The sequence below is a fragment of the Lepidochelys kempii genome, chromosome 2 (assembly GCF_965140285.1).
Source record: "Lepidochelys kempii isolate rLepKem1 chromosome 2, rLepKem1.hap1, whole genome shotgun sequence".
Taxonomy (NCBI): Eukaryota; Metazoa; Chordata; order Testudines; family Cheloniidae; genus Lepidochelys; species Lepidochelys kempii.
In genome coordinates, this window is record NC_136381.1 from 237,602,187 (window position 1) to 237,890,544 (window position 288,358).

At 43.2% G+C, this 288,358-nt stretch overlaps 4 protein-coding genes and 1 pseudogene across 24 annotated transcripts; 2 read left to right on the forward strand and 3 right to left on the reverse strand.

The window, feature by feature from the left end:
* Window positions 1-40,769: 40,769 nt before the first annotated feature.
* PTCHD3 (patched domain containing 3) lies at window positions 40,770-53,304 on the reverse strand. The gene is made up of 4 exons (XM_073334341.2): window positions 52,111-53,304; window positions 50,494-50,615; window positions 43,038-43,183; window positions 40,770-42,443 (listed from the first exon to the last, which is right to left on the reverse strand). Exons 1-4 carry the CDS (start codon window positions 52,906-52,908, stop codon window positions 40,810-40,812), a joined length of 2,700 nt encoding a protein of 899 aa, XP_073190442.1. The 5' UTR covers window positions 52,909-53,304; the 3' UTR covers window positions 40,770-40,809.
* On the forward strand, window positions 51,965-75,423 carry LOC140907728 (zinc finger and SCAN domain-containing protein 32-like). Of its 7 annotated transcripts, none has more exons than XM_078851838.1 (6): window positions 51,965-53,338; window positions 53,793-53,936; window positions 56,012-56,102; window positions 60,267-61,559; window positions 61,656-62,061; window positions 62,639-63,267. In XM_078851838.1, exons 4-5 carry the CDS (start codon window positions 61,482-61,484, stop codon window positions 61,932-61,934), a joined length of 357 nt encoding a protein of 118 aa, XP_078707964.1. In that variant the 5' UTR covers window positions 51,965-53,338; window positions 53,793-53,936; window positions 56,012-56,102; window positions 60,267-61,481; the 3' UTR covers window positions 61,935-62,061; window positions 62,639-63,267. The 7 variants fall into 7 exon arrangements, 3 of the variants coding, with proteins under 3 accessions (XP_078707964.1, XP_078707966.1, XP_078707965.1); XM_078851840.1 differs by having other exon boundaries at window positions 51,965-52,591; XM_078851839.1 differs by having other exon boundaries at window positions 51,965-52,332.
* Window positions 70,168-72,435, reverse strand: LOC140907944 (patched domain-containing protein 3 pseudogene; annotated as a pseudogene).
* A 30,373-nt stretch (window positions 75,424-105,796) lies between the features above and the next one.
* LOC144930254 (uncharacterized) lies at window positions 105,797-182,233 on the reverse strand. Of its 15 annotated transcripts, XR_013635427.1 has the most exons (7): window positions 181,872-182,233; window positions 181,630-181,746; window positions 178,426-181,104; window positions 173,358-173,464; window positions 146,664-146,735; window positions 142,566-142,691; window positions 134,481-137,778 (listed from the first exon to the last, which is right to left on the reverse strand). XR_013635427.1 is itself a non-coding variant. In XM_078851841.1 (4 exons), the coding sequence occupies exons 1-4, from the start codon at window positions 178,452-178,454 to the stop codon at window positions 137,669-137,671; spliced, it is 312 nt and encodes a 103-aa protein (XP_078707967.1). In that variant the 5' UTR covers window positions 178,455-181,623; the 3' UTR covers window positions 134,481-137,668. The 15 variants fall into 15 exon arrangements, 1 of the variants encoding a protein (XP_078707967.1); XR_013635438.1 differs by lacking the exons at window positions 181,630-181,746; window positions 181,872-182,233 and having other exon boundaries at window positions 178,426-179,244; window positions 180,234-181,623; XR_013635437.1 differs by lacking the exons at window positions 181,630-181,746; window positions 181,872-182,233 and having other exon boundaries at window positions 178,426-178,624; window positions 179,051-181,623.
* Window positions 181,747-216,684, forward strand: RAB18 (RAB18, member RAS oncogene family). The gene is made up of 7 exons (XM_073334339.2): window positions 181,747-181,919; window positions 195,251-195,306; window positions 209,424-209,485; window positions 211,914-211,986; window positions 213,115-213,233; window positions 213,310-213,376; window positions 215,369-216,684. Exons 1-7 carry the CDS (start codon window positions 181,852-181,854, stop codon window positions 215,542-215,544), a joined length of 621 nt encoding a protein of 206 aa, XP_073190440.1. The 5' UTR covers window positions 181,747-181,851; the 3' UTR covers window positions 215,545-216,684.
* Window positions 216,685-288,358: the final 71,674 nt, after the last annotated feature.

Here is a 288,358-nt window from a genome sequence, read left to right on the forward strand (position 1 = left end):
GTACAAGAGATAGAGCAGGAAGCACATCAGCAGCAGTTTGAAGGGTGGCCCCATCACTTTGGAGAGGACCAGTCCCAGGCTGGGACCAGTTGTCAGACTTGCAGATATAGCCTGTTGAGACCTTTCAGGAAACGGCTGACCATAGGGTTGGAAAAGATTGAGCAGCCCTCTGCGCCTGGGTGGAAGGCAGAGATGGCAGCCAAGTGAACCCTTATTGATGACATGGACAGCCCCTGCTGCTTAAGATGGAGAAGATAGTCCAGTGTAAGTGGTATTGAGGCGAGTGTCAGAGACGGACAGCATTGTGCCGACCAGATTGAAAATCTCTTCCATTTGGCCAGGTAGGTAGCCCTGGTTGGGAGTTTCCTACTGCCAAGGAGGACTTGTCTGACCAAGTCCAAGCAAGAGAGCTCCATCAGGTTCAGCCATGGAGCTTCCATGCCGTGAGAAGCAACAACTTGAGGTTTGGGTACTGGAGATGGCCATGATCTGAAGTTATTAAATCCGGGAAGATTGGCAAAGTGATTGGGACTTCCACGGACATTTTGAGGAGAGATGTATACCAGTGTTGGCAGGGCCAGGCTGGAGCTATCAATATCACCAAAGCTTCCCTCCAGATCTTGAGGAGCACTTGTGAATGAGAGAGATAGGCGAGAACACGTACAGGAGATGGTCTCTCCATGGGAGGAGGAACACATCCGCAATAGAGCCCGGGCTGTGATTCAGGAAGGAGCAGAACTGCTGGCACTTCCTGTTTCATCACATGGCAAACAGGTCTATCTGGGGAAAGTCCCACCATTGGAAGATGGAATTCATGACATCCGGGCGTAGGAACCACTCATGGCCATGGGATGACCTGCTGAGATGGTCCGCCAACCCGTTCTGTACTCCTGGGAGGTACGATGCTTGCAGGTGTATCGAATGAACTACACAAAAGTCCCACAGCATGAGGGCTTCCTGGTACAGGGGAGAGGAACATGCACCCCCCATCTGTTGTTATAAAACATCGTCGTGGTGTTGTCTGTGTCTGACACACATCTCCCTGCCAAGTGGGCTCGGAAAGTCTGGCATCCTAAATGCACCACTATCAGCTGTCTGATATTTATGTGGAGAGCGAGCTCCACCTGTGACCAGAGGCCTTGTGTCCTGAGGTCTCCCAGGTGTGCACCCCAGCCAAGTCTGTCACCAGCGAGAGGGATGGCTGAAGACTGGTGAAAGGGACTCCCTCGCGCACTGCCTGCGGGTCGAGGCACCACAGGAGGGAGTCAATGACCGCGGAAGGCAGAGTCACAACCTTGTCCACGCTGTCCTGAACCGGCCGGTACACCGAGGCTAGCCACAATTGGAGAGACCAAAGCCTGAGCCTGGCGTGTTGCACCACATAGGTACAAGCAGTCATGTTTCCCAGAAGTTTCAGGGAATTCCTTACTATGGTGGTAGGGAACTGCCTGAGATGTCGAATGATGTTGCCCAGGGCTCAGAACCTCGATTCCGGGAGGTATGCCCTGGCCTGTTTCGAGTTCAGAACTGCCCATATACATTCTATCTGCTGAACCGGGGAAAGCATTGATTTTCCCATGTTCAGGAGAAGACCCAGTTCATCGAATGTCACTCTTATGAAGTTGATTTATGCCTCCACTTGAGCCATGGAGTGGACCTTGATCAGCCAGTTGTCAAGGCATGGAAACATCTGTGCCTGCCACCTGTGCAGAAAGGCGACCACGACTGCCATACACTTGGTGAATACTCGTGGCACTGTTAAGAGGCCAAACGGAAGGACTGGGAACTGGTAATGGTTGTGGCTGACCACAAACCTGAGGTACCTTGTGTGGGATGGAGAGATTGCTTTATGAAAGTAAGCGTCCTTCAAGTCGAGGGCAGCATACCAGTCCCCTGGATCCAAGGAAGGGACGATGGGGGCCAAAAAGACCATGCAGAACTTGAGTTTCTTCATGAACTTGTTGAGCTCTCACAGGTCTAGGATGGGCCTGAGCCTGCCTTTGGAAATACTGGGAACAGAAGCCCTTGCCTTTCTGCTCCTGAGGAACCTCTTCCACTGCTTCCAGCGATAGGAGTGAATGCACCTCCTGTATAAGGAGTTGCTTGTGAGAAGGGTCCCTGAAGAGGGATGGGGAAGAGGGATGGAAGGGCGGGAGGGCAGCGAATATCCCCTCTCTACCGTGCGGAGTACCCAACAGTCTGATGTGATATGGGCCAATGCACGGTAGAAAGGTGATAGATGGGACGAAAAGGTAAGGTGGGATGGATCCAGCCTTTGTACTGGTGCACTATCCTCATGCGCATCTTCAAAAGGCCTGTTTTTGGCTTGAGGAGGGTTTAGACTGGCCAGAGACTGACGTCTCTTTCTAGAGTTTCTATTCCTCCTGCATGAACCCTCCTGCCTATTTTGAGGCTGGTAACTCCTCAGCTGGGGCTATGGTCTAAAATTCCTCCATTGGTTGGCCGGGCTGTGAAGGCCAAGAGACGTAAGGGTGGCCCTAGAGTCTTTGAGGCTGTGCAGGCAGGAGTCTTTTCAGTCTTTTCTGAAAATAAAGTCTGACCCTCAAAGGAGAGGTCCTGGATGGTCTGCTGGACCTCATATGGGAGGCCAGAGACCTGCAGCCAGGAACTCCTCCTCATGGCCACCCCAGTCACAATGGGTGTGCAGCCATGTCTGCTGCAGGCAAAGCTGCTTGTAGAGACGCCAGGGAAATTAGTTTACCTTCCTCTACTAGCACAGAAAACTCTGTGTGAGAGTCCAGGGGCAGGAGTTCAGTAAACTTTGTCAAGGCCCCACATATATTAGAGTTATATCTGCTGACTACCACCTGGTGGTTAGCGATGCGGAGCTGCAACCCTCTGTCGAGTAAACCTTTCTCCCGAAAATGTCCAACTTTTTGGCCTCTTGACTTTTCAGTGAGGGCCCCTGGTAGCCCTGGCGCTCGCACTGGTTGGCCGCATCCACTACCAGGGAGTCCGGCAGGGGGTGCGTATACAGGTGTTCGTAGCCCCTTGAGGGGACAAAGTACGTCCACTCATACCTTTTCGCAGTGGGTGGCAACAAGGACGGGGTCTGCCACAGAGTCTCCGTCGTTTCGCTGATGGTTTTGATCAGCGGAAGTGAGATATGGGACGGCCCAGAAGGGGAAAGGATATCGACCATTGGTTTGGTCTCCTCCACCACCTCCTCTGTTTTGATATTGAGGTTCTGGGCCACCCATCTCAGCAGCTGCTATAAGACCCTGCTGCCCTTCAGGGCCAGGGCAGTTGATGTGCCGGCCACAGCCTCATCCAGGGAGGAGGAGGAGGAGGAGAGGCTGACCAGTACAGGAGCCTACTCTCTGCCCTTGGCTCCTCTGGGGTCCCAAGGATCAAGGACCTCCGGCACCACAGTCAGTGCCGCAGTCAGTGCTGGAGCTGTTGACTCTGTAGTCGGTGCCGTGGCAGTTGTTGCTGAAGCCATCGATGCTGCAGTTGGTGCCGGAACTGTTGACACAGGTATGCGGGTCAGCTGGGTCACCATCGAAATCCCCGGTGGCCAAGGTGTGAGCATTGGAATGAAGGACACTGAGACCACCAATGCCGATCTCGAACTGTGGCTCTGCCCCTGGCCTTCATGATAGGTCCAGGGCATCCAGAATGGTCGCTGAGGAGCTTGCCACTGGCCCCGTCATGGTGCCGGGCAGGGATGCCAGTCTCGGCAGGAGCGGGACCTCCTCCTACTGGAGCACGATGATTCTACTTCCAACTCTGAGGTCTCCAACTGGAACAACCACAGAGGAGCGGAGCCCCTTGGTGCCGGTGATGGGTGCCGCAAACTGGGGGACCAGAGCAGCTCCTCCACAAGGGCGGCCAGTGCCAGGGGGTGATGCGTCGAGGACGGTGTGCTCATCACCGGCTTGATCATTGATTGTACTGGGGCCCGAACCAGTGCTGGCAACCTCTCCTGCTTTGGAGGGGAGGCTGTTGTATAAAGTGCCAGCAGGTCCGATGCAGCCTTGAACACCTCTGGCATGGAGGGGAGCTGCAGCTCTTCTTGGTGTTGGTCCAGCAAGCGATGAAGGTCCGGACTCAACTGGGCCCCTTCTGGGACAGGAGTCGACATGACCCATGGTGGTTGGGCACCAGATGGAGGCTTACTAACTGCGTGGTCTTTCGACCTGGCTGGAGAACGTCCTCTGTCCGACTTCTTCTTTATCTGGGGCCCTGGGGATTGAAACCGCTGCCTCACAGAGGGCTGGGTTTTGTGTGTGAAGCCATGGCGGTGCCGAGGGTCTCTAGAGGAGTCCTTCCTCAGCACTGGCTCATGTATCGAGAGCGCCAGCACACTGCGCACTGAGGAAACAGTGCTTGGGGCTGGCTCCCCCGTGCCAGGTTCTGACTTAGGTCCGAGTGCTTCCTCCATAAGTAAAATGCAGAGGCGCTGATCTCTGTCCTCTAAGGTCTGAAGGTGGATCCCTCTGCAGATTCTACAATGCTCTCTAAGGTGACCCTCACTGAGACACTTCAAGCATGAAGTGTACGGGTTGCTTCTGGGCACAGACCTGCCATAGTCTGTGCATGCCTTAAAACCTGGGGACCGAGGCATGCCCTGGTGCTGCGGGAACATTGGGAAGCCCACGAAAGGGAACTTATGAACTATTTACACTAACTATACAAAGAACTCACTACTACTAAGTACACTAAAAAGGAAACTGCAGAGAACACACGCTTGCCGAGGCAAGAGCAACGGGGAGTTCCAGCTAGCCATCAGAGGCGGTAAGAAGGAACTGAGGGGGTGGTGGGTCGGCAGGGCCGTATATGAAGCACCATGAAGGCACAATTCCAGGGGGTGCCCAGGCTGACTCTATGGATACTGGTAGGGGAAAATCTTCTGTCTGTTGTGCACGCTGCATGTGCACACCTGATTGGAACTGACACGAACAAGCACTCGAAGAAGCTGTGGTTTCAGAGCATGAGGGATCTGCAGAGTGAGTGACGACGGGAGAGACACCACCAGAGGAGGGTGCAATGCCTGGCTAGATCTAATCTCGAGGATGGTCAGGAAGAAGTGCCACTACTGGAGAGTGCACCCCATGACAGGGCCCCCTCTCCTTTCTCCCACACAGGAGATCAAATGGGGCGAATCCTGTTGATCTCCAGGGAACTTCTCTATAAGAAATAACAGATAGGGTCACATTTCCTCCCAGTGGCTCACCCTTTTGTTTGCACAGATTTTAGTGTCCCATTGAAGCTTGCAACCAAACCATTTGTCCCTGGGTAATATAGGGCAGCCTTCAGCGGTTTTAAACCACACATTCCCCATAATTTAGCTGAATAGCTGGGACATGAAATTTGACTCACAATCTGAAAAAAAATCTCCTTAGGAAAACCTACTTGGCTGGAAATAGTGAAAAGGGCTTTGGCTACTGTATCAGCCTCAATATTAGACAGAGCACCTGCTTCTGGAGATCTAGTGGCATGATCCACTACTACCATAGGTGGTAGGTATAATACGCCAGGAGAGGCTAAGCCTCCCTGGTGCAGCTGCCATTGCTAGACAACGGTTTGTGGTTTTGGCAGTTAGTACGGACTGGGCTTCTGCCGGAGGAAGTTTTTGCATATTATTATGCACCGTGCAGGTTCTGGGGTGGCTGAGGAGGTGTTCAGCTGTAAACTGCCCCAGAACCTTCATGGCAGATATCGTAAGCTCAGGTTCTTCAACTCAGGGTCTCATGACACATGAGACAGGGTCTCATGACAGGGGTACGGGGCGGCTCTGGCCGGCTGGGACTCCTCCGGCCGCAGTGAGGAGGGGCTTGGGGGTCTGCCCAGTGATGGCCAGTGGGGCTTGGGGTTCTGGTCATGGCGGGGGGGCCTTCGGCGGAAGCACAGGGTTGGGGGGCTAGCCTCTCTGAATGGGGTTCCACCCACCACCCCTACCAAAATATATTTCTTTCCTCTTTGGGTTGGCCAGGGCATAGCGCCCACAATATCCATTGCCACCCTAAAAAATGCCTCTGTGATTACAGCGAAGGGATGCAGGGGAGCTTTGTGAGACCCTACAGGCCTCTTCCACTTCTGACAGAAGTTACAAGACCTGCAATAGTCTCTCACCTTATTCTGAATATCTGGCCAGTAAATATTTCTTTTAAACCTTTCATTTGTCCTCTGAGTCCCCAAGTGACCTGCAAAAGGACAGTCATGGGCTAACATCATTAGCTTCCTATGATGCCTAACAGGAACCATCAATTGTTTGTAAGGCTTCCCCTATTTTTCCCTTAGGGAGCGTTTCTGTACAATCTTCCTTCCTCTTCAAAAAACCTTTCTCTATTTTCCCTAAATGGGGTCCCCCTGGAGATGATCCTGCTTATGCTTTCTAGGGATCAGTCTGCTCTCTGTTCTGCTGCAAATTCCTGCCCGCTCTCAGCTCTGGTAACAGCCTCATCCACTGGGAGCGGCTCCTACCTCCTGGTCTCTACAGACACACTTGTTGCCGGCACCCAGTGCCGAGAGACAAAACAACAGTAGGGGTTCGTTACCCGGTGTGTTTCACTCAATAATCACAACGGGGTGGAGAAGCAGAAAAGTTTATTTGCAGCTGCAAACAAGGTACAGGGAGAATAGAATCTCAAATCCTGCACACCAGAGCAGGTCATTCCACACACTTTTATATTCCTTAATACTACTGCACTACACATCAGCCAATTAAAACTTTGCACAAATACTCTGCCTTCCTTATATGGGTTACAACAGTGTTTATTTCCTGCAACCTCTAACAAGCATTCCTAGCAACTTAAACAACCAGCACATTCTGTCTGGCCTTGTAGTTGTTTCTCTCCTATTATCTTTAACTTGGCATCAGCAAACCTTACACTATAAGGCATTATCTGCGGCTGCAACATTGTTTTAAGAGCAAAAGAGCTTACTCAAACCAGCCAGGCCTGAATTCTATTAAGGGGGGTTGAGAAGAAGCCCTTAGGCCTTCAGCAGGGAGGCTTCCTCGACCCTTATGGCCTTCCATCCCCTCGACTTAACTAGTGGCCATGCCCTGGGGTTTCCAACACACTGCCTCCTTCTACTAAACCAGAATGAACCTCTGCTAAGCTGGGAATGTCCCATACCCCTCAGCCAGGGTGACCAGAGGTCCCGATTTTATAGGGACAGTCCCGATATAAGGGGCTTTTTCTTATACAGGCGCCTATGAGCCCTCCACCCCTGTCCTGATTTTTCATGCTTTCCATCTGGTCACCCTACCCTCAGCTGTTCCTCTGTCTTCACAATTCCTTTCTGGGATTACAGACCAAAATGCCTTTACTTCAGTTTACTATATTAACAGTCTCTGGCATAGTTAATAGAGCATTACTCACAAGCACTTCTTCTGGAATGGAATCCAACACACCAGCTTTTGAAATTGCCTTTTAGCCCTTCCGACTCCAAGTGTACTCCAAAGGCACAGTGGCTTAAAACTTTCCCAGTGTGAGGAGTTGTCCATTTCCCAAGGGAACATGCCAGTTTCCCTGACCATGCCCTCTCTGACCTGAGAAATCCGGGCACCAGTGTCCCTCCACCTTAGGCATCTTTGCCATTCACTTTGGCAACTTTAATATAGTAGCAACATCAGACGTGCCCGAACTGCCGTGCCTCCCCCACAACTTTTCCCAAGCCCCTGCCTTCACGCCGCCCCTTCTCCCCAAGCCCCCACCTCATGCTACCCCTTCCCTCCGAACTCCTGCCTTTGCACCGCCTCTTCCCCAGAGGCCCTGTTCCCTCCTCTCCACCACTTCCCCCAATCTTTTGCCCTTGCGACTGGTGAGACGTGGGGGGCCATAGCCCCTTGACCCCTCCCCACCATTCTGGCACTCCTGGTCTATGCCCCAGCCTGTCACCAGTCTCTGCAGTGGGCCGGGCCCCAAGGACTCACACAGTTCCGCAGAGGCAGGTCTGTGGCCTCCAGGACTCTAAAACCAGGCCTTCGGCACCAGTGAATCCTCTCTCTTTCCAGGGGCAGTGCCAGCCTCTTCCCAGTTGGGGCAGGGGGGCGCTGAGGTGAGTTTGACAGAATCTGAAAGTCCTCAGATCAGCGAAGGGAGGCAGAAGTTAAGCCATAGTCCATCCTGACCAAGCCAGTGCCATGATGAACCAGCCAAGCTGCCTGACCAAGCCAGTGCCATGATGAGCCAGCTAAGCTGTGATGGGACTCCATCCCTTTCTCTCTCCCCACTCTCCCCCCGTAGTGCATTCCCATTGGTGAGAGATCGCCCAGCTTTCTCCAGAAGCCAACATTTATTCCCCACTTCACCAGCCCTTCCTTCTCAAGCTGGGGTCTCTGCTCAGCTTCCCTGCTGGGAGTTTTGAGGCATGAGTCACTGGAGCTTGCCTTGTCTCTCTGAATTCCTTGTTGATCTGAGTCGGTCTCAACTAGTTCCTTCACAAGGATTCATTTCACCCAGACAGGGAGGTCACACACACACACTACCTACGTCTCTTAGTCTGCCCTGAGAGCAAACTTTAATCCTTTCCTGCCTCCACTGGATAGCCATGTAAAATGCAGGAGAAACTGAGGCATATATAGGATTGATAAAAATATTACAAAAAATTCGCACTTTGTCACAAGGGTTAATCTGAACCCTTTGCAATAAAACCTTTTAAAATTCAGCATATTTCAAAGTCTGTTCAATTTCCATTTTATTAAATACATGTAATGTTTTACCTGAGAACTTTGCAATCAGCATGGGGACTTTCTTGTCTTCTGGGATTTTATACAACTCACAGAATCTTTCAGAAGTACTGCTCGATACAATCTGATTCTTTGCATTGTCCCAACTGTATTGTCTGTGGGGAGAGGGAATACCTGGGAGTTGTGGGATCTGTCCGTGGTTTTCCCACCAGTTCAGATTACGCTGCCTTTCCTTCTTTTTTCTTGGGTTTCCTTCTCTTTTAGCTCCAGGGTTGGCCTATGTACTGCTTCTCGCTTTCTGGCTCTCATTTCAGCTTCCTGCTTCAGGTGCTCACACGCCGCTACCACAGCTTCTCATTCTTTACCTTTCTGGTCAGCCTCCAACCTGATTATTTCTAATTTCAGAGATGTTTTGCCGTTATTCATTTTATACTTCCTTTTGTTTTATTTCCTCAGCTGAAATAAACAAACGGAAAACAACAAACTGTCACCTTTTCTGACTGTTTCCAGACTTCTCACTATGGATCACTTAAAAATCTAGTTTACCACTGCTTGAAGTGTGAACTTCCATCAGTCAGCAAGCTGTGTGTAAATCCTCCCACCTTTGTCACTGGGATGCTGTGCTCAGGGCCCCAGAACCACAAGCTACTGTGCTACCCCTCTGCCTCAGCAAGGGAGAGCTTTTCTGGAACTTAGCCCTGGTCTACACTATGAGGTTCGGTCGAATTTCGCCATGTTAGGTTGATTTTATAAGCAATGCAGCTACACAACCAACCCCGTTCCGTCGACCTAAAGGGCTCTTAAAATCGACTGCTGTACTCCTCCCCGGCGAGGGGAGTAGCGCTAAAATCGACCTTCTTGGGTCAAATTTGGGGTGGTGCAGATGCAGCATTGTGCAATTTGACAGTATTGGCCTCCGGGAGCTATCCCAGAGTCTTCCAATGACCGCTCTGGACTGTACTTTCAACTCCGATGCACTAGCCAGGTACACAGGAAAAGCCCCGGGAACTTTTGAATTTCATTTCCTGTTTGGTCAGCGTGGCGAGCTCAGCAGCACAGGTGACCATGCAGTCCCAGAATCGCAAACAAGCTCCAACATGGAGCGAATGGGAGACACTGGATCTGATTGCTGTATGGGGACAAGAATCTGTGCAGGCAGAACTCCGATCAAAAAGAAGAAATGCTAATATATATGCCAATATCGCACAGGGCATGTTGGAGAGAGGCTACACCAGAGACACACAGCAGTGCCACGTGAAAGTTAAGGAGCTCAGGCAAGCCTACTACAAGACAAAGGAGGCAAACGGTTGCTCCGGGTCAGAGCCCCATACATGCCGCTTCTATGATCAGCTGCATGCCATTCTAGGGGGGGACCCTACTACTACCCCACCACTGTCCGTGGACACCTGCAAGAGGGGAGTCTCATGCAACATGGAGGAGGATTTTGTGGCTGAGGAAGAGGAGGAGGAGAATGTGCAGCAGGCAAGCGGAGAATCCATTCTCCCCAGCAGCCAGGACCTTTTCATCACCCTGGAGCCAATACCCTCCCAAGGCAGCTTCCCGGACCCTGAAGGAAGAGAAGGCACCTCTGGTGAGTGCACATTTGTAACTACACTATAGGGGTTAAAAGCAATTGTGTTTAATGTTTGATTTCCCCTGAAGAATTGGGATGCATTCGTGGCCAGTACAACTACTGGAAAAGTCTGTTATCGTGTCTGGGGATGGAGCAGGAATCCTCCAGGGACATCTCCATGAAGCTCTCCTGGAGGTACTCTGAAAACCTTTGCAGAAGGTTTCTGGGGAGGGCTGCCTTATTTTGTCCTCCACGGTAGGACACTTTACCACGCCAAGCCAGTAGCAAGTAGTCTGAAATCATTGCAGCACAAAGCAGGGCAGCGAATGGTCCTGGGTTTTGGTCACATTCATGCAACGTTTGGTCTTTATCTTTCTGTGTCAGCCTCAGGAGAGTGATATCATTCATGGTAACCTGGCTGAAATGGGGGAATTTTTGTAAGGGAACAGTAAAAGGACCCCGTTCAGGCTCGGCTGTTTGTGCTTGGCTAAAAGGGATCATCCCAGAGAATAGCCACGCGGTGGGGGGAGGGGTGTGCTGCACATCCACCTCAAAACCGCAGCCCCTCCTTTTAAATGGCAAACCCAACTGGCATTGCTTGCTATGGGAAAGGAGAGCGCTGCAGTTTGAAACCATTCCCACGTTATGAAGGTGAAAGACATCAACCCCGCGTACCCTTTGGCTTACCATGGCTGCCTGGAAACCAAATTCTGTTGCCCAGCCATGTGTGATGTGTCACCATACTGGCAGGCGCTCAATATAAAAGGCAAAATGTGACCTTGTACCTAAAGCACATGTGCTGTCTAATGTGAATTGCTTTATTCACTGTGAAAGAGTATCCCTTTTGTTCTCAGAAATGTATTTTACTCTCCCTTTTTATCCCCACTGCAGGTCCAAATGTTTCTGTGCTCCCCGTATCATCTCTGTCCCTGAGATTATCGCAGATTAGAAGGTGAAAAAAACACACTCACGATGACATGTTTTCCGAGCTCATGTAGACCTCCCGCACTGATAGGGCACAGCTGAATGCATGGAGGCATTCGGTAGCAGAGAATTCAGTGAGCGTGATCAGAACACGCAGGAGCAGATGCTGAAGCTAAAGGGGGAGCAAACAGACATGATGAGGCATCTGGTGGAGCTGCAGGAAATGCAACAAGAGCACAGACTGCCGCTGCATCCATTGTATAACCACCTACCCTCCTCGCCAAGTTCCATATCCTCCTCACCCAGACGCCCAAGAACGCGGGCGGGGGGAGACTCCGGACACCCAGCCATTCCACTCCAGAGGATGGCCCAAGCAACAGAAGGCTGTCATTCAAACAGCTTTGATTTGTAGTGTGGCTCCAATAAGCAATGTGGCCTTGTCCTTCCCTCCTCCCCCACCCCACCCGGGCTACCTTCTCAGTCAGGGCCATCCTTGGGATTTATGGGGCCCTACGCAGTATTATTAAACTGGTGCCCCTATGCCCAACAGCAGCCTGGGCTTGCAGCCCAGGGGCGGCGGGAGGGATGAGGCAGCAAAGGATACCGAGCCGCCCGGCCTGCCTCACGGAGGCGAAGAGTCACAGTTTCCCGCAGAGACCCCATATCCTCTCCCTCATGCAGAATGTGCGGCGCCGGTGCATTTGGCTCTGTGAATATGGCCTCTGCCTAAGGAGACTGCAGCGTGCACTGGATGTGCGGGAATCAACCCGCTCTTACCTGCAGACATGGGCAGCGGGTGAAGCTGCCGCTTGGGGAGGCTAGATCCCCAGCCCACCTCTTCTGCCTGTGGCCCCGTCCCCACTCTGCCCAGGCCCCGCCCTCTCCCCACTGTCTCCCTCCTCTCTTCCCTCCCCCTCCCTGATCACCCCCTTCCAGCCAAATCCCGGAACCCAAATGACACAAATGACATTTGAAAAAAACTCTTCTGCAATTTCTTTCTAAAGAAAATGGAGCATGTTTCCTACAGCATGCCAGAAGCTGAAGATTGGACATGCAGAAGGTACCTAATTAAAAGCACTAAACTTGGGAATAAAAATGGCAGTCATGGGTTTTTTGATATACCCTGAAGTTTATCAGAGATTTATTTGCAAAAACTTTATAGTAAGGGCAAGACAGCTGTCCTGCTGAATACAACATTAAATATTATGGAATACATGATGCAGCTCTTCTCTGTTTTACATTTTCTTAATCAGTATTTCTAAGGTGATTTTATATTTTAAATGTACTCTTAAGTCTTCATAAAGTAATCATTCCAGATTACTACATATTTAACTCACTGAATATTATTAACTACAAAAGATAGATTTTAAGTGATTATAAGTCAAAGCACAAGAAGTCAGATTTGGTCAAATGAAATAAAAGCAAAATGCATTCTAAGCTGATTTTAACACTTTCAGTGCCCTTACAAACTTAGATGCTTCTCACCACAGGCTGGCTGGTTGCCCTTCAACCAGGCTCTCCCCTTTGATCAGCGCTTCAGTCGCTTGGTAGTGGTGTCTGTAGATGGAGGTGGAAGAGAGAGGAAGAGCATGGCAAATGTCACTCCCTTTTATCATGTTCTTTCTTCCCCCTTGGCTTTGCCCCTCTCCCCACAGAGTCAGGTGAGCATTACCTCATCATAGTCCCAAACTGACCAACGGAAGGTGGGGGTGACTCACTCGAGAGTCCAACAGATCCTTTGTTGCTGCCTAAGCCAGTGTCCTTTGTTCCTGTGAGGCTGGGCTGGACTTGTCCCCTACATGCCCTGATGAGGCGTGAACTGCCCCTCTGCTCCTGGAGAGTTTTGCCTGGGCTTCTTTTAAGCCATGAAGACACATTTTCAGCCTCATAACTATATACATGAAATTACAACCTATAAAATTACTATAACAATAATGCTCAGTGCATCACGAGCCTTCTGAAGACACCTGGCGTGATAAACTTTGCATTGGATACCACACGATCCTGCTATAAGGATGAACATGGAGGTGCAGGGTGTTCCCCCGAGGTACAGAGTGTCACAATGGAAAATGTAAACTTATTGTACGTACGATCAGTATCAATTTCTAATGGAAAATAGCAAAATTGCAAAACAAGCAATGACTTAAGCTGAGCAATAAGCATTGTGTTCACACTAAGTGAAGTTATGGACCCAAAGAAAATAAATGCCACCCACCCCCTCCATATACAAGGTAATGTATTATATTTTCCCATGGTGAGATCTCTTTAGGTGAGATCTCTCTTTCTCTCTCACCACATTTTCTCTGAAAGAGAAAGCACCTCTGGGATAATGAGGTAGATCCCTCATCCATGCTGTGGAAAATACAGAACTGCTTTTCGGAGCATGGATCCACCTTCAACCTCACACTGAGCTGAATGGCCCTCTGCTGCTGTACCTCCTGCTATAAACCATTACAAGTGACACCTTATTTTGCACATTCTGCACTGCTGAATAACAGGATGGATAAACACCTGGAAAACAACCATCATACCCAGTGGTCTTAACTTATAATTGTGCTGATCCCTGATTCATGCCATGTAAAAATAATCTCCCACTAGGCACATTTTGCATTTCCATTTTTTCCCAATTTCTTTTCACTTACCCAGTATAAGAAATGGTGCATTTGCTACAGTCATGTCAAATGGTACCCCACAGAACAGCAACAGTCCAAAGCTGCTTAGCACAGCCAACTCAGAAGACAGCACTCCACATGCTGCAACCCACACTTTATTTCGTACACAGTCAACCCTGGAAAATTGTGTAAAAAGCATCTTGTTTAGATTTTAAATGCTGTATTTTTATATTATATAATTATATTATATTATAAATAATATAAAATATGCAATGGCATGCAAAATCCTTACAATACATAAATTATAATTATCATGTTTTGTAAAAGCAACTTTGGTTACATGAGTCTCATTAATACTTTAATGAGAGCATCAGGTATTAACATTTTAAAGTCACAACATGGGCCAAATCAGTCCTTCAGTTTAAACTGCACAACCAGTTTCTCAGTGTAGGTGCATGAGTTTAACTGATAGCAGAATTGTTGTAGCTCTCTATTCCCCCATCATACAACAATGAATAAAAAGAAAGTATTGTGATGCCACCTACTGGGAAGCAAAGAGTTGTGAAATTCTGCCCTGATTATGTAAACCTCAGTTTTCTTTGACTCCTTGGCTCCTTGCCTGAGAAGTGTGGAGTCCTTTCTCCTGTTCTCTCCCTCCTTCTGCCTCTCCCACTAACTTGCAGAACACTAAGAAAAAGAGAAGATAAGAAAAAGGAAAGAAAATGACCAGAATGAAGAAACCTGAGGGCTCTCTTCCAGACTGGAGAGAGAGAATGAAAGGCAGTGCTCTGAGCTCTGCTGCTGAGCGCCTCTGTTTTGTGGGGAGGGAAAGGCTCAACTGGGGCAGCCATTCAATTGGACATTATGATGCCCACCTCTAAAGTGGATTCCAGCATGTCTTGTCTTTGCCTTTCCTATGAGCAACAAGTGGGCTCCCCTGATAGGAGTACATGTGGCGGCAGCACAGTGCCTGTCTGACAGACTGATATGAGCACTCTGCCTGGGCCTGAAGTCCAGCTTCACAGCTTACACAGCTCTGTGATAGCTCCCCTACCCTCCACAGAGTTTAGGGCTCTCCCAGTTGGTCCCAGTGCTGGTGAGTCCAAATTTAACAAACTTTTTCAGTAGGTACAGTAACTCCTCACTTAACGTCATAGTTATGTTCCTGAAAAATGCGACTTTAAGCGAAATGATGTTAAGCTAATCCAATTTCCCCAAAAGAATTTATGTAAATGGGGGGGAGGGGGTCAGGTTCCAGGGTATCTTTTTTTGCCAGACAAAAGACTATATTTTTTTATATAAATTTTATACCAATAAAATAGAAATCAGCAGGCTCTTATTAAAGGGAATAAGGCAAAATGCCACATTTATTGTGAATACAGAAAGAATCATAGTAAGCAGTTAATTATAGCTATAACATTCCATTCAATTTCATATTTATTCACACATTCATTCGTACACACACACACAGGTTCTGCAAGGTTGTTATGATAGTTACCAGCCTTAGAGTTGCTTGTGTCAAGTCACTGGCCAGGTGGCCTGGACACAAGGAGGGAGCAAGGCCTTGTCAGATGCACATCTGATGCTTCTGGAAGTTGGTTTGCAGAATCAGACCCCAAAGTTCTCAGTTTCTAGAGTCCATTTTTATAAGAATTTATTCCTATGCCAGTTTATGGGAATTGCTTCATCATGCTGTTGCTGAATCAATCAGCAGATGGCACATTCCTAACGGCTCCGTGCTGCCAGATGTTATCTTGTTCTTCAGTTCTCCCATCCTTGAAGCTGTTGAGTGGATTCCAGTCTGCCCTCTGGGGGTCATCTGGTTGTCTCTACTCTGCGCATTGTTTGGCCGATCAATACTGAACTCCTAGGCTGGCACCTCACTGATCATTCATTTATTTTCCACACCAAGCATCCATCCACATACATCCTCTAGCTCTATTTTAATCACAATTGTTAACAAAGCGAGATAAATACAACAAAAGGGTGGGGAGTCTCTGTGTGCTGTTTCTGTTGTTACAAAGTATCGCTTTGAGAAGAGACTCTGTCTTAGGATGTACTAACACAATTAGCAGCTTGCAAGTTTCACACAGAGAGGGAGAGAAACAGTAAAAACAAGAGACCAAAAACCAAGAGACCTCTTAATTAGTAATACCTTGGAATTTAAACTACGGGGAATCAAACTCATTTGTGATTTTAAGACAGAACTTTTTTAATATGATCCAACATATACACACACACGAACACATATACACAGTATAAGTTTGAAACAAACAATTTAATATTGTACACAGCAATGATGATTGTGAAGCTTGGTTGAGATGGTGAAGTCAGAGAGTGGAAGAGGGTGGGATATTTCCCAGGGAATGCCTTACTACTAAATGATGAACTAGCACTCAGCTGAGCCCTCAAGGGTTAACACATTGTTGTTAAAGTAGCCTCACACTCTACAAGGCAGCACGAATGGAGGCAGGGAAGACAGCATGGCAGAGAGAGACAGAGACATACACCGTGTGTGTGTCTGAGAGAGAGACATGCATTGCCCCTTTAAGTATGCTGACCCCACTCTAAGTACACTGCCCTTTTAAGTAGATCAGCACGTTGAGACAGCAGCTGCTGCCAGCAAGCTCCCTCCATCCAGACTCCAGGGAGCAGCTCCAAGGCAGAGGGCAGGAGCAGCCCACGGCAGTGTGGGGAGGGACAGCTGAACTGCTGGCAATCGATAGCCTGCTGAGTGGCTGCAGCACAGGGAACTTAGGGGAGCGGGGAGCTGATGGGGGGCTGCCGGTCCACCCTGGTTCCAAGGCCCCACCAGCTAGCTCCAACGGACTGCTCTTTCTGCAAGCAGTGGACAAAGCAGGCGGCTGGCAAACAATGTTTTAAGGGAGCATTGCGCAACTTTAAATGAGCATGTTGTCTAATTGATCAGCAATGTAAGAACGAAACAACATTAACCGGGACGACTTTAAGTGAGAGTTACTGTAATAATCTTTCTTTTGGCCACATTGTTTAATATATTGCTTGGAAAAGGAAACTATGCGAAGTTATGTTGGGAATGTATCTCTCAGTCTGGTGTGAAATAAATTATTTTAGTGCATCTGTGTCCTTCATAAATGAAAACACAGGGCTTGATGTGGCAAGGTCCTCAGGACCGTGAATCCTCTCGCTAAATTCAGCAGGAGTAAAGAAAACTCCATCTCTAGCTACAGAACCCCTATATACTATGCCCATCAAGGCAGTATCTAAGCATCTTGCAAGGGATGCTCACTGCCTTACAGAATCAACCTCTCTAGCAGATGCTATGAAAATGTCCTGCTGATCATTTACACATGACTAGTGCATGGCTATGTGAACCGTTTCTTTAAAGCTGTCACAGAAAACCAGGCAGGAAAGGGTTGGGAAAAGTTGTAGATAGAAACTCTACAATGAAGCAGTGAGGGAAAGAGTGGCTTTAGTAATAACATTGTTTTCCTTATTCGAATCAAGTTTTTTCTGCTCAGTGGACAGCATCTTCTTCTGTAAGTCCTTACATTTGTCACACGACATAGTGTCAGACATTGACTAATTTTGGACATAAGAGGAAAAGAAAATGCCAAAGTTCCTTCTCTCTACAAGTCTTTCAGTCTGGCACATACATGGAATGGCCTGAGTGGAAGGAGCGCATTACAAAATTGTAAGCCCTAATGATGCTTGCCACAGGGAACAGTAATGCCCAGGGAAGTTCACTAGGAATGAAGCTGTAAATGTCTATAACTGGATTAAAAATTCCCTGACAGCTCACAAAATGTAATTGCAAATAGTAACTCCTCATCAAGGCAGTGTGTGTCTAGTGGGGTCCCAATGCGATCAGTTCCTGGCTCTGCACTATTTAACATTTTTATAACGACATGGAAGAAAACATAAAATCATCACTGATTAAGCTTTCAAATGACACAAAGATTGATGGAGCGGACAAGTCACTGATAAGGAGCAATCTGGATCTTTTAGTCAGCTGGCTAGCAAACAATATGCTTTTTAATAAGGCCAAAAATTTACGCTTTAAGTTGTAAAGTTAAAAGTAAAGTTATACTTCTAGGAACAAAGACTGTAGGCCCTTCTTACAGGATGTGGGATTCTGTTCTGGGAAGCAGTGACTCTGAAAAAGTCTTGGGGGGTCATAGTGGATAATCAGCTGAACACAAGTTATCAGTGCAACACTGTGGCCAAAAGGGCTAATGCGATCCTTGGATGTAGACATAGGGGAATATTGAGCAGAAGTAGACTCAATGGGCACCGACTCCATGGGTGCACCACGGCTCCAGGGCTGGAGCATCCACGGGAAAAAAATAGGTGTTCAATGGAGTGCAGAAGGCACTGAGGGAGGAGTGAGGGTGGGAAGAGGCGGGGCAGGGACAGAGTGGGGATGGGGACTTGGGGAAAGGGGTGGAGTGGGGGTGAGGCCTGGGGCAGAGCAAGGGTCCAGCACTCCTGGGGAAATCCCAAAGTTGGCGCCTCTGAGGGACGTTATATTACTTCTATATTTGGCACTGATGTGACTGCTACTGGAATACTCTGTCCAGTTCTGGATGCTGATAAACTGTAGAGGGTTCAGAGAACATCCACAAGAATGATTAAACAATTGAAAAGTACACCTTATACGGACAGACTCAAGGAGTTCAATCTGTTTACCTTTACAAAGTGAACGTTAAGGAGTGATCTGATCAGTATACAAAAAAACAAGATAGCAAAAATATGATAATGGGCTCTTTATACTAGCAGACAAAGGCATAACAAGATCCAATGGCTGGATGAAGTTAAACAAATTCACACTAGAAAGAAGGTACATATTTTTAACTGTGGCTGTAATCAACCATTGGAACAACATACCAAGGGCTGTGGTGCATTCTCCATCACTGGCAATTTTTAAATCAAGGCTGTTTTCTAAAAGAAATAGTCTAAAGCGTTTGAAGCACTTGGAGGAGAGAAAGGTGATCAGAAACAGTCAACAAGAGCAAGTCATGCCTGACCAACCGGGTTGCCTTCTATGATGAGTAACTGGCTCTGTGGATATGGGGAAAGCAGTGGATGTGATATACTTTGATTTTAGCAAAAAAATTGATACAGTCTCCCAAAGTATGCTTGCCAGCGAGTTAAAGAAGTATGGATTGGATGAATGGACTATAAGGTGGACAGAAAGCTGGCTAGATCATCAGGATCAACGGGTAGTGATCAATGGGTCAATGTCTAGTTAGCAGCCGGTATCAAGCGGAGTGCCTCAGGGGTTGGTCCTGGGGCCGGTTTTGTTCAGCATCTTCATTAATGATCTGGATGATGGGATGGATTGCACCCTCAGCAAGTTTGCGGATGACACTAAACTGGGGGAAAGGTAGATACACTGGAGGGTAGGTATAGGTCTAGAGTGACCCTGATGAGGTTCAACAAGGACAAGTGTAGAGTCCTGCCCTTACGACGGAAGACTCCCATGCACTGCTATAGGCTGGGGACCAACTGGCTAAGCGGCAGTTCTCCAGAAAAGGACATGGGGATTATAGTGGACAAGACTTTGGATAGGAGTCAACAGTGTGCCCTTGTTGCCAAGAAAACTAACGAAATATTGGGCTGCATTAGTAGGAGCATTGCCAGCAGATTGAGGGAAGTGATTATTCCCCTCTATTCAGCACTGGTGAGGCCACATCTGGAGTACTGCATCCAGTTTTGGGCCCCCCACTACAGAAAGGATGTGGACAAATTGGAGAGAGTCCAGCAGAGGGCAACAAAAATGATTAGGGGGCTGGGGCACATGACTTATGAGGAGAGGCTGAGGGAACTGGGCTTAGTCAGTCTGCAGAAGAGAAGAGTGAGGGAAATTTGATAGCAGCCTTCAATTACCTGAAGGGGGGTTCCAAAGAGCTAGGAGCTAGGCTGTTCTCAGTGGTGGCAGATGACAGAACAAGGAGCAATGGCCTCAAGTTGCAGTGGGGGAGGTCTAGGTTGGATATTAGGAAAAACTATTTCACAAGGAGGGTGGTGAAGCACTGGAATGGGTTATGTAGAGAGGTGCTGGAATCTCCATCCTTAGAGGTTTTTAAGGCCCGGCTTGACAAAGCCTTAGCTGGGATGATTTACTTGGGGTTGGTCCTGCTTTGAGCAGGGGGTTGGACTAGATGACCTCCTGAGGTCTCTTCCAACGCTAATCTTCTATTATTCAAATAGGAATTAATAGAGTGATGTTCTATGGCTTGTGTTCGGTAGAAGAGCAGACTAGATTAGAAGATCATGCTGGTCCCATCTGGCTTTATAATCTAATGTGTGGTTTGGCTTCACTGAGGAAAGAGATGAGAATAACTATAACATAATTCTTAAAAGGACTGATGAGAAGTCAGTTAAAAAAAGGAATAGATTTTACACAAATGGGCATGCTCTTACCAAGGAGAAAGCATGGAAACCTTCATGAGGGCCCTCTATGAATAAGCAGAGAATTGTGACTTTGGTGTCACCAAGGATAAACACAGAAGAGATCATCTAGCAGTTTGGATTTTAGACAGAAATTTTCAGAAAAATACAGTTAATGCCTGAATTATCTTTAGGACAAGCACCGCAAGTGTCATGATACTCTAATCTAAGGAAAATACAAGTCATTCAAGAAGAGAGTGGTGGAAGTACAAGAAGTGGCAAAGAAATAATTCCTGTAGAAAAAAGCAGTACCATTTAAAAATTCATCTTAAAAGCATGGAGTTCTCTGGCTTAAACTGTAGCAGTGTCTCATGGGAGAACACTGGACAGATGAAGTCTCCCCTCACAGTGGAAGCATATGTAGTAAAAGTAGGACTGTCAAGTGATTAAAAAAATTAATCACGATTAATTGCACAATTAATTGTGCTGTTAAACAATAATAAAATACCATTTATTTGAATACTTTTGGATGTTTTCTACATTTTCAAATATATTGCTTTCAATTACAACACAGAATACAAAGTATACAGTGCTGACTTCATGTTTATTTTTGATGACAAATATTTGCACTGTGAAAAAACAAAAGAAATAGTATTTTTCAATTTACCTAATACAAGTACTGTAGTGCAATCTCTTTATCATGAAAGTTGAACTAACAAATGTAGGATTATGTACAAAATAATAACTGCATTCCAAAATAAAACCATGTAAAACTTTAGAGCCAACAAGTCCACTCACTTCTACTTATTGTTCCGCCAATCTCTCAGACAAACAGGATTGTTTACAAATTTTCAGGAGACAATGCTGCCTGCTTCTTGTTTACAATGCCACCTGAAAGTGAGAACAGGCATTCGCATGGCACTGTTGTAGCTGGCGTCACAAGATATTTACGTGCCAGATACGCTAAATATTCATATGTCCTTTGATGCTTCAACCACCATTCCAGAGGACATGCTTCCATGCTGATGACGGGTTCTGCTTGATAATGCATTATTTTTTGTAAGCTTTGTGCCAATCAGAGTTAGCAGCAACAGGGGCCAGGTTTAGTATCAAGGGGTTGCTTTTCAACAATACAACACAAAACCGGCTTGAGCCCGCACCCGGTGACCTGGGACAATTACCACCCACCTCCTGGGCATCTCTAAGAGGCAATATTTCCCCTCTCGCAAGCACAGAGTCTGAGAGTAGCAAAAAACTTTTATGAAAAGGAGGGAAATAACTCAGCATTAATTTGGGAAAACATAAACCATGAGCAAAAGACCCACCACCAAGTAAGTTGGGCAGTGTCCTTTTCCCCTACAGTTCTTAAGTCCAGCAACCCCAAAGTCCCTTAAACGTGCCCGTCCCTTCTCTGCACTGCACTCACAGTTGCTGTCCTTGATCAGTGCAGACCCAAAGTTCAGAGGTGCATCTGTAGAGTTCACCTCCCACCCTGGGTACAAGGGGTGAGGTGTTAAGGAGGCACCTTACTCTCTCCATTGCTCGGGCACTCACTTGGCACCCCTCTCTACCAGCTGCCCTGCCGTCTGATTGCCGCACCTCTCTGCGAGGCTCTGCTCTGGCCCTCTCCACCAGCCACCCTGCTGGCCACTCGCCAAGATGTTTTCTGGGCCCAACACTTAACACAGCTCTCAGTGATTTCAGCTGTTAGTGTGGGAGCCTCACTGCTGGGGCACACTAAGCAGTCTCTTGCATCAGAGACACTGTACCAAAACAGGTCTAATACTTAGACCTACTTATCAGTGATTTCAGCTCTGCAGCAGGTAACAAGACTCTCAATTGCTTCTAAATTAGCTCTTTTATTACACAGTGGAGAGAGGAAGGGTCAAATGGTGTCTAAGGTCCCTGAGCAACACGCACACCACTTGTTACAAGTATCTATCCCCACCCTCTCTCCACTCACTGGGAGTTGGAACTCATGTCCCCTGTCTTGCTTTAGTTGAGGGTAAGTCCCCCAATCAGGATCTGCCAGGTACAGTTCTGCTGCCCTCGATTCACACAACAAGGAAAACAACCCTTTATTACTCCTGCCCCAATAATAAGAAGACGGGGATCCAACACCAGCCAAATGTGATCATTTGGGCAAGCAATCCCATCATGCTGAACACCTAGGCAGAATGAGTGTGCCCATGCAAACGAGATCAGCTCCTGAAGTCCTCTTCTACAGCTCATCACTAGATGTCAGGGGAGAGCACATTCAGACTCTCCTTACATTTTTAACAAGCATCATCAGCATGGAAGCATGTCCTCTGGAATGGTGGCCAAAGCACAAAGGGGAATACAAATGTTTAGAATATCTGGCACGTAAATATCTTGCAACACCGGGTACAAAAGTGCAATGTGAATGCCTGTTCAATGTGCATGATAATCAAGGTGGGCCATTTCCAGCACAAATTCAGGTTTTCTCACCCCCCCCACCCCCATACACACACAAACTCACTCTCCTGCTGGTAATAGCTCATCCAAAGTGACCACTCTCCCTACAATGTGCATGGTAATCAAAGCACCTTGATTTGGGGGGGTGGGGTGAGAAAACCTGAATTTGTGCTGGAAATGGCCCACCTTGATTATCATGCACATTATAAGGAGAGTGGTCACTTTGGATGAGCTATTACCAGCAGGATAGTGAGTTTGTGTGTGTGTTTTTTGGAGGGGGGTGAGGGGGTGAGAGAACCTGGATTTGTGCAGGAAATGGCCCACCTTGATTATCATGCACATTGTGTAGAGAGTTGTCACTTTGGATGGGCTATTACCAGCAGGAGAGTGAATTTGTGTGTGGGGGGGGTGGAAGGTGAGAAAACCTGGATTTGTGCTGGAAATGGCCCAACTTGATGATCACTTTAGATAAGCTATTACCAGCAGGACAGTGGGGTGGGAGGAGGTATTGTTTCATATTCTCTGTGTGTATATAAAGTCTGCTGCAGTTTCCACGGTATGCATCCGATGAAGTGAGCTGTAGCTCACGAAAGCTCATGCTCAAATAAATTGGTTAGTCTCTAAGGTGCCACAAGTACTCCTTTTCTTTTTGCGAATACAGACTAACAGGGCTGTTACTCTGAAACCTGTTTATAAACAGAGGCAGGGTGATTAAGATAACAAAAGGTTTGTCATTAAATTACATTAAGGATGGTTAGATAATCCTGAAAGCATTGCCAGGCACTCCAGTTAGAAGATAGGAAACAAAGGGTAGGGATAAATGGTGAGACTGGAGAGAGGTAAATAGTGGTTTTCCCGAGGCAGAGGGGATCTGTACTGGGACCTGTGCTGTTGAACATACTATAAATGATCTGGAAAAGGGATAAAGAGTGAGATGACAAAATGTGCAGATCACACAAAATTAGTCAAGATAGCTTTAGACTTAACTGACTGCAAAGAGTTACAAAGGGATCTCAAAAAACTGGGTGACTGGGCAACACAATAGCAGATGAAATTCAATGTTGATAAATGCAAAGTAATGCACATGGCAAAACACAGTCCCAACTATACATACAGAATGATGGGGTCTAAATTAGCTGTTACCCATTGTTAGGGGGCTTATTCCTTCACCCACTTACTTCCCTGGTCCTTCTCGCATGAACAGAGAGCAACAATACCCGAAGTCCAAAGGTGCAAACAATTCGATGTTTATTGGGGTGAACTTCCAGCAAGCATGATTCCAGTTTCCTTCCTTAGTGTTCCCCTTCCCAGCTCTGACACCACCAAGACTTACCTGTGTCCCTGCTCCCATTCCTCCCCTTAGCCAAACATGATTTCAATTTCCCCACCCCTATTCCCTGTTCCCATTTCCCCCACACACACACACACACACCCACTTCCTGATTGACTGCAGACTATATAGTAAAACTTGAGTTCTGCTTAGCTATACCTTAACCAATCATTTTACTGAAATTTAACTAACCAATCCTAACATATTGTAACATGATGATTTAACCAATTTTATCCCACCACCTTAATTAGTTTACACCCAGCAAAATTAATTATACAGCAGACAGAAACAACCACAGAACCAGACAGAGATTATACAGACAAACAATGGGGAAATGGGGACTACAGTGATAGAACAAACACAGAAATGAGGATTTCACATCCCACCTATTGACAAGTGAGTTCTTGCCAGACAGGATACTATCAAACGAAGTTTCCTTTTACATTTTCTAGGCACTTCCCTTTCTCTGGAGGTGATAGGCACTATCAGGACAGGATTGTATTCCTAACAGCCCAATAGCACCTTCTTTCAATGTGACTAGTTTGGAATGTGAGGAGGTGACCGGTCGCTTCCCAGCTTATGGCTGCCTCTGTTGCTTATCATAGAATCATAGAATATCAGGGATGGAAGGGATCTCAAGAGACCTTAGCCAAAGGCCTTAGTCTAAGCACAGGGCCTCAGACTGTCACAGGAAGAGAAGGACCTTACACTGGCAGGCAGTGATTTTGATTCTCTCTTTTATACCTCTAACTAGCCAAGTGATAAGAATACACCTAAATTCTTAGTGTATAGGCCTTTACAGGCAGGCCTGAATATCTATATCCTAACACCCGTCAAGAAAGAGATTCTGGAGTCATTGTGGATAGTGCTCTGAAAACATCCACTCAATGTGCGGTGGCAATCAAAAAAGCTAATAGAGTGTTGGGAACCATTAAGAAAGGGATGGATAATAAGACAGAAAATATCATATTGCCTTTATATAAATCCATGGTATGCCCACATACTGAAAACCGCGTGCAGATGTGGTCGCCCCATCTCAAAAAAATATACTGGAATTGAAAAAGATTCAGAAAAGAGCAACAAAAATGATTGGGGTAGGAAACAGCTTCCGAATGAGGAGAGATTAATAAAACTGGGATCTTTCAGCTTGGAAAAGAGACAACTAAAGGGGGTATGATACGGGTCTATAAAATCATGAATGGCATGGAGAAATTGAATAAGGAAATGCTATTTACTCCCTCTCATAACACAAGAAGTAGGGGTCACCAATGAAATTAATAGGCAACAGGTTTAAAACCAATAAAAGGAATTATTTCTTCACACAACATATAGTCAATCTGTGGAATGCTTTGCCAGAGGGTGTTGTGAAGGCCAAGACTATAACAGGGTTCAAAAAAGAACTAGATACATTCATGGAGGATAGGTCCATCAATGGCTATTTTCTCAAAAAATACACCAGCTTGCTTTTTGAAGTTTTGCCTAAAGGAAAATTTCTGTAAAGAAATTACACAAAACACACACACGCAGAGGCTAACTGAAAAAGAAAAACCAGCTTATGTGAAAAAGTTAACACTTTTCTTTTTTTACACCAGAGATAAGGAGTCTTTTTCCCCACAGCCCTTTTCTTTCCTAACATTTTAAATGCACCAATCTTTAAAGTTTTGCCTAAAGGCTTTAGATTTATGCAAAAGATGAAGAACAGTGAATATATATGCCCATCATTTACAATAAAAGTTATATCAAACTTCCTTATTTAATTTACTGGAAATTGACTTTAGCTGTAAGCTTTGTAAAGGGAGAAAGTCCTAATCCCAGCATTTACAATAAAAGGCTTGAATAATTGCATGATAGGATTAAAGCTATATTAGCAGGCTTTTATACTGAATGATACTCAGAAAGTAGTTTATTCAAAAATTAGCTACTTTTTTTAAATTTAAAAGGAAAATCTGTTGCTTTTTACAAGAGCCCCCCATCCCCCTCAGGGTCACCATTTCAGATTTTAGTGGGGGACAAATTTAACTGATTGCAGGGGCTAGTTAGGCACCTGAAAACTCTAGTTTTTTGGCAGATAACTTAGCAATTAGCTGACAGGAGCACTGTATCTAATTCCTATATAAAAGAAAGAAAATTAAATAAATATTAAACTCAGCTCTAATATTAACATAGCACCAAACGTGTACATGACCCCAGAAATGGGGCAGATGGCAAGACAAACTATAAAAAGGGGCATGTAAACCTGTCCAAATTACATGGTGATGACTCTTATTGAGTGGTTTACTACTGAGAGCCCATTTCTTATCTTTTTGCACACATGCTACCTTGTGGGTTATGGTGAAAGCAGAAGCACTTTTATTCTCCTGCCCTTGTGGGGCCATCTTTGCTTTTAGGATGGACTAATTTTTAGCCCCATCCCAGTTAGGGCTTTTTGCTGCTGCTTCCAGGTCGCCTGCTGGAGAGCACATCATTGTCTTTTTCTAATCTACTTTGGTTTTCTCCTCAGTGGGTGTTTCCATTTCACTAACCTGGGGACTTTTCCCTTCTGTAGGGGGAGGAACACTCTCACACGACCCATCTTTTACTTGACCTTCGCTATAGCTTAAACCTTTGTTCTGAGCTGCCTTCTCTCCGGCCAATAGTTCTACTTCTTCATCCTGGGCCTTCATGATTTGAGACTGGTGGAAGACTTCCGTATGAAGCTGTTCCAGGTCTTTCTTCAAGAGCAAACACTGTTGGTCACCATTTTCTTTTTTTGTCCTCAGGTGGGACAACTGCTCCTGTTTTATAGCTTGATCCAGGACCTGAATCCTGGAGGAGCATTGCTCTTCTAGCTTCTACAAGGCCTCTGCTTTCTGAACTTGTAGGGCATCCATCTGCGTCAGGATGTCAGCCTGGTCCTCACAGCTCCAGTAATTTCTTCTTCCAAACCTTTCCAATTTTTTAGAAGATGGGTTTTCTGGGTAACTGTAGAAGTTATCATCATCATTATAGCTTCTATTTTAGATACAAACTCTGTATTTATGCCTGTCGAAACCCAGTCCTTTGGTGGGCAATCCAGTTCTTCCAGTGCCTCAAGTTGTTCTGCTATGAGACTGTTGGCTTGCTTAGATTTCTCCAGCTCATGAACACTATTGCCATTGTGCTTGGAACTCATCAGGTCCTCCGTCTCAGTGGGGAATTGTTTACTGAGCCACTTGAGCTCCTCTTTTTGTTCCATGGCTTCTTCCAGGGCTCTGGTCAAAGAGAAGCTTTGATCTCGTTCTTGTCTACTTCTACCCCAGCACATACACAGGGATGTTCTTCCCTACTAGAGGATGACTGAGGTTCTCCAAGTCTGTCTGCAGCTTCTCCTTGGCTTCCTCCACTGACTCTCTTCATGTCAGCAACCTGTTGGTGCAGGGTAGAGATCTGTTGCTCCAGGCTTCTCTTTGACTCCTCTTCCTCCTCCAGCTGCTCTTGGAAGATGTTCTTCTCATTTTCCATCTGCTTCAGTTTCCTCAAGAGACTCAGCTTCTGGCAAGTCTCCTCCTGCAACAGCTCTGAAGTATTCCGGTGCTGTGACTCCATTGTCTTTCACTAATTTGATCATCTCACTCTCTGACTAACTCAGAAGGCCTGTGATGTAGTCTAGCTCAAATTGCAAACTGATCCTTGCAATCTGACTTTCACAGCCAGCTCCATCCACACACACTCACACAGTAAATTTTACCTGCAGCTCTTGGAGCTGTCCTTCTATCTTTCTCTGCTTTATTCAGTCCTCTTTGCCCTGCCAAAGTATCTTCACTTTAGTGGACAGTATGGCCTACTTATTCTCCAGAGCCTGCTTTGTGTTTTCAAAGTTTGCCGTAACTAGCTTGGTTTGTTCTAGCTGTTCGGTCAGATCTTTCACAACTTGTATATGCCTCCACCTCAGTTCCTGGTTTTGTGCCTCATGGGTCTTTGCCTCATCATCCAGGGCTTCTCTCAGAAGAGGTGTTTCCACTTTGCCCTGAGTTTTTGCTGTACAGCAGTGGAGTGTAGGCTGTCTGCAAGCTCCGTTTCCAGTGTCTTCAGTTCCTCCTTTAGGTCCTGCTTCTCGGTTTCTGCTTTATTTCTGGCTGCTTGTTCACACTCCAGGTCTCCCTGAAGTTCAGTGAGCTGACCTTCTAGTTCAGATTTCTAGTGTCAGGCTTCCTCCTGGACCACATTTTTCTGGGCTACCTCCTCAATCTTAGTCATGACTGCTTGTAGTTCCTCCTCCTTCTAGGGCAGTTATCTTTTAAGTTCTGTGATCTCTAGCTCAGTAACCTGGTCATCCAGATGAGTGGAATCTTCCACAAGCTTCTTGGAAATTATCCCAATTCTGGTTACTGCCCTCCATTGCAAAACAGGATCCATTTCATGACGTGCTAGTGCTGTTGTTATATACCTCTGTCTTCTCCAGAGTCATCATCTTTAGTCCTTCTCATCGCTCTCTGGATGTCTTCCTTTTGCTCTGCTGCTGCTGTAGTGCTTAGCCTGGAACTATGTTCTGGTCCCTAAACAGATTCATCTTCTGGGTCACTGATGTCTGGAAGTGGTCCTGGAATGCTTGCAGAGCCACATCATGCAGCTTCCTCTGGCTCTGCAGCTGGTCCTGTGCCTTGGAGAGACTGCATAGTTGCCTGCAGATCCTGCTGCAACTTCTGGTTACAGACTTGCAAAAATGTCATCTCCTCCTCCAGCTTGAGCCTTCATCTGCTCATGGAGTTCCTCTTAAACGGCTGGGCTTCTTGGGAGGTTAACCAGGAATTTCCTCTGATGAATGTGCTCAGGCTGTCCAGCGTGGCTCATGAACATGGGTGCCAACCTCAGGGCAGACTGTTACAAACCAGGGCACAAACCCCAAATTGGTTGATTGTTTTATACTTAGATTTCAGCAACCAAGTATTAAGTGTGAAGTCCTCAAGCACTGTAACAGCCTTAACATGGAGCTACAGCCAGTCCCCTTGGGCACTCCAGTCTATCTTGCCACCCCGGTAAACTTACCTTTATGACAGATGGTCCCTTACACCAAAAATCACAAGAATATTAAGGTTACTCCTAGTCCCAAAGGTCCAGTCACTTACCCCAGGTCAATTGCACCTTAAATCTTACACCAAAGACAATGCTTGTAGCCAATCCTCTAATAAACTAACTAAAAAGTTATTAACTAAGAAAAAAATGAGTTATTTACAAGGTTAAAGCAGGTAAATATGCACACACAAATCAGTTACAGTCTTAGGTTTCAAAAGGCAATGGAAGCTGCTCTATATGTCCCTTAGGGCTAACCCAAGCTAAGCAGCTTGAGGATCCCATGCTTATGCTTAGAAATATTACCTTCTCGAAATTCCAAGCAGCATAGTGATACAGTTTCTTCTGGTCAGGGATTTTTATTCCCTTCTACCAGAGTTCTAACTGTGATGGGGCATGTCTACCTGCAGGTTCTCTCTTCAACAGTGTGTAGGGGGAGCAACCAACAATGTCTTTGTTCTTCGATGTTTCACAATGGCTCATTGGTTTCATTGGGCCTTCCTGGTGGGCAGGACCTAACACTTTCTGTAGGAAACCAGCATTTCTACATTAATTAATGCTCCTTTTCCATTTGATGACTTACACAATTACAGAGATTTACAATGCAAAGATTTAAGAGAACCTTATAACATGGGGTAAAGCTTTTATAAGTCAGTTTAATATATGCAGCATCCTACAAGCATTTCATGAAGTCTAAACGCATTCTTATAAATTTAACATCTAGTTTAACAATACTAACACACAGGTGAGCCAGACTGGTTTCCAGTTTTGCATTTGTCAGCGTTCACTGAGGCCTGTCTCCTGGTCTGCGAGCGTCAAAAATACTGGTCTCATTTTCCAGTATAGGTACTTGTTCATCCACCTTAGCCACAGCCAAATGGCTTCTTTCTTCCTTGATTAGCTCCTTCTGTCTGTTCTTTAAATGATTAATTTCTTTTTGTAGCTCAACCGGACTCAGTCGGAAAATCTGCATCTGGGTCTGCAAATTACTTAACAATTCAAGATTATCAGGGCCCTTCTCAAAACTTGCTCCCTGGTGCCTATCAACTCCTCTCAGCCTTTCCCTGGTTCCTTCAGCCCTGTACCCTGCTGCCTTTTGGAGCAGCTGACTGATTCTTCATCTGACTCTTGTATCAGCTTACTTATGCTTCCCAGACTCTCATGTCCTGAGGCTGAGGACTGACTCAAGTCATCCCCAGCAAATGGAGAGAAGTTTGAAACTCATGGCTTGTCCCTTTATGGTTTGTCCCTGAGGCTTGCTTCTGGGGCAACCTCAGGTTTGCCCAGCACTACATTCTTACTCCCCATAACAGCCCCCTGTGGAAAGTTCCTGCAGGGCAGCATCTTGTGACATGCCTTCTTCCTGGCACTTAACACAATTTACCCAGGGGTATCATTCTAACTAACCCCAAACTGTGACCCCTTAGTTATTTCTTCAGCTCCTGCAGCTGTCTGGGTCTCAGTATCCTTAAAAATGCAGACCTCCCCAGGTGCCTTAGTGTCCTGTGTTGGCCAGCAATCCACATAGTCTCTGGTTCTCAAGGGCAGAGCCAATGTATATGCCCTTTGGGCGAAAGTCCACACATCCAGTTAGCAAGTGTGGCGGGGTGGGACTCACGCCTGCGGCGCCTCCTGCTGGTCATCCAGGGAACTAGAGTTTCCAGCCTCCGGAGTGCCCTCTGCAGGCTGGTGTCCCGCTTGCCACTGGGGCCTGAGTCCCTCCCGGACCCCAGTGCCCCTTTCACGCCAGGGTGCTGCCCCTGGCAGTACCCCCACAGATCTGGGTCTCCCCCCTGGGGAATCCCCGCCCTCTATCCTCACCTCGCCTCAGTCTTTAGCTACTGCCAGTCACCATCTAGCCCCCGCTCCCTGGGAGGGACTGCAGTATAATTACAGGTTTCAGAGTAACAGCCGTGTTAGTCTGTATTCGCAAAAAGAAAAGGAGTACTTGTGGCACCTTAGAGACTAACCAATTTATTTGAGCATAAGCTTTCGTGAGCTACAGCTCACTTCATCGGATGCATACTGTGGAAAGTGTAGAAGATCTTTTTATACACACAAAGCATGAAAAAATACCTCCCCCCACCCCACTCTCCTGCTGGTAATAGCTTATCTAAAGTGATCACTCTCCTTACAATGTGTATGATAATCAACATACAGACGTTCTTGTTAAACCCTGGATTTGTGCTGGAAATGGCCCAACTTGATTATCATACACATTGTAAGGAGAGTGATCACTTTAGATAAGCTATTACCAATAGGAGAGTGGGGTGGGGGGAGGTATTTTTTCATGCTTTGTGTGTATAAAAAGATCTTCTACACTTTCCACAGTATGCATCCGATAAAGTGAGTTGTAGCTCATGAAAGCTTATGCTCAAATAAATTGGTTAGTCTCTAAGGTGCCACAAGTCCTCCTTTTCTTTTTGCGAATACAGACTAACACGGCTGTTACTCTGAAACCTGTCATTATGCAAGGCACTGCATTTAGCCGTATGGAGTGGAAATCTATCAACTGCATGAAAAAACTTGTACAGATACAGACAGACATCATCTTCCTTTCCAAATGCAAACAGATGGACATCGTACCAAAAGGACTGAAGGTAAAAAATCCATTACAATCTACATACCACACAGACTATGCTGACAGCTTGTGCCACACGCTCTCAAAGAAACTGCGGAACCACCTGATCAACATCCTCTACAGCAAACAGGGAAAGATAAAGAATGAGCTCTCAAAAATGGATACTCTCATAAAAAACCAACCTTCCACACAAACTTCCTCATGGCTGGACTTTACTAAAACTAGACAAGCCATTTACAACACACACTTTGCTTCTCTACAAAAGAAAAAGGACACTAAACTTTCTAAACTACTACATGCCACAAGGGGCCACAGCAATGGTTCCCTCAACCCACCCAGCAATATTGTTAACCTATCCAACTATACTCTTAGCCCAGCAGAAGCAGCTGTCCTATCTCGGGGCCTCTCCTTCTGCCCCTCCACCCCCACGAACATGATACAGTTCTGTGGTGACCTAGAATCCTATTTTCGACGTCTCTGACTCAAGGAATATTTCCAACATACCTCTAAACAACATACTAATCCACAGAGACCTCCCTACCAACACTACAAAAAGAAGGATTCTAGGTGGACTCCTCCTGAAGGTCGAGACAGCAGACTGGACTTCTACATAGAGTGCTTCCGCCGACGTGCACGGGCTGAAATTGTGGAAAAGCAGCATCACTTGCCCCATAACCTCAGCCATGCAGAACACAATGCCATCCACAGCCTCAGAAACAACTCTGACATCATAATCAAAAAGGCTGACAAAGGAGGTGCTGTTGTCATCATGAATAGGTCGGAATATGAACAAGAGGCTGCTCGGCAGCTCTCCAACACCACTTTCTACAAGCCATTACCCTCTGATTCCACTGAGAGTTACCAAAAGAAACTACAGCATTTGCTCAAGAAACTCCCTGAAAAAGCACAAGATCAAATCCGCACAGACACACCCCTGGAACCCCGACCTGGGATATTCTATCTACTACCCAAGATCCATAAACATGGAAATCCTGGGCGCCCCATCATCTCAGGCATTGGCACCCTGACAGCAGGATTGTTTGGCTATGTAGACTCCCTCCTCAGGCCCTACGCTACCAGCACTCCCAGCTACCTTCGAGACACCACTGACTTCCTGAGGAAACTACAATCCATCGGTGATCTTCATGATAACACCATCCTGGCCACTATGGATGTAGAAGCCCTCTACACCAACATTCCACACAAAGATGGACTACACGCCGTCAAGAACACTATCCCCGATAATGTCATGGCTAACCTGATGGCTGAACTTTGTGACTTTGTCCTTACCCATAACTATTTTACATTTGGGGACAATGTATACCTTCAAATCAGCGGCACTGCTATGGGTACCCGCATGGCCCCACAGTATGCCAACATTTTTATGGCTGACTTAGAACAATGCTTCCTCAGCTCTCATCCCCTAACGCCCCCTACTCTACTTGTGCTATATTGATGACATCTTCATCATCTGGACCCATGGAAAAGAAGCCCTTGAGGAATTCCACCATGATTTCAACAATTTCCATCCCACCATCAACCTCAGCCTGGTCCAGTCCACACAAGAGATCCACTTCCTGGACACTACAGTGCTAATAAACGATGGTCACATAAACACCACCCTATACCGGAAACCTACTGACCGCTATTCCTACCTACATGCCTCCAGCTTTCACCCTGCCCACACCACACGATCCATCATCTACAGCCAAGCTCTGTGATATAACCACATTTGCTCCAACCCCTCAGACAGAGACAAACACCGACAAGATCTCTATCAAGCATTCTTACAACTACAATACCCACCTGCGGAAGTGAAGAAACAGATTGATAGAGCCAGAAGAGTTACCAGAAGTCACCTACTACAGGACAGGCCTAACAAAGAAAATAACAGAACGCCACTAGCCGTCACATTCAGCCCCCAACTAAAACCCCTCCAACGCATTATTAAGCATCTACAACCTATCCTGAAGGATGATCCAACATTCTCACAAATCTTGGGAGACAGGCCAGTCCTTGCCTACAGACAGCCCCCCAACCAGAAGCAAATACTCACCAGCAACCACATACCACACAACAGAACCACTAACCCAGGAACCTATCCTTGCAACAAAGCCCGTTGCCAACTGTGCCCACATATCTATTCAGGGGACACCATCACAGGGCCTAATAACATCAGCCACACTATCAGAGGCTCGTTCACCTGCACATCCACCAATGTGATATATGCCATCATGTGCCAGCAATGCCCCTCTGCCATGTACATTGGTCAAAGTGGACAGTCTCTACATAAAAGAATAAATGGACACAAATCAGATGTCAAGAATTATGACATTCATAAACCAGTCGGAGAACACTTCAATATCTCTGGTCACGCGATTACAGACATGAAAGTTGCGATATTACAACAGAAAAACTTCAAATCCAGACTCCAGCGAGAGACTGCTGAATAGGAATTCATTTGCAAATTGGATACAATTAACTTAGGCTTGAATAGAGACTGGGAGTGGCTAAGTCATTATGCAAGGTAACCTATTTCCCCTTGTTTTTTCCTACCCCCCACCCAGACGTTCTTGTTAAACCCTGGATTTGTGTTGGAAATGGCCCAACTTGATTATCATACACATTGTAAGGAGAGTGATCACTTTAGATAAGCTATTACTAGCAGGAGAGTGGGGTGGGGGAGGTATTTTTTCATGCTTTGTGTGTATAAAAAGATCTTCTACACTTCCCACAGTATGCCTCCGATGAAGTGAGCTGTAGCTCACGAAAGCTTATGCTCAAATAAATTGGTTAGTCTCTAAGGTGCCACAAGTACTCCTTTTCTCCTTACAATGTGTATGATAATCAAGTTGGGCCATTTCCAGCACAAATCCAGGTTTTCTTCCCCCCCCCCCGCCCCCCCCGCCTTTGAGTGTCCTTTCGAAGACTGAATGACTCACCCAAGAAACTGGGTTTCAGAGACCTACCTGCCCATTAACTAAAGTGGTTTGTGATGGGCCATCCTCACTGTTCATTGTGGAAGTTGGTTTTGCCTGGAGTAGAGAAGTTTTTCTAAACCTAATACTCACCTCTCTTGTGTCCAGGGCTATCCTTAGGCATACACAGCATACGCGGCTGCATAGGGCACCTGAAAATTTGGGGCACCCCTGGGTCTTAGTGTCCATGCTCCCACCTCTTCCTATCCCTCTTCTGACCCTTCCTGCAGGCTCCCACAGCTAGCTGCTGCAGCCTGGTGAATCTTCCTCCAGAGGGGATCTAGTAACTTAAAAGTGAAAAAGCCTTCCAGCCTGCCAGACCTATTAGCACAACACTGAAACTGTTAAAGAGCCATTCAAGTGGTAATGAAGCCATTTAACAGGCATTTGCCAACCCCCAGGTATATACTGTTAGTTTCTGAATTTACTGACAAAATCACATCTCTAAAAAATCCTTGCATAGATTTTTAGATTCACAATCTGAGTATTCATCTTTAGCCTTAAATCCTTGGATCTTCAGTCATATAGTTTTTTAAATAAAGCTTTCAAAAGACCACTCTTATCTAAAATACACATTTTAATTTTAATTACTACAGTACAAAAAACTTGCTTCCAAAGTCTTCCTGTCCTTTCTGTCCATCCTTTTCTCCCTTCACTCCCCTGTTGAAGAGAGCCCTTCAACAGACAACAAGTTGCAGTGGGGGAGGTTTAGATTGGATATTAGGAAAATCTTTTTCACTATGAGGGTGGTGAAACATGGAATGCGTTACCTAGGGAGGTGGTAGAATCTCCTTCCTTAGAGGTTTTTAAGGTCAGGCTTGACAAAGCCCTGGCTGGGATGATTTCACTGGGAATTGGTCCTGCTTCGAGCAGGAGGTTGGACTAGATGACCCTCTGGGGTCCCTTCCAACCCTGATATTCTATGATTCTATGAACACCCCTTTCCTTCCAAACAGCTGGACAAACGAGTTTCCCTTTCTTTACCTCTAACTATTTGATGAACTAGTTTTAAGACAACCCTCCAGCAAAATCAATACCTTAGCAAGATATAAAATCCTTTCTTATTTCTTATGCCTAAAATCTTTGGAAACATATTTTTTAAAGTTGGTGAAATTTCATAAACATGTCTATTGTTATGGAGATTACACAGAATAAATTAGTGTTCCCTTTTTCTAAAAGCAATGAACATTGTTATGAACACACTAAACCTCTGTGACTGATGAATTTAAAATAATGTCTTTGTTTCAGTGAGTTAAATATGTAGTAATCTGGAATGATTACTTTATGAAGGCTTAAGAGTACATTTAAAATATAAAATCACCTTAGAAATACTGATTAAGAAAATGTAAAACAGAGAAAAGCTGCATCATGTATTCCATAATATTTAATGTTGTATTCAGCAGGACAGCTGATTTGCCCTTACTACAAAGTTTTTGCAAATAAATCTCTGACAAACTTCAGGATATATCAAAAAAACCTGTGACTGCCATTTTTATTCCCAAGTTTAGTGCTTTTAATTAGGTACCTTCTGCATGTCCAATCTTCACCTTCTCGCATGCAGTGGAAAACACGCTCCATTTTCTTTAGAAAGAAATTGCAGAAGAGTGTTTTTTTCAAATGTCATTTGCGTCATTTGAGTTCAGGGATTTGGCTGGAAGGGGGTGAGTGGGGGGGGAAGAGGAAGAGGGAGACAGTGGGGAGAGGGCGGGGCCTGGGCAGAGTGGGGACGGGGCCACAGGCAGAAGAGGTGGACTGGGGAGCTAGCCTCCCCAAGCGGCAGCTTCACCCACTGCCCATGACTGCAGGTAAGAATGGGTCAGCTCCCACACACCCAGGGCGCGCTGCAGTCTCCTTAGGCAGAGGCCGTATTCATAGAGCCGAATGCACTGGCGCTGCACATTCTGCATGAGGGAGAGGGCACAGGGGTCTCTGCGGGGAACTGTGACTCTCCACCACCATGAGGCAGGCTGGGAGGCTCAGTATCCTTTGCTGCCTCGCTCTCCCACCCCCGGGCTGTGAGCCCGGGTTGCCGTCGGGCATAGGGGCACCAGTTTAATAATACTGCGTAGGGCCCCATAAATCCTAAGGATGGCCCAGCTTGTGTCCCTTCATTAAGAAATACAAATTTATTGCCAAACATATTCACTCTGTCCCCACATTACTTCAGTGAGGTGCTCTTTGGCCTTGTCTTCTCCTTGCCGTATGTGACACTGAGCCAGAAAGGGTTAAGCAATTTGCAGGCTAAATGACCCAAATTCTACCTTTAAAGACATATTAGAAAAGTATGTAAAATGGTAATTAGGGCCATTCCTTATAAATAGCTAACGAAGCCATGTTAGATAGACTAGAGCTTTGAAATGCAAACCTGTATTGTTAGGTAAATACTAAAAGGTATTCATATGTGTTTACTTACATCTTGTTAAACAGTGTAACCAGTTTTCAGAGTAACAGCCGTGTTAGTCTGTATTCGCAAAAAGAAAAGGAGTACTTGTGGCACCTTAGAGACTAACCAATTTATTCGAGCATAAGCTTTCGTGAGCTACAGCTCACTTCATCGGATGCTGTAGCTCACGAAAGCTTATGCTCTAATAAATTGGTTAGTCTCTAAGGTGCCACAAGTACTCCTTTTCTTTTAGTGTAACCAGTGGTTCTTCGCAGTTATTATATTCTGTTGATTCACAGATCAGAAGGAATATTAACGTTTAGATGAAACGAGTGTAATAATATCATTGTCTATATTTCTCTTTGAAGTTTGTAGTGAACTATCTATGAACTAAAAAGAAAAGGAGTACTTGTGGCACCTTAGAGACTAACCAATTTATTAGAGCATAAGTGATGGTGATCCCTAAATAGATATGTGGGCACAGGCAGAAGAGGTGGGCTGGGGAGCTAGCCTCCCCAAGCGGCAGCTTCACCCACTGCCCATGACCGCAGGTAAGAATGGGTCAGCTCCCACACACCCAGGGCGCGCTGCAGTCTCCTTAGGCAGAGGCCGTATTCATAGAGCCGAATGCACTGGCGCTGCACATTCTGCATGAGGGAGAGGGCACATATCTATTCAGGGGACACCATCACAGGGCCTAATAACATCAGCCACACTATCAGAGGCTCGTTCACCTGCACATCCACCAATGTGATATATGCCATCATGTGCCAGCAATGCCCGTCTGCCATGTACATTGGTCAAACTGGACAGTCTCTACGTAAAAGAATAAATGGACACAAATCAGATGTCAAGAATTATAACATTCATAAACCAGTCGGAGAACACTTCAATCTCTCTGGTCACGCAATCACAGACATGAAGGTCGCTATCTTAAAACAAAAAAACTTCAAATCCAGACTCCAGCGAGAAACTGCTGAATTGGAATTCATTTGCAAATTGGATACTATTAATTTAGGCTTAAATAGAGACTGGGAGTGGCTAAGTCATTATGCAAGGTAGCCTGTTTCCTCTTGTTTTTTCCTACCCCCCCCCCCCAGATGTTCTGGTTTAACTTGGATTTAAACTTGAAGAGTGGTCAGTTTGGATGAGATATTACCAGCCGGAGAGTGAGTTTGTGTGTGTATGGGGGTGGGGGGGATGTGAGAAAACCTGGATTTGTGCAGGAAATAGCCCAACTTGATTGTCATGCACATTGTGTAAAGAGTTGTCACTTTGGATGGGCTATCACCAGCAGGAGAGTGAATTTGTGTGGGGGGGTGGAGGGTGAGAAAACCTGGATTTGTGCTGGAAATGGCCCACCTGATGATCACTTTAGATAAGCTATTACCAGCAGGACAGTGGGGTGGGAGGAGGTATTGTTTCATATTCTCTGTGTATATATAAAGTCTGCTGCAGTTTCCACGATATGCATCTGATGAAGTGAGCTGTAGCTCACGAAAGCTTATGCTCTAATAAATTGGTTAGTCTCTAAGGTGCCACAAGTACTCCTTTTCTTTTTGCGAATACAGACTAACACGGCTGTTACTCTGAAACCTATCTATGAACTGTTTAATGGTTAATTACCTTATACTGATGAATGCAACTGATTACCTGGGTATACATAGGAAATAGGAGATTTTAATTCAAAGCCACAATGTTTCACCCAAGGAATTCCTGCTGTCAAGAGGCTATCCACAGCCTGCCAGAAATCTATAATAACTCTAGGCCCCAATTCTGTGCCTCAGATCTGCTTAAACTTGGTCAAGGGAAGCTTGAATCGCAAGACTGAGGTCTCCAGCTCCAGTATGGATTACTCTGCTCTTTTACATGGAAGAGTTAGAACAAACTCTATATATGGTCTACATATTTGGACTATAACCTGATGAACTGATTCTGGAAAGAACTTTTTGCAACTCAGCAGCTCACCCTCTCTACTATGAAACTTACCTAAGAGCTTTATTCTGTATGTATAATGATTAAGGCTGTGTGTCTGTCATGGACGTCAAGAAAGTAATGAATTCTGACTTTTCATGACCTCCATGACTTCTGCCGTGGCCGGTCGGCTGGCTCTGGGGCTGCTCAAACAGATCAGGCAGCCCCTAGGCCAGCCTCACCAGCCACTGCTGGGGCAGTTTGGGTGTGGGAGGGGACTCAGAGCTGTGGCAGAGGCGTTGGGGAAGCACTTACCATGGGGCGGGAGCTCCCTGGAAGTGGCCTGCATGTCTCTGCAGCTCATAGTCTGGCATGGTATGGTATTGCCACCCTGACTTCTGTGCTACTGCTAGCAGGGCTCTTCCTTCAGAGCTGTGCACCCAGCCAACAGCTGTTGCTCTCCGGCCATCCAGCTCTGAGGGCACATAGAAGTAAGGGTGGCAATACCATGACACCCCTAAAATAACCTTGCGACCCACCTGCAACTCCCTTTTGGGTCAGGACCCCCAATTTGAGAAATCCTGGTCTCCCCCATTAAATCTGTATTGTGTACGGTAAAAGCACACAAAATACCAAATTTCATGGGAGGAAACCAGATTTCACCATCTGTGATGCATTTTTCATGGCCGTGAATTTGGTAGGGCCCTATTCATTACACTCTCCTGTAGGCAGGTCAAATCAGTCACGTCTGCAGTTACAAAAGAGATCCTGCATCTTTCCCATTGAGGGAAGTGTCATTCCCTGGGAGGGGTTCAGCTCCCATGTCGTCGTCCAGGAGATACACATCTGCAGCTGTCTGTTCGGTATGATACCAACAGTTCCATTCTCATGGTCTGTCTGGCAGAATCTTTCTAGATTGCTCCACCACCAATAACTAATCTCAAATTTAAGCCACCACCACCAGAGATCCCAAAACAATTGCGTGCTGACTGGGAGCCAGGAGAGCAGAGCGGCGCGGGCTGGGGCTGGGTCACTCCACTTCTTGCTGCCCCGTGAGTGTGGGGTCGGGACTGCCTTGCACTCACCGGGCAGCAGGAAGTGGAGCGACCCGGCCCCAGCCCGCTCCGCTCCACTCCACTGGCTCTTGCTGGGGGACGGTTTCCCCCCTACCCCCAAAGCCTGCTCCTGCCCCCCCCCTTGGAGGCCTGGGGCCCCACACACACACACCCCGCACGGAGGTGGCTGCGTAGGACACCAAAATGGCTAGGGACGGCCATGGCTCAGAGGGTGTCTATTAAACAGGGTGATTGCTGATAAGGCCAGACTAGCCAAAGGTGGCAACTCAGCTTCTGCTGCAAAGGTCCCAGATTGCTCCTGCTCTTGTGCAATAACCTGCTGTTGCTGAGTTGCCAGTCGTTGCAGTACTTAAGTGCTGCTGCTGTTCCGAGGCCTGGTTTTCAATCAACCACTTTAACAATTTGTCTGCTTCCATGGTAATATAGGGATGCCTACATTTAAACTTCATGAGAGTACACTGTGAGAAAGCTCAAATAATGCTGGCATAATTTATATTCCTTTTGAAATCTTTATTGGGCATTTAACACAGAATATATAAGATCAAGAGAACATGCTTTTAACTTCAAATGTATTTTAACCAATTTTTTTTGGTTTGGTAATATTCTATTATTGTGATATCATTTTACTTAACCCATGTTTTCTCTAATGATCTAAGGGCTTATCAGGATGAACAGCTTGTCCACGGCAAACTGGGGTATAATCTACAGCACACTTGCATGCTGTGCAGTAACTGTGCATGTAGACCCTGCTATGGTGCGCTAAAAGTTCCCTAGTGGGCTTTGAGCTAATCCCATTAAGTGTTAATCCTGAACAGTAGAAAACTGACATTTTCATACAATGCTAATTTTAATCTGCAGATTAATGTTTTGAAACCTTCAACATGTTCTTTTTGGCTGATATGCTGTATTTTAAATTGTATGTAAATTGATGAGCAATCTGGATTTATTTTTCCTTCAGCATGAAGCTGTTTGATACATTACTTGGACTTTGTGCGACACTAAAAGAGCTGCTGTTTTTTCCTCTTGTTTTTATATTTACCCTTTTGTGTGATGATCTGCCACGAATTCCAAAAAATGTTAAAAATACTGGAATAAAAACAAGACCATGAACAGCTCCAAACAAGATAACGAGAAACATAATCTTAAAAAATGTTCTGAAGATGTAAGCTTGTGCTGCAGACAGCACAATTACTCCTAATATAGTGGAGATAGCACCTTGGATCACCGGGTAACCTAGCAGATACAGGGCATCAACTGCCCTTTCATTGACAGTTGACTTTTCACTTGAAACAAATGCATAGGATATATGAGCAGAAAAATCTACTGAAAACCCGATGCAAATGACAAGGTTAATCATAGATATGGAATCAAGATTAACATTCCAGTATGTCATGAAACCAGCAACGCCAGCAATAACAGAAGCAATAGCAAAAGTTACCCACAAGGAGCAGAGTGGATTGGGAATAAGCAGCAAGGAAACACACAACATGACTCCAGTAGCAATTCCAATATTCTGAATGGTGTTTGGCACTATTACAATATACTGATCATAGTATATGAATGCTGGGTGATATACCATTAATGGGATCTTACAGTCCTTGGCTAGGTCTCTTAATTGGTGTAAAAGGTTCTTCTCATCAACTGCAGTAGTAACATTCACTGTTTGAATGAAAAAACGTGAGGCTGCTATTTCCTTATAGCGAATATCAATGTCCCATTCAAATTCTGGAAATAATTTATATAGTTCAGATAGATTACCCATGAAAAACGCCTTAGTATCTATATTCAGTGAACCGATTCTAGCAACATTCTCATACATTCGTAGCCATGACTCTGAGAGACTCTTCTCCACATAGGAGTTATTTTCTAAAGACTCCATACAGTTCTCAATGTCATTACGAATGGATAGATTCCAATAAGGTACATTTTCTGTGATAGTGACCATAACCCTGGGACCGTACTCTGAGAAATATTCATCTTCCCAGTCATAGTACTGAATGACATAAGAATCATCACTAGCCAGATTTCGCAGGTCTATACCTTCCTTCATCTGAGTACACCCATAAATACTACTAGCCAGGAACCCTCCATACAGCAACACCACAAACACTTTGGTCCAGAACTTTGTAAGGAAAGGACCATAATACTTCCTAAAGAATTTGTTCATTGGATGATCACCTTCTCCCCCAGAAGATTTATCAGAAAAGCCTCCTACACAGCACATGTTGTACAAGCGGGAGCGATGAGGCGGAACAATGTCTTTCACTTTTGTGCAAATTAACCAGTGTCTGTTGCCTTCTTCCCTTTTACCATTTAAAGCAAGAACAGCTCCTAAAAATGTGATGTTGTATAAATAGCAGAAGATGAAAGCAGTTCCTGTGTAGAGACAAAAGGACTTCACAGACTGAAAGGAAGTCATGATCCCTATGTAGAAAGCTAAAACATCAGTGAGAGTGGTGATTGTGATAGACACTGCTGCCTCTGCATAAGTTTCAGCCATCCGCTTTTCAACTTTATTTTTAGGATTAGTCTGTTGCCAGCAGGAGATCATAATGAACATGTCATCAACACCAACCCCTACAAAAGGGAAAAGGTCAACTTATTGTACATACCATCAATATCAATTTTTAATGGAAAATAGCAAAATTGCAAAACAAGCAATGACTTAAGCTGAGCAATAAGCATTGTGTTCACACCAAGCGAAGTTATGGACCCACAGAAAATAAATGCCACACACCCCCTCCATATACGAGGTAATGTATTACATTTTCCCATGGTGCGATCTCTTTAGGTGAGATCTCTCTTTCTCTCTCACCACATTTCTCTGAAAGAGAAAGCACCTCTGGGATAATGAGGTAGATTTCTCATCCATGCAATGGAAAATACAGAACTGCTTTTCGGAGCATGGATTCACCTTCAACCTCACACTGAGCTGAACGGCCCTCTGCTGCTGTACCTCCTGCTATAAACCATTACAAGTGATCCCTTATTTTGCACATTCTGCACTGCTGAATAACAGGATGGATAAACACCTGGAAAACGACTATCATACCCAGTGGTCTTAACTTATAATTGTGCTGATCCCTGATTCATGCCATGTAAACATAATCTCCCACTAGGCACATTTTGCAGTTCCATTTTTTCCATCAAGCCCAATTCCTTGTCACTTACCCAGTATAAGAAATGGTGCATTTGCTACAGTCATGTCAAATGGTATCCCACAGAACAGCAACAGTCCAAAGCTGCTTAGCACAGCTAACCCAGAAGACAGCACTCCACATGCTGCAACCCACACTTTATTCTGTACACAGTCAACCCTGGAAAATTGTGTAAAAAGCATCTTGTTTAGATTTTAAATGCTGTGTTTTTATATTATACAATTATATTATAAATAATATAAAATATGTAATGGCATGCAAAATCCTTATAATATAGAAATTTTATATATCATGTTTGGTAAAAGCAACTTTGGTTACATGAGTCTCATTAATACTTTAATGAGAGTTTCAGGTATTAACATTTTAAAGTCACAACATGGGCCAAATCAGTCCTTCAATTTAAAATGCACAACCAGTGACTCAGTGTAGTTGCATGAGTTTAACTGACAGCAGAATTGTTGTAGCTCTCTATTCCCCCATCACACAACAATGAGTAAAAAGAAAGTATTATGGTGCCACCTACTGGGAAGCAAAGAGTTGTGAAACTCTACCCTGATCATGTAAACCAGACCCACTTTTCAGTTTTCTTTGACTCCTAGGCATCTTGCCTGAGCAGTGTGGGGCGCTGTGTCGGGAGCTGCACCATGCAGCTCCCGGAAGCCATGGTAGGGCCCCGCTCCGGCTCCTACACGCTCCAATGGGAGCTGCAGGGGCGGTGCTGGAGGATGGGGCAGTGTGTAGAGCCGCCTGGCCGCGCCTCTGCAAAGTAGCTGGAGAAGAGACATGCCACTGCTTCCGGGAGCCGCTTGAGGTATGCACTGCTCGGAGCCTGCACCCCCTGAGTCTCTCCCCACGCCCCAACCCCTTGATCCCAGCCTGAAGCGTACTCCTGCACCCCACACCTCTCATCCCCAGCCCCACCCCAGAGCCTGCACCCCAGATGGAACCTGCACCCCTGCCCCAGCCCTGATCCCCCTCCTGCTCTACGAACCCCTCGGTCTCAACCCAGAGCACCCTCCTACACCCCCAAACTCCTCATCCCCAGCCCTACTCCACAGCCCGCACCCCCACCCCAATTTTGTGAGCATTCATGGCCCGCCATACAATTTCTATTCCCCGATGTGGACCTCAGGCCAAAAAGTTAGCCCATCCCTGCTTTATAGCATGCCCATCAAGGCAGCATCTACGCATCTTGCAAGAGATGCTCACTGCCTTACAGAATCAATCTCTCTAGCAGATATTATGAAAATGTCCTCCTGAACATTTACATACAACTAGTGCATGGCTATGTGAACCGTTTCTTTAAAGCTGTCACAGAAAACCAGGCAGGAAAGGGCTGGGGAAAGTTATAGATAGAAACTCTACAGTGAAGCAGAGAGAGAAAGAGTGGCTTTAGTAATAACATTGTTTTCCTTATTCGAATCAAGTTTTTTTCTGCTCAGGGGACAGCATCTTCTTCTGTAAGTCCTTACATTTGTCACATGACATAGTGTCAGACATTGACTAATTTAGGACATAAGAGGAAAAGAAAATGCCAAAGTTCCTTCTCTCTACAAGTCTTTCAGTCTGGCACATACATGGAATGGCCTGAGTGGAAGGAGCATATTACAAGATTGTGAGCCCTAATGATGCTTATCACAGGAAACAGTAATGCCCAGGGAAGTTTATTAGGAGTGAAGCTGTAAATGTCTATAAATGGATTAAAAATTCCCTGACAGCTCACAAAATGTAATTGCAAATAGGAACTCCTCATCAAGGTAGTGTGTGTCTACGGGGGTCCCAATGCGATCAGTTCCTGGCCCCGCACTATATAACGTTTTTATGAAGGACATGGAAGAAAACATAAAATCATCACAGATTAAGCTTTCAGGTGACACAAAGATTGATGGTGAGGACAAGTCACTGATAAGGAGCAATCTGGACCTTTTGGTAAGCTGGCAAGCAAACAATATGCATTTTAATAAGGCCAGAAGTTTAAGCTTTAAATTGTAAAGTTAAAGTTATACTTTTAGGAACAAAGACTGTAGGCCATTCTTACAGGACGGGGGATTCTGTTCTGGGAAGGAGTGACTCTGAAAAAGACTTGGCTGAACACAAGTTACCAGCGCAACACTGTGGCCAAAAGGGCTAATGCGATCCTTGGATGTAGACATAGGGGAATATTGAGCAGAAAGAGGCTCAATGAGCACCTACGGGGGAAAAAAATAGCTGTTCAGTGGCATGCAGGAGGCACTGAGGGAGGAGGGGGAACGGGGGTGGGGCCTGTGGTGGAGCAGGGGTCCAGCACCCCCAGGGAAATCCCAAAGTCGGCACCTCTGAGAGAGGTTATATTACCTCTATATTTGGGCCTGATGTGACTGCTATTGGAATACTCGGTCCAGTTCCAGATGTTGATAAACTGGAGAGGGTTCAGAGAACATCCACAAGAATGATGAAACAATTGAAAACTACGCCTTATGGGGCAGACTCAAGGAGTTCAATCTGTTTAGCTTTACAAAGAGAAGGTGTCATAAATATAAAGGGAAGGGTAAACCCCTTTGAAATCCCTCCTGGCCAGGGGAAAGCTCCTCTCACCTGTAAAGGGTTAAGAAGCTAAAGGTAACCTCGCTGGCACCTGACCAAAATGACCAATGAGGAGACAAGATACTTTCAAAAGCTGGGAGGAGGGAGAGAAACAAAGGGTCTCTGTGTCTGTCTATATGCTGGTCTTTACCGGGGATAGACCAGGAATGGAGTCTTAGAACTTTTAGTAAGTAATCTAGCTAGGTATGTGTTAGATTATGATTTCTTTAAATGGCTGAGAAAAGAATTGTGCTGAATAGAATAACTATTTCTGTCTGTGTATCTTTTTTGTAACTTAAGGTTTTGCCTAGAGGGGTTCTCTATGTTTTTGAATCTAATTACCCTGTAAGATATCTACCATCCTGATTTTACAGGGGGGAATTTCTTTATTTCTATTTACTTCTATTTTTTTATTAAAAGTCTTCTTGTAAGAAAACTGAATGCTTTTTCATTGTTCTCAGATCCAAGGGTTTGGGTCTGTGGTCACCTATGCAAATTGGTGAGGCTTTTTATCCAACATTTCCCAGGAAAGGGGGGGTGCAAGTGTTGGGAGGATTGTTCATTGTTCTTAAGATCCAAGGGTCTGGGTCTGTAGTCACCTAGGCAAATTGGTGAGGCTTTTTACCAAACCTTGTCCAGGAAGTGGGGTGCAAGGTTTTGGGAAGTATTTTGGGGGGAAAGACGCGTCCAAACAGCTCTTCCCCAGTAACCAGTATTAGTTTGGTGGTGGTAGCGGCCAATCCAAGGACAACGGGTGGAATATTTTGTACCTTGGGGAAGTTTTGACCTAAGCTGGTAAAGATAAGCTTAGGAGGTTTTTCATGCAGGTCCCCACATCTGTACCCTAGAGTTCAGAGTGGGGGAGGAACCTTGACAGAAGGGTAAGGAGTGACCTGATCAATCTATAAAAACCCAGAGAGCAAAAATGTGATGATGGGCTCTTTACATTAGCAGACAAAAGTAGAACAAGATCCAGTGGCTGGACGTTGAAGTTAAACAAATTCACACTAAAAATAAGGCATATATTTTAACAGTGAGGGTAATCAATCATTGGAACAACATACCAAGGGCTGTGGTGGATTCTCCATCGCTGGCAATTTTTAAATCAAGGCTGGATGTTTTCTAAAAGAAATGGTCTAATTAAAATAGGAATTAATAGAGTGATGTTCTACGGCTTGTGTTAGGCAGAAGAGTAGAGTAGATGAGAAGATCACAGCGGTCCCTTCTGGCCTTATAACAGGGGTCGGCAAACTTTTTGGCCCGAGGGCCACATCTGGATATGGAAATTGTATGGTGGGCCATAAATGGTCACAAAATTGGGGGTTGGGGTGTGGGAGGGGGTGAGGGCTCTGGCTGGAGTTGTGGGCTCTGGGATGGGGGCAGAAATGAGGAGTTCAGGATGTGGGAGGGGGCTCCAGGCTGGTGCAGAGATGCGGGGAGTGAGGGCTTTGGCTGGGGTGCGGGCTCAGGGGTGGTGCTGAGGATGAGGAGTAGGCGGTGCAGGAGGGTGCTCCAGGATGGGACCAAGGGATTTGGAGGGTGGAAGGGGGATTAGGGGTGGTGCAGGGGGTTGCGGCATGAGAGAGGGTCAGGGTGCAGGCTCTGGGGGGGCACTTATCTCAAGCAGCTCCCAGAAGCAGCGGCATGTCCCCTCTCCAGCTCCTACGTGGAGGCACAGCCAGGTGGCTCTGCACTCTGCCCTGTTTGCAGGCTCCACCCCTGCAGCTCCCATTGGCCATCGTTCCTCGCCAATGGGAGATGCGGGGGCGGCGCTTGAGGTGGGGGCAGCGTGCGGAGCCCCCTGGCTGCCCCTATGCATAGGAGCAGGAGCGGGGACATGCTGCTGCTTCTGGGAGCCACACGGAGCGGGGCAAGCCCCCAACCCCCGGCTGGAGTGGGGCAAGCCCCGGACCCCGCTCCCTCGTGGGAGCTCAAGGGCCAGATTAAAATATATGGAGGGCCGGATGTGGCCCCCAGGCCGTAATTTGCCCAACCCTGCTTTATAATCTAATCTGTGGTTTGGCTTTACTGAGGAAAGAGAAGAATAACTATGACATAATTCTTAAAAAGACTGATGAGCAGTCAGTTCAAAAAAGGAATAGATTTTACACAAATGGGCATGCTCTTAGGAGAAAGTATGGAAACCTTCCTGAGGGCCCTCTATGAATAAGCAGATAATCGTGACTTTGGTGTCACTAAGGAAGAATATACAGAGATCATCTAGCAGTTTGGATTGTAGACAAAAATTTTCAGAAAAATACAGTTAACGCCTAAGTTAGCTTTAGGACAAGCACTGCAAGTGTCATGATACCCTAATCTAAGGAAAATACAAGTCATTCAGCAAGAGAGTGATGGAAATACAAGAAGTGGCAAAGGAATAATTCCTATTGGAAAAAGCAGTACCATTTAAAATTGCATCTTAAAGCATGGAGTTCTCTGGCTTGAATTGTAGCAGGTGTCTCACGGGAGAACACTGAACAGATGAGGTCTGCCCACACAGTAGAAGCATATGTAGAAAAAGTAATAAGGACAAGGGAATGTGTCTACGGACGCAAAGAAGTCAGGGAAATATCCTAAGCAAGAGTGAGTGCCTATTTTCTGTGATCTCTGTTCTAAGACAGCATTCATGAACAGGCTTTGATCTCAAGATTTACAATATTATTGTTACATTTAAAATTGATTCAGGAGCAGAGGAAACCTTTATTTGTAATGAGACTTTTAACAAGATTAAGTTCTACTCTGAAGCTGGACCAGTAGAAGTCACTGTGCTCAATAGCCCTGCGTGATAAATAAATTGATGGGTCAGTTTAAAGTCTGTACTAGATGTAAAAATCAAGGAGTATGTGTTTGATCTGTTTGTCGTTAGTGGAGTTACTGCAAGTAGCCTCATGGACCAAGCCATAATCTATGCAGATGACTCTCACAAAATGCTGGAAAAAAATCAGTGTGGGGATCCAGTATAAACCAGGATCTTAAACACAAGATGGAATCATGTAAATCTTAGAGACAGACACAGCTAACTGCGGTCATTGAGACACTACATGGTTAAAGCTGTTCAAGGTACCCATCAGAAGTAACAAGGAGCATTTTAGCTGGTGTTTGTCTAACCTGCTCTTAAAAATCTCCAATGATTGAGTGTTACACTGTTGATCCATATTTAGCTTGTGGTCCACTATGACCCCCAGATCTCTTTCTGCAGTACTCCTTCCTAGGCACTCATTTCCCATTTTGTATGTGTGGAACTGATTGCTCCTTCCTAAATGGAGTCCTTTGCATTTGTCCTTATTGAACTTCATCCTATTTACTTGAGACCATTTCTCCAGTTTGTCCAGATCATTTTGAATTTTAATCCTATCCTCCAAAGCACTTGCAACCCCTCCCAGCTTGGTATCATCCGCAAACTTTATAAGTGTACTCTCTTTATGCCATTATCTAAATCATTGACGTAGATATTGAACAGAACTGCACCAAGAACTGATCCCTGTCGGACCCCACTCATTATGCCCTTCCAGCATGCCTATGAACCACTGATAACTACTCTCTGGGAATGGTTTTCCAATGGTTTTCCAGTTTTGCAACCACCTTATAGTAGCTCCATCTAAGTTGCATTTCCCTAGTTTGTTTATGAGGTCATGCGAGACAGTATCAAAAGCTTTACTAAAATCAAGATATACCACGTCTACCGCTTCTCCCCTATTCACAAGGCTTGTTACCCTGTCAAAGAAAGCTATCACACTGGTTTGACATGATTTGTTCTTGACAAATCCATGCTGACTGTTATGTGAATGTATATGTGCATATTTATTTATTTTTCCTAAAGTTAATTAAGTATTTGGTGGCACTGTGAGGACACCAAGAATTTATTGTGAAAACCTCTGTTCTAGAGGTTTCAGAAACAAACCACCACCAAGAGATTTTCCTATCCCTAAAAAGAGTAAAACAGAAAATTCAACAAAACATGAAACTCAGCAAAATGCACACATTCATATTACAGGTTTTTCTTGAACATTTCATATGTATTTGTCTTGTTTAAAAATGTTTTTTTCAATTCAAGGGTAACATAACGAAAGGTTGATCTCACATAGGCCAAAACTAGAGATGCAGAGGCGCAAGAAGGGAAGATTTTCACCTTGGAACCTGGCAGCCCAGGATCCTCATTTTGGTCATTGACAACTGCCTTAAATCCATATTTTCAGATACTCTTGCAATGGAGCAGGTGTAACTAGTTATATAGGAAAGAATTCCAACACATCCTTGATGGAGGACAGGCTCAGCTGTAAGAAAGCCCATGAAAGCTCTCTTCCTCCTCCCCTCCCCCCCAGGTTATTTTTCCACCTTCACTCTTTTTCTCCTGTTTTATGTAAGTGTGCTAACACAGGTACATAGAAAGCATTGCCTAGTCCACCTACCTGTGGGTGGCCACAGCACTCTGTACCCTGCAACTGCTACTCCAGGATTGGTCCCTCTGTGCTAAATTACTTTACTAATAATGTTTTGATTTAACGTATCTGCTTTTCAGTACCAGATAAGCATCAAGTCACGTTTCTCTCTTTAAAAATATATATAGGGGCATGTTTGAGCAAATCCTTACTCAAGTGAGTAGTTCTCACTCAGGCAAGATGTCTAACTTCACTACAGCTACTCACGTGTAAAACTTAAAGGTTACCTACCATTTTTGTATCAATATTAATAGCCATAGACTTTTACTATTAGTAGTAGATCACCTACAGAGGACTAGGGATCTGCTGTACTAGGCAAGAGGGTCCTTGTCTCAAATTACACACTCTTCTTTTTCAGACGAAAAAGAAGAGTTTGTAATTCAAATAAAAGGTAATTTAAATAAAATATATAAATGATATGGAAAAAATAAAAAAAAAAGATGATTAACTTAGAAGACAAGAGCTTACCTTAAACAAGAAATAATGGAAAAGGTTATAGTTAGAAAGTATGTTATGGAAAACAGGGGGATCACTTTCTTAGTATTTCCTTCAAACTCTTCCTGTCTGGATACTGAGGTAAAGTAAGCCACCTGCCATTAAAAAAAAAAACAAAAACCATGTTAAATAACACCCCTCTGCCATTTACATTGGTCAAACTGGACAGTCTCTACGTAAAAGAATAAATGGACACAAATCAGATGTCAAGAATTATAACATTCATAAACCAGTCGGAGAACACTTCAATCTCTCTGGTCACGCAATCACAGACATGAAGGTCGCTATCTTAAAACAAAAAAACTTCAAATCCAGACTCCAGCGAGAAACTGCTGAATTGGAATTCATTTGCAAATTGGATACTATTAATTTAGGCTTAAATAGAGACTGGGAGTGGCTAAGTCATTATGCAAGGTAGCCTATTTCCCCTTGTTTTTTCCTACGCGCCCCCCCCCCCGGATGTTCTGGTTTAACTTGGATTTAAACTTTGAGAGTGGTCAGTTTGGATGAGCTATTGCCAGCAGGAAAGTGAGTTTGTGTGTGTATGGAGGTGGGGGGCGGTGAGAAGGCCTGGATTTGTGCTCGGGGTGGCCCACCTTGATTATCATGCGCATTGTGGGAAGAGTGGTCACTTTGGATGAGCTATTGCCAGCGGGATAGTGAGTTTGTGTGTGTGGTTTTTGGGAGGGGGCTGGGGGGGGTGAGAGAACTTGGATTTGTGCAGGAAATGGCCCAACTTGATTGTCATGCACATTGTGTGGAGAGTTGTCACTTTGGATGGGCTATCACCAGCAGGAGAGTGAATTTGTGTGTGGGGGGGTGGAGGGCGAGAAAACCTGGATTTGTGCTGGAAATGGCCCAACTTGATGATCACTTTAGATAAGCTATTACCAGCAGGACAGTGGGGTGGGAGGAGGTATTGTTTCATATTCTCTGTGTGTATATAAAGTCTGCTGCAGTTTCCACGGTATGCATCCGATGAAGTGAGCTGTAGCTCACGAAAGCTCATGCTCAAATAAATTGGTTAGTCTCTAAGGTGCCACAAGTACTCCTTTTCTTTTTGCGAATACAGACTAACACGGCTGTTACTCTGAAAACTACTCTTTTATTGTATGCCTCTGTTTAAACATGATAGGAATAGGGTTCAGAGAGTTATCGTAGGCACTTCTATTTTCATATCTTAATTATGATTTTAGCTGTAATTAGCTATGTTAGCCATAGCTAAAATCATACATTAAGAATAGAAAGAAAATAGCACACAGTTAAGCACACAGCCCAAGAGAAGACGAATGACCCTGAGCAAAGCATTTGGTTGAAATAGTCTGGACCTAGGCCTGCACTCTTTATTCAGGCAAAATTCCCACTGAACTAACTCCTAGTTTCACCCTAGTTTCACCCAGCACAAGCGGCCCCTCCCTGTGGCATTTCAGAGCCTTGCCTCTCATTCCGGATCCGTAACGGTGCCGGGTTTGGGATCAGAGCCCAGCGCTCCGGCTCTCCCGCCCCCGAAGCGCGGAGGCTCCAGCAGGAGGATCCCGCTGCACACACCGGGGAGGGCTCCGTGCCCCAGGGGGCTGCTCGGCCCCGTACCTGGACAGAGGTGAGATTTAAAGCCTCCAGCTCAGCCGGGATGCGCTCGAGGAAGTTTTCCAGCCACTGCAAACTCCTCTCTCGGTCCGCGGCTTCGACTTCTCTCAGGTAATAAACCAGCCTCAGGGCTTTGGCTGCCTGCACCCGGGAGGCGGCCGCTCCGCGACCCAGCTGAACGCCGCCTAAGAAGGTGCCCATGAAAACGCTGCTCTGGAACACGGGGTAAGTGAGCTGCGGGAGGAGGGTCTCTAGCCGGGCCGGCTCCCCCTGCACGGCAGCCAGGAGCGGGTTGGGGCTGCTGCAGGGCCCTTTGTTCCGGACGCACAGGTCCGGGTAGGAGAGTTGGGTGCCTGGGTCCCCGCCGGGAACAGCGAGTCTCTGCACCGCCCCGTCCAGCCGCAGGAGCTCCGCGAAGGCGGCCGCCGTCAGGATGTCGGCGCCTGGGGCGGAGACCGCGATGAGGGAGGCGAAGGCGCCCTCTGTGAGCAGCCTCTGGCCGGAGAAGCGCTCGGAGTCGCGGGTCGGGAAATGCTCCTGGGCAAAGCGCCTCTCGCTCTTGGCGGGTCCCCCGAGCGGCGTGAACTGACCCTCGATGTCGCCGGCTTGTCTCTGCCGCAAGAAGAGGAAGCCGGCGCCGAGGCCGCCCGAGAGCAGCAGCGGGAGCAGCAGGAAGGGCCACGGGCGGGCGCCTACCAGCCCCCCGAGCCGGCCGAGCCGCCGGCTGAGAAACAGGGCTAAGTTGTCGTGCGGGGGGATGGTCGGTTCGGGGCCGGGGCCTGGGTCCCACTCAGGGCCCATCTTCCCGCTGCCCCGCCTCTGCTGCTGGGTCCCGGCCTCCGCGCCCGGCTCCTCGGGCCCCAGGTCCTCTCCGCTGACCCCCGCTCCTGGCCCCGCCCCGGCGCTAACGATTTAGGAAACCGGGAGATGGGCGGCGGCCGACGCTTTCTGGGGCGAGGCGTGTCCCTGTCCTTGTCGTCTTCCGCCCAGGCCCCGCACGCTGCTTGGGGTGTCCCTCCTCCCCTCCCCCCGAGCCCGTTCTTGCTGCTGGCTTCCTGCGTCTTTCATCTCCTCTACCCTCTCACGCAGCGAGCCTGGGGCGGGGAAACAGTACAGCTGACAGGGCCGTGACTGCAAGAATCACGTAGAGGAGAATCACGAGGCCAGATCTTCAGGCCCCGCTGGCCTCCGCTCACTCGCTGTAGTAGGCAGTGAGCAAGGTCTGGGGAGTGTGAGTCATATTGGGGTGGTGGTGTGCGAGTGTGTGTGACTACAACTAGATCTTGCAATGGGATCTGTGCAGGCAGAGCCAATTGCCATGGGAGTGCACTGCCTTCGGTGGGGCTCAGTGCAGATCTGTCAGAGCCTGAGATGGCACCATGAAATGGGAAAAGATGCCAAGTTGAATGGCCCCTTTTTGAGGGAGGCTAATTCTAGAGTATGCTTCTCTACTCATCTCCCACTTATTGTGTACTTGGAGAAACCCAGGCCAAACACAAAGGTGGTTCAATATAATGTTCCTCCTTAATTTAATCCACAAATCCCCACGAGTTCTCTGGCTACAAGTCAATGTAAGGAGCCTTCCTGGGCTGTTGCCTTTTCCAACTTTGATTTCATAGATTCCCAGAGGGTAAGGCCAGAACGAACCATTGTGATCACCTGATCTGACCTCTTCCATTACGCAGGCCACAGAATCTCACTCAGGAATTCCTGCATCCTGCCCAGCAACTGGTGCTTGATCTGAGAGTGCCTGTTAGAAGGAGATGCCCCCCACCGCCTCAGTCTGGATTTAAAGACTCCAAGTGATGGAGAAGCCACCATGTCCCTAGGTAAATTATTCCAATGGTTAATGAATCTCACTGTTAAAAATCTGAACCCTTTTTCTAGCCTGAATGGATCTCATGCTGCCTATTTGATTTCAGTGATTCACATTTGGCAAGTGTTATATAAACAGTGAAAGGGGAGCTTCTCAGGGATCCCCCAAACAGCCACCAACTGAGCGGCATTCCAGCCATCGTGGAGTCCATTTGTGCAATGCCATAGCGGTGGGTGCACAGTGCCTTAGAAAAATAAATGGGTAGTGCCAGCCCCAGGAGCTTGCACTGCCTGTGCCCTTTGGGGGCAATGCCAGTTTGGCTGTTGATGCTGAAAGGGAAGCAGGGTTAGGGTCTGATTTACTGGTAAAACCAACGAAAACTTCCAACCCCAATTCTCTGTGTGGCTCTCCAAGTCCCATGCGAGGGGGAGCGGGAGAAGCAGGTGCTAACAAAAAGCAGGTACAAAGTGTCAGAGCATAAGTAAAGCTGGCTGGTGTGGCTGGTCTGTGACCCTCGCAAGCCCATAGCCATGGGAACCCCTCTGTGCATTGGGAGGTGTGGATCAGAGCTCAGCGCAAGGGCAGTGTGCAGAGGCCCCGTGGCCATCCATTTGCGTAGGAGCTGGAAGGACATGCTGTCTGCTTCCAGGAGCTGTGCAGACCCGGGCAGGGAGCCTGTGAGCCCCGTTGCACTACCAACCGGACTTTTAACGGCCTGGTCAGTACTGCTGACCGGAGCCGCCAGGGTCCTTTTTGACTGGGTGTTCTGGTCGAAAACTGGACATCTGGCAACCCTATGCTCTAACAAGGGCCCCTGGAAGCTTGTGCATGAGATATATAGGCTGTTGGGGCTTCTGGGTCTTTGCAAAGTAGCCCCCCAAACCCTATTAAATCATACCATCTTCTGCTTCAGCTGTGTCTTTTAATTTTCCCCCAGGCCTTCTGCATTAGGATTTTAGTGATCATGACATCTGTTTTCAGCAATGCCTCAGGTCTCTCGTCTACTGGTTCATATTATTTAATGCTGTAAAGCATCTGCAGTTACAGTTTGCATAAAAGTGTCATATACAAAAAACAAAAAATTCCTTAGGGTCTCTAGACAAGGTAGTAATAAACAAAATTGTAATTGCTACTTTGTAGCAGTGTCTGCAAAGCATCTCGAAGTACATAACCCCACAATGTTTTTGTTAATCTTATTTATTATTTTTGATAGTCCTTTGGATGGGGAAGATAATATCTCATAAGCAGGCACGTGTTTCTGAATGACAAATACTTGCCTGTGCAAAAGCATAATAACAAAGAATGGCTGCCTACAGAACTTTCACTCAGTGGTTTAAATCAGTTATTAATATTCCCCTAAAACTCAGGACAGCTCTTATCTCCATGCCTTGTTTTCTATGTTTGTGGTTTTTCTTATTAAATTTTTTTTATCATTGTAAAACCCATTACATGTGGGGGGGTTTAACTGTGTCCTGGGCCTTTTAAAGCTTTCTTTACAATTTACTTTTTTTTTTTGTATTCTGGTCAATTCATTTAGGCAAAACTTTAAAAAGCAAGATGGTGTATTTTTTGTTGTTTTTTCATGTTAGCAAAAGAATTCCTGGGACATCTTTTATGGCCTGTGGTCTTACCGAGTGTAGAGGAGAAATTCAGTGGACCCAAGTAGGCCTAAAACTTTGGTCAAGCTAACTGTGTATATAAAGCATAAGAAAAGAGCGTGGAAAATTCCATTAAGGGGCGACTGCAAACAGCACAGCTTAAGAAATGTAACCATAACCTCTAGAAGTTAGAAAAAAACCCTTAACCACAAAGAAAATGCCTATCAATAACAAGAAAAGCTTGTTTTTGCTAAACTCCAACTAAGCCAAAGCTACTGTTGAAACTTGCACTATATGCCAAATAAGGAAAATGCTGTTAAAGGAAGTAGGTTTAACAAATTGTGGTTTTCAGCAATATAAGCTCCTGTATTTTCTGCATACGCTGGAGCAGCTACTTAGAGCTGTTACCCCCCTGCGCTTGTAATCAATAAAGGAGCCTCAGGCTTGGTTCTGATCCAAACACAACGCGTGGTTAATTTTTCCATCACAGATCTTGGTGCCAGTGACTCGGATAAACGGTAACCCCCAAGAGCCAGAGGACCGCGAGCTATTCCTCACGAGACCCCGGGCCCATCAGAAAGGTAAGAGACCTTTTGAAATCTCTATATTGGGTTTCTGGTGGAGGACCGCCCGTAGGCTCTGGGCTTGGGTGAGTTGTACGCTCTATCCGGACTTTTGCTGCCAGACACGCCTGAAGCCCTTGGGGTGGGTCAGAGTCCCATCCAGGTTTGGTTTCCCCGGAAAGAGCCACTGAGGGTGGCTGGGCAGGGCATGGATAGACCTGGGCAGGGCGTGGATAGACCTGGTTCCGTGTGCCAGTGTGAAAGTGAAGGTCCGTAGACCGGTGTGAGTGTGAGTCACAGGAAGGCACCCAGAGCGCCCTGCAAAGCCGTGGGCTCATGACCGGCGAGGGGCCTGTCTGGGTCTAGGAGTGTGTGATCCCATCCCTTCTGTCCTCGGACAGTCTGTTTCCATACCCTCTTTCCTCCCCTGTCTCTGGTTCCCGCCTGAAGGCGGTTTGAAAAGCCACTGACTGGTCTGATCACCTTGCCTGAAACGACAGAGTATGCAGCACCAGCCGACACCCTTTGCGAAAGGGGAGCTGTAAGACAGTCGTGGAGGCCCTAAACAAACCTTCCCTGTGTGAGTGGGATGAGTGAAAGATCCGTAGGGATTCTGGGAGCCAGGGGGTCCAAAAGGGGTTCCTGCACTAGCCAGCTAAAACGGGAGCCAGTGTGTCAAAAAGGATCACTGTCCCGCCAAAAGGCACATACTAGTTCACTTGCAAGTTTCTGGAAAAATTGGAATTGGTATACCAGGAATAGGGATAATTTAACGTTATGGTTTCCCTTAGAGGGAAAGCTTCGACCTTGACAAGATTGTGCACCTCAGAAGTGCTGTTCTGGCCAATGTCCGTATGAGGCATATTTCTATTGGAATAAACAAAAGAAGGGGGGGAAAAACGGCACCGTGAATCTCAAATGAGGAGTCTCAAGGACTCCCAGGAGAAACTTGCAACACAATTAAAAGAGATAAAAAGAAAATTGGCAAAGAATTTAAATTCAACTAACCCGGCAAGAAATATTAAGCAGCAGAAGCCCCTTACGTTCACCCCTCAGACAGTGACTCTCCGTACTGAGAAAATGTTCCCCTTGTCCCAGTTCCCGGGCATTGGTGCTTCAGGTCATGAGACCTCTGTGTCTGCACATGCACCTTGGTCTCCTACGGAATTGTATAATTTACTTAAAATTTTTCCAAAAATAAGTGGACCCTGTTAAATTCAAAAAGAAGTTACAAATTGTTATAAACTGTTATAACCCTACATGGGCAAATTTAAACCAGCTTCTACGAGGGGTCATGCCTAGGGAAACACTGAGTCGCCTTTGTAAAAAAGCTCAGTGGCCCAAGCAAAGTCCAGGCTATAACGAAAAAAAATTAAATAAAATCAGAAAAAAGCTGTTAAATAAAATTTTCACAGACTGCCCAAAGAAAGTTGACTGGAGCAAAAATTAGCACCTGTAAACAAAGTAAAAAAATAAGAATTTGAATAAAACCCAAATATTCTCACCGCCCTAGTTGATCCAAAATCGGTTGGGGTGGGCAATACTCTTATTCCCCAACCCGTCTCTTCACCTCTGTCCATTTCTATCTGTCCTTTGTTTGACTGTCATGCTTTCCTCCTAAGCCCTTGTTCACCTGCTAACCTTTTGGGAAAAGACTTGCTGTGTAAATTAAATTGTATAATTTGCTGTACCCCAAATGGTGTGTATCTGGACATGCCTGATCCCACTCACAATGAGGTCCTGGCAGTTTACAGGAGAAGACCGACCCTAGCCCTACCTCATGGCAACAGGAACTGCTGGCTAAGGTCTCTCCCTCCTTGTGAGCCGATCATGCCAACCACATTGGGTGCATTGGGTCTGCCCAACGCGTTAAGATTCGCTTAAACCCAGCAAGACCCCTTCCCGATGTGCAGCAGTACCCTCTATCAAAACAGGCCAAGGAAAAATCCAACCTGTTCTTACCTCCTGCATTCAGCAAGGAGTCATTATTCCTAGGGTCAGTGAGTGTAACTCCCCCATTTTACTGTGCTGTTAATGCTACTGTAAATTAACAGTTTCCCGTTGTCCCTAGTCCTGCTACTATCCTTTCCTACAAAGCACCGGTGCTGAGGGGTTGTTACCGCTTCAAATAAGGAAAAGGTTGTATTAAGTCTGAACATAAAAGAATTAAGGTTATTGTTAAATAAGATGCACCTAGATGTAAAAAAATAAATGTTTGTATGTAAATAGGTGTGTATAAATAAATAAAAGGGGGGTTAGTCAAAAAGCCCTCCCTCCTTGCTAAATTGGTAGTAAAACAATGCCTGTGCCCATGGGGGCGGGGAAATAATGCAACAACAAAAAAAGGTTCGGGCCCAGACAAGCAGGCAACCGCAGTTTGAGGAAGTTAAAAGAAAAGACAGTGAGAGGTTAACTCTGTAGTTACTGGAGAAAATTAATTAAAAAAAAAAAAAGGTGTTATGAAAAGAAAATTCTTGGTTTCTTTGCAGCCATTCCTTTGGAGAAAGGGCGCATTTCTATGGAAGAATTTCTGGAAATAATCCAGGCAAAAGGTTATTTAAGTTAAATTAATTAACGATAAACAAGTTAGGCAAATTAGCTAAAAAACACTCCTGGTGTGTACAATCTTTGTTTTACAAGTTTAAAATAAATTGGTGGTGTTTTAAAATTGTTAAACCAAAAAAAAAAACAAAAAACTTTTGCCAGACAAAAGAAACTAGTGTTGTTTAATTTTGGTATTTAGCATTTAATCCTTAAAGTAACTTAATGCTTCACAAGATTTAAAATGTCGTGGCTGCAGCAGGGCAGTCAAAGCCAGGAAAATGAAAAAAGATTTTAAATCTGTTTTGGTAATAAATAGCAGATAAAAGCTGTAGTTGGTGCCCCACACACAGTCTTAACGTGGCTCTGTGTAATCAACGGTCACTTTGCCAAAGGGAAGCCAAAGTGGATTGTGTTTTCCTTTTCAAATCAACGTGTGCTTAAAAGCAGAAGTTAAAAGTTCATTGTGTCCTTTTGAGACAAAGTCTCTAAGCGGCTGATAACTTTGAATCCAAAAGCAAGCCAAGAATGTCTGTGTTTAATGCAAATCACCTAAATAATAAAAATAGAAGCCATTAAAACCTAATCTGCCTATAAAACAAATACTGAAAAATATGGGAAGTAATTCCTCCGTTTTGCCTGCAATCAGCAAGGGTATTTGTGTTTTTAAATATATATATTTCATGTTAGCAACCTGTTGATGCAGGGTAGAGATCTGTTTCTCCAGGCTTCTCTTTGACTCCTCTTCCTCCTCCAGCTGCTTTTGAAAGATATTCTTCTCATCTTCCATCTGCTTCAGTTTCCTCCTGAGACTCAGCTTCTGGCAAGTCTCCTCTTCCAGCAGCTCCAATGTATTCTGGTGCTGTGACTCCATTGTCTTTCACTAATTTGATCATCTCACTCTCTGACTAGCTCAGAAGGCCTGTGATGTAGTCTAGCTCAAATTGCAAACTGATCCTTGCAATCTGACTTTCACAGCCAGCTCCATCCACACACACTCACACAGTAAATTTTACCTGTAAATTTTACCTCTTGGAGCTGTCCTTCTACCTTTTTCTGCTTTATTCAGTCCTCTTTGCCCTGCCGAAATAGCTTCACTTCAGTGAACAGTACAGCCTGCTTAATCTCCAGAGCCTACTTTGTTTTCAAAGTTTGCCGTAACTAGCTTAGTTTGTTCCAGCTGTTTGGTCAGATCTTTCACAACTTATATATGCCTCCGCCTCAGCTCCTGGATTTTGTGCAGCATGGGTCTTTGCCTCATCATCCAGGTTCTTCCTCAGAAGAGTCACTTTGTGTTCTCACTTTGCCCTGAGTTTTTGCTGTGCAGCAGTGGAGCGTAATCTGTCTGCAAGCTCCGTTTCCAATGCCTTCAGTTCCTCCTTTAGGTCCTGCTTCTGGGTTTCTGCTTTGTTTCCGGATGCTTGTTCACGCTCCAGGTCTGCTTGTAGTTCCTCCTCCTTCTAGGGCAGTTATCTTTTAAGTTCTGTGATCTGTAGCTCAGTAACCTGGTCATGCAGATGAGTGGAGTCTTCCTCAAGCTTCTTGGAAGTTATCCCAATTCTGGTTACTGCCCTCCATTGCAAAACAGGATCCATTTTATGACGTGCTAGTGCTGTTGTTATGTACCTCTGTCCTCTCCAGCATCATCATCTTCAGTCCTTCTCATCGCTCCCTGGATGTCTTCCTTTTGCTCTGCTGCTGCTGTAGTGCTTAGCCTGGAACTATGTTCTGGTCCCTCAGCAGATTCATCTTCTGGGTCACTGATGTCTGGAAGTGGTCCTGGAATGCTTGCAGAGCCACATCATGCAGCTTCCTCTGGTTCTGCAGCTGGTCCTGTGCCTTGGAGAGACTGCATAGTTGCCTGCAGATCCTGCTGCAACTTCTGGTTACAGACCTGCAAAAATGTCATCTCCTCCTCCAGCTTGAGCCTTCATCTACTCATGGAGTTCCCTCTTCAACGGTTGGGCTTCTTGGGAGGTTAACCAGGAATTTCCTCTGATGAATGCGCTTAGGCTGTCCAGAGTGGCTCATGAACATGGGTGCCAACCTCCGGGCAGACTGTTACAAACCAGGGCACAAACCCCAAATTGGTTGATTGTTCTATACTTAGATTTCAGCAACCAAGTATTAAGTGTGTAGTCCTCAAGAACTGTAAGAGCCTTAACATGGAGCTACAGGCAGTCCCTTTGGGCACTCCAGTCTATCTTGCCACCCCGGCAAACTTACCCTTATGACAGATGGTCCCTTACACCAAAAATCACAAGAATATTAAGGTTACTCCCAGTCCCAAAGGACCAGTCACTTACCCCAGATCAATTGCACCTTAAATCTTACACCAAAGACAATACTTGTAGCCAATCCTCTAATAAACTAATTAAAAAGTTATTAAGAAAAAGAAATGAGTTATTTACAAGGTTAAAGCAGGTAAATATGCACAAACAGAAGTGAGTTACAGTCTTAGTTTTCAAAAGGTAAAAGAAGCTGCTCTACATGTCTTTAGGCCCTGGTCTACACTAGGACTTTAGGTCGAATTTAGCAGCGTTAAATCGATGTAAATCTGCACCCGTCCACACGATGAAGCCCTTTATTTCGACTTAAAGGGCTCTTAAAATCAATTTCCTTACTCCACCCCTGACAAGTGGATTAGCGCTTAAATTGGTCTTGCCGGCTCGAATTTGGGGTACTGTGGACACAATTCGACGGTATTGGCCTCCGGGAGCTATCCCAGAGTGCTCCATTGTGACCGCTCTGGACAGCACTCTCAACTCAGATGCACTGGCCAGGTAGACAGGAAAAGAACCGCGAACTTTTGAATCTCATTTCCTGTTTGGCCAGCGTGGCAAGCTGCAGGTGACCATGCAGAGCTCATCAGCACAGGTGACCATGATGGAGTCCCAGAATCGCAAAAGAGCTCCAGCATGGACCGAACAGGAGGTACGGGATCTGATCGCTGTTTGGTGAGAGGAATCCATGCTATCAGAACTCCGTTCCAGTTTTCGAAATGCCATAACTTTTGTCAAAATCTCCCAGGGCATGAAGGACAGAGGCCATAACAGGGACCCGAAGCAGTGCCGCGTGAAACTTAAGGAGCTGAGGCAAGCCTACCAGAAAACCAGAGAGGCGAACGGCCGCTTCGGGTCAAAGCCCCAAACATTCCACTTCTATGATGAGCTGCATGCCATTTTAGGGGGTTCAGCCACCACTACCCCAGCCATGTTGTTTGACTCCTTCAATGGAGATGGAGGCAACACGGAAGCAGGTTTTGGGGACGAAGAAGATGATGATGATCAGGTTGTAGATAGCTCATAGCAAGCAAGTGGAGAAACCGGTTTTCCCGACAGCCAGGAACTGTTTCTCACCCTGGACCTGGAGCCAGTACCGCCTGAACCCACCCAAGGCTGCTTCCTGGACCCAGCAGGCGGAGAAGGGACCTCCGGTGAGTGTACCTTTTAAAATACTATACGTGGTTTAAAAGCAAGCATGTGAAAGGATTACTTTGTCCTGGCATTCGCGGCTCTCCTGGATGTACTCCCAAAGCCTTTGCAAAAGGTTTCTGCGGAGGGCAGCCTTATTGCGTCTTTCATGGTAGGACACTTTACCACTCTAGGCCAGTAACACGGACTCGGGAATCATTGTACAACAAAGCATTGCAGTGTATGTTTGCTGGCGTTCAAACAACATCCGTTCTTTATCTCTCTGTGTTAACCTCAGGAGAGTGAGATATAATTCATGGTCACCTGGTTGAAATAGAGTGCTTTTCTTCAGGGGACACTCAGAGGAGCCCGTTTCTGCTGGGCTGTTTGCCTGTGGCTAAACAGAAATTTTCCCCGCTATTAGCCACGGGGAGGGGGGAGGGTTGAGGGGGTAGCCACGCGGTGGGGGGAGGCAAAATGCGACCTTGTAACGAAAGCACATGTGCTATACTTAGCAAGGTTTACCCTGAAAGAGTGTAGCCACTGTTTTATAAAATGTGTCTTTTTAAATACCGCTGTCCCTTTTTTTTCCTCCACCAGCTGCATGTGTTTCAATGATCACAGGATCTTCTCCTTCCCAGAGGCTAGTGAAGATTAGAAAGAAAAAAAAACGCACTCGAGATGAAATGTTCTCCGAGCTCATGCTGTCCTCCCGCACTGACAGAGCACAGACGAATGCGTGGAGGCAAATAATGTCAGAGTGCAGGAAAGCACAAAATGACCTGGAGGAGAGGTGGCGGGCTGAAGAGAGTAAGTGGCGGGCTGAAGACAGGGCTGAAGCTTAAATGTGGCAGCAGCGTGATGAGAGGAGGCAGGATTCAATGCTGAGGCTGCTGGAGGACCAAACCAGTATGCTCCAGTGTATGGTTGAGCTGCAGCAAAGGCAGCTGGAGCACAGACTGCCACTACAGCCCCTGTGTAACCAACCGCCTCCTCCCCAAGTTCCATAGCCTCCACACCCAGACGCCCAAGAACGCGGTGGGGGGAGCCACCGGCCAACCAGCCACTCCGCCACAGAGGATTGCCCAAAAAAAAGAAGGCTGGCATTCAATAAATTTTAAAGTTGTAAACTTTTAAAGTGCTGTGTGGCATTTTCCTTCCCTCCTCCACCACCCCTCCTGGGCTACCTTGGTAGTCATCCCCCTATTTGTGTGACGAATGAATAAAGAATGCATGAATGTGAAGCAACAATGACTTTATTGCCTCTGCAAGCGGTGATCGAAGGGAGGAGGGGAGGGTGCTTAGCTTACAGGGAAGTAGAGTGAACCAAGGGGCGGGGGGTTTCATCAAGGGGAAACAAACAGAACTTTCACACCGTAGCCTGGCCAGTCATGAAACTTGTTTTCAAAGCTTCTCTGATGCGTACCGCGCCCTCCTGTGCTCTTCTAACCGCCCTGGTGTCTGGCTGCGCGTAACCAGCAGCCAGGCGATTTGCCTCAACCTCCCACCCCGCCATAAACGTCTCCCCCTTACTCTCACAGATATTGTGGAGCACACGGCAAGCAGTAATAACAGTGGGAATACTGGTTTCGCTGAGGTCTAAGCGAGTCAGTAAACTGCGCCAGCGCGCCTTTAAACGTCCAAATGCACATTCTACCACCATTCTGCACTTGCTCAGCCTGTAGTTGAACAGCTCCTGACTACTGTCCAGGCTGCCTGTGTACGGCTTCATGAGCCATGGCATTAAGGGGTAGGCTGGGTCCCCAAGGATACATATAGGCTTTTCAACATCCCCAACAGTTATTTTCTGGTCTGTGAATAAAGTCCCTTCCTGCAGCTTTTGAAACAGACCAGAGTTCCTGAAGATGCGAGCGTCATGTACCTTTCCTGGCCATCCCACGTTGATGTTGGTGAAACGTCCCTTGTGATCCACCAGAGCTTGCAGCACTATTGAAAATTACCCCTTGTGGTTTATGTACTCGGCGGCTTGGTGCTCCGGTGCGAAGATAGGGATATGAGTTCCGTCTATGGCCCCACCACAGTTAGGGAATCCCATTGCAGCAAAGCCATCCACTATGACCTGCACATTTCCCAGGGTCACTACGCTTGATATCAGTAGATCTTTGATTGCTTGGGCTACTTGCATCACAGCAGCCCCAACAGTAGATTTGCCCACTCCAAATTGATTCCCAACTGACCGGTAGCTGTCTGGCGTTGCAAGCTTCCACAGGGCTATCACCACTCGCTTCTCAACTGTGAGGGCTGCTCTCATCTTGGTATTCATGCACTTCAGGGCAGGGGAAAGAAAGTCACAAAGTTCCATGAAAGTGCCCTTACGCATGCGAAAGTTTCGCAGCCACTGGGAATCGTCCCAGACCTGCAACACTATGCAGTCCCACCAGTCTGTGCTTGTTTCCCGAGCCCAGAATCGGCGTTCCACAGCATGAACCTGCCCCATTAGCACCATGATGCATGCATTGGCAGGGCCCATGCTTTCAGAGAAATCTGTGTCCATGTCCTGATCACTCACGTGACCGCGCTGACGTCGCCTCCTCGCCCGGTATCGCTTTGCCAGGTTCTGGTGCTGCATATACTGCTGGGTAATGCATGTGGTGTTTAATGTGCTCCTAATTGCCAAAGTGAGCTGAGCGTCCTCCATGCTTGCTTTGGTATGGCGTCCGCACAGAAAAAAGGCGCGGAACGATTGTCTGCCGTTGCTCTGACGGAGGGAGGGGCGCCTGATGACATGGCTTACAGGGTTGGCTTCAGGGAGCTAAAATCAACAAAGGGGGTGGCTTTACATCAAGGAGTATTTCAGGCAGGACTTCACGGAGGGTTCCAATAAGAAACGGTGCACCTAAGTAATTGTTCTTATTGGAACAAGGAGGTTAGTCTGGCCTCTGATTGATTCATGGCTAGATTTACCTTGCTGCACCTTCCCTGTGAGTGACTGCAGTGTGACCTAGAGGAATGAGTCCCCTAGACGGGGGAGGAGGCAAATGAGTACAAAACAAATCTGGTCTATTTCTTGTTTTGATCCATCCACTCCATCTATCTTTTACATCTTTGGCTGGCAGCAGACGGTGCAGAAGGACTGCATGCCATCCACATCTCATGGCTGCTCGGCAGAAGATGGTGCAATAGGACTGCTAGCAATCCGTATCGCCTGCCTGCTCACCATAAGACGGTTCAATAGGACTGACTGCAGGACTAAAGAGAATGACCTGGTCAAGTCACTCCAAATTTAGTCCCTGCGCCCATGTCTGCCCAGGCGCTCGTGGCCGACGTGGCCAGGAGCACCTCGGACATGACGATGACGGCTACCAGTTGTACTGTACCGTCTGCTGCCACGAGGCAAGGGGTTGCTGCTACTGTGTAGCAATGCAGTACTGTGTCTGCCAGCACCCAGGAGACACGATGACGGTTACCTGAGCGGGCTCCATGCTTGCCGTGGAATGGCGTCTGCACAGGTAACTCAGGAAAAAAGGCGCGAAACAATTGTCTGCCCTTGCTTTCACGGAGGGAGGGAGGGAACGGGGGCCTGACAGTAAGTACCCAGAACCACCCGCGACAATGTTTTAGCCCCATCAGAGTGCTCCATTGTGACTGCTCTGGACAGCACTCTCAACTCAGATGCACGATTGTTTGCCGTTGCTCTGACGCAGGGAGGGGCGACTGAGGACACAGCTTACAGGGTTGGCTTCAGGGAGCTAAAATCAACAAAGGGGGTGGCTTTACATCAAGGAGTATTTCAGGCAGGACTTCACGGAGGGTTTCAATAAGAAATGGTGCACCTAAGTTATTTTTCTTATTGGAACAAGGAGGTTAGCCTGGCCTCTGATTGATACATGGCTAAATGTACCTTGCTGCACCTTCTCTGTGAGTGACTACAGTGTGACCTAGCGGAATGAGTCCCCTAGGCAGGGGAGGGGGGGAAGCAAATGAGTACAAAACAAATCTGGTCTATTTCTTGTTTTGATCCACTCCATCTATCTTTTACATCTTTGGCTGGCAGCAGACGGTACAGAAGGACTGCATGCCATCCACATCTCATGGCTGCTCGGCAGAAGATGGTACAGTACGACTGCTAGCCATCCTCATCTCTTGCCTGCCCGGCAGAAGATGGTACAATACGACTGCTAGCCATCCTCATCTCTTGCCTGCCCGGCAGAAGATGGTACAGTACGACTGCTAGCAATCCGTATCGCCTGCCTGCTCACCATAAGACGGTTCAATAGGACTGACTGCAGGACTAAAGAGAATGACCTGGTCAAGTCACTCCAAATTTAGTCCCTGCGCCCATGTCTGCCCAGGCGCTCGTGGCCGACGTGGCCAGGAGAACCTCGGACACGACGATGATGGCTACCAGTCGTATTACACCGTCTGCTGCCAGAAGGCAATGGGTTGCTGCTACTGTGTAGCAATGCCGTACCGCGTCTGCCAGCACCCAGGAGACATACGATGACGGTTACCTGAGCGGGGTCCATGCTTGCCGTGGTATGGCGTCTGCACAAGTAACGCAGGAAAAAAGGCGCGAAACAATTGTCTGCCCTTGCTTTCACGGAGGGAGGGAGGGAACGGGGGCTTGACGATATGTACCCAGAACCACCCGCGACAGTGTTTTAGCCCCATCAGGCATTGGGATCTCAACCCAGAATTCCAATGGGCAGCGGAGACTGCGGGAACTGTGGGATAGCTACCCACAGTGCAACGCTCCGGAAGTCGACTCTAGCCTCGGTACTGTGGAAGCACTCCGCCGAGTTAATGCACTTAATGCACTTAGAGCATTTTCTGTGGGGACACACACACTTGAATATATAAAACCGATTTCTAAAAAAACGACTTCTATGAATTCGACCTTATTCCGTAATGTAGACATACCCGGGGGCTAACCCAAGCTAAGCAGCCTGAGGATCCCTTGCTTATGCTTAGAAATATTGCCTTCTCCAAATTCCAAGCAGTATAGCGCTGCCGTTTTTGCTGGTCAGGGATTTTTATTCCCGTCTACCAGAGTTCAAGCTGTGACAGGGCATGTCCACCTGCACGTTCTCTCTTCAATGGGGTGTAGGGGGAGCAACCAACAAAGTCTTTGTTCTTTGATGTTTCACAATGGCTCGTTGGTTTCATTGGGCCTTCCTGGTGGGCAGGACCTAAAACTTTCTGTAGGAAGCCAGCATTTCTACATTAATTAATGCTCCTTTTCCACTTGATGACTTACACAATTACAGAGATTTACAATGCAAAGATTTAAGAGAACCTTCTAACATGGGGTAAAGCTTTTATAATTAAGTTTAATATATGCAGTGTTTTACAAGCATTTCATGAAGTCTAAACACAATCTTATAAACTTAACATCTAGTTTAACAATACTAACACACAGGTGAGCCAGACTGGTTTCCAGTATTGCATTTCTCAGTGTTCAATGAAGCCTGTCTCCGGATCTGTGAGCATCAGAAACGTTGGTCTCGTTTTCCAGTCTGGGTACTTGTTCATCCACCTTAGCCACAGCCAAATGGCTTCTCTCCTCTTTGATTAGCTCCTTCTGTCTGTCCTTTAAATGCTGGATTTGTTTCTGTTGCTCACCAAGACTCAATAGGAAAATGTGCATCTGGGTCTGCAAATTACTTAACTGTTCAGGATTATCAGGGCCCTTCTCACACTCGCTCTCTGGTGCATATCAACTCCTCTCAGCCTTTCCCTGGTTCCTACAGCCCAGTACCCCGATGCCCTTTGGAGCAGCTGACTGATCCTTCATCTGACTCCGGAAGCAGATTACTCAAGCTTCCCACACTCTAATGTCGGAAGGCTGAGGACTGAGTCAAGGCATCCCCAGCAAGTGGAGAGAAGTTTGAAACTCATGGCTTGTTCTTTTATGGTTTGTCTCTGAGGCTTGCTTCTGCCTCTGGGGCTGCCCAAACAAATCAGGCAGCCCCTAGGCCAGCCTCACCAACCGCTGCTGGGGAAATTTGGGTGTGGGAGGGGACTCAGGGCTGTGGCAGGGGGTTGGGGCAGCGTTTATCACGGTGTGGGAGCTCCCCAGAAGTGGCTGGAATGTCTCTGCAGCTCATAGTCTGGCATGGTATGGTATTGCCACCCTTACTTCTGGGCTGCTGCTGGCAGGGCTCTGCCTTCAGAGTGGTGCACCCGGCCAACAGCCACTGCTCTCCAGCCATCCAACTCTGAAGACAGCGTAGAAGTAAGGATGGCAATACCATGACGTCCCATAGATGCCGATTCCGTGGCTGCGCCAGAGCTGGAGCACCCACAGGGAAAGATGAGTGGGTGCTCTGCACGCACTGGCAGCCAAGCTCCCCTCCCCATCCCCTCGGCCCCACCTCGCCTCCTGCCCCTCCCCTGAGCGCGCCATGTCCCCCGCTCCTCCACCCACCTCCCAGTACTTGCCGCCACCAAACAGCTGTAGCAAGCTCCTGGAGGAGCCAGAACATGGCGCGCTTACGGGAGGAGATGTGGAAGAGGCGGGGCTGGGATGAGGATTTGGGGAAGGGGTTGGAATAGGGGCAGGGAGGGGGCAGAGTTGGGGCAAGGACTTTGGGGAAGGAGTTGGAATGGGGAAGGGGTGGAGTCAGGGCAGGGGAAGGGAGGAGGGCGAGCAGCCACCGATACCAGTAGAAGTCAGTGCATATGTGACACTCCTAAAATAACCTTGCCCATCCCTGCCCCCCGCAACTCTCTTTTGGGTCAGGAGCCCCAATTTGAGAAATCCTGGTCTCCCCCTTAAATCTGTATTGTGTAGGGTAAAAGCACACAAAATACCAGATTTCACAGGGGGAAACCAGATTTCACGGTCCGTGACACATTTTTCATGGCCGTGAATTTGGTAGGGCTCTATTCATTACACTCTACTGTAGGCAGGTCAAATCAGTCACGTCTGCAGTTACAAAAGAGATCCTGCATCTTTCCCATTGAGGAAGTGTCATTCCCTGGGAGGGGTTCAGCTCCCATGTTGTCGTCCAGGAGATACACATCTGCAGCTGTCTGTTCGGTATGATACCAACAGTTCCATTCTCATGGTCTGTCTGGCAGAATCTTTCTAGATTGCTCCCCCACCAATAACTAAACAAGTGCTGCAGAAGAGTGGATCTCAAGAGTAAGCCACCATCACCAGAGATCCCCAAACCATTTCATGCTGACCTGGGCTGTGTCCCAGGAGAACAGATTTTACTCTGTAACCAGCATATGTATGTCCATCCAGTCTGGCTGATTGTAGCCTATTGCTCCTGCAAACTCCAACACTTCAAAAGGTGGCCTGTTCTTTACTACAGATGAGCTGGGCCAGGCAGATTTCTCACAGGAAAACTGTGGCAACCGTTTCAAATGTCACCAAATCATCTGGTTACATTTGGGTCAGAGGGTGGCTATTCAACAGGGTGGCTGCTGATGAGGCCAGATGGCAACTCAACATCTGCTGCAATAGGTCCCAGAATGCTCCTGCTGTTGTGCAGTAACCTGCTGTTGCTGAGTAGCCAGCTGCCACAGTACTTAAGTGCTGCTGTTGCTCCTAGGCCTGGTTTTCAATCATCCACTTTAACAATTTGTCTGCTTCCATGGTAATACAGGGATGCCTACATTTAAACTTCATGAGAGTACACTGTGAGAAAGCTCAAATAATACTGGCATAATTTATATTTCTTTTGAAATCTTTATTGGGCATTTAACACAGAATATATAAGATCAAGAGAACATGCTTTTAACTTCAAATGTATTTTAACAAATTTTTTTTGGTTTGATAATATTCTGTTATTGTGATATCATTTTACTTAACCCACGTTTTCTCTAATGATCTAAGGGCTTATCAGGATGAACAGCTTGTCCATGGCAAACGGGGTATAATCTACAGCATACTTGCATGCTGTGCAGTAACTGTCCATGTGGACCCTGCTATGGTGCGCTAAAAGTTCCCTAGTGGACTTTGAGCTAATCCCATTAAGTGTTAAACCTGAACAGTACAAAACTGTAACATTTTCATACAATGCTAATTTTAATCTGCAGATTAATGTTTTGAAACCTTCAGCATGTTCTTTTTGGCTGATATGCTGTATTTTAAATTGTATGTAAATTGATGAGCAATCTGGATTTATTTTTCCTTCAGCATGAAGCTGTTTGATACATTACTGCTGGTTTTTTCCTATAGTCTGTGATCTGCCACGAATTCCAAAAAATGTTAAAAATACTGGAATAAAAACAAGACCATGAACAGCTCCAAACAAGATAATGAGAAACAATCTTAAAAAATATTTTGAAGATGTAAGTTTGTGCTGCAGAGAGCACAGTTACTCCTAATATAGTGGAGATAGCACCTTGGATCACCGGGTAACCTAGCAGATACAGGGCATCAACTGCCCTTTCATTGACATTTGACTTTTCACTTGAAACAAATGCATAGGATATATGAGCAGAAAAATCTACTGAAAACCCGATGCAAACGACAAGGTTAATCATAGATATGGAATCAAGATTAGCATCCCAGTATGTCATGAAACCAGCAACACCAACAATAACAGAAGCAATAGCAAAAGTTACCCGCAAGGAACAGAGCAGATTGGGAATAAGCAGCAAGGAAACACACAACATGACTCCAGTAGCAATTCCAGTATTCTGAATGGTGTTTGGCACTATTACAATATACTGATCATAGTATATGAATGCTGGGTGATATATCATTAATAGGATCTTACAGTCCTTGGGCTAGGTCTTTAATTGGTGTAAAAGGTTCTTCTCATCAACTGCAGTAGTAACATTCACTGTTTGAATGAAAAAATGTGAGGCTGCTATTTCTTGATAGCGAATATCAATGTCCCATTCTAACTCTGGAAATAATTTATATAGTTCAGATAGATTACCCATGAAAAACGCCTTAGTATCTATATTCAGTGAACCAATTCTAGCAACATTCTCATACATTCGTAGCCATGACTCTGAGAGACTCTTCTCCACATAGGAGTTATTTTCTAAAGACTCCATACATACGATTCTCAATGTCATTACGAATGGATGGATTCCAATTAAGTTCCAAGAAAACCCACATTTTCTGTGATAGTAACCATAATCCTAGGACCGTACTCTGAGAAATATTCATCTTCCCAGTTATAGTACCCAGTCATAGTACCGAATTCATAAGAATCGTAACTAGCCAGATTTCGCAGGACTGTACCTTCCTTTATCTGAGTACACCCATAAATACTTCTAGCCAGGAACCCTTCATCCAGCAACACCACAAACACTTTGGTCCAGATCTTTGTAAGGAAAGGACATAATATTTCCTAAAGAATTTGTTCATTGGATGTTCGCCTTCTCCCCCAGAAGATTTATCGGATTTATCTCCTACACAGCACATGTTGTACAAGCAGGAGCGATGAAGCTGAACAATGTCCTTCACTTTTGTGAAAATTAACAAGTGCCTGTTGCCTTCTTCCCTTTTACCATTTAAAGCAAGAACAGCTCCTAAGAATGTGATGTTGTATAAATAGCAGAAGATGAAAGCAGTTCCTATTTAGAGACAAAAGGACTTCACAGACTGAAAGGAATTCACGATCCCTATGTAGAAAGCTAAAACATCAGTGAGAGTGGTGATTGTGATAGACACTGCTGCCTCAGCATAAGTTTCAGCCATCCACTTTTCAACTTTATTTTTAGGATTAGTCTGTTGCCAGTCTGTTGAACATGTCATCAACACCAACCCCTACAAAAGGGAAAAGGTTAATAGCTTATTGTATATACCGTCAATATCAATTTCTAATGGAAAATAGCAAAATTGCAAAACAAGCAATGACTTAAGCTGAGCAATAAGCATTGTGTTCACAGCAAGTGAAGTTACGGACCCACAGAAAATAAATGTCACCTGCCCCCTCCATATACGAGGTAATGTATTACATTTTCCCATGGTGAGATCTCTTTCTCTCTCACCACATTTCTCTGAAAGAGAAAGCACATCTAGGATAATGAGGTAGATCCCTCAGCCATGCTATGGAAAGTACAGAACTGCTTTTGGGAGCATAGATCCACCTTCAACCTCACACTGAGCTGAACGGCCCTCTGCTGCTGTACCTCCTGCATTACCTGTGAGCCCTTATTTTGCACATTCTGCACCGCTGAATAACAGAATGGATAAACACCTGGAAAACGATATCATACCCAGTGGTCTTAACTTATAATTGTGCTGATCCCAGATTCATGCCATGTAAAAATAATCTCCCACTAGGCACATTTTGCATTTCCATTTTTTCCATCAAGCCCAATTTCTTTTCACTTACCCAATATAAGAAATGGTACATTTGCTACAGTCATGTCCAATGGTACCCCACAGAACAGCAACAATCCAAAGCTGCTTAGCACAGCTAACCCAGAAGACAGAACTCTAAAGGCTGCAGCCACACTTTATTTCATACACAGTCAATCCTGGAAAATTGCATCTTGTTAAGATTTTAAAAGCATCTTGTTAAGATTTTAAATGCTGTAGTTTTTATATTATATAAGAATACATAAATTTATAATTACCATGTTTTGTAAAAGCACCTTTGGTTACATGATTCTCATTAATACCTTAATGAGAGCATCAGGTATTAACATTTTAAAGTCACAGCATGGGCCAAATCAGTCCTTCAGTTTAAACTGCACAACCAGTGACTCAGTGTAGGTGCATGAGTTTAACTGACAGTAGAATTGTTGTAGCTCTCTATTCCCCCATCATACAACGAGTAAAAATTATGATGCCACCTATTGGGAAGCAAAGAGTTGTGAAATTCTTCCCTGATTATGTAAACCTCAGTTTTCTTTGACTCCTAGGCTCCTTGCCTGAGAAGTGTGGAGTCCTTTCTCCTGTTCTCTCCTTCCTTCTGCCTCTCTCTCACTAACTTGCAAAACACTAAGGAAAAAGAGAAGATAAGAAAAAGGAAAGAAAATGACCAGAATGAAGAAACCTGAGGGCTCTTTTCCAGACTGGAGAGAGAGAATGAAAGGCAGTGCTCTGAGCTCTGCTGCTGAGCACCTCTGTTTTGCGGGGAGGGAAAGGCTCAACTGGGGCAGCCATTCAATTGGACATTATGATGCCCACCTCTAAGGTGGATTCCAGCATGTCTTGTCTTTGCCTCTCCTATGAGCAGCAAGTGGGCTCCCCTGATTGGAGTACATTTGGCTGTAGTACAGTGCCTGACACATTGATATGAGCACTCTGCCTGGGCCTGAAGTCCAGCTTCACAGCTTACACAGCTCTGTGATAGCATCTGTACCCTCCACAGAGTTCAGAGGTCTCCCAACTGGTCCCAGTGCTGGTGACACACTTTTTCAGTAGGTAATCAAATTTGACACACTTTATCAGTAGGTAATCATTTTTCTTTTGACTTCGTTGTTTAATACATTGCTTTGAAAAGGAAACTCACCTTAACTGATTACTCTCGTTATAGTGGGTATGGCAACACCCATTTTTTCATGTTCTCTGTGTGTGTGTGTCTTCCTACTGTATTTTCCACTGCATGCATCTGATGAAGTGGGTTTTAGCCCATGAAAGCTTATGCTCAAATAAATTCGTTAGTCTCTAAGGTGCCACAAGTACTCCTCGTTCTTTTTGCTGATACAGACTAACATGGCTACTACTCTAAAACCTATGCAAGTTATGTTGGGAATGTATATCTTAGTTTGGTGTGAAATAAACTATTTTAGTGCATCTGTGTCCTTCGTAAATGAAAACACAGGGGTTGATGCGGCAAGGTCCTCAGGATTGTGAATCCCCCCGCTAACTTCAGCAGGAGTAAAGAAAACTCCATGTCTAGCTACAGAATCCCTTGATACTATGCTCATCAAGGCAGTATCTAAGCATCTTGCAAGAGATGCTCACTGCCTTACAGAATCAACCTCTCTAGCAGATGCTATGAAAATGTCCTGCTGATCATTTACACATGACTAGTGCATGGCTATGTGAACCGTTTCTTTAAAGCTGTCTCAGAAAACCAGGCAGGAAAGGGTTGGGGAAAGTTGTAGGTAGAAACTACAGTTTGTTGAAGCAGAGAGAGACAGAGTGGCTTTAGTGATGATTTTGTTTTCCTTATTCGAATAAAGTTTTTTTTCTGCTTAGGGTACAGCATCTTCTTCTGTGATTCCTTACATTTGATACATGACATAGTGTCAGACTGATTAATTTTGGACATAAAAGGAAAAGCAAATGCAAGAATTCCATCTCTCCACAAATCTTTCAGTCTGGTACCTACGTGGAACGGCCTGAGTGGAAGGAGCATATCACAAGACTCTGAGACAGAAAGATGTTTACCACAGGGAACAGCAATGCCCAGGGAAGTTCACGAGGAGTGAAGCTGTAAATGTTCATAAATGGATGAAAAACTCCCAGACAGCTCACAAAATGTAATTACAATTGGGAACTCATCATCAAGCAGGTGTGTGTCGAATAACAAGACGACAAGGGATCAAATACCAGCCAAAAGTGCTCAGTTGGGCAAGCAATCCCATCATGCTGAGCACCTAGGCAGGGTGAGTGTGCCCATGCAAACGAAATAATGATGATAATAAGTAAATTAAAAGATTTCGGTTCCGTTCAAAAGTGTCTGGTTGTCTGGATTTGGCCCATGGTCTGCCGACTGATTACCCCTGGTTAGTACACTCGGAGCCTTTTACCACACCCCTTTCTTTTTCTTTCAATATACAACTGTATTGAGCTTTTCCTGATTTCACTTAATCTCCCTATTGACTTCTAATTAAATTAGAGCCTGGTAACACAGTACACAGGAAAATGATGGTGAGTTTTTATTGTTTGATCTGATCTGTGCAATAGTATTTGCATAAACCCAAGGTGGATGTTTGATGAACTAGTTTTAAGAGAACCCTCCAGCAAAATTAATACCTTTGTGAGATATAAAATCCTTTCTTATGCCTAAAATCTTCGGAAAATTTTTTTAAAGTTGGTAACATTTCATAAACATGTCTATCGTGATGGAGATCACATAAAGTAAATTAGTGTTCCCTTTTTCTAAAAGCAATGAACATTGTTATGAACACACTAAACCTCTGTGACTGATGAATTTAAAATAATGTCTTTGTTTCAGTGAGTTAAATATGTAGTAATCTGGAATGATTACTTTATGAAGGCTTAAGAGTACATTTAAAGTATTTTCCACTGAATGCATCCGATGAAGTGAGCTGTAGCTCACGAAAGCGTATGCTCAAATAAATTTGTTAGTCTCTAAGGTGCCACAAGTATTCCTTTTCTTTTTGCGAATACAGACTAACACGGCTGCTACTCTGAAACCTGTCATTTAAAATATAAAATCATCTAGAAATACTGATTAAGAAAATGTAAAACAGAGAAAAGCTGCATCATGTATTCCATAATATTTAATTTTGTATTCAGGACAGCTGACTTGCCCTTACTACAAAGTTTTTGCAAATAAATCTTTGACAAATTTCACAGTATATCAAAATATCTGTGACTGCCATTTTTTATTCCCAAATTTAGTGCTTTTAATTAAGTATCTTCTGCACATCCAGTCTTCATCATCTGGCATGCAGTGGAAGACATGCTCCATTTTCTTTAGAAAGAAATTGCAGAAGAGTGTTTTTTTCAAATATCATTCGGGTTCAGGGATTTGGCTGGAAGGGGGTGAGCAGGGAGGGAAGAGGAGGAAGGAGATAGTGGAGAGAGGGCAGGGCCTGGGCAGAGTGGGCCACAGGCAGAAGAGGTGGGTTGGGGAGATAGCCTGCCCAAGCGGCAGCTTTACCCACTGTCCATGACAGCAGGTAAGAATGGGCTGGCTCCCACACACCCAGGGCGCGCTGGAGTATCCTTAGGCAGGGGCCGTATTCGCCAAACCAAATGTTCTGGCGCTGCACATTCTGCATGAGGGAGAGGGTACGAGGGTCTCTGCAGGGAACTGTGACTCTTTGTCACTGTGAGGCAGGCCGGGCGGATCAGTATTCTTGCTGCCTCATCCGTCCCTCACCGGGCTGCGAGCCCAGGCTGCTGTCGCGCATAGGGGCACCAGTTTAATAATACTGTGTGGGGCCCTGTAGAGAGGCTAGCCGGGGCTCGTCTCTCTCCGGGGCGGCAGGGAACCACACCGCCTGACCACCTTCGGGAATAGCTCTTGCGGGAAATTAGTCTGCCCGCGGGAGTCTTCCTCTACGGCCTTAGTGAAGGTACAAATAAACACAGTGAGCCCAGGCCCTGGGTCAGGGCAGGGCACTGGTGAGTCAGGCCCTGAGGCCGGGGCTGAGCAGTAACAGTATATAGTAACAAGCCCAGGCCCTAGGACAGGGCAGGGCAATGGTGAGTCAGGCGCTCAGGCAGGGGCTGAGCAACAACAGTATAGAAACAGTAGGCCCAGTCCCTAGGTTCCAAAGGGCCTAGGAGAGGGGGAGACAGCCGCCCATGAGTTGGGTTGCAGGGGGGCTGCAGGCCCTCCCACTCTACTGCATCCCAGCCCTAGCAGCAGCAGAAGACCCGCTGCTGAATCAGTGGGGATCCTGGCCACAACACACCGACATGGGTTCTGGCAGTGCTGCAGTCAGACTAGGGTCGGCTGCCCCCGGGCTATTTCCAGACTCCCCCTCTTGAGGTACCTGGGTCAGGGTGGTGTCCTTAGGGGGGGTCCATCACCATGAGTTCCTCAAGATAGCTGGCCAGGGGTAGACTCGGCAATTCCTTTTGGGTAGCTGGCACGGGGCAGGCTTGGCAACTCCTCTGGGTAGCTGGCACGGGGCAGGGCAGGTCAGGCCAGGCCAGGCCAGTCCTCGGGTTTTCCGCAGGCCACTGGGCTTTCCCAATCGCGAGCTAGGCCAGAGGCAACTGGCCTTCCCAGCGGCTGCTTCCCCGGTGAGCCCTGAGGTCGGGCCTTTATACTTCCAGGGCAACGCCTGACGCTCTGGGGGGCGGGCTCAGAGCTCCCTGGCTCTGCCCGCTGTAGTGTCCAGAGGGGCTCATCTTTCTTCGGGGCAGCAGGGAACCACACCGGCTCACTACAGGCCCCATAAATCCTAAAGAAGGCCTTCGTCAGGGGTCTTTCAATCTCTGTTTGGGCACCATTTGCAATGGTGCAGGCAATCCCCGTGTGCCCCCTTCAAGCCCAATGTCATGCTGTAGGCGTGTCACACCTTAATGTCCCCCAATTGGGGAAGCCATAGTCACTTTAACAGCCCAGGCAAGAAGAAGCCAGCACACTGTAGTCAAATAACATGTTCCCTTTTTAATCAGGTTTTCAGGACAGGAACCATTGAAACTGCAGTCTGTAATTGCCACTCATCATTGGCAAGGGTGTTGGACCAGCTGCCTCTGCCTATCCCCAGGCTGCACCTCTGCAGCCCCAGGACCTCCTTAGGCCTTAACGAGGCCTCAGCCTGGAGCTCTCCAGCTCTTCCCAGCATTGCTCTGCTTCAGGTGCCCTGCTCCCAGGCAGCTAGGTCCTTCCCACTCCAAGGCTGAAGTGAGACTGACCAAGCTCCTCCCTTAGCCCTTCTTATACTGGCCCAGCTGGGCCCTGATTGGCTGCCTCAAGCCTGCTCATGATGGGCTCTCCGAGGCAGCCCTTTCCCAGGGCTGTTTTTAACCACCTCCAAACTGGAGCGGGGTGACTGCCCCGCTACACATGTTATTGTTTTTTTAATCCCTGTGTAGACATACCCATCGTGCTTGAGAAGTTTATACATGATAATTGGTTGGTGAAATCAAAATATAGAACTCACAACCAGTTTGGGGTTTGTGCCCTGGTTTCTTACACTCTGCCTGAGGTTGGTATTCATGCTCTTGAATCACTGCAGGCAGCAGGATTCACAAATCACAGGTCACTTAATTTTATAGATCATAACTCCAGCACTGTGAAAGTTTAGACTTGATAGTATGAGTTTTGAAGGTTGAAGAATAGACACAATAAGTGAATCACAGTCATATGTTGGCCTTGGGACAAAAGACTTTGAACAATTATGTTTGCAGGAGGGAATATCCTTTAAAGAGAAAACCCCAGATTAGGAGCTGAAAGGTTTGCTCATAAATTTTGGCCAGGTGCCAAGGGAAGGAGAAGAGTTGGAGTCCAATCTAGAGGAAGAGAACCCTCCTGTCCCAGACCCTGCAGAGGCAACCATCACAGGGGAACTGGTCCGATTGCAGCAATGGAGAGCCAAGGAAGAACCCGAGCACCAGAGATTCATGGTGGAATTGTGGATCAGGCAGACCAAGAAGCAGAGGCAGCTGAAGAGAAAGCCCACTGGAACTCAAGCAATACAGCTCAAAATACTGTAACAGCAAAAGGAGTTTCACCCCCACAACACAAGAGAGTAGGAAAGTCTGCCCAATTTATAAAGGAACAGAATGTACAGAAGAGTTCCTGTCTACTGTAAAGACTATGTAGGATGCTCAGTATTCCAGCAGATAAACAGATGGCCATCCTTTTAACTAGATTAACTGGGAAAGCTAGATAAGTTTTTAATAATATGGAGGGAGGTGATGGAAGAAATTTAAAGAAAACGTATTGACAAGATTTGTTTACCCCTGAGACCTATTGACTGAAGTATAGAAACCTCAGAATGTTTGACAATGTCACTCATGTTGAATGTGTACATAAAATGTGTAATTTTATGGAAAATAAGGATAATGGGAGTGGGGTCTGAAGATGATTATGGAAAACTGTTTGATCTGATGGCCCAGAAGCAATTACTATGGGTAGGTATAGATGAGGTAAAGGCAGCCATCTGTGACAGAAAACCATCCACAGTTTTATCAGCTGTGGAAATTGCTGACGAATATGTTGAATTAAGGGCCCATGCAGGGCCAAATCCCAGGGGAAGGGAAATCCCCACGTCACCCAAGTTAAGAGAGAAGAGGGAATTGGAAATAAACCTAACTCCAACTTTGTTAAAAAAAACCAAAGGAGCCCCGCATTTAAAAGTCCCTACCCAAATGGTAGGCAAGTAATCTGCTATCATTGTGGGGCTGCCAGCCACATAAAACCAAATTGCCCTAAACTTAAGGTAACCATAACACCATGATCCATACACCCACCTGCCACACTGAATGCCACTTCACTGCTCCAGAGGCAGCAGTAGAGCAGGAGGAATTCCTAGTGAACTATATTAGGTCTGAGTCTTGGGAGGGGGTGACAGTGGGGGAGGTTTAGATTGGATATTAGGAAAAACTTTTTCACTAAGAGGGTGGTGAAACACTGGAATGCGTTACCTAGGGAGGTGGTAGAATCTCCTTCCTTAGAGGTTTTTAAGGTCAGGCTTGACAAAGCCCTGGCTGGGATGATTTAACTGGGAATTGGTCCTGCTTTGAGCAGGGGGTTGGACTAGATGACCTTCTGGGGTCCCTTCCAACCCTGATATTCTATGATTCTATGATTCCCGGGGTGCAACCTGGACGGAGGGACCACTGAGTCCTCCAAGCCCGCCAACCATCTCACACTGTGATGCTGATGTCAAACTACAAATCTCTGATAGGCACTGCACTTACACAGACATTCCCAGGCAGTGATACACCCAACTGTATTATATGAATGATCTCCCAGCCATTCATGAACCATCAACAGAGAGGCTCCAGCCAATTCCCCCTAGTTCCCCAGTCTGGTACCCCAGAACTGTATAGTCTTGCATTGGTCAGAAGCCTGCCCTGTGTAAGTTCATTAGTTACTTCACCACTTCTTCATAGGAAAGTGGACATGAACCAGCCTTTGTAACCTGAGATTTCCCAAGCACTTCTGCCAAACCACACTGTTTTAGGTAAAATATAAAACAGATTTATTAACTACAGAAAGACAGATTTTAAGTGATTATAAGTGGTAGGCACAAAAGTCATAGACAGTTACCTTAAGAAAATAAGTAAACAGGCATTCTAAATCCTAAACTTTTAAGCAAGAGTTGAATAAAACTACTTTTCTCACCCTGACAGATGGTACAAGGAGGTTACAGTTCCTCAATACACATCTTGGGACTACCTTTGCCTGGGAGCAAACTCCCTCAATTCAAAGTCGTCTTCCTCCAGATGCGCTTCCAGGTGTTGAGATGGGGAAGGGGAGAGACCAAGTGATGATGTCACTTCCTCTTTTATACTTTCTTGCAACTTGCTGGAAAGATGTGCTGTGACATGGGGGTCAGGCAATCCCCATTGGTCAAGCAGTCTCCATTGCATACGTGCCTTTTCGGAGAAGTCTCTGGGATAGTGGATTCTTTTCTTCATGGGTTTTGGTTATTAATGGCTTCTCCGCTGTTGTAACTGAAAGGCTGGTTTTGGGTGTTCCCAGTCTCACAACATATTTCAGTAACACATATAGCAATACTTCTTACTTCACATACAATGATAGAACATACAATCCAACAGCATACTAATGTTCAACAGATCAGAATTTTTAAAATGATACCTCACACGGTATACTTTGTACCAAACATATCATAATAGTATCACCATGGTGAATATGGAGGTTCCAGGGTACTATTTGAGGTACAGAGTTCACAGAGGGTAGTGAAGAATTTATTAAAAATGCCAAGGTAAATGGCATAGTTTGTAAGGGCTGGAGAACACAGCATCCCAAGTCACTTTGGTCAAGGAAAGTTTGGTGAGGGAGGAAGACAAACTTTCTGGTAAAAGTTTAAATATATTAGCTTTGGCTGAATTCTCTGTAATTGTACCTCTGGCTAGGGTTCCCTTCGAGTGGGAGGCTTTTAAGGCAGATATTAGGCATTAGATATCTTCTTCCTGCTGATATTTTAATAGGTTTATACTTTATAGGTTAATATTTTAGCCATGTCTAAAAAAGTTAATGTCATATCTCTCAGCCAGAAACAGTATGGCTCTAACTCACCTGCTTTGTCTGTGGACAGCTGCGATGGCTACGAGGAGGAGGGAGATGCCCTCAGTCCTTTGTCAGCTGAAGGTAGCAATTTGTCCTCAGAGGAGGGGTTTGAGAATTCCACTGCTTTGCCAGAGTCTGCTCTGAACTTAAGTGAGACTCAAAAGGAGTTTATGGAGGCTCAACAGGCTGATCCTACCTTGGACAAGGAAAGGAATGCAGCTCCGAATAGTACCCTAGCTGTGGAAGGGAAGGGTTGATTTTTTCTAGAAGATGAATTGTTGTACAGAGGCTCCCATAGGGAAAAAGAGGTGTCCTGGTGAAATTTGAAAACAGGTGCTTGTGCCTGATAAGACAGGCTCCAAAAAAGCTCAGGTTTTTATACCCACCTACATCTTTGTTTCAAAGTTCAATCTCTGTATTTAGTTGGTTGACATGTTCACTGCAGCTCTTAATTAATAGATACATAAGGAATTTATGCACCTGTCCCCAAACATCCCCATTTGTGATTTGTGGGTGAAAATTAAATTGTCTACACAACAGGACAACTTTTGGCTAATTTAGCTAAAATATATTTGTCTGTTTTCTGTTAAAAATAGATCACTACAAAGCGTTCTTATAGTATTAAACTTTAAACTACCATATACAACCATCTGTATTACTGTATCCTCTCCTGAATGAGGGCCTTACAGCTGTCATTGAGTGTCTTAGTTCTTTCATTTTAAACATTTTTTTTGTGCTTAAAGTTTTGATTTTTAAAAGAAAAATGGATGTAGCACAACAAAAATGAACATCCCACAAATACACACAGTTTTAAAATGTCCAACTGTTCTTACAGTATATTATTTTATAAATATAAGGTTTATGAATCCTTGCAACATTTCAGTTTTGGGTTAGATTGCTGTTTAAAAATAATGTATTTTGAAAACTAAATGTTTAAAGACTTTGAGTTGCTAGAAAAACTGACCCCATAGTGTTCTACAAACTCAGAAGGTTTTAATTAATATTAATCAGAGCTTGCTGCCCCCATTTCTGTGGGTGATAGCCCAGAAAACCTAATTACTGATAATTTTTCCAAGCCACAGCAGGCTTTAAGACCTTTAACCCTGATGGAACGTGAAGGGAACATGGGTCTGCGATGACATCTGAAGGCAATAGTTCCACACAACTCCATTTTTTCAGTAGGTTCTGGTTAAATCAATATAGTTCAATGGGGTTGAGTCAGCTCTATTGTATTGAAGCACATGTCTCAGACATCCATGTTTTATACAAAAGAAAGAAGCTGTTTGCTTTATTTTAAAGGCATGTTTTTGGTTTTGGTTTTTTATTTTCCCTGGATTCTACTACATCCATTTCAGCTTTTTGCTGTAAAAAAGTCTCCTTTCTTAAAGACACAATAGCTTGGTTTTCACAAACTATTTTTATTTAAAAGACATACAACCCTTGAAAACAAACCAAGATGCCCCATCAAGACTTTCATCTTATTTAAGGACAACACAGACCTTGTAACAGAAACACAGATAGTCAGAAAGACTTTTTCAACAGATATTTTTATTTACAAAGATATCAAGATTTATAACATGTTATGTCACATGTTTGTGACATTTTCTAACTTAATCCTTTTAGATTTCTTACAAATAGTCTTTTTCCTAAGCAGGGTTCTGTAACTTTTTGTGTGGATCAGGCAGTCGATATAATACGCTAAGAGGGTATCTTTTGGCTTGGCAATTTTGTTTAAAACACTGTTAGGGTCTTGAGGGCTTTGTACAGCATTTATCAAGGTCACCCCTTGTGCTAAATTTTCTTGGGTTAAGCACAGACCCTGCATTGAATAACCTCTGGCAATAACCTTGTTTAATTAGCTTTCCAAACACAGGTCAGAATACAGGGCCTGGAGCTTGCAGTTTATATCCTCTCCACATGATATTGTTGGCCTGGTATGTCTATAACACAGCCCTCAATCTTTAAAAAGCTTCTCTCAAAGACAGTGATTAAGGACAGCATAAACAGAAATGTGTACAATAGACTGCATAACTGTTTTACAGTCATGACTTAGCAGTAGCTCAGTTCTGTGTCGGCATCCTTTCATCTACGAGAGATGGTGGGAACTGCAGCCTATGATGTAGATAGTTTGCAATGTCTCATGTGACTGAATAGTCCAATTCGAGATTTGTATGGTCTTTGGCAGTTATTGCAAATGAATGTATCTTGGTTGGGAACTGCTTGCTTCCTACGGGCGCTTTTCTCTTTAAGCTGTAGGAACCAGCTTTTGTCATGGACTTTGATACCCTGATGGAGATGATGGTGTTATGCTCATACAAAGCACACGGGATCTTTTTCAGGGAAAAAGGCAATATGCTGCATTTATTGAGAGTACAGCAGTTCGCATATGCTTTTCAGTCATACACACACACCACACAGAGAGAGAGAGAGAGAGAGAGAGAGAGAGAGAGAGAGAGAGAGAGAGAGAGTCAGAGAGAGTCCTGCCAGTCAATGTTTATAGTTACCAGTCCAGAGTCTGGATCAATCTAGTGGCCAGCCAGATTGGTCGTAGAGGGGAGATCGGCTTTGTCAGTCATGATCTGATGCTCCTGGAGTTGTGGCAAGACGAACCCAAAGCCCCATGGCAAAGCACCCTGTTCTTATGGTCCTCTCTCTTCATTGAAGTCTATAGATTTTGCTGTGTCAGTTTATGACCGGTTACTCCTTAATTGGTATTATCTTTTGATATTAACACTCCAAAGCACCTCTGAGAGGATCATCCTGTCCTGGATTGATTTAAACAATTGTCATTTAGGGCATTTAAACAATTGCCAGCCTCCACCTCAGGGTCATCAGTCTGCCCTTCCTCAATCATGGATGCGCGTTGATGGTTCTCTGATAAGTCTCGTTAAGTTTCTTTACTCCTCCTCTCTTGACCATCTGGTTTTAACAATGGCCTTCACACCTTATCTTTTCCTGATGCGTGCATTCCTCATTCACACAAACAGTCTTTTACAGAGACTTTCAAAGGTATACCAACAGCAGTATTTTATATTGAGCAAAAAGACATTGTAAATTAAACCTTGCTAAATGTTATGACCAAAACAATTCACATTGGGGCCCAGGCCTATTGTAAATTAAACCTCTAATAATCTCATTAACATAGACACAATACAAGATTCTGTCTCTTATTAACTAAACCTTAAAACAAAGAAATGTATATTTAACTAAATGGCCTAAGTTGTAATGCATATAGGATACAAGACCCCATAGTAAACATTGTAACTTATCCTAAAACAGAGGGTGACCATAATCAGCCATGAGGATTAGTCTGATCTGCCCCTGCCTTAACATCAGTACAGACACTGGCAGTCTGTCAGATGCATTTCTACCAATGTCCCAGAAGGTCATTCCTTTCTGCTATTCAAAAAAGGTGGCTGGCAGGTGATCAAATCATACATTAATACATACTACATTAATATAACCGTCAATCATTATAACCTGTAATACAAATATAAAATCCTTCTCCTACAATGGTGCCACTTGTTATGATCACTTGCCAAGATTTCCCATTAACCAGGATCAATTCCAAATTCCTTCATATCTCACTTGCATGTGTCTTTATAGTGAAGCTTGGGATGTCCTGTTGTTCTTGTTCCCTCTGATAGCTCCCTGTATAGTATGTCCTTGGCTATATGTCAGTCTTCCAACCTACTCAGACGGCCCAGCCAATGCAGTCATCTTTGCTTGAGCAGGGGTGTCACACTTGGTAAATTTGCCCTTTGATGAACCTCTGCGTTGGTGATTTTATCCTGCCATTTGGTGTTCAGTATGCAGCATAAACAACGTAGGTGGGAACTGTTTAACCTTTTCTCCTGATGAGGATAAGTTTTCCATGTTTCCCCACCATACACGAGAGTGCTGAGGACACAAGCTTGGTACACTAGCATTTTGGTCTTGATGGTAAGCTTTGAGTTGTTCCATGCTCTTTTAGTTAGTTTGCTAAAGGTGGTGGCAGCCTTTCCAATGCAAACATTAATCCAGTGAGAGGTTGGTCACTGTGGAACTTAATAGCTGAGCTTTTGGAATACTTTTAGCTGGTTTGCATTTAAGGTAATTGAAGGATCTTATGGAATCTTCTGTCCTAATACAACCATTTTCTTGATGCTGATGGTGAGAGCAAATGCCTGACAGGCACTTGAAAGGCAGTCCATGAGTTCTTGAGAACTATAGAACTACAAGAACTCATAGTTCTATGCCCTGGGCCTTCCTTAAATCCAGAGAGCTGTCATCCTCTTCATGCTCAGTGTACTCTTGAACAATTTGTCTTGGTGCTGAGCAAAAACAAGTTGGGCTTGATTAATTTTCTCTCTCTGATGCAACATTGTCCAGGGCCTCTGAGTCCTCTAGAAAAGTGTCATTGAGCTGTTGAGAGATATTCAGAAAAGAAACAGCTGTAAGTCCCCTGTTTTTAGATTTTCACCACCCTAAATTGGTTCCTTGACCGTCACTTTTTATAGTTTATTTACCTGAGCAACATATTCTCTGTTCACCTTGTCCAATAGTGCCTCCAATGAGCTGTGGTTGCCTTCCTTCATGGGGACAGACAATGGGTGGCCATCATGCTTATCAATGTGCCTCATAAGTGCTTGAGTCTCAAGGTCAGGTTCTGGCGATATCCCTCAATGAACTCCCTTTGGCAGCTCCCTCCTCCTCCTCAGAACTGTCACTAATGTAGTGCTTTCTTCCCAGGCAACTGAGCACCCTTGAAGCTAAAATGAGTTTTGTAGTTCTCACGAGGGTGGTGAAAAAGGCCATGTTTCCTCTAAGCATTTCCACAATTTCTGAAAAACATTCTGTTGAAACAACACGGCCTGCTCCACACAGTGATGGGACTTCTGAGGATGGTGCTGCCCTCTGGCCAACCATTAAACTCCAGAGATCGGGGTTTCTGGCCTAGACCCTTGTGCTAATTTATTCTGATTAGTACATGTTTCCCTTCTGGGAGGCCCTACAGGGGGTGAAACCGAGGCCAATTGGTAAAAGGAGTGGGAAGAGGGGTATCAAAACCCTCTTCTAGATGGATCTCCCCACCCCAGAACTTACCCTAGTTAGTCAACCCCGCTCTTAGGGAGGTCCTACAAGGCTGAAACCCCCTACTGCCCTCTACCAATTGGAGTGGAAGCTCTTAGAGGTGGTCACATGCCAACTCTTGCTTCTAGTCATGTGTCAACCTTGGCCCGTCAAGTAATATTCTTGACTAGGGGCTTATGGTGAAAGATGTGCGGGCCTTAGCAGTCGGGGACAGTGTCAACATTTGATTGACTTTGTATCCTTAGGTTATGGGGGGGGTCAGGGGGAGAGACTTCCTTAATCTTGGATGTCCTTTTAACAACAAACTCATAAGCAGGGGAAGAAACAAAAGCAACAATACTGAGAACCCTTAAAAGAACATTGGCTATCAAAGCGCATTCAGACACCCAGGATCAGTAGCCACTCTTGAAAATTTGAGCCCAGAAAAAATTTTCTGTTCCCCTTGTTAACCAACTTCTCTCTTCTTTCAAACCTTTAGGCTGCCAGGGTGTTTTTCTCCAAATGAGGCTGCGGAATTTTTTATGATGTCTCATTTAAGACACTTTTGGAGACAAATTTCCCCAAAATGCCCAGGGCTGGATTTCCATGTGCTCAGAACTCATAATCAGGGCCAGTGTGCAGAAAGGAACTGTGTTCACTTGAAATTCTGAGATGCGATGTGATAGGATATGGGCTTATGGTACACCAACAGGTATGAAGGAGCACACGGTTCAGACAGAGACATCCTTTGTAGGAGGATGTATTAATGGGGATTCTCTGTATCCTAGTCAAGAAGAGAGGATAGAAGTTGATAAAGTACAGGTAGGACCTGAAGAGAAATAGTCAAATGAAAAAAAGTCCCATTCAGTTACATCACATCAAGGAAGACCAAAAAAAAATGACAAATTTTATAAGTGCTTGTATACAAATGCTAGAAGTCTAAATACTAAGATGGGTGAACATGATTGCCTTGTATTAAACGAGGATATTGATATAATAAGCTGTAACCATGCCTTTGTGGGTCACAACTGAGAATGCCAAATTCAGAACAAACTGCTGAGAAATAGGGCCAATACACCCCAAGACTGTTGGCTAAACCCCCATGAGATATGCCAAGCCAGCAACAAAAGTAAACTTCTGCTTCACAACACTGGCTAACAAAAAGTCAGAACAGCAGTTTCCTCAGCATTCCAGTGCTTGTATCACCACCAAAAACACTGGATTTAAAGATGAAAGGTTCTTTAAAACCTATCTCATTAAATAAAAGGTTCTTCAGATCCCAAAGGGCCAGCCATACACTCAAGTCAATATATAATTTAGATCTTACCCAAAAATCATGCTGTTGCCAATCCATTAGTATCTAGAATCTAAAGGTTTATTCATAAAAAGGAAGAAAGAAAGGTGGGAGTTAAAATTGTTAAAGGAATCAAATACAATAAATGCAAATTTCTTGGTTCAGGTTTGCAGCAGTGATGGAATAAACTGCTGGCTTATGTCAAGTCTCTGGCTGCTTCCAAATCTTTGGAAGGTCCTCAGTCCATTGATTAGAATGCTCCTATTAGTATAGCCCATAATCCAGAGGTTTGGGCAGGAAAGAGGCTGGAGCAGGAAAGAGACAAAATGGAGGTATTTCCAGGCCCTTTTATATCTTCTGCCATGTGGAGGGAATCCCATTGTTCTTACTGTGGAAAATTACAGCAACAAGATGGAGTTTGGAGTCACACGGGCAAGTCACATGTCCATACATTTCACTTAGTCACAGCGGGAAATTCCATTAAGTGTAGCTAGGTATCTCCCATGGTCCATTGTGAGTTAAGTGTCCTTGTGATGGGTCACTCAATTTGACTAATCCCTCCAAGATGTGCTGGCTAACTACCTTGTGGGCATTACCCCAGGAGCAAACATTTGAAATCCAGGTTAGAGCCAATATTCATAACTTCAAATACAAAAGTGATGCAGGCATACAGATAGCATAATCATATTCAGCAAATCATAACCTTTCCATAGACACCTTCCTTGATAACCTTTGTGCAAGATTTGTTGCAAATATATAACAGTGGTTGCAACAATGATCTATGTAGTCATATTTTAATCAGATAATGTCACATAAGCATCACAGAAACTTGGACCTACGATAATCTATGGGTCATGGTAATACCAGGGTACAACTATATAGAAATGACAGAGTAGGTTGTGCTGGTGCGGAGTGGCACTATATGTCAAAGAAAGCAGAGTCAAATATAGTAAAAATCTTAAATGAATCAAACTGTACCATAGAAACTCTATTGATAGAAATTCCATGCTTAAATAATAAGAGTATAGCAGTAGGAATATATTATTGATGAACTGACCAGGATAGTGAGGGTGATTGTGAGATGGTGAAGGAGATTAGAAAGGCTACAAAAACAGAAAACTCAGTAATAATGGGGGATTTCAACTATCCCCATATTGACTGGATATATGTCACCTCAGGACAGACTGCAGAGATAAAATTTTGAGACACCATTAACGATGGCTTTTTGGAGCAGCTAGTCCTGGAACCCACAAGGAGAGAGGCAATTCTTGATATAGTTCTAGGTGGCACAAGGATCTGGTTCAAGAGGTGAATAAAGCGGAACCACTTGCTAATAGCAATCATAATGGAATTAAAAATAAGATCTGTCATAAATATAAAGGGAAGGGTAAGCCCCTTTAAAAACCCTCCTGGCCAGAGGAAAAATCCTCTCATCTGTAAAGGGTTAAGAAGCTAAAGGTAACCTCGCTGGCACCTGACCAAAATGACCAATGAGGAGACAAGATACTTTCAAAAGCTGGGAGGAGGGAGAGAAACAAAGGGTCTGTGTCTGTCTGTATGCTGCTTTTGCTGGGGATAGACCAGGAATGGAGTCTTAGAACTTTAGTGAGTAATCTTGCTAGGTATGTGTTAGATTATGATTTCTTTAAATGACTGAGAAAAGAACTGTGCTGAATAGAATGACTATTCCTGTCTGTGTGTCTTTTTTGTAACTTAAGGTTTTGCCTAGAGGGATTCTCTATGTTTTGAATCTAATTACCCTGTAAGGTATCTACCATCCTGATTTTACAGAGGTGATTTCTTTACTTCTATTAAAAGTCTTCTTGTAAGAAAACTGAATGCTTTTTCATTGTTCTCAGATCCAAGGGTTTGGGTCTGTGGTCACCTATGCAAATTGGTGAGGATTTTTACCAAACCTTCCCCAGGAAGTGGGGTGCAAGGGTTGGGAGGATTTTGGGGGGAAAGATGTGTCCAAACTACGTTTCCCAGTAAACCCAGTTAGAGTTTGGTGGTGGCAGTGGAGATCCAGGGACAAAGGATAAAATTAATTTGTACCTTGGGGAAGTTTTAACCTAAGCTGGTAAAAGTAAGCTTAGGAGGTTTTCATGCAGGTCCCCACATCTGTACCCTAAAGTTCAGAGTGGGGGAGGAACCTTGACAACATCCTTGTGAGGAGGGGAGAATACCCAAGAAGCCCACCAGAGTAGCATTTAACTTCAAAAAGGAAACTACACAAAATGAAGAAGCTAGGTAAACAGAAATTAAAAGAAACAGTCACAAGTGTGAAATGCCTGCTAATTGCCTGGACATATGTAACACCATAAACTATGTAAAAAAACCATAATAAAGGCTCACACTAAATGGATATCCCAAAGGAAAAAAAACAGTAAGAGGTCCAAAAAAGAAAAAAAAAAGAAAAAAGAAAACACCACCGTGGCTAAACAACAGAGTAAAAGAGTCAAATATAGTAAAAATGAATTCTTCACTACCATCCCAAGTTAGAGGCAAAGAGGAATCCTTTAAAAATTGGAAGTCAAATCCTGCTGAAATAGAAAGGAGCATAAATTATGGCAAGTATAGTGTAAATGTATAATTAGGCAGGCCATAAAAGAATTTGAAGAGCAACTAGAAAAGACACAAAAACTAACAGCAAAAAAATTTTAAGAACATCTGAAGCAGGAAGTCTTCCAAACAATCAGTGGGGGGCCTGGATGATTGAAGTGCTATAGGAGCATTCAAGGAAGAGAAGGCCATTGTGGAGAAGTTAAATGAATTCTTTGCATCAATCTTCACTACAGAAGATGTGAGAGAGATTCCCACACCTTATCCATTCTTTTTAGGTGACAAATCTGAGGAACTGTCCAAGACTGAGGTGTCAGTAGAAGAGGTTTTGGAACAAATTGATAAATTAAACAGTAAAAACTCATCAGGATCATATGGTATTCACTCAAGAGTTCTGAACTCAAATATGAAATTTCAGAACAACTAACTGTGGTATGTTTCAGAGTAGCAGCCATGTTAGTCTGTATCCGCAAAAAGAAAAGGAGTACTTGTGGCACCTTAGAGACTAACAAATTTATCTGACCATAAGCTTTCATGAGCTACAGCTCACTTCATCGGATGCATGTAGTGGCAACGCGTTAATGTTACTGCATCCGATGAAGTGAGCTGTAGCTCACGAAAGCTTATGCTCAAATAAATTTGTTAGTCTCTAAGGTGCCACAAGTACTCTTTTTTTTTAACTGTGGTATGTAACCTACCACTAAATCAGCCTCTGTACCAGATGACTGGAGGATAGAAAATATAACACTGATTTTTTAAAAAGCTTCAGAGGCAATCCTGGCAATTACAGGCCAGTAAACACAACTTCAGTGCCAGGCAAATTGGGTGAAACTATAGTAAAAAACAGAATTATCAGATACATAGATGAACAAAATATGTTGAGGAATAGTCAACATAGCTTTTGTAAAGAGAAATCATACCTCTCTTGTCTATTAAAATTTTTTGAGGGGGTCAACAAACATGTGGACAAGAGTGATCAAGTGGATATAGCATACTTGGACTTTCAGAAAGCTGGGTCATGGGATAGGGGGGAAGGTCCTCTCATGGATCAGTAAGTGGCAGGGGTAAAGTAACTTAAAAGTCTTACCGGTACGGGGGCCCAGCTCTGGGCCCCTGGAAGGGGCGGGGCCTTGGTCAGAAGGGGCGGGGCTGCGGATCAGCTTCCCCCAGCCAGCCCTTCCACGCTGCCTGATCTGCACTGCTCGAGGCTCTGGCAGTGATTTAAAGGGCCTGGGACTCTGGCCGCTGACAGGGGGTGGGAAAGGGGCAGTAACATTAAGGCGTTGCCACGGCAGCACTTTAAGAACCCTACTGTCAGGGGGGACAAAAGGGGAGGTCAAAAGGGGCAGCAATGGGGGGGACAAAAGGGGCAGCGACGTTAAAGTGTTTCTACAGCAGCACTTTAACATCGGCTGTGTACAGGCCAGTACTGGTGGCCACTTCTTAGCGGTACGCTCTACCGGCCCATAACAGCCCATTTTCACCTCTGGTAACTGGTCAAAAGACAGGAAACAAAATGTAGAAATAAATGGTCGTTTTCAGAATGGCAGGAGGTCAATAGCAGTGTACTGGGACCAGTGCTGTTCAACATACTCAGAAATGATCTGGAAAAGTAGTTAAACAGTGAGGTACCAAGTTTTCAAATGATACAAAATAACTCAAGATAGTTGACTGCAAAGCAGACTGCAAAGAGTTACAAAGAGATCTGTGATGGTCTGTACTACTATGTTCACCTCTTTAAGGGCAGATTTAATTTCTTTTTGTATTTCACTTAAATCCAGAGGAGATTCTGGTACAATAGAATCTTCAACTCCTTTCTCAGCCAGCAAGCTGCCATTCTCAACAGACAATAGCTTGAGCGGATTCCCCTCCCTTCACAGGCCTCCTCACTGACAACAGGCAAAGTAGAGGAATCAGATTTATACTTTTCCCTGGGATCTGGTTATAAAACTTGTCACATTAACCTGTTTAGACATAATGGCAATGCTATTACCTATTAAAATATCAGCGGGTAGCAAATTCCTAATGCTAACCACTTTCACCTTTAAAATCTTCCCACTCAAGGTGGATTTTAGCCAGTCACTGAAAATGTAGTTAAAACCAAAATATTTATACTTCTGCCGGGCAATCTATCTTCATCTCTTACAAAACTTTCCTTAACCAAAGTAACATGAGATGCCATCTCTCCAACCTGTACACTCAATGCCATTTACTTTTGCACTCTTAATGAATTCCTCACGACCATCCCAAGACTCAATTCTAATATAATTTATGATGCCATTTTTTTCCTCCACAATTTCCTTTGGGACTAATGGCCAGTATAACGCTCATGCTGGCAGCACTGGCACGCATGGTGGGGATTGTGGATGTAATTGGTGGGGTGGTTTTGAGCAATTCGGTTTTATATGGCCAGGAGACCCACAGTGATGGCAGACTACTGGTTTTCCTTGAGGTAGGAGGTTTTAAAATCTGGGCTCCCTCAAGGTTTGTTAACAAAATTGAGGTTAGACTTATTCTTAAACCCTTTATCCCTTTTAGCAGAGGAATTACCCTTCCCCTGGGGCTTGTGCCCTTCCTGAGCCCTGGATTCAACATATTCATCAGCTATTTCTGCTGTCTTTAAAAACTGTGGAAGATTTTTTTTTGACACAGATAGCTGCTTTTCCCTTGTCGGTGACTGCCCACAATAACTGCTCTTATATTACCAAATCTAATAGCTTGTTAAAACTATTATCAATGCCCATCCCAATTAACCATTTTTTTCACATAACACAGTTTATGCACATATTCCCATAAGTGATATTGTCAGATATTTCAAGATTTCTAAATGTCATTCGATAAGACTCAGGGGTGATCTTAAACCTCTTCAATAGAGTTTCTTTAAAGTTCTTATATATCATAGCATCATCCACCTTCATTTCATTAAATATCTGTCTGGCTTTTCCAGTCAATCTGGTTAAAAGGATTGGTATCCATTTATCCTCTGGAATCTTGTGGATATCACACAGTCTCTCAAAGGTGGATAGGACTTCCTCAGTGTCGTTAGACTCATGATACATTGGGCAGGCTTCCATTCTCTGCTGTTGAGAGGGGATGTACCCACAGCCTGAGGTGGCTGTTTCTTTTGCTGCTTCAGGACTTGCAGCTGCAGTGTGTAAGCTTCCACTTAACTCTGGTGACCTTTTTTCTCAGCTGCCCACTGCTGCATGTATCTTTGGTGGGTTTCCTTCTCCATCTCATCAATTGCTTTCTTCTCCTACATTTGGAGTTCCATCATTTTTATTTCATGCTCATGATGTTTCTTGGCTGTCAGGATCTGCCTTTGGATCATTTCTGCATCTGGGAGGGGGGAGCGGAGACTGAGACCCTGCTTTTTGGTCAAAGTCCATGAGCAAAGTTCTCGGTTCCTGTTCTGGGGTAGCCTTCTTAATAGGTATCCCCCTTTCTTTACATAATTTTAAAGTTATTTTTGTAAAGACCCTCATATGACTGTGATTGACTCATTGTGACTAATCTTTAACCCTCAAAACTCTCAATACCAAATTTAAACTTTAAAAAGCATTGGATTCTGGTCTTAAAGCCCAGTTGATCTGTGGCATGTGAATCCTGCCGACTATGTCAATTGTCACGGTGTCTGCTATCTATGTGGCTTATATCTGAGAGGGCCAATCTTAGGTCAGACTGCCAGAAAACAGGGCAGACACCCCAAACTGGTGGTATATTCCATAATTAGATTTCACCAAGGCAGTAACAAATGTGAACTCCTGGACTACTGTATTAGTCTCACCATGGAGCCACTCACAGTCACCTTAGGCTCTCCAGCACATCTTGCCATCAGACAAGCTGAACTTCTGTGATGAAAGGTTATTAAAACCAAAAATCACCACACATTAGGTTACTCCCAGCCCCAAAGGGCCAGTCACTTATCCCAGGTCAATGGATGCTCTGGATCTCACACCAAAAACAACTCTGGCAGCCAATCCTCTAGTAATCTAACTAAAGATATATTAGCTAAGAAAAAGAAATGAGAGTTATTGAGAGGTTAAAGTCGATAAAATACATAACAGGTGAGTCAGAGTTTGTAAATCCAAATGATGGCAGTGATGTGGTATCTCCTAATTTCCCATAGGTCTCTCTGAGTTGCCCAAAATGGCTTTAGGGACCTCTGTCTTACATCTGGAATACCTGCTGACAGCCTCCAAATGGATCAGAGATGCAGAATGTTCTCAGTACAGCATGGATCTGTAGATCCACCATTGATGAACACACAATGACCCACACTTTGAAGTCAACATGTTCCTTCATTTACATTTCCAAGGCTCCAATTTCCAAGAGGTAAACATAATATTAATTAGTGTGATAGCCAGAAAAAATTCTTCACTAGTTTTCATGCAGTTTTACACATCAAGTAAATTCACATCTAAATACTAATGCCATTATTGTTCTAGGGTTAATTAAGAACAAGGATAGCAAGCACAGGAAACAGACAAGTAGATACAATAACGTTAGTACTTCCTTTTGATCCATACTAACAAGTGAATTGGCTTGAACACACTATGACCTTTTAACATTTCTTTGGTATTCACACACAAGTGAATTGCCCTATTGCTCTAATCTGAGTTGGTCTATCAGCATCAGAGTGATAGTAACCTGTTAGACAGCATCACAGGAGGTTAACAGTGAGGTGGCAAAGTTTGCAGATGATACAAAATTACTCAAGATAGTTGAATCCAAAGTAGACTGTGGAAAGTTACAAAGGGATCTCTGATGGTCTATAGCAGGGGAAGTGGTGGCCTGGCCCGCGCCCCTTCCCGCTGTCAAAGTTTGACTCAGACTCACAATTTATCAGACCACTCTGTTTTATTAGCAAAGCTGCTCTGCTAATACATTTAGAAGTGAGCCCCCCGAGTGGGGCTTGTGTCTCTTAATTTATACAGCTTGCTGGAGGACAAGTTACAGAGAAGTTACAGACAAAAAAAGAAAAAGATTTTAGTCACCACCCTTCGAGATCCCTGAGACCAGTCACGTATCTTCAATTACCTGCCACCCTTAACAATCTCCTTTAACAGCTTCCAGTTAACTTAACTAATTGCCCTTCACACCTTCCATTCTGATGCCTGCTTCTTAGACGTGCTGGCTCTATCTTAATTGCTTCTCCATTCAAAAGCTAACTGTCCCTACGTGTGCTCCCTCAGATACTTTGTAACATGTTTTGGCATGCCCTCTCATATACAATGTATCCAGCATGTCCCCTTATACAACGTTATACAATGTTATACTTCCACACCGCATCTCCCGTTGGCCGGGAACGGCGAACCGCGGCCACTGGGAGGTGCGAGCGGCCATATCTGCAGATGCTCAGGTAAACAAAGCGTCCCGCAGCCCACCAGGGGCTTACCCTGAACAAGCCACGAACAAAGTTTGGGAACCCCTGGTCTATATTATTATATTCACCACTTTTACAAGACTATGATAAATTTTGTACAAAGTATGCCTTGTGAGGTATCATTCAAAATTTCATAGTCTGCTGAGCATTATTGTCCTGGTAAAATACGTGTATCAACATTGTATGTAAAATTACAAGATTCTACTGTATAACATTGTTATAACATGCTCCAAGGTTAAGAAAAGCAGGCCCAAACCAGTTTTTCAGAGACAAAGTCACAGGCAACCCAGCCAGGTGTAAAAGAGCTATCACCTGCTTAAGAAGCCATTCTTCAACAACAGGAAGGTGTAAACAAGAAATTTACATTTCATCACAGGGACAGTTCAAACCTCAGGTCCACAATGGACTGCATGTCACCATGACTTAGCAATGATGTTTCTAGCACAAGTAATTGCATTATAAAGAGGGGAGGAAAACACTTGATTTCACTCCTTCTCCCATCTTTGTGCTCATGACATCAAGGAATACCTAAAGGACACTGAACTAAGGGCAAGAGGGGTCCCATGCTGAAAGGTGATCCAGCCTGTGAAATTAACTCCAGCACATGGTGAGACAAAACCTTTTGCTTTTAAATTCACTTAGGTTGTTAAATTAGGGATTAGCTTGTGTTTTGCTCTTTTGTTAGTTTCTTTTGTAACCAATCCTGACTTTTAGGCATGTTAACATTTCTTTACCGCATTTTATTGAGGTTAGTTGAATTTGAACTTTCTCAGAAGACTATATAAAGGCTTTCAACAAAATCATCATTTAACACCATTCAGGAGAAATGAAACAAGGTAAGAACAACATATCTCCTTTAATAGACAAGAATGCTATATAATTTGAAATATGTTATGTTTGATTGTGACTATTATTTTTCCATTGCAATTGTTTATATGCTACATAGGTTCAGTAATAAGTAGCTTTCTGTTAGTGTCTATACCAGGCTTTCCAGATTTAGCTTAAAAATGAAATAACTCAACTGGATCAAAAAAGTGAAGGCCAGATTTTTATAGAATATTTTATAATCCAAAATCAACAAAATATTTATCATTTCTGTGATTGTTGGGTCTCTCTCTGCTTCCTGGGAGAGCATCTTCAGGCTTCATAAGAGAGCAATTTTTGAAAGAATACAAAGAAAAGAATTTTTTTAGACACATATAAAAACAGATTTTTACTTCTGGAGGGTCACATTCTGACCCCCTTCATCAAGTTTGGGTAGCACCTTACACCACAGCATTTGTGAGATTACTCAGCATGCGTGAGTGTACTAACTTTAAAATTTAGAAAAAAAGAAACACCGGAAACTGTAACTATAAACAACCTACAGGGATCTAAAACATCAGGGTCTGATCTCAGTTACACCAATGTCAATTTGAAATAATTGCACTGCAGACAGTGAAGTTTCTCTGGATCTACACTGGTGTAACTGAGATCAGAATCTGACCCCCAGGAGTTTGAATGTCTTCTTTACTAATTTTTTTTTTTTTACTAGAAATGCAATATTAACAGTTAAAACAAATTTATCTTTCTGGACAGCTTTTCAAAAGCTGCTCCCAGCAGCTCTCATTGAAAATCTGGCCACAAGCACAAAGACTAAAGAGCGTTAGTTTTCCCCAGATCGGACCAAATCCAACAAAACCATCAAAGGGGGATGTAAAGTATTCTTTTCTGCATCAACCCAATTGACTGCATCCAAGGACAGTCATACCAGCAGAAGGTAGTTAATGCTTCCTCCTCCACACTCTGGTAGTGCTGCCACTGAACTGGGACAAAGACAACTTCAGTATTTTCCAGTACATTATGGGGCGTGTACCAGTGGGCACCTCTGAAGGGAAATGTTGAATTCTTACTCTGCTGTTTCCCTCGGCATGCCCCCTTTTAGCCAACATTTCCCACTTTTGCAGCAGTAGTGGCCCTTTATTGCCTCCAATATGAATGGAGGCACCACCTGTTATGGTGCACACTCACTCCCAGAGCACCCCAGCACATCAGGGTGCAATGTTTTTGGGGTCTTCATCTCCAATGCACCCTGTAGACCATCAGCCGCTGAGTGCAACTCAGAATTGTGTAGTTCAGATCCCTTTTGGCGCAACAAAAGCTCAAACTAATATCCAACAGAGCAGCCTTTCCTTTGGATTCTGTCTTCAATCTCCTATGTCAGCTAGTCTGAAGTTTTCCACCGAGCTCCAGTATTGAGCACTCACCCCTCAGACTGCCTTCCTCAGGTGTCTGTTTACCTGCAGACTTTGGCTCAGGCTCCTTCACAGAATGAACTGTCTCCCTTTGCTAGGCCCAGGTGTCCATTAAGTTATCACCTGATGCCTCTTCCTGCCCCTTTGGCTGAGAGCAACTAATTAACATTAATCTCAAGCAAGTTAATGGAGCAGATAATATGGGACTTGATCAATAAAGAATTAATGGAGGGTAGTATAATTAATGGTAGTCAAAGTAACTAACAGATCACTGATGCAGAGTGCGTGGGTTGCTTGGTAAACTGGTCATAAGAAACCAATATGGGTTTTAATACAGCTAAATGTGATATATACATCTAGGAACAAAGAATGTAGGCCATACTTACACGATGGGGGTCTTTATCCTGGGAAGCAGTGAGTCTGAAAAGGATTTGGGCGTAGTGGTAGATAATTATCTGAACATGAGCTCCCAGTACTACACTGTGGCCAAAGGGCCTAGTGCGATCCTTGGATGCATAAATAGGAGAATCTTAAGTAAGAGTGGAGAGATTGCTTTTCTGTATTTGGCGCCGGTGTGACTGCTACTGGAATTCTGTGTCCAGTTGTGGTGTCCGCACTTCAAGAAGGATGCGGATTAATTGGAGAGGATTCAGAGGAGAGCCATGAGAATGATTAAACAATTAGAAAACATTCCTGATAGTGATAGACTTAAGGAGCTCAATCTATTGAGGTTAATAAAGTAAAGATTACTGAATGACATGATCACAGTTTATAAGCACCTATGTGGGGAATAAATATTTGATAATGGGCTTTTCAATCTAGCAGAGAAACACGATCCAATTGTTGGAAGTTGAAGCTAGACAAATTCATACCGGAAATAAGGCATACATTTTTAACAGTGAGGCTAATTAACCATTGGAACAATTTATTAAGGGTCATGATGGATTCTCCATCACTAGTAATTTTAAGAACAAGATTGGATGTTTTTCTAAAAGATATGCTTTAGGAATTATTTCAGGGAAGTTCTGTGGCCTGTGGTATACAGGAGGTCAGACTAGATGATCACACCTTCTGGTATTGGAATCTATGAATTAATTATGGCACAGGTGCAATAAATGTAACTAATTGGCTATGAACAACTTTCTAGCCTGTAATGGGGTGAAACCCCATCGCATGACCTCTTCATAATTTGTCACAACATGATTGGGTTGCTAACACTTTGGGGGATAGGATTAGAATTCAAAATCACCTTGACAAATTGAAGAATTGGTCTGACATCAAGATGAAATTCAATAAAGGCAAAAGTACTACACTTCAGAAGAAGAAATAAAATGTGAAACTACACAATGGAGAATAATTAGCTACTAGTACCGCTGAAAAGGATCTGGGGGCTATAGTGGATCACACATTGAATATGAGTCAACAGTGTGATGCAGTCTATCAAACAGACTGGGATAGTAGCAGTCTGGTCACCATTTGGGAGTATGAATCCCACACAATCCACACAGAATGTTTGAGATTAATCAAGCTTTGTCTGGATGTGTATGATTATGGCAAGTTCAACTTCTGCAAGAATATTTATTTAATGAGAGAAATATACTTTCATTTGAAATATGTGATATCTAAAAGTGTATTTTGCAGTTCAAGAATAGATTTGAAAAAATGACGGCAACTGGAGATGAAATTGCCATAGTGGGAATAGGATGCAATTTTCCCGGAGGTAAGTTTTGAATAAATACAAATCACAATACTGATAGAGTATTGAAGAGTGCTATCATTCAATCCCCTCTTTGTTTTACTATGTGATAAGATATCTACAGTAAGTTTGCGCTACTGTGTAATATGTAGTAATATCATATGGAAGGGATGGCATCATTAGTAGGTTCAAACTACAAAATGAGGATCTGGGTTTAGATTTGGAATACTCTCTGATGTTTTAAGTTCAGAGAAGGCATTTATAAGTTAATTGTGTAAATCTCACTGCTCCAGGAAATAGTGTGACTGACTGTGTCACTTCCTGCTTATGACAAATAAAGGACTTGATCCAAAGCCCATTGAAGTTACCAGGAATTCTCCCATTGACTTTAGTGGGTTTGATCAGGCCCAAAGCATTAACCTGTGTGAGTACATGTTCCTCTCTGTGCTCCTGGCTTCTGCCTCCATCACAACAGGATGGGACCCAATCTCTACTATTTGCTTCTTCACACTGGTAAACATGAGTCCGTTTTTCATTGCTTTGAGATTTAGAGCAAACCTAACCCAAAATGTTATTTAAGAACACCTTGAGTTTATTAACATGACTGTCAAGAGTTCAGTTTAGAGCTCTGTGTAGCTTGAAAGCTTGGCTCTTTCACCATCAGAAGTTGGTCCAATAAAATATGTTATCTCACACACCTTATCTCTCTGATATCCTGGGACCCTCACTTCGAACAACTGTTCACCTGGACTAAAAAGTGGGGTCATTTGTAGGTTACAGGCCATATTGAGACATGGGGTAAGCAGGTTCAGCCCCATTAAGATCCATGCTTTATCCAGAGTCTGCATTTTGCCCTTATCTGCTAAATGAAAAGAATGTGATGATGTTATTCTGTAGCTGTTATAGGAACATAAATACTTCTGAAAATCTGAGGCTCCTAGACAAGGTCATGCAGCAGTAACCAAGAAGTATGTGTCAGCTTTCAGATAATGTGGCTGTTTGATTACATATCATCAGGGTTTGCCATTATTTTCTCTCTCATACACAAACTGTTCTGGCAACTTGAGGACTTTATGGACTACACCAGATTTATGTGCATGCATACGTTCTAAAACAGGATTTTCTTTTTAACATTCTGTTTATTATGCTTTTATTATTACCCATAGGCCATTTCTAGAGCAGCTCTAGGTTATATTTCCCATATGGGACTTGCAAACTCATCATTCTTCCTTCAAATGGCATGCACTGGCCATCCCGTTATGTGAACCTGAATTATAACCACAGATATAAAAATTAGATACAGTTTAAACAAACATACATAATCCATGCCAAAGAATCAGGCTTAAAAATCTGGTTTTGAAAAGAAAAATAATTCGGAGCCAATTTTTACCATGATTGAGGTTGCACATTGGTATAAATAGGGCAGAATTTGGACCTCTTCTTATTATATCATGCTTATAAAATGCATGTTTAAAGTGACAACTCCAGGTAGATGGTTTCCCTCCTTCTCCAGCACCATTAGATTTTCTCCAATATCTTGTCTTTCACATTCACATATCATCCTGCTGCCTGATTCATCTGCCACTGGAGACTCCCATTAACTTCAATGGGAATTGAATAGGGCCCTCGATGACCAGCCAACTTTCCAACTTCTCAAAAATGGAGCTCCACTTTCCCTAATAACTGAACAAACATTCTGAAAATGAGTATTTATTATTACTTGTATTGTAGTAGCACATAGAGGCCCCAAACAGAATTAGGGCCTCATACATATAGGAAATATAGTGCCTTCCCCAATCTAACTGCTTGTCAACATAGTAAGTTACTGCACGGCAAGACAGGGTGTGAATCTACACTACACTTGCTTGCTGCACAGTAACATCCTGTATGGACTCTACTATGGCACAACAGATGTTCCAGAGTGAGGATTAGCATACCGTGCTTTCAAGTAGAAGTACACTAAGCCAAACTCAAGAACTTTCACTGCACTCGAGCAGTTTCAACTTGGGACATTACCATGTGGCAAACTGGTGCACTGTCGATTCACGTCCTGGCTTGCACTGCAGTAACTTGCTGTGTAGACAAGTGCTAAATACATTCTTTGTATCTCTAATTCCTTTCCTGTTTTTACACACACACACAAACACACGCACACTACCATTCCTTTTTCTGTATATTTTATATATATTACATCAAAACAAACAAAGTTAAAGAACATTAAAGTTGCAATGTCAAGCACGCAACAGTTAGGGAATGTCAGAATTAAGGTTGCCTGTGCATCCTTAACTCAGCTTTTTTGTGCACATAGATTACAATACAGTCTGTAATTACATGATCACATACTTTTTTTCCCACAGGACCTTACCTCGTTCAGTGCACAGGATGAATAATGCTCAATAAATGCTTTTCAATATTTCTTTTTGTCCTCATCCTTAATGTGTTACCTCCTGCTTTAGTTACTGCACACCATTCAAAACCTACCTTGAATATAATATTACTATATTCCTACTGGGCTTTTATGGGGTGCTATCATAGTGTCTTAGTTCTTTACAAACGTTAAGGAATAACATTTTGTTAATGTTAATAAATTAGTCTCAACTAATTTTGGCAAACCAAATTACCCAATTTGAGACATGCTGATTTTTCAGAGTACTTAGCATTTGATAGCACTTGATAACTTCAGTGCACAGCTCCCACTGATTTCAGTTTCAGATGAGAATGCTCAGCACTTCTGCAAAACGGATCCTAGTTGTCTGAAGTTGGGCTCCCTGAAAATGGGGAACACACAGTGGCCACATGTGAAAATTTTGGTTTACCCACCATCTCATAAAAACTCTGGCAGAGACAGGGAGAAAATCCAATTCTCCAGCAGGCATTAGACTGCCTTAACCATCATGAGACCATTCTTTCTTTTCCTTGAATCACCTCCCTCATTCACCACACAACTTCTGAATTCTTCAACAAACAAAACAGGGGGCATTCACAGCCTCATTCACTGCACAACCTTGATACATTCCCAGAGAGCAATTTGTCGGATGGTTGGTGGCTAACCCCTTCATTAAAGAGGGTTCAGCTTCCCTGTGCTAAAACAGGTGTTTTTTCCCAGTTTTTTAAGTCCCTTAGGAGGCAGTGAAAATCTTCTGGGGAAAAAGACTTCTACGGAGAAAAGCAGCGCTCAGTTAAAAGAGCGATGGGCCCTGAAGCAGGAGGGACTAAGAGAGGCAAAGGGGCAAATCCCCTGGGAGCTGTAGGTTGGGATGGGCCGAGGAACTGGTTTCTGTGTTTTGCCAGTCTGGAAGATAAAACTGTGCCTGGAAAGTGACAGTGTGCCCTTCCTGGGCTGGGGACAAACCGGTATTTTATATGGTCTTGTGCACTGAATAAGGCAGGGGTACTGTGGAAAAAATAGTATATGATCATGTAATTAAAGACTGTATTGTAATGCAGACACACAAGGGAGATAAATTAAGATTTCATGGGGAATATTAGTTCTGGCATTTCTTAACTTTTTGAGTGCTTGATTTTACAACCGTAATTTTTTATAATGAAGATGTGTTTTTTTAATGTGAATTCTAGAGCTTTCAAATAATTAAAAAATTAATCATGAGATTAAAAAATAATCACGATTAATTGCAGTTTTAATCACACAGTTAAACAATAATAGAATACCATTTATTAAAATATTTTTGGATATTTTCTACATTTTGAAATATATTGATTTCAATTACACCACCGAATACAAAGTGTACAGTGCTCACTTTATATTATTTTTTATTACGAATATTTGCACTGTAAAATAGATAAACAAAAGAAATAGTATTTTTCAATTCACCTCATAACAGTACTGTAGTGCAATCTCTTTACCGTGAAAGTGTAACTTACAAATGTAGAATTATTTTTTACATAACTGCACTCAAAAATAAAACAATGTAAAACTTTAGAGCCTACAAGTTCACTCCGTCCTATTTCTTGTTCAGCCAATTGCTCAGACAAACAAGTTTGTCTACTTTTATGGGAGGTAATGCTGCCTGCTTCTTATTTACAATGTCACCTGAAAGTAAGAACAGGCATTCACATTGCACTGTAGTAGCTAGCGTTGCAAGGTATTTATGTGCCAGATATGCTAAACATTTGTATGCCCCTTCATGCTTTGACCGCCATTCCAGGCGACATGCTTCCATGCTGATGACGGGTTCTGCTCCACAACCATCCAAAGCAGTGCGCACTGATGCATGTTCATTTTCATCATCTGAGTCAGATGCCACAAACACAAGATTGATTTTATTTGTTGGTGGTTTGGGTTCTGTAGTTTCCGCATCTGAGTGTTGCTCTTTTAAGACTTCTGAAATCACGCTCCACACCTCATCCCTCTCAGATTTAGGAAGGCACTTCAGATTCTTAAACCTTGGGTTGAGTGATATAGCTATCTTTGGTACTTTCTTTGCGTTTTGTCAGATCTGCAGTGAAAGAGTTCTTAAATCAAATGACATGTTCTGGGTCGTCACCTGAGACTTCCGTAACACAAAATATATGGCAGAATGCAGGTAAAACCACAGAGCAGGAAACATACAATTCGTCCTCAAGAAGTTCAGTCAAAAATTTAATTAGCATGTTATTTTTTTAATGAGTGTCATCCACGTGGAAGCATATTCTATTATTGTTTAACAGTGTGATTAAAACGGCAATTAATCTTGATTAATTGTTTTAATCAAGTTAGTTTGTTTTGAGTTAATTGCTTGAGTTAACGGGGATTAATTGACAGCCCTAGTAAATTCCTAAGTTTTTAAAACAATGTAAAAAATGAAAGAAATCCAAATTTCATTGGGTAGAAAGATCCTGACCCCCACATGGATCATCATCGGGGCAGGGATCTTTAGTTCTGCAGCACAGTCCTCCACCAGTTAAGTTTATGGAGTACTTTAGAAGGCTGGTATCTTCTAGTTGGATTTGTCACTACAGGAGAATGAGACATACACACTTTGCCAGTGGGTTTCACAACTATTTGCTAGACAGCAAAGTAATGTTGAGACTCAGGAGTAATAGGTTCAAATCCAGTTTCTTTAGGGGAATGTTCTCTAGTGGTTATGGATCCTTTTGCCCCTCTTCCCTCTCCCTGTCCCATTCTGTTCCTATCACCTGTCTCCTCCCCTTTTTCTATCCCCCTGGCTCTTGCATGTCAACTCCCCTCCCTCCACACAGCTCCTGCTCCTTCTTTCCTCTCACTTCTATCCTCTCATCCCTGGCTCCTGCATCCCCTTTTGTTCCTTTCTCCCTTATCTTCTGACCCCCACTTCTCCTGCCTCTGTCCCACCCACTCCCAGCTCTTAACTCCCTTCCCTACCTGCCCTCCATCTCTTCCACTCTCCCCACTTCCCATTCCTCTGCATTCAAATCCCACTGTTTTCTCTTTCTTCTTGCATACGGCCACCAGAAGTAGGAACATTGAGCACAGAGGAAGGACAGTCTCCTTATAGATCTGCAGCAGCCAGAAGCAGCAATGGCAGGGAAAGTTCTGCTCATCCTTGCATCCCAGGGATGCACCTTGCACCTCAGCAGGGATAGCGCATATGCCAGGGGTGGCCAAACTGTGGCTCGTGGAGCCCCCTGCCCCCCAAATTCTCCACCTAGCAGACTGGGTGGGGTGGGGTGGGGGCTCAGGACCTCTGCCTTGCAGCAGGGTGGTTGGGTAGGGGCAACTGCCCAGAGAAGAGGGAGGTCTCAGGGCTTCAACCCCACGGGACGCGCCTGCCAGGGCTCCATCTCTTGAACTTCTAAAGAGTGTTATATGCGGCTCGGAGGGTCAGTAAGTTTGTCACGCCGGCATATGCAGTCTGATCAGCACATGAAGGGGGTGAAACATACTCAGTGAAGATGGAACCTTCAGAGAATTTAGTTGCCAAATTCTAACAAACTCCTACTGAGCATGTGCAAACTGAGATTTTTCAGAAGCTTATAACTTGGTCAAGTTTGGGCAAATTTTCATGAGGATGGGAAAAGGCACATACCTGTCTCCAGAGTAACCATGGTGTCTAATTTGAAGTCCTTTCTCCAAAGCATCGAGAGCTTCTCAGTGAAATGGTTATAAGATATTATATTATTGTTATTTGTATTATTGTAGTGCCTAGGAGCCCTAGTCATGGACCAGGATCCCATTGTGCTAGGCACTGTACAAACACAGAATAACAAGGCAGTCCCTGCCCAAAGAGGTTACAATCTAAGTATAAGACAAGAAACAACAGATGGATACAGACAGGCAGACGGGGAGTAAAAGGAAACAGTGAGACAATATTGATCAGGATGATAGGTTGTGGTCTTAGCATACCAGCAGCCTAAGTGACAAAACAACATGGGCAAAGTTATAAAGAACTGACAATAGAGGCTTACAATGGGACGTGTCACTAGAGGAGTCACTACCTGTGCAGCCTATCATTTTATTAGCCCTCAAGAGATGGAAAGCACCGTGCAGTCAGTGAAAAGACAACTAAACCCTTTACAGATCGTCTCTGAGCAACTGCAGCTCTATTTCTGGGAAGATGAAACTTGACCTCTACCCCCAATAAAACACCAAGGACCTATATTTCTAGAAACAAACCAGAAAGTGTAACCTAGTGTATGAACATGAAACTTGCCTTTGAAAAGAACAAAGACTGTACATTAGAGCAAACAGTGACAGGCCACATCACAACAGTCTGAAGGAACAAAAATGGACACTGTGTAGAATCAAGCATGTAGGTTTATTACTCACAGCGCTGGCGGAGTGTCACTTTGCTTATTAGACTCAGAGACACTGCCAAGCAATTGTTTACAATAGATTATATGGAATCTTCATGGGCGGAGGGTATCGACGGGGTGGGAGGTCCCGAGCCCCTGGATAGGTCTAGCAGCAAGACAAGATAAGCACAGTAAGCCAATAGTCTAAAAGATTACATAATGGCTCCGCCCAAGGTTTCAGGTTAACATATAGCATTCAGTTACTACACAGATGTTTCCATTAAACAATGTATAAAGTGTATAATTATAAAATATATATGTTGAGCTCTGATTCGGGGTCCATAGGAATGATGTAGCTTTTCTGATTGCCCAACAGGTACATTCCTGGGGGTTAAAGCAAAAAGAAATTGAAAAGTACATGGCAATAGAAATTGTTTTTCAGGTTGCCCCATTGTGTTTCTAAAGGCTGACACTGGTATCTGGGAGGGAGGGGGTGCACCAATTAGAAGGGAAGATGTCATATTTCATACTGACATGCTTGAACCTCTCCATGAACTCAAGGTTGGTATGTGGGGAGGGTATTGGTTATCTTTTCCTGCAGAAGGTGTGGACATGTAGGCCCCTTCCCATACTTTGGTATGTCTGTAGCTTTTGATAAGGGTGCCAATTACTGCTCCCCATCTGGAGTTTTGCTGATCATGCTTATCTTAGTAAAAAACAAGGTTGTCTCTTGTTTGTTCAGCTTCTCTTAGCCAATATTGTTCACTGTTTGCTGACCAGCTTTGGACTTCGGGCCTATGTGAAAAGTTGCTGACAGAGTCTGTGTCAGGGTTTTACATACACAGCACATGGATGTTGGCCCTTCAAGTTTTACATCTGTGTAAATGCTATTGACTTTAATAAGTTAACTTATGTCAACTCAACAGTGAACAGGATTACACATACTATGATGCAGGAAAGCAGGTAGTTTGTGCACACTGATAAATATTGAATTGTGATCAGTATATATTGTATATGCTTCATGGCAGATGTGAATATCTCTGATGCCATTAATAGCTAGGAAAATAGCTAGGTCATTAATAGCTATGAAAAATATACCAATGCTTCTCAAAATGGAGACAACAGGATTTTGTGGGGTTTGCTTTTTTGTTTTGTTATTTTGTAAATACTTGGCATGCAAGAAGTAACAGAAACACCGTTCGTTTGCAGAACTTTAAATTCCTTGTCATGGGGGAATTTACATTTCGTTATCTCCAGTAATTTTTTAAAAAAAGACAGTATAAAATTTTACTTTTACAAGGTAGATCTAGGCGGGTTTCCGTGTCGGTATGTACTGTTGAGGGGGAAAAACATTTAATCTAGCATTAAAAAATATTGGTGCAACAGGTGAAGGAATCAACAATTTCTGGCAAGTACTGGTGGAGGGCAGAAACTGTACTGTAGAAATAACCCCAGAAAGATTCAATACCAGAGAATACCAGAGAATGGTATGATCCAGAAAAATTTGCACGACGCGAGCTATACTTATTGATGGGAAGTCTGTTTCTATGCTCCTAAACTATTAATCAGATTTCTTACATGAGATGTTAAGGTACAATCCTGATCCCAATGAAGTGATTAGCATTGGCTTGAGAAGAGCTACCAAAATTTACATCATCTGAGAATCTGGCCCCTTGATCATAAGATGAGTTGGCTGAAACTCAGAATTTCCATTTCACAGGAAATGCTGACATTTCAAAATGTCTGAAATTCTGAAATTTTCTGTTTTGGAAAAATCGAACTATTTCCATTCATGTTTTTTCTAAAAAACAAAAACAAAAACAGAGCAGTGGAGCCTGACTCTATGGGACACTCTAGGAATCCTCTGCCCGGGTTCCACTGAAACTTCATTGGTACCAAACTGTCTCTGCAGATCATTTTGATTTTCACAAATCAGCGAATTCGGACTAAAAAAAAGTTTCACTGGAATTTTTCTAACCACCTCTAGTGTGAAACCTGACAATGTTATATCTATGTCTAATGTACATCTATAGTTATAAGATATATATTACATTATTATTTATTATTTATAAATGTGAATAATAATCTTATTTCTCTAGGTTAGTGGTATAACATTTTAAAAAATAAGTTTCTCTTAATATTTTTTTCCTCCATTATTTATTTCAATTCTTTATATAGTTGTTTTTTTAGTGAATCCCTCTGGCTATTTGGTAAATATACTGTTGTAAAGATAAATATTTTTGGAGATAGTGCTTAACACAGATAGAAGAACAACATAAGAACAGCCAGGCTGGGTCAGACCAATGATTCATCTAGCCCAGTATCCTGTCTTCTGACAGTGGCTGGTGCCAGATGCTTCAGAGGGAACGAACAGAACAGGGCAAATTTGAGTGACCCATCCCCTGTCATCCAGTCCCAGCTTCTGGCAGTCAGAGGACTAGGAACACCGAGACAAACTTCACTAAAAGCCTTTGATGGACCATGAATTTATTTAATTCTTTTTTCAACCCAGTTATAATCTTCACCTTCAACTACACCCTGAGCAATGAGTTCCATAAGTTAACTGTGTATTGTGTGAAGAAGTACTTCCTTATGTTTCTTTTAAACCTTCTTCCTATTCATTTCATTGGGTTATCCCTGGTTCTTGTGTTATGTGAATTAGTAACAACACTTCCTTATTCACTTTCTCCACACAATTCAAGATTTTATAGATCTCTGTCATATTCCTCCTTAGTCATCTCTTTTCTAAGATGAATAGTCCCAGTCTTTTTAATCTCTCCTCATATGGAAGCTGGTCCATGCCCCTTATAATTTTTGTTGCCTCTCTCTGTACTTTTTCCAATTCTAATATATCTTTTTATGAGATGGGTTGACCAGAACTGCACACAGTATTCAAGTTGTGGGCATACCATGGATTTATATAGTGGCATTATGATATTTCTTGTCAATATTTTTCCCTTTCCTAATGGATCTTAACATTCTATTAGGTTTTTTTTTACTGATGCTGCACATTGAGCAGATGTTTTCAGAGAACTATTCATGATAACTCCAAGATCTCTTTCTTGAGTGGTAACAGCTACTTTAGATCCCATCATTTTGTATGTATAGTTGGGATTAAGTTTTCTAATGTGCATTACTTTGCACTAATCAACATTGAACTTCACCTGCCATTTTGTTGCCCAGTGGCCCAGTTTTGTGAGACCCCTTTTGTAATTCTTCAGACAGCTTTTTACTCAAGTATCTTGAGTAATTTTGTATTGTCTGCAAACTTTACCACCTCACTGTTTATTCCCTTTTACAGCTTATTTATGAATATATTACCAGGGCTCATAGGAGGCATAGAGCAGCATTTCCTGAGGAGACTAAAACCAATGGGGTAAGCCCAAACCCTAACGGGAATGGCCAGATCCCTCAAACTGACCCAGTATTACCCGAGGATAGGGAAATAGAAAATATGAGTAACGAACCACCGGTTTTAAAAAGGTCCCAGAGGGCTAATAAGGGTGTACTTCCTGTTAGATTTAGAGATGATTATGTTATTGGTTCTATGTAGTGTTTTAATGAATATTGTTATGTATAGTATGAAGAAGTAGATGTGATATGTTAAATATGTTAAATGTTCTTTTGATAATTGTTAATGGGTTTTTGATATGATATGATGTGGGTATATGTTGTTACTTTGGGGCCAGGATGTATTGGTGTGAATATTGTGGCTGTGGCAGAATTTTAGCAAGGGTGAATGTAAGGGGACTGTTGCCCCCTTACTAACATTCAGTGGGGGTGTTTTAGTTGCTAGCTCCCAGTACTAAAAAGGGGGAAGGGTCGATGGGGAATCAGGACCCTGAGACTGACAGTCCCCAGGAACAATGGGGAGAGGCCAATGCTCCAGGTCAGCCTGAATGACAGGGCGGGCAGGCTAATCAGGGAGTCAGGAGGCCAGGGAGGTCCCATCTTCCATGTGAGCTGGAATTGCTTGGGTCAGACAGAGTGGGGCTGAGCTAAGGAGAAAGCAGGGGCCCAAGCTAAGCTGGAGGGCAGAGCTGTGCCAGATCCAGAGAAAGCAGACTTGCCCTTGGAGCAGAGCTGCAGCAACCAGAGCCAGAGGGGCCAGAAAAGCAGCCCACGAAGCAGGTCAGTTCTGGGAGCAGAGTCACAGAAGCAGCCTGCAGAGCAGACCTGTCCTGGGAGCAGAGCTGTAGCAACCAGAGCCAGAGGGGCCAGAGAAGCAGCCCAGGGAGCTGGAGGCAGAGCAGCAGCCATGCTGAGACAGAGTGGTGGAGCTGGGGCTGGAGCAGTCCGGAGCTGGGTGCGGTGAGCAGCTGGGGAGAGCGAGGGGGACCCTGGGCAGTGGGCCCAGCACAGGGAGATGCCTCAGCCAAGAGGCTCTGCAGGCCAGGCTTGGCTCGTAACCCCGACAGGGCATGGGCAACACTGGGAAGAAGGGTCCTACCACTTAGAGTCTGAGAGCATGTGGCCACCACCAGAGCGAGTGTCCAACCCACAGCATCCCTGCAGCACAGCCAGGGCCTGAGAAGAAGGCCTGGGACTTAAAAAGAACAGACTGTGAATGGCCCTGACATTCCAGAGACACTGTTTGTGATGTTCCCTGCCACAGAGCGGGTTGATGTGTTTCCTTTAACCTTTCCCATTTTTCCTTATTCTTTTTAAAATTAATTGTTGGTTAAATAACTTGCATTTGCTTTAACTTGTATGTAATGGTCAGTGGGTCAGAGAAGTGCACAGTGCAGAGAGAGTACCCCAGGGTGGGGACACCCTAGCCCCTGTCCTAGGTGACCACAGCAGGGTTGGGGGTCGAGCCCCCCAGGAATCCTGGGCCCAGCCTTGTTGGGGTTACGAGGACTCTGCCAGACAGGAGAGTGGAAGGGGAGTCCTGAAGGGCAGGGAGGCCACTCGGTAAAGGAAATGGGAGTGAGGACTCAGATCCTTTTGCTAGCCCACTTTACCGGGGTAGTGCAGAAGCCAGGAAAGTTCCCCACAATAGCGGGACTATTCCCCTACTTACACAAGTGTAGCCAAGCCCGTAGTTTTGGCCTTCACAATATTCCCTGGCAGTGAGTTCCACAAATTGCCTGTGCATTGCATGAAGAAGTACTTCCTTTTTTAAAAAAAATCTGCTGCCTATTAATTTCATTGTGTGACCCCTGGTTCTCCTGTTATCTGAAGGGGTAAATAACACTTCCTTATTCACTTTCTCCCCACCATACATGATCTTATAGACCGCTGTCACAACCCCCCGGGTCGTCTCTTTTCCAGGTTCAGCAGTCCCAGCCTTTTTAATCTCTTCTCCTATGGAAGCTGTTCCCTGCCCCAACTCATTTTTGTTGCCCTTCTCTGTACCTTTTTCCATTCCGAATATATCTTTTTTGAGACGGGATGGCCACACCTGCATGCAGTATTCAAGGTGTGGGTGTACCATCGATTTATATAATGGCATTGTTATCAGAGGGTTTCACTTGTTTGACGCCTGTGTAGATTGCAGCACCCTGGACAGGGATACTGACAGTCAGAAGGGGAGCGGGGGGGCAGGAACATCATGAGCAGTTCACCTCTCCCGATTAGCATTTTAAAGGTAGTGTTAGCATCAAAGTCCTTTAGTTTGTAGGGGATAGTAGTTAGTTTTAGGCTAGATGCTTTAGCTAAATTATAATTAATGACAGTTTATAGTTAAAAATCCAAAATGGTGGATGCACTAACTTTCTATTAGGAATTCCCAAGATGGAGGACACAGACTAAACTGACCAACAGCAAGTCAGAAACAAAGGTCGAACAAAGTTCAAGAGTATGAATTGAAACACCTGCAGGGAGGAGGCAGGAGGAGGAGTAGCTATTATGTCAGAACAGAGCTGATTGGCTGAACGAGTTGCCACCCACACAGGGAGCTTGTAAGGTCAACCAATCAGAGAAGGCCAGAAACTGAACACAAGGAGTCATTTGACAAGCTAGAGTGTGTGGTGCTTGAGAGCGTGAGTAAGAGTGGAGAAGACCAAAGAAGAGGACAGAAAGGAGAAGACAAGAGAACACAGGGAAGCAGCAGCAGCAAAAGGAAAAGATCGCAAGCAGCAATAGGAGAAGTAACAGAGCAGAAGAACCCTAGACCAGTGGTTCTCAAACTTTAGCAACCCAAGGACCCCCATTTTGATTTTAAAAATTTTGAGGACCCCCAAACCCCCGCCACACTCAGCCCTTGTCGGCCCCCTTCTCCGAGACTCTGCCCTGCTCACTCCATCTCTCCTCCCTCCATTGCTCTCCCTCCCCCACCCTCACTCACTTTAAACAGGCTGGGGCAAGGGGTTGGGATGTGGGAGTGGGTGAGGAGTGTGAGCTCTGGGAGGGAGTTTGGGGGCAGGAGGGGGTGAGGGTACGGGCTCTGGGCTGGGGCAGGGGCTAAGGGAGGGGGTGAGGGGCTTACCTTGGGCAGCTCCCAAAAGCAACCAGCACATCCTTCTAGCAGCGGCTCCTAGGCGGAGGGGGGCAGGGGTCTCCATGTGCTGCCCCTGCCACAGGCACCCCGCCCCCTGCAGCTCCCATTGGCCGCAGTTACTTATCTTGAGTAATTTTGCATCATCTGCAAAATTTTCTACCTTACTGTTTATTCATTTTTCCAGATCATATATGAATATGTTGAACAGCATTGGTCCCAGTACACACCCCTAGGGCATACTGCCATTTACCTCTCTCCATTCTGAAAACTGACCATTTATTGCTACTTTTTGCTTTGTGTCTTTTAACCAGTTACTGATCCATAAGAGGACCCTTCCTCTTATCCCATGACTGCTTACTTTGCTTAAGAATCTTTGGTGAAGGACCTTGTCAAAAGGTTTCTGAAAGTCCAAGTACACTATATCCACTGAATCACCCTCGTCCACATCCTTCTTAACTCCCTTAAAGAATTTTAATAGATTGATGAGGCATGATATCCTTTTACAAAAGCCATGTTGACTCTTCCACAATGAATTGTCTAGTTGGCAGCCGGTATGAAGCAGAGTGCCCCAAGGGTTGGTCCTGGGGCTGGTTTTGTTCAATATCTTCATTAATGATCTGGAGGATGGCGTGGATTGCACCCTCAGCAAGTCTGCAGATGACACTAAATGGGGAGGAGTGGTAGATACGCTGGAGGGGAGGGATAGGATACAGAAGGACCTAGACAAATTGGAGGATTGGGCCAAAAGAAATCTGATGAGGTTCAGTAAGGATAAGTGCAGGCTCCTGCACTTAGGACGGAAGAATCCAATGCACCGCTACAGACTAGGGGCCGAATGGCTAGGCAGCAGTTCTGCGGAAAAGGACCTAGGGGTTACAGTGGATGAGAAGCTGGATATGAGTCAACAGTGTGCCCTTGTTGCCAAGAAGACCAATGGCATTTTGGGATGTATAAGTAGGGACATTGCCAGCAGATCGAGGGACGTGATCATTCCCCTCTATTCGACACTGGTGAGGCCTCATCTGGAGTACTGTGTCCAGTTTTGGGCCCCACACTACAAGAAGGATGTGAAAAAATTGGAAAGCGTCCAGTGGAAGGCAACAAAAATGATTAGGGGACTGGAACACATGACTTATGAGGAGAGGCTGAGGGAACTGGGATTGTTTAGACTGCAGAAGAGAAGAACGAGGGGGGATTTGATAGCTGCTTTCAACTACCTGAAAGGGGGTTCCAAAGAGGATGGATCTAGACTGTTCTCAGTGGTAGCAGATGACAGAACAAGGAGTAATGGTCTCAAGTTGGAGTGGGGGAGGTTTAGGTTGGATATTAGGAAAAACTTTTTCACTAGGTCAGGCTTGACAAGCTCTGGCTGGGATGATTTAGTTGGGGATTGGTCCTGCTTTGAGCAGGGGGTTGGACTAGATGACCTCCTGAGGTCCCTTCCAACCCTGATATTCTATGATTCTATGAATTGTGTTAATCTATGTGTCTAATAAATCTGTTCTTTACTATAATTTCAATCAATTTGCCTGTAATGATGTTATGCTTAATGGCCTTTAATTGCCAGGATTACCACTGGATCCTTTTTAAAAATGTGTGTCACATTAGCTATCTTCCAGTCATCTGGTACAGAAGCTGATTTAGGTGATAGGTTACATACCAGAGTTAGATGTTCTACAATTTCATATTTGAGTTCCTTGAGAACTCTTAGGTGAATATCATCTGGTCCTGGTGACTAAACTTAGTGTCATCTGCAGACTTTACTACCTCACTACTTTTGCCAGATCATTAATATATTAAACAACATAGAACCTAGTACAGAACTCTGAGGTACCCCACTGGTAACATACCTAGTGAATCTCAGGCTTCATTACTGTACTTTTGGCTCAAGTCAGAAGCTGACACGAGGGAGCACAGCTGCCATGGTGGAGGAGAGCAAGGGATCTATCCTCTTGTATACCTTCATTACAAATTAGCCTGATAAGTTTCTTCAAAGGCAGGCACAGTTCAGCAGGAGTAAGTGAAGAAGACATTATGGCAAAATTTTAAGAACCAAATTTTCCAAGGCAGCATCTAAAATTGTTGTTGCAGTTTTACAGACACAGGCCCATCTTTCTGTGTAACAACTGGAGGTCCTGGTGATGTCAAGGAATTATGACGTGATTGGAATAACAGAGACTTGGTGGGATAACTCACATGACTGGAGTACTGTCATGGATGGTTATAAACTGTTCAGGCAGGACAGGCAGGGCAGAAAAGGTGGGGGAGTAGCACTGTATGTAAGGGAGCAGTATGACTGCTCAGAGCTCCGGTACGAAACTGCAGAAAAACCTGAGTGTCTCTGGATTAAGTTTAGAAGTGTGAGCTACAAGAGTGATGTAGTGGTGGGAGTCTGCTATAGACCACTGGACCAGGGGGATGAGGTGGATGAGGCTTTCTTCCGGCAACTCGCAGAAGCTACTAGATCGCACGCCCTGGTTCTCATGGGTGACTTTAATTTTCCTGATATCTGCTGGGAGAGCAATACAGCAGTGCATAGACAATCCAGGAAGTTTTTGGAAAATGTAGGGGACAATTTCCTGGTGCAAGTGCTAGAGGAGCCAACTAGTGGGGGGAGCTTTTCTTGACCTGCTGCTCACAAACCGGGAAGAACTAGTGGGGGAAGCAAAAGTGGATGGGAATCTGGGAGGCAGTGACCATGAGTTGGTTGAGTTCAGGATCTTGACACAGGGAAGAAGGGTAAGCAGCAGGATACGGACCCTGAACTTCAGGAAAGCAGACTTCGACTCCCTCAGGGAACAGATGGGTAGGATCCCCTGGGGGACTAACATGAAGGGGAAAGGAGTCCAGGAGAGCTGGCTGTATTTCAAGGAATCCCTGTTGAGGTTACAGGGACAAACCATCCCGATGAGTCGAAAGAATAGTAAATATGGCAGGCGACCAGCTTGGCTTAACAGTGAAATCCTAGCGGATCTAAAACATAAAAAAGAAGCTTACAAGAAGTGGAAGGTTGGACATATGACCAGGGAAGAGTATAAAAATATTGCTTGGGCATGTAGGAATGAAATCAGGAGGGCCAAATTGCACCTGGAGCTGCAGCTAGCAAGAGATGTCAAGAGTAACAAGAAGAGTTTCTTCAGGTATATTGGCAACAAGAAGAAAGCCAAGGAAAGTGTGGGCCCCTTACTGAATGAGGGAGGCAACCTAGTGACAGAGGATGTGGAAAAAGCTAATGTACTCAAGGCTTTTTTTGCCTCTGTCTTCACTAACAAGGTCAGCTCCCAGACTGCTGCGCTGGGCATCACAACATGGGGAGTAGATGGCCAGCCCTCTGTGGAGAAAGAGGTGGTTAGGGACTATTTAGAAAAGCTGGACATGCACAAATCCATGGGGCCGGACGAGTTGCATCCGAGAGTGCTAAAGGAACTGGCAGCTGTGATTGCAGAGCCATTGGCCATTATCTTTGAAAACTCGTGGCGAACGGGGGAAGTCCCAGATGACTGGAAAAAGGCTAATGTAGTGCCAATCTTTAAAAAAGGGAAGAAGGAGGATCCTGGGAACTACAGGCCAGTCAGCCTCACCTCAGTCCCTGGAAAAATCATGGAGCAGGTCCTCAAAGAATCAATCCTGAAGCACTTACATGAGAGGAAAGTGATCAGGAACAGTCAGCATGGATTCACCAAGGGAAGGTCATGCCTGACTAATCTAATCACCTTCTATGATGAGATTACTGGTTCTGTGGATGAAGGGAAAGCAGTGGATGTATTGTTTCTTGACTTTAGCAAAGCTTTTGACACGGTCTCCCACAGTATTCTTGTCAGCAAGTTAAAGAAGTATGGGCTGGATGAATGCACTATAAGGTGGGTAGAAAGTTGGCTAGATTGTTGGGCTCAACGGGTAGTGATCAATGGCTCCATGTCTAGTTGGCAGCCGGTGTCAATTGGAGTGCCCCAGGGGTCGGTCCTGGGGCCGGTTTTGTTCAATATCTTCATAAATGATCTGGAGGGTGGTGTGGATTGCACCCTCAGCAAATTTGCGGATGATACTAAACTAGGAGGAGTGGTAGATATGCTGGAGGGCAGGGATAGGATACAGAGGGACCTAGACAAATTGGAGGATTGGGCCAAAAGAAATCTGATGAGGTTCAATAAGGATAAGTGCAGGGTCCTGCACTTAGGATGGAAGAACCCAATGCACAGCTACAGACTAGGGACTGAATGGCTAGGCAGGGGAAAAGGACCAAGGGGTGACAGTGGACGAGAAGCTGGATATGAGTCAGCAGTGTGCCCTTGTTGCCAAGAAGGCCAATGGCATTTTGGGATGTATAAGTAGGGGCATTGCCAGCAGATCGAGGGACGTGATCGTTCCCCTCTATTCGACACTGGTGAGGCCTCATCTGGAGTACTGTGTCCAGTTTTGGGCCCCACACTACAAGAAGGATGTGGATAAATTGGAGAGAGTCCAGCGAAGGGCAACAACAGGGGTCTGGAACACATGACTTATGAGGAGAGGCTGAGGGAACTGGGATTGTTTAGTCTGCAGAAGAGAAGAATGAGGGGGGATTTGATAGCTGCTTTCAACTACGTGAGAGGTGGTTCCAGAGAGGATGGTTCTAGACTATTCTCAGTGGTAGAAGAGGACAGGACAAGGAGTAATGGTCTCAAGTTGGAGTGGGGAAGGTTTAGGTTGGATATTAGGAAAAACTTTTTCACTAGGAGGGTGGTGAAACACTGGAATGCGTTACCTAGGGAGGTGGTAGAATCTCCTTCCTTAGAAGTTTTTAAGGTCAGGCTTGACAAAGCCCTGGCTGGGATGATTTAATTGGGGATTGGTCCTGCTTTGAGCAGGGAGTTGGACTAGATGACCTCCTGAGGTCCCTTCCAACCCTGATATTCTATGGTTCTATGATTCTATGAACTGGGCAGACCAACATCTAAAATAATCACTTTCCTCACGCAAGTGCCGCTTGCTTTCACAAAGCTGGGTAGGTGCAAATTTAGAGGCTGAGGGAAGGCTACTTTGACAATTTGGTCCCACAGTGCTCCAATTCGTTTGTGATTCTGGACCATCTCATAAAGAAACTTAATTCTCAAGGAGTGGCTTTCATTGCAGATGTAATGTTGACCATTTCTCTGTCTGAAATGTATTTGAAAATTCTTCCTTTTAAAAAGGAAAAAGAGAATTATCAAAATGCAGTAAAGAATGTGTGGGGTTTTTTGGAGGGTTTTTTTTTTCTAGCTGCATAGACTATTTAGTGTCTTGTGCTATGTAACACAAAACTAAAAAAATCTGACTCACAGCCCAATTGACTGGAAAGAGCTTCAGGCTGGATTCCTTAGCTGTTTGGCCGTGGTTCTTTCTTTTCCATCTGCTTCCAGCGTTCTTTCTCTCTTTCCTCCCCCCTTCATTTCCAAAGTCACACACTCGATCCTTTCCCTTTCTACTTTAAATTCTTTTTAGTGGTGGGGGATGTGAATCCAAACAGTGATTGAAACAATCAAAGGGCATGAAAGAAAATGATCTTTCATCAGCATTATAATCAAGGAAATATAAGGGCAAAAGAAAGACATGTGAAAATTGAACTTTGGCCCAGAGTTCAGGCATTGTGTTCAGAAACACTATGGAACTATGGAGACAGGGTTTAGCACTGATTACTCATTTTACCTCATCACTGAAGGAGGAAAAGCTGCTTGCCTGTTGTGAGGGCTCCCACTGAAGTCAATGAAAATATGCACCTGGGTAAGGCAATCAGATTTCACTCTTGAATCCTCAGCGCTGCAGCTACAGATTAACCCCCCTGAAGCTGTCAGCATAGCAGCTCCTGTATCACGCCCACTTCCCACAGCTGGCATAGGGCATAGCTGAGAAAGGGGACACGGCCAGATGTTCCCTGTGCACTCCCAAACCCCATCTGCCCATAATAGCCATTGAGAGAGCAGCCGGAGCCAGCTAAGTTATGCCAGGGCACTGGACATATTGCCTGCCCAGAACCAGGAGCTTCCAAAGGCATCATTTGCGTGACCCCTCTTATGAACTGCACTTTATCTCCTATTTCTCTCTCCCTGCTGATTTTCCTCTATGGACTAGCTCCAGTTCCCTCTTTCCCTGCATTCCTTTTTAATTCCCCAGACACTTCTTCTTGCCCCAGCATAACTGCTAATTTAGCTGCAACCTCAGTTAGAGGCACTGGAGGTTGGGCATGAGGGTGGCAAGGTGTTGGCTGCTGGGGTGAGAAGCCATCATTTCTAAAAACACGGTTAGTATTCATTATGCTCATTTAGCTTTCATGAGTCTCTTTGTCTGTATTGAATTTAAGGCCTGAAGTTCGTTTGCAGCTGCAGCTGCCGCCGTGGCAGCATTTTGTTGGAATAACTGTCACAACTGGGCAAGCCAGATGAAAAGAAAACATTGAGAAAGCAGGCCAAAATCATAAATGTCAGAACCAGGAGAATGAAAGCTAGAAGGGCAGTTAACAAGAGAAGCAGCTTTTCAAATCCCAAAGCAGAAGCACAGCTAAGTAGGTGAAGTCACTTTTTTTTAAGTTTAGTCTATTAAAGACAATGTTTTGCATTGATTTGGGTGTTTTCCTCTTTGCTGTAATGCTGGGTGTTTTCATGACCTAGTTTTTGCTCTTTTATTTATATGTTTCTCTGTAAATCTTGGGACTTACGAAACCTGGAGGCAGCTTGTTTTTGTTTCACACATCTTACTACCTCATGATTCATGGTGCAGAATCCATTTTTATGCCAGAAGCATTTATCCCATGTTAGGTTACTTCTGTTATACATTTTTATGGTCACTCTTTTGTTTGAATCGTAGCAAGTTATGTTGCTGTGATTCACAGGTAGCAGTCTGTGAACCACACTGATCAAAATGAATAGGGTAAAAAGTTGTTATAAAACAATTGACTTTGGCTGTTAGGCCACATTCACTCACAATTTCTCCTCAGTAGTTTTCCTAAAATTAGGCTATAAATTCAAGACTGAGTAAATGATTTGGCAAAACATTCAAAGTCTTTCTACTTGGCAGGACGGTACGCTCCAAAACCAGATGTCCAGATTAACATTCAGAGATGGCAAAGAGCTGCAGGGGAGGGAACTCCTTTTAATTGCACAATGAGCAGTAGTACTAGAAAGGAAATTCTTGTTGTGATACAGTAAGTAATCCATAGGGGGAAAACCTGCTGAGAATGTAATTCTAATTCGGAGGATTTAACATCCCTTTTCAAAAAGCAGAATATCTTTCTCTTTGGTGGGAAGTATTAAGGAAGAAGAGAGAGTAGGGGAACATTGTTTTATGCTGTCTTTTCTTGCAACCAGTTAAAATATAGCACTATGGAAATAACTGTGTAGTAGGGCTTTAAATATTCTACCTGTTAAATAGATTCTTGTTACTCCCATACATTTCTCACATGGAAAAATCCAGGGTGAGATACATCTGAGAGCAGTGTCAGATGGCAAGATACCTCCATGACCTGGGAATGATTAATTTGTATATATTTTTTACCTGTAACCATCCTAGGCACTTTAGATGTACAGTAAATTGTTTTTATGGTCACTCCTTGTGTTTCAAAGGAAATGATTTTGATCACTTCTGTTTTAAATGGAAACAATGGGCCATCCCTGTCTATTCATACAGGCAGTCAATGCTCAGCTGTCACTTTTTAACAGAATTGCATCTTGTTTTAGTGCTTGGGGAGGGAGAAATGCCAGAATCACACTGGCTGATGCTATGAGCCCTAAACAGCTGATGGAACTCTGATGAAGCTTCTTGTAGAGGACAGAGCGAGATTTGTAAGTGACAGAGAGGATGCAGGGATGTAGATTTTGTTTTCCCTCCAGGTCTCATGCCCTGCAAGACCACTTACCGTTCAACAGTTCTCTGCAGCAATAAGTCTTTGGCCCGCATACACTCCAGCCCGCTCCTACTATTGTTATTGCAGTGATGCCTCAGGACCTGAATTATAAGCCAGGGTCTCACTGTGGTAATCACTGTACAAACCTAAGCTGAACAGATCTCATACCCTGCAGCCTTCTGCAGGTAGAGACAGCTTCTTGGCACTTTCAAGAGTGCCAAAATGACTTACGCTCTTAAGTCCCATTTTCAAAAGACTGGGTCTAAGTGACTACATTTTTAAAAGGTATTTAGGTGCTGCTTCACACAGTATTGCAAGGTCTAAATCCCATTTTCAAAAGTGATTTAGGGCTAGATCTCCAAAGGACTTAGGCATTGCAACACCGAGCATTGCAGTGCCTAATGTTTAGCACCCTACCCATACAGCAGGATCCTCAGCCCCATGTTAGTGGACCAGTCTCCCTAGATAACACAAAGGATGAGTTAGGTGCCAGTAGTGTACTGCTTCACAGTACTCATCACCATGTACTTTTGACAGACTTCCACGCTCTTTCTATGACTTATATCTTGCCTTCCCATCCCATTTCCGGTCATGCACACATTTGGTGTCTTCAGCAATTTAAAAAAAATATTTTTCTTCATTTTTTAATTTTTGTATTGGGTAATGTTAGGGGTGCTTGTGTGCATGTGTTTTGACATGGTTTTGTGAGAAAAAAAATTAAAGAAAAGAGAAATTAAGAAAAGTTTAAAAAAAATAAAGAATAGAGTTGAGAAAAGCAAGAGAACCTGTGTCACAGAGCTCATGGCAGTAAGAGGAGGCTTTTAAAATCCTTTTTTCTAAACTTTTAAAACCCTCTTTGCTCTCATACTCTGCCATGTACTCTGCTTTAAAACTCATTCTTTATTCTTAAAAAACTCTTTTCTTTCTTAAACCTTTTGGAACAAGCACAACTCTATTGTTTAATTTCTTTAAAATCCTCTTTAATTTCTCAACTCTATATTTCAAAATAATCCTTTTTTCTAGAGTATAGAGTTGAGACAATACAGGAAGAAAAAGATTTTAAAGAAAAGATATAGAGTCTGTATCACTGAACACATGGAAAAGAGATTTCAAACAAGAGAGAAGCAGCAAGCGTACCCAAGCAGCTGCCCCTAGTGAAATAACTATTCTGGGTGGTGAGCCTTAGGGGCAAATCACACGGGACCAATCAGAAGCTGTTCATGGAATTTGACTACCATTGTGGTCTAAATTAAAAAAATAAAAACTTTAAAAACATTTCTTTCAAGAATAAGCCATAATTCTGTAAAATATTAAACATCTTACCAAAATTTAACCCTTCTAGTGTAGTTTGTGATATTTCAAGGAAAAAGGCGTCATCCTATTTAGCAAACAATAATGGCTTTTTATTTTAAACACCTCACATGTATAAAAATCATGGTGGCACACACAAAATAATATTTTCCCTTTCGATTTCATTGCTCTCCATGATGACTGAAGTCTTATTTCTTTGAACACTATGTCCAGTTTTCTCTATTTATAGGCCTCAGCCTGTTTTTTTAAAAAAAGAGGAGGACTGGGGGGGGTCCCCTGAAAATTAATTTTTAAAAAGTCATTTCTTCAAATAAGAAGGGGAGGGAGTCCATTTTTTTCTACCTCTTTCACACAGTTTTCTTCTAGGGAAAAAAAGGAGGGGGGCTGTTGTGACATAATTTCTCTCCTTTAAACTTTTATTATAAAACAATTAAAAATGTGTTAAATACATTGTAACTGGTTACCGGTAAATTGTCATTTCTTTACAATTTACGTTCCTGTAAACAGGGGCTTTCTTACTAGGTATGTCCTTCAGACTAAAACCTTTATGCTGCGATGATGATTATTTAATGATGGAATTTAAGTAAACTTAGCATCTCTGTAGGTTTACATTATTTAATTTTAAGCCAACAGTGTGCCGTTGTTGCCAAGAAGGCCAATGGCATTTTGGGATGTATAAGTAGGGGCATTGCCAGCGGATCGAGGGACGTGATCGTTCCCCTCTATTCGACATTGGTGAGGCCTCATCTGGAGTACTGTGTCCAGTTTTGGGCCCCACACTACAAGAAGGATGTGAAAAAATTGGAAAGCGTCCAGTGGAAGGCAACAAAAATGATTAGGGGACTGGAACACATGACTTATGAGGAGAGGCTGAGGGAACTGGGATGTTTAGTCTGCAGAAGAGAAGAATGAGGGGGGATTTGATAGCTGCTTTCAACTACCTGTAAGGGGTTTCCAAAGAGGATGGATCTAGACTGTTCTCAGTGGTAGCAGATGACAGGACAAGGAGTAATGGTCTCAAGTTGCAGTGGGGGAGGTTTAGGTTGGATATTAGGAAAATCTTTTTCACTAGGAAGGTGGTGAAACACTGGAATGCGTTGCCTAGGGAGGTGGTGGAATCTCCTGCCTTTGAGGTTTTTAAGGTCAGGCTTGACAAAGCCCTGGCTGGGATGATTTAATTGGGGAGTGGTCCTGCTCTGGGCAGGGGGTTGGACTAGATGACCTCCTGAGGTCCCTTCCAACCCTGATAGTCTATGGTTCTATGGTTCTAAGCCTGTGCTATCGCTGCCGCTTTTAAGAAAACTTGCTGCTTCAAATAGGCCTCACTGCATATGAAACATCCCTAAAAGAGGCCTTGTTATGTTATAGCTATTTCAATGCTGTATTTTCATGTTAAACTTTTAAAAACTATTTTGAAATGATTAAACACTGCATGTTTAGCAAAAGGCGAAAAGTCAAGAATGGGTGTTTCTTCAGCGAGGCTATAGCTGAACTTCATGCAGTCACATGTCTTGTCTTTTAAAATTTTCATACAGTTTTATTCCTAATAAACACTATTTTGTTGCAGTAGTTAACAGCTTCAAATCACAGGAGAGGGGGATATTTATCTTACTCCTTCACGCAGTTATTCATTCCTCTTAAATTTTTATTGTAAATGACATTCACCCTTTTACAAAGCTAAAGTCAGTTTCTAGTAAATAAAATAAGGAAGTTTGTTATAAGTTTCACAAGTTTCTTTAACAAAACTAAATAAAGAAATCTACCTGCCTGTTCCCTTTAATGTTTCAAAAGTTTGTTTGTTTGTACTTGGTTTAGATTTAAAAAAAAATTAGGAAAGAGGAAAGTCTGTGTATGGCGGGGGAAAACAGACTCCTTGTCTCTGGTAAGAAGTGTTAACTCTTTTGCATGCGCTGCATTTTTTTTTTCAATTAGCCCATGTTTTTGTATAATTTCTTTACAGAAGTTTTCCTATAGGCAAAACTTTAAAAAGCAAGCAGGTATATTTTTTTTGAGAGAGAAATAGAACACCTTTATTTCACTGTTAACAAAAGAATTTTTAAAATGGGTTTGTTTCTGTTTATCTTACATCTTCAAACAGAAAGGAGGGGAGGGAGAGAGGAGCAGGTAGATCTTGATTTAAAATCTTGGTATGATATGATTGCATTCTTCCTGAAACAGTCTATGATGTAGCTGTAGAACAGCTTCTGATTGGTCTGGTGTGGTTTGCCCCTAAGGCTCGCTGTCCCAGATAGTTGTCATTTCACTAAGGACATCTGCTTGGGTAAGTTTGCTGCTTCTCTCCTTTAAAATCTCTTTGCCCTGTATTCTTTAATTTCTTTAAAACCATTTTCTTTATTTTTCATCTTATTTAATAACCCTTTTTGCTTTTATTTAATTTATTTCAAAATAATACTTATTTTTTCTAAAGCATTTTTAAAATCCTCTGTGCTCCTCTTATTGCCACGTGCTAAGTGACACAGCTTCTCTTGCTTTTCTCAACTCTATTCTTTATTTTTAAAAACTCTTTATTTCTCTTTTCTTTAATTTTTCTCACCAAACCCAGACAAACATGTCAAAACACAAGCACCCCTAACATTCCCCAATACAAAAAAAAAAGGAAAAAATATTCAAAATGGCCATTGGTGCCAAATGTGTACATGACCAGAAATGGGCCAAGAGGGGGGGACATAAACCATAAAAAGGGTGTGGAAACCTGTCAAAAATATATGATGATGAGTACTATTGGGCGGTATACTACTGACGCCCAGCTATGGGATTCACAGGGTATGTCTACACTGCAATAAAACACCCGTGGCTGGCCCAGGTTAGATGACTTGAGCTTGCAGGGCTTTGGCCGCAGGGCTATAAAATTGTGATGTAGACACTGGGGCTCAGGCTGGGTTCTGGGACCCACCTCCTAGTGGATTCTCACAGCCCAGGCTCTAGCATGTGGGAGACTCAGATTCAAATCACACTCTGCCTGATTGGGAGCATGGACTTGAATCTAGATCTCCCGGGTGAATGCCCTAACTACTGTGCTAGAGGGTATTCTGGGGTAGGTGTCTCAGTCTCTCATGTCGAAGCTGTTCCACTGGGCCAGAGAGAGCTCTCCATAGCTCAGCAGTTAGGGGACTCCCCTGGGATGTGGGAAAGTCGGATCGAAGCCCATGCACCAATAAAGTAGCTACCAATAAGTAGGTCATACAAACCATAACAGCTTTGCAGAAGCCTGAGATCCCCACCCCAGAATACACTATAGTTCCATGTGTTTGCCTGGGAGATTGGAGACCTGGGTTGAAGCCTCTACACCAAATCAGACAGAGTGGGGATTTGAACTTGTTTCCCATGTCCTGCATGCATGCTCTAACCACTGGGGTAAAGGGCACCACTGTTTTGTGCAAGGCACAATCCAGTAGATGGCTCTGAGCACACGTATCGAATCATGCCTCACAGATGAGTCATCCCCTCATCTACCCTGAGGATCCCGCTGGGGCTTATTCACTGAGCAGCTCAGCGGTGTCAGGACTCAGGTGGCTGTATATGTGCCCACCAGCAAAAATGTAAATTGTCGGACTTAGGCACCTGAAGTGGTTAGGTGCCTAAATCCTTTATGGATCTAGCCCTAAGTGTCTCAGTCTCATTTTCAAGAGTGATTTAGACAAGATACAAAGGGGCAGTTTCTAAGGCATGTAGGCACCAATACACTTCAAAATCCCACTAGGCCTCTATCTGTATAATTAGGTGCATAGATACTTTTAAAAATCTGGCCCACAGTCTCCACTTCCTCCAGCCCTTTGCAAGAAAATCTCCAGTGTTCTCCAGTTACTACTTCCAGTTCAGTCTGGCTTCGTTACTATTCAGCTTACCCAGCATGCACAGTAGCTACTCAGAACACTTCCAAAATAACTGGTCGCCCCACAAAATATTAAGCAATATTAACCACTACAAACACTTAATTTTATATATTTAGAAGGAGAGCAGAGAAGGTGTTGGGGGAATTACTGCAGGCTTTCCCAATTTCTAGTCCCTGTTGCCAAAAATTATTTATATGCAAGGCAAATCCACCCCCTCTGTCGGAATCCAATCCTGCTAAACTACAGAAATATCTGTGAGGTTTTCTTGCCTGCTGAGGAGATGTTACTGAGATGCAATCTAGCACATCGACAATTCCAGGAAATGTTCCCCAGAGGCATCACTGCTGTGGACTTGGTAGTGGACCTCACAGGAGATATTTCTTAGAGATGTAGCAGTGGACAGCTGTCAGCATGGGGAAGAGCTTCAATCTTGCGGTTGCCATGGGACCTGTACTCCCCACACAGTTTCTCCCTGATAGCATTGCTGGCAGTTTACAAGTAGTTAAAGGGGCAGGAGACCCCTCTGAAAGCCCAGGAGGGGTTTAAATCATTGTTGAGTGGGGAGTGCAAGGGCTAATCAGCTTGCTCTCTCCCCTTATGGCTGGCGAATGGTGGGCAGAGAATCCAAGGAGAAGGGGCCTAGCCCTGGCATGCATTCTCCTTTCCTCCCTCCCCCTTCTATCTGGCCCTTGCATCATTCTTGCCACTCTGAACAACATCTCCCTAAATATGGAGTGGGGGCAGGGCGCTCATAAAGCCATAGCAGTGGACTTGTGAGCAGTGATACAGTCTCAAAAACTATTTTCTGAAGTCACACAAATTTGAACTACAATAACTAAGTCTGTTTTTACTTACAGCTCTAGTTAGTTCAATGCAGATCTATGTATGGACACATTCCGGATTAAGAGTTTCCTACTTTGATTTAAAAGATTTGTTTAAATTAATTGTTTAAATTATTTTGTTTAAATGAGCAAGTCTCTTAATCTAAATAAGCATCCAACACCCAAAATAACTAGAGCTGTGGATTAAAAACCAGTTTAGTTATTTTGGTTATTTCTATCGTATGTAGACAAGGTGTTCTTGTGGATTAATTGTTTCACATGTTCCTTGTTGGGTCTTGAACTGCTTCATTGAAATTGCTAAACTGAGGCAACGCTGTTGGATGATAGTCATCAATCAACTCACCAAGGCCTAAAAATGAAATGGGAAATGTTTAATTTAACCCAAAGAACAAATTCTGTTAACTAACAAGCAGAATCCCACCACAAAATAGGGCCTGTATCCCCAAGGGCATAATTATTTGTGTCCAGAAAGAATTTGTTTGACCAGAGGTCATGGAAATTCCTAGTTCATTGTCACCTTGATTCACCAGATAAAACATTACAGAAATTAAGTCACTGATGTGTATATTAAGCTACTGTAAGAAACATGAAAAGATAGGCTCTGTCCCCAAGAAGTAACTATCCTAGAGTTTCTCTACAGTGGACATGTGCTTAGCATCAAATAAATCCTCTAGGTCATCTGAGGCCAAAGAGAAGCCTTCCCAAATTAAGCTTGACAGCACAATGATCTGGCCCTACAATGAGGGGAGAGCCCATCAGCAGCCTTTCTGCCGTCAGATGCTGAGAGGCTTTCACCCTGAGACTTAGATGCCTACAGATATAAGACAAAGGGTTTTTTCTCCAGTAGCTAAGTATGATTCTCCCCACATCACATACCAAGACCACCTTAACTCTACCCTCCCATAAGCCATCATATTGGAGACAAGTAGATCTGAGTGTCATGATACTTTGGGTCACATTGCATTAGTCCAATCAATAATTGGACCGTCACAAAATGAATGTTTGTTATGGAGGGACAAGGTACTGTAATGTAGTGAGACCCTTACAGTATCCCCCCTCAGGGCAGAATTAAGTTTGTCTTGGTGTGTTGTATGGGAAGAGTAAACCAGGAAAAGCACAGTTAAGGTTTAGGTATGTGATTTGCTTTTTGTTGTACTGTTAACATTCTTAAGGGATACATGGCAGGATTTCAACTGAACATTTCCTGTTTTTTCCCCAACATTTGAGGTTGCTTTTTGTTGTAATGCTAGATGCTGTTAAGGGATATATGGCTGGACCCTGCTGCAACATTTCCTGGTTTTCCAGTGTTTGAGTCTGGGGTTTTGATGTCTTGACTTCTGGAAAGGCACAAGCAGAAGAAGTCCTGTTGTGCCGCAGCAACCATAACTGCCCCTTACAGTTTTTGTAGATGAATTTGCAGAAACTCTATTGATTGCAATGAAATCATTCCAGATTTACATTTGTGTAAAACAGATCCGATTTTAACCTAGGTTTCTTTATACTATTAACAGAACCATTTCACTATGAATCAGCCTCAAGCCAAGACACCATCACAATCTTGTATCTACAATGACATCCTATTGCAGGCAGCTATCATCATCTCCTGTAGGGGACAGACCTCATAACTGATGCAAGAATGATAATACAAATTATAACATTTTTAATATTAGGTCATTACAAACTTATTTGTGCCTTTACTGAATAGTTACAGGTACATTATAGCCAAGATGCTTAAATATAACAGTACATAAATGTAGATAGTTATGTTACAAAATGTTAAAGCTAATCTAAGAAATTCCGGAAGATTTCTATTTTGTGTCTCAAGAACAAGCAAACACCAAGAAGATAACCTCATTAGCCATGAAACCATTCTTGTTTTAGGAAGGGACCTAATTATAAAAGGAATGTAGGGTGTGTTATCAGAGCAATAAATCTAGGAGTAAAGCAAGCCCTGCCAACCCCCCTTTTCTTTTCAAAGAAAAACCTCCACTTGTGTTTTAGAGAAAAATATGAAGTTGGAGATGTTTAAACCTTTTGTTTATTTCTGAAATGTTGAAATAGGAAACATTTGTGAAATGCACACTTGCAAATATGTTGGCTAAGTAGTGCAGAGCTCCTAATATAATTGCTATGCAAACAGTAAAATAAGTCCATGATGGGACATCAAGCTAATGGTCTTACTAACCTAATTACTAATGCAAGAAGCCATTTAAGTATAGAATATTTATATTGATGAGTAGTTAATTACTGCCAGTGTTACCCTAGATTTGAGGGGTGTGTGTATCCCAGAATGTGATCAAGCCAATTGTAAGCATATTATACGCATTCAGCCACCATCAATTAATAAAATAGAACACCACATAGTACAGAGTTAATTGGAAAACAGGCTTTTAGAGGCAAGATCAAAAATAGCTGGCAATTTCTGTTAATCAGAATGGGAGGAGGGGAAAGAAAGTAAATAATTGAGACTGAAAGAGATAAGTGGATGCAAAACCTTGAGTCTGAGCTCCTCTGGTATTAGAAGGTTATTGAAAATTAGTAAAAGTGATGATCCAGAAAGGGTCATTATAACCTATGTGTTTTGTAGAAGTTAGTTATAAAAAGGATTAGCTATAGAACAGGGGTTCTCAAACTGGGAGTTGGGACCCCTCAGGAGGTTGTGTGGTTATTACATGTGGGATTGCGAGCTGTCAGGCTCCACCCCAAACCCTGCTTTTCCTCCAGCATTTATAATGGTGTTCAATATGTAAAAAAGTGGTTTTAATGTATAAGGGGGTCGCACTCAGAGGCTTGCTATGTGAAAGGGGTCACCAGTACAAAAGTTTGAGAACCACTGCTATAGAGTGTACTTTGGAGCAGTCCTCTGAAGCCATCTTAAGAGATGTTTTTCCTGACACTTTTTTTCCCCAGCAGGTGAGCAACTGGCCACTCCGTACCTGCTGCTCAATACTGTTCCAGATTTTAGGTAAATATCTGGGATGTTCTAAACTTATTGCTTATGTCTGTGTGTGCTCAAATCTAATGAACTGCAGTTTTAGCCCAGGTCTACACTACGAGTTTAGGTCGAATTTAGCAGCATTAGGTCGATTTAACCCTGCACCCGACCACATGACCAAGCCTGTTTTGTTGACTTAAAGGGCTCTTAAAATTGATTTCTGTACTCCTCCCCAGTGAGGGGAGGAATGATAAAATTGATCTCGCTGGGTCGAATTTGGGGTAGCGTGGACTGAATTTGACGGTATTGGCCTCTGGGAGCTACCCAAGAGTGCTCCATTGTGACCGCTCTGGACAGCACTCTCAACTCAGAGGCACTGGCCAGGTTGACAGGAAAAGCCCCGGGAACTTTTGAATTTCATTTCCTGTTTGGCCAGCGTGGCAATCTGGTCAGCACAGGTGACCATGGAGTCCCAGAATCTCAAAAGAGCTCCAGCATGGACTGAACGGGAGGTAGTGGATCAGATCGCTGTATGGGGAGAAGAATCCATGCAGGCAGAACTCCGTTCCAAGAGACAAAATGCCAATATATTTGCCAAAATCTCCAAGGGCATAATGGACAGAGGCTACAACAGGGACACACAGCAGTGCCACAGGAAAGTTAAGGAGCTGAGGCAAGCCTACCAAAAAACAAAGGATGCAAACAGTTGCTCTGGGTCAGAGTCTCATACATGCTGCTTCTATGATGAGCTGAATGCAATTCTAGGGGATCCCCTATCACTTCCCAACTACTGTCCATGGACACCTGCAAGGGGGAAGTCTCATGCAACAGGCATGAGGATTTTGTGGATGAGGAAGATGAGGAGGAGGAAAAGGTTGAGGATAACGCACAGCAGGCAAGCGGAGCATCCCTCCTTCCTGGCAGCTGGAACTGTTCATCACCCTGGAGCCAATACCCTCCCAACCCTCCCAAGGTGGGCTCCTGGACCATGAAGCCAGAGGAGGCACCTCTGGTGAGTGTACCTTTGTAAATATAATGCAGGGTTTAAAAGCAAGCGTGTTTAATGATTAATTTGCCCTGAAGACTTGGGATGCATTCTCGGCCAGTATAGCTACTGGAAAAGTCTGTTAACATGTCTGGGGATGAAGCCAAAATCCTCCAGGAACATCTTCATGAAGCTCTCCTGGAGGTACTCTCTGTGTTAGTCTCAGGAGAGCGATATAATTCATGGTCACCTGGTTGAAATACGGGAAATTTGTTTAAGGGGACATTCAGAGATGCCCATTCCTGCTGGGCTGTTTGCCTTTGGCTGAAAAGAAATCATCCCCGCTGTTAGCCATGCGGTGCAGGGAGGCCCATTCATGCTGAGCTGGTCACTTTTGGCTGACAGGGATCTTCCCTGATACTAGCCATGCGTTGGGTGGTGGGGTGAAGCGATCATCCCAGAGAATTGGGGGGGGGGGGTTGTGCTGCACATTCACCCTAAAACCACAGCCCCTCCTTTTAAATGGCCAACCCAACAGGCTTTGCTTGGTATGGGAAAGGAGGGCACTGCTCTTTGAAACCATTCCCACATGTTATGAAGGTTGAAGAAGCCGAAACCCTTTGCCTTACCACGGCTGCCTGCAAGCCAAATTCTGTTGCCCAGCTGAGCGTGTGTGATGTCTCACACCAAACTGGCAGGCACTCAATATAAGAGGCAAAATGCAACCTTGTACCAAAAGCACATGTGCTATGTACTGTGAATCGCTTGATTCAGTGTGAAATAGTCTTTCCTTTGTTCTCTAAAATGTATCTTTTTAAACACTACTCTCCATTTTTTTCCTCCCTCAGCTGAAAATGTTTCTACGCTCCCCCTAACACCTCCGCCCCATAGGCTAGCTCAGATTAGAAGGCGAAAAAAAACGCACTCATGATGAAATGCTCTCAGAGCTCATGCAGTCCTCCCACACTGAAAGAGGTCAGCAGAATGCATGGAGGCAAAAAATGGCAGAGTCCAGGAACGCATTAAATGAGCATGATGTGAGGAGGCAGGAGCGCGATGAAAGGAGGCAGGAGCGTGATGCTGAGCCTAATGGGGGAGCAAACTGACATGCTTGGGCATCTGGTGGAGCTGCAGGAAAGGCAGCAGGAGCACAGACCGCCACTGCAGCCCCTGTATAACCGCGTGCCCTCCTCCCCAAGTTCCATATCCTCCTCACCCAGACGCCCAAGAATGCGGGGGAAGGGGGAGAGGCTATGGGCACCCAGCCACTCCACCCTAGAGGATTGCACAAGAAACCGAAGGCTGGCATTCAATAAGTTTTGAACTGTAGTGTGGCCTTGTCCTTCCCGCCTCCCCTCATCCACCACCCAACCTGATGCTGCCCTCCTCACCCAACCCTCCCGGGCTACCTTGCGAGTTTTCTCCCTATTTGTGTGATGAATTAATAAAGAATGCATGATTTTAAAACAATAATGACTTTATTGCCTCTGAAAGTGGTGATCGAAGGGGGGAGGTTGGTTGGCTTACAGGGAAGTAGAGTCAACCAAGGGGGTGGGTTTTCATCAAGGAGAAACAAACAGGACTGTCACACCATAGCCTGACCAGTCATGAAACTGGTTTTCAAAGCTTCTCTGATGTGCACGGCACCCAGCTGTGCTCTTCTAATCGCCCTGGTGTCTGGCTGTGTGTAATCGGCCGACAGGCGATTTGCCTTAACCTCCCACCCCGCCATAAACGTCTCCCCCTTACTCTCACAGATATTGTGGAGCACACAACAAGCAGCAATAACAATGGGAATATTGGTTTCACTGAGGTCTAACCTAGTCAGTAAACTCCATCAGCGAGCTTTTAAACATCCAAATGCACATTCTACCACCATTCTGCACTTGCTCAGCCTATAGTTGAACTGCTCCTTACTACTGTCATGGGTACCTGTGTATGGCTTCATGAGCCATGGCATTAAGGGGTAGACTGGGTCACCGAGGATAACTATAGGCATTTCAATATCCCCAATGGTAATTTTCTGGTCTGGGAAGTAAGTTCCTTCCTGAAGCTGTTCAAATGGACCAGAATTCCTGAAGATGTGAGCGTCATGCACCTTTCCTGGTGATCCCACGTTGACGTCGGTGAAATGTCCCTTGTGATCCACCAGTGCTTGCAGCACCATTGAAAAGTACCCCTTGCGGTTTATGTACTGGCTGCCAAGGTGGTCTGGACCCAAGATAGGGATATGCATTCCGTCTATCGCCCCACCACAGTTAGGGAACCTCATTGCAGCAAAGCCATCCACTATGACCTGCACATTTCCCAGAGTCACTACCCTTGATAGCAGCAGCTCAGTGATTGCATTGGTTACCTGGATCACAGCAGCCCCCACAGTAGATTTACCCATTCCAAATTGATTCCTGACTGACCGATAGCTGTCTGGCATTGCAAGCTTCCAGAGGGCTATCGCCACTCGCTTCTCAACTGTGAAGGCTGCTCTCATCTTGGTATTCTTGTGCTTCAGGGCAGGGGAAAGCAAGTCAAAGTTCCATGAAAGTGCCCTTAGGCATGCAAAAGTTTCGGAGCCACTGGGAATCATCCCAGACCTGCAACACTATGTGGTCCCAACAGTCTGTGCTTGTTTCCTGGGCCCAGAATTGGCGTTCCATGGCATGAACCTGCCCCATTACCATCATGATGTCCAAATTGCCAGGGCGCATGCTTTGAGAGAAGTCTGTGTCCATGTCCTCATCACTATCATGATCGTGCTGTCGTCGCCTCCTCACCTGCTTTTGCACATTCTGCACATTCTGAAGGATAATGCGCGAGGTGTTTGCAATGCTCACAACAGCAGCAGTGAGTTGAGCGGGCTCCATGCTTGCCGTGGTATGGCATCTGCAGGAGAGCAGAGTTGCTGCAGAAGCGGTGGATGATGACGGATGCCATGAGAATAGATATTTATACAGATTGACGAGAGGAACTGCGAGGTGAATTCATGGCACTAGGAGAGCAGAGTTGCAGCAGACGCGGTGGATGATGATGATGATGGTGGAGGACGATGATGGTTAGCAGTCCTACTGCACCATCTGCTGACAACAGTATGGCGACTGCATGGAAAAAAGGCGCAAAATGATTGTCTGCCATTGCTTTTACGGAAGGAGGGGTGACTGACGACACGTACCCAAAACCACCCATGACAATGTTTTTGCCCCATCAGGCATTGGGAGCTCAATTCAGAATTCCAATGGGCAGCGGAGACTGCGGGAACTGTGGAATAGCTACCCACAGTGCAACACTCTGAAAGTCGACGCTAGCCACGGTAGTGAGGACTCACTCTACCGACTTAATGCGCTTTGTGTGGACATATGCAATCGATTGTATAAAATCAATTTCTAAAAATTGACTTCTATAAGATTGACCTAATTTCGTAGTGTAGACATACTCTTAGGTACAGCACACTTACTTGCATTAATCTTTTATCAGACGAAATTGCTGTGTTCCCACTGATTCACTCCTGACACCACCTGGAGTTAAGCAGTTAAGTTACCACTGCTGCGGGTTCTGAAAACCATAGGTAACAGCAGTGTATAAGCAAATCTCACTCAACTCAGGAAGACAAGAATCATCTCTCCAAAAATTGCTATAAGAATCAGCAATTTTAATTATTTAAAACTAAACATTTTTAAGAGTTATTTAATTTACAAAGACTGTTATGAGAACTAAAACCTTTATATAAAAGAATAGGAATGTTTCAACTTTTTGAAAACAGAATTTCATTTCCTGTCAAATGCTAATAAAATTGGAAGAGTATCTCAGAAAATGGACCAAATAGAAAGTTTTAATTCTCCCTAACTTTAAAAGTTCTCTGATGCTTTCCTGCCACAAGAAGAACAAAGGTAATTAAAGAAATGCAGCATATTCTTTAGGCAGGTTGTATATTCAGAAACTGAAGGTGTCACCTAAGCAAACCCGAAAGGCATGCAACCAATGAAAGTGACACCAACCAACCATGGATCTAAATCAGCTTGAAAGAGGTGTGTTTTCCTATAATTTCTTGGAAATAGGAATGAGAAAAGTATTTTTTTTAAAAACCTATGCTTAGACAGCAACCCTCAGCAACAAGCACCTCTGCTCAGATAGCAAGCATATCACAATTCAGTCTGTTCATCTCTACAAACAAGCTGCCACTGCCATATAAGAAAAGAAAGAGAAGACCCAAGAAGAAACCATGCTAAGGAGAACCTCCCCAAAACGTCAGTGTGAATTGGTGAGAGAAAGTTAACTAAGAAACTGCCAGATTGTAGATTTAAATTCATATAATGATTTTACTGGACTATGGAAATATTGTTGTAACTGACCATACTATAAAAAGAAAAGGAGTACTTGTGGCACCTTAGAGACTAACCAATTTATTTGAGCATGAGCTAAGCTCATGCTCAAATAAATTGGTTAGTCTCTAAGGTGCCACAAGTACTCCTTTTCTTTTTGCGAATATAGACTAACACGGCTGTTACTCTGAAACCTGACCATACTATGTTTCTCCTACTAGTCGCCCAGTGTCTAGACCAGGTGTTCCTGGAGAGGAGACAGGAGCTAAACAAAGAAATAAGACTTAATTAGATTTAAGATTATTAATATTCATAAATTGGCCTCTCAAGACAGTTTCTTAAATGACTTCTTCTAAGTAACTGACTTTTCTTCATCTTCATAGGATGTAGTTAGATTGGTTTCCCATCCTGCCGTTAAACAAATTATTTTGCAGAATTATAAACAGTTTGAGTATGTAATAAGATACTAAAACTGAATTCACAATAATTTGGGGAATCAATATATTCTGATCTTACTTTACCAAACAAAGAATGCCCCCAGGAGGCAATCCACTCAAAGGTGTAATCTCTGCTTCAAGCTCTCTGCTCCACAGAGACAAAGATAGAAAAGATTGTGACAGAAGTTGTGTTTTGTCTTGTTTAAAGTTTTCTTTTCCTTGCTTCAATAATAAAATAGTCATGGTTAATAATGGACTTTCTGTGTAGGTGTTCCCTAAGGTATGTAAAAGAACCATGACTAAAATAGTGGGGGCCACACCCCTAAGTCGGCAGTAAGAGAAACAATTGGAAGAGATGCCAACCATTTCTTGTTTCTCTAAACTAAATAGTTCTGGCCGTTCAGTACCAGACTTAAGGATGGCAATTTTGCAACAGAAAAACTTCAAAAACAGACTCCAAAGAGAAACTGCTGATCCTGAATTAATATGCAAACTAGATACCATTAACTTGGGTTTGAATAGAGACTGGGAGTGGCTGGGTCATTACACATATTGAATCTATTTCTCCATGTTAAGTATCCTCACACCTTCTTGTCAACTGTCTAAATGGGCCATCTTGATTATCACTACAAAATTTTTTCTCATGCTGATAATAGCTCATCTTAATTAATTAGCCTCTTACAGTTTGTATGGCAACTCCCACCTTTTCATGATTCTCTGTATGTATATATATATCCTCTTACTATATGTTCCATTATATGCATCAGATGAAGTGGGCTGTAGCCCACGAAAGCTTATGCTCAAATAAATTTGTTAGTCTCCAAGGTGCCACAAGTACTCCTGTTCTTTTTGCGGATACAGACTAACACAGCTGCTATTCTAAATAGTTTTAGTAATTTTTAAAATAAGAGTGACTTGGGATCCCATAGTTAAAATTACCCCTTTCCACTCCATACTCATACACTACAGATTTAGTGTCTTCCATTTACATACTGCCAAATATCCACTTATTTAATGGCTACATATAAACGGTGCACTTACAGACTGGTCAGTTTGGAACGCCTTGGAACTGAAACTGTCAGTGGGAGGAGACTAACACTAATTACAGCCACACAGTACTCAGAGACAGCACACTTTTCTCAAAGATGTAGTAAATTTTTGCTCCCATTCCCAGATGGGCAGGACAGAAGGGATACCTCTCAAGTTTCAGTACATTCAAGAGAGGCAGAGAGAAGATCAGCCACAAGTGCTGCTTCCCCTTTTATCCCAAGCTGGAAGAAACCTCTCCCTTCTTAGTCAACTCTCTGTTTTCCAAGACTTACTTTGGCTCTCTTGTTGCACTTGAGTGTCATTGGTAAGTTCATTGATGAAGCTTTCCCTGCAGCTCAGAGACCAGATCCTCCACAGAACAAAATTCCTAAACACGTGATTCGAGAATAGGAAATGTTTTATTACAATCCCAGCAGTGTGTGAGCTTTGAGAAAACTATTTAAACTGGAAAGAGGCATTGATGTAGAATTTAAATGTGGTCCCACTCTGAAAAGTGACTATTTGAAGATGTTTCTTTTGCACTTAACATATCTGCTCCTTGTGTGTATTCAGTTTTGTAACTGCCTCCTTCCCTGGCCAAAAAAACAAATGAACCAAAAAACCCCCCATTTTTCCCTTTTTTTTCTTCTTGTTGGCTCTGCAGAGCTAACACTACTGAGAGAGCATGAATTGAAGTCTATTCAGGGTCACAGATCAACAGAATTTCTCATTACATTTCAAATATAGGGCCAAATTCTGGCCTCAGTTGTAGCCACTCAACCAAAATGAAAGAAGAAACTGAGGGGGTTGCATAAGATATACCATGCTGAGTCTTTATTATTGATAATGATGCATGAGCCAGAAAGAACCCATCTTGGCCTCCAGCGCCTCAGTTGAGTGTTCTGGGCGCTTCAGTAGTAAGGCAACCCCACTGGAGTTTGCTCATGAGGCCACGTCTGCAATTGCAGACGGCAATTGGTGGCACTAGTACTGGGTCCCAGATCCCTCCAGTCCTGGCCAACTCAGGCTGACACTTCAAGGCCTTGTCCTTCACAGCACTCCTCTTGACAGACTTCCGGGAGTCTCTGAGATGTCCCAAAGAAAGAGCCACTCCTCATGTTTCTTGATTGTAGAGGGCTACCTCTGTGGAAATATGATGCACACACTGATCCTACTCCCCCATATACTGTAGAGAATGCACCTTATGTGGTCATCTGTTCTTGACACTGTTCAGTCATAGGGGCAGTTCTTGAAGCTGAAGAGCTTGTATCCTTCCCTTTCAAGGACATTCTGTATATAAGAAAAACTGATAAAATGGGTGAAGGCTTCAAGGTGGCAAACCACCAAAACAGGCTTCAGGGTGCCAGGGCACCAGAACAGGTCAAAGTCTAGAGACCACAAGTTTGCTGAAGTCATAAAACACTGGAACACTGAGGGCTTGGAGGTGCTGGAGCACTGAAGCTGATGCCCTGCAGCTCCACAGCAGGTATGCTGAAGCTCTGAACACCACACCACAGGAATCTTAAAGCAGCTGGACACTGACTAGGAACAGGCCAAAACAATAAAAAGGTATGGTGATCTGTTGATAGCAAAGAGCAGCAGGGAGCTCCTCTGCTCGCCACGATCAAGCGGAAACTAGCATGGAACATCTGGACAGGGGTGTGTGTATATAACCTAAAAGAGGGGTTTGTGAGCGCTAATATGGAGTCTAGGAAGCACAAACCCAGAAGTAAGAGTGTTGTATTGGTGGTGTGTTTAAAGGACTTTTTTGCTCTTTACCATCCCCTGGTGATGTCTGGGCCTTCAGCTGTTGATTGCAGGCAACCAACTTCAGGAACACCAAAAAGAAAAAGCAAATGGGAAAGGGTGATTTTTTTGTGTGCATTGCATCCTCAGGAGACATTCAACAGCTTATTTCTGGCCTTAGACAATGACTGGATGAAGACGTATCCTGCAGTGTGATATTCCCCCATCTCCCTCCTGGACAGTGGTGGAAGCAACACTGGAGAAACATTAAGAAAAAAGAAGTTTTAAGACCTAATCAAGCCAAAGCTTGCTATTTAATGATCAATGTCAAATCCTTAGTAGTGATTCTTTCTTTGCTTGGCTCAAAGAGGACATCACCCAGTGACAACAGGCTGTCTATGAGAATCCCCAAAACTAGAAAGTACACACACCCCAGGGCACCTTGTCCCAGTTTTTCTTCAGTTGAGATTCTTCTTTGCTTCTCTCAGCCTCCACCTCAATCTATATAAGTGACTGCAGTATTGCCACTCACTCTCTTGGGTCACTCTGAAGCCAAACAGCTACAAGCATGGCTGAAAGCTCTTTTTGTTCAGAATATCACCACATTAAGTCATCACTAGGATTCATGGTCTATTACAGTCTAGTTTTTAAGTTCTCGGTCATTTTGACATCAGAGGTAAATCAAGCAATCACCATCCTTACTCTACAGCTAATTTGCAGGCAACAATTTCATTAGTTGTACGAGGGAGACTGCACAGATAGTGGATTACTTGGCCCCACTGCCCCACTCATGAGACAGCACAGGCTTTTGGCTACTAGTAATATTAGAGTTACTCAATAAAAAAGGGAAGAAGGAGGATTCAGGGAACTACAGGCCAGTCAGCCTCACCTCAGTCCCTGGAAAAATCATGGAGCAGGTCCTCAAAGAATCAATCCTGAAGCACTTGCATGAGAGGAAAGTGATCAGGAACAGTCAGCATGGATTCACCAAGGGAAGGTCATGCCTGACTAATCTAATTGCCTTTTATGATGAGATTACTGGTTCTGTGGATGAAGGGAAAGCAGTGGATGTATTGTTTCTTGACTTTAGCAAAGCTTTTGACACGGTCTCCCACAGTATTCTTGTCAGCAAGTTAAGGAAGTATGGGCTGGATGAATGCACTATAAGGTGGGTAGAAAGCTGGCTAGATTGTCGGGCTCAACGGGTAGTGATCAATGGCTCCATGTCTAGTTGGCAGCCGGTGTCAAGTGGAGTGCCCCAGCTGTAGCTCACGAAAGCTTATGCTCAAATAAATTGGTTAGTCTCTAAGGTGCCACAAGTCCTCCTTTTCTTTTTGCGGATACAGACTAACACGGCTGTTACTCTGAAACCTATCTTCTTACAGCACTTTTAAGCCACAGATCACAAAGCTCTTTACAAAAGTGGGCAAGTATCCACATTTTACAAATGGAAAAACTGAGAAATGAAGCAACTTGCCTAAAGTCACACTGCAAGTCAGTGGAACTGCTACAACTAGAACCTAGGTCTTCTGTCCCCCAGCCAGTGCTCTTTCCATGGGAGCATGTCATCTCCCTAAGTTTCCATTAGGGGAGGTACAAGTGTAATCCTCGTGGCTAATAGGGAGATATCTCATTAAGGAAGCTAGAGGGGAAGGAGGAAGGAGTTGTGTCTGGGCTACTGTTGTTAGGCAGATGCACAGTTAGCATTTCACACCCATAAGTTTCTGGGCATGCTCAATAGGTTCTTTGTAGCTGGCCTCAGACATTGAGGGCAAGTAGTCAGAGTAGCTGCTTCAGCAAAAGATGTATGACCTGCATGGGTGGCTTGGGAGAAGTTCAGCTGCAGGAGCAGAAGGTAGGCAAGTTGTTTTTCTCCAACTCTGGAGTATTTTGGAGCAGGTTAATGCTATTGTTAACCTCCCAGCACAGGGAAGCCCTGGCAGCACTGGGTTTCATTTATGTACTTAATACTGGTTGGTTCAGTAGTTAGCTAACTGAGTGTGTCCATAGTCCGGCAGAGGAGGAGGAAGAATCTGCCTGGGTTCTAGTTGGAGATTTCTACAAGCAAGAGGAGGGAAGATAGGATTGCAATGCTTTTGACTCAGCAGACTGTATAGAACTGATGAACAAAGACTCAGGTGAACTCAGCCTAAACTTTTAGAACTCACTACATGTGAGGGAGGGGGGAACTAATCTGTTTAGATTTCATTTGTTTCTTCTATTTACATTTATGTAAACCATGAAGATAATGTATGTGGATTATGAACCTTGTTATGTAGTAAAAATTAAGTAATTTATTTCTTTATCATTATAAGATTTTTATAAAGTTGGTATTTAAAAATTAAGTTATTCCTTTTGTTCTTTTGGACCTGACTGAGGGGAGGTTGACCCTGTGCAATCCTTGCTAAAAATCCTCAGTGAATTTTGGGTTTGAATTCTGGGTTTCCTTGTGCTTTTCTGTGGGAGTTGTGTTTAAGCGCTAGGAGACGGCCAGTAAAGTAAATTCTAGCCCAGGGGTTCTCAACGTTTTTCTTTCTGAGGCCCCCCAAACATGCTTTAAAAACCTCCACGGCCCACCTGTGCCACAATCACTGTTTTTTCTGCATATCCAGTAGATTAAAAGCCAGGGCTGGCCTTAAGAGGTGTCAAGGTTCCTCCCCCACTCTGAACTCTAGGGTACAGATGTGGGGACCTGCATGAAAACCTCCTAAGCTTACTTTTACAAGCTTAGGTTAAAACTTCCCCAAGGTACAAATTAATTTTGTCCTTTGTCCTTGGAATATCCACTGCCACCACCAAACTCTAACTGGGTTTACTGGGAAACACAGTTTGGACACGTCTTTCCCCCCAAAATCCTCCCAACCCTTGCACCCCGCTTCCTGGGAAAGGTTTGGTAAAAATCCTCACCAATTTGCATAGGTGACCACAGACCCAAACCCTTGGATCTGAGAACAATGAAAAAGCATTCAGTTTTCTTACAAGAAGACTTTTAATAGAAATAGAAGTAGATAGAAGCAAAGGAATCACCCCTGTAAAATCAGGATGGCAGATACCTAACAGGGTAATTAGATTCAAAACATAGAGAATCCCTCTAGGCAAAACCTTAAGTTACAAAAAATACACACAGACAAAAATAGTCATTCTATTCAGCACAATTCTTTTCTCAGCCATTTAAAGAAATCATAATCTAACGCATACCTAGCTAGATTACTTACTAAAAGTTCTAAGACTCCATTCCTGTTCTATCCCCGGCAAAAGCAGCATACCAACAGACACACAGACCTTTGTTTCTCTCCCTCCTCCCCGCTTTTGAAAGTATCTTGTCTCCTCATTGGTCATTTTGGTCAGGTGCCAGCGAGGTTACCTTTAGCTTCTTAACCCTTTACAGGTGAGAGGATTTTTCCTCTGGCCAGGAGAGATTTTAAAGGGGTTTACCCTTCCCTTTATATTTATGACAAGGGGTAGCAAGCAGGGCAATTGTCTGTGGCCCGCCACCACAAGGGGTCCTGCAATGCTGAGTTGCTTGGGTTTTGGCTTCAGCCCCGCGTAGCTTGGGCTTCAGCTTTCTATGCTGAGCCCCAGGGAGTCTAACGCTGGCCCTGCTCTCTGGTTTATTTTGGAGGACCCCTAAAACCTGCTTGCGGATCCTTAGGGGGCCCCGAACTCATGGTTGAGAACCGCTGCTCTAGCCCACCCAAAGGGTACACAAGGACTCTTCTTTATTTCAGAGGAAGATCTGTTACAAAGCTCACAAAAGTCTTATTACTTTGACCTTTTGAGATTTTGCAGATTAAGCTTCTTGGAGCAACCCAAGAATGTGGGGATGTCACTAATTTACTCTGGCTGGCTGGCCTGCTCAACGCTTCTTATCTTGTTCTCCTCACAACACTCTTATGTGTATTGTGCGGAGAAAGCCTTAAGTACATGTCAGACGGTAATCAGCAGCATTCTGTACATGCAGGAATCTAGACAACTGGACTTGAGGAGGCCAAAAGAGTTGCACTGCTGAAAGCAAAAGGGGATGAAGGATGAATGAGGATAATCTAAGTACTACTTGAAGTACAAGTTTAAGTTTAAGTGTATCAAATAAAGGCAAATTAAGTTTAGTTACCTACTAACTTCTTATATAGGATTTGCCTATCGGTTCTCAACAGTTTGATTGCTCTTCTGCTATGCAGCAACAAAGACACAGTAAAACAGTTAAAGAGCAGAGAGCATCCCTTAACCCTCTTTCTTTGACTCAACTGCAAATTCCCTACCTCCTTTGAAGGAAAAGCACTTCCAAAGGGAGCAAAATACTGGAAAAAATGCAACAGTTATTGTGAGTTATACCCAGATGAAGGGTCTCTTCCCTTTATACCCAAAGAAGAGGAAGGAAAGTCTGGCAACCCAAAGTTATCAGGCTAGATTTTCAAAGGAGCTTCAACCTGGCTGTGGTTTATCTAGATGTAATTTTGCACATGCAGATGCTTGTGTATTCATTCCTTGAGCACTCTCCCCTGTGTGTACAGCTGATAAAGTCTAACATTTGCACATCAAAGTGATGGTGCTCCAAAATAGCCTGTACGGATATTTGGACATGTCCAAATGGAGGGGATGCTTTGAAATGTTCACCTACTATTGTATCATCAAAAGAAACACGTGTATAAACTAGACTGGTCTCTCTCTCTGATGGGAGTGTGACAGTTTTACCCAACTGTAAAGTAACTACCAGTGAAATACCATGAAGGGAGAGGGAAGAGAAGAAAATAGAAAAACCTCTCTTCATTCTAATCTCCTAGGGAAAATATTAATGATTTTACCATAATTAGTACGGAACACCCTTTGTCTTAAAGCTGCATCTGCCATGGCCCTCAGAACAAACTTGTAATGCTTAGAAACTATGCAGATGCTGGGCCATGTTCCAAATTTCCCATGCCTTAGGTGAACTTTAGGAGGAGGAAGATGAGAATCCATCCCTCGCAGTCCCCTCTAGCTTCTCCATCTCTGACTGCACAGTTGTAGTCTGTTTATTTTTAAAGTCACTTAAACAAATTGACTTACCTGAGGGGGAAGTTACATTGGCAGTTACCGTAAAGCAAAACTCTTAAAAAATAAACAAACCACACTGCTGAATGGCAGTATTATTGCCTGAAGATGCTCCTTCTCTGCATTGATTTTGCTGGAGTCCTTGAAGAAAAAGAGAGGAAACAATTTAGATTTTGCCTGCAGAGAATTCAACCCCCACCTGTGCTTAGGGTGACCAGATGTCCCATTTTTATAGGGACAGTCCCGTTTTTTGGGACTTTTTCTTATATAGGTGCCTATTACGTCCAACTACCCTGTCCCGTTTTTTCACAGTTGCTATCTGGTCACCCTACCTATGCTAAAACTCGTCACAATCACCCCTAACATATTTAGTACCAGGGGAAGTGCATTAATGTTAGTTTGCAAGGGGAGGGAAGTGGTTAGGAGAAGCAAGTGCAAGGTAGAAAGGTTCACCCTGCCCTGAAAATGCTGATTCGAGTGAGGAGGAGTGGATAGGTCAAGCAGAGGGTGCAAAGCAGTGCTAATTGACTGGAAGGATCTCAGTGGGAGATGCTTCCAATGGGGGAAAAATTTTCCCCATCTGTGGAATGATGTGAGCTAATCAGGCCTGTCCACTGGCATGTATGTATCATATCTGGGGAGCAACCACCAGAGCCAAGGGTCTGTGTTACTTGTAGTGGAGGCCAAGATCAATAACAAAGGAAGACGCTCATTTATAGTCCATAAGCACTGTGTGGAAATGGGCAACATGCAATGGTTTCATTTTGCAAATCTGCTGCTTTTTTGGAAACTGGTAGTAGGTATTGGTTGTGATCTAAGCCTGGCACTGAATCTCTAGATTCTTTGAAGGCTTTTTATTTTTTCCTTGAAAGCTTTTGGATGGGACTGTCACCAGTGACCAATGTCCATATGCCTACAGAAATAATAAACAAAAATTGCACCAAATTAAACTTCTGTGCCAAGTTGCTTTAAGAGAATTTAACTCCACTCTTCACAAATAAATGGAAATGAGTAAATATTATTTTTCCTAGTTTACAAAAATAAACCTTGGTCTCTGGTTACATATATACAAGCTGTAGCAATGTAGATATAATTCATCCATTGAAATAACATCCATTAACAATATTATGGAGCTCCCCAAAACTACTAAATGTTAAAAAAAAAATTAGAAGCAAATTCTCTTAAGCCACACACCTTCTGGGTGTCCTTTTGTGTCCCATCTAGTGGCACTGAGACCACTTAGAGAGAGAGAGAAAATGAGTCTGCTCTACAGCTTTTGCTAACATCCAGTTGGCTTTTAGCTCATGCAGTAGAGACTCATGCACTAAGCTCCAGAGGTCCCCAGGTCAGTCCTGCCCACCATTACACGTCCTCTTATCTGACTGAGAGAAATTCCTTAACCCAGTCCTCTCTCGGGGTAGTCAGTCCCCTTTTGTTTCACAGTGCCTTACTTATGCAGGAATCCCATTTTAAAACAACTTATTTTCTTTAATCTTCAAACCTCTTTTTGTTTAAAATTAGAGGTTTTCTTAAATTCCTTGTATACCAGACCCCCTTTTGCAAAACTCTGCTTCTGACATAAACCCCCCCATCCCAAATCTCCTCCTCTTCATCTCTGCTCTCACTGAAAAAAATCCTCTTCACCGTCACCCCCAGTCCATACTTGATATCTGATTGGGTAAATTGTATGGTATCACTGAGGATTCAGCCACGCAGCAAAGGGACTCAAGCTAGTGGATTCTACAGCATTCCTTCATGACAATGTTGCAGCTTCAACAGGAACGTGCTGTCCTGGCCAAAGCCCAGACTTGGCTTTAATACTGAAAAGCAGTACAGCTCTGCTGCAGAGCCCTGTGCTACTCTGCCTGGACAAGGGCAGCTGGTTCAAGGAGCAGTGGTGCCATATTTGTGCAGACCGTTAACTCTGAGGCCCTTAGAAACCTTGTGGCTATCACAGTATTGGTAACACCACATGAGCTGGAAAATCAGCAGAGACAACCAAGAAAAAGAGTTTTTTGTGAAAATCAAAATCCTTTTCTAGGACTATATTTTCTGTGGCTTCCAGGTTGTGAGCCTGGGGTGGGGGTAGCTCCCCTTTCTCCCTCGTGTTGAGTGTTTATTTCACGTGGAAAATGTGACCTGGACTCCACACGCCAACATGGGGAGGGGCTCCCACTCTTCTTCCTTACCGGTGGGAAGAGCCCTTCCCCCAGTGTCCCATGGGTGCTTCCCTGAACTCCTTTCCCTGCTCCTCCCATGGGCATCCTCTTCTCTTGCTCCTAAGTATCTTTATCTACTCCCCTGTCACCTTCTCGTACTCCCCCAGAGGTCAGTCTTCCTTATCCCCCCCACCCGTTTCCTTGCTGGCTACCCTCCTTCCCCCATACAGGAGCTGGGCAGCAGCAAGAGAGGCAGAAGGCAGAGTAGGGGCAGCTGGCTCTGCAGGGAGTCACTTCACCGGGGGACTGCAACCTAACCCAGTAGTGCACCCTTAAAATTCCACCAGGTGCCTGCAGCTGCTTGCGTCATTATGAGCACTACAGCATTTAGAAATGCCATCAGACTGTGAGGCCAATTATAGTTTTGCAAGTCAACAGCACTGGAACCAACTCTCCCCAGAAGTCCTATGGGTGAACACCTGGTGCCCAGTGTTTACTTGGTGCCTAGTGTTTCCTTGTGAAGAATCCACATGATACAAATAGACACAATTATTAGATGAAACATGCATGCTCTCATTTGGGAAACGAGGTTAAGAACCTTGGTCCTTTGGCACCAGAAACACAGGCTTTTACCTGTCTTAAAAGAGCATAAGACATCCAATGAAAGCTTGATCCTGCATAGGGCAGGTACAGACTGTTGTATGTGCATCCTGGAAAGGAGATGGCCAGGGGAAGTGTCCTTAACACAACATTTCAGATCCTCATGAAATGTTCGGTTCATATTTAAGTCTAAAAAGGGGAACCAAGTTGGGAAAGGGGAAGGAGGGATTAGGGGTGGATCATCTTTTCCAAAGAAAGTTTGCCTCTCTCTTATGGAAAAATGTATTTTTTAAAAGTTATCACTAAATGTATTGTAGCTTTAGATGGTGTCTTATAGTCATGTCGGTGTGAGGATATTAATGAGAAAAGGTGGGTGAGGTAATATCTTTTATTGGACCAACTTCTGTTGGAGAGAGAGAGAGAGAGAGAGAGAGAGAGAGAGAGAGAGGCTTTCAAGCTGACACAGAGCTCTTCTTCAGTTCTGGGAAACTTAAGTCAGAGTATCTAAATACAAGATGGAAGAAGAGTTCTGTGTAAACTCAAAAGCTTCTCTCTCTCCAACAGAAGTTGGTCCAATAAAACAGGGGTGGCCAACCTGTGGTTCGGGAGCCCCATGCGGCTCTTCAGAAGTTAATATGCGTCTCCTTGTATAGGCACCGACTCCAGGGCTGGAGCTACAGGCGCCAATTTTCCAGTGTGCCGGGGGGTACTCACTGCTCGACCCCCGGCTCTGCCACAGGCCCTGCCGCCACTCCACCCCTTCCCGCCCCCTCCCCTGAGCCTAATTACTTAGATTAAGACACTCTGACTTAAGTTTCGCAGGCCTAAAGAAGAGCTCTGTGTAAGCTCGAAAGCTTGTCTCTCTTTTTCCAACAGAAGTTGTTCCAATAAAAAAATATTACCTCACCCACCTTTTCTTTCTTATAGGTTTAGGGACAGATTTCCCAAAGCTGATATTACTTTTTGTGCCCGCAAATGGGGGTCTTCAACATCTAATTGGCACATATGATAACTTCAATTAATTATAGACTAAGGGTATGTCTACACTAAAAATGCCACAGCAGCACAGCTATAGCCCTCCAACTGCACCGCTGTAGCTTGGACACTTACTATAGCCATGGAAGGGGTTCTTGTGTCACTGTTGTAAATCCATCTCTCTGTGAGGCAGTAGCTAGGATAATGTAAGAATTCTTCTATCAGCCTCGTGCTGCCTACACTGGGGTTTAGGTTGGCTTAACTACATTTCTCAAGGGATGTGAATTTTTCACACCCCTGAGTGATGTAACTAGGTCGACCTACCTTTCTAGTTAGACCAGCCCTAAGTATTGTCAGCTCTCATGATTTTATCACAAACCTCATGACATTTGGTCTTGTCTTAAAGTCCCCAGCTCCTGGAGTCATCTGATTATGTGAGAATCTCAGTATTCTTTTAAAAAAAAAATTCAAGTTTTTAGCTGTCATGGTTGTTTGGAAAAGCTTGAAAATGTGACTCTTAAGCACTCAAAAAACAGAAGGCAAATAAAATCCTAACACAACCCACATCTAATTTTTTTTTTTAAAATAACTCATGATTTTTAAGCCAGTGTTGTGATTTTCTTTTTGAATACGTGGTATTCCACGGAACACGGGGCCATAAGGAAAGCCTGATTAAGGCCAGGCTTTAAAAAGAAATCCGGTCCTTCGATGTAGCTCTCTCTTGAAAAAAGACTGTTATGTGGTCCCAGATTTATTTTGTCCTACTGAATTCCAGATGAAATTTGCTCATTGAAAAATGGAGGGGTTTTCTAACTGCCAACACCTCAAACTTTAACACAACTGTGAAAAATCAGGTTGGCCTCTTCCAGCATGTGCACCACAACCACACATTTTTGTGTGTATGCATCCGATGAAGCAGGGTTTTAGCCCACGAAAGCTCATGCTCTGATAAATTTGTTAGTCTCTAAGGTGCCACAAGTCCTCCTGTTCTTTTTGCGGATACAGACTAACAGGGCTGCTACTCTGAAACCACACATTTTTCAGAGCAGAACTATGCTTCTGATGTGCAAAAATCAAAATGGCCACATGGGGGCACCAAACCCTTAGCAGTAAGAAAGCAATGCAGCATGTCACACAGCCGGACTCTCCTGGGCATGTGTTTTATTCATCTACAGTTACACCTTCATTTTCTTCTAAATAGCAACAATCACAGGTATGGAGGGAGAGAGGAGGAGAAAGCGCTGTGGGAAAATGCAGAAAAATCTCTTCTACCAGCTCAGAGAAGTCAGCAGCAGGAACTCTGTGGCTTCGGCGACTGTTTCTTTTCAGTTTGGAGGACCGGTGGTTCTCAAAACTTCAGCTGTCCACTTTTAGGTTGCCGGGTGTCCAGTTTTCGACCCGAACACCCAGTCAAAAAGGGACCCTGGTGATTCTGGTCAGCACCACTGACTGGGCGTTAAAAATCTGGTTGGTGGTGCAGCAGGGCTGGCAGACTCCTTGCCCAGCTCCATGTGGCTCCCAGGAAGCAGCTGGCATGTCCCTCCAGCTCCTAAGAGAAGTGGCAGCCATGGGGCTCTATGCACTGCCCCTCCCTGAGCGCCTGCTCCATAGTTTGTATTGGCTGGGAACTGCGGCCAATGGGAGCTAAGGGGGTGGCACCTGCAGGCAGCGTGCAGAGCCCCCAGCCATCCCTCTGCCTAGGAGCTGAGGGACATGTCGCCAATTTCCAGGAGCCGCCTGAGGTCAGCACTATCTGGAGCCTGTGCCCCAACCCCATCCCGTGCCCCTGCCCCAGCCCTCTCCCTCACCCTCACCCAAAGCCCCAAACCCCCTTCTGCACCTCAAACCCCTGCCTCAGCCCAGAGCCCCCTCCTGCACCCTAAACCCATCATCCCCAACCCCAGCCAGAGCCCTCACCCCCTCCCACTGGCACCCCAAACCCTGCCCCAGGCCGGTGAAAATGAGCGAGTGAGCGAGGGTGGGGGAGAGAGAGGGGGGATGGAGTGAGCGGGGGCAGGGCCTCGGAGAAGAGGTGAGGCAGGGGTGGGGCCTCAGGGAACAGGTGGGGCAGGGGTTTTTGGTTTTCTTCCGTTAGAAAGTTGGCAACCCTACGTCCAGTTAATATATTGTTAAAAGGAAACAGTCAGAGACTCTTGTGAAGTTGCAGGTGATTACATGAGCTGATACATCTCTGGAAAACTCCTTAGTATGAACAGTTAGAGAAGGTCCATCTGGACTCACACACGCAACTGGCCATGAAGCCACATGCGTTCACTGAAGCAAAGGAAGCTAAATGCTCCTGATCTCTCATCTCTACTCTAGATATGGAAGGTGTCATTTCCAGCTTGAGGAGACATACATGCACTAGCTCTGATTGAGCTAGCACACTAAAAACAGAAATGTAGCTGTGGTGGAACAAGCCTGGGAGAGGCTAGCAGCCCTGAGTACATGCCTAGGTTTTGGATGGGCTCTCTCTCTCTCTCTCTCTCTCTCTCATATACACTATTCTAGGTTACGTCCCTGTTCCCTTCCTAAATCTCCTTTCGGACTTTTAAAGGACATTGAATATCAGTGTAGCTAGGGGAGTTAATCACAAATAAATGATGCTCATTGCTAAAAATTGTCTAAGTACTAGTATGTGCTGCCACTGATTGGAGAAGTTTAATACATGTGTCAAGGTTCCTTCCCCACTCTGAACTTTAGGGTACAGATGTGGGGACCTGCATGAAAACCCCCTAAGCTTATTTTTACCAGCTTAGGTTAAAACTTCCCCTAGGTACAAACTATTTTACCTTTTGCCCTTGGACTTTATCGCTACCACCACCAAATGTCTAACAGATATATAACTGGGAAAGAGCCCGCTTGGAAACGTCTTTCCCCCCAAAATCCTCCCAAACCCTACACCCTCTTTCCTGGGGAAGGCTTGATAAAAGTCCTCACCAATTTGCATAGGTGAACACAGACCCAAACCCTTGGATCTTAAGAACAATGAAAAAAGCAATCAGGTTCTTAAAAGAAGAATTTTAATTGAAGAAAAAAAAGTAAAAGAATCACCTCTGTAAAATCAGGATGGTAAATACCTTAAAGGGTAATCAGATTCAAAACATAGAGAATTCCCCTAGGCAAAACCTTAAGTTACAAAAAGACACAAAAACAGGAATATACATTCCATTCAGCACAGCTTATTTTCTCAGCCATTTAAACAAGACAGAATCTAACGCATATCTAGCTAGATTACTTACTAAGTTCTAAGACTCCATTCCTGTTCTGTTCCCGGCAAAAGCATCACCCAGACAGAGAGAGCCTTTGTTTCTCCCCACCTCCAGCTTTGAAAGTATCTTGTCTCCTCATTGGTCATTTTGGTCAGGTGCCAGCAAAATTATCTTAGCTTCTTAACCCTTTACAGATGAAAGGGTTTTTCCTCTGGCCAGGAGGGATTTTAAAGTGTTTACCCTTCCCTTTATATTTATGACAACATGGATCTATTATGCTGCTAGTGGATAATGTATAAAGAATTCAGTTAAATTAAAAGTACACATTTATAATGATTTATTAAAGCCTAATATAATTTTATGCTTAACAGCTCTGTTTTGTTATCATGTGAGTGAAGTTTGTATACCCTTGCACAAAAATGCACACACAATTGCTTCAACTGAGAAGACAAATTGCTATTTTGCCACCTGATGAGCCATTTGCACATGCAAGCACCCTCTGATGCTAATAAGAATACGTTGGACTTTCATTATACTTTCCATCTGAGGCTCTCCAAACACTTTTCAGATGTCCATTATTCTAGCCTCACAACACCTGAGAAACTGAGTCACAAACTTACATGACATGCTCAAGGTCACAGAGGAAGTCTGTTGAATTGAAGCTGAGTCTCCCAAGTTGCAGACTAGCCCGCCAACCACTGGACCATCCTTTCTCTCCATGGGATGAAGAGTTGAGAGAGGGTGAGATTTTGATGGTGGTGGCGCATAGCATTGGAAGCAACATAAGAACTGCCATACTGGGTCAGACCAATGGTTTATATAGCCCAGTACCCTCTTTCTGACAGTGGCCAGTACCAGAGCTTCAGGGGCATACAGAACAGGGCAGTTGGAGTGATCCAAGCCTCTCTTCTCCTCCCAGTTTCAGAAGGGTTGCCCTGACCATTGGATTGCATCCCTGACTATCATTGTCAATAGTCATTCATCCTTCAGGAACTTACCTAGTTCTTTTTTTTAACCCAGTTGTACTTTTGGCCTTCACAAGATCCCCTGGCAATGAATTCCACCGTTAATTATGCTATGTGTGAAAAAGTACTTCCCCTTGTTTGTATGAAACCTTCCGACTATGAGTTTCATCAGGTGACCTGTGATTTTTGTATTGTGGGAAAGGATAAATAACACTGCTCTATTCACTTTTTCCACACCATTCATGATTTCATAGTCCTCTGTTATATCTCACCCGTAGTAATCTCTTTTCCAAGCTGAACAGCCCTATTCTTGTTACTATCTCCTCTTATAGAAGTTGTTCTGTATGCTTGACCATCTTTATTGCTCTTCTCTGAACCTTTTCCTGTACCACTATATAGAGATGGGTCGACCAGAATAGAACACAGTATTCAAGGTGTGGATGCACCAAGGATTTATATAATGGCATTATGATATTTTCTATCTCTTTCCTAATAGTGCCTAACATACTGTTAGCCTTTTTGACCACTGCTACACATGGAGTTGAAGGTTTCTGAGAACAATCATGGTGACTCCAAGATCTCTTTTTTGAGCGGTAACAGCTAATGAACTGATTTTTTATATGTGTAGTTCAGATTATTTTTTCAATGTGCATTGCTTTGTACTGATCAATGTCAAATTGCATCTGCCCAGTCACCTAGTTTTGTGAGATCCCCCGGTAGCTCCTTGCAATCAGCTTTGGACTTAACTATCTTGGATCATTGTATATAGTCTGCAGACATTGCCACTTAACTATTCACTTCCTTTCTCAGATCATTAATGAATATGCTGAACAGCACAGGTCCCATTACAGCTCCTTACAGGGTGCTGCCATTTACCTCTCACCATTGTGCAAACTGACCATTTATTCCTACCCTTTGTTTCCTATCTTTTAACCAATTACTGATCCCTGAGAGGATCTACCCTGTTACCCCTGACTACTTAGTTTCCTTAGGAGCTTTTGGTGAGGGACTTTGTCAAAGGTGTTCTGAAAATCCAAGTACAATATATCAGCTGGATCACCCTTATTCACATGCTTGTTGACACCCTCAGAAAATTTTACTTACAAAAACCATGTTGACTCTTCCCCAGCAAAATTTGTTGATCTATGTGTTCAATAATTCTGTTCTTTACTATAATTTCTACCAATTTGCCCGGTACGGAAGTTAGGCTCGCTCACCTGCCTGTAATTGTTAGGATCCAGCCCTAACTACCCTCCAGTCATCTGGTATAGAGGCTGATTGCAGTGATAGATTACATACCACAGTTAGTAGTTCTGCAATTTTATATGAGTTCCTTTGGAACTCTTGGGTGAATACCATCTGGTCCTGGGGTCTTAGTACAGTTTTATTAATCAATTTGTTCTAAAAACTCATTGACTGACACATCAATGTGGGAAAATACTACAGTGGCCACTAGAGATATTGCCATGACCGTAGCTCTTAAAATATAAGTCTTCAGGTTTTTTTTTTCCTTTTTAAATTCTTCTATCTCAAAAAAGAAGGAAATTCAAAATAGAAAATGTGAGATTAAATCAAAGGCTACTATTCTTACAAGTCAAAGGCTTTCATAGTAATAGCAACCCACAGTGCATACTTGTTATGATTTCCATTCCTGTCTGGTTTTTTTTTTTTAATTATTCTTATTTCTTTTGCTGCTACAGCCTTTTCCCGCTGGAATTCCTTGCTTTCTAATATAAGAAGTACTATGGATATAGTGTTGTTTAAATGGGGCTACTCATATCCTGAAATTTTTGCCAGAGGATCATTTGTGTAATTTTAAAAACAATTAGCAGTATTTTCGTTTTCCTGTCTCTTTTGGGTGAGGCATCTACTGCAGAATTCTTGAGCAGAATAGTTCTTGTATCACTAAAATCCACTATATTGTTACTGGTTGCTGCAGATTGATCACCAATGTCTCACAGTTTCAGAAAATGAATGTTCTTGAAAAGTGGATGATCAGCATTTATAAAGAACTGACACTTGAAATCCCAGCATATCAGTGATATATAGAAGCTATATGATGTGCTGCACAAGCAAACAAACTTTTGACTTTCGTATTGAATTTCTAGCCTATTAATATCACTGCCACCCTGAGAAATGAAGAAAAGCACTAACAGTAGTTTAAAAACATTTCTCTAGTGCCAATGACATTATCAGGCATGAAACAGCTGACACTCCTTTGACCAAAAGAGAAAAACAAATTCACTCTGAGTCACGACATAGGATGTCCATAGAGTACAGTATTTGTCTATTTTTCCGTTGTAGAATGAGAGGTATTTAGTATTGAGTCCCCTTAGTATAATTGGTCTAACATGATTATTAAGTGCATATCGCATTTCTAAGAGATCAAACATTTGGCCCAGTCATAGGCACCTTTGATTAGAATGTCTTACGTTATAAAAGGTTACAAATAATAGATGCAGTGACAATTCTTCCCCATGGGATAGGGTTATTTGGAGGGCTTTAAGTAGGTCAGGTATTTTACTTAAATAACCTTACAGAGAGCTAGTTGCTGCCGCAAACTAAGCTACACTTATCAAGTAAGTGAAGAAATTACTTTTGTGCTGCATTATCCTTGCTTTTTAAATTCTGTTTGCAGATGCTAACCAATAGGGTCTCCAGTCATTAGTGCAAGGGAACTACTGCAGTAATGGAAACTACACACACATCACTCCATGCACCTACCATTAAGTATGCTGGATACTCAGGTGCATCAAGTAATCCACACTTGGCCCATTGCTAGTAATAATCTTCTTTCTCCACTAAGAGAGATGGGCGACGAGAGAGCCCACAATCAAATGCCCTGAGCTCACTGCCAGCAAAACAGTTTAAACTAAAAATATTTTCAGAATCATAGTGCTGTTCCAGTATGAGATTGATTTTAAAAGGAACAGAAATGGGGGATTTTTCTGAGTTACCTGAAAAATGAAAATGTCTTTTCCAGATCTTTCCAACATTCCAGAAATTGTCCCAAGAAAAGGAAGGCATTTTGCATCTAATGGTATTGTAGCAGAGAATCCAGAATATGCTACTGGAAAAACAATGTTACCTTGGAAAACATCTTGGCTGTTCAGTGAAAGAATTAGGCTGTCATTGTGATTGTTAAATTATCTGAAGCAGTGAAAGATACTATTGAAAGGGACATTGGAAATGATGGATTATACCTATTTGCTACATGCTGGCAAAATAGATGAATAATACTGTATTTTCTAGTGTTCCTCCTTTTTATTTCTCATGATTTGTTGGCAGAACTCCTGTAATAATAAGGGGAAATTGTGTAACTGAAGAAAGCAACCACTTAATACAAAAATGAAAGAGTTAATCTGTTTAATCTGTTAGAAAACCACGTTTTTATTTGAAATAATATCACTTTTGAAGTGAGGTATCGTATTCTTTGTCTGAAGTCAAAGCAGGTATGCGTTGTTTGCATAATTTATACAGCACACCATTTTCTTTGTTATTGCTGGAGGTAGAGAACAGCACTGGATGTAGAAGAACTCCAGGATTGCATCCTTAGGGGTGTGTTCTCTTCTTGAAACTCATGCATCTCTCCAACTGGACTTCACACAAATGACCTGTGTACACCTTTGTTGTTTAAACTTATGTGCTGAAAGTCTTCTTCGGGAGGTGATTCTGAATGAGTGGAAATGAAGCTAAACCCCTTTCTGTTTGACATATTCTGCCCTGTTAGCAGAAGTACAGTACCTGAGTGGAAGGTCAAGATTATAAAACTACTTTTATGAAAATGAGAGAAAAATATATAAGAGGGAAACAATCGCTAATGCTGGGGTATCTAAACTGTGATTGAAGCCTTATTGCTGACACCCATGGAAATGCATGTTCTGCAGAGTGAGCTACCTCCAGAGGTGGAGAAGGAACAAGATTGAAAAATGTCAGAAAATGTGCCAAGATCTAACTTTGTGAAAAGTTTAACTTTGTAGTCAAGTTTTTGTAGGCTGAGGAGCCCCATTTGAAATGTCTGTTTTGACAGTGAAGGATAAAAACTTACACATCAACCACTTAATCATAATCTTCAATAGTCTCTTGGCTGCCAGGCTAAAATTAGATTTACCATACAGCCTAATTTAGTTGGTTCAATTCTTCTCTTGATGGTTTGAATGGCTTAATATCTGCCTCTTTCAATACATGAGCTCCAGTAACACTCATTCCAATCTCTGGAGCATGGCTTCTTATGGAAGAAGGAGATTTCCCCCCCCAGCAGCAGCATCCCGACAGTTTTCTTATCTTTTAGATTAAGCTGCTGACACAAACACACATTATTTGTGAGATAGTTGTTGACTACATCGTTTGATCTAGTTAAAACACTGCATGGGCACCAGGAGTCACTAGACTCTTGAATCAAGGAAGGATAGGGTAATGAATTTGGTTGTTTGAGTGTATCTGACTTAAAGTCATACAGTATCACCAGAATGCAGTAATTGATTGATGCATATAATTAGTGTATTTCAGGAAGGCTGTAGGTGTCATGGTTACAGGGCTAGCTTTATGTCTTTCCCTTCTCTGGTCTCCAAGTGCATCTCCAAAGGTGTCAGGCCTTGTGTCTTTACCTCTTCTGGAGTGGAATCCTGCAATTCTCCTACTTGGAGACAGGCCCCTGAGTATCGTCTGTGGGTGTCTGTGACCAGTGATGAATACAGTGAACAGACAGCCCCCATAAGCCAAAGGATTGCTTGCTCTTAACAGGAACAGAAGTATAACACAGGTAAGAGGATTTGTAAACAACAGAAGGGCTACATACATGCATGTCTGTCTTATCTAGAGGCCTGCCATCCTGTGGTTGGCAATGTGATGCCTGTGAAGGGTACCTGTCACCCCTAACCTCTGGGTTCTTAGTGTTAGTCTTTCCCTTAAATGTCTCTCCCTTGGTGGAGGGGGTGTGCCCTCTTATATGTAGTCAGATATGTGTTCTCCTGTGTTCACAAGCTTGGATGCCTTGAAAAACTATGACAGTGACTCCCGCAGGGGGTCAGAGGTAGAACTCCAAAGCAAACAGCTCTTGCGTGTCCCTTAAGTCAATGGTGGCTGTATGAGAGGAGTCACCTCCTGTGCACCCTTCCCCCACCCCAAAGGCCTTGAGGTTACACGTCAGGCAGCCTGCCTCCGTTTCCCCACCTTAAGCTGTTCAAAAATAGAACTTCATCCAGGCTTTCCTCTTGTCAAACTTACCCCTTTTTGGGCTGTGTTTGTTAATGTAAACAAAGCCCAAATCAAACTTAAAACCCCCAAAGTCCATCCAAAAGTCCACACCAAACAAAAATTTCTCTTTCTCTTCCCATGCCTTCCTGCCTGGGGCTTTTCCAAACAAAAGGTTCTCTTCCTTCCCCCAGTTTTCCTACCTCGGCTATTCATGCTTTGGCAGGTCACGCCACTGACTGGAGTCTCAGCCCTAACCCCCAGGGCTCTCCTATATCTAGCACCTGCTCACTCCTGTCAGTCTCTGACCCCTGAGCATTTCTTCTTCTTCTGTTTTATGGCCTAACAGACTCATATTCTGAGTCCATAACCGTCAAGTGCTAGATTTCATGAATATGTAGTTAGAGACTCTCTCTTTTCCCAGTGTTTTTAAAGAATTGTAATATTGCTTTCTTAGTTGTGCCCCATTTTTCTGATGCTCTTACTAGCTGTTTTGGGGCAAATTGTCACGTTTAAGTGCCTGAGTTTGTCATATAAAATCCCCCTACCAATGTTACATTCTTCATACTCCCAGAGGATGCAATCAACCATTTCTTTGACCTTCCATTTCTCACACAGCCCATCTTTGTATTTATTAATTAAGACCAAACTGTTGTTTAAGCCACAGTGTCCAATAAGTATTTGGAGAAGAGCTACGTTTCCTCTTAGATTCTTGCAGTAGGTCAGCATTTTTTATTCTAGGGCATAGTTCATGTAATCTTGCCCCCCTTGTTTCTTTTGTCCATTCTTCCTGCCACTCTTCTCTTAGTTCACTTTTAACTAGGTTTTTAAACTGTTTATTTAGAGATCCCTGTCAATTTTTTGCATTTTTACAGCATTTTTGCTACTTCGTCCGCCATGTGGTTTCCTGCTGTCCCAGCATGCCCTGGGATCCAGGCTATTTCAGTGTTTACTCCCACCTATGCCGATTCTGTCATTAGTGACTATTTCATTAATTATATTGTTTCTGCTCTCTGAATTCCCATTTTTGATAGCCAGTAGTACTGATAGTGAATCTGACAAGATGAAAACAGAGGCAGGTCATATGTCCAGGATCCAATATAATGCCAGCATTATCCCTACTAATATGGCTGTTTTAATTGCTAACGGTCTAATGAATTTCTTTATTCCAAGTGTTGGGACGCAGAATGCTTTCTCTACTCTCCCGGTTTCCTCATCTTTAGACTCATCCATACATATTTGGCAGTGTTTGCTCCATTTATCACATATAAATTGAATATATGTAGTCTACTTTCCCCCTTTTAATTTCATTGTGTAGTTTCACATTTATATGGTGGTGGTGGGAGGGGAGTGATTTTCCACCCATAATGCATTTTCCTATGGTTGTATATGCTAATTTCTTTTAGGTCTTTCTTTTCTTTAGCTCCTTTGCCCATACTTTAGTCCAGCATTCTTCATATATGCCTAGTGTTTCTATCTTCCCTGTTTCCTAGGAGTTTTGTCCGAAAGGTTAAGTCCATGTGACATACGGTGAGTACCTTTAGGCTGACTTGCCACTCTGGGTACTTCCTCCTTAAGGGCTGAATGATTAACCAATTAACAATGTGGCTCAGCTAATCAGCTGAGGACAGCTAAAAGATGAACAGGAAGAGGGGTAAGTTGGAAGGAGGGTTAGAGAAATCCAGGATTTTAGGAAGGTGAGATCTCTGTCCCCTCTCACTCTGTGTCTAGGAAGAATGTCAGAACATCGAGTTGTGGGGAACTTGTTCTGTTATATTCACACAGTAAATAAAGCACTTGGTGTTTGAACTTGCCATGAGTTCTGTGTGAGGACTGTTTGCAGTAAGGAACCCAGGGTGAGGGAACCCTGTCCTATCACAGTCCAATAATTTTGTTCTTAATGCTGCAGGCATTTCACTAGCACAACACAAAGAGGTCCTGATGAGGGCACTACATGCAATATGTAACGCTTGGGTTTGCATTGAGTCTAGCTTCCTTAGGTATGTTTTTGATGCTGAACTAAATGCTTGGCATCCATACTCAATGACTGGTTTTATTAATGCTCTATAAAGCATCACCATTGCTTTCTTTTCCACACCCCGGGTGGTTCTGGAAATATTTTTCAGTAGATTGATCACACTGAAAATATTGTAGATAAATGTAAAGGTAAAATCAGTCTGTGTTAGCTTGCTAATAAATGTCAAACCCAAGAATCTGTAGCTTTTAACTATGCCTATTTGCTGCCCATATAGAACCAGTTTACAATCTATTTTCCTTTTAGTGAATTTCATTCCTTTAGTTTTGAGAACTGAAAATTGAAAGCTGCACATTTCCCCATTCTGCATTCTTCCTAAGTACTTCATTAATTTGGTTCTCCTGGTTTCTGTTTTTAGCTCATATGGTGCACTCATCTGCAAATGAGGAAATGCCTATTCCTGCCATCATCCTTCTCAGGAGATTGTTTATCATTATGTTGAATAAGATAGGGCTGATGACACTCCGCTGTGGAGTGCCATTTGCGATCATATATATGCTGGAGTAGGCTTTCCCTGCCCTGACCTGCATAGTTCTTTTACTTAAGAAATCCTTTATCCACCTATATAGTCTTCCTTTTATGACCATGCATGCTATTTTATGCAATAAGCCCCCTATTCATACTGTATCATGCTTTTTTCAGCATCTGGGAAAGCTATTCTTTATTTCTCAGGCTTTTTTATGCTTCCATCTCCACTCTTACTTTATGATCAACTGTACTCCTTCCTCCTTTGAGCCCACTTTGTACATTGTCTATAAGTCCATTTCTCTCTAGCTATGTTGTTAATCTTTCTATTACCATTCTTTCCATAGCTTTACCCATACATGATATAAGGGCAGCGGGCCTGTAGAAATCACATCTTGTTCACAGCGTACGTGGTTTCCGTTCTGGAACTACAATCTTATGTTTCTACTCCATTGGTTGCTCACCTTTTCCCCATATTCTCTTGTACAGTTTTAGCAATATTTTTCTGACTCCCTTGATCCAGGTGTTTTAGCATTTTGTTACATACACCATCTCTACCTAGTGCAGAGATTTTGCTTTTAGCTATAGCTTTTTGAAGTTCCCTCATGGAAATATTTTTATTTAACATCATATCTTCATCTTCCTCCCATCTCATCTAGTTCTCATGATTCTTTAATGATTTATTTTTCCCTCACGTGGATTTATGAACTCTGATTTTCACCATTACTAATATTGTGGAATATTTCTGCTAAGACTTCTGCTTGTCTTCCTTAGAGCTTTTTATCCCTTGGCCTTCTGCAATGAGGCCTGTATAGAATTGATCTGACTCCATATTCCATTCATTGTCCTAATCTGCCTATATACACCTCTGATGTTTTAGTGTCTTTCTTTATTTTTCCGCAGTACTTTCTCCAGCTTTCTTTTTCTCCTTTTAAATAGCCCTATGCACAATTGCCTTGTTTCTTTTATATTTCATGAAGCGCTCATTATTCATCGTATTTTTGTCTTACCTTCTTCCTTTCTTTAATTGCCTTTTTACATTCACCATGTTACATGGGTTCTACTTTTTAGGGTGACTTGATATCTTAGGTATAGCTGGCTTTGCTGGCATTATGAGTCCTTTTGCTATATTGCTATTAACCTCCTCAGTGTCACTTATACATTGTTCATTAATATTTTTATTACATTTGCTTCTAAACAGTTCCCATTCCCTCCTCTTTATCAATATCCCAGTTGTATTTGCTTGCTATAGTACTTGACACAATTCCCAGGTCTAGACAGGACAGATTTCCTTTGACTACATTAAACCTAGTGGGTGTACCCTCATTCTGTTTTACTACATTTTTTTCATCCATGAATTGTTCTAGACATTTACCATTCTTACCATTTTTTCTCCTTCCCCATGATCTGTTATGGCTGTTTATGTCTCTGCATATAATATACGGGCCTGTTGCATCTTCAACTATATCTATCAAATCCTTAATCTCTAGCTATCTACAGAGGTTGTATATGCTATGTATTCTCAAAGAGGAAGATTTATTTTGCAGTGGAATCTCAATAGCATTATGCTCTATATTTAGTTTCTTCACCTCCATTTCAAGATACTGTAGGTTTTCCTTAATGAGTGTACAAACCCCTCCACCACTTCTTTCTTCTGTCTTGCCTGTGGATGTCATATCCTGGGATTCTGAAATCCAGTTTTCCTATAAACTATGTTACTTATATGCAAATGATATCAAGTTTAGTAGCCTTATCGGGGTATTTTTCTTTAGTTCCTGTCCATGTGCTATTAGGCTGTGATGTGCAGTTTATTACTTCAGTCATACAAGCTATAAACTTCTTTTTGCCTATACATAATATGTCTTCTCCTATTTTCCCTGCATCACTCATTATATCTGTTGAGTTATTCTGTTGTGTGTTTGTCTTTCTCCCTACTGAGTTTCCTTTCCTCTTCCTCTTAAATGCCTCAGGTACCTTCTGCATAGGATATGCTATCTGAAACATGTTTTAAAATCTATCTTGCTTGCTTTGCTGCTATAGACCATCTCTATACTGCATTGTGCTTTCCTCCATAGTTGCTACACTTTAATTCACCCCCCCCCAAAAAAGAATTGTCATAAGAGTGCTCCCCTCCTCATTTACTTCATCTGATTTTCTCTTTACATATATTTGCCACATGTCCAAACCTTTGGCATCAGTAACACCACACTGGGGTGGGATATATGGCTTCATCCAAAAAATCTGGTATCCTATTTTTATGGTATCTGGAAGGGTTTCTCCTTTAAATGCAGCTGGCACAGCTATTGACGGCTTTTCTTTCCCGTCCTCTCTTGCTAATTAGCGGTTCAGCTATAGTATCTTATCATCCCGTGTCTTGCTTTACTTCATCTTCAGTCATTTTGATCAGTACCGTATATACTACAACTCCTGTCTCCATCAGATACTTGCTACAGTTGGCAGCTTACTTTGTTTGCCTAACAATCTAATCTTTAATAGCTTCCCCATTTGTTCCTTCCTTTTTCATTCAATTAACAGATCTCCTCCTTGTGGCTTTCTAGCTTTTTCTGTGTCTCCAGCACTTTAAAAATCCATTCTGCCACTTTCAGAGGTTTTATAACCCCTGTCTTCACATCTGTGACTAGTGATTTCATTCTTTTCATTTCATAACAGTTTGATTTTTCTCTTTATGCTTTCTGCCTGCTGTTTCTTTTTGTAAGTCTGGCATGTCCACCCTTATCTTTTTCCTAACCTATGACCAGTTTTCCCATCTGCTATCTCCTTCATCACCTTCTAGACTGGCTTCAGCATTCTCCCTTATGTCTTCTGTCTCTCCCCAAATTGTAGGTCAGCCAGCCTATATCCAGGCATCCCCCTAGCCACCAGCCTTTCTGCTACAAACTTCCTGGCTTTATAATCCTGCCAGCACAGTTCTTCCTGCTGATCTTTACAGAGAAATCACCTGATGCCTATCAGGTCCAGCTCCTTCAGTAATCAGGATTGGCTGGCTTTATAGGGCAAGCCATTCTGTTTAAAGTGGCTCTCGCATGCCACTGTCCCACTTTCTGCTTATTTGTCCAACAGCCTGCTATTAAATATTCATACAGTAAACATCCTAATAACCAGGTCAACATATAGTATTCAGAAATACTCATGGTCAAGCACAGTGGACAGAATTGGAAATGTTACTGATGAAGGTGACTAACCATTCCCTTCCTTGTCACTCTGGGTATGTCTACACAGCGAAGAAAAACCTGCAGCAGGCCTGTGCCAGCTGACTCAGGCTCACAGGGCTTGGGCTGCGGGGCTATTTCATTGCTGTGTAGATTTCTGGGCTCAGGCTGGAGCCCCAGCTCTGGGAACCTCCCACCCTGCAGGGTCCTAGAGCCCGGGCTCCAGCCCGAGCCCAGAAGACTATGCAGCAATGAAACAGTGCCACAGCCCAAACCCCATGAGCCCGAGTCGGCTGGCATCAGCCACCTGCAGGTGCCTAGTTATTATGTAGACATATCTTCTGTAATCTGAGGAATGAAACGTCTTTGAAGCAACTCTTTCAGTCAGTACTTTGTGCTTTTACAATCAAAACTCTCATTGTATTTACATGGGACTTTTCACAAAGGACAGCCGTTTTTGACCCTTTTTATTTTATTAAAGAGCTAGTGTAACTGAATCTGGATAGCAGAGGAAAACAGGAAAAACCATTGGGACTATGCTATATCTGTAAGTGTAATAATGAACTTTCCAAAACATAATCTTTTTCCCACAGTAATGTGTGTGAAGGTACTTGGGTTCTTTATTCCTCACACTTTGAGCTATATCAAATAATTTTTTGCTTTATCCCTCCTGCTTTCATGTGGTGGATGACACAATGCAATATTGTTAAACAACTTTGCTTCTTTTATGTTTTATCTATTACAGTACAGTATAGAGCTCCAAACTTTGCAGAATGTGGTTGTAATGTTTTTCTTGAATATGGTAATACACTTTGCATGCACATAGTTTGATATGAACTAGGGAATGTGCTTTGTTTGTAACCTGGGGACCTTAAACACAGTTTTTAAACACCCATACAAATATGCAGAATTAATCTGAATTAGTAATTGGATGGAAGACCTCTTGGGAACACTTAGTTGCCTCTGGAAATGGTGTGAGTGATTCAATAGAGTGCATTTCATCCTCTGAGTCACAGTGAACCAATCCCCCAGCATGGTGCCAGGGAACACTGATATTGTATTTCAGATACAGCATAGAATTGAGGCCCTGTCTATGGTCATTAAAAAATTAATATTGCTTTTTGTAAGAGCAGGGGTTTGAAAACATGAATGTCCTGACCAAGTGCCCACTTGTGTCATTACATTCCACCTACTTAAATTCCCCTGTTGCTTCAACTGCATGCAATATTATTCTTTGCTTCCGGCTCTAAACTCTTGTAAAGATAACTGTGCATTGTTAAACAGCTGCTGCATTCCATCTCAGGAATGAGTCAAGTTGTCCCTACCTCTCAGGAGTGATGTTAGACTAGGAAATTAATATTTTGAAAGAACTTTGAGATTTCTCAGAAGAAAGATGATACAGAAGAGGAGAAAGGTGGGGGGGGGGAGGTGTGAGTGTGTGTGAGAGAGAGACAGAGAGCAAACACACTTCCTAACTTTGTGAAAATTCAAATCTGGACCCAAAAGTCAGGCCATAACTACCATGAGCCAAACCAAGTCTCTTGAATCCAAACACTCCCAAACATAAAGAAGTTTGCGTCTAGATATGGATTTGAACTCTGTGTCTTGGTCTGTTTCTTCTTTTAACACTATTACCTTCCGTTGACAGATTCACTGAAATCTGCAATAAAATCCCTTAGCTTTCCATCAGATTTTCATATTTGGGATGATTTACTCTTCCAGCATCTCAACCCATGGCACTGTGGAAATGACGAGGAAGTGGTGGACCAGGAAGCTGGCAGCCAGCCAGTTTCTCTTGCTGTAGAACACTGACAGCTGCAAGCTAGGACTGTGGCTTTTGGTACATTGCTGGGAGGTACCTTTTGAATTTAACAGCTTTTTTTATATACTGCTCATCTGCGTTGTACTAGCTCAGCCTGTTTTCTGGATTTTCCAGAGGGAGGGGATTGTATGTTGTCATTACTGGTATGTGCTTGCTCATCTCTGTATATTTCAACCTTGCAAACTGAGCTTTTTTGGATCGTTTTGCCTTAATGTTAGCCACATTATGTCCACCTCCAAAAATGAACACGAACCCCCTGGGAAGCTCTTCCAGTACTTATGTTCATTGGAGCCTTTACTGAAGTCTGCTGCTGGTGCTCATGATGGATCGTGATTCAGTGCCGGCTGAAGACAACAGGAGTCTCTCAATTGACTTCAGTGGGCTTTGGATCAGGCCTTTTAGAGCATTTTGTCTGGCACATCAGATACAGAAGTTCTAAATTAATAAGTGTCCAGCTAATTTCAGGGGTCTGTCTGGTGTCAGATATATTTTCTGGGATTTCTGATGGAGAAGGAGAAAAGTTGGAAGCAGCAATCCAGTATGGCTTCACTGTGGCAGCTATTTATTTCTCCCCTGTACTCTGTTACAATGTCCAATGAGTTGTTTTGTTTTGAATGGAAACAAACCTGGCACAGCTTTTTTGCAAATAATCGGAGCAGGAATTATCTGACTGGAAACTTAAATGGATACTTATAAACCTTGCCTAAGTGGAATCTATGAGGGAAACCATCCTGGAAAATGTATTGGCTGCTAGTCATGTACAGACAAAAGTAGTGATAGTAGATTTAAGCCTCTTAAGAGAAACTTAAATCTCACCTACCTCCAGCCAAGGCAGTACGTGCTGCAGCTCCTGTAGAACACAAAATAACTGCCTGTTAAGAAAAGCTGAGATACTAGTGCTAAATGCTCAACATCAGTGTGCTGGGTATGAAAGGTGGGACTGGTAGCATACAATCTACTGGAGGAAAAAGAGATGTAACTGAAACCTTATTGGAAACAAAATTCCATCAATCTCTGTCACCCAGCAAAGATTTTCAAATACCAGGGTCTTCTGCAGGTGCAAGAAATATCAGGAGCGGGACAAGAAAATTTCAGTGGTGACTTACTTTATCTGGGCTAGAGAAAGTTATTGCTATAATGAGGAAAAATAAAGGTTATGTTTCAGTATTGTCAGATTAGTGTTTGTGCATCTGGAACATATTTCTGGATCTATAAATGCAGCTGGATCGTGATTCAGTGCCGGCTGAAGACAACAGGAGTCTCTCAATTGACTTCAGTGGGCTTTGGATCAGGCCTTTTAGAGCATTTTGTCTGGCACATCAGATACAGAAGTTCTAAATTAATAAGTGTCCAGCTAATTTCAGGGGTCTGTCTGGTGTCAGATATATTTTCTGGGATTTCTGATGGAGAAGGAGAAAAGTTGACATAAAAGGATTTTGCTTTTGTTGGAATATTGTGGGGCCTGAGGGGCAAAACCCTCAGCCACAAAAACAGGCTGCAGGCATAGCCAGGCCACTACTAAAGGCCATAGGGAAGATTAGCACATGTGGCCTAGTCACTATAAGCTTGACCGTACAGAATGCTGAGTGCTCAGGCCCTGTGCATTTAACTTTAGGCATATGCTTAAAGGCTTCACTAGATCAGACCCCAAGTGCTCAACATTTTGCATGATCAAACCTTAAGTCCTCATTCAACATGGGGATTCTGCAGAGACCTGCAATAGAAATCTCAAGGGTATAGGGTACTCACTGTTGCTACATCTCCTATGCAGCTGGCTTGCCATTTTTAAATATCTTTGGGGCCTTTCATGTGCAGGCAGTGACCCAGTATTTGACCCAGAATGAAGAGCAGGAGCATTAAATGCTCTTAAGTTCTCCAAAAAAGAAGCCATTATTGAAATACACTCATTTTATCCTGATTACAATGTATTTCCTGCCAATACCTTAAAATACACCTTTATTCTTCCTGGTAAAAAAATCAGGGTCTTAACTTTAAAATAAGACTCTGGGAATGATACAATGTAAACATGTGCTGACACTAATTACAGTAATATTTATCTATAAAACAGATGGTAACGCTTTCCAAAATGTGTAAGTAATGATCAGAATGAATTCATTAGGATTTATATTTCTGTCATGTACTTGCATAGGTGTTGCCTTGGATGCTGCTACATGTGAAGGGCTCGTTTTTGTTTTAAAAAAAAGTGAGGAGGTTTTACCAAACAGATGGAAAACATTATTAACTACTGGTTTCCTTTCATGTCAAAAATGTTTTATCTAATCATCAACATAATTACACAGCCACATTGTAGTAAATCACACTGTATAAACATTTAGAATAGAGAAGACTATTAGAGTGAAATGCACAGTATTCCAGACTTGAAAACAAAGTAAATATGAATTGGACTCTGCTGAATAAGAAAATTCCAAAAATCAAGGACAGACAAAAACATAATTGTACAGATTTGGCATCACTTTCTTCCATCTATATCCTCTTATTCTGCATGTTACTGTGTGTGCTTTCAGTTGCTTTTCCCCAACTCTTTGTGTGAATGTTCTATTAGTGACGAGACATTCGCTTCCACGCTGTAGTTCATTTCAAAGTTTTGATACCTCCCATTGCTCCTTTCATTTAATACTTTCTCACAGTAACATTCAGGAACACAGGAAGACACAAGACCAATCTAATGCAGGTCCTTCTGCTTTCTCTGTTGTTCACAAAGTCCTGTGTTTCATATCCAGTGCATTGTATTTTATTGAAATAGGGCACAGAGTGAAATTGAAAGGATGGTAATCAGTAAATGCGTCTGATCAGCTGAGTTAGATATCTTTGGGTTAGATGTTTATTCTGTGTCCATTATCCATTAAGGGCTCAATCCTTCAATCATGGCCTATAAGAGACAGAACACTAAAATGGATGGGGCAGTGCACCTGAATAAGAGTTACAGGACTGAGCCCTAAGTTCTGTTTCACTGCAAACTTTGAGGTTATAATTGACACAGCATATCCACCCATTTGTTTCTTAATTAGAAGCAAAGCCATTGCTTTTTCAAATATCAGTCGAGATTTGCTTCTAGTAATACTTTGTAGCTTTCTTTATCCATTTTCATTTCTAACATGATTCATATTATAATGTATATCTTAAAGGCAACCTCTAAAGATGCACCCAAACCTGTTTGTTTGTGCAAATGCTGGCTATTGAGCACACGTGTGTAAATGCAAAGTTTGGAAAGGTGCTATAGCAGTACAAAACATTTTTTTTTTTTGTATTGTTAGAAGTGTCATCCTGTAGATGAAAGGTTACACTAAAGTCCCCTCTGCCTACTTTTGGTGGCTGGTAGAAGTTAAATATTTCACGGTCCTTTAAAGAAAAAAAAAGGGGGGGGGGACTGCCTAAACCAGATGTCATGGTTGATGACAACATTCCTCCCCCTCCCCCCTTCAATAAAACAAGTTTCTAATATCCAACGTTCTGCATGAAGTCTTGCTGAGTGCATAATGGCTTCCCTGTTTGTCTCGTCAATGCATGTCCGGTATCTCTGTAATTTAATGCTCTCTAAAGTACTTTGGGATACCTCCCATATGGAAGGTGCCATACAAAACTAAATTCTGCACTAAAAATGATATTTCCCAAAGGGTTCAGTGAGCCCATTCTTAACATTTTTTGAAAGCTATGGAAGAGGAACGAGCTCTGACATTCTTGTATGAAAGCCACCAGGAAAGATGAATTTGTCTGTACAACTTCCATAGGAAAGGTTCATAGATGGCCAGTGTTTGGAAGATCATTTGTTTACACACGCAAATATTCCTCCCTAGGAGAACATTAGAAGCTGTGAAATTTTCAGGACAGTGGCCTCCAGTTTAAAGGCACATATTACACCCACATTTTTGTACCTACAATTCAGTTACAAGTATAGCTACTTATATGTACTCCCATGGTTCATCTTGTTTGTGGATAACTGCAAGTGCAAATTACTCCAACTGCAGTGACTAGATCTTTGGCTAACTGAAAATATACTCCATAACATTTAAACTCCAAGTTGCTGGGTCTGATTCAAAACTGCATTCCTGCAGTTTTAGGTCAGTGAAAGTCCAGTGATTTCCATGGAATTCAACTGACATAAGACTGGAACACAGTGATGAATCAAGCCCCTTATTAGAGCTGATTGAAACACTGGAAAACAATTTCATGAACAATTGTGATGTCATTTCCATTTGAGGAGTCTGAAATGGTGCAATTTACCATTTTTTTTTAAATTTTCAATTTTTTAAAATTATTTTTTCTCCTTTCTACCTGGTTTCTCTCTTTTTTTAAAAAAAGTCTTCCCTTTTATTTTTTAAATTTCCACTGCATGAAATAAAATGAATACTGTCCACGGTATTGCTCCCTCCAGACATTTATTCCTTTTCTACTTGAACTTTTCAAAACTTGTCCAACTTAACTCTGCCCCTTTAACTTTGTAAATATTGGGGAAGTTTTGAAAAGCAACAGAATAGAAAAAGTAAATTGGTGAGGGGGGAAAAAAAAACCACTAAACAGGAAAAAAAAAAGGGAACCTTTCCCTGCATCATTCACTCTGTTGCTTTAAGTGACAAAAAAGAAAAAAATTGTAAAGAGAAATATTTTAAAAAGGTGATTTTCAAAAACTGAAATACATTTTTCACTTTTTAAAACTAAATGAAAATTTTCATTTACAAATTTCCCATAGGAAAAATATAATTAAAGCACGTTTTCTGGTGAAAAATCTTGCTTTCATTAAAATTCTGTTTTTGATGGGAACATTTTTCTGTCAAAAATCTCAGCCATCTCTACCTACTCTATATTTCCCAGAGACCTTTTATTTATTTGAGACCCAGTGTTCCCACTGTTTTCATGATATATATCTTCCAGCCACTGATGGCCTTAAATCATGACAACCATCCCTTTTGTCAAAGAGGGCTGGGGGAAACTCCCTCTGGACCTTATCAGAATCACTCCAGGTGTTGCAAGAAAGACACATTAGAGATGAGCAAGGCACAGCCTCCAGTTAGGGTTAGCACAGGCAAGCTTAGGGGTTCAGGAACAAAACCTAGATCTGTATATGACAGTGCAACGTGTAGCCACTAGACCAACACACCACCACTCTAGCTGCTTTAAAGGTGACCTGAAAAAACAAAACAAGCAAATAAAAGGGGGTTGTGTCTTCACCCTTCTACCCCTCCTCCCCCCCCCCCCATGATGTGTAATGAAGACTTGGAAGGGTTGGGTTGTTTGGGTTTTTTTTTTTACTTTTTCTGCATGTCTGTCCTGTTTTTCCTGGAAGAGTCTCTGGACAACTGGAGAACTAGTAGTTTTATGACATCACACATACCACACTAGTGCATTACGTAAGTATACGCAGAAACAAAGACAAAAAGGGAGTTTAAACAATAAACATCAAACTTGCTATAAATAGTGGAAGAAAGGCTGTTTGTAACGATTGGACTCTCCAGTCACGAAGTGCTTGATCCTACTCCTATTGACGCCAATGCTAAAACTCCCATTGACTTCTATGGGGCAGGATTAGGGCCTAATTAAGGGCTAAGAAATCTCCCAATTCAAATCTGTGTCCTCAAATACAGAAAATAAAAAACATGGAAAAGTTAGATTGAATATTCCTGATATTTCTAAGGTAAGAAATATATAGAAACATCTTCATCCCAACACTATTTTTAGACCTGTCAGGACGTTATATACATCATAGAGCAGCAAAAAAGGGCATAAACCATGTTTTACCTTTGCAGGTTAGTGTAATTATAACCACATACATTTACATTGCCATATCATTCCAGAAGAGGATCACAGTTTAGATTTTTAACAGCAGTGTTCTTTTTGCATTTGCCTTTGTTATTCTTCCATAAGTCATAAAGAAAAACCAAAGATAGTATGCAATAGTTGTTATTTATGCAACAAAACGGGAAAAAATCTAACACAATATGGGAGTTGGGGCCCTGATCTCTGATAGGGGCCCCAAAGTATTACTGCAGTACAAACAATAGCTATAATTACTAGTACAGTAAAATAAGGTGGAAGGTCAGTAACTCTTACACCTTCTTTCAGTTACTTTTCCAGCTATCACCCTTATGTACAACTCTTCGTATAAATTACACAACCTTCCCTTCCCTTAGATTCAGTGGACCTACTTCTGATTTGTCTCTCACCAATTTTACAATGTTTCAGCATCATTAACTTCACTGACGTTGCTCCTGATTTAGACCAGTGTGAGTTCATAATCAGGATGCCAAATTCAGAGGTGATGTGTAAATTACAGTATGTGAGTGTGAGTCTAAGGCAATCTAAGCTGATGTAACTTATATGCGGAGTGGGTGGAAGAAGGTGTAAGTTAAAGCAATTTAGACTCGCATCTCAGAATCTGATCCAGTGATTTGTGCTGCAAAGCAGAGCTTCTGAACTACCCAGGATGGCAGAGGCTGAAAGCACTGCAGTGGCAACACACCCAGCCCCTGATGTGTATATGGGAGCGGACAGGTCTCACATTCCACTTCAGCTACCTCCTCCTCCATATTGTATTCAGCATGAAGTTTACGAGCAATAGGAGAAGGAACCTCCATCTTCTCTTAGCTGGAAGGAGATTTTTCAGGAGATGGGGCTCACAGCCAGGTTGGGAAGGAAGTAAATGGAGAGGCTTTTTCAGACAGTAATTGTGTGTGTGTGTGTGTGTATATATTTAACAGCATATATACATGTGTGTATATATACACACATACTAGTCTATTAACTTAATTCTGAGGCACATATATATCTCCCAAAGGGCAGTTAAAGGCTGGATCAATTCAATACATAGGAAACAAGTTATGGACATATCATGTTCTATTTTTCAGCAGACTGAAGTCTGAGTCCATGGACACTAAATTGTCATATTATTTTACCAGCACATATATACCCCTTGCTGTGCCAAAAGGTGATGTGCCAAACAGTAGGATTGCAGACATACAAAGGTATGGGATGGAGAAAAAAATATTTTTAAGCAGAACATTGTTTACATAATGGCAGGTTGACCCAAAACTTGGCTTAGAAACTGTGAAATGTATAACACAGAGTAGAGATGGCTGCATTGTGATACTGCCAATGAGCCATCCACACACTGAGAAACAAGTATTAATAAAGACTTTGCAGAATTAGTGGGAAAAATCAGTGTTATTTTATTGGTTTTCAAGGAAGCATGCAATGAGATGATGAGGAATTCTAGCAGATAGAGAAAGTCCATCTGTCCATCCATCCAATGGATACTCAGGCGGAAGGATTATACAATTAAGACACAGATCTGACTCCTCTCAGCGTGGGAGCTGAGTATTATTGTCTTTAATTCAGTGCTTCAATCACACAGTCTTTCCAGCATGATCAGAGGTTAGTTCCACAGAGCACTTATTTTGCATGTTGGACCTGTTGAAACTTTGCATACCTTTTGCTTTGAGAAGAAAGTACTAAGTCCAAATGTTGTAGGTGCAATAAATCTTCACTGCGCTAGCACAAGATGAGAATTTTGATTATTTTGCATATTATTCATCCATTACTTAACTTTACAAGAATACAATTCATGTGCTGCTAAATTTTTCCTAGACATCTTTTGCTGCAACAGGAAAATTTTGAATTATTAGGACAATCTGTTATTTTAGGTTTTTGAAATATTGAATTATTGCTAAACCAAAACAATATTTAACTATATGGGGTGAAATTCTGACCCTATTGACTGCAAAAAGGACAGGATTTACTCATGGAATTCAAAGGAATGGAAAATCAGCAGCGCACAAGATTTATTAATACCTGTTTTAAAAATAATTCTGAATAATTCTTAGCAAGTGATCAAATTAAGAGTCTTTTGAACAGTGCTCTTGAACAAATAAGTCTTTAGAACCTTCCTGTTCTTACTTGGATTGCATCAGTCTCCAATCACTGCTGAAAAACCAGACAATAAGGCTGAGGTGACATGTGCCCCAGAATTAATTTAAAATTGAACTGGAAGATTATATCATCTCATGGATATATGAACTTCATTATACCAACTCCAGTGATACCACAGCGAGCACTGTGATGTATGTGACATGTAGAAGAGGGGTCATCACTTCACAGAAGCTGCTGGTTAACTGTTTCGTGCACCCAGGTCAGTCAATTAGAGTGTATTCTGAGGATGTAACACTTACAACTCTATATCCTGTTTCCATAGCTTTGGTAGGTGGCATTTCTGAACTGGACTTAGCTCTTTCCTGCTTGCATAGATGAATTAATTTCTCTTATTAAACATTTTTTTTCTAATTTTCCTCCAAACAAATACGTACATTCCTTATCACTATGCATGGACTCTGCATTACAGATTCATACTCATATTCATGAATCATGACAGAACAGTGGACTGTGCAAAAAATGTTCCTGTTGAAGTCACTGGAAGATTTTCTATTAGCTTCAATAGGAGGAATCTCAAGCACTGTCTTAGTGGATAGAGACTGAAAATAAGGAGCTCTATACTGGGAATGTTAGGTGCTGAAATTCCCTGATTTCTGGTTTGCAGACCCAGATGTTAAAAAACAAACAAACAAACAAACAAAAAAAACCACGAACAAGTTCAGGCATCTGTAATTCTACAAGAAACCCACTAAGTAATCCAGATCACCATAGGAAAAAATAAGAACTGAGTTTTTGTTCTAATATGGAGCATTCAACAGCAAGTATATATTACTCTTCAGACACAAACACTGTACAGTTGTGTTTTATTTCTATATTGAGGTATTGTAAACCCAGAACCAATACTGCAACTAAAAAACTGGATTAGGGCCTTGTCTTGCTGACAGTGAAGTCAGAGATTTGTCCCACTGACCTCAATGGAAGCTGGATCAAGCTTGAAATCTGGAACCAGTATAACTCATGATGATCACTAATAACACAGTGGTGCTTTTTCATCTTTGACAGCCTCCAAATAAATGAACAACTGCAAAGCTGAAATTAAGTTAAAAAATAAGGTAATAGATTGCCGAGGGAAAATTCTGGAAACAAATTTGTTCAAATACCATAGGAATGAGTATTTATATATTGGCAAATCTCAGTAAAGCTATGTTGTATAACCCAAAAAGTTGATAAGGAAATGTTCTGCATGAGGAAGGCATCAGACTGTTAAAAGTTTAGAGACAGCAGGAAATGATTCATATCACAGTACTGTGGAATCTAGAATCACTTATATTGGTGAACATACTGTGCCTCACCAGCTCAGATTATCATGAAGAATAGTTTAGGTTTAAATCATCTTGTTAAAACAATTGCTAATAGCTAAAGATACTTAAGAGTCCCCTAGAAATTAGGGATCAAACAAAGGCATGAAGATCTGCAAAAGTGCTTCCAAAGTTCAGTATGCTCTAAGTACTCTATGTACAAAAGCTCAAATGACAAATGAAAACCAGAGTCTTTTGAAGTCCATAACAAATACTTCATATTGACACATAATTGAAATACTCATTGAAAAGCTATCCAGACACAATGGATGGCATGTGATATGAACAGGAGAAGTTAAAAACAGAATACAAGACTCTGGGGACTATAGTGAAGACTATCCAAAGGCTAAATGACAAATCTAAAAAACTCTAACTGCATTCAAGTTACCAGATGCTTCATAAACAGACAATTGAGCAACGGAATCCAGAGAATCAAGGGGGAATACTACCAAGATGCAGGAAACCCAGTGGAAAAGTAATCTTTGCAAATTAACAAGACACAAAAAAAGTATGTGTAACTATATATACTTATAACAGGGATGGAATAGGTAAAACAGAGAATAATCCTCTCAATGCCAGGAAAACTCAGTCACCTAATTCAAACTCCTGATATAGAAGAAATGTCTTGGTTTATTTGTAAGCATTTTGGCTTACATGTTGTTATGAGAAGATGAAATTGCATATGTTGTTCTTGAAATTAGTACTGTGCACTGTATCACCACCAGGATTGTGACTGGGAATGTGAATGGGCGACAGGGGATGGATCACTCGATTACCTGTTCTGTTCATTCCCTGTAGGACACCTGACATTGGCCACGATCGGAAGACAGAATACTGGGCAAGATGGACCTTTGGTCTGACCCAGGATGGCTGTTCTTATCTCATGAGTTAAAGAGGGTCAAGCCTGGTCAGTATTTGAAGGAGCAGTTCACCAAGAAAACTCAAGGTGGCATAGGCAATATTATTCCCTACCTAATAGATGGTGCTTTTCTCTCTGGATCAGCTCTTCAGGACACAGACCTGTGGCCATACAGCACCTAAACACAGTAGGGTCCAATCCCGAGGTAGGCCTCTGAACACTAAAGCAATAGAAATATTAAAAATAATAGTAAACCAATATCCCAGCATGGTGTGAAAAAGGATTAATTAGTAGGTATTTTACATCAAATAAAATGTAAAAACAAGGCTTTGAACATTAGTTGTGACTAAGGCTACATTTTAGTCATGGTATTTTTAGTAAAAGTAATGGACAGGTCACGGGCCATAAATAAAATAACAAAATATTTTTGTTCCTCTGAAAATAATTCCTGTCTATGACTTGTACTATACCCCTGACTAAATCTTGAGAGTGCCGCAGGTGCTTCTGGGGTGGGGATGGTGGCGGGGGAGGGTGTATTTTTCTTTGCTCCCTGTCCTAAATGGTACTGCAGTGTGCTGTTAAACAGCTGCTGTCTTCTACAGCGGGGATAGCTTCACAACAAGCAGTTGTTAAAAAGATTCCTAAGGAGTTTGCAAATCACTTTGGGATTAAAGGCATTATGTAACTGTGAGACACTATAATAATAACTACAACTATAATAGACTTCATTGTGAAGGGTGAACACTCCCACTTCCCACTGAAAGGGAGTTGCAGCTGCTAAGAATGCTCCAGCATAAGCCCCCAAAATAATAAAATATTAGAAATGAAAAAGTAACATGATGAAACAGAAAACATAGATACTCAATAGCTATATAGAAGGAAATCTTTTCAAGACTCTTCGTTGCTGCAATTTTTATAGGGGAAGATGTAAGAAAGGATATACAATATGTGCTGTTATGCTGCCATGGCTACTTAGTGATGAAAGGGCATAGGAGAGAATTGAATAATGGCAGCTGACTTGGGCCAGCCTCGGCATCTAGTATTGGCCTTTTACATAATACACAGAAACTTGGGTTCCAATTCCCAGTCCTTGCTGTCTAAGCCTGGAAATATATGGATGCAGCATTATCTGCAACTACAGGAAAGAGCAGATATATTACTCAGGCATCCTTGCTTACGCTACACCTTCCATCCAACACCTGAACTTTAGGGGCACTGCATTCAGACTCTCAACCTGTCAGACACAGCACTGCCAGATAGATGGGCCCATTCCCTCTGGTATCACGGGCCCTCGTCACTTCCTCACTTTCTCACATCCATATTCCTGTGCCAGAAAAGGATCTCTTCACTTGGTTGGTTGTATTCCTAACTTACCAGATGGCTTGTATTCTGTGGCAGCCTTTGAACCATATATTGCAGACACATATGAGGGCAAAGGCTCTTGTGAGGTGCTGCATTATCCTTATTAAGTCATGAGACCAACTGGTAAATGAGGGTATTTGTTTTCAGGCCCATTGCTGACTTTCTTCCTTTTAAAAACCTCTAGTCCAGGGTCAATCTATTTTTTAAAAAAGTGGTCTATTTCTCTTCTTTCCCAGAACAATTACTCTCTAAGAAATGACTTGATTTAGTTTGCTTGCAGACACATACCAGCCTAATCTGCACCCACAAGCAAGGGTTTCCTATAGTCAGAAAAATATTCTCCACCCACAAGCAAGAGTTTCCTATATTCAGAAAAATATCTCTTGCTCTACCACCACCATTATAAATCTGCAGGAAGTCTTGAGTTAGCCTTTCAGAAATGAATGCAGTGAGGTGGAGATAGTAAGCTTTGGAAATGTGTTACTAATTCTTTTTATAACTCCTCAAAACCCATGCATATATACTTTATGTGAAATTGACTTGTCATCTTGGTCTGTTCTATGAATAGTCCTTTCTTTAACTTCTACTTTTTTATGGTGTTAGGTAAAATATTTCTAAGATTACTGTACTGGATAAAAATATACTTGCTATGAACAAAGAAATGTCATCACAACCCTAATTGTTTCAGTATGCTTACAAGGCGCACACCTCTGCCTTACTGACATTTGGCTACCGTTCAGAAGTAGCCACGTGTGTCACTGGTCCTTCTGTGATCTTTTACTGATTGTTGCCCCATCCTTTTCACTGTTGGTACTTTTATTGTAATTAAAAATATAAAAGATATTTTGCTCCTTTTTAAGATGTAATGAATACACAGCTGAAATTGATGCCTAAACAGAGGTATACTTGTGCATTGCTATGTTTATGCCTTTTTAATGATAGCTTTAGAGATATTTTTAAAAGTGTATTTAGTGCATCCAGTCAGTGTCAAAAGTCAATTCTTGCTTGAACTGAAAGGTTATTGACACAATGCTGAAAAATTTCAGGTTTCAGAGTAACAGCCGTGTTAGTCTGCATTCGCAAAAAGAAAAGGAGTACTTGTGGCACCTTAGAGACTAACCAATTTATTTGAGCATAAGCTTTCGTGAGCAACAGCTCACTTCATCAGATGCATACTGTGGAAAGTGTAGCAGATCTTTTTATACACACAAAGCATGAAAAAATACCTCCCCCCACCCCACTCTCCTGCTGGTAATAGCTTATCTAAAGTGACCACTCTCCTTACAATGTGTATGATAATCAAGGTGGGCCATTTCCAGCACAAATCCAGGGTTTAACAAGAACGTCGGGGGGGAGAGGGTAGGAAAAAACAAGGAGAAATAGGTTACCTTGCATAATGACTTAGCCACTCCCAGTCTCTATTCAAGCCTAAGTTAATTGTATCCAATTTGCAAATGAATTCCAATTCAGCAGTCTCTCGCTGGAGTCTGGATTTCTAGTTTTTTTGTTGTAAAATCGCAATTTTCATGTCTGTAATCGTGTGACCAGAGAGATTGAAGTGTTCTCCAACTGGTTTATGAATGTTATAATTCTTGACATCTGATTTGTGTCCATTTATTCTTTTATGTAGAGACAGTTCAGTTTGACCAATGTACATGGCAGAGGGGCATTGCTGGCACATGATGGCATATATCACATTGGTGGATGTGCAGGTGAACGAGCCTCTGATAGTGTGGCTGATGTTATTAGGCCCTGTGATGGTGTCCCCTGAATAGATATGTGGACACAGTTGGCAACGGGCTTTGTTGCAAGGATAGGTTCCTGGGTTAGTGGTTCTGGTGTGTGGTATGTGGTTGCTGGTGAGCATTTGCTTCAGGTTTGGGGGCTGTCTGTAGGCAAGGACTGGCCTGTCTCCCAAGATTTGTGAGAGTGTTGGGTCATCCTTCAGGATACGTGTAGATCCTTAATAATGCGTTGGAGGGGTTTTAGTTGGGGGCTGAATGTGACGGCTAGTGGTGTTCTGTTATTTTCTTTGTTAGGCCTGTCCTGTAGTAGGTGACTTCTGGGAACTCTTCTGGCTCTATCAATCTGTTTCTTCACTTCCGCAGGTGGGTATTGTAGTTGTAAGAATGCTTGATAGAAATCTTGTAGGTGTTTGTCTCTGTCTGAGGGGTTGGAGCAAATGCGGTTGTATCGCAGAGCTTGGCTGTAGACAATGGATTGTGTGGTGTGGTCAGGGTGAAAGCTGGAGGCATGTAGGTAGGAATAGCGGTCAGTAGGTTTCTGGTATAGGGTGGTGTTTATGTGACCATCGTTTATTAGCACTGTAGTGTCCAGGAAGTGGATCTTTTGTGTGGACTGGACCAGGCTGAGGTTGATGTTGTGATGGAAATTGTTGAAATCATGGTGGAATTCCTCAAGGGCTTCTTTTCCATGGGTCCAGATGATGAAGATATCATCAATATAGCGCAAGTAGAGTAGGGGCGTTAGGGGACGAGAGCTGAGGAAGCGTTGTTCTAAGTCAGCCATAAAAATGTTGGCATACTGTGGGGCCATGCGGGTACCCATAGCAGTGCCGCTGATTTGAAGGTATATATTGTCCCCAAATGTAAAATAGTTATGGGTAAGGACAAAGTCACAAAGTTCAGCCACCAGGTTAGCTGTGACATTCTGTGCCCACATATCTATTCAGGGGACACCATCACAGGGCCTAATAACATCAGCCACACTATCAGAGGCTCATTCACCTGCACATCCACCAATGTGATATATGCCATCATGTGCCAGCAATGCCCCTCTGCCATGTACATTGGTCAAACTGGACAGTCTCTACGTAAAAGAATAAATGGACACAAATCAGATGTCAAGAATTATAACATTCATAAACCAGTCGGAGAACACTTCAATCTCTCTGGTCACGCGATTACAGACATGAAAGTTGCGATATTACAACAAAAAAACTAGAAATCCAGACTCCAGCGAGAGACTGCTGAATTGGAATTCATTTGCAAATTGGATACAATTAACTTAGGCTTGAATAGAGACTGGGAGTGGCTAAGTCATTATGCAAGGTAACCTATTTCCCCTTGTTTTTTCCTACCCCTCCCTCCCCCCGACGTTCTTGTTAAACCCTGGATTTGTGCTGGAAATGGCCCACCTTGATTATCATACACATTGTAACGAGAGTGATCACTTTAGATAAGCTATTACCAGCAGGAGAGTGGGGTGGGGGGAGGTATTTTTTCATGCTTTGTGTGTATAAAAAGATCTTCTACACTTTCCACAGTATGCCTCCGATGAAGTGAGCTGTAGCTTATGAAAGCTTATGCTCAAATAAATCGGATAGTCTCTAAGGTGCCACAAGTACTCCTTTTCTTAATGCTGAAAAAGTGGCTTTGAGTTTTAAAACTACTGCTTGCACTTGTTGGGATTAAATGATTAGTCCATTTATTTTAACAGAATTCAATAGAATGGAGAGTTGGTCAGCCTTTTACAAAATCTTCCAGCTGAGATAAAAAGTGTGGTGAGTCGCGAAATGAGCACTGAAGCCTAAAATTTAGTTAGTAAATTTGCCACATTTAACAGCACGCAACTAAACTTGAACACTATGTAAGGTAACCAAATTCCTTTAGCACAAAACCAGGATAGTCTATAAATGATTAATATAGAGTACCTTTTTAATTATCTTAAAAATGGTTGATTTTCACTACCAGCAAGGACTGAGTTTTCCTGAAAAATGTTCAAAGTTACGATGTCACTATCAAAAGCAGCCTTAGCATTTTTGGGTAGGCCTGTAACACAATTTCTCCTGTTACCCACCTAGCAAATAGCCAGTTCCTGTCCATCATTATCACAATGGTGTGTAATCCATCTCTTAAAAGTGTGTTGACTATGAGCAGTTTACTTTAATTGCTCAATGCTACATGCCTGGCTCCATAGTCCTCTGTGCTGGTCACAGAAACTCACTGAGCATGTGTAGGCTTGTGAATCTCTGCAGGAGAGGCAGTGCTCAGTCTGGCTGCTGACAGGAGGGAGAGAAACAGTATTATCATGAATCTCCTTCATAAAAATAGGTTGGAGCCTTCAACGGAGAGGTCAGCCACAGCAGGCTCATTTTCATTATACTCAGGACTCCAGAAAAGGCCTGGGCCCCAACTAGGCCTCCTGAACGTTCCTCCACTCCCTCCCGAGGGGCATGCCCCACAATTTGGGGACCTCTGCTTCAGAGGGTTTTGTGTGCAACCCGGAGTAAATGCATAAATACTACCTAATCAATTGCTGGAACATCCTCTGAGGTAAGTTTTATTATCCCCACTTTACGGATGTAGCAATTAAAACAGAAAGGTTAAGTGATTTGGCAAAACTGTCAAAGGAGTCTGTCACACCCAGGACTAGAATGCAACAGCCCATAGTTGTTAATCCCATACTTTACATTGCATCTCACCTTACTGAGTCACCCATCCTTATGGCTAGAAGTTACATCTTCTGCTCAGCATAGGAGCTGGTCCAGTTGCAGACAGCTAGCTGAGAGTGCCTCACAGAGTGGTATCAGTATTAAATCAGTAGTGACCTAGATGGCACTTATCCATGCAGCCATCAGTCAAGGAGTCCAGCAGCCCTGTTTTTCATAGATCAGCTCTAGGTAAAGGGGTGGAGAGGCTGTCACTGGCTTTCAGGAAAAGAAGCAACAAACCTTCAATCCTGGTGATCAGTTTACTTTTTCAAAGATATCTTTGAAAGCAAAACTGCTAGAAACTTTCTTTTATTTAAATGGAAACTGAGATGTAAGGTCTGATTCTGTGAGGTGCTAAGAGCCTTCAACAGGCCCGGATTAACCAATGTGCACTCAGTATATTAACTCAATATGCACTGGCATATGGTTCCCATCTCAGTGGAGCCCCCAACCACCAGAGGGAAAAAACACCCTCCCACACCCACACACAAAGCAACTCAGAACCACAAAGGGGATGTGACAGGGCATCACATCACAGTGGGATTGTCACTCCTGAACAATGTGGAGAAAGCCAACAGGTCAGAGTGAAGAGCCAGGCCGGTCAGGAGCTGCTGTGCGATGAGGGCAGGGAGGGCTTGCTCTCTCACCCTCCGGGAGCTCCCACCCTCCAGAAGCAGGGAAGGGGGGAGAGCAACTGCCACAGTGCACAGGGCCCCAAAATTCTATGGATTTATATACATAATATAATAAAATAATATAGAACATCTTCAACACATCTCAGAATATTACTATAAAGAGAGACAGCCATAGTTATCTATTTGCACAGGTTTAAATAAGGGATGTGCCTGTAACATCTAATAGTAAGATAATGATTGTTTTTGTGTTCATACAGTACAATCATTGGGAGTTAGGATCCCTGAGGAAATTACAGAACTTTAGGACTGAAAGGGACCTCAAGAGGTCATATAGCCCAGCCCTCTGTGCTGATGTGAGACCAAGTAGACTTAGATCATCCCCGACAGGTATTCATCTAACTTGTTCTTAAAAACCTCTAATTACAGGGATCCCACAACTTCCCTTAGAAGCCTATTCCAGTGCTTACCTACCCTTATAATTAGAACGTGTCCCCTAATGTCTAAGCTAAATCTCCCTTGCTGCAGATTAAACCCATTACTTCTTATCCTGATCAAGTGTCTCCCAGGGAAGGGCCTGTGTCATCAAGTGTGTCCAGAAGGGGGATGGGTCATGTTAACCTGAAAAAAAAGATATCTTAAAATATGCAATATGTGTGAGACAGGAGATGAGGGAAGTGAATGGAGAACATTGGGAAACCAATACATTTATTGATATACCTGTAACCAGCCCGGAAAAGCAGATACTGTATAGGCAAAGAGGTACAGTTGGTACAGAAAAGGTACTGGTACAATATTGTATCATGTCCATGTAACTTTTATATATGAGCTTGTATGCATTTATATTCACAGATTCCATGGCTAGATGGAACTATTGTGATCATCTAGTCTGACATCCTGTATAACACAGGCCATAGACCTTCCCCGAAATAATACTCAGAGCATCTCTTTTAGAAAAAAGAGCCCATTGTTAAATATTTGTTCTCTATGTACGTACTTATAGACTGTAAACAAGTCACCCCTTAATGTTTTCTTTGTTAAACAAAATAGACTGAGCTAAATACTATCACTTTAAGGCAGGTTTTCTAATCCTTTAATCATTCTTGTGGCTCTTCTCTGAACCCTTTCCAATTTTTCAATATCCTTCTTGAACTGTGGACAACAAAATTGAATACAGTATTCCAGCAGTGATTGCATCAATATTAATGTTTGTAAGGATAGGATGACCAAATGCTCCAATTACGTACTGGAATATTTCAGTTTTGAGGGGTAGCATGGGTGCCCCAGCTCTTTGGGAGAGGTTTCATTCTCCATTTCAACATGATTTGCTTGCTGATCTCCATTTGGTAGCGCTGAGAATATCCTCTTGGGCGACTTGTCATCCACCCTTATCCCCAAATTTATCTAAGTAATCTGGGGAGGGGAGGGATAATTTAGACCTTATTTTAAATCAAGAAAATAATTTATTCTCAGTTTTCAGATGAAACCCTGAAGACAGGCAGGTATGGATGGCAACCCCTCTTCACTTTTAAAGGAATCATGGTGCTAAACTGCTTCGCAGCTGGACCCTGAAACTTCAGCCAGTACAGAATGGCTCTGTGAGAGCAGGATGGAAGGGGTCTGTCTATATATATATATATATATATATATATATATGCACTTGCCCTTTTGGGTCTGAGTCAGGTGACTAGCCCGAGCTGCCAGCCTCGTCATAACACCCATGCTGCAATTTTTGGCATGCTGGAGCGGAGCTAGCGCGAGTTCGTTTATGGGGGGGTGGGGAGGCTGATCCCCCAGCCGCAGCGCAGCCATACCCCCGGGCAGCAGCCAATGGCCCCAGTCTGTGCGCGGGTGACGCAGCGCACGGGGCTGTTCGCTGAGGAGCTGAGCGGGGCGCGCAGACCCCGCCGCGCGGTCACAGCGCGTCGCCGAACGCACCTGTCTATAAGCTGCAAGAGACGTTCCCGTCAGCCTTCTCTGGCGCATGCGCCACAAGGGAGGCTTCGGAAATTCGGACTCAGATTGGAGGCGGGTCAAAGCGCATGCGTAGAAGGGCTGCAACAGAAAACAAAAAGGGTTGAGGGCGCATGCGCACTCTCGAGCGGAGTAAACTAGGCTGCGCAAGGAGACGAGAGTTGGGGTCGGCTGGGCTCGCTCGGGATGGACGAGGACATACTGACCACGCTGAAGATCCTCATCATCGGCGAGAGCGGCGTCGGCAAGTCCAGGTGAGGCGGCGGCGCCAGTCTGCCGGGCCGGCTTGTCGCGACTGGGCCCGGTGCCGTGCTGGCCGCCCCCTGCCGAGGGGCCCGGCGAGGCCTCCGGGTGCAGGGCTGCCGGTCTCGGGTTCCGTCTCGCCCCCCCCCCGGCCCTGTTGACAGCCTGCGCGGGGGGGCTCTAAGGTCCGGGCCCCTCCCCTCCGGCCCTGGTGACAGCCAGCGCCCCCTCCCGCCCACAGGTCCGGACCGTCTCCCCTTCAGGTCCGGGCCCCTCCCTTGTTTACATTCAACGGGAGGATCCGGGCCCCTCCCCTCCGGCCCTGGCGACAGCAGAGGCCCCCCCTGTCCCCCAGGTACGGGCCCCTCCCCCCCGGCCCTGGTCACGTCCTGGCCCTGGTCACAGCCTGCCTCAGGTTTGGGACTCTACCCTCTGCCCCTCCTCATTTAGGTGCCTCCTATGCCTTGTCTGGGACTTTCCTCCTTGGTCCTCCTCACAGTCAGGCTATCTTCCCCCCTGTTTATCCTTGACGGACCCTCTTACCTAGGTTTCAGAGTAACAGCCGTGTTAGTCTGTATTCGCAAAAAGAAAAGGAGGACTTGTGGCACCTTAGAGACTAACCAATTTATTAGAGCATAAGCTTTCGTGAGCTCACGAAAGCTTATGCTCTAATAAATTGGTTAGTCTCTAAGGTGCCACAAGTCCTCCTTTTCCTCTTACCTAGCTGTCTCCTCAGTTTCTGTTCAGAGGCAGGCTCCCTCTTCACTTCCCCACCCACGGTGCTTTAGGTGCAACTTGTTAAATTTCTTCTGAACCACTGCTTCCCAGTACCCGAGGATCATACTAGCATGAACCTTCTGGCAGTGAGTGAGTAGGGGTTCTTTGAACAGTCCCCTGACCTAGTTAAAACAGGAACTAAATAAAAATATCAAAACTGTCCTACTCAGACATATCTGTTGATTCCCCTCCATTTTACTATGCATGCATCTTTCAAATGAGATCTGAAAAGAGGGTCCTGACCACACTGTGTCGAAAAGATGTATGTGCTGTACAGGTGACGTTATCATAGTTAGGCTTGGCAGAATTTGATTTTTATTTTTTATCTTTTTGGTGGATAATAGTGTTTTTATTGATTTTAATTTATTTTCACAGTTGTGGGAAATTATGTGGGGTTGGACAGTTGCGGGTGTCACAGTAATTACTTAATGGCAGTTGACCTTGAGAGATACAATGTTCAAGCTTTAGAATATTCACTTATTGTGAACATTACAAGTCAAAATGTACAAAATCAATATCCTTAAATCAAAAGGAGTTCTGAAGCATCATTTTTTTCTTCTTTTGCCTATCTGTAAATTTCTGCTATTATCAAGTGAAATATTTTTTGGTTTCTGTTTGTTTTAAATTACCGTTTATTGACACTTACTAATAACAAATCTAATCATTCCAAGTCTAACTATATTACATTTAGAAATAAATGCTTTTAAAAACAATAACTTAATTCTGCTATCTTGCATCAGATAAAAGGGAAGAGTCTTGCCTTCTAATAGTTTCAACAAGGTGACAGCTAGTCACTGCTTCTTTCTAATCCTCAATGTAAAGGATCTGTAAAGTTTTGCAATAATCCTGTGATGACAGACATGACTTAAGCAAATTTCTTTTAGATTAGGTAATGTCTTGTTCATGTGACTTTGTGAAAGTTTACACTTAGATAAATAACTCCCATGTCTTGGTTACCTATTATATGTATTTAATATCTCAAAACAGGTATTTAAAATCTCTTATTTCTATGTCATAAGGATTTTACTATTTTGTATCCAAGAATAGCATTAAAGCCACTTAGCATTTAAAGTTCTCTTCATTTATTTGGAAGGTAAACTGCAGCTTTGTGTCAAGTAGTGTTATTTTTTACACTAAAAACACTTCTTGTGCTCAGACAATTTAACCATTCCTTAATTAAGCTCTTTTTTTTTTTTTGTAGGTAAAAGAAGCAGTTAGGACTTGCAATACACCCACACAGCAGATAAAGTTGAGGAAGTACTGTAGTCATATTTCTGGCCATACCAACACTTTAAGTTCAAACTCTCTGCAAAATAAACTTGGCTTCTATAGGAGACAGTATCACACTTCAGATGCCCTATATTTTGCTGCACTAGACAGTGAAATTCAATACAGGATGTCCATCATAGTTATCAGCTGTCTGCCACATGGTTATAAACTCTTGTTACAAATGTAAAATCACTGATCAGTATCTTAAAAGGAACTTTTTCAGTGTAGTATTATGGTTAGTATGCCAAAATGAGAATCTTTATACATAGGCTTTAAGGCCAGAAGGCACTATCCTGATCGTCTGGTCTGACCACCTGCATATTACAGGCCACAGAACCTCACCCTGTAACAGAAACACAACCTCTGGCTGAATTATTGAAGTCCTCAAATCATGATTTAAAGCCTTCAAGTTACAGAGAATCCACCATTTACACTAGTTTAAGTCTGAAAGCGACCCATGCCCCATGTTGCAGAGGAAGGCAAAAAAATCCCAGGGTCTCTGTCAGTCTGACCCAGGGGAAAATTCCTTTCCAACCCCAAATACAGGAATTAGTTAGACCCTGAGAATGTAGGCAAGACCCACCAGCCAGACACCTGGGAAAGAATTCTCTGTAGTAACTTAGAGCCCTCCCCATGTAGTGTTCCATGACCAACCATTGGAGATATTTGCTGCTAGATTGGCTGCTTGCCAGCGTAAACAGTCTTATCATACTAGCCCCTCTGTAAACTTATCAAGCTCAGTCTTGAAGCCAATTAGGTTTTTTGCCCCCACTGTTTCCCTTGGAAAGCTGTTCCAGAACCATCACTCCTCTGATAGTTAGAAACCTTTGAATAATTTTAAGCCTAAACTTGTTGATAGCCAGTTTATATCCATTTGTTTTTGTGTGCGTGTTGGCACTTAACTTAAATAACCCCTCTCTCTCCCTGGTGTTTATCCCTCTGATGTATTTATAGAGAACAATCATATCTCCCTATAGCCTTCTTTTGGTTAGGCTAAACAAGCCAAGCTCTTTGAGTCTCCTCTCATAAGGTAGGTTTTTCATTCATCGATCATCCTAGTAGCCCTTCTCTTCACCTGTTCCGCTTTGAATTAATCTTTCTTAGTCCTTGTCTACATTACGAAATTAGGTTGAATTTATAGAAGTCAGTTTTGTAGAAAGCGTTTTTATACAGTCGATTGTGTGTGTGGACACACACATGCTCTAAGTGCATGTAGTCGGCGGAGTGCGTCCATAGTACCGAGGCAACCATCAGCTTCCAGAGCGTTGCACTGTAGGTAGCTATCCCACAGTTCCGGCAGTCTCTGCTGCCCATTTGAATTCTGGGTAGAAATCCCAATGCCTGATGGGGCTAAAACATTGTCGCGAGTGGTTCTGGGTACAATTCGTCAGGTCCCCCTTTCCTTCCTCCCTCTGTGAAAGCAACTGCAGACAATCGTTTTGCGCCTTTTTTCCTGCGTTACCTGTGCAGACATCATACCACAGCAAGCATGGAGCCCGCTCAGTTAACTGTCACCGTATGTCTCCTGGATGCTGGCAGATGCGGTACTGCATTGCTACACGGCAGCAGGTTATTTTGGCAGCAGACAGTGCAGTATGACTGGTAGCCGTCATCGACATAGTCCAGGGTGCTCTTTTAACCAACCTCGTTGCGGTCAGGGGCGCCTGGGAAAACATGGGATTGACTCAGCCAGGCCATTTCCCTTTTAAGTTTTGTCTCATGGCGATTCAGTCCTACTGGCAGTGTGCTGTCTTTTAATCAGCAGCCAGGAGAAGACGATGGCCAGCAGTCATGCTGCACCGTCTTTTGCCGAGCACCCAGGAGATAACTCTGGCTAGCGGTCGTACTGCACAGTCTGCTGCCAGCAAGATGTATAAAGATAGATGAAGTGGATTAAAACAAGAAATAGACCAGGTTTGTTTTGTATTCATTTTCTCCTACCTCCCTCCATGAAACGCATGGCCTGCTAAACCCAGTTTTGAGTTCTATCCTTGAGGGGGCCATTCTGTTTCTCGCAAAGCCACCCCCTTTGTTGATTTTAATTCCCTATAAGCCAACCCTGTAAGCCATGTTGTCAATTGCCCCTCCCTCCATCAGAGCAACGGCAAACAATCGTTTTGCACCCTTTTCCCTGGATTGCCCAAGCAGGAGCAGACGCCATAGCATAGCAAGCATAGAGCCCGTTCAACTCACCGCAGCAGTTATGACCATGGTAAACACCTCGCGCATTATCGTGCAGTGTATGCAGAACCAGCACCTGAAAATCCAGGCAAGGAGGCGACGGCAGTGCGGTGATGAGGACATGAACACACTTTTCTCTAAAACTGCGTTCCCCCGCAAGTTGGAGATCATGGTGTTAATGGGGCAAGCTCATGCCATGGAACGCCGATTCTGGGCCCGGGAAACAAGCACGGAGTGGTGGGACTGCATAGTGTTGCAGGTCTGGGATGATTCGCAGTGGCTGCAAAACTTTCGCATGCGTAAGGGCACTTTCATAGAACTTTGTGACTTGCTTTCCCCTGCCCTGAAGCGCAAGAATAGCAAGATGAGAGCAGCCCTCACAGTTCACAAGCGAGTTGCAGCCCTGTGGAAGCTTGCAACGCCAGACAGCTACCGGTCAGTCAATAATCAATTTTGGAGTGGGCAAATCTACTGTGGGGGTTGCTGTGAAGCAAGTAGCCAATGCAATCATTGAGCTGCTGCTACTATCAAAGGTAGTGACTCTGGGAAATGTGCCGGTCATACTAGATGGCTTTGCTGCAAAGGGATTCCCTAACTGTGGTGGGGCTATATACGGAATGCATATCCCTATCTTGGGACCGGACCACCAGAGCAGCCAGTACATTAACTGCCAGGGGTACTTTTCAATGGTGCTGCAAGCACTGGTGGATCACAAGGGACGTTTCACCAACATCAACGTGGGATGGCCGGGAAAGGTTCATAACGCTCGCATCTTCAAGAACTCTGGTCTGTTTAAGCGGCTGCAGGAAGGGATTTACTTCCCAGACCAGAAAATAACTGTTGGGGATGTTGAAATGCCTATAGTTCTCCGTGGTGACCCAGCCCACCCCTTAATGCCATGGCTCATGGAGCCGTACGCAGGTACCCTAGACAGTAGTAAGGAGCTGTTCAACTATAGGCTGAGCAACTGCAGAATGGTGGTAGAGTGTGCATTTGGACATTTAAAGGGTTGCTGGATCAGTTTGCTGGCTCACTCAGACCTCAGCGAAACCAATATTCCCATTGTTATTGCTGCTTGCTGTGCGCTCCACAATCTCTGTGAGAGTAAGGGGGAGACATTTATGGCAGGGTGGGAGGTTGATGGAAATTGCCTGGCGGCTGAATACGCACAGCCAGACATGAGGGCGGTTAGAAGAGCACAGCAGGAAGCGCTGTGCATCAGAGAAGCTTTGAAAACCAGTTTCATGACTGGCCAAGGTACTGTGTGACACTTCTGTTTGTTTCTCCTTGATGAAAACCCGCCCCCTTGGTTGCCTCTAAATTCCCTGTAAGCCACCTGCCCTCCCCCCTTCGATCACCGCTTGCTTGCAAAGGAAATAAAGTCACTATCGTTTAAAAAAATGTATTCTTTATTAATTATAATAGGGAGATAACTCACAAGGTAGCCCAGGTGGGTTGTGGGAGGAGGGAAGGAAAAGGCCACTTTAAAACTTGTTGAATGTCAGCCTTCTGTTGCTTGGGCTGTCCACTGGGGTGGAGTGGTTGGGTGCCTGGAGCCTCCCACCCCGTGTTCTTGGGCATCTGGGTGAGGAGGCTATGGAACTTGGGGAGGACGGAGGGCAGTTAAGCAGGGGCTGCAGTGGCAGTTTGTGATCCTGCTGCCGTTCATGAACCTCCACGAGACGCCAGAGCATGTCTGTTTGATCCTGCAGTAGCCCCAGCGTTGCCTCATGCCTCCTCTGATCTTCCTGCCACCACCTCTCCTCACGTTCATCGGCCACTGTCCTGTACTCTGCTATTGTGTGACTCCATACAGCTCTGTCAGTGCCAGACGACTGCATGAGCTCAGAGAACATGTCATCGCGTGTGCGTTTTTTGAGAGAGCCTTTGGGACGGAGGAGGGAGGCTTGAAATATTTGCAGCTGCTGGAGGAAAAAAGGGAGTGAAATATTTAAAAAGATACATTTTACAGAACAATGGCTATACTCTTTCACGGTGAACAACACTATTCACATTACATAGCACATGTGATTTTGGTACAAGGTTGCATTTTGCATCTTATATTGAGTGCCTGCGGCTTTGGTGTTAGAGATCACACACGCAGGGCCGGGCAACAGAATTCGGCTTGCAGGCGGCCATGGTAAGCTATGGTCTTTTGGCTTCTGCAACCTTCATAACAGCAGTCCCCTTCTTTCCCATACCAAGCAAAGCCCATTGAGTTGGCCATTTAGTGCTGCAGTTTTCCTGTTAACGTGCAGCAGCAAAAACCAAACTGACCCCCTCCTGCCCCCCCATCCAGTTCTCTGGGATGATTGCTTTTCCCCTCCCCCCACCACCTGGCTGGCATCAGGGAAGATCCCCGCTAGCCAAACGCGAACAGCTCAGCGCCAAAGCGCCCGCCCACCCTCCTCCCCCATGGTAAAGTGTCCTACCATCGAGGACAGAATAAGGTTGCTCTCCCCAAAAACCTTCTGCAAAGGGTTTTAGAGTACCTCCGGGAGAGCTTCATGGAGATGTTCCTGGAGGATTTCTGCCCATCCCCAGATACGTTAACAGACTTTTCCAGTAGCAGTACTAGCCACGAATGCATCCCAAGTCCTCAGGGCTACTTAATCATGTTTAAAAAACGCTTGCTTTTATATGTATTATATTTAAAAAGGTACACTCACCAGAGGTCCCTTCTCTGGCTTCATTGGGTTGGGAAGGTATTTCAGTCAGGGTGATAAAAAGATCCTGGCTGTCAGGGAGAATGGTGTACTGTGTGCTCTCCCCAACCTCGTCGTCCTCCTCCTCATCTTACCCATCTGCAAAATCCTCAGCCATGGCGGAGAGTCATTGGAGTCCACGGACAGGGGTGGGGTAGTGGTGGCGGCCGCCCCCAAGAATTGCATGCAGGTCAGCGCAGAAGCGGCATGTCTGCGGCTCTGTCCTGGAGCTTCCGTTTGATTCTTTGGTTTTCTGGTACACTTGTCTGAGCTCCTTAAGTTTCAGGCGGCACTGTGTTGCGTCTCTGATGTAGCCTTTGTCCCTCATGGCCTCTGAGATTTTTTTTGAAATGTTTTGGCATTTTGTCTTTTGGAACGTAGTTCTGATAGCACGGATTCCTCTCCCCATACAGTGATCAGATCCAGTACCTCCCACTCGGTCCATACTGGAGCTCTTTTTCGATTCTCGGACTGCATGGTCACCTGTGCTGATGAGCTCGTCTGGCCAAAGAGGAAATGAGATTCAAAAGTTCCCGGGGCTTTTCCTGTACACCTGGCTAGTGCATCCGAGTTCAGAGCGCTCTCCAGAGCGATCACAATGGTGCACTGTGGGATAGCTCCCGGAGGCCAGTACCTTCGAATTGCATCCACACTAACCCTAATTCAAAATGGCGATGTCGATTTCAGCACTAATCCCTTCGTTGAGGAGTACAGAAATTGGTTTTAATAGCCCTTTATGTTGAAAAAAATGGCTTTGTTGTGTGGACGGGTGCAGGGTTAATTCGGATTTAACGCTGCTAAGTCCGACATAAACTCGTAGTGTAGACCAGGCCTTAAACATGGGAGACCAGAATTGCATACAGTATTCCAGATGAAATCTCCCCAGTGCATTGTATAATGATGCTAACGCTTCCCTGTCTACGAAAATACCTTGTCTGATGCATCGTAGGACTGCATTAACCTTTTTCACTGCCACATCACATTGGCCGCTCATAGTCATCCTGTAATCAAGCAGTACCCCCAGATCTTTCTCCTCCTCTGTCACTTCCAATGGATACGTCCCTAGCTTATAGCAAACATTATTTTTGTTCACTGAGTGCATGACTTTGAACTATTAAATTTCATCCCATTTCTATTAGTCCAGTTTCAAGGTCATCCAGATCTTCTTGTATGATATTCTGGTCCTCCTCCATATTGGCAATACCTCCCAATTTTGTGTAATCCACAAATTTTGTTCGCACGCTCCCACTTTTTGTTTCAGGTTTATTAGTAAAAACGTTAAACAAGGTAGGTCTCAAGACTGATCCCTGAGGAACTCCAATAGTAACCTCCCTCCAGCCTGACAGTTCACCTTTCATTATGACCCGTTGTAGTCTCCCTTTTAACCAGTTCCTTATCCACCTTTCAATTCTCATATTAATCCCATCTTCTCCAGTTTAACTAATAATGTCTCAGGTGGAAGTGTATCAAGTATCTTACTGGAACCAAGTAGATTAGATCTAATGCATTTCCTTTTGAGACGTTAACCGAGTTTTTAGATAAAGAAGGAGATCAGGTTGATTTGGACGCTCTACCTTTTGTAAAACCATGTTGTATTTTATCCCAATTACTGTTTACCTCTATGTCCTTAGCTGCTTTCTCTTTCAAAATTTGTTCCAAGGCCTTGCATCGGTGGATAAAAATCAATTATTTTTTTATTTAAATAAAATGCTTTTTCAGGAAAAACTTATCAAAAAAATCCAATCTAAAGATATCTTAATTAAAACTACATTATAGCTCAAAGATATCTCATCATGGAATAGGGATTATAAATTCTAATTCTATAGGATGAGACCATATATTCATGTAATGTTTAAGAAAAGTTTTATAAATGAGTTCCAATAGTTCATGGATTAGGGACCCAATCTTATGGGGTTCCAGGGGCTTCTGTACAGATTATTTAGGTTAATCTTTCTATGTACCCAGTGGGGCTCAGTGTAGAAGATGCCATCAGAGATGCTCAGTTTTGCAGTTCTCAAACTGGATTTGTGATCTCCAGAGAAAACATGCTTGTTAACAGCAAAAATGTTTTAAATAAATAATATATAGAAGTGAGAAATAACAGACCTCTGCAAATTTGTGTACCCAGTGACAATCCCTTACCTCTCTCTAAAAGTGCAAAGGTTCAAAAAGTTCAATGAATAGAAGATTGAGGGTAGAATAGATCCGTACAAGGAGAAGAAGTCTGGGGATAAATGTGAGAAGGGGCAGACAGGCAGTAGAAACAAAAGTGAAACTGTTTGAGCAGTATATTCCAGAAATCTAGAGGTCTGAGCGTAGCCTTCGTTGATTTGAGATCTACCATACCATTCTCTCACAAGAAGGGAAAACCTATAATGGCAGCAGGCCGTAAAAGAGACCCAGTTTGGGAATAAGAACCATTCAAGAAGTATATATTTGCTGATGATCATTTAAAGAAAGTCACACCAGTGAACTGGTAGAAGTCACTTAAGAACTTGGATTTAGAGACTGAAGTGATAATCTCACTTTTAACAGTAGCAGCTGCTTCTGCCGGTGTAGAAAGAATATTTTCTTCCTTCGGACTAATTCATTCCAATTTGAGAAATTGGGACCTGAAAAAGCAGGAAAGATTGTTTTTCTTTTCCAGATTATGAGCAAATAGGAAAATGAAGGTGAAGACGACTGAGTTAGCTGCAAAAGCCAATATTTTAAGTTTCTCATGTTGACCTGGCTGACATAGTAGATTTAATTTTTGTTTTTCATTAACAATTTTAGTTTTTTTAACAAAAACAAACCTGATTTTAAAAAAAACTTGAATGTTAAAATAAATTCATATGTTTGTTTTGTTAAAATATGATATGTTTGCTGTTGAAGAAAAAAATCCAGAATACATAATGTTGTTGTTTTAGTTAAATAAAACAATTTAAATGTCTGTCTGGTGGTGGTCTCCTAATACAGCATGGCAAGAAAATCCTCCAAATAATTAATTATTAACCTGTTGAATTGGAGATAGTTCACCTCCCAATGAAATAACCAAACAATCATTCATTTCAGATTAGTTTTACAGCTATATCAGAAAAAGTTTTCAAAATAAATCACTCTAAAAATGTATCGTGTGTACCTTCTAAAAATGAAACCTATGTCTATCTCTGAGTTGTGAAGAATATGTATTAAGGTTATAACCAACAAGAATGCACTTTTATATAGAAATCCATGATTAAATCAAGTCTTCCTGACTAGTTACTTAAATCAAATCCACCCAGCGTTGCATACAGTTCAAGTCAAACTAACAGCCCTGTAGTTTTCCAGATCTCTTTTTTTACCCTTTCTTATAAATAGGAACTGTATTAGCAATTTTCCAGTCATAGGATATAACCCCCAGGTTTACAGATGCATTAAAAATCCTTGCTATTGGGCTTGCAATTTCATGTGCCAGTTCCTTTAATGTTCTTGGATGGAGATTATCTGGGTCCCCAGATTTAGTCCCATTAAACTATTTGAGTTTGACTTCCCCCTCGGATGTGGTCATCCATATACTCATTCCTATTAGCCACCCTGCCATTGCCCCTAAGCTATTCATTAGTCATATTAAAAACTGAGGCAAAGTATTCATTTAGGTGTCAGGACATGTCTAGATTACCTTTAATCTCCACCCCATCCTCTATGCTTAGCAGTCCCACTACTTTCCTTTTTTCATCCTACTTACAGGGTTATAGACCTTTTTACTATTGGTTTTAATTTCCTTTGCAAGGTCCAACTCTGCTTGGCTTTTGACCGTTCTCATTTTGTACCTACACTTCCTGACCTCCAAGAGGTAGTTTTCCTTGCTCATCCATCCCATCTTCCATTCCTTGTAGGCTTTCTCTTAATTACCTGTTTGAGATGCTTGGTCTGCAACTCCTACAAAATTTTTCCCCTTGCTTGGGATGCAGGCTTCAGATAGTTTCTTCAGCTTTGACTTAAGGTAATTCCAAGCCTCCTCCACGTTCAGATCTTTGAGTTCTTCAGTCCAGTCCACTTCCCTAACTAATTCCTTCAATTTTATTTAAAGTTTGCCCTTTTGAAATCAAGGGCTCTAGTTGCAGATCTGTTTTTGTTTACCCTTCCATTTAGTTTATACTGGGTTAGCTCATGATCACTTGAACCAAGGTTGTCCCCTACAACCCACTCTTCTATGAGGTCCTCACCATTTACCAATACCAAATCTAAAATGGCATCACCTCTTGTTCATTTAGCAACTGTTTGGTGAATAGATCTGTCAGCTATCATATGCAGGAAAATCTGGGCCCTACTATAATTAGTAGCAATTGTCCTCCAGTCTATATCTGGGAAGTTAACATCTCCCATAGTCACGCAATTCCTAGTAGTATTTATTTCACCAAAAACATTAAAGAGATCTGTCTATATTCAAATTGGATCCTGGAGTTCTGTAGCATACCCCTAGTACTATCCCAGGGAAACCTCTAGTAGCTTTCTTCCCCAAAGTGATTTTGGCCAAAACCGATTCTGTCTTAGTCATTCCATCACTTTTGATTTCTTTACAGTCTACCTCATCATTAGCATACAGTGCTATTCTACCACCTTTACCTTTATTTCGGTCTTTCCTGAACAACATGTACCCTTAAATACCTGTACTCCAGTCATGACTACTATTCCACCATGTTTCTGTTATCCCTATAATATCTGGTTTCACTTCCTGCCCCTGTCGTTCTAGTTCTTCCATTTTGTTACCCAGGTTCCTTGCAATGGTGTACAAACGTCTTAGTTAGTTCTACTTGGCGTCACCCAGATTCCTCAGCCAAATGCATAATCATTCTACTTTTACTATCCTCTACCTAACTGCTAGCTTCATTGGTATCAGCACTGTCTTTCCTCTTAATGTCCATTCTCCAGCCTCTGCTGTTCCTTTCTCCATTCCTGTATCCTTCCTTCCTTCCTTGATTTTCCTCCTGTGTTCAAATCAGGCATGAAGATTACATGAGCATCTCCCAACTGTCTCCTCCGAGTTCCTATTTTAAACTCTTAATCAGTTGTACCAGCACCCATCCCAGAAGTTTATTTTCTTCCCTGCTCAGGTGGAGTCCATCCCAGGAGAACAGTCCTCTGTCCACGACTGCCTTCCAGTGGTCAAACATCCCAAAGTTGTGCTTTATAACACCACTGCCTGAACCAACTGTTGATCATCATCTTGTCTCCCCTTCATTCTCCCACTCTAGGGGCAGGTAGAATCCCACTAAAGATCATTTAAGCCTCCATTTCCTTAAGCATCTTTCCTAGCCTCACATAACGTCCCTGATTACATTCCAGTGAGAATCTTGCTGTATCATTTGTTCCCACATGAAGGACAATCAGTGGATTCTTTCCTGCTCCCGTTAGGATCAGCCTCAGGTCCACATCCCAAGTCTTAGCTTCTGGCAGACATCACACCCTTCTGTTTTCCGCATCAGCTCTGGTGACAGGCCTGTCTGTTCTTAGTAGGAAGTCACCAATCACATAGATCTGCCTTTTCCTGGTGATAGGAAAAACAGGAGGAAGGCCAGAGAATCACACTGACTGCAAGTTCTCTTGTCTTTTATTCTCCCTTGCAATCTTCTGCAAGTCATCATGTATTCCTCCAGGGGCTCTGAAATCTGGGTGTCTTTATTGACTCTTCCCCTCTTCTTTATAGGACAAGCTGCTCTTGGATAATAGATTTTAGCTGTCCCAGTTACTGAATTTTCTATAATTTGATATGCCATCCACACCTGTTCAATGTAAAATTTAACTTTAGTGCTCACAGTTTCATCAGAACTTTAATTTGTGTGAGGTTGCATTTGTATTTTTCAAAGTATTTTGGAACTTGTACATGAGGAATAGAAATAATTTTGGGGTTTTTCATAATACTTACCACTAAAGTTCTGTGGCTAAGAAGTTTTGCACATGTGTTGTTCCTTAGATTCTTCCTGCTGTGGTAAGTTAACTTGCACTCTGGAACCTTCTTTCAAACTTGGAAAAATGTTGTGCTTTTTTTGAAGTAGTTGTAACTCCCAATGAGTTTTAGGAGACTTGAAATAGAAATAAAATATTCTGAACAGTAGAGGATGTGACATTGTTTTGGACAACCCTAGTCAGGGACAGAGATTGAGGCCTAGCCTCAAAGAGGCTTACTTGGTATTGGAATTGAAAAGTAAAAATAACTACTCCTTTTCTCAAAACATAGTTAATGGTAGTTATACAGCAAGCTGACATGCATTACTTTTATTTGCACTGTCTTGAAGATGACACTCAGGTTTACCTTGTTTTATATTAATGTAATGTTGCTTTCCGATTTGTAGTATACAATAAAGCACGCATCTAGCAAGCTACAGTTATGCTGCAACAACAAAATACTTAAGTGTTCTAATAGTATCTTTTTTTTCTCCCTCCATCAGCCTTTTATTGCGGTTCACAGATGATACATTTGACCCAGAACTTGCAGCAACAATTGGTAAGTGGGTGCTAACACTACTTCATAAAAATTCAAACTAACTTAGGTAGAAGACCATGACTTGCTGTGCTTGCATAACTGGTAATGAGGTTCAGCCTCATCTGCCCTTCAGTAAAGGGGGAGGGGATGATCTTACTCAGTCATTAGCCCGGTCTACACTAGAAATGAAGTCAGTTTAACTACGTTGCTTGAGGGTGTAAAAAATCCACACCCCCAAGTGGCGTAGTTTAGCTGACCTAGCCCCCACTGTAGACAATGCTAGGTTGACGGAAGACCTACCTACTGTCTGTTGGGGAGGTGGATTACCTACGCCAATGGGAGAATGCTTCCTGTCTGCATAGGTACTGTCTACATTGAAGCACTACTGTGGCGCAGATGTGCCGCTGAAGCCTTTTAGGCGTAGACATACGCATAGTGCATGGAGTTAAACACTACAGAAGTTGAGTGCTGTAATACTTTGCACAAAATTAGTTCAGAATTGAGACAATGTTGTCCTGTGTACTCTGTATTCTTGAAGATGGAAGCTATAGACATGGACTGTCACTGAAGAAGACCTGCATCTGTAGGCACTATAACCACATGCATGGTGTTAGTGAATTTATTAGATCCGTGTGCAAAAGATTGTTGCTAACCTCTGTGAGAAATCTGTAAAATCTCTCAAAAGTAATAGGAGATTGGAACTTAGTTTAATAGTCATAAAAGTACTGCACAGGATTCCTGTTAGAGTAGGTTGCATAGATGGCCACCTAGGGAACTGAATATTTTGGAGAAAGATTCAAGCACTCTAGATCCAAGGCAGGTAGTTTCTCCTGCTCCAGAGAAGCTCTAAGTTTTACTGGGCACTGAACTCCTCTCTCCCACTCCTCCCCCTTCAAGGAACAGATGTCTGAATAGTAGGAAGTGGCTCCTTTCTTACCTACCCCAAAACAACTATTAGCTCCTAGGCAAATGGCCCAAGAGGAGAGGGGAGTGCCCAGAGCTGCTAAAAAACTGTGTTCTGGGAGGGTGTGGATGATGTGGGCAGCAGTAAGGGCCAAGCATTAATTGAATTGTATTTAGGAGGAAGAGACAGACCCCAGAATGGGAGGGATGCTGGTGTGGATATTGAAGTTTGCAAAAGGCAGTAAAATGCCTACAACCCGTCCTGCTATTATGTGATATATCTCATGACCCATAATCCAAGCTAAACAAATAACTGATGAACTGGGAGTACATTAAGGTAACTTTCCAGCACAAAGAACAGGAGTACTTGTGGCACCTTAGAGACTAACGAATTTATTTGAGCATAAGCTTTTGTGAGCTACAGCCCACTTCATCGGATACACAGAATGGAACATATAGTAAGAAGATATTTTCATACAGAGAACATGAAAAGGTGGAAGCACCCATACCAACTGTAAGAGGCTGTTTAATTAAGAGAAGGTATTATCAGCATCCGATGAAGTGGGCTGTAGCCCATGAAAGCTTATGCTCAAATAAATTCGTTAGTGTCTAAGGTGCCACAAGTACTCTTGTTCTTTCTGCTGATACAGACTAACACGGCTGCTACTCTGTTTCCTGTACAAGGTATTAGAATTCTAACATTAGACTTACTGCAATGGAGGTTCTAACTAAAGACCTTGAAGACAGCAAGTAATTTTCCTTAAACTCTTGATCAGTCAAGGTGGCTACTGAGAGAGAAACACTAATGTAAAGCCAAAAATAACTGTTTAGTTGTCTAATGTATTTGACTAGCTAAATTAAATATTGGCGAGGTGGATAGGAAACTATTTAACTGAATTATTGTTTAGGGATAGCCATGTTTTAATTCCAACTCCTATTGCAGAAATACTAACACTTCGTTTCTTTTGGATGTCCCAACTACTAATTTGGGCAATTGAGACTTGTTGACAAGGCATTGCTTGATACCCTCCCTTGAATCTACCTTCTGTTAATGGCTTGTGGAGTGAGAAAAAGCCATACCTTTCTTTTCAGTGATAACCCCTGGCACTAGCTGCCATCTCTAGCATAAACTGTATTGTTAGATTAAGGTTGCAAGCCAATTACATATAGATTGTAGCAAAAATATATACATAAGGAGGCAGAATTAAGGTTCTGTGGACAACCTTACTTGTCACTTCCTAACTTCTGAATGCCTTTCAATCTTAAGTCTGTTAAAGTGGAATATTAATGTTAGATTAGCATACAGAGACCCTGATAAGAGCAGGGGCCCTCATGCTAGATGCCACTCAAATATGGGAACACACAGATTACTCTTTTGAGCTAGGAACAGCTGTTGAGTTTCTTTTTACTCAGGGCTACCGGCCGGATCGACAGGCAGCAATCGATCCAGCAGGGGTCAATTTATTGTGTCTAGTATAGATGCGATAAATCGACTGCCAATCGCTCTGGTGGCTACTCCGGTACTCCACCTCAACGAGAGTGCAAGGGGAATTGACGGGAGAGCGTCTCCCGTCGACACACCACAGTGAAGACACGGCGGTAAGTAGATCTAAGTACGTTGACTTCAGCTATATTATTCACGTAGCTGAAATTGCGTAACTTAGATCAATTCCTCTCCTCCCACCTCCCGCCCTGTAGTATAGACCAGCCCAAAGGAAACTTAATTTTTTAAAAAGTTTTCCTACCATCTGACTTGACATATCTGACCAGCAGTACAGTATTATGGACAATCATCAGTGTGATGACAAAAATGTCAGTACTTTGTCAGCTCACTTGCTTTCATGTGGGTAGTGAGTATAAATATATTTCCACATCAATTAAAGAACTGCTTGAGCTCATCCTAGCAAGAAAAAAGGAGGTATTTGAGCTCCTGCTGCTTTTTCCCTAAACAATGCAGGCCCTGAAGGAAGCCATTAATGGAACATGCATTGAGGATAAAACTCATGATGCAGGTCAACTTGTCTGAGTTTTGAAAATGTCTCTTCTCAAGGGGCCAAATCCATATGAAGCTGATAGTTGTCAACTATTTCATAAACTCCCAAATATTAAAACTTTTCAGTAAAGGAATCAAAAATTGATTCTGTATCAACCTAAAGTTAACAAAGTTTAACTTGAAGCGTATTGTTTAACTTCATTAACCATATCATTAGTTGATGTAGATTACTAGTTACAGTTTTACTACTACATTCTGTTGCTAGCCCCGTGGACACTGTAACTCCACAGTTGTATAAGGAGCCACAGTATCCACCCTTTACTCTGGAACAAAGCTTGACTTTAATAACACTGATGTTCTAAACTGTTTTGCAAGAGAACCTTCCCAACAGGTGCCTAGCATAAATCAAAGAAATACTATGTAAAACAGACTCAAAAAAATTTGTGAGAGCTTTCACCGTTCATCTCAATGAAGTGTTGACTCTAAAATCTAATAAAATCTAAATAGTTAATATGGAGATCTATATCGCCATTTCACTGCTGATTTCCTAAGCAGACACAGCTATCAAATGTGTGTTTTAGCTGCTTCACATACATTCTTGGGCACCCAAACATCCAGCTCTTTCTTTTACAAGACTTAATAATGAAGTCTTCAGTATTAAATTCTGCAAAAAGTCTGTTAAACTAAAGCATTTCAGTCCTCAGGAGACTAAACTGTCATCAGAGTAGCAGTCGTGTTAGTCTGTATCCGCAAAAAGAAAAGGAGTACTTGTGGCACCTTAGAGACTAACGAATTTATTTGAGCATAAGCTTTTGTGAGCTACAGCTCACTTCATCGGATGCATGCAGTGGAAAATACAGTGGGGAGATTTTATATACACAGAGAACATGAAACAATAGGTGTTACCATATACACTCTAACGAGAGTGATCGGGTAAGGTGAACTATTACCAGCAGGAGAGGAAAAAAACAACACCTTTTGTAGTGATAATCAAGGTGGGCCATTTCCAGCAGTTGACAAGAACGTCTGAGGAACATTGTGTGTGTGGGGGGGGGGGGGCGGGCATAAGCATGGGGAAATACTTTTACTTTGTGTAATGGCACATCCACTCCCAGTCTTTATTCAATCCTAATGTAATGGTGTCTGGTTTGCAAATTAATTCCAATTCAGCAGTCTCTCATTGGAGTCTGTCTTTGAAGTTTTTTTGTTGAAGAATTGCCACTTTTAGGGCTGTAATCGAGTGACCAGAGAGATTGAAGTGTTCTCCGACTAATTTTTGAATGTTATAATTCCTGATGTCTGATTTGTGTCCATTTATTCTTTTACGTAGAGACTGTCTGTCTGGTTTGGCCAATGTACATGGCAGAGGGGCATTGCTGGCACATGATGGCATATATCACATTGGTAGATGTGCAGGTGAACGAGCTTCTGATAGCGTGGCTGATGTGATTAGGCCCTATGATGGTGTCCCCTGAATAGATATGTGGACACAGTTGGCAATGGGCTTTGTTGCAAGGATAGGTTCCTGGGTTAGTGGTTCTGGTGTGTGGTTGCTGGTGAGTATTTGCTTCAGGTTGGGGGGCTGTCTGTAGGCAAGGACTGGCCTGTCTCCCAAGATCTGTGAGAGTGATGGGTCGTTCTTCAGGATAGGTTGTAGATCCTTGATGCGTTGGAGAGGTTTTAGTTGGGGGCTGAAGGTGATGGCTAGTGGTGTTCTGTTATTTTCTTTGTTGGGCCTGTCCTGTAGTAGGTAACTTCTGGGTACTCTTCTGGTTCTGTCCATCTGTTTCTTCACTTCAGCAGGTGGGTATTGTAGTTGTAAGGATGCTTGATAGAGATCTTGTAGGTGTTTTGCCTCTGTCTGAGGGGTTGGAGCAAATGTGGTTATATTGCAGAGCTTGGCTGTAGACAATGAATCGTGTGGTGTGGTGTGGATGAAAGCTGGAGGCATGTAGGTAAGTATAGCGGTCAGTAGGTTTCCGGTATAGGGTGGTGGTTATGTGACCATCGCTTATTAGCACTGGAGTATAAGGAAGTGGATCTCTTGTGTGGACTGGTCCAGGCTGAGGTTGATGGTGGGATGGAAATTGTTGAAATCGTGGTGGAATTCCTCAAGGGCTTCTTTTCCGTGGGTCCAAATGATGAAGATGTCAATGTAGCGCAAGTAGAGTAGGGGCATTAGGGGATGAGAGTTGAGGAAGCGTTCTAAGTCAGCCATAAAAATGTTGGCATACTGTGGGCTATGTGGGTACCCATAGGAGGGCCGTTGATTTGAAGGTATACATTGTCCCCAAATGTGAAATAGTTATGGATGAGGACAAAGCCACAAAGTTCAGCCACCAGGTTTGCCGTGACATTATTGGAGATACTGTTCCTGACGGGTTGTAGTCCATTTTTGCATGGAATGTTGGTGTAGAGGGCTTCTACATCCATAGTCGATAGGATGGTGTTTTCAGGAAGAGCACTGATGGATTGTAGTTTCCTCAGGAAGTCGGTGGTGTCTCGAAGATAGCTAGGAGTGCTGGTAGTGTAGGGCCTGAGGAGGGAGTCTACATAGCCAGACAATCCTGCTGTCAGGGTGCCTGAGATGATGGGGCATCCAGGATTTCCAGGTTTATGGATCTTGGGTAGCAGATAGAATACCCCACGTCAGGGTTCTAGGGGTGTGTCTGTGCGGATTTGTTGTGCTTTTTCAGGGAGTTTCTTGAGCAGATGGTGTAGTTTATTTTGGTAACCCTCAGTGGGATCAGAGGGTAATGGCTTGTAGAAAGTGGTGTTGGAGAGCTCCCTAGCAGCCTCTTGTTCATATTCCGACCTATTCATGATAACGACAGCACCTCCTTTGTCAGTCTTTTTGATTATGATGTCAGAGTTGTTTCTGAGGCTGTGGATGGCATTGTGTTGTGGGGCAAGTGATGCCGCTTTTCCACAATTTCAGCTCGTGCATGTCGGCAGAAGCACTCTGTGTAGAAGTCCAGTCTGTTTCGACCTTCAGGAGGAGTCCGCCCAGAATCCTTCTTTTTGTAGTGTTGATAGGAAGGTCTCTGTGAGTTAGTTTGCTGTTCAGAGGTGTGTTGGAAATATTCATTGAGTTGGAGATGTCGAAAATAGGATTCTAGGTCAACACAGAACTGTATCATGTTTGTGGGGGTGGAGGGGCAGAAAGTGGGGCCCCGAGATAGGACCGATTCTTCTGCTGGGCAAAGAGTATAGCTGGATAGATTAACGGTAGTGCTGGGTGGGTTAAGGGAACGACTGTTCTGGCCCCTTGTGGCATGTAGTAGTTTAGTGTCCTTTTTCTTTTGTAGAGAAGCAAAGTGTGTGTTGTAAATGGCTTGTCTAGTTTTTGTAAAGTCCAGCCATGAGGAAGTTTGTGTGGAGGGTTGGTTTTTTTATGACGGTATCCAGTTTTGAGTGCTCATGCTTAATCTTTCCCTGTTTGCTGTATAGGATGTTGATCAGGTGGTTCCACAGTTTCTTTGAGTGTTTGGCACAATCTCTCCTGCTCACCTTACCTGATCACTCTCGTTATTAGTGTGTATGGTAACACCCATTGTTTCATGTTCTCTGTGTATATAAAATCTCCCCACTGTATTTTCCACTGCATGCATCTGATGAAGTGAGCTGTAGCTCATGAAAGTTTATGCTCAAATTTGTTAGCCTCTAAGGTGCCACAAGTACTCCTTTTCTTTAAACTGTTATGTGTCACAGACAGAAAACAGGATGGCCTGAGGTGTCACCAGTGCCTGAAGCCCTTGTAATAGTGGGGAATTGACTTGGTGAGAGATTAATACCTTCCATTAAATCTTGCTGACTGGCATTAATCATATTTTTAACCTCTTTGTTGATGGTCCTGGGTTAACCATTCCATTGTAGTTGTGACTCTGCCCATGAGGAATTCCAGATCTTGTCTTTATGCCCACATTTTCTGTTCTTATTAAAAGCCTGCAAGTGCCCCCAGAGAAGGAATGATTTAGTCTAGTAACAGGTCTTTGGGAGCCAATAGGACCAAATTTCATGTTTGAAATTTTGCTATCACTTAATATGCACAATTGGACTGACTTCTGGTTCTAACGTGCGTCTTTGTAGACTGTTCACTTTCTGAAGTTGGTGCACGTACCATGTAACAATGCAAAACCTAGTATCAATGAAAGATTTGAGAAATATGGAGCAATCAGTTCAGAAAATAAGGAACTTAAAGAAAGTGGCAACATTAATGTCAAGCATAGTAGCGCTAACTTACATTGTAGACTACATAGCAACAAATATAGCCTTACAAAGGACAGGAATACATTAGAAATGCTTATATGTAATTAATTGGCATAAGCTGAAATCTTAAATTATCAAACTCCTAACTCAAAAGGTGACTTCTCAACCGAGCATTGCTACAATGCTGACTTTTGGCACTTAATTTATTTGCTGGGTGTAATAGCTCTCAAAAAAAGGTGGCTTGAACTATGCATGGCCAGTGTTCTGAAATGCTCTAAAGGGGAGGGGGAAAAGCAAATTCTAGTATATGCATACATAGACACAGACTAAAGCTTCAGTGTGCTTAGTTTAAAAAAATCCTGAAACCACTTTTCCAGTAATGGATACAAGACTCTCTTAATGGATGGAGGAGGGAGAACTGAGGTTCCAAAGGGTTGACTTACGTGGCTAACGTTATTGTAAAAGTATCTCCTTTTATGCTCTTGTTCCATTGTTTTGGGATGGGGTGGGGGCTGTGCTGAGCTAACAGAAATGTAGGAGCTGAGCTATTTTATTGTGCTGTTAGAACTGTGTTCCTTTTTTGGAATGGGGGTTTAAAAATGTTAAGACCTTCCTCCTGGGAATGAACTCCACTTGTGAAATACATACAAAGTGCAGTGCCCTGTCCACTTTGGAGAGGGATTACATTGTGAAATAGTTAGCTTTCTTTTCTCTTAGCCTCTGCTAAGGCATAACTGCTATTGTCTGCATATTTGTATGCATACCAATGATCATGCTTAACTCAGAGAAGGCCTCTGAAATTCTAGGCTGAACTGTGGCATGAGGTCTTCAGTGGCTATTGCCTTTTGGGGGTCCTAGCTTGTGACACTGTCAGCTTGGTTGGTCAGAGAATAGCTCTGCGGATCTGCAGGGCTCTACTGATCCAGAAAACATCCAAATACCGAATTTATATTCACAGATATCCACATCCATGGACCATTTTTGTGGATTGTGGATGGATGCAGATCCATATTTTATATCTAAAGCTCTGCAAATCTGCAGATGTCCATGGATCACTTTTTGCAGATCACATGCGGATACCAATTTTGTATCCTCGCAGGGCTCTATGGACCAGTACTCCAGCATGGTGTTGTATAGTGTTATGAAGCTGAGGCATGCCATTGTCATGTACTAGCTCAGGGTTCTCAAACTGGGGTTCAGGGCCCCTTGGGGTTGTGAGGTTATTACATGGTGGGTCAGGAGCTGTTAGCCTCCACCCCCAAGTCCTGCTTTGCCTCCAGCATTATAATGGTGTTAAATATACTAAAAGGTGTTTTTAAATTGTAAGGGGGGGGGTCCGACTCATAGGCTTGATATGTGAAAGGGTTCACCAGTACAAAAATTTGAGAACCACTGTACTAGCTTGTGAGTAGCACTGCCTTCTACTGGATTAAGTGTCAGACTGCTTTGTTTCATCACTTACGATGATTACTGTCAACTTTCCGTCAGCTCAAATGGCTGAAGGCTGGGAGTAGAAAGTCCAGAGTTACTAATGTGCTGCATATGTAATTACTGTGGATGAAATCATGGCTCCATTAAAGTAAATGGGAGTCTTTCCACTGACTTCACTGGGCCAGGATTTCACCCTATGTAGCCATGTATTTGTACATAGTCTTCTGGTGGCACTGTGAAATGAAAGCCCGAACAGATTCATTAACTATCCAAAGATACTCTTTTATAAGAAGAAAAGGAATACTTGTGGCACCTTAGAGACTAACAAATTTATTTTAGCATAAGCTTTCGAAAGCTTATGCTCAAATAAATTTTAGTCTCTAAGGTGCCACAAGTACTCCTTTTCTTTTTGCGGATACAGACTAACACGGCTGCTACTCTGAAACCTATCTTTTATAAGAGTAGATTTACCTGGCCAAAGTCCAACCAGAGGGCACGTTACATTCTAAATAACTTAATAATCCCCAATATTTCCAGCTGGATAAACCTTTTGCTCACTTCCTCATCCTACCATCCCCCCGCACCTGCTGTGTAGCATGGTGTCTCACATGCACTCTAAGACAATTTACTTCAGTAGTGGATGAAGTAATATTTGCATTCATTTCAAAGTTCTTGAGATCTTTCTGGATGAAAGGAACTAGATACAGTATAAATACAAATATCTTTTATGTGTTCTGAATCTATGCTGGTGGATTGCGCGTTTGCTGTGTTTGTACCAGTAGACTTTTTTAAATTGTTGACCCTTTTTGCATCAGTCTGTCTGTGGAATCTAGCTATGTTACAAATGTGCTTTTCAGCAATTTCACTTTTTTTGTATTAGGCTTCTTATAATCAAATTAATGAAGACTAAAGTAGCAACAGCTCAAATATTAATGTGTGTCAGTGATACATTTACAGAGATCATAGCTATGTTTAGCGTTATGATAACGGGTTTCTTTTGTACAAGTTAAGGTGATAGTCTTGTTGCATCAAGAGCCCTTCAGTTTGTTAGAAACATAGGTCAATTTAGTATTTATTTCTTCTGCTATACTGTAACTATGCTCTCCTTCCCTTTATCACCTAAAAGGGTTAAAGTATACAATTTGGTGTAATGCTAAGCAGTATGCTTTATTTAAAAATACTTTTTCTTATGCAATTTATTTAAGCAGGGGTGGCCAACCTGTGGCTCCAGAGCCACATGCGGCTCTTCAGAAGTTCATATGCGGCTCCTTGTATAGGCACCGACTCCAGGGCTGGAGCTACAGGCGCCAACTTTCCAGTGTGCTGGGGGGTGCTCACGGCTCAATCCCTGGCTCTGCCACAGGCCCTGCCCTGACTCCACCCCTTCCCGCCCCCTCCCCTGAGGCCATGCCCTCACTCCTTCCACCTCCCTACCCCAGAGCCTCTGGCACACCACAAAACAGCGGATGGGGAGGGATGGGGAGGCGCTGATTGGCAGGATGCTGGTGGAAGGGAGACGCTGGGAGCAAGTGTGGGGAGCTACTGGGGGGGCTGCTGACACATTACTGTGGCTCTTTGGCAATGTACACTGGTAAATTCTGGCTCCTTCTCAGGCTCAGGTTGGCCACCACTGTATTAAAGGAAAACAGTATAATAATAAAAAAAAAATGAGGAGTCCTTGTGGTACCTTAGACTAACAAATTTATTTTAGCCCACAAAAGCTTATGTCCAAATAAATGTGTTAGTCTCTAAGGTGCCACAAGGACTCCTTGTTTTTGCTGTCACAGACTAACACGGCTACCACTCTGAAACCTGTATAATAATAATAATAAATATAACACTAAGTTTACATTTTTAAATACCTCCATCAAATTCAAAATTAAGATTTTTGTTAATCTTGATTGGCTTGTATTGCTCAGAAGGAGCATTTTGGATTCAGTTTAGAGTAACTGAGTGCCAATCTTTAAAAAAGGGAAGAAGGAGGATCCTGGGAACTACAGGCCAGTCAGCCTCACCTCAGTCCCTGGAAAAATCATGGAGCAGGTCCTCAAGGAATCAATCCTGAAGCTCTTACATGAGAGGAAAGTGATCAGGAACAGCCAGCATGGATTCACCAAGGGAAGGTCATGCCTGACTAATCTAATCACCTTTTATGATGAGATTACTGGTTCTGTGGATGAAGGGAAAGCAGTGGATGTATTGTTTCTTGACTTTAGCAAAGCTTTTGATACGGTCTCCCACAGTATTCTTGTCAGCAAGTTAAGGAAGTATGGGCTGGATGAATGCACTATAAGGTGGGTAGAAAGCTGGCTAGATTGTAGGGCTCAACGGGTAGTGATCAATGGCTCCATGTCTAGTTGGCAGCCGGTGTCAAGTGGAGTGCCCCAGGGGTCGGTCCTGGGGCCGGTTTTGTTCAATATCTTCATAAATGATCTGGAGGATGGTGTAGATTGCACTCTCAGCAAATTTGCGGATGATACTAAACTGGGAGGAGTGGTAGATACGCTGGAGGGGAGGGATAGGATACAGAAGGACCTAGACAAATTGGAGGATTGGGCCAAAAGAAATCTGGTGAGGTTCAATAAGGATAAGTGCAGGGTCCTGCACTTTGGACGGAAGAATCCAATGCACTGCTACAGACTAGGGGCCGAATGGCTAGGCAGCAGTTCTGCAGAAAAGGACCTAGGGGTGACAGTGGATGAGAAGCTGGATATGAGTCAGCAGTGTGCCCTTGTTGCCAAGAAGGCCAATGGCATTTTGGGATGTATAAGTAGGGGCATAGCGAGCAGATCAAGGGACGTGATCGTTCCCCTCTATTCGACATTGGTGAGGCCTCATCTGAAGTACTGTGTCCAGTTTTGGGCCCCACACTACAAGAAGGATGTGGATAAATTGGAGAGAGTCCAGCGAAGGGCAACAAAAATGATTAGGGGTCTAGAACACATGACTTATGAGGAGAGGCTGAGGGAGCTGGGATTGTTTAGTCTGCAGAAGAGAAGAATGAGGGGGGATTTGATAGCTACTTTCAACTACCTGAAAGGGGGTTCCAAAGAGGATGGCTCTAGACTGTTCTCAGTGGTAGCAGATGACAGAACGAGGAGTAATGGTCTCAAGCTGCAGTGGGGGAGGTTTAGATTGGATATTAGGAAAAACTTTTTCACTATGAGGGTGGCGAAACACTGGAATGCGTTACCTAGGGAGGTGGTAGAATCTCCTTCCTTAGAGGTTTTTAAGGTCAGGCTTGACAAAGCCCTGGCTGGGATGATTTAACTGGGAATTGGTCCTGCTTCGAGCAGGGGGTTGGACTAGATGACCTTCTGGGGTCCCTTCCAACCCTGATATTCTATGATTCTATGATAATGGGGATAAATAATGTCAAAGATGTGTGTGTGCATCTCCAGTTGAAGTTGCATAACTATATTCAAAAACAAACTCTTGGGCCTGTTTGTGGAATGTGAGCAAGGTGCCATTACGTCAGAGTTCACTTAAACTTTTTGTAGCGGTATAGACAAGCTACACTCACTTCCTGAAACTTATAATTGGACTGAGAATGAAAGAAATTTCAGCTAAAGTGGCTTATTTTTTTTGTTTTTTGTTTAGATGGTCATGATCATGTAAAAACAGGGTAGTAAAAAAACATAATTGTAGCTTAAAGTATATTAGGCTCTCCAAATATCTGTTTAAAAACCTATACGACTTAGCTGTTTGTTAAGGCTGTCATGGCTCCTCTTAGCAGAGGTGCTCTTTGATGCAGCTTGGCATAGTATGCTATTAGTTTTAAGAGCCAACTCTTTTTATGTTGAATGCTGAAAATTGACAAGGCAACAGGTTATTTAGGCTTAATCTAAATCAAATTGTAAGCATGGCAAGTTCCTGTTTTACCTACTTACAGCACATTTGCCACTGACTTGTAGTTGGAGATATAGTGATTAGAATTTCTGGCTCTGCAGCCTGTTCATTCAACAGTAATTATGTGCTAAACCAATCTTAATAAAACATGTGGTACTGTTATAAATTGTCAATTATGGATTAAGAATCTTCATTTAAAAAACACTTAAACTAGACCTTTGTGTACTTTTTTTTGTTATAAAAGTAGTTTTAATGCCAGAGTAAAACAAAAAACAAACAAACAAAGCCTCTGTAATGTTCAGTGCATTCTAAAATCATGATCGAGATAAATGTTATAGCCATAATCTAGGTGCTTCACGCTGCAGTGTGCCTAGAAAATTAATGAATCCAAGCTATGGAGCACTAAAGCAAGGAGAGAGTTCCAAAGTAGAGGACCCATAAGAAAATTGAGTTAGACTCCAGCTGTAGTGACTCCATCGATTGTAACAGCAGCATCCCCACATGAAAGCAGTGTGCCAGGTAACCAGGCTCTCATTTGTGACTTGATATACTGAAAATACCTTGAACTCCATTCAAACTTATTAACAGTGTATGTGACTTAGGAAGCATATTACATTAGCATTTCCAATGTGAAGCACTGCTTCATAAAATACATTCCACACTAAAGTTTCTAAAAGGTATGGTTGTAATCCCATGTAGAACAGTCTAATCTAGTCTGTAGGTGACAGATCATGGGTAATTGAGCCCAGGTCTTCATCAACTAGGAACTGATCCACTCTCCTAGCCAGGGGTGGAGAGGAAGTCTTGACCAAGCCAATGCCTAGGCATTCAGGAGCAACCCAGAACCTAATAGTACTCAAACTTTCGTTGAAGGTGACATACATACTCTTCCCTCACAACCTGGTAATATTATTTCCATTTTATCTGGACTGAGCTTTGGGCAGCTTGCCCTCATGCAAACAGTAAGCCATTAGTTCCACTGCAATAGCTGGGTCAAATGTGTGGAAGACTGTTGAGTGTCATCAGCAATGAGTATGCCACAAACCATCTTTCCTGTTTAATCCTCCCAGTGGCTTTCTAAGCAAGAAGTAATAGAATAGACCCAGGTGATATTCTTGAGCTTCCCTGGGACAGAGAAGCAATTGACCAGTACTGTCTGCCAGGACTTTTCTAAGAGGCATTATAGCATCTTCATCTGAATGGTCTTTAACTGTTAGATTGGTGTCCTAGATCTTAAGACCAGAAGGGGGACCATTATGACCTCCTAGTCTGATCTCCTGCATAACATGTGCTATAGAATTGCATCAAGGCCATAGCTTCTGGTATAGCACACTGGGTAACGGTGGAATGAAAGGGTAGAAATCAGAATCTAGACTGGAGCAAGCTATATGGAGGAGGGAATTTGGAGTTCATTTAAACAATTAACTTTAACAGCATACTTGAGAATACTACACTTCATGAAGGAAATATTAGTACCTGCTTCACTTCCGTGATATGCCTATTGGCCTATGGCCCAAGGTTACCTGAAGACTCTTCTAAGCTCTAACTTCAAAGCCTGGTGTAGGACCATAGAGGGAAAGTAGGAGAGGTAAGGGATTTGGGGTGCAAATAGTAACTGATTAATCCGTTCCTCCTGCTACTGTCAAAGCACAACTTCAGTTCTGACTTACTTGGATCTTTCACTGTCTTTCATCTGACAAAATTAATCATAGCACATGTTTGAAGGAAAATTTAAAACCTTTTATTCTTCCAGGTGTTGACTTCAAGGTGAAAACAATTTCAGTTGATGGGAATAAAGCTAAACTGGCAATATGGGTAAGTTCTGAACATAGTAAAACACCAGAGCTTTACATAGTTTATCGCTTTGTACTAGTGGTGATGGTTTTTATGGAAATATGCAGTTGAAGGGATTTGCCATGTTAATAGGCTTTGTTAGTAGTGGGGTGGGTTTTTTTGTTTTTTTTTGTACTGGGTCATTCATGAAAATGTTACTGATGGGATTTTTCCATTTTCAGGATAGGTAACATAGCTATCGTATCAGCTCTGGTATCTGAAAGTAGAGGATGGGACTCTTCTGTAGAATTCTTTTATGGGAAGAGACTTTACTGTTATCAAACAAAATTTAGACTCCAACAAGTATACTGGAGAATATGGAGTTACATTAGAAGGAAAAGTCCTTAATTTGACTACAGATAAATATTACCTGTGCCTCTTATAACATTCTACTTGAGTTTAATGATATATCAGACTATACAGTTTAAGCCTGATAACTAAGCATGTTAAATTACGTATAAAGCTTCTCACGCTGAATATTCACATTTCTAAAGAAAACCTCTTCTGAACTAAGATTTTACATTTTCTGTACGTAATACTAATACTGCATAAATTACAGAGCTTGAGAATTGCCACAATTGTGCATGTTTAATTTACATTAGTAACTTTAATGTAACTTTAAAGTGACAAGAAAATGGAAACACCCAGGTGAACCAAAAGGTGTTTGCCTGCTAAGGTTTGAGTTCAGGATTGCCTCTATTAGCATAGCAGCTAAAATGGACCAAGAAGCTCTGTATCCTGCATAACTCAGTTTTAAGTACAGTACTTGTGATGACTTTGACTGTTGATGGGAAATCTCAAACCTTGAACTATGGAAAGTAAGGGAGGGAAAAGTTTTTCCCAATAACTCTTGATGATATATTTGCTTTTTAATCTGTAAGCAAGGCTCATGTTCTATAGTCACAGAATCCACCTCTGGTATGGAACAACCCACTGGAATTCCAGGGCCGTGTCAGTTGCTCTGTATTGGCTGGCTGCTTGAAACTCTCTCACTGCTGAGAAGAGTGGAGCAATTCTGCTGATGCCTGGTCTGCCTGAGGAAAGAAGCAGAGTGCAGGAGGGAGAAAAATACAGATCAGGGATACTTCCCTTGCTTTGATATCAAGAGTGCTTCATACCTCAAGTACCAAATTGTAGGCTCTGAGGTAGGCAATGACAGTCAGATCTCCAAACGCATCCTCAATCAAGCAAAGCAGAGAGGATATGATGACTGAGAAAATGGACACAGCCATATAAGAAGGAACAGGAGCCAATGGAACATTTCTTTTCTGCTGCTCTGTTCTACTGCAGAGCTCTTTCCTGAGAGGAAGAAAATGAGCCAGATAGGACACCTGCATACTCTTTCCTGAAGAGACAGGGTGAATCATTCTGTCCTCTTTTCGTGGAGAGAACCCTACTCAAAGGGAAAGATAACTTCTCTTTCCTCTTATGCCCTGTATCTCAAAAACTCTGGCTCTAGTTTGAGAGGGAGAGTATGGGGGTGGGGGTAGACTTCTCTTCACCAAAGTGTTCTGCACTCCACTCACATAGAGCCTGAATATTCAGGATCTGTGGTGGTGGAGTGAATTTTGAACCTGAATGAAAAACGTTGCTGATATCTTAGTTATTGGAATGACTGCTCTTTTGGAGTTAGATTGGGTGTCATTTACTTTTTATTTGTTTGTAAGCAATATGCTTCTAAACTGAGACAGAGTTTGAGTGAATGAGCTTCTCTGTCTCTGATGCATATATATTCTCATGATCTGTGGTGCTTATAGTTCACTGTAGTTTCAAGGATCTACAACAAAGCATATGTAATCAGCATTTTAATACATGGTTTCTGCAGACCCATTCATCCTTTAAGTTCATAAAGTCCTAAGATATAAATCTGATTTCACAAGCTACTTCAGTTTAAGAAGAAACATGGTCAGTTTTTTGGTACTTCTGCTGCAGCTGGGTTTGCTGTAATTCATGTTAAACTTGTTTTCTGTGGTTTGAAGCTAATTATCAAATACTGGGCAGTGAAAAGCCATATATCTTGTCTTATCACAAGACCTAAAATGTTCATTTAGAAACAAGTGCAGCTGTTGTACTGGTGTCTCACTTTATCTGCTAGCTGTAGAGCAGCAATAGCCTCAGTGGAAATGTGAGTGCCCTATATCGTTGTAGAGTGGCTTATTTTACTTATATGCTAAGATTTTAAAAGCCACTTCCTAAAGCAAAAGTCAATCATCTCTGCATCTAATCTTAATTGTATTGCATCTAAAGTTAATTAATCTTGATTCCTTTGGTGGTGTTACATTCCATGATTGTTCTGAAGTTTCTTTTTAATTGTGTTAATTAGATCTTGCAGATGGTGTACTTTCAGTAGCACGTAGAGTAGATTATTTTGTGAAAGTACAGTAATGGAAAACGTTCTGAATATTTTTAGGATACCGCAGGTCAGGAGCGGTTCAGAACATTAACACCCAGCTACTATAGAGGAGCACAGGGTGTTATCCTAGGTAAGTATGCTACTCAGCGTACCACTTTGTACTCCTAGAATCTCAGTGTTGGAAGGGACCTCAGGAGGTCATCTAGTCCAACCTGCTGCTCAAAGCAGGACCAATCCCCAATTTTTGCCCCAGATCCCTAAAGGGCCCCCTCAAGGATTGAACTCACAACTCTGGGTTTAGCAGGCCAATGCTCAATACACAGAGCTATCCTTCCCTCAAAACCTTAGATTTTTTTTCTAGTTTTACGAAAAAGTTAAAGACAAACTAATTCTTCTCCAACTACATTTGGCTGTTCAATACTGAAATTCTTGGCCTCTAGTTGTATACACTCATACTCCCAATTACTGGAGTATCTAAGCATCTTGAGCATCGCTTTCTGTCAGGAAAGCGCCTCCCATCTTTCCATTGCTCCTTGTATACGCAGCGCCACAGTTCTGACTACAGGGATGTGAAATGTAGAGCACACTGAAATGTTGTGCTCTTACTTTCCCATGCAAACTCTGCTGGCACATACTAAAAGGTACCAACAATACACGCTCCCCCCATAATCTGGATAAACAGTGCCAAATAGACCATTCTTAATGTTTTATTTTACTAAAATATATCATCCATTGTGCTCCCAACATTAATGACCTTTTTATCATACCCCCAGTGTCATTTGGAAAAGACTGTGCATGACATTGAGAAGTCTATGCTTCAAATAGAAGGAAAGGAGAACTGGGCCAAAAAAAACCTTAACTTCAGAGGGCAGATGCAAGAAGTAACTGTTGTTTTGCTTTTGGGTATTTGCCTCACTGTGTGTTGGAAGCCTCCTTACTAGGCACTTGGAGCTCAATGTCTGTTTCACTATTGCTGGAGTTGAGTGGTAGATAGGAAATCCAGGGGCAAAAATAATTTTGGTGCTTTGTATGCAAGGCTAACAATCACCTTGGCTCTGAGAGGATTCTCAGCCTCACTCGTGTCCTACTGTATATGCAATAACTTGAAATTAGGTCTGTCTACAAATCAGCATATCTTTTTAAAAGTAATTCAGATTTTGAATGTCTGCAACCACTTAATAGTTGCAATAAATGATATGGAAACTTCTTTAAAATAATATGTTAAATCAGGTTAGTGACCATTGGCAATATTTTTCAGTTTATGATGTCACAAGAAGAGATACCTTTGTCAAACTGGACAATTGGCTAAATGAATTGGAGACATACTGCACAAGGAATGACATAGTTAAAATGTTAGTTGGAAACAAGATTGATAAGGTAAGCAGATTTATATAACTACTGAAGGTAATTTTTCCATCTGTCACAGCATATAATATACTGTTTGTTCTTGCAGGAAAACCGTGCAGTTGACAGGAATGAAGGTCTCAAATTTGCAAGAAAACATTCCATGTTGTTCATAGGTATGCTCTTGAAGATGTATGTAAAGCCTACATGATACTTTAAAATATCATTATGCAACAAATAACACTGTGGCTGGATTCCATTTTTACAGAATTGCCAAGGTGACCATTTTACTGTATCAGCTAAGTAATCTAATAGTATCTTTCAGCTGCAGTGTTTAAGTGCTTTACAAAATTAATTTAAGCCTCAAAATAGGTATTCCCATCTTATTTAGACTGGTCTTAAAATGACTCTATCCAAATTTATAGACTCATGGCAGATGAGTAAAATAAACACAAAGTCTAAAGATGAAATCCTGGCCTCATTGAAGTCAATGGGAGTATTGCCATTGACTTCAGTGGAACCAGGATTTCACCCTCTGACAAGTGCCCAAAGCAACATATTGACTTGATGGCAGAATCAGAACTAGAGAGAGAGAACTAAATAAATGGCCAACCCTCAGCATATCAAAAAGATTAGATATATGCCAAGGATCTGTATTAGGGTTGGTGTCTAAATGTATTGATCTGTAAATGAGGGATGGGGTAGAATAATGAGGTGGCAAACTTGCAGATAATTAAGTCTTTTGGGACTGGAGAAAACCATTGCACTTCAGGGGGACCTGATAAAGCTAGGTGTATGGGCAGCACAGGGGCAAACAAGCTAGTATTGACAGATATAAAGTAATTCAGGTTGGAAGAAATAACTTCTTCAGTGCTCTTGCCCATTGCTGAGTTCTAAATTAAATAACCACTGTCGGTGGGGACCTGGATGTCATTGTGGCATAACATGGTCAGTTAAATTCTCTGCTTTATGTAGCAGATGTGACCAAAAATCAAATCATGTTACGCAGGGATGGAGTGACATGTCATAAATAATGGTATGCCTTCATCTGGTTCCTTGCTGTGTTTAACTCTGGTCACACATACTCAAAGATATTACAGAAACAAAGCACAGGAGATGGGACACAAACTATTAGAATCAGGGGACTATCTAAAGGGGACACCAGGGGAAAAAATGAATGGCATAGAGAAGGCAAATCAGATGCTTTATGTATACCTGCCCTTGTAATACAAGAACAAGGGAACACTTAATGAAACTGAAAGGTAACAAATTTGAAAACTGTAAAAATACATACTACGTTATACAACACATAATAAACCTGCAGAACCTGTTGCTACAGGATATCCTAGAAGTCAAGATCTTAAGTTGTTGAGAACATCCACTCTGAAACAATATATTTTATTTAATTTAATTTCCTGTAGAAACTCCCTTAATGCAAGGCATAAATCAACCAGTATCGTGTAAGGCTAGGAAGAAACTTAACATAGGCACATTACTCCAGAACTGTCCAGTATGGAGTTTCTCCAAGGTACTGGCCACAGTCAGTAAACGGAAATAGATTGAGCTCTCACCTGATCAGCACCTAGAAACAGCCTGACTGGAGCTGGAGTCATTCTTTTCAATCTGTGCACTTCCAGTGCATCCATCACCTTAGTATTTAAATGCTATGGTCAAAATAAAGGCTGTTTTAAGTTCCTAATCACATTCTCTATTCCACTCTCCCATATTAAGAGACCTCTCTAAGTGGCATTAAACTTGGTGGTGTCTAGTAGAAACCTCAATGAATCTGGCTACTCTGACTGGACCATATATCCGGCTAACTCAGTACCACTAGCTTATTACAAGACTTATGTCAGTACAAGGCTTTGCTGTAAAGTATAATAGACCCTTTAACATTGCTAGACTTTCAAGTTAAAAAATATTGAACATGCCAATTGTTAGAATAACATTTCACATAGCTTGTCAAAGCTCATATCTGTCTGTAGAGAGTACAGGTCAGCCTACTGCCTTAAATACTAGGACTTGCTGTTCATCTGTGGCTACTTTCCCTTCTATACCGAAAGTGTAGGATACATGTTGAGACTAACACCTGTTGGTTCTCTCCAGTTAAAGTAAGAAGATGGAAGATACATTAACACTTGCTTGACTTCTTAAATCTCTTTCCCCAGAGGCAAGTGCAAAAACGTGTGATGGTGTACAGTGTGCCTTTGAAGAACTTGTTGAAAAAATCATTCAGACTCCTGGACTGTGGGAAAGTGAGAGCCAAAACCGAGGCGTAAAGTTATCAAACCAGGAAGAAGGCTATGGAGGAAGAGCCTGTGGTGGATACTGCTCTATGTTATAAACTCTGGGAAGTTTATCCTCTTGCATATTTAAACAGATAGTGTCACCTTTCTGTAAATTCATTAACTGCTATTTTTAGGGACCTTGCAGTTTGCACATATTTGTTTTGTATCATGGCGATGAACATTTGTAAGAAAACATGCTCAGCAGCTTTCCCAGTTGAAAAATGTTATGGTTAGCATGCCCAACGTGCAATCTTCAGGTTTTTTATATGTAGCATAAGATAGTGTGCAAGAACGAATGCACTCAAATTTTATGACCTTATACATTCATCATGTAACTATTCTTTAAAAAAAAAATCTGTCTAACAAATATACATTTCTGCATTCTGTCTGCTTTTTGTCTGGATTATTTTTTATGGTTTTTTTTGTTTAAGTATTGTTGGAATTCTAGAATTGCTTTATATGCACACATCCTAAAAATGATGCAAGCTAAAATGTGGTATCTTGTACTGGTAAATGCTTGTCCTTGTTGATATAACAACATAAACAGTATGATTACACAATTCTTACCGCTAAGTCTGTTAAAAATTCTTTTTCATTAAGCAGAGCTATTTAAACTATGGTCTCTGCCAGTTTATAGTTAATCTGAACACTTTTTGAAGAGATTTCTAAAATTTCCTTTGAGAAGTTGAGCAAACACAGTAGATGATTTTTTTAAAAATCATCACTTCAGTTGATAACTTGATTGCTTAACTAGAGTTTTAATCCTGTCATATTTATATACTAAACTCATGGCATTCTTGCACAGTAGTCTTTATGATGCTGCCCACTATAGTCCTGCTGTAGAGTCTTCATTTTTTTGGCCATGGATTTGAATGGTGTCTCTTCTTTCATTGTGAATCAGCTTGCCACACTTAAGTACAGATGCTCTTTTCCTAAACTTTGGTAATGTACATGTATCTCAAACTGTAGCTCACTTACAGCTATGAAGTTCTATATCACACAACTGCTGTGTGTGGCTATTTGTTCAGAAACAATTTCCTGTCAGACACTAAATATGGGGGAAGTCATGCTGCTTTTGGCTCTCTGGGGAAAATACTACTGCAATGAGTATTTCACTTGGGTTTACTGTAAACAGTCAATGGTTTATCTGTTTCAGAAGACTTACCTGTATAGACTAATAAATTTTTTCCACAGTATTCAATTTTTCTATCCTCTTCCTATTGTACAATTGTATATTTTCTAGTACACTTTTTGTGGAGGGATTATTTCTGGTGCATTAAAACAAAAACAAGCCTAGGCACATCCTTCTTAAAAATTAATCAGGTAACTGATCTCCCTATTGGAACACACTGCTAAGCAGTTTCTTGTAAATATACATTAAAATATCTTTAATACTGCATTTTGTGTAGATGTCAGCACTCCATTATAGTAAGTCTGTATTTTGCAGTCAGTTGGGTTGTTTCTGTTTAAATACTCATTCATTTATGGAAACCTTGCTTTCTACTCTTACACTTGGTAGAAAACATTACAAAAATTTGAAGACTTAAATAGACTAGCTGTTTTTACCAAATATTGTATCTTGAGTACTATTACTGTAAGTAGGATCATTTAAATATGTAAATGTAATCAATAATTTAATACACTTCCATGTTGCATTAAAGCTTTAGATGTGTCTTCCTGTGTCTTGATACAGCATACGTTTGCTAACCTAATCTTAATTATTCATCAGTGGTGAGGTTGTCCTGGGTCTATGCTTTGAATGCTTGATTAGGATAGGTACACATTTATGAAAATATTAACCTAAAATCTCAGCTGCTGAAATGCAACTTTCTGATAAATAATACTAATTGTGTAACTTTTAGCTACTTGTCAGTTTCAGGGCTAGCTGCTGCTCTGTCCTGTCTGGGCTGTGTGCATCCCCTCAGGTTTCAGGCATTGTACCTTTTTTACATTCCAGCATAGAATTCTGCCACTTCGCTGAGCCCTGGACTACAGTTCCCTGTGTATCAACTGTTACCCTGCAGGTCTGACTGTCTTTGGGAGGCTGTGACCAGTGGGCTATAGTGATCCAGCTCCTTTAAAATTATTTTTAATTTTCCCATTTAAAAAAAAATTAAAGGAAAGATTTTAAATTGGTGTGCAAGCATATATACCTTACCATCCCCTGCTAACTTAGGCAGGCCTAACTTCTTCAGCCACCCTCTCAGTGGGTTTCAATGTTTCAGTGCAGTTTTGAACAGCAATAATTAACCCCCAACACACACATTTAAATGCCAATTTTTAACCCTGCTATAGTCCTTTTGATCTTCTGTGCCTATTTCCTGAGGGGTGACTTATCTTAAGCCATTCTTTCCCTTCCTCATTTTTCCTGACAACCCTCTGTTAAACTATACCAACATTTATGCACTAAACTTCTCAATAACCTGGACAACACACTGTACCATCTAGTACAGAGCAGCTCCAAATCCTTCATACCAGTTAACTGAATAAAAAAATCCCATTCTATCTTGCTTACATTGCTGGTGCTTGCAATTGTGTTGCAAATTAGACTTGTCATCTGCTCTCTGACTTACATGTGTTGAAAGCTGTTTAGCAGCTATTTGACAGTCTGTATGTTGCCACCAGCTACCTCCATAGGAGTGGTGTTCGGCAAATCAATTTGCAAAATGAAGGATTGTGCCTAAGCTATAATGCTAACTCAATCAATAGTCTATACTTCATGCTTGTGGGAGCTCTTGGATAAACTCTGGGTCCAGCAGCAACTGCTGAAATAGTAGGATTTGTGAAGTTAGTATGTGGTGGGGAGGAGATAAAGGGGGCAACATAAGTCTTAATTTGGAATGGTCTCACTTTGCATTCTTGGGAGGGTGTGCTTGAACTAGTCTCCCCGCTCCATAAACTGGGAATTTCAGTGGCCACAACTAATGGGAGTTCTCTGTGCTGAGAATAACCAGTAGAGCTATTCTGGGCAGGAAGCCACAGTAACTGGGCTCCCTTGTATTACAGAACTCAGTACAATTGTTACCTGTTAGATAATAGGACCATCGAGGAGCAGGACCACTCGGGAACCGAGCAGTGCTCGGCCGCCACGGACGTCCTCCGGGAGATAGTCGACCATCACTCCCTGGTGGACGTCTGGCGCGACCACCACCCGGCTGACGTCTCGACGTTCACTTTTGTCCGGGTGGAGGCCCGTCGGTTGCGCCACTCCCGGTTGGACCGCATCTACTTATCATGTTTCCACCTTTCACGGGCCCTCTCCCCAGCATCCGACCGGCCCCGTTCTCCGATCATCATTTAGCCACCGTGACGGCCTCTCTCTGTGCAGAGAGGCCGGGACCGGCCTATTGGCATTTTAACAACAGCTTGTTGGAGGATGTGGGCTTTGTGGCGTCCTTCTGGGAGTTCTGGCTGGCCTGGCGAGGGCAGCGGCGTGCCTTTCCCTCGGCGTGGCGGTGGTGGGACCTGGGGAAGGTACGCGCCAGGCTCTTCTGCCGTGACTACACCAGCCGACGGAGGGATGCGGCGATAGGGCAGTTGGAAGGGGGGGTCTTAGAGCTGGAGAGGTGTCTGGCCGCCAGCCTAGAGGATCCATCCTTCTGTGGGGCGTGCCGGGAGAAGTGGGAGGAATCCCACCCTGTGTCGGTGATTGACCCCCTAGCCCCTGATTTGCCCCTCCATCCAGCCCACCCCTTTTGGTGCCCTCCTCCCCTGCCTGCAGCCTAGTGGGGAGGAGTGGTCGACCTGCTTCCCCTTCCCCCCCCCCCTCTGGTGTTTTTTTCCCCTTCCCTCCCTGTTCATGATGGCGGGGGATAAGGCGGGTGGGACCCCTCCAGAAGACCCTGCCACCTCTCCCCCACCTGCCACCCCATTGCCCCCCCCAAGCCTCTACCTCCACTGCCGCAGCCGCTGGGGTACCAGCAGCAGTGGATACTGGGCTGACCTCTGTTGCTGCCATGTCCCTCGTCCCTTCCGACTCTGGGGAAGCCCCCCAGCCAGCAGAAAGGGCCAGGGGAAAAAGAAGGGTAAGGGCCCCACAAAAAAGATCAAGCCCTGCATGGCAGGGGCTTCCCCCACTGCTGCCGTCCCGCCACTGGCCACAGCATCTCTCCCTGCTGTTCCCTCCACCAGCTCTGCAGGTGCCCCTCCCCCGGCCCACAAGTCGTGCGTCTACATGGCGGCAGCCCCCCCACCCCCGCCTGCTGCTACGTCATCTCTCCCGCCCACCGCCTCTGCTACCATCGATAGCATCCAGGGCACCTTCCCGACCATGACCAGGAAGCATGGCGTCCGTTGCCTCCTGGTACCCATCTCGCCCTACGTAGAGACCTATGTGTGGGTGTTGGCGAGGGTGGTGGGGCCCACAGCCATTGTGGTGGCCTCCAAAATATATAGAAAGCTCTTCTTCTTTTTGGCATCGGAGGCTGCCACCCAGGAGGCGGTGGAGAAGGGCCTGGCAGTGGGAGTGGGGGGGCGGTGTTCGTCCTCCTAGAGCCGCTAGAGCACCTGGGCGTCCATCTGGTCCTGACCTCTGTCCCTCCCGTCCTTCCCAATGCCGCCCTATTACTGGCTCTCTCTACCCTGGGGAAGCCCATCTCCGTTGTCAGCCCCCTCCTGTTGGGCTGCAAAGACCCCGCCCTCCGTCACGTCCTCTCGTTCCACCGGCAGGTGCAGTTTCAACTGCCACCGGTGGCACGTGACGGAGAGGCGCTCGAGGGGTCATTCCTGGTCCCATACCAGGGGGCCCGTTATCTGGTGCATTATTCAACGGGGGAGGCCTGGTGCTACCTCTGCCGGGCGATGGGGCGCGTCCGGAGGGACTGCCCCTTGGCCCGGCAAGGAGGGGCATCCAGGACCCCCGAGCCCTGGCAGGGTGCCGGCCCCATCATTGCCGGTGCCCAAAGCCACCCCTCCTCCTTCCCAGCCCACCACTGCTCCCGCTTGGGCCCAAGGGGCAACTCCCGCACTATGCCCAGACAAGCAGGAGAGCCCCACCTCCGCTGCATACAATCTGGCGGGGCCTGTGGAGAAGGGTGCGGCAGGAACACCCCCGGGCATAGAAGAAGGCCCGCCCCAGAGGGAATCTTCCCTTCCTTATGTTACCCCACCATTACCTCCCCAAGTCCCTGAGCCATCGCCCCTGCCTCCTGACCTGACCCCTGCTAGCCAGCCCCCAGATGATGCCATGGAGGGCTGGGCCCTAGTCCAGGGGAAGCAGGGCAAGCGGAAGGCTTGAGCTCTGCTCCTTCCATCCGATGCAGAGGCCCCCCGAAGACCAGAAAGGGGGCACCAATGCTGAGCCTTCCACTTTGCCCAGGGGTGTATTCCACTTCCTGGATCCCAATAAGGCTCCTCTGTTGAACCCAACTGGCCTGGAGGGAGGAGGGAGACTGGGGGGAGGGGGGATCCTTTATCCACTTCCTGGATCCCAATAGGGTTACTCTGCTGTACCCAACTGGCCTGGGTCTATCACAGTAGTTAGAGGCAGCTCCACTATTCTGCTGATGCTTTGGTGTCTGTCACAGTGCTTCTGTCTTGGCACCTGGCTGGTTGAAATCAGAGCGAGCAACAATGAAGCTGTAACGTCTAACCTACTTAAGCAGAGCCAAGATCATTAGGATCTTGCATGCTCAGTGGAATGAGACCCCGACCCAGGCTAATATTCTTCAAATAAGGTGTCAGTTATTTGAGATCTAACATGGGGGCTCAGTTTTCAGGCTAGTATTTTCACTTTTTTTAAGTTGCAACCTTAGAGTTGTCTCACAGATCTAACTTCCTGAAATGTGCTCTTGTTGGGACTGCCTTGTAACTGCTTCTGGGTCTTTGCTTATAAATCAGTGACATCTGGCTGCCTCTTCTTCAGTAGGGGCCTTTCAAGATCTCTTAATGTATCATGTTTCAGCATACAGGTCTTTTCCTGGGGACAGTTTATGGACCGTTTATATCATGGCAGTGACTATTGCTGGATGGCAACTGCTGCCTTTTCTTTGTCATAATCTCAAAAGGATTTGAACTGGAACCTTTGAGGATTCCTTTCTTTGAAACAAACTGAGAAAGGGTTTGGGAAGCCAAAAGTGATGTGTATTGTATGATAATCTTGAGGGCAAACCAAAGTTTCCCCCCCAACCCAATGGCTCATTGGGCTGACACAGTTAAAGCATGTTAGTTTCATGGCCAATGGTATGCAAGGGAGTGATGTGGCCAGCATCACATCCAACTGCAAGGAGAAGAGTTATTTTCAATTCTGTCCCAACAGGTTATATTGCTCCTTCTTTCCAAGAAGGTAGATGCCCATGGCCCCCAGGGTTAAAGAGCTATAATAAAACTTTTATTACAAAATGCAAATTCCTCTTTTAAATTGAAGTAAACTTCTAAATTTTAACTGACTTGTATAATTTGCCTTAAATTCAAATGTCTTGGCTAGAAATAGCAGATCTAGAACCTATTAAAAATTGTTGTAAGCTTCCCTTAACTAAGAAATCTAATGTGCAGATGAACTCGCAGATGACCAACTTAGTATTTGTAACCACAATCCTACTGCAAACTAATTACAGTACCAGCACTACTTTCTTTCTAGCTTAGTTTTAACAACACTCTCCTTTCAAATGCATAGGGCACTAGTCTGTAAAGTATTCCTAATCCAGCCATCTGGTGGAACCCTGTAGAAAACAAAGACTTGTGAGGTTACCATTAGGGTAGGTAGGTTGATACCTGAATTACTGCAGGTTCTTGTTTTGTCTCAAGATGGAAATTGCTCCTTTATATATAAAAAATAGATTTAATAAAAAAATCATTTTTCCCCTTCAAGATTGAGGGGATTCTACATGTATTCTTTCTGCTTATGTTAAGTGTCAATTTACTGCTCTATTTTTGTCTAGTAAACTGGACAGTAGACTACTGCACATGTTAGTCTCATTTTTAAAAACAGTGTCTCTATCTGACTAAATAAATATGGATGTCATTATACCATCTTTCTTTTATACAAGACCTTATTCCATTAGCATGCATTTATTCACTGTACTGGGTACTGAAACAATGATTAAACTGACAATCTGTTATTAGCCAATAACAAATACCCTGCTCATACTATCAGCTAGTCCCTCCCTGGTGTGTGCACACCCACACTTGTCAATTTAGAGTGAAATCAATGAGAATTCATTGATATGGTAAGTTATATAAGTGTTGTGAAAGTCTGTGAATAAACTAAAAACAATCCTATTCTCTGAGCCAGCTGTCAGAGGTAGGTATGATCCACCTGCGATGGGGATACACTGTGGGTTTGGAATCTGATCTGTGTCAATTTACCATTTCTATCTATTCCTGATCCAGTGGCAGCTTGCTATGTAGGACGGGCCATCTCAGTCATCTTTTTCCTTTCTTGTAGCATGAGGTACAGGTTTTTCTCATCATTCACCTATTAATTCACTACTCCTAACTCTCAATAAAACCATCACCCCAAATGCCTGTGAGAAAGGATAGGTCTTGGAATGTGATTGGAAGGCTTATAGATCTAGACTATGATGGACTAAACCAGGAAATGAGTTCCGGAGCCAAGGGGTCTTCATGCAGAGCACCCTGTCGGCATCTCCTTTCTCTCTCATAGCAAGAGAACGCCATCTTCTGTGCCTCTCCTGATTTCAGAAGAATGTGGGAGAATGACATGAGGAGAGTCAGTTCCTCAGTAACCAGCTCCCAAACTATTTAGGGCTTTAGCAGTTAAAACTAATGCACTGAATTTCCCCTGGCAACTCTGAGGTAATAAAGCATTGAGGCACCTGAAGCATTGGCCTGATGTGCTCACAGTGTGACAGTCCATTCAACCAATGAACGGTAGTATTCTGCCCTCATTGCTTTCGAGGTGGAATTAAACTGTAGCTTCCCTAATGTATACTGTACATTAGCCATCTGAAAGATGTCAAGGGCATGGGGAAGTGCAGCAAGCTCTATATTTCAGAGTAGTATCACTTGCCTCATCAAATGTAGATTGGAGAAAAATGCCTTCATGCCTGGGTCTGTTCCCTGAGTATCCGGTAACAGCTTTGAGTCTAACCATGGCCCTAATTTGCAAACCTTAGTAACAAGTAAAAAGTGTTCTCCTTCGACCAGAGCTGTTGCTATAATCCTCTGTAATGCTTGCACTGAGCTCTGTCATTCCAGGTGTATTTTTCTATAGTGTGAGAGCTCTTCATTGATTCCACTTCAATTTTATATAAGTCATCAAACTGACGACTGGATGGGAAAGAGCATTGCAGAGTGATGTTTAAAACTTTTACTGTGGCCAGTTTAACCTTTTCCCCCTTGTCAGGCAATACAGTACTGAGCCTGAAAATGTAGTTGCCACTTACACTAAGCGCATCCACGCACGCACACACACCCAGAGTTCTTGCAGAGATTAACCATAGTATAATAGAGTTTAAACCTGAAAGTAGGTAGTGAATTCAGTTTTGTATGACTGTGGGGAAAGCCCCTTAGGACTATCGTGGTAAAGAGAGGCTATTTTATGCAGAGGGAAGGCTACATCTCAAAGGTGTTATGAGACTTAATTGTTAATAAAAACACCTTGACTTCTTTTAATTACTCTATAGTAAGGCAAGTATTCCAGGATATCTTCCCTAGAGTTCTGCTTCATAACTGAACTCAGACAACTAGCAGCTGGATGACTGGCTTTCTAGGGGCTGTGCCTGAGGTCAGGCCTATATAGGGGATCACCAATTGTGCCCTGCTTAGTTGAAGTAGGAATCGTAGAGCAAGGGAACCTGGAGCCACATGGAAATATGTTAAGGGAAAACAAATGCTGGAGACACCATAATTTGTATGGCAGATGGTGTTTTAAGTAGTTTGAATGTTTTTTCCATCTAAGTAAATTATACATTTTAAAGTCATTTTACTTTAGTTTTTAATTGAATGTTTTCCCATTCCTTCTGCAATTCCGTTGTGTCTTGGGCCTCCACATTAAAATGCTCCACAAATCTGGGCATCTAACTGCAGAAGTTAGCCCTGTCAACACTGTATAGTTGAAACCATACTAGAATGGTTCTATTAATACACTAGCAACCGCATGCCAGTAATTAACAGTAGTGCGGTTTTCCCTATACTTAATGGAAAATTTTAGGTCTAAATTTAATTCAGTGGTAAGAAAGTATCAGACAGGAAACATTTCAGGGGTGCTCAACCTCATAGGCATGGCTTGAGCATGTATAGTGGCTAAAGATGAGAAAGGAAAAAAATTATGTAGCATGATGACTGTAATTTAGTTTATGAAAGGGAACTAAACTTGCTTATTTGGGGAAATACTGAGATATTCCCTAATTACCGGCAAGCGCTTAATGCTGACATTTGATTGGAGATTCCTGCAATACCTGTTTAAACACAGTTGCTGTTATCATTGTTCTCCTGTCCATTAGACACAAGATTATTTTCTTTCTGAACATTGTGCTCACTAAACCCTGCTCCCAAAACTACTATCTAACTCATGCAGAACACTGGCTCCTAGCACAGTTCTCGGGAAAAGAAAAATGTCCCCACTGGTCAGAGAAACCAGAATGGTAACAACCCTGCCTAAGATAGGTGCTCCTAGCATCGTTTCAGCTGTTGTGTGTAGATAAAGGCTGAAGTATGTGTTCCCCTCCCTGTATTTAACATGCTCCCTTCTGTCCTTGGCCATAAGGTATGCTTAGGCCATACAGTGTGATATTTTTTATTAGGTGAAACAATTCAGGCCTAGAATTTTTCAAGGCTGAGTGAGTTTTAAAGTGCCTTTTCTCTCTACCTCAACTGCTAGCAGAACAGATTAACATAAAGGTCCATTTTTGGGACTATGCCATTGTTCAACAAATGGCAACAATTTGTTGAACAATGGTTCAAATGTTGCAACAAAAATTACATACAACGACTTTAGATTGCATGTTCTCACCCTCTCTAAGCCCACCTCCCCAGAAGACTTTTTTATAGCGATACTGAGGGTTGAAGGAGTTTGCCACCTAGCCTGGGCTCTATTCCTGCAAAGCTTTAGTCTTTAAAAGGAAGGAAAGAAAAACTGCTCCTATGCCTGTGCAGAATTGGTTTGCATGAAGTCCTGTCAAATCTCCTAATCTCATTTTGGTGCTTTGGAACAATTTACTTTTATCCCAAAACCCAGTTTTCCATATCTGCCAAAGAAAACACTGGCACTGTACAAGCCTGTTTCAAAACAAAGCAATTCAGAGGAGCCTGATAGGAAAGAAAGTTAAAATGATGAAGTCAATGTGTTTTTCATATCTGTTTAAAAATCATTTTTAATGCTCTGATTACAAGAGATGAGGTGAAGCCTTGAAACTGTAATTTTGTTCTTTACTGAAACTTTATACTGCCCTGTTAATATAGGGTCTTGCATGTACTGGAATTTTTATTTAAAAAACACAGTCTGAACATTATCATAAAACATCTGCACATGTAAAAAGAGACTTTACAAACTGATATATGGAGAAAGCATATTATATGATATTTATATGGCACCTATTACCGTAATATGTGTGTGCTTCACAGTCTTTAACATATTTAACCTCTGACCACTCTGTGAGATCAGGAACTCATATTATGTCCATTTTACAGATGGGGAACTGAGGTACAGAGAGATTAAGTGTCGTGCACAGAGCAAGGCTGTGGCAGAGCAAGGAACTGAGCCAGCATCTCCCAAGGCCCATTTTATTGTTCTTATCACTAAACCATCCCTCCTCTCTAATCCTTTCAAGCATTCCATGCTGCTACCCTTTCAATTTAGTACTAAATGTGCAAAGCCATCAAGGATAATCCACCACTGAAAGATGAAGGTGGGTAGGTGGTCTGCAAAGAATTCTGCACTGCTATTTGAGTGCACCTTCCAATCTTCTCATTCATTGTATGAGGGTCTGTTGTATTAGTACCTCTTAGGGCTTGATTGGGACTTTGTCACAAGCCCTGAGTAAGGGGCAGGATGTAGTTATGATGCCTCAGGACCAGAGCAGGGCTCAGACTGAGAGTTAGAATCACAAATTAATTCTAGTTCTGTCCCCCCATCAATTTTGCTTTGCTCCAGAACGGAGGTAATCTGTACCTATACCATATACATCAGTCCTATACCGACTGCTGATTACTTCCCTCTCCATACCAGCTCAGTTTTGCTGATAGGCAGGATGGAGCCAATACTCCATCCAGTCCCTGCCCACCTATATGGGAAAAGAGTAGCAGCTCTATGGAGGCTGGTCGCTGCCTCCCATAACCCCAAGGCATAGACTAACAATATGGGTAGCTCATGTAGGAGTATAAGGTGGCTCCTTTCTCACAGATTCATAGAGTTTAAGGCCAGATGGGAACATTTAAATCTTCTAATCTAGCCACTTATTTAACACAGGCCATTAAATTTCACCCGGTTACCCCTGGATGGAGCCCAATAACTTGTCTGGCTAAAGCATGTTTTCCAGAAAGGTATCCAGTCTTGATCTGAAGACATAAAGAAATAGATAATCCACAACCGTTGGTTCTTGTTTTGCCTTTCTCCACAAGATAAATGAGCCCTTTAGTATCCAGTATTTTCTCCATGTGAAGGTACTCATACACTGTAATGTCATCACCTCTCAAGCTTCTTTTTGATCAACCATACAGACTGAGTTCATTATGTCTCTGTCAGGCACTTTCTCCAGCTCTTGAATCATTTTTGTGCCGCTTTCCCGCACCTTTTCCAACATCTTTTTTTAAAGTGTGTGTAGAGATATGTTTATGAAATATTGTGAGTTGGAGACACTCCTTCATAAGGGACAGTGCTGTGATTGTGGCAATTTGGAAACGTACCCTGGAGGTGTGGGGGTTGAGAACACTGCGTGGCCTTGTGCAGCAGTTCACCATAGTAGCTCTCCAGTTTGTTTTATCAACGTTGTATTCCTTTCTAATTCACTGCTTTGTTATTTAATGAACCCCAAGATCACTATAAGGTGTCAGAAGTGCTGAATGAGAAGGAAACTGCAGTCATTTTGAAGTTAACTCCTGTTTTGCAACTGAAAGCAGAGACAAAGGGAGGCAGCAGAGAAGCCTGTGGAGCACCAAGCACAGAGGCTTTTACATGTATTTGGTGAGCACAATTGTAGCTTGACTAGCTTAAGAAGGAGGAAAGAGCCAGAAATGGATGTGTTGCAATCTCCATCCAGTCTGTAGTTGTTCAGTCAATGTTGCAGAGAACTGAAAAAAATTCAGACAGAGATTTGAATTGTATTTAGCAGCCATTGGAGCAAAGGATAAATATGATAAAGTGAAATCATCTATTTTTTTGGATGTTCTTGGGGAGGAAGCATTGGATATTTATAACAACTTTAAGTTTGAAGAAGGTGAAAGCATGAAGTTAAGTAAAATACAGACTAAATTTGAGGAACATTGCATGCCAAAAAGGAATAAAACCTGTGAGAGAGACACATTTTTTACTAGTATGCAAAAAACTGATGACACCACAGTGCAATATGTCACTGAATTAAGGAAACTCAGTAAAACCTCTGACTTTGGTGAATTGACAGAGTCTCTGGTTGGCAATAGAATCATTTGTGGCATTAAAGACAATGTGTTAAGAGAGCAACAGCTTTGTGCGGGAGACTTAACTTTAGAAAAAGCTCTCCAAATATGTAGAGCAGCGGAAACAAGCCAAAGAGCCGAGCTCACCAGAAGGTTTTATCCATGTACTAAACACAAATAATACAGCCAGAATAGGTCAAATCAAAGAGTGGAACCATTTGCTATGAAAACCACTGCTGGGGGAAGACTGGGTACAGATGACTATATGGAAAGTGTGGATCACAGCATGGCCCCATACGGTTTGTTGCCTTTGGGAAACTCTGTCATAAATGTGAGAAAAATAATCATTTTGCAAAATGCTGCAGATCCCAAATGCAGAAAAGTTACGTGCATCCAGTTCTCCAAAGGCCTAGTGAGAAGGTCAGCACTGATTTATTTACCTGGCAAACAAAGGATTATTTAATAGTGTCAGATTATTATTCTCTGTATCCAGAAATTTGCACACTGCACAGTACTAATAGTAAATCAGTGATAGCCAGCTGAAGGGAATCTTCTCCAGACATGGAATTCCAGGTGAAGTCTTTATTGACAAGGGGCCACAATTTTCCAGTGCAGATTTTAGGCAATTGGCTATCGATTGAGATTTTCACCACAAAACATCAAATCCAAATTACCCACAATAAAATGAAATTTCATAGAAGCCATACAGAAGACGAAAGAAAATCAGAAGTGGAAGCAGACTTTTTTTTTTTTTTTTTTTACAAAAGGGCCCATAAATTCCCGTTTCTTAACCCAGGTGATAGAGTGTGCCTGAAGAATCACACCATTAATGCTTGGGGCCAAAGAGGTACCATTAAAGAACAGCTGCATCCAATGTCTTATGTAGCCCAGACGGACCGGGGCACTCATTTTAACGTAATTAAAGGGATCTATGAGTAATCCCACAAAGTTCCAACACATTGACAGTAGATGTGGACTTTGGCATTTCCAGTCTCACTGATCCTTTTTCATCCATGCACAGAAGAGAAACTCACAAGGAACAAGAGAACAATGCACACTCTAATGAAAGGCTGATACTAAGAAGATTAGAGCAGGAGATTTAATGTCCTGAAAGACTCATAGAGATTTGCTAACCTGCCTGGAGAAGGGATATTTGAGGAAAGTGAGTGGTAAAGACTCACTCTAGAGTGATGTGATAGTAACTTCTCCTCTCTAGATAGCTGACATGTTGGGTTTATGGAAATGTACTAAATGGGTTGAGAATTTAATGTATCTGTTATTAGATTGTTGTTAACTTTTTTTATTAGAGAGAGAGAGAGAGAGAGAGTTAATTTGTTTTTCATTAAGAGGGTAGATGTAGAGATATGAAAGATTGTGATTTGGAGATGCTCCCTTATAAGGGACAGTGTTGTGAGTGTGACAATTTGGAGATGTGCCCTGGAAGCATGGGTTGGCATGGCTGTGTGCAGCAGATCACCACAGTTGCTCTCCAGTTTTATTAAACTGTTATTCTCATTCACTTCTTTGTTATTTAATGAACCCCATAATTGTTACAATGTGGACATCAGAACTGGGTGCAGTACTCCGGTACTTATCTCCTCAGTGCTGTATAGAGAGGTAAAATCACCTCCTGCTCCTACTTGCTACTCCCCCATTTGTACATCCAAGGATCACATTAGCCCTTTTTGCCACAGCATCACACTGGGAGCTCATCTTGAGTTGTTTTTCTGCTATGACCATAGGGTTGCCAGGCGCCCAGTTTTCAAACGGAAAGTCTGTTCGAAAGGGGACCTGCACTTACCGGACGCCAAAAGTCCAGTTCCCACAGGCAGGGGGAGGCGCTGGGTCATCAACCTGCACCAGGCCCTGTTCAGCTGGGGCCACCTCCTACCTGCATCTCGTGGACAGGCTGGCTCCACGTCAGGGGCTGCAGCTGCTGTCCCAGCCCCGGAGCAGAGGGAGCCCAGCTCGGAGGTGGGAAGGAGGAAGGTGGGGGAGAGCAGTGAGCAACAGGGAAGAGGAGTGAGCAGGGGACAGGACCCCAAGGGATGAGGCATGGCAGGGGTGGGGACCTAGGGGAAGTAGCAGAGCAGGGGGTGGGATCTCAAGCGAAGAGGTGGGGCGGGAGGGGGAGGTTCTGATTTTCCGAAATTAGAAAGTTAGCAACCCTAGCTATGGCCACTAGATCCTTTTCAGAATCATTGCTTTCCAGGATACAGCCCCCCATTCTGAAAGTATGGCTTGTATGCGTTTGTTCTAGATGTATAACTTTGGATTTGGCTATATTAAAGTGTATTTTGTTTGGGTCCATCTTACCGAGTGATCCAGATGACTCCATATGGCTGCTCAGTCCTTATCATTATTTACCATTATGCCAATCTTTGATTCATCCACAAATTTTATCAGCAGCAATTTTATATTTACTTCCAAATCATTAATGAAAATGGTGAATAGAGTCAGGTGTTGAACCCCCACTATTCAGTGATGATCCTCACTGATGACTACTTCTTGAGATCTGTCAGCTAGCCAATTCTTAATCCATTTATTGTGTGGTCTTTTGAAATTGTATAGTGCTAATTTTTTAATCACAATGTCATGCGTACTGACTGAGCCAGACACCTTACAGAAGTCTATTACACTGACGCAGGCATCACATCAGTCAACATGATTTTATGGAAAATAGGCCTTGTTAAAGAAACCTGATTTCATTCTTTGAGGAGATGACCTACACACACGCACTATTTGTTTCATCCTGTAGATTTTCTGTTTTGTATATTTTACAATCTCTTAATTTGCACCTGGCTCAGTATGCAGCTAGGCATGCAATACACAAATAGCAAGACAGGGAGATAGATGTCTGTTACCTCCTGCCTGAAAGGAACATTCCAATGTATGTCACCTCCTTGTGACCTGCCTTAAATCCAAGTTGTTAAGAACATAATTTTCAGTGTGTGTATACATATATAACTTCTTAAATATTATCCATACAGCCATTTCACAGTGATTATGATGACCAGTGGGCTAAGGACTCTTAAGAGAAAACTCATACCACTCTTTGGTGAATTATTATGCATATATCTGACAAAGGGGATTCCTGCACAACACTATCCACCCCCTGTGCCCTCTCCAAGTTGGCACCCAGTGGTCCCTGGGTCACAACTGGCATTAATTATATTCCTATCCTTTAGTTCTTTATTAACTGAATCCTATTTTTCCATTACCTCGCCCAGGATTGATGTCCAGCTAACTGGCGGGTAGCTACCCAGTCATCATCCTTGCCCTTTTTGAATATTGGCACAAAATTAGCATTCTTCTGGAAGTTCCATAGTATTCCAAGACATTAAAAATCAACCTCAGCAAGCCAGAGATCTCCGCCAGTTTTTTTAGGACTCTTGGGTACAAGTTATCCAGGCCGGCTGATTTTAAAACTGTTTATCCCTTGCAGATGTTGTTTAACATCCTCTTTGGTTACTAATGAACTGGAAAGTACTTCATCATCTTCATGTGATACAAGCACATCATCCTGTTTCTTTCCAAGTACAGAACAGAACTATTCCTTGATCATTTCTGCCTTTTCTGCATCATTAACAATGTTACTATCGCCTTCTAGTAAGGGGTCCATACTATTGCTAGGATTTACTATGGTTCCTAATATACTTTAAAAACGCCTACTGATTGTCCTTAATCCTGCCAACCATGGATTTTTCCCTGTTGTCTTTAGCTTCCCTTATTATTCACCCTCTTACTTCTCTGCATGAATGTACATCAAGGGTCACAATCTGGCCATAAGCATGTAAGTGCCTGGGGGCAGAAATTGTCTAAATAAACCCTTTAGAAACTAACTGCTTCCAGGTGTCTGCCAGACCCTGCCAGAACAACAGATGCAAAACCTGCAGACATGTCTGAACTGCTGTAATGATCAATACCCACCACAACATAGGTTTCAAGATCCATGGTTCCTACACATGTCTATTACAGTATGTGTACCTCATCCAGTGCACTAAATGCCCCCAACAACAGCTGTGTGGGTGAAACCAGACAATCACTACTCTCTCGAATGAACTCACACAAAAAATGATAAATGACCAAAGATATCATCCATGGGCAGACACTTTTCACAAAGCAATCACGTCATCTTTGACCTCTCCAGCCCTCATCATCAAAGGAAACCTGCACAATACTTTCAAAAGACGAGATTGGGAACTGATATTCATACCTCTGATAGACACTAAAAACCATGGACTTAACAGAGACACTAGTTTCATATCTCATTATAGCAATTTGTAATTCACCCCACTGCCTGCTGACTCTTAATTGCCAGTTCATTTTTAAGTGGGCTCCTACAGCATATGTGAACCCCATATGCTTAACAATCTGTCCCCACTTGTATTTAGCTTAGACACTCTGGTTACCTTCCCCAGACCTGAAGAAGATCTCTGTGAAGAGCGAAAGCCTGTCTCTTCCACCAACTGAAGTTGGTCCAATAAAAAATTGCCTCACCTACTTGGTGTCTCTACTCCCAGATCGACATTGTAAGCTGTGAGGTGGGTAGCGTCCAGGGTTTAAGGTATCACTGCCTGGTGATGGTGTGCCTTGGAGAAAGGGCCATTCTGGGACTTTTGGGAGGAGCCTCAGCCTGTATGAACACCACAAAACAGCAGCAGGGGCAGTTTGGTCCAAAATGTAGTGAGGTGGAAGAGGGAAAACCAATGGGTTTATGCTGCTCTCAGGCAGGGCAGCAGGGCCCCAGAATGTGTGTGGGCTGGGAGAGGCAGCCAGCAGTGAGTATTGGTAAGATATATAAGGCACTCTGCCTGCTCTAAAGCGCATCTGCCCTTTCTTGACGGGAGGTGTTCCTTTTCTACAGAGGAAGAAGGGGGAAGGAGGAAGCAGGGTTCCTACTGGGTCATGGAGAAATAGGCTGACGGAGTAAAAAATGAACATATTCTTTAGCTCCTCAGTGCTAAACCCAGGTGAGTGTGCTCAGCCTCAGAGCCCCAATGTTAAATGCTACACAAGGCAGAGGGGACTTAGGCCCAGATCCTCAAAAGTATTTAGGTGCCTAACTCCCATTGATTTCAAAACCATTTGAGAGCTAGCTGGGCCCTAGAATCACTGATGCTGCTGCTTGGGAAGACTGGAATTTTCTATTTGGAGGAGATTCTGCTTCTCTCATACATATATATTTCTGATGCTGGGCCCATCCATGTGAAACCTTCTTTGGTTTTACTGGTCACAATCTGATCTTGGATCCTTGGCTATCCTTCACATTAAGGTCAGTGAGAGCCTCATGCAAATGCAGGTGGAAGCGTTTGTCCTCAATGATTTCTCTCTTGCTCAAGCCTGATCTGAAATCATACTCCTCTGTTGCATGCTAATATTTAGCAGTTCTATAGGGCTTTGCATTTTCAAATCAATACATTAATTCTCATAGCCAGAGGTAGATTATAGTTTTGTGGGACCCTGAGCCAGAGCAAGTGGGGGCCCCTCCCTACCCCTTCTGCCAGGAGTTCCCCCTCCCTTCCCCCCTCAGCTAGGGTTGCCAATCCTCCAGGATTGGTCTGGAGTCTCCAGGAATTAAAGATTAATCTTCAATTAAAGATTATGTCATGTGAAGAAACCTCCAGGAGTACATCCAACCAAAACTGGCAACCATACGCGCAGCACTCCTGCTGGGGAGCAGGGTCGGGGCTCTCCAGCACTAGCTAGGCAGAGCAGAGCAGGAGCACCGGGCAGGTGAGGGATTGTCCATTTTTCTGGAGCCCCCAATTGGCCGGGGCCTCTGGGCATGTGCCCCATTGGACCAGTGGCTAAACCATCACTGCTCACAGCAAACCTCTGAGGTCAGTAAATACAGCTCTCATGTTTACAATTGTGGAAACTGAGGCCTTGTCTACACACACAAGTTGCCTCAATTTTACCTCTGATTTCAGTTTAAGAATGGCCTGTTTTACTTTAAACACATTCCTAAGTGACTTAAGTTAAACCAAAATAAGTCAGGTTTAAGCCAAAATAAGAGAGCTTGCACAGGGGCTTGCATCTATTTAACTACATGAGTTAAAAACCACAACTGTAGTTAAGCAGGTTCAACTTTATTATATACAGAAGATACAGTTAATTAACTTCCCCAAGGCTATATAATGAAGACTTGATCCTAGTCTCACAGAGGTAAATGGCAAAGCTCCCACTGAATTTAATAGTGCCGGATTAGGGCCTGAGTCTGTGATAGAGGCAGAAATAGAACTCAGAATGGCCTACCCCCTTTCTCAGGCCACTAGACCATGTTGTCTCCCATTTGCTCTGAAAATTACTGTAATGTCCCAGACAGGCATGTGACTTCAAGTGAGGAATAGGCAGCAGCAGTAAGTAGTGGGTCTCCAAAGCAACAACATAAATAATAAGACAGTTTTTTTAGATGTAAATATCTTTATTATTCAAGGAGTAAAGTACATAAGAAAACAGCAAAGATGTAAGAGCAGAATTATGTGTTTTTAGAAAGAATGTTTTTCAAAGTCTTCCATAAGATGGCAGCAGCTTGTCAAGGGAAGTGGGCTGGGAGATGTGAAATAGTATGCAAAGATCTGCTAATCTAAAAAAATATCCAATTTTCATGTGTTTTATTTTCATTTGCTTGGTGCGGGTCCCTTGTGATTTTCCTGGCATAGATCAGTCAGGTATCTTATTTTTATTTGATAAAATACTTTCTATTGTCTTTAAAAAAAAACCCTGCAGACACAGATGTTCGCAGGCAAACTTCATAAGAGAGTTATTAGTGTCAAGTTACATTCTAACATTCACAGTGGTTGACTGTGCAGAATGTAGGGGAAAGTGACAGAATAATTCAGTCTTTTTTTTTTATATATTTCATTTTGTGTGGTTATTTCTTTAAAGGGAGAGACTTAGAGTCTGGAAGCAAGAGGAGGTAGAAAAACAGTAGGGATATTTTCCCCCCTAAACTAAGAAGGGGATTTGTCTCATGTTGTGGTCAAACGAATTTTCTCAATTTACTATTGTTTTTTAAAGAAAAAGTGTTTTGTAGTTTTGGGGGCAGAGTCTTTTGTTTGTTTTATCTGAGAGAAGATAATAGGAGGAGAAGCCATTTGAGAGGAGAGCTCTGTTTTCTGAAAGCATTTATCTTAAAAGGTTTCAAATCTCAGGTATTTAAATTTTGTCTTATAATTTATGTGTTTCTATAGTGGCATCTACAGTTGAAATACACATGCACATATTTATGCAGTGAGATTATATATATATTATTACTCAGATGTATTTTCACAATCATGCAGGTAAGAAACTGACATTTTTCTGAGCATAGTACAGTGTAGTTAATATCCATAAAGTGCTTCGAGATACTCAGGTGGAAGGTGCTATATAAGTGCAAAGTATTGTTATTTATTTATTTATTTAGCTTGAATGACTAGGGATTGAGAGTGCTAATAGTCACTTCTTTTTAATTTCCCTGGTGCTTATGTTTACTGGCTAATATTAGTCATCTGTTTTTGTTTCCTGTGCACCATTAGAATCCAATCAAGCAAATGCACAGGAATCACAGTTAAAAATTTGGACACTTCAGTTTCAAACTGGAAAAGATTTGAGGGGGGAAATAAAATATCACAGATATTTATTTTCCATTCAAATCTTCCTTTTTTAATAAACAAAACTTTCCAGCTTTTTTTTATTTCGATCCCTGTGTGTTTGATGGATTTTATTCAAGTGGGCGTCTTACTCCAAATGGATTCAGTTAGAGGCAAATTCTGTCAATGTTCCCCTGTCCTCCCTTAATATTAAAAAATGCAGTCTGATGATGACCCCAGTTTGAGGCCTATGTTGAAGTAAATGAGCCAGATCCAAGAAGTGTGAATTGTTTACATAGGTATTCTGGGAAGGAGGTGAACCCAAATTACTGATGACTGGAAGTCTGATATTGTAATCGTAGAAAGAACATTAAGGACTGGAGGCCAAGAACAGTGTTTTGATATGGCAGAGATATCTCTTTATGAAATATTGGACCTGCTTTCCTGTAGGAAACAGCAGCTGAAGTGAGTGGCTTTTTCTAGTTTCTCCCGCTCTGTAAAATTTTTCCCAACCCCAGCTAACTTTGTCTGTGACAAAGTTTAGAGCTATAATTGAGGTTATGTTTGGCAGTTGACCTTGTATGTTAAGGAGTCATTTCACTGTTACTGGTCCACAAGATGCTTGCTGCCTGACTTGCTTTGAGGAGACTCCTGGCGTTTTCCCCTGCGACTGCATTCTGTCCCTTTTTTCTAACGAGATGTAAGCAAGTTATCAGGATCTACATTTTGGAAAGTTTATTTTAGAAAGGTTTTAACTTTCTTTTTAGAATCCATTTCCCACGGGTTTTGTGGTGGTGAGCCATACCCATCAGGAATTGTTATTTGTATTGTGGCAGCATCTAGAGACCCAGATCAGGAGCACCCAGAGGAGGCTAAGGGAAGCAAATTAAGTGAAGTGAAATGATGTGTAAATTAGAGCAGTCTCATGTGGCCCTAGAATGTGGAGGATGCAAAGGTAACTTAAAGCCACCTCTGCCCCATCCCCCTCCACTCCTGCCCCGACCACAGGAACTAACACACTGAGTCTGGGCCTGAATGTAGAGGATTGGAGCCAAAATAAAGCACCCAACGTTTTCAGCCTAGCGCAGTCCATCTATGACAAAGCATAGGTGGAGTACGCTAGGGTGCATGAGAGTCCAACATCTAGCTGTATACGAGGCATAGGATAGGCCTCCCAATGGCCACACAAAGTGCTTTCCCTATCAAATTTTTGCTAATGGAACGAGTTAATGGCAATAATTTTGGTCAGTAACTAGCTCCTTAGAATAAATGGCATTAAGTAAACTATGTATCATGTGTTGCCACATATTACTGGTGTTTAACCACAGAAATAACTCATGAGGACAATATTTTTTTATTACCAGACACCATAATTTACTTCTTGCAAGTATGTAATTCGTGAGAGAGTTTTGTTCAGCCTATATGTTCTTTGGTACATTTTCTATTTAGTCCAACACATTGGGTGCAGTAGAAAGATTTAATATCATCCTGAAAGAATGCGCACAGAGTGCTGAAAAAGGAAAATGGAAATAATCTGTAATTGAACGTATTTAAATATGTGTCTACAATGCATGCAACAGCAGAATGACACTGAGGAGCTTTTATTTAGTCATGGAACCGTAATTTCTTGTGATACAAGAGAAAATTCATCCTGTTGGTTGGATTCTGTTAAATAACACTGAATCCCTGTAAAAAAGATACTCCTTTCCTTTAGGATAGGTGAAATTTTAAGACTTCAGGACAGAATAGGGGAAAGAAGAGAATAATACAAAACATGAATTATTCTGTTTATGACATATTGGTATGAAACAGAGTTAGAGATCCAAGAAGTATGCTGATATATCGGATTCAAAGGTTTCAGGATTCTGTGTATCAAAAAGGAGTTGGATGGGCTTGGTGAGTCATTGAGAATCCAGAGAAAACAAACTTTAGATGATTGATTTTAGCCTCAGCTGTGCTACATTTTACATGCATCTTGCATTGGGATTTGGTACAGCTGTAGCTGTTCCTGTAGAAAGTTTCTTGCCTGAAATCCTGCTCATTGAAGTCAACAGAAATGACAGTAGCCAGCACCGCTCAGGATCAGACCCAGATTGAACACAGTGTTGTCAGCAACCATATGATGTGATGTTTGGTTCATAGAGACAGGACTTTGACTAAGGGAAGGTCCACACTTAAAACACTGCCATGGCACAGCTGCACCGGTGCAGGTGTGCCATTGTAGCGCTTCAGTGAGGACGTTAGGTCACCAACAGAAGAGCTTCTCCTGTCAACATAGTTAATCCACCTCCACGAGAGGCTGTAGCTATGTTGACAGGAGAAGCCCTCCTATTGACATAGAGCTGTCTACACCGGTGGCTAAATTGGTATAACTGCATCACTCAGGAGGGTGGATTTTTCAGACTCCTCTGTGACATAGTTATATCAGTCATAGAATCATAGAATATTAGGGTTGGAAGAGACCTCAGGAGGTCATCTAGTCCAATCCCCTGCTCAAAGCAGGACCAACACCAACTAAATCATCCCAGCCAGGGCTTTGTCAAGCCAGGCCTTAAAAATCTCTAAGGATGGAGATTCTACCACCTCCCTAGGAACCCATTCCACTGCTTCACCACCCTTCTGGTAAAATAATCTGTAAATTTGTAGTGTAGACCTGGCTGGAAATGGCATTACTCCTGATTTACACCGGTGAGAGAGAGGAGTGAGACCCAATCTATCTTACATCTGATACAACAAATGGGGCACCATTTTTATAAAACTGGTTCTATTTTGGGGGGATTTCAAATGTGATGATTTGGAATTTTTAAATATTGAAGAAACGTACATCATATTTGCCAGAGGAATAAAGTGATTCTGCACACTGACCTTTATTACTTCCTTTTTACCTTTTCAAATGCCTACTGGAAATTATTAGAGCAACTTTGGTGCCAGGTAGTTCGGTGTGCCTCAGAAAAACTTGTTATTCCATTTATTGTATTGTATTCTATTTCCCGTATGCTCTAATTATTCTATCTATTTAAAAAGATGTTTACATTAAATATCACCAAGCAAGTGGAATATGCTATATGGCTTTTTATGTTGCTCCTGAAATAGTACCACTAGCAACATTAAATCAGTTAAGATCTTTTACTAAAATAGTCCCCAGTGCAGCAGCAGGATCTGCTAGCATTAAACTTGTCAACTGCCAGAATCCCATTCAAGTCAGTATGACTTTGTGTAAATTTAAGGGTCTGCACTTGTGAATCCTGTTGCAGAATCGGAGCCTTTCTTTTGGATTGAGAATTCAGAACATAATCCTCTTGCAGTATGTTCTGTAGATAACACAGCATCTTTACAGCTTTGGAGGCTGAAATGTCTTGCTATTTTACTATCCTTTATAATGTTTTAAGGTAATACAAACTAAATTAAAAAGTCAAAACACAAATAGAAGTGTCCCTTACCCAGTGCACTAGTATGGATTATTGCTGATTATGTTAAAGGTGCAAGTTCTTTAAGGAATCTGTACATACCAATAAAAATCCAATTTATGTACCAGAAATGACTACATGAGTTACATAATTAGAATACCTGCACTGTCTCCTGAAATGTATCTCTGTTGGGCCTGCTTTAAATCTAGTGTCATCTCTTCAGATTATTAAATGAAATATAGCTCTAGGGCATATTATGAGAACCATATGGAAAGCTGGCTGGTTGGCTTGAATTTAAGGGAGTACCTTGGGCTACTCACAGCAAAGCATACTGTATACCTTTAAATGATACCTTAATTCATGGTAAAGAGTGACAGCTCACTTTTCTGAAATCAAAACCACATTTAAGAGTGATAACCTCTTTCTAAAACAGAATAAAATCAGAGCATACACTATCCTCTCTGAATAGTGGTTATTACTAGAACCAGATAACTAATATATGGATATGATAAAATCATACAACTACTTAATACAGTACATTAATTTGAAAGAGACTCCGAGTTGATGCAAATTCAAATACTAACTTGATTTATTAGCCCACTGAGAAATTTGCTCCACCTTTCAGCCATCTGACCCAGATTTATAGTACATATGTCTCTAACTCTTATTAAAGAGGGAAAACATTTACAATTTATAGTATGTATTTCTATAATTCTTTGTAAAGGGGGGAAAACATTTAAAACTTTTAAAATATAGGCAGACAAATCTCTCCCCCCAACTTCATTCTACTTAAATTAATAGAACTTGCTCAAAATTATAGTCAAATAGATGGGATTTTAAGACAGTGAGGATCTAGTGTTGGTAACCAAATGTTATTCCTACATACCAGCAGAAGTAAAGTCAATAAACTCCAAAGGAAAATATATTAAAGAATCCTTATGCATCATGATTTTCCTCTTGCCATCGAGGGAAAAGATTGTATTTTATACAGGAACTGAGATGTTTCCCTTTCTGTAGTCCTGTGTGGATTTAACTAAAGCAGCAACTAAAAGAAACAAGACTTTTAATAAAGAAAGCCTTGTTGATAATTATAGAGTGGTTGTAAGCGTATGTTCATAGCCTTTATTTTTCTTGTTCAGAACTTTATTATGAATTTTTAAGTTTCAAATGGCTCTTGATACTTTGCATGTGTGAGACAGATTTTAGGTAAATAAACATAACTTATTATTTTGGGACAATACTTCAAATATATATTTGAAAAAGGGTGCCTTTTTGTTTGACCAGATACGATTGATATAAATCTATAAACTAGCTATTCTAAAACAGATTATCAGATTGTAAATAGCACCGGGTAAAAAGAGTGAAAGGAAGGCATAAATACTGTTTCTAATTAACACTAAAGTAAATCACTCTTAAATTAAGCTGGTGGGATTTATTTATTCAAAGTTTTCAGCAGTCACAGTTAGAAAATTAAGCATAAAAGTGTAAACATTCTGCATTCAATTGTCAAATTATAAGTAATATTTATGGTTCCTGTAAAATAAAAGTCCCAGAAAGTCTTCATTTCAGTTGATTCGCTGTTCTTTGTCTTTTGCATCTACTAGAGTGAAACTAGTAATTAACTGAGGAAAGTGAAACTTAATAATGTTTAACAGGTTTTTTTTTCTGTTCAAAGATCAAATATATTTTTGGCTGTTTCCATATGTCATTCTATCCATTTTGTTGCCTTTTAGTACCTCTTCAACTATTGTGTGTCATTTTAACAATGTAGAATGACAGATGTGAACAATTTGGAGGAAATTGTAACTACCTTCAAACATAAGGTACTCATTGATCTGGAAGAAAAACTTTGATCTGTGGAACTTTTAAAAATTTCTTTTCAGGTGTGGCTTCCCTTAGTAAACATTTTTTTTAAGTCCATGCTCTTCTGAACACTAACTGGTATGACTAATGCAAACCCAGTTTCTGTGTTATATATCACTGGTTTTGTTGAAAGTATTTGGGGGGAGGAATTATTTTCACAGACCATTGGTTCAAAAGACTGTGGATTTGAGACCAGCATCATCCGACTCTTGGAAAGTTGGTTGGTTTGTTTGTTTTTTAAGACTCTTAGTGCATTACAAGATCTGGATTTGATGTTCACAGGTTGCAGTGTTGTTGTTTACAGCATCAGCACATTTGTTGTAGATCCAGATACAATTCCATAGAATTGTATTTGCTATAGCCCGTCCCCCTCACTCTTCTCCCCAGATTAGTCCTTAGTGTGAAGTAATTAAATGTACTAGTCTTTGGATCAAAATCAGGTATAAAAGATTAAAATTGCAGAGGTCTAAAACTGAAATTATATTTCGTTGCTTTTAACCAGGTATTTCTTCATTTCCATGTAATACTTTGAATGTATCTCATCTCTGTAGGTTAGCATTTTAGTGCGTCATGGAGAAAATTATAAAAGGCCATTTAGAAGTTCTAAGAAATAATACCATTTGCAAAGCCATTACTGATCTGTTATGTGTTGAAAAAGCCAAGAGTCTGAACTGTAGCAGGGTCAGTTCAGAAACTGTCTCCCAGTAAGTAATACAACTCTTGGAGATATTTAATTTGTTCCTTAGTAATCCTTGATTTGGTATTATAAACCGTTAAAATGGATGTTAGTCTGCTAACACATAATGTGCATTTATTTTCAGTGATTAATGTTGTCCTTATAATTAATTACTTTATTATTTTACATACACCCCCAAAGTTTGCTAGGTGCAGAGGTGAAAGTAAGCTGGTACGGGCCGGTACTGTGCACCGGCAAGAGCCGGTGCACCATACCGGACCGGCTTCCCCAGGTCAGTGATTTAAAGGGCCTGGGGCTCCCAGCAGCAGCTGGAGCCCTGGGCCCTAAAATTGCCACCAGAGCCCCGCTGCCCGAGCCCCTGGGTAGCGGAGGCGGCCGATTTAAAGGGCCCTGGGCTCCCGGCTGCCACTACCATAGCGGAGCCCCGAGCCCTTTAAATCACCGCTGGAGCAGCGCGGCTCCGGCAGTGATTTAAAGGGCCAGGGGCTCCCAGCCGCCGCTACCGCAGCGGAGCCCCGGGCCCTTTAAATCAAGCCTGTGCCCTTTAAATCTTGATTTAAAGGGCTTGGGGATTTAAAAGCCCACCTCTTCTGGTTGAGGCCACACCCCTTCCAGTTTAGGTCCCGCCCCCTGCTCAGGACTCCGGCATACCGGTAAGTCCTTTAAGTTACTTTCACCCCTGGCTAGGTGCCTCAGAATACAAATAAGAGGGCCCTGTCCCAGTCATGAACAACTTACAAACTTAAATGAGACATGATACAATAAAGGGGGGAAATACCAGCAGGGAGCTGGTGTTGTTGGATGTGATAGCAATAAGATTACCTGGATATTTAGCCCAGCAAATGTTAAGTGTGACTATAGATACAAATTTTTAAACAGTTTACCAAGGGTCATGGTGGATTCTCCATCACTGTCAATTTTTAAATCAAGGCTGGATGTTTCTAAAAGATATGCTCTAGCAATTATTTTTGGGAAGCTCTATGGCCTGTGTTATAGAGCAGGTCAGACTGGATTATTACAATGGTCTCTTCTGTCTTTGGATGTTAGGAACCTCTATGAAAGTGGGTCTTCAGGAGGGAGTGAAATGTGTGGGTGTTGGCCTTGCAAACCATCTCAGGAAGAGCATCCCATGTGAGGGGCAGGTGGTAGGGAAGACAATGTGATGATGGGTGTGGAAAAGGCAGCCAGGGATTGGGGGTGATATAATAAGAAATGAGGCTGGATAAGTAGGGTGGGTCAGAGTTATGAAAGTGAGGACAAGAAATTGAAACTTGATGCAGTATAGAAGGGGGAGCCCTGGTGGAAATCAAAGGCAGGGGGTGACATGGTCATATTGATGGACCAGGCAAATGATATTTGTGCGGCTACATTTTATACAGCTTGAGGGGATAATGCAGGTGTTGGGGGAAACAAGAGAGGAGGTGGTTGCAATAATTAAGACAGGAAATGCAGAAGGCATAGATGAGTTAACATTCTCCCCTGGGGTAACACTCTTGTTTTTTAGTGCCATAACCATGTAATTCTTCACCCCAATCCCTTCCTCCTGTTGGTCCCCCTCTACTGTTGCATCACATTTAAAATTAGACTATTAGAGCTCTTTGGGGCAGGGTCCGGACCTTTCCATTTGCTCTGGAAAGTGCCTAGCATGCCTTTGGGTGCTGTACAAATAATAATAACCTGCAAGTTACACGATATGACACTGTTTAGGAAAATAAGAGTGCTTCAGTGTGTACGCTGGATTCCTGGAGTCTGATCAGGAGGGTATTATTTATAATAAACAAGAGTATCGCTGCTCACCACAGCAACGAACTACCATGTTGAATGTAGATTAGCTTGTGCACTTGCATTACGCACAGACATATACAAAGTCTAGATTGTCGTTCTGGTAACTAACTAAAGGAATAAACATACAATCTTCCAGGAGCTGGCAGTGCAGCATCTAGCTCTCATTACTCTCTTTGTGTCTTTGGCTCTAGCCATAATTGAAGACAACTGCTCTGGCCATTCAGCAAAAGCATCTGCAAGATGAAGTTATATACCACTCAAGAATTAACAGCTCCAGATATGGCACCCACTTGCCAGTTTATTTCCCTCCTCTGTTGTCCTCCTGGCCTCTCACTTGGCTTGACAGCTGCGTACCTGCCTGCAAGGCAGCTGAGGTGCTATTTTGGCTATGGTGGATGATGTGGTGGTGGCTAGGTTGCTTTCAAACAAGGCAAAGAATGGGGAATGTGGTGTTCACACAGAGCGCAGTGCAATTACAAATAGATGCAAAGCATTTAGGTTATTCCCAGAACTCTGGCACTGGCATTCCCATGCAATGGCAGTGAGCTACAAGAGCTTTCTGGGTCTCTGCATTCCAGTGAGCACACCAAGCATCATGCTTTGCTTCAGAAGCCCCATGGACAGGTCCCCCACAACATGGGCTGATTCTATTTTCTATTTGTTTTTCAAGAATTAAGCAGGGCTACAAGTGATGTTAATATTTATGTATAGAAGGATGATTCTGTTAGAGGCTTCCTGCCATGAAGATGGAACTGTATTCCCCAATGATAATGTATACAGCAGAGAGCAAAAAGAACTGGCGCTATGCTGGAACCACGCGGGAACGCCGAAGTAAACTGAAATTACAGGGCTCCAGGTTTTAAAAGCACATGTACACAAGTCAGGGTTGGCTCATGCACATACCTGCCTGGAACATGAAACCAGATTACCATGAGTGCACTGGAGTTTGCACAAACACAAAAGTGCACTTTTAAAAATTTGGCAAAAAGAATATAAGCCCAACAGAGATTTTTGTCTGGTAATGCATCCATTCGCCACTCAGACAGATTTTAAGTGTTTTCTGTTTTCTTTAATTGGCAGATACCATACAGGGCAGCTGTTCATAACTCAGCAAGAAAAACTCATGCATGGAGACTGCAGTGCTTTGTTTTCTGGATTTTATATCACTATAGGGAGCATGGACCTCTCAAGTGTGGTCTGTAAATGCAGAAGTACTGTGAGCATAAGCTCACGAAAGCTTATGCTCTAATAAATTGGTTAGTCTCTAAGGTGCCACAAGTCCTCCTTTTCTTTTTGTGAGTGCAATGACATTTCACACACTGTCTGTCTGCAAGTCTAACTTGAAGTTTATTATTGCTTGTTTCAGAACTAAAATGTGTCTTCTTTCCCCTCTGGTGTTATTGACATAGTTGAATTTTTGTTCATTTACTAATTAGCTTAGTTGGCAGCTTCATACTGCTTTTACTGAAATCCACTGATTTCCTCTTGAAAAGCATGTGTATTATTAATGTAATAATGTCTAGATGCCTGACTCCTTCTGACAATACTGGACACACTTTTTGTGTTATAGAATGTGCTGATCAGATTTGGTGTTAGGAAATAATCACATTTGTGAATCTACATTTTTAGTAATGGTATTATTATTAATAAATATTGATATAGGTGCTTAAAGGTCTCAATAAGGATTCGGGCCTCATTGTTCTGTATAAACAGAGATTGACTCTGCTCCAGACCCCTTACAATCTAAGCCCTGGTCTACACTAGGACTTTAGGTCGAATTTAGCAGCATTAAATTGATTTAAACCTGCACCCATCCACACAATGAAGCCCTTTATTTCGACTTAAAGGGCTCTTAAAATCGATTTCCTTACTCCACTCCTGACAAGTGGATTAGCGCTTAAATCGACGTTGCCGGCTCGAATTTGGGGTACTGTGGACACAATTCGATGGTATTGGCCTCCGGGAGCTATCCCAGAGTGCTCCATTCTGACCGCTCTGGACAGCACTCTCAACTCAGATGCACTGGCCAGGTAGACAGGAAAAGAACCGCGAACTTTTGAATCTCATTTCCTGTTTGGCCAGCGTGGCAAGCTGCAGGTGACCATGCAGAGCTCATCAGCACAGGTGACCATGATGGAGTCCCAGAATCGCAAAAGAGCTCCAGCATGGACCGAACGGGAGGTACGGGATCTGATCGCTGTATGGGGAGAGGAATCCGTGCTATCAGAACTCCGTTCCAGTTTTCGAAATGCCAAAACCTTTGTGAAAATCTCCCAGGGCATGAAGGACAGGCCATAACAGGGACCCGAAGCAGTGCCGCATGAAACTGAAGGAGCTGAGGCAAGCCTACCAGAAAACCAGAGAGGCGAACAGCCGCTCTGGGTCAGAGCCCCAAACATGCCGCTTCTATGATGAGCTGCATGCCATTTTAGGGGGTTCAGCCACCACTACCCCAACCGTGTTGTTTGACTCCTTCAATGGAGATGGAGGCAATACGGAAGTAGGTTTTGGGGACGAAGAAGATGAGGAGGAGGAGGAGGTTGTAGATAGCTCACAGCAAGCAAGAGGAGAAACCGGTTTTCCCGACAGCCAGGAACTGTTTCTCACCCTAGACCTGGAGCCAGTACCCCCCGAACCCACCCAAGGCTGCCTCCTGGACCCAGCAGGCGGAGAAGGGACCTCTGGTGAGTGTACCTTTTAAAATGCTATACATGGTTTAAAAGCAAGCATGTGAAAGGATTACTTTGCCCTGGCATTTGCGGTTCTCCTAGATGTAGTCCTAAAGCTTTTGCAAAAGGTTTCTGGGGAGGGCAGCCTTATTTCGTCCTTCATGGTAGGACACTTTACCACTCCAGGCCAGTAACACGTACTCGGGAATCACTGTAGAACAAAGCATTGCAGTGTATGTTTGCTGGCATTCAACCAAAATCCGTTCTTTATCTCTCTGTGTTATCCTCAGGAGAGTGAGATATAATTCATGGTCACCTGGTTGAAATAGAGTGCTTTTCTTCAGGGGACACTCAGAGGAGCCCATTCCTGCTGGGCTGTTTGCCTGTGGCTAAACAGAAATGTTCCCCGCTGTTAGCCACAGGGAGGGGGGAAGGTTGAGGGGGTAGTCACGCGGTGGGAGGAGGCAAAATGCGACCTTGTAACGAAAGCACATGTGCTATGTATGTAATGTTAACAGCAAGGTTTACCCTGAAAGAGTGTAGCCACTGTTTTATAAAATATGTCTTTTTAAATACCGCTGTCCCTTTTTTTCTCCACCAGCTGCATGTGTTTCAATGATCACAGGATCTTCTCCTTCCCAGAGGCTAGTGAAGCTTAGAAAGAAAAAAAAACGCACTCGTGATGAAATGTTCTCCGAGCTCATGCTGTCCTCCCACACTGACAGAGCACAGACGAATGCGTGGAGGCAAATAATGTCAGAGTGCAGGAAAGCACAAAATGACCGGGAGGAGAGGTGGAGGGCTGAAGAGAGTAAGTGGCGGGCTGAAGACAGGGCTGAAGCTCAAATGTGGCGGCAGCGTGATGAGAGGAGGCAGGATTCAATGCTGAGGCTGCTGCAGGACCAAACCAGTATGCTCCAGTGTATGGTTGAGCTGCAGCAAAGGCAGCTGGAGCACAGACTGCCACTGCTGCCCCTCTGTAACCAACCGCCTTCCTCCCCAAGTTCCATAGCCTCCACACCCAGACGCCCAAGAACGCGGTGGGGGGGCCTCCAGCCAACCAGCCACTCCACCACAGAGGATTGCCCAAAAAAAAGAAGGCTGTCATTCAATAAATTTTAAAGTTGTCAACTTTTAAAGTGCTGTGCTTAAAGTGCTGTGTGGCATTTTCCTTCCCTCCTCCACCACCCCTCCTGGGATACCTTGGTAGTCATCTCCCTATTTGTATGATGAATGAATAACGAATGCATGACTGTGAAGCATCAATGACTTTATTGCCTCTGCAAGCAATGATTAAAGGGAGGAGGGGAGGGTGGTTAGCTTACAGGGAAGTAGAGTGAACCAAGGGGCGGGGGGTTTCATCAAGGAGAAACAAACAGAACTTTCACACCGTAGCCTGGCCAGTCATGAAACTGGTTTTCAAAGCTTCTCTGATGCGTACCGCGCCCTCCTGTGCTCTTCTAACCGCCCTGGTGTCTGGCTGCGCGTAACCAGCAGCTAGGCGATTTGCCTCAACCTCCCACCCCGACATAAACGTCTCCCCCTTACTCTCACAGATATTGTGGAGCACACAGCAAGCAGTAGGAATATTGGTTTCGCTGAGGTCTAAGCGAGTCAGTAAACTGCGCCAGCGCGCCTTTAAACATCCAAATGCACATTCTACCACCATTCTGCACTTGCTCAGCCTGTAGTTGAACAGCTCCTGACTACTGTCCAGGCTGCCTGTGTACGGCTTCATGAGCCATGGCATTAAGGGGTAGGCTGGGTCCCCAAGGATAACTATAGGCAGTTCAACATCCCCAACCGTTATTTTCTCATCTGGGAATAAAGTCCCTTCCTGCAGCTTTTGAAACAGACCAGAGTTCCTGAAGATGCGAGCATCATGCACCTTTCCCGGCCATCCCGCGTTGATGTTGGTGACGTCCCTTGTGATCCACCAGAGCTTGCAGCACTATCGAAAAGTACCCCTTGCGGTTTATGTACTCGGTGGCTTGGTGCTCCGGTGCCAAGATAGGGATATGGGTTCCGTCTATAGCCCCACCACACTTAGGGAATCCCATTGCAGCAAAGCCATCCACTATGACCTGCACATTTCCCAGGGTCACTACCCTTGATATCAGCAGATCTTTGATTGCGTGAGCTACTTGCATCACAGCAGCCCCCACAGTAGATTTGCCCACTCCAAATTGATTCCCAACTGACCGGTAGCTGTCTGGCGTTGCAAGCTTCCACAGGGCTATCGCCACTCGCTTCTCAACTGTGAGGGCTGCTCTCATCTTGGTATTCATGCGCTTCAGGGCAGGGGAAAGCAAGTCACAAAGTTCCATGAAAGTGCCCCTACGCATGCGAAAGTTTCGCAGCCACTGGGAATCGTCCCAGACCTGCAACACTATGCGGTCCCACCAGTCTGTGCTTGTTTCCCGAGCCCAGAATCGGCGTTCCACAGCATGAACCTGCCCCATTAGCACCATGATGCATGCATTGTCAGGGCCCATGCTTTCAGAGAAATCTGTGTCCATGTCCTGATCACTCACGGGACCGCACTGACGTCGCCTCCTCGCCCGGTATCGCGTTGCCATGTTCTGGTGCTGCATATACTGCTGGATAATGCGTGTGGTGGTTAATGTGCTCCTAATTGCCAAAGTGAGCTGAGCGGCCTCCATGCTTGCCTTGGTATGGCGTCCGCACAGAAAAAAGGCACGGAACGATTGTCTGCCGTTGCTCTGATGGAGGGAGGGGCGACTGACGACACGGCTTACAGGGTTGGCTTCAGGGAGCTAAAATCAACAAAGGGGGTGGCTTTACATCAAGGAGTATTTCAGGCAGGACTGCACGGAGGGTTCCAATAAGAAATGGTGCACCTAAGTTATCGTTGTTATTGGAACAAGGAGGTTAGCCTGGCCTCTGATTGATACATGGCTAGATTTACCTCGCTGCACCTTCTCTGTGAGTGAGTGCAGTGTGATCTAGACAGGGGAGGAGGCAAATGAGTACAAAACAAATCTGGTCTATTTCTTGTTCTGACCCACTCCATCTATCTTTTACATCTTTGGCTGGCAGCAGACGGTGCAAAAGGACTGCATGCCATCCACATCTCATGGCTGCTCGGCAGAAGATGGTACAGTACGACTGCTAGCCATCTTCATCTCTTGCCTGCCTGGCATAAGATGGTACAATACGACTGCTAGCAATCCTCATCTCTTGCCTGCCTGGCAGAAGATGGTACAGTACGACTGCTAGCAGTCCGTATCACCTGCCCGCTCACCATAAGACGGTTCAATAGGACTGCAGGACTAAAGAGAATGACCTGGTCAAGTCACTCCAAATTTAGTCCCTGCGCCCATGTCTGCCCAGGCGCTCCCAGCCGACGTGGCCAGGAGCACCTCGGACACGACGAGGACTACTACCAATCGTATTGCACCGTCTGCTGCCAGAAGGCAATGGGTTGCTGCTACTGTGCAGCAAAGCCGTACCGCATCTGCCAGCACCCAGGAGACATAGGGTGACGGTTACCTGAGCTGGCTCCATGCTTGCCGTGGTATGGCGTCTGCACAGGTAACTCATGAAAAAAGGCGCGAAATGATTGTCTGCCCTTGCTTTCATGGAGGGAGGGAGGGAACAGGGGCCTGACGACACGTACCCAGAACCACCCGCGACAATGTTTTAGCCCCATCAGAGTGCTCCATTGTGACTGCTCTGGACAGCATTCTCAGATGCCCGATTGTTTGCCATTGCTCTGACGCAGGGAGGGGCGCTTACAGGGTTGGCTTCAGGGAGCTAAAATCAACAAAGGGGGTGGCTTTACATCAAGGAGTATTTCAGGCAGGACTTCACGGAGGGTTCCAATAAGAAATGGTGCACCTAAGTTATTGTCCTTATTGGAACAAGAAGGTTAGCCTGGCCTCTGATTGATACATAGCTAGATTTACCTCGCTGCACCTTCTCTGTAAGTGACTGCAGTGTGATCTAGAAGAATGAGTCCCCTAGACAGGGGAGGGGGGGAAGCAAATGAGTACAAAACAAATCTGGTCTATTTCTTGTTTTGATCCACTCCATCTATCTTTTACATCTTTGGCTGGCAGCAGACGGTGCAGAAGGACTGCATGCCATCCACATCTCATGGCTGCTCGGCAGAAGATGGTACAGTACGACTGCTAGCAGTCCGTATCGCCTGCCCGCTCACCATAAGACGGTTCAATAGGACTGACTGCAGGACTAAAGAGAATGACCTGCTCAAGTCACTCCAAATTTAGTCCCTGTGCCCATGTCTGCCCAGGCGCTCCTGATCGACCTCACAGAGGCGACCAGGAGCACCTCAGACATGACGATGACGGCTACCAGTCGTACTGTACCGTCTGCTGCCACAAGGCAAGGGGTTGCTGCTACTGTGTAGCAATGCCGTACCGCGTCTGCCAGCACCCAGGAGACATAGGGTGACGGTTACCTGAGCGGGCTCCATGCTTGCCGTGGTATGGCGTCTGCACAGGTAACTCAGGAAAAAAGGCGCGAAATGATTGTCTGCCCTTGCTTTCACGGGGGGAGGGAGGGAACAGGGGCCTCACGATATGTACCCAGAACCACCCGTGACAATGTTTTAGCCCCATCAGGCATTGGGATCTCAACCCAGAATTCCAATGGGCAGCGGAGACTGCGGGAACTGTGGAATAGCTACCCACAGTGCAACGCTCCGGAAGTCGACGCTTGCCTCGGTACTGTGGAAGCACTCCGCCGAGTTAATGCACTTAATGCACTTAGAGCATTTTCTGTGGGGACACACACACTCGAATATATAAAACCGATTTCTAAAAAACCGACTTCTATAAATTCGACCTAATTTCGTAGTGTAGACATACCCTTACAGACTTAAGAACAGACGGAGCAAACTCTACAGCTGCTAAGTTCCTGTTTATGTATTATATTTTTGTATCTTTTTCTCTGAAATGGGGGAAAGCTCCACAGAATGTCTGTGTTGCCATTTACTCTATGCATGTGCACACACATTTCCCAGCTAATTCCTAATAGCTTTTAAAAGTTAGTTTTTAAAAAATATATTTGAAAGAGACTCATGAGGTGGCTTTTCCAATAACATCTTAAACTTGTAATTCTGCAATGTTGTCTTTGAGCCATTAATGAAATCCATATTGCAAAGACAGCCTTGAAATAGAGGGAGGAAGGAAAAAGCAGCTGTATTTGCTATCCTTTGGCTCTAAATTCTTCATTATGGTTTTTTTTTTATTTTTTGGTTTTGAGCTATTTTGGGGAGCATGCAGCATTCATATGGTTTGTCTGTTGCAGACACTGCAACCTGTTAAGCAAGGCACAAACATGCCCGAGAAACTATTTCAGTATTTTCCTGTGCAAAAAGCAATGCATGTGGATGAAAATTCGACTACAAATATTTGACTTAAAATGCCAATAAATAAATAAACTAAAAACAAAACAAACCAGCCATTACCAAAATTAGCTTAATGAAACCAAGCATTTTATATGACTGATGACCAATTTAAATAGGAGAATTTGATTCTCACTTAAAAACTACACTATGGAATAATTAGTTAGTTAATTAACTGGTGTCCAGTGGGAGAGGAGTGACTCATTTTAGGTACATCAGTATAATTATTGTTGTTATCTCTCTCATGCTGTAGTAGTTCCAAGCTGCAGGGCTGCTGTGTATGAAATTTACCCAGTAGGCTTTCCAGAGAGCACTGAAACTGTTCAGCCTTCAACTTATGTCTGATGGAGGAGTGGGAGGTGTTCAACTGATAATGTATGGAGGAGTGCAAATTTTAAATATGTGCATGCTAGTTAATAGATGCCTTATAGCCTTACAGGACACTTTAAATAAGCAGTATTGACATGCTGCCACAATTGGTTAAAAGCCCTTCTCTAAGAAAGGCTTGTCACAGATAAATAAAGTTCAAACTTATCTTTATTTTGGGTTGCAGAACTCACACTGCTGTCCTTCCTCCATACCAACCTTCCACGTACTCTGTGCTGACCATGTATGGGCACCTGCTTGCCCATGTCACTGTACACCTGCTGCAGAATTAATCTCCGATCACAGCACTGTGGCCATTAACCTTCCACTTTGACTATGGTGAAATCCTGGCCCCCCTGAAGTGAACAGGAGTTTTGCTGTTGACTTCAGTGGGGCCAGGATTTTGTCCATAACTATAGAAGTCTGGGTATAGATATGTCTATGGCTTGTCTACATGGGTTTTTTGCATCCAAGCAGTGATACCGAAGTGGCTGCACCAGTGCAAGCCCCTAAAGTAGATAATATCCAGCTCTTATAGAGTGCCTTTTGGCTATAGCTCTCAAACAAGGTAAGTATCATTAGCCCCACTGTCCAGGGAATGGGAAAACCAACGCACGGGGGCGCTGAAGTGACTTGCCCAATGTCACCCATCAATCCAGCGACAGAGAAGGAAATAGAACCCAGCTGTCCTGAGTTCCAGCCTGGGCAAAGCTGTAGCCTCCATGCCACACTGCCTCCTTAGCCATGCAAAAAATGACTAATAGTGGTGTTGCTTACTCTGGTTTCAAACTAGAGTAAGCGGTAGTGATGCAAGCGCCATATTGTACCGGTACAAGGCATCCATGCTGGAAATCTGCACAAACAGAGCTAAATCATTACAAATATCCCCAGGATAGACAGGCCCAGAGGCTGCAACAGCACAGGTGCAGCAGATTGGGCTTCCAGTGGAAGAGCAGAAGCAGTAGGGGCAGTTTTAGGCATAGTCAGCCACGTATGTCTGTCTTTGGACCTCCCACATGAGGAAGGCTGGCAGCACTGAGCCCTGTTTTTTGTAAGCAAAGTTAGTGGAAAGTATTGGATGCCAGCTGCATATCAAGAAAAATACAAACTAAAATCAGCGTGTGTCTCTTTGATTTTTTTGCTGCTCATGTAGCTAGTTCCACTCATTGCAGATTAATATCTACTACACCGATGCTGCAAATTTGTAACTCAAACTGTTTTACTTCACATTAAGGTAAGAGTGTTTATTTATACAGCTTCATTTCCAATAACAGCTCAACTTTACAGTGCGTTATATGGGATGACATTGGTGCACCGTATTACAGGGTCATGCTATCGATCATGGGTGCCCTGCCAACACCCAGCAAGGAATTTTGAAGTAAACTGTATTAAGAGGCTGAGACGAAAGTGGAGCCAGAAACAATATAGGTTAGAAAAATATTTATTTTATTTAGCAAAAGAAGAAAGAGTTTGACTTATTAGCTATATTTTTCCTACCATATTAACTCCTGGAAAAATGATTGCAATGGGACTTCCTGGAGTTGACCCAATTCTGTCTCCAAAAAGCAGGATACCAAATGTGTTTGAGGAGCTACTAGCAGCTTATGCACGAAGCTATTATGCTGCAGGCATTCTGCCATCCACCATAATGTGTGCTAGGCTACATAAAGCACACACCCTGCACCTTGGTGATAAAAGATCCCCACACTAGGGTAAGGTCTGGTGAACAGTGGGAAGTTTCACCACCTGAGCACACATGCTATTGGCATGCTACTGTACATCTGATTATTAAAGTAGTAAAAGTAACTAATTCCAGATATTTGCTGGAATACTCTACATGCTTGAGGCAGAATTCACCCAGGGTAGAGGGGCTGTGGAAGGTAATGCAACATAATGGAACCACAGGATGGGCTTGTAGAGGATCTCTGCAACCACCATGTGCAGCAGCACTGGGTTCAGTGCCAGATCTCTATCAGCCACCCAGAGGGATTGTATAGGGTCAGAAGAGGAGGCAATGCAGGGCCAGTGTGGGTCTCTCAGCAAGTATGTTCTTGGCCCCTACTCCAAGTGCAGGGCAAGAATAGCAGCCATTTACCCTATGCAGGCAGTGAAAGTCTCAACAAGCTGCTGTCACACTGCCCAAAATTAGATTAAAAGGTTGAAGAAAAATCCACACTTAAAATAATTCTGCTCAGCAAGGCTGGTGAGTTTCTGTAAGCCCAGAGATCTGAGGCATCAATTGTCTATAAACTTGGCATCTCAGCACAACAAATGCCAAGGTTTCATTGAGTCACTTTATTTGTCCTTTTAAAACTTTGAGGAGTAGCAGCCTCTGGGGAAATGCAGCAGCCAATGGGCTTGCTGTATTCCAGTGGATTTGGTGTGGCAGGGTGGAGGATGTCAGCCAATTTCCACCCTTACCAGAAGCCAGTTGTTCTAGTATATTAATGGTATAGACCAGAGCATCTTCACTCTCCCTCACCAAGCCTTGTTACTCCAGGCTCTGTCCTCTCAACTGATCACATGCTATTTAAACACACTTCTGTACCAAAGAGCTGGTACCACCCTTGCAACAGGCATGAGGTCTCCCCATTGTTCTCCCCAGCCATATCTCATTCTCTCCCTCTAGAACATAGCTCTCCACTACACTGGCAGGTGTGGTAATCTGCTTTTTTCCTAAGGATCTGGCCTTGTGGCTGGTGTCTTCTGCTTAGTGATAGTGGAGTTTTCAGTGCATTAAGGTGACGTCCCTGCCAAAAAGGTCTGGTGTAGATCTTCAAATTCCTTTCAGTGAATCCAGGTCATCCTGGATGCTCTCCTTGCTCCAGATTGCAGGCAGGGTTTGGAATTGTCTGTCAGGCCAGGCACTCAACTGTGACTTCACCATTTCAGATTAGTAGCTCTCTGACAGAAGTGGACATGTTCATTATGACCAGCAATACGATGTGCTGGATGTTTAAACAGGCCTGCCACTTCCTGGTTAGATATCCCGCAAAACCCTGTGGGATGGTTGTGTGCTGGGGATAGAGCACATGGATGGTATTTACACTGACTGGATCCACATGCTTTGTGCTGTCCTACAACACAAAGAGTGTCAGGAATGGCAAGCTGGCTCAAATGGTTAGAGGGTCATGTCTATCTTGCAAAACAGCTGTGTTTGGGACCTGGATGTAGAACAGTAATCAGTCTAGGATCCAGCCCACTGGCAAGGTCTAGACACAATTAGTCACCACAGTAATGAACTGTGGCATAATGTGTTGTGTGTGGATAAAAGCCATATTTAGGATCCGCTGTGTCACAACCTGGTTCTGCATACAGTTATAGTGTGTGATGGGGAGCCCAGATTCACAAAGGTACTTAAGTGCCTAACTCCCACTGAAATCAATGAGGGTTAGGTGTCCAAATACCTTTGTGGATCTGGGCTCAGTGGCCTACACTTTGGACTCTTCAGTGAAATCTGTGTGTTCTAGCACACGTATAAAAAGCAACAAATATCATTACACTGCAGACAAGTATGTCAGTATTGGTCAAAGCAGCATGAGGAAAATATAGCTTTTGCTGGAGGCCATTATAATCAAATGTGGAGAAAGATATTCCCTGGATACGCTTCATGTTTGTGTCACAGGGTTATGCTGGTTAATTTCACAACCCCCTTAGCAAGGAATAGGTGCAAAAGCAGTGGATTTAAACAGAGCAGAATAGAATGGATTTGTGGAGCAGTTCTTAAATTAATGTCTTGCTGGCTGTTTCAGTCCTTTCCATTTAGATGTTTTCCCCTGAATGACAGAAGAAAAAAGAGAAAATGGTTGTTTAATTCATGCTACATAATATAATGACAAGAGATTGTTTCCATACGTACTGTTTTTGTTGACCTTTTCACATTTTAAATGTCAGGAAATACCATTACTGTAGGTCTATCCAGCTTTAAGGCTACAATAACTTTGTAGCAGTTCACAAGGGAAATTATTATATATTATGAATTGCCTAAAACAGTGAACGTGTGTGTGTGTACGTACATGTATGCATACACACACTCCACTCTCTCTCTCAATTTCTTTCTCCATAATAATATCTATATTAAAGCTGAAGCCAACCTCCACTATAAAATCCTGCTCTTGCTTCCCCATAACACTGACTTGAAGAATTAGTTTGGCCTCAGAATTGCCAGATTTACTGTGAAGGTAAGTTTGAAGAACTGTCAAACAGTTTTGAAATACAGGTCATTTTAAAAGTACTCTGATTTGAAATTCTGGCTTTTGTCTAATGTTTCTTAGCACATTAGTATTAGCCACTTTTTTTCAGATGGGGCAACTATGATTCAGAGCGAGTCAGTAAGCTGGATAAGAGGCGCCTGGGGGGGGGGTGTTATGCACTGGCTATTAAACTAAGCAATGGGGATTCTAGTCATGGGTCTGGCACTTGAGAAAATGTTCTCAGGTTTGCTATGAATGCAATACCAGCAGCCCCCTGTACGTGTTGTTTTAGAGCTGTGTTTTGCAGACACCGCGGGTCTGACTGATCGCCTGTTTTGGATGTCAAGAAGGAAATTTTTCTTCCTGTTAAGGCCAAATTAGAAGAGGCCTGAGGGGTTCTTTCCTCTCGCCATCCTGGAGGCACAGTCAGGTTAAGAAGGAATAAATTTTAGTAATTAGTAGTAGTACTTGGTGGGGATGTTAGTTCATAGCAACTTGCAGCCAGTTGCCAGTGTGGTTAAAAGAGATGGTGCCAAGAAATAAAAGACCTGGCTGGAATTTTGCTGATGAGCCTTATACTCATGGGATAGGGCAGGGTCATTGTGGCCTTCACAGGCCAAGATGCCCCCCTTTTAGCGCTCTCTGTCCCCCTCTCAGGGAAGGGGAGTGAAGGGATTCAGAAGAGCAAGCTGAGTTTTGTGATACAGCAAGACAATCCTAACTGTCAGGTGTAATTTATTACTTGGCAGAACTTTGGAAATGAAAACTGGCTACCCATAAGTATAAAAATCTTTTCGGCTGGCTGAGATCAAGCTTAGAGCTGAATTTCACATTGGATTATTCCAAAGACTATATGACAAGTGTTTAGATGATGACACATTTTATTAGGTTTCTAAAACATAGTCTATCTTATATGTGTGTGTGTATATATACATATAATATGACAATCTGACTGCCCTAGTAAAGTTCTCAGTTTGTATTAATTTGTATGCTACAACAGGGTTACTAAATTTCAACTTCCATATCTGCAGAACGCTAGATGACCTTTTCTACAAGTGTATTTAATTGTAATTTGCAAAATGTAGTGCCAGCTACAGTTTTGAAAATCATTCATGCAAATGGATCAACATAATGACTTGATTCACTTTCTCTTTCATTTATTACATCCTTAAAGAAAAAATCTAAAGGTAAAAAGTATGACATCATCTAAATATTTTTCAGATATTTTCGGATTAATCTATATGAAATTCAGCCTTAAGATTGATCTCAGCCCATAGAAAAAGATTTTTTTTTTCATATATATGGGTAGCCAGGGTTCACAGTCTTAATTTCCAAAGTTCTGCACAATAATGAATTACACCTGACACATTTTGTCTTCAGATTTTTGGTTTATACGTGCTTTGTTCCTTTGACTACACTGCAAAAGATTTATGATCTTTAATTATGAACTCTGACACTGGTGTATGCAGTGAATGCTAACAGACTTGGTTTATTTGGAGGCGCTCTGTATTTTCAAATGACTACATTTGATCATTGTTATATATGTATTGCCTTTCAGTGGCATCATTCCCATCACTGTATGTAAATGAAATTTTCATCTTTTTATACGGGTATATTTCAAAGGAGTGTGACTAAAGCACAAAAGCACAAAAGTGGTCTTTGATACATCTGGGTAAATATAGTGTCAACCTGGCAGTGAACTATTTTTAACCTAGTTCTCAAACAAATTTTTCTATTTTAGAACTATAAATGGTAGAAGATTTATAATGTATGATGTTATTGTGGTTGCATACAACAGAAACACAGCTTCAACTGTGTTAACTCACCAGTATTGCTGCATTTCTAGGATTGGAGTGACTCCCATGCATGGACTCAAGAGGGAGAGCAAGACAACTGTGAGATGACCTGTGGGCCAGCTATAAAAACTAATTGCCTGGGATAGGTGTCTGGCATCTCTTGCCAGAGAGGGCTGAGGGCTACGGATACTATCTGGAATCTTCTTGTTTTCAATGCTGGGGGTGGCTACTTTGCCCTCACCACTGATTTAGTGTTTGGTGGGGAGAATGAAAGGGTGACAGGCACACTGGAACTGAGTTGTCAGCCAAGGCAATGTCTTTCAGGCATGCAGGCCCTTTAAAATACTTCAGCCAATCAGAGAAGAACCCACAGGTAAAGATAAATAAGAGAATCTAGTGAGTTTCAGGGGCCAGATTGTGACTCTGCTCCTAGGAAGCCCTACTTCAGATAATAATCAAAATAGGGAGCAGCCTGCATAGCCAAGAACCTGCTTCAGACTGGCAACTTCAGAGTTTAGACCTCAGACATAAAAGACAAAACCCTAAGGGCAGATTTCCAAAAGCACTCAACATTAGCTAATGTTGCTCCCACTGCCTTCAAAGGGGCAGAAATGGAGACCAACGCTAAACACTTTTGAAAATCTCACCCTAAATATTTAATATTTTGAAAACTTTAATGATTAAAATTGCAGGTCAAAGGGTGAGTATAAAGGTGTATGTTACTTGAAATTGCCCTTGTAAATGTATTCTGTTTAAGAAGGTAGAAATGACCTTGGAGAAGTCACCAAAGCCAACATTTTTGGTTGCTGCACTTTTGAGGGCCCACCTTTTGGTGCCTAGGAACTGGTTTTCCAAGGTTTCAGCACCTGCAGTTCCCACTGACTTCAGCTGGACTTGTAGGAGCTCAGCACTTCTGAAAATTAGGTGAAAGGTGTCTCCAGTTGGTCACCCAAAATTAGAGCATACTCTCTTGGCCTCCATTCCTTCATCTGTAATATAAGCATAATACTATCTCTTTGACAGGAATGTTGGGTTCCTCAATGCTTAAGGCTCCTCAGTTAGGAGGTGATAGGCATTAATAAGATGTGCATGCTAATATGCATTTATATTAGTGATGAGTTAGTTGGTGAAAGTTCATGGTTCGATTCAGTCAGCACACAAACTTTTGAATGTTGCTTTTCTGAACTTGACCAAATTTCTGGAAATCCAGTTGGAACTCTGGTGACAAAAGATTCTTGTTTCTTCTTCTCCTGGCCCAAACCAGGAATCACAGTGGGGCAGGTAAACTGAAGGCAAATAAAACTAAGCATTTTCAAGCCTCCCAAAAGAATGAGGTTCAGTTCAAATTTTCCACTGTGGTTTAAAGCTGCTTCTTATTTGATCAGAGTCAGTTCACGTGTCCCTCACATTTTAATATGATCCGTTGTTCACAAGTTCCAAGATTGCATTCTTACATAGCTTACAAGAGCGCAGCAGGGTGGTTTCCAGTAGAATAATGTAAAAAAACTGAGACAGTTGGGAGGTCATCAAGGACAACTAGAGGATCAAACAGAGAGAAGCTGGGTGATTTCATTGAGTGAATCTCCTGTGGTCGATAATTTTGTAAAGCTGAAAGCCAGATTCTGGAGCAGCCCAGTTTTATTGTCTTCCACAAATATTCTAACTCTCTCAGAAATGCAGTAAAATGATCTTGTCTCAGCTTATTCATCTCAAAATGTGGAAAATGCAATCCTCTTAATCCTTCCTTGGAAGGACTTGAGCGACTCAGTAGCCAAACTGGTAGTCACTGTGTTGCTATGGTGTCCAGGTTTCTAGGATTCCTACACCATTTTACTCTTGGATCATGGATGGCTAAATCACTTTCTATTACCTCAGAAAAGCACAGAAAATAATAATAATAATAAAATATTAAATGTGCTCTGGAATTTCATTCCACTTCTATAATGAGCTTAGCAAACTCATGAAGTGGAGAAGGCATAATTTTGAACAGACTTTAAATAGCTTTTTGCTTGTGTCATAGTTTCAGGGAAACTGCACCTGTATTCTCCCTCTGAAGTCCCTCAAGGGCACCCACTTACAGGTTTCCAGCTCCCAGACATCAGCTCTCTTGGGTGAAAATCAGAGCCTTCCTCCCTCCTGACTGGGATTCTTTCATGCTGCACAGTTCCCAGCCCACACTGTGATATTCCCCGGAAGCCAGACTGCCTAAACAGGTCGGTATCTGTGCTTTGCTTTCTCTTGAAAGGTGATGAATAAAGTAATTGCCTGCAGTCACAAGTTGCCACACAGCTTTTTCTAAGAAAGCACATTTATGCTTCAGGTGAAAGCCTTACAGAGAAAACATTAAAAACAATTAAATAACCAACACACATGCTGAAAAGCTTACCAGAGATCACCTATGAGTCTTATAAACCCTAGCAGGTCAAGTCCTTCCAACCCTTCCATGCAGATTAGGCCTCCCCCTTGGACAGACAGCTCTCATGCACCCCTTTTTACCCCAAAACCTGTGTACATGAATTTGAGACCAGGTCCTCCTACTCCCCTTTCTAGGCAGTATGTGTGTTGTCCCTCAAGGAACTGTCTGCCCCAACAATGGGTGGAGGTTCCCCATCTGCCCTGGGAGTATTACATGCAGCAATTCCTTGGGAGAATTTCTAATGGGAGAAATAAGGCAGGGCTGCTCCCTGTGAAGAAGCTGTAAAGCATGGATAGCAGAGGGGTCAGGCCAGGGAGATTCTTTAACCCCCTCTGCTGATAGCCAAATTCCTGTCTTTGCCCCACTTTCTCATAGGTTGGCTCCAGAGAAGCCAGTGGCCTGTCCTCAGATTCTCCTTCTCATCTCTCTCATACTGATGGTGCTTCTCCCACGCTGCAAGCTGCTGGGTTTCAGACACACTCTGACCCTGACCCTGACCCTCTCCAGATGCAGCTTTTCCTGCTCTGTCAATCTGCCCATAGTTATTGGTGCATTTGATCCTGAAGAAACATAGGTGCTGCCTTTGTCAGCTTCTCTCCAATCTTCAGCTCCAAGATTTTCCCCAACTGCTGGATGTTCCCTGCAAACGTGGACCATAATTCCTCTTTTGGTCATCACAATACAACAAGTCAATAGCAGTACCCTTGCCTTCTCTTCAGTGTTGAGCAGCCTAATCTGCATAATTATCTGCATAATTCAAGCATCTGACCTGTCAGATGCCATACCTCTTGAACCCAGGTCCATGAGGCTGTCAAGCAAGAGCCTTATCCTCTGTATCACAGCGTCAGATGAGGGAACTGCAGCTAATGCCCCACCACCAGATGCTACTCCTGCTGACTCAGCAGCTCAGGTGGTAAGCAGCAGACTGCTGATTAGGCAAGACCAGGTATAATTCTTCCTATTCCTGTCCCACCCCTTGTCTCAGTAATTAGTTGTTAGGCTTGTTGCTGCCTTGATCCCTGACACCAAGTCCCTGTCTCTTTGCTTGTCCCTGGCTCTTACTACCATGCCTAATCCCAATTCCTGCTACCACACCTTTTTCCTCATTTCTATTTCCTTGCCCTTACCACCACTGCTGATTCCATCTTTGACTGTTGGAGTGACTTCTGACTCCAACTCTGGCTTAATCCTTGGTGTGGCTCTGACCCTGACCCTTGGGAAGGCTTTTCTCTGACTCTCATTTTGATCTTTGGCATGATTCCTAACTCTGACCCTGACTCCACCTCTGTCTCTGACTACTAGGTCAGACCACCGTGTTATGAGCCCTGACATGACCTTTCTTTGGCTGTTTATAACTAATTTTCCCCATCTCTGTTTTCACTATTCCTTTCCTGAAAAGACCATAAGACTTTTTTCTGTGCTTTTCCCTTCTATGATACTTGCTTCTACTGTTGTTGGCACTTACGACAATTTATATCTTATGCAATCCCACTTCTTCCACCATATTGTCATCATTTTAGGGCAACTGCACCTGTATTCTCCCTCCACTGTCCCTCAAGGGCACCCACTTAAAGGTTTCCAGTTCCCAGTCATCACCTCCCTTGGACAGAGACCTGCACCTCACTCCCTCCTAAGTGGAGGCTACACAGTTCCCAGCCTATGCTGTGATATTCCCGGCAAGCCAGACTGCATGAACTGGTCAGTATCTATGCTTTGCTTTTTCTTCAAAAACTATGAACAGTATAATTGTCTGCAGTCACAAGTTGCCACACAGCTCTTTCTGAAACAGCACATTTATTCTTAAGGTGAATCATTATGAAAACATGTTAATAAACATAAAAAGAACCTATATGCAAACTAAAAACTTACAGAGGTCACCCATTGGTCTTATGGGACCCTAGTAGGTCAAGTTCTTCCAAGCCTTCTGCAAAGATTGTGGTCCCCCTTTAAACAGTAGACCCTGTTTGTTTGCTGAATCAGAAGGAAGGTCGTGAGTCAGTTTAAATTCAGCTACTTTATCCAAAAGTCCTTTCTTTGTCTGTTGGTCTCTGGAGAATTTTGTTCGAACTAACGTTTGTGAGCCTCCCCTAGTGGTGGGACCACTCTGGGTGGGTTACCACCTTACTGATTTGCCTTAAACACTACCCACTGTTTTTAATTCCCAGGGGAATTGTGTTAGTCCTCCTCAGTGGAGTAGAATAGAGTTGTACATAAATCATTCTTTTAAATTAAGGGACAATGGGGTTACACTTTCTGTCACATCTCCCCCTAGAGGGGTTACACACAGTCCCAGCACATGATAATACATAAACTTAGTGCAATAAGGTCTTTCAAGGAAATTGCAGGAAATTGTCGTATCTGTTGCAGCGTGCTTTCTTGGAAGAGGAGCAGGGCAGGCTAATGATACTTTTTCAGAAGCAGCAGCAGCAGCTTTATGGGCCTGATCCAGCAAGGTGCTGAATGCCCCAAGATTCTATTTGCAGTCAATGGGATTCAGGGCACTGCACTTTGCAGGACTGGGCCAAATATGAGTAATAGCAAATCACAAATGCGGTATTAGTTGTCAGATGTAGTATGATTGTTCAGATTAGGGCAACAATGCAAAGAACCCTTGGTGACAAGGCATGGAGATAGTCAGCTGGACTTGGCAATAAGACCAAGTCCTTTTTATTGGAGTACAGGATTGCACAGCGCAGCAAGAACTATAATTTCAATAACTTCCCCCACCACTTTAGGCTTCCCTGGACTCCCCCTTAATGAAAGCTCCTTGCTGCTCTCCTGTGAGGGAAAGGGGATAGGGAAGGGAATCTCTCCCCAAGTGGGAGTTGCAAGGCACCTACAGCCACGGCCATGAGAAGAAAGTTGTTAGGTTATCTATAGCTATAAAAATCCACAGGTAGGATAGCTCTTTGTTAGCTCTCTCCATTCTTACTTTCTCTTGACTGGTAACCTTTGGGCAGAACCAAAGGGAACGCTTTAAAGCACCTATCCAGTCAGCACAGATTCCTAAAGACAGGCCATTCCAATTAGGCCACTATGGGTGGTCAAAAGGAGATCTCCTGTGCTCTTGATCATTCTCCAATGTATTTGTTTGATTTATCTTATTGTGGTGAACAATGTGAAGCTGAAATCAGAAAAGATTCTAGTCTCAGTTCTGTCTGGAAATAAAAACAGACAAAGCTAAAACTAGCTGCTGCTTCTTGATTAAAAAAGGTGGAAACAAAACTGATGAAACCATTTGTCTATTTCACGTGAAAACCTCTGTTTTGAGGAGAGCTATTCCATACTGTTCTGTACAAGGACGACACATTAATCTCCTTTTCTCTCCTTCACCTTTTATAGTGATATCATTCTGAAGGAGAAAATTATAAATATACTGTGGTTGCAATTTAACAACATTAATCACACAAATTTAGTAGTTTTAGATGGTAGTAGGTCATCCATTAGCTGAGAAGCTGACAGTTGTAGTATGGAATCCTGAGTTCAGGCCTCGTCTTCTCCTTTCAGGTCATCTATTTCTTTCTCGGCAAAAACATCTGGTCATTTCAAAACTGTAATTTTCATACATTTTAGCTAACAGTGGAATGTTGAAAAGCTGTTCTGAAAAACATAGTTCTTTTCTGTGCCAAACCAGTTGGCCTAGAGTTAGCAACTGTTATTATAAATCTTCCCTTTGCTTTTTCAACAGCTCTAAAAACTACAAAATAAAATGCTTTATAAAGACCAACCAGTGGCTGTCTAACACAGGTTAGTGCAGTGAAGAAGGTTAGCATGCAGAGCCTCCAACACCTCTTCAAGGCCACTACTGGTACCATCACAGAGGGGCCCTGTGAACCCCACAACTTCTCCTCCTCAATCCCTGATTTCAGGGTACTAGACATCTAAAGAAGAATCTTAGCTTTCCTTTAAAAAAAGTTTCTAACCCCCCTCCCCAAACATACAAACACTTCCCCCTTTCTTTGCAAAAACAAACAAATATCAAGCACTGGGGAGGGTCAAAAGAAACAAGGAGCTGGACTCCACTTCTTTATCAGGAGGCAGTGGGAACCCTAAATTCCCCTCCCCCCCCCATACACACACACACTGAGTTAATGTTTAGCTGGAGGGTGTTCCTAAAAAAGTCTCACTACTTCTCCTCAAAATCCTTAGCCCAGTCTGCTGCATGGAGCTCTGATCTCAGTGGACAGGAAATCAGTTTTATTTGGTGCCAAGGGAAGAATGGCAACACATTATTTTGCAGACCTATCTGAAAATGTTAAAGTTGGCTCTGGGAGCTCCCTCCTGGTGGCTGACTGATTAGCAGTGTGCAGCTGAACTGGTACCTCAGGTCACACAGATCACAGCATAACAGAAAACATGATCTAGCAGCCTGAGCATGGCACAGGGAACAAGGGCCTTCTACTTCCTAACCTGGATTCTGACCCTAACGCCTTCTTCACATGGATCTCAGGAAATCAGCAGAGGCTTCTGACTTCTAGGCCCATAGGCACTAGCATAGGCAGGGGAAGGCTGTGCCTTTCTAAACAGCCTGGGGTGGCCCCACCCACACTCCACCCTCAGGCCCCCTCCTGCCTGCTTCCACTTCCCTTCCCAGTGTGGCCAAGAAGCTGGGGGAGCAGGCAGGCTGGGGCTGGTGCGCACAAGGCCCAGGGCTGGGGGCACTGGGGCTGGGACCATGCCTCAGCACCACCTGGACGTCTGATGCTGGGACCGCGCCACCCACCCAGAGCTGGGCATGGGGCTGGGGGCACTCCAACCGTGACTCCCGCCCGCTGAACTCTGGCAATTTATTCCAGTGCTTAACCACTCTGACAGTTAGGAAGTTTTTCCTAATTTCCAAACTAAACTTCCCTTGTTGCAATTTAAGTCCATTGTTTCTTGTCCTGTCCTCAGAGGTTAATGAGGACAATTTTTCTCCTTCCTCCTTGTAACAACCTTTTATGTACTTGAAACCTCTTATCATGCCCGCTCTCAGTCTTCTCCAACAAACCCAATTTTTTCAGTCTTCCCTCATAGGTTATGTTTTCTAGACCTTTAATCATTTTTGTTGCTCTTCTCTGGACTTTCTCAAGTTTGTCCACATCTTTCCTGAAATGTGGCACCCAGAACAGGACACAATACTACAGCTGAGGCCTAATCAGTGCAGAGTAGAGTGGAAGAATTACTTCTTGTCTCTTGCTTACAACACTCCTGCTAATATATCCCAGAATGATGTTTGCTTTCTTTGCAACAGTGTTACACTGTTCACTCATATTGAGCTTATGATCCACTATGACCCCCAGATCCCCTTCTGCAGTACTCCTTCCTAGGAGTCATTTCCCATTTTGCATGTGTGCAACTTGTTGTTCCTTCCTAAGTGGAGTGCTTTGCATTTGTCCTTATTGAATTTCATCCTGTTTACTTCAGACCATTTCTCCAGTTTGTCCAGATCATTTTGAATTTTAATCCTACCCTCCAAAGCACTTGCAAGCCGTCCCAGCTTGGTATCATCTGCAAACTTTATAGGTGTACTCTCTCTATGCAATTATCTAAATCATTGATTTCAGAGTAACAGCCGTGTTAGTCTGTATTCGCAAAAAGAAAAGGAGTACTTGTGGCACCTTAGAGACTAACCAATTTATTTGAGCATGAGCTCAAATAAATTGGTTAGTCTCTAAGGTGCCACAAGTACTCCTTTTCTTTTTTCTAAATCATTGAGGAAACTATTGAAAAGAACCAGACCCAGAACTGATCCCTGTGGGACCCAACTTAATATGTCCTTCTAGTTTGACTATGAACCACTGATAACTACTCTCTAGGAATGTTTTCCAACAGTTATGCACGCACCTTATAGTAACTCCATCTAGGTTGCATTTCCCTAGTTTGTCTATGAGAAGGTCATGTGAGACAGTATCAGTAGTCTTACTAAAGTCAAGATATACCATATCTACCACTTCCCCCCATCCACTCATTTGAATACATGGAAGGGTGTTCATGCTTTGAGGGGGACAAATGTAAGATAATGCTGTCAGCCAGGTGAGAAGATGGCTCACCCACCTCCAACTCGGATCAACCCCCAGAGTAATTGGGACAAAGGACTCAGCTCCTTTGATTCTCAACTGCCTTTCAATTCATGAAGTCACTTATACCTTCACTGAGTGAGTGCAAAGTAGGTGTAAAATGCTGCAGTTCTGATTTTATAGCATGTTACACCTACTTTGCACAAGTGTAAGTGACTTCATAACCTGCAAGGCAGAAGCAAACCAGGCTCTAAGCACATAATTATAGATATTAGAAATGCAAGGATCTAGTAGATTACCGACCTTATCTATCTATTTGACTATATGTAGGGCTTTGTCTACACTGCACTTTCATCCTTAAAACTTTTGTTGCTCAGGGGTGTGAAAAAACATCCCCCTGAACGACAAAATGTTAACCACGAAAAGCGCCCGTGTGAAGAATGCTCCTTTGGCGGGAGCCGCTCTCCCATCGATGAAGCTACCGCCCCTCATTGAGGGTGGTTTTATTTTGTCATCGAGAGTGCTCTCTCCCCACAACAAAGAGCGTCTACACTGCATGCCTTACAATGGCGCGGCAGTAGCAGCACAGCAACGTTGTTATAAGTGTAGACATAGCCTGGGCATTTACACTGTACTACTACATTATCCTGGCAGCTCTGACATGTGCCAACCTTCTAGTCCACAGAATGATTCATAATGTAGGAGTAAAATTCTTTTTTACACAAAGCAGATTTGGGTTTGGTTTTAATGTCCAGTGAAGATTCAGGTCAGTTTTTATTTTATCTGAACTGCCTGTCCCATTCTGTTCAACATTGTGCGTTCTTGCCAGGCTTGTTTACCTAAAGTGTGTTTACATAATGGCTAATAATTATTGTGAAGGAAAAATTTCCCCTAGCTCTTCCATCTCATTTCTACACCTGCCAGCTCTGCCCACCAGGACTCCCTCTTCCAAACATCAGTGATGCCCAGAAGTCTCCTCTTATGATTAACATTTCTGTGTGTTCTAAAACACAAGGAGCTGTACTGAACTTAAGAAGCTGAGTTTGGGAAGTGTTTTTTTTTTATGGCTTTAACCAATAGCCCATTTATTGCCATGTCTCTGTTATAAATGCAGTACACAGTGCTAGCCCCTTTTTCATTGGGAATCGGGGTTTCCTGGCCTACATTACAGTGCTGGCAATTAGAGAAACTACAACTGTGAAAGCTAAGGAGTAAAAATGTAAAAAGCTACTTAAGAAAAAGATCTCATGTGCTGGTCAACCTGAGAAATGAACAATTACTTTTCTGACTGGCTTAAAAGGGGGCTGCTTTATTTCAATAGCAGAAAAGATATTCTGGCTCGCTCCCCAGGCACTTGCAGGGCAAATCTTCATTAGTCAAGGGTGCATGGACGCCTGGGTCATTCTGAAACAATGTCATTTTCAGTAACACACCCAGTGAAAAGTAGCAGCTTTGCTGTGTAATGCAGAATCGTTCCAACCAACCTGATTGTGAAACATATGAATTTTTGCTTCTACCTGAGCATTTGTCAAGCATTAAGATTATTCCAGAGAAGTGATTTCATAAATTGAAACTGAATTTTTTCCTTCTATTTTCTCCCACTTATTGTTAATAATGATTAGTAACCATTACTATTATTATTCATTAAGCACTGGCAATGTATTTGTATTGCTTCAAGAAAAAAAACAAAGAAATTCCCAGTCCAGAAGAGCTTGCAAGCGAATAGGCAGAATAAAAAAAGATGAGACAAGTTGGGAATCTTAGGAGAAGAAATAATTTGTACCTTTTTTATATAATATTTGAATTGGTCACTTCATGGGTGCACCAAAGAAGAAGTGAATCTTGAATAGGAAGTTCAGTATTGCAGGGAGCAACATTGGTGGACTGGTTACTGACCTACGAGTTAGAAGCCCTGGTTTCTAAACCTTTCACTCACTCTGTGATCTTGCACAGCTAACTTCACCCATATGGGCTGCTGTTTCTCTTCCTCCCACTGTCTGTCTTGTCTGTTTAAACTGAAAGCTCTTTGAGACAGGGAGTATCTTTTACTGTTTTTGTACAGTGCCTGCTATAATGAAGCCCTAATCTTGGTTGAAGTCTCTAGGTGCCACTGTAATACAAATTATAATATGGGTAGGGCCCTACCAAATTCACGATCATGAAAAACACGTCACAGACCGTGAAATCTGGTCTTTTGTGTGCTTTTTCCTTACACTATACAGATTTCATGATGCTGACCAGCGTTTCTCAAACTGGGAGTCCCGACCCAAAAGGGAATTGCAGGGGGCATCAGGAGGTTACTTTAGGGTAGTCACAGTATGGCCACCCTTATTTCTGCGCTGCCTTCAGAGCTGGGTGGCTGGAGAGCGGCGGCTGTTGGCCGAGCGCCCAGCTCTGAAGGCAGCGCCCCGCCAGCAGCACTGCAGAAGTCAGGGTGGTGATACCATACCATGCTACACCTACTTCTGCGTGGCTGCCTTCAGAGCTGAGCAGCCAGAAAGTGACGGCTGCTGAGTGATGGCCCAGCTCTGCAGGCAGCAGCGCAGAAGTAAGGGGGGCAATGCCATACCAGGCCATCCTTACTTCTGCTGCTGGCGGTGGCTCTCCCTTCAGAGCTGGGCTCCTGGCCAGCAGCTGCCGCTCTCCAGCTGCCCACCACCACCAGCAGCAGTGCGGAAGGAAAGGTAGAAGTACCACAATACCCCCTACAATAACTTTATGATCCCCAACCCCACAACTCCTTTTTGGGTCAGGACCGCTACAATTACAACACTGTGAAATTTCAGATTTAAATAGCTGAAATCATGACATTTACGATTTTTAAAATCCTATGTCCGTGAAATTGACTAAAATGGACCCTGAATTTGGTAGGGCCCTAAATATGGGGAAGGTGGCAGCCTGGCACATTGAGGGGATATTCTCCATGCAGGAAGCAATGTAGAAAGACACCTGGAGACAGACAGGAGAAAAGGAGACAAACGGAGCATTGTATTCTGAAACATGCCTCTGAAATGAGCTCATTTTGTTTACAATGCAGTTTAATTGCAAACAGAGTTTGCACAGAATGCCCAGGGTTTACATTATTGGTGGTCACCAGTTGTTAAAGTTTACGGCACTGAAAGTATTTGATATTTGTCAGAATTCACATCTTGCTCCAATACTCCTGAAAGTATTTCAGAAATCACATCAAAGCTGGCCTTTGGTTTGGTTTGGTTATTTTCTTGAAAGGTAGTAAATATCTGACAGGCTGGCCTGGAAATAACTTCAGCTTCATAATTAAACTTTCAATGGCAATGATATTTTCTACACTTATGCATTGTTTCAGATCTGTAAAGTATAATGTCCTCTCTAGCCTTTTTGTAAGGAGCTGAAACTTATCAAAAAAATTCAACTAGTTTACCATCTATTATTTCAACACTTGTTACAAGATTCTGAATGTCAGTAAAGTGCTAACATCAATCAATCATAGAATCATAGAACTGGAATGGACCTCGAGAGGTCATCTAGTCCAGTCCCCTGCACTCAAGGCAGGACTAAGTATTATCTAGACCAGTGCTTCTCAAGCTATCTGATGTGGTGGACCAGCAATTTTTTTTTCCAATGTGCGCACAGACCAGCAGCTGATGGCTCGCAGACTGGCACTAGTCCGCGGACCACCACTTTGAGTAGCACTGATCTAGACCATCCCTGGCAGGTGTTTGTCCAACCTGCTCTTTAAAATCCCCAATGATAGAGATTCCACAACCTCCTTGGGCAATTTATTTCAGTGCTTAACCATCCTGACAGGAAGTTTTTCCTAATGTCCAATCTAAACTGCCTTGCTGCAATTTAAGCCCATTGCTTCTTGTCCTATCCTCAGAGGTTAAGAAGAACAATTTTTCTTCCTCCTCCTTGTAAAAACCTTTTATGTACTTGAAAACTGCTATCATGTCCCCTCTCAGACTTCTCTTCTCCAGACTAAACAAACCCAATTATTCCAATCTTCCCTCACAGGACATGTTTTCTAGACCTTTAATAATTTTTGTTGCTCTTCTCTGGACTTTATCCAATTTGTCCACATCTTTCCTGAAATGTAGCACCCAGAACTGGACACAATACTCCAGTTGAGGCCTAATCAGCGTGGAGTAGAGCGGAAGAATTACTGCTCATGTCTTGCTTACAACACTCCTGCTAATACATCCCTGATGATATTTGCTTTTTTTGCAACAGCATTGTACTATTGACTCATATTTAGCTTGTGATCCACTATGACCCTCAGATTGCTTTCCACAGTACTCCTTCCTAGGCAAAAAGAAAAGGAGTACTTGTGGCACCTTAGAGACTAACCAATTTATTTGAGCATGAGCTTTCGTGAGCTACAGCTCACTTCATCAGATGTTTACCGTGGAAACTGCAGCAGACTTTATATACACACAGAAATCATGAAACAATACCTCCTCCCACCCCACTGTCCTGCTGGTAATAGCTTATCTAAAGTGATCAACAGGTGGGCCATTTCCAGCACAAATCCAGGTTTTCTCACCCTCCACCCCCCCACACAAATTCACTCTCCTGCTGGTGCTAGCCCATCCAAAGTGACAACTCTTTACATAATCAAGTCGGGCTATTTCCTGCATAGATCAAGGTTTTCTCACATCCCCCCCACCCCCATACACACACAAACTCACTCTCCTGCTGGTAATAGCTCATCTAAACTGACCATTCTCCAGGTTTAAATCCAAGTTAAACCAGAACATCTGGGGGGGGGTAGGAAAAAACAAGAGGAAACAGGCTACCTTGCATAATGACTTAGCCACTCCCAGTCTCTATTTAAGCCTAAATTAATAGTATCCAATTTGCAAATGAATTCCAATTCAGCAGTTTCTCGCTGGAGTCTGGATTTGAAGTTTTTTTGTTTTAAGATAGCGACCTTCATGTCTGTGATTGCGTGACCAGAGAGATTGAAGTGTTCTCCGACTGGTTTATGAATGTTATAATTCTTGACATCTGATTTGTGTCCATTTATTCTTTTACGTAGAGACTGTCCAGTTTGACCAATGTACATGGCAGAGGGGCATTGCTGGCACATGATGGCATAGATCACATTGGTGGATGTGCAGGTGAACGAGCCTCTGATAGTGTGGCTGATGTTATTAGGCCCTGTGATGGTGTCCCCTGAATAGATATGTGGGCACAATTGGCAACGGGCTTTGTTGCAAGGATAAGTTCCTGGGTTAGTGGTTCTGTTGTGTGGTATGTGGTTGTTGGTGAGTATTTGCTTCAGGTTGCGGGGCTGTCTGTAGGCAAGGACTGGCCTGTCTCCCAAGACTTGTGAGAGTGTTGGGTCATCCTTTAGGATAGGTTGTAGATCCTTAATAATGCGTTGGAGGGGTTTTAGTTGGGGGCTGAAGGTGACGGCTAGTGGCGTTCTGTTATTTTCTTTGTTAGGCCTGTCCTGTAGTAGGTAACTTCTGGGAACTCTTCTGGCTCTATCAATCTGTTTCTTTACTTCTGCAGGTGGGTATTGTAGTTGTAAGAAAGCTTGACAGAGATCTTGTAGGTGTTTGTCTCTGTCTGAGGGGTTGGAGCAAATGCGGTTGTATCGCAGAGCTTGGCTGTAGACGATGGATCGTGTGGTGTGGTCAGGGTGAAAGCTGGAGGCATGCAGGTAGGAATAGCGGTCAGTAGGTTTACGGTATAGGGTGGTGTTTATGTGGCCATTGTTTATTAGCACTGTAGTGTCCAGGAAGTGGATCTCTTGTGTGGACTGGACCAGGCTGAGGTTGGTGGTGGGATGGAAATTGTTGAAATCATGGTGGAATTCCTCAAGGGCTTCTTTTCCATGGGTCCAGATGATGAAGATGTCATCAATATAGCGCAAGTAGAGTAGGGGCTTTAGGGGACGAGAGCTGAGGAAGCGTTGTTCTAAATCAGCCATAAAAATGTTGGCATACTGTGGGGCCATGCGGGTACCCATAGCAGTGCCGCTGATCTGAAGGTATACATTGTCCCCAAATGTGAAATAGTTATGGGTAAGGACAAAGTCACAAAGTTCAGCCACCAGGTTAGCCGTGACATTATCGGGGATAGTGTTCTTGACGGCTTGTAGTCCATCTTTGTGTGGAATGTTGGTGTAGAGGGCTTCTACATCCATAGTAGCCAGGATGGTGTTATCAGGAAGATCACCGATGGATTGAAGTTTCCTCAGGAAGTCAGTGGTGTCTCGAAGGTAGCTGGGAGTGCTGGTAGCGTAGGGCCTGAGGAGGGAGTCTACATAGCCAGACAATCCTGCTGTCAGGGTGCCAATGCCTGAGATGATGGGGCGCCCAGGATTTCCAGGTTTATGGATCTTGGGTAGTAGATAGAATATCCCAGGTCGGGGTTCCAGGGGTGTGTCTGTGCGGATTTGATCTTGTGCTTTTTCAGGAAGTTTCTTGAGCAAATGCTGTAGTTGCTTTTGGTAACTCTCAGTGGGATCATAGGGTAATGGCTTGTAGAAACTCGTGTTGGAGAGCTGCCGAGCAGCCTCTTGTTCATATTCCGACCTATTCATGATGACAACAGCACCTCCTTTGTCAGCCTTTTTGATTATGATGTCAGAGTTGTTTCTGAGGCTGTGGATGGCATTGCGTTCCGCATGGCTGAGGTTATGGGGCAAGTGATGCTGCTTTTCCACAATTTCAGCCCGTGCACGTCGGCGGAAGCACTCTATGTAGAAGTCCAGTCTGCTGTTTCGACCTTCAGGAGGAGTCCATCTAGAATCCCTCTTTCTGTAGTGTTGGCAGGGAGACCTCTGTGGATTAGTATGTTGTTCAGAGGTATTTTGGAAATATTCCTTGAGACGGAGACGTCGAAAATAGGATTCTAGGTCACCACAGAACTGTATCATGTTCGTGGGGGTGGAGGGGCAGAAGGAGAGGCCCCGAGATAGAACAGCTGCTTCTGCTGGGCTGAGAGTATAGTTGGATAGGTTAACAATATTGCTAGGTGGGGTGAGGGAACCATTGCTGTGGCCCCTTGTAGCATGTAGTAGTTTAGAAAGTTTAGTGTTTTTTTTCTTTTGTAGAGAAGCAAAGTGTGCGTTGTAAATGGCTTGTCTAGTTTTAGTAAAATCCAGCCACGAGGAAGTTTGTGTGGAAGGTTGGTTCTTTATGAGAGTATCCATTTTTGAGAGCTCATTCTTAATCTTTCCCTGTTTGCTGTAGAGGATCTTGATCAGGTGATTCCGCAGTTTCTTTGAGAGCGTGAGGCACAAGCTGTCAGCATAGTCTGTGTGGTATGTAGATTGTAATGGATTTTTGACCTTCAGTCCTTTTGGTACGATGTCCATCTGTTTGCATTTGGAAAGGAAGATGATGTCTGTCTGTATAACATTCATAAACCAGTCGGAGAACACTTCAATCTCTCTGGTCACGCAATCACAGACATGAAGGTCGCTATCTTAAAACAAAAAAACTTCAAATCCAGACTCCAGCGAGAAACTGCTGAATTGGAATTCATTTGCAAATTGGATACTATTAATTTAGGCTTAAATAGAGACTGGGAGTGGCTAAGTCATTATGCAAGGTAGCCTGTTTCCTCTTGTTTTTTCCTACCCCCCCCCCCAGATGTTCTGGTTTAACTTGGATTTAAACCTGGAGAATGGTCAGTTTAGATGAGCTATTACCAGCAGGAGAGTGAGTTTGTGTGTGTATGGGGGTGGGGAGGATGTGAGAAAACCTTGATCTATGCAGGAAATAGCCCGACTTGATTATGTAAAGAGTTGTCACTTTGGATGGGCTAGCACCAGCAGGAGAGTGAATTTGTGTGGGGGGGTGGAGGGTGAGAAAACCTGGATTTGTGCTGGAAATGGCCCACCTGTTGATCACTTTAGATAAGCTATTACCAGCAGGACAGTGGGGTGGGAGGAGGTATTGTTTCATGATTTCTGTGTGTATATAAAGTCTGCTGCAGTTTCCACGGTAAACATCTGATGAAGTGAGCTGTAGCTCACGAAAGCTCATGCTCAAATAAATTGGTTAGTCTCTAAGGTGCCACAAGTACTCCTTTTCTTTTTGCGAATACAGACTAACACGGCTGTTCCTCTGAAACCTGTCATTATGCAAGGCACTTCCTAGGCAGTCATTTCCCATTTTGTACGTGTGCAACTGATTGTTCCTTCCTAAGTGGAGTACTTTGCATTTGTCCTTATTGAATTTCATCCTGTTTACTTCAGACCATTTCTCCAGTTTGTCCAGATCATTTTGAATTTTAATCCTATCCTCCAAAGCACTTGCAACCCCTCCCACATTGGTATCATCCGCAAACTTTAGAAGTGTACTCTCTATGCCATTATCAATAGCCTTAGAAAGTGAAATAATGTTACCTCAGCATTCACAGTATTGCCCATAGAGCCTCTTTTCTAAGTAGTGAATATAGACACTGAGCAGGGGCTGCGGATTGCCATTTGAAGTGGGAGGGGCTATGGAGTCCCCCTCACCTGACCTTCCTCCCCCGCCAGGCACGCCCCTTAGTAGCCTGATTCCCCTGACCCATGAGCCCCCACACTCACCATCTCCAAACCTGAGTGAGAGATGGTGTGACCTGGCTCATGGGGTCACAGTGTCACTCAGGGTTGGCCCAGCCAAATAGTGGCCAGGCCATTGCCCTGATGCCCCCTATACCCCTGTTCAGCTCGGAAACCTATGCTGAGGTAATATTACCCAAGGGAAAACCAGAAAGTGTGTAAACACAAGCACTGTTTGCATCAGGGTTAATCTAACAATGGAAACCTTTGTCTGTATCTTAAAGCCTGAATTACCTTCACTGGGTTTAATTAGCCCAACCGCTGGAACTTTCTGATACTGTTCTTCAGAGTAATTATCTGCGGAAGGACTGATTCATCAAAGGATTTAGAAGTGGTACAAGGAGCCTAGAGATGACATACACACCTGGAAAGGCAGCCGGTATGAATTCTAGACACTGCTTAAGTCCCAGTTTGAGCCAATTGAAGGGTTATAATGAGGGCTCACATAGTGCAGCCTTCTGTTGGCCCTCTGAGCAGGGGTAAACTTTACCCAGGTGCGAAATTACCCATTGTAAGTTCTCTGGAGCAGGGGCCTTGGATTCTGATCTCACATCAGTTTAACATATATTGACTTGATTGGAGTTACCCTGATTTACGCTAGTGTGAGAACAGAATCAGGCTCCTGCTCCTTCCATTTGTATGTAAAACACACAGAACACCGTTTGCACTATATGCATAAGAATTAATAGCCTTCCAAATAAATATAACGTTGCCTGACAGTTCTGTCAGACTTGTAGATCACAAAAGCTAACTTCTTACCTTAATTTGGGCTTTCAAATTTAATAAATTCAATATAATAAACAGGGTTCAAAATTATTACAGAAAATAAACATTTGTAATTAGCCTCAGCAGCCACTTGATGTCAGCAATTACTGCAACTTTAAGAGTATTTTTTGGTAAAATATGAAGGGACATGCTTTCAAGACTAGCGCACCACACACCAAACTGGAAATGGGAACTGCAAGTGTGAACAGATGGTTAGACAGAAAAGCACAGAACTAGATGTTCAGCTTTGTTTCAAACTGGGTGCAAATTCACATGCATATATGTTTGCATGCAGTAATTTAGAAAAAGATCAAGTACATTGTTGGTTGACTCAAACATGCACAAAAAAATGTTTAATGGCACTGGGTTTCATTTGCTCAATTTAGGATTTAAAAAACAGACACAAGTTTGTGCCGCTGGAAAAAATGTTGCTGCAGTATTGGATATATGGTAGGAACAGAGCTGAGGCGTAAGCAGCCATTTTTATTTGATTGATTGATTTATTACGATAGTCACCTGTCAGAGCAGGACGGAATTTTAAATGCAAAGCAAAAAAATAAAATAAAATAGAACCACATAGCAAAACAAAGCAGTACAAAAAGTAAAACAAGCTTTCTCCAATCTTTATCTATCCAGTTCTCTTAGCTATCAGACCAAATCCTGCTCAGCGTTATGAAGCCTACATGCATGAAGGGTTCGTCCTGTGTGCTTCCAACAACGGATGGCTGGACAAATTGTGCCACGTGGCACTGGGAGAGCTAGTGAACACTATGAGATTGCCCAATGTCTTGTACATTATAAAACCCCTAAGTAACTGTTTGATGATTCGCCAAGAAAAATCAAAATTCACAGCACTCAGAATTCCTCGTTGCCTTGTACAGGGAGCCTTGCTGATGGGTATGTCTATGCTGCATCTGAGAGCAAGCTTACCAGCCCAGGTCCAGAAACTTGCACTAGTATGCTAAACATAAACATTGCAGCTTGGGCTAGAGCCCACTCCTCTGCCTCAGCTTCAGAACCCAAGTTCCAGCCCGAGCCGCAAAGTCTACACAGCTATCTTTTAGCACATAATGTGAATCTGTGGACCCAGGCTAGGAGGTTCATTCCCAAATGTAATGTAGACATACCTTAAAAATCAGGCATTGCAGCCACTATGTCTCTTTGTGGATCTGGGCCCATGTAACCAGGAAGTGCAGTATAGTAACAACTGTGAATCATTAGATGGTCACAGATTTGTTACAGTAGATTAGTGTTTTAAATGATACAGATTCATATAAAACATGAGATAAACAAGAAAGAGATTAACCTAACTTTGACTCTGGAATTTTGCAGTCAACCACCTGCTTTGCTAATAAGCCACAGGTTTGTATCACATGAGCAAGAGTCTGACTGGGAGGAATGCAAGGGAATTCAATGGTAGCCTTGCACATCTGTTATAAGTGTAGGCATTTCATTTACTTGTAGTTTTAGCAAACTATAAGCATACTGTAAGAGATACATAAAGAAGGCCTTTAAGACAGAAACTCTTAAGAAGGGGTCCGTGAAATAGCGTGCTAATTCTCCTAAAAATGGCTTCAAATAGTAAGGGCTATATATATTATTGGGAGTGCAAGAGTGGATGGCAAGAGACCTCCACGCAAAACCTGCCTTAACTGAAAATAAAGATTTCATTAATTTTACCATTATCTTATGTGTATTAAGACAGTATGCAGCTTTTAGAACAAATGATGCAGGCCATAAAACCCAACAAAGATCACCTCCATGCTGTGATGGGTTACACCCACACTCACCCACACTCCAGGATGCCACCTGGTGTACTGGGGTTTAACTGAGCCACTCCTGCTCCACCAGCCTAGATTTCCTCTCCCTCTTGTGCTGACTTAGGCTCTCCAGCCTCTTGCAGCGCACACACACCGGTAGGGCCACACCCAACTGCAGACACAGACTGAAGTCAGCTCTGTCTGAGAGGACTCACCCAGCACTCATTTGCACGCTCCTTTTGAGAGACAAACCCAAAATAATACTGTCTTGCACTACAGAAAATCTATACCACACAAGCTCAAAAAATTTCGCCCCCTTTCTCAATGTGAAGAGAGATGTGCACCACTTCTTCCCCCCCTCCCCGGGTTAGAAATTATATAGGTTTAATAATAAACAAAACAAATTTTATTAACTATAAAAGGCAGATTTTAAGTAGTTAAAGGGATAGTGAACAGAACAAAGCAGATTACTAAGCAAATAAAACAAAACACGCAAATTAAGCTTGATTCACTAAAGAAACAGGTTACAAAATGTAATTTATCACCCTAAATGTTGAATTAGGCAGGATGCAGAGTTTCTGTATCGCAGAGTTTCTGTATCGCAGAGTTCCAGTTATTTCTTCTTACAGACAGGACCCCTGTCTCAGTCTGGACTCATCCCTGCCTTTCCTTTCAGGCTAGTTCCTTTGTCCCTTCAGGTTCTTTCAGCAGTCCTCCTTCTTGGGTAGGCAAAGGAGGAGAGTCCCATTTGCCTTCCTCCCCATCCTTAAATAAGATTTACATAAGGCGGGAATCTTTTGTTTCTCAAACTTGAGCCCCCCTCTCCTTTTAGTGGAAAGTTACAAGAAGTCCAAGATAACATTTAGTATCAGGTGACAAGACCACCTGACCTAGTAGTGTCACAGTTACGTCCCAAGATGCCTTTCAAGAAGGAGAGGGATTAGTTCCTTCACAGTCTTGTTGTTTCTTCGTAATGGCCCATCAAATCTGATGGCCTGTTGTCTGGTGGGTTTCTTCCCAATACACACCCTGTTGTAATTGTTACATAGTCCATATTCCTAACTGTAGATACAGAAATGATACATTCATACAAACTGGATAATCACATTCAGTAAATCATAACCTTTCTAATGATATCCTACATGAGCCATCTTGCATAAAATATATCTCAGTTGTGTCATATCCATATCATAAGCATATTTTCACAAAGAATATGGACTGTAACATCACACGTGCTTCATCTCTGACACTGACTCTTTGATACTATTATTTGTATACACTGTACTAAGATTGAAGTTCTGGTTGAATTATTTCCCATAGTCAATGTTTAATTGCTTATGCTACAAGTAATAAAGATCTTTTGTCCTAACGGTCATCATGCTATTTGTGGATCAGATTCAGTCTGACTGTCACGGGTTAGAAATGAATATCTTGGCTCTGTTTTCCATAGTGCCTATAAATAATACCATACTTATGTCGTAGGGGCTCACTTAGTAGTAGTGGCCAGTTCTTTTCCATGTACTATGGACATGACAAATACAGACAATCAGTTAGAGCTGGTAAAAGACCATTCACTTCACTGAGAGTTGAAGACACTCAGCAGCTCACAGGATCAGACCGTAATGCATTTCCTTTAGCTGATGGCTCTAAGGAATGGGTTAATGAACTTTCACTGCTGTGGAGAATGTGTTCTGCTTTGATATTTATTAATAAAACTTATATGTCTAGAGGCACATTTAAAAAAAAACAAACCCTGATAAATAAAATACATGTACTGTTTATGTTCTTCTATGCAGAAAACTTCAGTAGCTTATAAGAGCCATATTTTTCGTGATGTATTTACTGGAATTACTAAGAGTTTAATGAGGGTAAGGGAAGGGGTGAGGAAAGCTGGCAGGTGTAGAAATAAGATGAAAGATTTTCTGCAGGTCCTTTTTTTATATTACCAAAAAGTAGCTCCCAAACTGTATAAATCCACTTCTTTAGTCAAAAACTCAACAAGATAAATAGTTCTCTCTTTTTTTTTAATGGGGCTCTGTGGTAATTATTACCTCTAACCTTTTGGTCTGGGAACTTTGACAAAGGCCAGCAGATTTATGTTTTAGAGCAAACTACTCTGTTATGTTCAGCAGTTCGTAAAAAGTAAAGTTCCCTTGGAAATTTCTCATGTGTACCAGCTCCCAGGTGCCTTTGAGAAGTAATATAATGTAAAAAACAAGTAATGCCTGGAATATTTCAGTGATGGCTAAGGCAGGTTTTAGGATAATTTACTTAACTAACAACAAGGAATGATCTTTAAAGTAAACACAGCTCTGATGCTGCTGTAACCTAGCCTGGCAGCATTCTTTACCTCAGTCTGTGCAAGTAGCCCCTGTTTCTCAGTTTGAGTATGTGAGCCCACAATAGTGTGACACTGCGTAGTGTCTTCTGGAATAGGAGCAACTTGAAGCTTCATGCAGAAGCTTAGCCCCATATAACCCGTACCAGGCAGAATTCAGAATACTCATGCTTATCACAATCACATACGTACTATTGTCTTGACACACATACATGGCTTCCATTACCAGTAATGGAAGCTACACCCATGGAGTAAGGGATGAATGTACTCCTAGGCGATTGCTGACACGCAGGTACTTTCTGATCATTCTATCCCAGGTGCCTCCATTGCTCTACATTTCCACCTGCTTAAGTGCTTTACAATCATTCTCCGCTGCTTTTCACCCTGAGTAGTCATTTGCACCTGCACAAAGTGAGTGCAAACTGAGTTGACACTTTTTACAGATGCAAATGATTACACAAGCCAGTCCAGGCTCACTGAAGCTGCCCTGGACAGAAGTTGCATTGTCTGTTAAAGCATGAAGAATACGTTGAAGGTAGGTGATGGAAATTCTCTACAGGAAGGGATAATGGATATGCCATGAATTGAGAGAGAGAGACTTCATTTATTTTAATGAAGATTTGATATTCCTTGGATCATGGGGTAACAATTATCAAATAAATAATGGGGAAGTGTCTGTCTTATATCTGATTTTTTTAAAACAACTTTATATTTAGTATCGTGTTACAATGAAGGGAAGTTGAAAGTAAAATACCAAATCCAAAGGAGGTTATTCGCTTGGAAAAACCCACAGACAATGCAATTATTCCTAGCAGCCAGATGTGTAATAGTTCATTTTTGGAAAAGATCATATCCCTCCCCCTGCCAAATATTAGTGGCATGGAGAAATAAAGTCTGGGAAATCACTCCAACAGGAAAAATCAAAGACAGCCTTATATCAAGATCAAGTTGGTATTATAAGGTATGGTTACCATTTTGGGGAATTTCAACAAGTAAATACACAAATAGTAATAAGGGGTTAAGCAAATACAAATGGGTCTGTAATGGTAACAAATACAGGTTATTTATTAATAAGATTTAATACTTATATGGAAAGTTCATGCATGTTAATGATAAGTTTTAAAATACTAATGCCTGTATTGTTGTATTGAAAGTTTTCTGTTCTATTCATAACATCACTTTAAAGAACAGGGAGCCTGCATTGCTACATGTTACTAACGGCAATGGAGTCTCTTTTATCAAGGTCTTTGGTTTGAATTAGCACAGACTGATAGGGACTGAAATTGCTACCATCTCATGGGCCTCTGTGGTGGGTTCAATCCAGTACCCAGTACAGGGATATCCACACACAACAAACTGCCACCACCAGCACAACTGGGACCCATGCTTGCAACCTCAGCAGAGAGTAGGTTGACCAGATAGAAAGTGTGAAGAATCGAGACTTTTTTTTCTGGGGGCAGGGGGAACAGTTGCATATATAAGATTTTTAAAAAAATAGAACATGCACATAAGCCTACCTTGTACTGTAGGGCTCCTTGAAGGAGCCCTGCCATGCAGCACCGAAGGAGCCTCCTTCAGCCCCACGTGGCATGGTGCGGCGTGGGCTCCTTCAGCCCTGCGAACAATCGGGACAAACAACGTTCCAACTGTACTTTGACCGGGACACGGGACAAAGTCCCTAATATCATGAGAATCCTGATTTTTATCAAGAAATCTGGTCACCCTGCCAGACAGGCAATGAAATGAATGGGCCTGAACTAACTTTCCCACCCATATAGGTAGGAGTTGAGATAGATTAGCAAGGTAGCGTAGGAAAGATTGCACTGCACTACCTGTGTTGTACTTGTTCTGTGGATAATAAACAAAGAGCTTCCGTCTCAAAGGTAATCAGTCAGGCATTCTCACCAGCATTAAATTCAATAATTAGGAAAACAATCACTGGAGGGTTAGCTGAGACTGGTGTTAGCTTGGGTGGGGGAAGTGAGGTGGAGATCAGGAGCTGGCCCACAGCTTTTACTTTGTAACTCCCCTGGAATGGACTCCTTTTAAGATTATCCATTTAAAAACATGCTCGCTAATGTTTTTCCCTAACAATTTACTTACAGATTAATTTTTATAAGCTTTCCATGGGGGGAAAAATGATAATGTGACCTAAAATATTTCTCTTGCAAAATCGGCCAAGTTACAGTGGAAAAAACCACTTCAGCCACATAAAGATGTGATAGCTATAAAAACAATCCTAGCGACTTGCACAGCTCTCCACCTGCAGCAGCTAATTAGAAGAGAGGCTCCAGAGCCAGCTCCTGCCGCATTTAACCCTAGGAAAGGAATGCTTCCTGTCTGTGTGCAGGACAGGATTTAGGGTCTAGTCCTGGAATCATCTGCTGCAACAGGCCTGGGTGAAAGGCCACTGAAATCACACTTCCTGCTTGCAACTGGGTGAGAAGTAGAAGAGCTCCCATATACAAAAGCAGCTTTAGAAAATGGCTAGTCATTTATGTGGTCAAGTGAAACAAAACTCAGGGAGATCGTAGTGGCCTCTTCAAAAGTAGGGGGGGGGTCCATTTCCTTTGGAGTCTGAGGGATATACAGGATTCCTAGCCCTCAGCTGAAGCTTACATATATTCAGAGGGTGCTTCCTAGCAGTTCTTTTTTCTTTCACTATAGACAGACCTTACATTTCAGGTTATTCTCTGTCTAGAACATGGGAGTGGATTTTGTGGGCATGCAGTGCCACGTCAGACTACCACTGCTCAGGTGATGCCTCCTCTTCAACATTGAAGCTTTCATTTAACACAAAAGTTGAACTTGTATCCCTGCTGGTTGTAAGGAAACTCCTCCAACCATACCCCTAACACAGCGCTGGGTCACAGTTACTGGCCTTGCTTCTTCTCTCATTTTTCTGGTGTTTACAACAGCAGAACTGTGCTGACTGCAGAGAAGTGAGTCTTGGCTTTCATTGGTGTAACTGAGTAGAAAATCTGGCACACTGACTGCAAACAAACAGAAATAATCAACGGTGCATTAGGTGCTGTACGATCAAGACCCCTGTCCTAAAGCATTCAAACAGGGAGTGAAAGATGTCTAAGGGTATGTCTACACTACGAAATTAGGTCAAATTTATAGAAGTCGGTTTTTTAGAAATCGGTTTTATATATTCGAGTGTGTGTGTCCCCACAGAAAATGCTCTAAGTGCATTAAGTGCATTAACTCGGCAGAGTGCTTCCACAGTACCGAGGCTAGAGTCGACTTCCGGAGCATTGCACTGTGGGTAGCTATCCCACAGTTCCCACAGTCTCCGCTGCCCCTTGGAATTCTGGGTTGAGATCCCAATGCCTGATGGGGCTAAAAAATTGTCATGGGTGGTTCTGGGTACATGTCGTCAGGCCCCCGTTCCCTCCCTCCCTCCGTGAAAGCAAGGGCAGACAATCATTTCGCGCCTTTTTTCCTGAGTTACCTGTGCAGACGCCATACCACGGCAAGCATGGAGCCCGCTAGCTCACTGTCACCATATGTCTCCTGGGTGCTGGCAGACATGGTACTGCATTGCTACACAGCAGCAGCAACCCATTGCCTTGTGGCAGCAGACGGTGCAATAGGATGGTAGCCGTCATTGTCATGTCCAAGGTGCTCCTGGTCGCCTGTGTGAGGTCGATCAGGAGCTCCTGGGCAGACATGGGCGCAGTGACTAAATTTGGAGTGACCTGATCAGGTCATTCTCTGTAGTCCTGCAGTCAATCCTATTGAACCATCTTATGGTGAGCAGCCATGAGATGTGGATGGCATGCAGTCCTTCTGCACCGTCTGCTGCCAGCCAAAGATGTAAAAGATAGATGGAGTGGATCAAAACAAGAAATGGACCAGATTTGTGTTGTACTCATTTGCAAACCTGCCCCCCATCTAGGGGACTCATTCCTCTAGGTCACACTGCAGTCACTCACAGAGAAGGTGCAGCGAGGTAAATCTAGCCGTGTATCAATCAGAGGCCAGACTAACCTCCTTGTTCCAATAAGAACAATAACTTAGGTGCACCATTTCTTATTGGAACCCTCCATGAAGTCCTGCCTGAAATACTCCTTGATGTAAAGCCACCCCCTTTGTTGATTTTAACTCCCTGTAAGCCAACCCTGTAAGCCGTGTCATCAGTCGCCCCGCCCTGCGTCAGAGCAATGACAAACAATCGTGCATCTGAATTGAGAGTGCTGTCCACAGCAGTCACAATGGAGCACTCTGGGATAGCTCCCGGAGGCCAATACCATCGAACTGTGTCCACAGTACCCCAAATTCGACCCGGCAAGGCCGATTTAAGCGCTAATCCACTTGTCAGGGGTGGAGTAAGGAAATCAATTTTAAGAGCCCTTTAAGTCGAACTAAACGGCTTCATCGTGTGGACGGGTGCAGGTTTACATCGATTTAACGCTGCTAAATTCGACCTAAAGTCCTAATGTAGACCAGGGCTTAGGACTTGTCTATATTCAACTGCTCAGAAAAGTTAATATGAATTAAGTAAAGGTGTAAATGCAAATTGGAGATTAATTAAACTGCATTAAATCCCTCTGTGGACACTCTTATTCAAGACAGAAGTGGCCTTAATTCAGTTTAGTTTAATTCACTTTCTAGCCAAAAGTGATAGAAAATCACCTGCAATTATTTACACCCTCAACATTGCAGGAACAAAATGAGAGGCTGCTTTTCAAATTCAGACACATTATGTGCCTGACAAGTACATAATCTCCAGATAGTTCATCAGCACCTCTAATCTAAACTCCTATATACTGTGTTCCATAGCGCATGTGTTTTCCATGTTTGCAGCATACCAAACAAACTAGTATCTTACTTATCAGAATGTAATTAAAACTTCCACTAATTATTTCAGTATGAAGTCTACTCTACCAATGGTTCTTCATATAATCACACAAAAAGCTTTTATTGGGGAGCTAAACAGTTCAATCAGACTAATTAATTGTGTTTTTTGGACAACTGCAACCCCATAAGTGGAAAGATGGTTCTGGTACATTTCCCACTGCATCACTTTTCACATTTCTGGAACACATTTCCCCATAATACTCATTAGTGTGCAGAGAAAAGAGTTGGAAAGGCACAGTACAAGGATGGCATTCCTGAAATATGATTTGAGATTTCTACTGGATCTGCGCTGTTTGCCAGAAATTCAAATTCTGGCAAATAACTTAGCCCTTCTAGGCTGTTTGCCCAATAGGCCGAAAGAAAAAAATACAGCAAGCCTAAAAATCTGCTAATATTTATGTACCAGTGTGTGACTCAGTTGTTTTACTACAGAGTGAGAGTGACATGAGAAAGAGGGATGGAAATTCTGTGAGTCCAGAGGGAAAAAAATTAAGTATTTGAATGTTACTGTTAGAGTTTTAAGGACTTTAATTAAACCACCCTGAGACTTACAAGCTTGAAGAGGCCAAGAGAGAAAGTGAGCATGATTGCTCTCTAGGGGTTTTCAAAGCTCTACTTTCCATTCATTTCTTAAAGTCCACAAATTGGTACAAAGAAAGAGCTTTTCCCATTTGAGCACTGTTGTTTGGTGATTCATGAAGCTTGCTCCCCTGACTGAAGTGGACATCTCTCAGTTACGTACCCCAGGGCTGCACAGCTCCAAAGGGAAAGAAAGTGGACTGAAAGGGGGTATTACAAATTTGAAGGGCTTGTGGGACCCTTAAACTTTTTAGATCAGCAGGACATTACTCAAAATATAATAAGAAAACATTCTTGTGAGTAAATGGATTGTTATACGCTATAGCATGGAAAAGTACATAAAGAAGGCTGTCTTGGCTGGAATCTCTACTGGTGGTTGTAGGCTCACGTTCCTGTTTCAAGGCTTCCATATTCCATGCTCTCTCTACATTTTCAGGCCCTCCGCATCTTCCTGTCTTTCCTTATTTAGTTTCATGTAATAAGAGGAATTAAACCTATGCTTAAAAACCCGCAATCTGCTCTTCTGGTTTTGTCTTATTCTTCCTCTCCTGCACCTGTGACCCCCTGTGCTCAGCTGCCAAGTTTCTGGTCCTACCTCTCCTGCTGGTAGCATGCCACAGAAGGGAGTGAAAAGATAGCTGTGTCGTATGGTTCAACCTGTTTATGTTCCAAACTTATTTCTCAAATAAAGACAGACTACAAGAGCTGGAGGTCAGCAACAAACACGTTTCTCATTTATTCTTCGACAGGCATCACATGGGGTTAGATCCTCAGTTGGTGTTAATCAGCAGAGGTCCATTGACACCAATAGAGTTATGCCAGTTTACATCAACTAAGGATCTGCACATTAGTTTTTATATACAGTGTTAATATGAAATAATCACTCAGTGCAAAACTATGCAATCACTAGATGTAACATATTGCTCTCCCCCCATGGAATGCTCTAATATTTGACTATTATTAACAAGAAAATGGGGATTGACTACTATGAATTCTGTCCTAGACCAGGAAGCATGATGTACCCAAATGTCTGTAGAGGAACTGGAACTTTAACTGTAGCATGAAGTATTCAAAGCAAATATCACATGAAAGCATCACTTACTTTTGAAAACATGTTGACAAAGGGCCATCTGCTAACATTGATATTAGAGAAAGCTCTGGAATGGAAGAACTGATAAACGTGTGTCTAAAACCTGAGCAACATGTCTCTGGGATGTGAGGCCATTTATGTGCTCCTTGTGCATGATACTGGTCCTGTCTTGCTAAGGGATAACCAGGAACCCATTTAAGCTGTATAAGATATTTGTGAGCTATTACTTGTCCTGGTGTTGACTCGTATCTCCCAAGGCACCTGTTGTTCTTGTGCCTTATGAATCATCCCCAATCGTTTCAGTAAATTGAAAGAAATGTCCTCTAACTAGAAGTACTGGGGACTCCATTCTTGTGGTGTGAGCCAGTGTTTCAGTAAGTTAACAAGTTAGCTAAGCCTTTATGCATACATTGGGGTTTTCTCAATGAAGAATTAGCTGGATGGTCTGGTGCTGATTTAATATGACCTCCTTCCCCATTAAACTGCAAGAGTTTTGAACTCAGAAGATAGAAATAAAATTCCTTTGTCACTCTGTAGTTGTCCTGGCAGACTGACTGAACATTTCACATACATCTTGGTAGCATACTCAACAGATGTGAAGGCCATTACACAGATCTCTGGCCACTTTGAATAAGCATCAGTGACCACCAAGAACATATGTCCTCAACAAAAACACCCAACAAAATCCACCTGAATATCCTGCCATGGATTCTCAGGCCATGATCACATATGCAGTGGTGCCATGTGGTAACCCCTGCATTCCTAGGGTCGCCATTCTCAGGGGCAGCCTATCTCTTCTTAGGGCACTGATTGAACAAATGTGTCAGCTTCCCAAAACAGGCCCTGTCCTCAGTGGCAACAAACACTGCGTAGTCACGCTCCCCAATCCTATAATTCAGGGAAACTTTTAACACTTTGGAAGCATTGTTTAATATCACATAAACCTGCCGATGAAAGGAAAAGACATGCTCTGGGGTTTTACAGCCCAAAGGAATCCTCCTGATAGGGTTAGTGATCTTCCCATAACCCACCAGGTCTCTAGCCAGCTGCTCATTTCCTAAGAAAGAAGGCACATTAGAGATAGAGACTTTAACAGCAGGTGTTGAGAGGGGCACTAAAGGGACGAAAATCCCTCAACCACCCTAAGTGTGGCAACACACACAATAACAGCCTCTCTCATGTGGGAGGCATACCTCACATGTTTAAACCCAATCACCTTCCCCATAGCTAGAACCCACTCCCTCACAGAGGCAAAATCTGCAACCATGGCCACGGGTTAAAGCCTTAGACACCACACAAATTGAGGTCTCTGTCCCCCTGGGCTGGCCATGACAGCCCAGAGGGCTGACAAAAAGCTGCTAAAACAAAAGAGAGCCTGAAATTAACCTAACAACCACAAAACTAAACACACAAAAAACCAAAACCCCATTTCCCCAGCAGAAAAAGCACAGAGAGAACAGCAAAGCACACCCATTTTCAGCCTCACTCCCACAATCCTTAGAGCATTAGGTTCGCAGATACTGTGACTGTGCAGGATGCAGCTGGAACATCAGAGGAATAGAAAGTGTAGAAACTTAGGCTATGTCTTCACTAGAAATGCTGCAGCTGCAACACTGTCTGTCCCAAAGAGCTTGCAATATAAAATGATGTACAACATACATGGAGTGCAGTGATTGGAGATAGGGCCTTAGGTTTTTCTTTGATCTAGAAGAATATTTAGAACTGTAGGTAGATGAGGAATGAAGAATCTATAAAAAGAAAAGGAGGACTTGTGGCACCTTAGAGACTAACCAATTTATTTGAGCATAAGCTTTCGTGAGCTACAGCTCACTTCATCGGATGCACATCGAAAGCTCATGCTCAAATAAATTGGTTAGTCTCTAAGGTGCCACAAGTCCTCCTTTTCTTTTTGCGAATACAGACTAACACGGCTGTTACTCTGAAACCTGTCATATGCAAGAAGAATCTATAGTAATTCAATAATCCCAGAAAGGAACTAAATATATTCAGAATTTTCAAGAACAGGAACATCCACTATGGTCTTAACCTTTGTGGGTACCTTGTGAAAACCATTAGAATCACCCATATGGCCCACATATTAGGGAATGCTGGAAAACTTTGCATTTGCCATTATGAACTCTCAGACTATAATGCTCAACATGCCAAGAATCTGTACATCATCTTGCTAACTTTCATTCTGACCAATGACTAGGTAGTAGTGTATCCCCAGCATTCCTCTCCAAAGCCCTCTGAAACA

Coding starts and splice junctions, on each gene's coding strand:
- PTCHD3 (XM_073334341.2), bottom strand. CDS start 52,908: ATGGGCCCTGAGTGGGACCCAGGCCCCGGCCCCGAACCGACCATCCCC. Junction 43,184..50,493: donor TCCATTATTTCTTGTTTAAG/GTAAGCTCTTGT, acceptor ACAATTTTCCAG/GGTTGACTGTGTACAGAATA. Junction 42,444..43,037: donor TGCACCATTTCTTATACTGG/GTAAGTGACAAG, acceptor TCCCTTTTGTAG/GGGTTGGTGTTGATGACATG.
- LOC140907728 (XM_078851838.1), top strand. CDS start 61,482: ATGCAGAGCTCATCAGCACAGGTGACCATGATGGAGTCCCAGAATCGC. Junction 61,560..61,655: donor CAGCATGGACCGAACAGGAG/GTACGGGATCTG, acceptor AAAATCTCCCAG/GGCATGAAGGACAGAGGCCA.
- LOC144930254 (XM_078851841.1), bottom strand. CDS start 178,454: ATGATGGACAGGAACTGGCTATTTGCTAG. Junction 142,692..173,357: donor AGAAAAGCACCATCTATTAG/GTAGGGAATAAT, acceptor TTTTTCTTCAAG/GACTCCAGCAAAATCAATGC. Junction 137,779..142,625: donor TACTGCCATTCAGCAGTGTG/GTTTGTTTATTT, acceptor ATGTTTCTCCAG/TGTTGCTTCCACCACTGTCC.
- RAB18 (XM_073334339.2), top strand. CDS start 181,852: ATGGACGAGGACATACTGACCACGCTGAAGATCCTCATCATCGGCGAG. Junction 211,987..213,114: donor AGCACAGGGTGTTATCCTAG/GTAAGTATGCTA, acceptor AATATTTTTCAG/TTTATGATGTCACAAGAAGA. Junction 213,234..213,309: donor TTGGAAACAAGATTGATAAG/GTAAGCAGATTT, acceptor TTGTTCTTGCAG/GAAAACCGTGCAGTTGACAG.